This window comes from Suncus etruscus, chromosome 1 (genome assembly GCF_024139225.1).
Source record: "Suncus etruscus isolate mSunEtr1 chromosome 1, mSunEtr1.pri.cur, whole genome shotgun sequence".
NCBI classification, from domain to species: Eukaryota; Metazoa; Chordata; class Mammalia; order Eulipotyphla; family Soricidae; genus Suncus; species Suncus etruscus.
The window spans coordinates 187162837-187408503 of NC_064848.1; the positions used below are offsets into that span (position 1 = coordinate 187162837).

General features: G+C 50.5%; 9 protein-coding genes and 3 non-coding genes across 15 annotated transcripts; 8 read left to right on the top strand and 4 right to left on the bottom strand.

Moving 5' to 3' along the window:
• Window positions 1–3485: 3485 nt before the first annotated feature.
• On the top strand, window positions 3486–18608 carry ZPBP2 (zona pellucida binding protein 2). Its single transcript, XM_049780913.1, has 8 exons — window positions 3486–3534; window positions 3682–3747; window positions 8652–8777; window positions 12365–12526; window positions 14578–14796; window positions 15454–15536; window positions 17068–17248; window positions 18486–18608. Exons 1-8 carry the CDS (start codon window positions 3486–3488, stop codon window positions 18578–18580), a joined length of 981 nt encoding a protein of 326 aa, XP_049636870.1. The 3' UTR covers window positions 18581–18608.
• Window positions 18609–39825: 21217 nt separating this feature from the next.
• Window positions 39826–39928, top strand: LOC126027029 (U6 spliceosomal RNA). The gene has a single exon (XR_007502184.1). It is a non-coding gene; the product is annotated as a U6 spliceosomal RNA (small nuclear RNA).
• A 3351-nt stretch (window positions 39929–43279) lies between these two features.
• On the bottom strand, window positions 43280–48797 carry ORMDL3 (ORMDL sphingolipid biosynthesis regulator 3). The gene is made up of 4 exons (XM_049781618.1): window positions 48660–48797; window positions 45780–45978; window positions 45190–45341; window positions 43280–44599 (listed from the first exon to the last, which is right to left on the bottom strand). The coding sequence occupies exons 2-4, from the start codon at window positions 45951–45953 to the stop codon at window positions 44464–44466; spliced, it is 462 nt and encodes a 153-aa protein (XP_049637575.1). The 5' UTR covers window positions 45954–45978; window positions 48660–48797; the 3' UTR covers window positions 43280–44463.
• A 15917-nt stretch (window positions 48798–64714) lies between these two features.
• Window positions 64715–65479, top strand: LRRC3C (leucine rich repeat containing 3C). The gene has a single exon (XM_049766990.1). The coding sequence runs from the start codon at window positions 64715–64717 to the stop codon at window positions 65477–65479; it is 765 nt and encodes a 254-aa protein (XP_049622947.1).
• A 16118-nt stretch (window positions 65480–81597) lies between these two features.
• GSDMA (gasdermin A) lies at window positions 81598–95674 on the top strand. Its single transcript, XM_049780478.1, has 11 exons — window positions 81598–81811; window positions 82298–82478; window positions 86501–86666; window positions 87756–87852; window positions 89289–89336; window positions 90110–90136; window positions 90760–90780; window positions 92116–92270; window positions 92610–92724; window positions 94788–94861; window positions 95432–95674. The coding sequence occupies exons 1-11, from the start codon at window positions 81598–81600 to the stop codon at window positions 95672–95674; spliced, it is 1341 nt and encodes a 446-aa protein (XP_049636435.1).
• A 6488-nt stretch (window positions 95675–102162) lies between these two features.
• Window positions 102163–117751, top strand: PSMD3 (proteasome 26S subunit, non-ATPase 3). Its single transcript, XM_049779492.1, has 12 exons — window positions 102163–102546; window positions 106086–106276; window positions 107993–108130; window positions 109998–110134; window positions 111965–112155; window positions 112266–112369; window positions 115011–115125; window positions 115244–115363; window positions 115612–115715; window positions 115837–115992; window positions 116810–116860; window positions 117365–117751. Exons 1-12 carry the CDS (start codon window positions 102327–102329, stop codon window positions 117440–117442), a joined length of 1605 nt encoding a protein of 534 aa, XP_049635449.1. The 5' UTR covers window positions 102163–102326; the 3' UTR covers window positions 117443–117751.
• Window positions 110758–110860, top strand: LOC126025651 (U6 spliceosomal RNA). Its single transcript, XR_007501494.1, has one exon. It is a non-coding gene; the product is annotated as a U6 spliceosomal RNA (small nuclear RNA).
• Window positions 117589–126667, top strand: CSF3 (colony stimulating factor 3). The gene is made up of 7 exons (XM_049767061.1): window positions 117589–117627; window positions 124463–124566; window positions 125322–125455; window positions 125540–125691; window positions 125880–125987; window positions 126109–126255; window positions 126503–126667. The coding sequence occupies exons 1-7, from the start codon at window positions 117589–117591 to the stop codon at window positions 126665–126667; spliced, it is 849 nt and encodes a 282-aa protein (XP_049623018.1).
• Window positions 126668–128508: 1841 nt separating this feature from the next.
• On the bottom strand, window positions 128509–164726 carry MED24 (mediator complex subunit 24). Of its 3 annotated transcripts, none has more exons than XM_049779042.1 (27): window positions 164710–164726; window positions 164039–164222; window positions 163866–163948; window positions 145227–145265; window positions 144892–144965; window positions 144338–144570; window positions 144137–144193; window positions 142520–142631; window positions 142282–142432; window positions 141979–142092; window positions 141599–141646; window positions 141195–141277; window positions 140935–141021; window positions 140506–140617; window positions 140038–140180; window positions 138562–138599; window positions 138111–138193; window positions 137473–137651; window positions 137284–137383; window positions 135214–135389; window positions 131335–131599; window positions 130683–130864; window positions 130510–130600; window positions 130252–130351; window positions 129057–129137; window positions 128734–128882; window positions 128509–128644 (listed from the first exon to the last, which is right to left on the bottom strand). In XM_049779042.1, the coding sequence occupies exons 2-27, from the start codon at window positions 164166–164168 to the stop codon at window positions 128528–128530; spliced, it is 3027 nt and encodes a 1008-aa protein (XP_049634999.1). In that variant the 5' UTR covers window positions 164169–164222; window positions 164710–164726; the 3' UTR covers window positions 128509–128527. The 3 variants fall into 3 exon arrangements, with proteins under 3 accessions (XP_049634999.1, XP_049634998.1, XP_049635000.1); XM_049779041.1 differs by lacking the exon at window positions 164710–164726 and adding an exon at window positions 164620–164659; XM_049779043.1 differs by lacking the exons at window positions 144137–144193; window positions 164710–164726 and having other exon boundaries at window positions 164039–164578.
• Window positions 138257–138360, bottom strand: LOC126033342 (small nucleolar RNA SNORD124). The gene has a single exon (XR_007504436.1). It is a non-coding gene; the product is annotated as a small nucleolar RNA SNORD124 (small nucleolar RNA).
• A 13105-nt stretch (window positions 164727–177831) lies between the features above and the next one.
• On the top strand, window positions 177832–205109 carry THRA (thyroid hormone receptor alpha). 2 transcript variants are annotated; one of them, XM_049779473.1, is made up of 10 exons: window positions 177832–177959; window positions 189218–189550; window positions 191717–191784; window positions 192235–192335; window positions 196192–196339; window positions 196763–196968; window positions 198551–198697; window positions 199167–199425; window positions 200352–200479; window positions 204072–205109. In XM_049779473.1, the coding sequence occupies exons 2-10, from the start codon at window positions 189498–189500 to the stop codon at window positions 204582–204584; spliced, it is 1623 nt and encodes a 540-aa protein (XP_049635430.1). In that variant the 5' UTR covers window positions 177832–177959; window positions 189218–189497; the 3' UTR covers window positions 204585–205109. The 2 variants fall into 2 exon arrangements, with proteins under 2 accessions (XP_049635430.1, XP_049635435.1); XM_049779478.1 differs by having other exon boundaries at window positions 177833–177959; window positions 204189–205109.
• On the bottom strand, window positions 204782–211312 carry NR1D1 (nuclear receptor subfamily 1 group D member 1). The gene is given in 9 exon segments (XM_049779371.1): window positions 204782–205065; window positions 205068–205096; window positions 205098–205372; window positions 205865–206050; window positions 206343–206959; window positions 207288–207432; window positions 207561–207649; window positions 207897–208220; window positions 210797–211312. Coding segments are annotated over 9 exon segments (1725 nt in total). The 5' UTR covers window positions 210828–211312; the 3' UTR covers window positions 204782–205036.
• Between the last annotated feature and the right edge of the window lie 34355 nt (window positions 211313–245667).

The following is a 245667-nucleotide window of genomic DNA, read 5'->3' on the forward strand; positions in this document are numbered from 1 at the left end:
TTTGTCTTGCACAAAGTCAACACAACAATATTCTTTATACTTAATAGTTGAATATGTAATTAGAATTCTTTTTTTTTGGTTTGGCTTGTTTTGGGGTCACACCCGGCAGCGCTCAGGGGTTACTCCTGTCTCTATGCTCAGAAACCGCTCCTGGCAGGCTTGGGAGACCATATGGGATGCCGGGATTCAAACCACCGTCCTTCTGCATGCAAAACAAACACCCTACCTCCATGTTATCTCTCTGGCTCTGTAATTACAATTCTGTGAATGATTAGTTTTTAGTATTTTGGACTTCAAATAGAGAAACTTAAGAGAAAAGATGAAAAATAGATTAATAAAATAATTTAGTAGCTATACCTCCACCCTTAAGGCAGTGGAAATTGATTCCTCACCCCTTATGTAACTCTGAGTGTCATGTTGTGACTACCCTCCAAAGAGTAAAAAGAAAGGGGGGAAAGGGGTAACTTTATTAACTTAAACATGATGAAACATGGTGAAAACATGGCCAATATACTAGGTGATAAAGCATATTGCTAATAAACATTCTTGATATGACGTGATCAGAATGGCACTTTACCTATGTCAACTTACACCCCAAAACCCACAAACCTGCTTCAATTAGAAAAACATTGGGGCCGGGCGGTGGCGCTAAAGGTAAGGTGCCTGCCTTGCCTGCGCTAGCCTTGGACGGACCGCGGTTCGATCCCCCGGTGTCCCATATGGTCCCCCAAGCCAGGAGCAACTTCTGAGCACATAGCCAGGAGTAACCCCTGAGCGTTACTGGGTGTGGCCCAAAAACCAAAAAAAAAAAAAAAAAGAAAAACATCAAATTCCAAAAAGGGATACTTTGTGGTTCTAAGCTTTATAGGTCATGTAAAGGTCATCAACCTATCTGACTGGGCCAGCAATATAGTAAAATGGGTAAGGTACTTGCCTTGCTTACAACTGATTTCAGTTCAATCCCTGGTAGCCCATATGGTCCCCTGAGCACTGAAAGGAGTTATCCCTGAATGCAGAGAGAGTAGTAAGCCCTGAGCACAGGCTGGGTGTATCCAAACCCCAACCTCAAAAAAAAAGAAAGAAAGTCTATCAGTCATTAAAAATAAAAAAAATCTGGGCCCGGAGAGATAGCACAGCCGAGTTTGCCTTGCAAGCAGCCGATCCAGGACCAAAGGTGGTTGGTTCGAATCCCGGTGTCCCATACGGTCCCTCGTGCCTGCCAGGAGCTATTTCTGAGCAGACAGCCAGGAGTAACCCCTGAGCACCGCTGGGTGTGGCCCAAAAACTAAAAAAAAAAAAAAAAAAATCTAAGAAACTGTCCCAAATAAGAGAATCCTAAATAATGACAACTTAATGTAATATGGGATCCTGGATGGAACCATGAAGCAGAAGAGAGAGAGGAAAAAAAAAATTTAGGAGGGCCAGAGAGATAGTACAGCAATAGGCCATTTGCCTTGCATGAAATCAATCCAGGACGGACAGTGGTTCAAATCCCAGCATCCCATATGGTCCGCCATACCTGCCAGGAGCGACTTCTGAGTGCAGAGCCAGGAGTAACCCCTGAGGGCCTCCGAATGTGACCCCTCCAAAAATATATATATATTAGGGTAAAAACTAGAGAAATCTAAATAAACTATGCACTCTGCTTTACTGTAATGAATCAATATTGGTTCATTAATTCTGAGAAATATACCATATTTATGGAAGGTGTCAGCAGTTGGGAAACTAGACAGATGTACTTAAAAACTCTCTGAAAACTTTTCCTGTAAATCTTTAGATATTCTAAAGTAAAACTTTTCCCGTAAATCTATTCTAAAGTATTCTAAAGTAAAACTTACTTTGAAAGTGTGAATGTATACTTTCAACAAAATACTGCTTACCTGGTCAAAGTCTCTTCTCATAATAGTCAAAGTTCATTATAGAGAACTTACAAATTGATCCTGAGGAGGATCAATTACTTATAATAACTGAGAAGTTAGTAAAACCCGAAGATTTTCTTTAATTAAAACCGAGGTGACAAAATCCCTATGAAGAGAATACTTAAATCTGCCTTCACGATCGTCATCATCCTAAAAGGGAGCAGTTGCTACTAGGCCCCATAACTGACGCGGGTGGATCTGACTCACTGAGTCACACTGCATGCCTTGGGCTGTGGTAGGTTTAAATAACAGTGACTAAAACTGAAATCACTGACAAAGGCTGCTCCTGGACCATCTGAGAGTCCAATCACAGAGTCAGCTCAAAGGAACTAAAACTGAAAACTCTTAATCTCACCCAAAATAATCATTCTGCACCATGTCTGAACTTTGGACTCATAACCCCCAACCCATTCAAAACTAGCTTAGGGACTGAATCCCTGTACCTGAGCTCTGCCAGGATCCCCTGAGCTCTGCCAGGAGTGATCACTGCTGAGTATATAGCTCCACCACCATCACAAAAACACAAATAACTAAATAAAACAGGGCACATATATCCTGTCAGGTGGCCAATGAATGTCCATTAAGGAACCCTGAAAGTCAGGACACTTCTATCCTATGAAACATCTACTCTTGCTCCATCATCCAAATCACGAGGGGGGGTGGGCAGAAGCAGGCTAGGGTAGAGAATTCTGCCTTCTAGTTGTTTTCTTTTTTATTTTGTTTTTACTTAAAGGAAGACTAATTCTTCAGCAGTGATATGTCTGGTCCATGATGGGAAGAGAAGGACCTCTCAACATCATTCAGTACCTGAAGACAAATGATGAGATGTGCCTTTGGAATGCTAAAGTCTGCCTCATTCTTGTTTACTGTGGGTAGAATCCAATTCCATAAACATTGGGGCCACTCAGTTCATCATTCCTGGGAAGAAAGATCTAGAATATTCTTTCTTCTAGATTTCTATAACATGTTGGGCAGGGGGGATGATCACAAAATTTTCTCTTAGGGCTTAATGTACTCTGCTTCCTCTCAGTTCAACTGTCCTTGTTCCCTCAAGGATCTCCATAAGCTCTAAACGTCTGGGTTTTAGGGCCACACCCGGTGACACTCAGGGATTACTCCTGGCTATGCGCTCAAAAATCGCTCCTAGCTTGAGGGAACCATATGGTTGGGATGGCGACGCCGGGGGAATCGAACCGCGGTCCGTCCTAAGCTAGCGCGAGCAAGGCAGACAGACACCTTATCGTTTGCGCCACCGCTTGGGCCCCAATTCTTTTTGCTTTGCGAAAAAGGCGCGAGAGCGAGGGAAGCGCGAGGCACCGGCACGACCCCGCCCACCAGGTGTGTGCTGGGGCGTGGCTCTGTCCGTAAGCCCCGCCCACCGCGCTCGTGATTGGCCACCGGGCACGCATGCGCTCTTGGGTAGCGCGTCCGCTCCCAACCCGTAAGGTTGCCCACCAGGCCCTGGCGGTTTGCTCCGCTGGCTGGAGGGGGACATGGGGAGACTGTGGGCGGGGGCAGAGGCAGGAAGGCGCCCCCCCTGCGACGCTAGCCCGTGAGCCACGCGTGATGCGAGCGTGGGTGCTACTCGCCGCGGTGCTCTGGTACCTCACAGGAGGTGGGGGCCCTCCCCCAGGTCTTCCCCCAGCTTTGGGGGGTACCCCATCCATCCCCGCCTTGGCTTCACCCTGCCCTGTCCCCCCACTCTGAACCCCCTTGGGTCCTCTCCGCCCTAAAATAGCCGTGGTTTCTTTTCCTCCCGCAGTTTCGTGGCCGCGTTTTTCCGAGCGCACTAAGAAAGGCTTCATTTATGGCAAGCCCACAGAGCCAGGTAATAAGCACCTCTTGGGCCTCCAGGGAGATGGACCTTGAGGTCACGACCCTGTGCAGAGAAAAGGGGGCGATCGGGGCTTGACTCTGCCCACCCTGCACTTCCCGGAGGTTGCACCCTAACCCAGAACCGTTACTAAGGAAGGAGGATCCTTTTTCTCCCTTCCCAGGTTCCTCCCATCTGCAAGTTGCCAAATCTGGTGTTGATTGGATTTTTTGGTTTGGGGGTTTGCAGGCCACACCTACTAATATATTCAGGTGCTTAGGGATGGACTGTTCTCTTTTTGTTGTTGCTTTGTTAGGTTTTCTTCTTGACTTTTAGTGTACAGGGTCACTCTTGGCGGTGCCCCAAGACCATGCCTTTTGGGGGATCAGGGGAGGCAGAAATCAAACCAGGTCCTCCTTCATGCAGAGCTTTTGGTGTCCCTCTGAGAGTCTCGTCCCTCTTGAAAACAACATCATTCCTTAGTAAATAGAAAAGCTTTTAAGGGCCGGAGAGATAGCACAGCAGTAGGGCGTTTGCCTTGCACGTGGCAGATTCAGGGCGGACGGTGGTGGTTCGAATCCCGGCATCCCATTTGGTCCCCCGAGCCTGCCAGGGGCGATTTCTGAGTGCAGAGCCAGGAGTAACCCTGAGCACCACCAGGTGTGACCCGAAAATCAAAAAATAAATAAAAGCCTGTAAGTTTCAACCCAAATGTCTCATCTCTGCATCGGAACTTTCCCACGATGTCCAACTTGATCTCTGCAATGCAGATGATCTCCCAAATATCCCCACGCCAGGAGTGATTCCTGCTGGGTCACTGCTGGGTGTGGCCCCCAAATGAAGCAAGCAATAAATTAACATAATTTTGGGTCAAAGTAGAAGATTTTGACAGTAACTGACTATTCTAGATTCTATTGTTGCATCTGTCATGTTTGGATCTCAATGTGTGAAGCCCCTTCCCACCTCCTTGGACAGTTTTTTTTTTAATGGGTTTAGAACCTGGCATTTAGTAGACTTTAAAAATAATATCTTGGCCCAGTCATACAAGTGAATAGAATCTAGAACAGTCAGTTACTGTCAAAATCTTCCTACTTTGACCCAAACGGGCTTCATCTGGGCCTTCAACAGAAGGTATATTTATAGTTAAACTAAGTTTCCCTGAGGCATGACAATGATCATTTTTTAATATAAATTTTTATTTAAGCAACCATGATTACAAGCATGTTTGTAGTTGAGTTTCAGTTAGAAACAACACCCCCCATCACCAGTGCAACATTCCCACCACCAAGCCCCCCCCACCTCTCCCAACACTGCCTGTATTCACTACAGGCATTTTACTTCTCTTATTCTTTAACATTGTCATGTTAGTTGTTAATGTAATTATTTCCCTAATAGAGTTCACTACTCTTTGTTGTGAGCTTCAAATTGTGAGCCGGTCCTTCCAACCCTTCCAGTCCTTAACTCTATTGTCTCTGGGCCTTATTACAGTAATGTCTTTAATTTTTCTTTTTCTTTTTTTTTTTTTTTTGTGGTTTTTGGGTCACACCCGGCAGTGATCAGGGGTTACTCCTGGCTCCATGCTCAGAAATTGCTCCTGGCAGGCACGGGGGACCATATGGGACGCTGGGATTCGAACCGATGACCTCTTGCATGAAAGGCAAATGCCTTACCTCCATGCTATCTCTCCAGCCCCTTTAATTTTTCTTAAAACCCATAGATGAGTGAAACTATTCTGTGTCTCCCTCTGACTTATTTCACTTAATATAATAGATTCCATGTACATCCATGTATAAGAAATTTCATGACTTCATCTCTCCTGATGGCTGCATAATATTCCATTGTGCATATGTGCCACAGTTTCTTTAGTCATTCATCTGTTGAAGGGCACCTTGGTTGTTTCCAGTGTCTGGCCATTGGAAATAGTACTGCAATGAATATCGGTGTGAGGAAGGGATTTTTGAATTGTATTTTTGTGTTCCTAAGGTATATCCCTAGGAAGTCATTCTTAAAATAGTTTTATAGGGGCTGAAGAGAGAGTATAGTGGATAGGTAGGGTAATTGCCTTGCATGTGGCCAACCCAGGTTCAGTCCTCAGCATCCCATATGGTCCTTCGTGTACCACCAGGAGTGACCCCTGAGCACCACTGAGTGTGGCCCAAAAACAAGCAAACAAACAAAAAGTTTTACAAACAAGCTTAAATCATTTTTTGACCTTTTTGTTTGTTTGTTTGTTTGTTTGGTTTTGGTTTTGGGGTCATACCCGGCAGCGCTCAGGGGTTCCTCCTGGCTCTTTGCTCAGAAATCGCTCCTGGCAGGTTCAGGGGACCATATGGGATGCCGGGATTCGAACCACCATCCTTCTGTATGCAAGGCAAATGCCCTACCTCCATGCTGTCTCTCCAGCCCCATCATTTTCTGATCTTTAAAGGATTCCAGGGGCCTGAGAGATAGCACAGAGGTCGAGCATTTGCCTTGTAAGGGGCAGACCCAGAACTGGCATTGGTTTGAATCCTGGTATCCCATATGGTCCCCCAAGCCTGCCAGGAGCGATTTCTGAGCACAGAGCCAGGAGTAATCCCTGAGCACCACTAGGCATGGCTCAAAAACAAACAAACAAACAAATAAATAAATAAATAGATAAATAAAATAATTCTACTAAAGAACCCTTATCTACTGTTGGTGAGAATTTCATCCTATTCAGCCCTTCAGCCCTTATGGAAATCAACATGGAGATCTATCCAAAAAGTAAAATTTAAACAACTACTAATGACCTAGAGAAATACCACTTCTTGGCATATGTCCCAAAAAGACAAAAACATTCATTTGAAAGGATCCCTAAATACCCTATATTCATCCCCCACTAGTATAATAACCAAGATATGCAAACAACCCAAATGCCTGACTATAAATGAATGAATCAAGAAGTTGTGATATTATGGAGCCACATCAATATAGTATAGCAGGTAAAGTTGCTTGCCTTGTATGCAGCCAATCTAGGTTCAATTCTCAGCATTCCATATGGTCCCCAAACCCACCAAGAGTGATCTTTGAGCACAGATCCATAAGTTAAGCTCTGAACACCCAGCACCCCAAGTATGGCCCAAAACCAAAAAAAAAAAAAAGTTAGAAAGATAAATTGTATATATACACAATGGAATGTTATAAAGCTCCAAGAAAGATGAGCATCATGCAATTTGGAGCAACATGGATGGGACTAGCTGAGAGAAGTCAATTAGAAGGAAAGGGACAGATACGAATGATCCCCCTCAATTATGGGACTTAAAGATACACAAAAAGGGGGCCGGAGAGATAGCATGGAGGTAAGGCATTTGCCTTTCATGCAGAAGGACAGTGGTTCGAATCCCGGCATCCCATATGGGCCCCCAAGCCTGTCAGGAGTGATTTCTGAGCATGGAGCCAGGAGTAACCCCTGAGCACTGCCAGGTGTGACCCAAAAACCAAAAAAAAAAAAAAAAGATACACAAAAAGATAGCAATAAGGCAACATACTGGGAGAACTGATCCGAACAGCTGATAGTGAGTTAAGAGGGAAGTATCTTGGAAGGAAATGGGTACACTGGTGATGGGAGATGATAATGGAGCGGTGTGCATGAAAAACCATTATTAATTTGGTCTTAAACCACAGGCTCTCAAAATTAATGGATTCCCACAATTCTTCCAAAAAATATGCTTTGATGAGTTCTTTTTGTTTTTGCTTTTCATTTTTGGTTTTTGGGTTTTTTTGTTTGTTTGTTTGTTTTTGGATCACACCCATAAGTGCTCAGGGGTTACTCCTGGCTCCACACTCAGAAATCACTCTTGGCAGGCTCGGGGGACCATATGGGATGCCGGGATTCGAACCAATGACCTTCTGCATAAAAGGCAAATGCCTTATCTCCATGCTATCTCTCCGGCCCCAATAAGTTCTGACTGTACATTAAAACCAACTTCTCAGGGTGACAGAGAATTCAGAGGATATGGGGCTTGCCTTACACACAGCCAACCACGGTTAGATCCCCAGCATCCCATATGTTCACCTAAGCCCTGCCAGGAGTAATTCCTAAGTGCAGAGTCCTGAGCACTGCCAGGTGTAGTCAAAAAAAAAAAAAAGAAAGAAAGAAAGAAAGAAGGAAGGAAGGAAAAGAGGGAGGGAGAAAGGGAGGGAAAGAGAGGAAGGAAGGAAAGAGGAAGAAGAAAAGGAAGGAGGAAGGAAGGAAGGAAGGAAGGAAGGAAGGAAGGAAGGAAGGAAGGAAGGAAGGAAGGAAGGAAGGAAGGAAGGAAGGAAGGAAGGAAGACCTCTGTATCACATTTTTATAAATAATTACTACAATATGGGTTAGGGGAAGGTGTAGCTGAGAGCAAAGCCCAGGTTTTGCATGCCTGAAGTCCTAATGAATAGGAAACTCCAGGTTTAGTCCTCCCCACAAGGAACATCCAAAACTATAATATAGAAATAAATGGGACCCTGGTTAAATCCCAGCACTGCCTATAGTCCTCTGAGCATAGAGCCCAGGATAAGTCCTGAGCACTGCTGGGTATGGCCCTAAAACAAAACAAAACAAAAAGGGGAGAGGGAGCTTCACTAATAAAAGCAAAGATAATATTATTCTAAATGGTATGATGTTCTGATTTGTTTAAACCTTATTTATTGATTGATTGATTAGTTATGGGGACACACCCAGAGCTGCTCAGGGGTTACTCCTGACTCTGCACTCAGAAATCGCTCCTGGCAGGCTGGGGGACCTTACAGGTGCTGGGAACTGAACAGGTCCCAACCGCTATACTATCCCTCCAGCCCCGATGTTCTGATTTTTTAAATAATGAAGTCTAAAGGAAATGATCAGAATACCTGGGGAAAGAAATGGTAGGAAATGTCATTAACTTTGCTAAATTATGTAGTCATATTTTATTTTGTCACAGTGAAAATATATGTAAAGTTACATCACAGTAGTCCGTTCCTTGTCTGTATGGATTATAACCGTGCTACAAAAGAAACAGTGGACCCCACCTACTTATGGATTGGGCCTAATGAAAAAACATTATCAGGTAATTAATTTGATTTTAATGTCTTTTTTTAGAGTTACGAACATTTTAAAAATGGGTCTCACCGAAATGAGCAAATTTATACTGGATTTTTCTTTAATTTTTTATTTTTAATTATGAGAACAAAGATGCAAAGAAAGAGGACAAGGTAAAGTTACAGTGGAAGGACAATCACCCATAAACAGAATTCTCAGAAGAAATCCCCTTGCTGATATCTTAATTTTGAACTTTCAGCCAAAGGACATTAAGAAAAATAAAACAGAACCCATGTACAATTACTTTGTCCCTCAAGTCCCCAGACTGTAGTACATTATAACATTTCTTAGCAGTACACAAAGCAATCTAAGGCCATAAAACTTATGTAACTCCTTAAACATTGAAGGCATAGTATATTCTTACATTTTCATGCACATGCATATTAAAGTTAACCTCAAAAGTTTAAATGGTTTTTTTTAAAAGGATTAGAGTCAAAGGAGCACCGTAAAAACAGTGTTAGAGTGGCAGTTATTGTTTGCATAGACCCACCAAAATATGAGGGACATGGAAAGGAAAAGCCTTGGCCTAAATACTAGGAGACCCTACCCCTGATGTTTCCTGGTATAAGATCAACTCTAGGCTCCAGGCAAACTCGTTTGTACAATCCAAGTTATTGTCTGTAGCACCAATACACTTTTATGTTTCACACAGTCTCTGTTGTTGGTATCATGTTTCTGTATTGAAGATCCTGGAATCTGCATATCCTAAATTGAAGTCAGGATGATGTGGAGCATCCTCTAGTTACACCTCACAATTAAAGGGCAATGCAGAGAGCCCTGTCCTGTAAGCAGGTCGTTGTTGTCAAGTCGTCTTAGTGTTAAGGGAAGTCTCTTTTGAGCAGGTCAATGTCAGAGCAGCTGTAGGGTGTTCCCTGATAGAAGATTGCTTCCAGATGATGTTATAAATGACCTTGGATGTTTCTGTAGATAGCTTCCCTGGTTCAGGGATGGATGGAGAATGCCCATTCTTCTGAGGCTTGTGCCAGGTCAGTATGTCAGTGTTCAGGGTATAAGGTCCCATTGCACTACAAGATTTGTGTGTTCCTATCTCTATTAGATAAAAACTTATTTGTATGTATAGTATTTCCCCCATTTTAATGTGCCTACACAAACAAGGAACAATGCCACATGGCATACTCAGCCCATATGGGGGCTGCAAGAACAAGTCCAACAATCCACATGACATGGTTCAAACATAAGCATTAAACTGAGGGACTCTTTCACCAAATTCCTTATTGAACAGCTCACAAAGAGAAGAAAAGATAAAAAGTGGGAAAAATTGTCACTGTATAAGAGAATAGTTAGTAAGAGTTATAGCTGTCAAAGAAAATAGACATAAAATATTCAAAAGCCATACGTGTCCATTTTATGTCTTTTGAAATAGTTTGGGGCTGTTAAATCCAGTGCACCACTTTGGTCTGTAATTAGGTCTGTGCAGTACTAAAGTTAAAAAGGGTAAATGGGGGGCATTTATGCTTGGGGGTGAGAGAGTTAAGGAGTAAAAATGAGCTTTACAGGAGAGTGCGAAAGGGCAGAATACAAGATGGACATTCTGCATACACAAAACATAACTTAAGGATAGGGAATACTATTAATATATACTGTATGTGGGGCTGGAGTGATAGCACAGTGGTAAGGCATTTACCTTACACCTGGGACGGACCCAGGTTCAATCCCAGCATCCCATATGACCTCCTTGAGCCTGCTAGGAGCAATTTCTGAGCACAGATCCAGGAGTAACCCCTGAGTGCCACCGGGTGTGGTCCCCAAACCAATAAAGACATTTTAAAAATTTAAAATATATATATATATGTATGTATGTATGTATATACTGTATGTGTGGGGGCTATCGCCTCCGCGCGGTTTTGAACATGTAGACTGGTAAGAAATTGCCAGAGACTGCCTTAGTGAATCCTAGTAACTCTCAGCACCCCCCAAGTTAGGACCCACCTTTTCTGGCCATCTGGGCTGCCACCCAGGGAAGGCCTGGAGGTCAGGGGCAGGAGAGGGGACAGCTGGGGGCCTACCAAGACTCCCAGTACCCCCAAGCAAGGGAGAAGGCCTTCGACCTGGGGTCTCCCCAGACCCCATGCCGGCTGGAGCTAGCCTCCAGATCAAGAAAGGATTCGGTAGAGAACCAGAAGCCAGGATCTGCCCACCCTCCTCCCTGAGCCCTTCCCACCCTCGGGCTCGGGGAACGGCGGGAAAGCTTGGGAGCCCCTCCAGGAGGGACCACCCGACACCCACCTTTGCTGACCACCTGGGCTGGCACTCAGGGAAGGTCTAGAGGTCAGAGGCAGGAGAGGAGGGGATGGCTGGGGGCCTACCAAGGCTCCCAGCACCCCCAAGCTTGATATTGGATTTTAACTGAAGATCAGTTGACAAATATGTTAGTTAATAGCAGATTACACATTCAATTCATGTTATATCTTGATCTATGCCTTATTTTCTCCTAAAGTTAAAACAAATCAGTAAGTTTTATGCTGTACTTCCTAGAACTGTAGTAGGCCAAGTTTTTATAAAGTCTAAAATGTATCCTTGTAGCACTTGTAATAGATGAAATTTTTAAGATGTAATTTTTATTATATTGATTATTTATAATATAATATTACTTTTGTCATACAGGAAGAAATTGAATAACACAGTTGATAAATCAGTATCAGAAACTGCCATAACTGTAAATATAGTCCAGTGTACTGTATTACATAAGGCACTATAATCTTATTAGCATAAATTGGCATAAACCAATTAAAATGATGCACTGATAAATTAATTTAAAAATGTATAAGAGGGGGCCCGGAGAGATAGCACAGCGGCGTTTGCCTTGCAAGCAGCCGATCCAGGACCTAAGGTGGTTGGTTCGAATCCCGGTGTCCCATATGGTCCCCCGTGCCTGCCAGGAGCTATTTCTGAGCAGACAGCCAGGAGTAACCCCTGAGCATCGCCGGGTGTGACCCAAAAACCAAAAAAAAAAAAAAAAAATGTATAAGAGGGCTGGGAAGGTGGCGCTAGAGGTAAGGTGTCTGCCCTGCAAGCGCTAGCCAAGGAAGGACCATGGTTCGATCCCCCGGTGTCCCATATGGTCCCCCCAAGCCAGGGGCGATTTCTGAGCTCATAGCCAGGAGTAACCCCTGAGCGTCAAATGGGTGTGGCCCAAAAACCAAAAAAAAAAAAATGTATAAGAAAGAAATATACCGGGGCTGGAGAGATAGCATGGAGGTAAGGCGTTTGCCTTTCATGCAAGAGGTCATCGGTTCGAATCCCAGCGTCCCATATGGTCCCCCGTGCCTGCCAGGAGCAATTTCTGAGCATGGAGCCAGGAGTAACCCCTGAGCACTGCCGGGTGTGACCCAAAAAAAACCACAAAAAAAAAAAAAAGAAAGAAATATACCTAACTTTTATGATTTACCATAGAGTAATATGACAAAAATTAAGATGTTTGTTGAAAAATTAATTCCATTAACGTTGTATGTTTGTATTTCTCTTTAACCCTGTTTATTGAATGTTTCCATTATCATATGTCAGATAACTAAGTGATGTACTATTTCTGTTTAGAAAACAATCGAATAAATATAACTAAAACAGGAAAGCTCATGGTGAAAGATTTTCAGGAGCCGATGTCTGGACTTTACTCATGTACTCTCTCTTATAAGACAGTCAAAGCAGAAACCCAAGAGGAAAAGATGTTAAAGCAAAGATATGACTTTTTTATCTTTGGTAAGAACATAGGCACATTTTAACATACATTTAGCTTGCAACAGAGTGAGTGGTGTGGTTTCTTCATCTAGTGAAAGCGTCTGTTATAAATGATCATTATGAAATGAGGTATTTTGGGTCTATTTGACCAAGCAGACTCAAACTGGCATCAAGATAGTGTGTCCTGAATAATGTCCTTTTAGCCTCCCACTTCCCACTATCTAGGTGTGCAAACTCAGTCTACTTTATCCGCTTTCCTAGGCATTGTCAAACTGATATTTGGGTTTTCCATTGTAAATCAGTGATCCATTTCACAGGACTGTGTTTACAGTGATGGCAGTTTCTGAAGCTAATTGTATCAAGGAGGAAAAAAAAAAACATCAACTTAATCTTCAGCCAGACAGTGAAGACTATGTATCTTAATAGACTATAAAATTACACAGCAGATGAAAATCACCTTTTGGGGGGCCCGGAGAGATAGCACAGCAGCGTTTGCCTTGCAAGCAGCCGATCCAGGACCAAAGGTGGTTGGTTCGAATCCCACTGCTGGGTGTGGCCCAAAAACCAAAAAAAAAAAAAAAAAAAATCACCTTTGGGGAAGGCAGGGGGCTACCCAGCAATGGCCAGGGCCTGGGAGACCACCCCCATTGATACCCAGCCTGAAAAGGCCAGGCTGTGTGGTGCTACTCAGGGCCACCCTGTAAGTGCTTGGGGGCCACCATGGCTACATTTGGTGGTATGCAGAGCTCCATGTAGTACCAGCGATTGAACTCACCATGCACTCTGCCCATTTGATTTTGGAATTTGTTTTTTGTTTTTGGATCACACCTGGCAATGCTTCAAGAGTTCCTTTTGGCTCCGCACTAAGAAATCACTCCTGGAGGTGCTTGGGTAACCATATGGAATGCTGGGGATCAAACCCCAGTTGGTTGCATGCCAAGCAAGTACCCTACCTGCTGTACTGTCACTCCAATTTGTACTCTACCCATTTGAGTTATCACCCTGCCCCTATGTTAGCCATACCGGGTGATACTAAGGTGCTACTTCCAGCTCCAAGATTGCTCCTGGTGGAATTTAGGGGCTCATGAGGTATCAGCTTTATGTAAAGCCAGTGCTTTAGCCTCTCTACTATTCCTATGACCTTCTTTGTGTATTTGTTTATTAGGGGCCACCAGCGTCACACCCAGGCTGCCTGAAGAGGGTATTGGGAAAATGAGAAGCCTGTGATGCTGGGATCAAACTCACTAGACATGCTTTTCCACTTGAACTATCTGCCTGACCCAGCCTAGTATATTTTTGTGAGGATAAGTTGATAAACTAGTGGACAAATGTCTATGCTGATGTACAAGAATGCTACAATTTTGGGGGGTGCAGAGGGAGAACACATCCAGTATGCTCAGCATTTAACTCCTGGTTCTGAGCTCAGGATTCACTCCTGGAGTGACTCAGCTCTGTTTGTGGTGCCTGGACTCAAACTTGGGTCATCTTATGCAAGGCAAGTGTCCTAACCCCTGCATTATCACTCTGGCCGCAAGAATGATGGAATTTTTTTTTAACACTTTATTCTTATTTATGATTTGGTTTGGTTTTATTTTCCTGGGGAGGAGTGGTCAGGGGCTACTCCTTTTTTTTTTTTTTTTTTTTTGGTTTTTGGGCCACACCCATTTGATGCTCAGGGGTTACTCCTGGCTATGCACTCAGAAATCGTCCCTGGCTTGGGGGGACCATATGGGACGCCGGGGGATCGAACCGAGGTCCGTTCTACGCTAGCGCTTGCAAGGCAGACACCTTACCTCTAGCGCCACCTTCCCGGCCCCAGGGGCTACTCCTTACTTGTTGCTTGGAATTGTGCATGACAGTATTCAGGGAACCTGGTGGGTCAATACTGGGATGGAACCGAGGTCTCCTACATGCATAGTCTCTGCTCAGCCCATTGAGCTGGGTTGAATAGATCTAATACAGGATTTGATTTAATATTTGCATTTAATTTTGCATTTCAACTATTGTTAGTTGAAGATGTATCAGTAGAGATTAATATTAGGCCCAATTGTTTCTATTCTCACTTTTCAAAGCCTATCGGGAACCTGATTACTCTTACCAGATGGCTGTACGTTTCACCACCAAGTCTTGTGTAGGAAAATATAATAAACTGCTCTTTAGAGTACTGAAGAAGATCTTGGATAATTTGATCTCTGATTTGTCATGCCATGTCATAGAGCCATCATATAAATGCCATAATGTCAAAATTCCAAAGCATGGACTTGTACATGAGCTATTTATAGCTTTTCAAGGTAAAAAGAAAATTTAGTGACTTTTTTCACTTTATGATATAAACTCTGAACGATGTAGGTTATAAAATTAATCATCATATTAATATAAGATTCTTACAAATAGTAGGCCTTATATATCTGTTAAGTACCAAAGTACACTGTTGATCTTAGCTGGGTTATAGTTTAAAATTTAACACAATTATTTGCCTTTAAATACGATATGTTGTTGCTTATCTCTCAGGAGCCAGTATCATTTTATAAATATAACCTTTAACTGTGTAGCAAATGTTTAACTTACAATGCCTTAGAGAATTTTAAAGTGGGTGTTTTGAGAACTTAAAAGGGTGGAACCAAAGCAGATTTATTTCTGTTCATTTGAAAGTCTTGTAGTTGCTCCCATTAGCCCCCAGATGGAGTGAAATGATAATGTATAAATTATTCCATTTACATAGTCCATAGTCCGTTCCTCACTTTAGTACAAGATTTAAATAGATGAAACATACAAACGCTCTCTCTTTCTCTCTCTCTGTCTCTCTCTTTCTCTCCCTCTGTCTGTCTGTCTCTCTGTCTCTCTGAATTCAGCATTTCTAGTTCTACTGGAACATTTGGGACTTTTTGAGGGGGCTTTTTGTTTTGTTTTGTTTTGTTTTTCTGACAATGCCATTTTTCCCTCTCCAGTTAATCCTTTTGCACCAGGGTGGAAAGGCACTTGCAATGATTCTGCTGACTGTGAAGAAACCACCAATCACAATATCCTCCGTGTAAGCTTTTATTTTTTTTATTGTTTTTTTTTATTGAGGCATTATCATTTCAGTGCTATTAGGATCGTTATTTTATAGTCGCAGAGCACTACGCCACTCCCTCCAGCTATGACTTCACCTCCCTCTACCATGATCTCTTGGGCCTTCCCCCTAGCTTCAGCCTCGAAGTTCCAGGTTCTATTGTTCATGTCTCAGGATTTGGTTCCACTGAGAATTGTCTAGTCCCTTTCTCTGTTTAACAAGATTGTCTAGTATTTATCTTTTAGTTTCTGACTCACTTCACTTAGCATGACACCAGGGAGCATTTCAAAGTAAAAAATAAATTACTTGAAGGAGCTGGAGAGATAGCTGAAAGGGATGGTGTACACATCTCCCCCACCTTTTTTTTTTTTGAGGGGGGTGGGGTTTGGGTTTTGAGCCACACTCAGGCATTACTCCTGGCAGACTCTGGGACCGTATGGGATGCCAGGGATCAAACCTAAGACTGCTGCGTGCAAGGCACAGGCCTTACCTGCTGTGCTATCACTCCAGCCTCTGGAGTACACATCTTGAGTGCTTGGGATTCTGAGCTCAAGCTGAGCACAGCCAGTGTGGCCCTGGAGATCCCCCTGCATGCTTCAGGCTCACAGCTGGGGAAGGGGTGGCCTATGAGTGATACATACATGAAAAGTATTTGACTAATTAGGAACACTATTAATTTTGTAAATATCTCATTTTATTAAAATTATATCCAAAATCTATTGCTCAGTGTTGTGAATATTTTTAATAATGAAGACATCAGGGTCAGAGCAATAGCACAGCAGGTAGGGTATTCGTTTGCCTTGCATACCTCTGATCCAGGTTTGATTCCCAGCATCCCATATGATTCCCCAAGTCTGTTAGAGCTCAGAGCCATCCTACAGCCATCAGAGCACCACTGGGTATGGCCCCTACCATCATCCCCCACCAAAAAAAAAAGTTATGAACTTTCAGTTTTCTATATATGGAATAGACTTGCTGCAAATAATTCAAAGTGGGTATGTTTTCTTTTCTTTTTTTTCTTTTTTTTTTTTTTTTTTTTTTTTGGTTTTTAGGCCACACCCAGCAGCGCTTGGGGGTTACTCACTCCTGACTCTGCATTCAGAAATCGCTCCTTGAGGCTCAAAGGACCATATGGGATGCCGGGAATTGAGCCCAGGTCTGTACTGGGTCGGCAGCATGCATGGCAAACGCCCTACTGCTGTACTATCACTCTGGCCCAACACGTTACTTTTTATTGTTGTCTGGTTTTTATTTTGTTTTGGGGCTACACCATGTGGCACTCAGGGATTACTTCTGGTTCTGCACTCAGAAATCAGGCTCCAGGGACCATATGGGATGCCAGGAATCCAACTCAGGTCAACCATGTGCAAAGCAAATACCCTACCTGCTGTTCTATCACTCCAGTCCTCTCAACATGTTACTTTTTAGGAATTCACTGGAGTTGTAAAGTATGGCATGCTCACTATGTTTCTTTGTCTCTATACTTCTCTCTGATACTTTGAAATCTTAGGCAAGAGATCGGATACAAGAATTTTTCCGGAGCCAAGCATATATTTACGACCATGACTTTAATAAAACTCTACCAGCTATGCATTTTGTGGACCACAGTTTTCAAGTAATACGTTTAGATAGCTGTCGCCCAGGCTTTGGGAAAAACGAAGGTCTACATAGTAACTGCGCTAGCTGTTGCGGTAATTATAAAACTAAATATCTGAATGCCTCAGTTCTATAGTGAAAAGAATAGAACAATTCATTTAAGATAATTGATTATGGGGCCGGAGAGATAGCACAGCGGTAGGGTGTTTGCCTTGCATGCAGAAGGACGGTGGTTCAAATCCCAGCATCCCATATGGTCCCCCTAGCCTGCCAGGAGCGATTTCTGAGCGTAGAACCAGGAGTAACCCCTGAGCGCTGCCGGGTTTGATTCAAAAACAAAATAAAAAATAAAATATAATTGATTATATCTTTATTATTATCTTTTTTTTTTTTTTTGGTTTTTCGGCCACACCAGTTTGATGCTCAGGGGTTACTCCTGGCTAAGCACTCAGAAATTGCCCCCTGGCTTGGGGGGACCATATGGGACGCCGGGGGATCGAACCGCGGTCCTTCCGTGGCTAGCGCTTGCAAGGCAGACACACCTTAACTCTAGCGCTACCACACCGGCCCCTATTATTATCTTTTTATTGCCAAATTTTTCTTACCAAAAGAACTGTATGTTAGGGCCAGAGAAATTGTACCGGAGATTTTTAAAAATAAAAGCACTTGCCTGTTGTTAACCCTGGTTCAAAGTCCTGGCACCACATACAGTTCCCCCAAGCCTTCTTGGGGTTCAGGGATTAAGGAGTGATCCCTGAACACAGATCCAGAACTATGCCCTCAGCACTATCAGGTGTGGCCCAAAACGCAAACAAAAAAATTGTATATAGCTAAAGAAAAGTGAAAAATGAGGCCGGAGCAATAGCGCAGTAGTAGGGCATTTACCTTGCATGTGGCTGATCCAGGACAGACCTCAATTCAATCCCCTGTGTCCCATTTTGTCCCCCCAGCCAGGAGTGATTTCTGAGTGCATAGCCAGGAGTAACCCCTGAGCATCACCATGGGTGTGGCCCAAAAAACAAAAAAAAAAGTGAAAATAAAAAGCCCAATTTTTTCATATTTATTAATTCTTCCGAATGTGCTTTCACAGCATTGGGATTCAAATTCAGGGCCTCATACATACATCTTTCTACCACTGGTTTTAAATATTTAAAATGGAAAATCAGGGCCACAAAAATTTCTCAGTGGACTGCATGGTCCCCCAAGCACTGCCAGGAGAAACCCACAAGCACAGACTCATGAAAGGTCCCCAGAGCATATATATATGTGGCCATAAGTCAAAAATAAGCCAAAACCCTGAAAATAACCTACTCTGTGTGTTTTCCTCTGCAGTGGTGTGTAGTCCTGGGACGTTTAGTCCTGACGTTGATGTTACTTGCCAGACCTGTGTTTCCATCAGCATCTTTGGAGCTAAATCTTGTGTCTAGACATCAAACAGAATCCACAGTTTAAATACCAGAGGTGAAGGACTGTTACTTTTGCTTGTGGAAATGGGGAACATATAACACAATTTGTTCATGCACCAAAGCCTCATAGCGTCATGGAGTGAGATCAGTAAGGTCAAATCCTTGGAAAATATACAGCCTCCAAAAGATGGGTGACATGGACTTCCCAAGAAGGCGTTTAATTCAATGCCTCCAGTATATACAAAAGAAAGTATTAGTGAATTATTTTTTTAATGAAATGTTTCGTTTACACACTGCATCTGTTGCTTTGTATCTAAAATTCTATTATGGACAAGGTATTAGCAAGGTATAATAAAATAAAAACTTCATATTTTCCATATGTTAATTTGTTTGAAATTCCTCTTGCTTATGTAAAGGCACATACATATAGTATCTTTATAATTAGAACCAAAAAATTTATTAATTCTGGCCTGGTTCCTTTGCTTTAGCTTATTTTTTTTATTTATTTATTATTATTATTATTATTTTGGTTTTTGGGTCACACCCAGCGATGCTCAGGGGTGACTCCTGGCTGTCTGCTCAGAAATAGCTCCTGGTAGGCACAGGGGACCATATGGGACACCGGGATTCGAACCAACCACCTTTGGTCTTGGATCGGCTGCTTGCAAGGCAAACGCTGCTGTGCTATCTCTCCGGGCCCCGCTTTAGCTTATTTTTAAAAGAATAGACTAGATTTATGGAATTGAACAAATTGAGCTCTGTAACCACTCCCCACCTCCCCAATTTCCCCTACAATCAACATCTTATATTAGTGTGATATTTCTGTTACTATTAATATTGATTATATTATCATGATATATAATTCATAATCATTCACATTATGATTTGTTCTTTACATTCAGTTCTGTGGATTTTGTGAAAGCCTTACATACAGAACACTAAAAATCCTCAGTGTCTTCCCTGTTCATCTCTCTCTTTTATCCCAGAGCCCTTTAAAAACTGGTCTTTTTGCTAATTTTATTTTTCTAAATTATGCTTAGAATCATTCCATATGTAGACTTTTCAGACTTGTCTTCTTTTACTTAGCAATATGCATTTAATATTCTCTCATGTCTTTTTGTGATGATAACTCATTTTTAACTGATGAAAATTACTCCATTCTATGAGGACATTTGGCTGCCTCCACTTGTGGGTGATGATTAATAAAGCTGCTATAACCATTTGTGTGAAAATTTTTGTGTGGATATAAGTTTCCAACTCAGTTGAGTAAGTACCAAGGAATACTATTGCTAACTTTATAAAAAGATTGTTTCATTTTGGGCCCGGAGAGGTAGCACAGCGGTGTTTGCCTTGCAAGCAGCCGATCCAGAACCTAAGGTGGTTGGTTCGAATCCCGGTGTCCCAGATGGTCCCCCATGCCTGCCAGGAGCTATTTCTGAGCAGACAGCCAGGAGTAACCCCTGAGCACCGCCGGGTGTGATCCAAAAACAAAACAAAAAAAAAGATTGTTTCATTTTGTAAGAAACTGCCAAGTCATCTTCCAAATTTGTTTCCTATTTTGTATTCCTAAGAGCAATTAATATATTCTTTTTTATTGATATCTTTACTTAAACACCTTGATTACAAATATGATTGGAGTTGGGTTTCAGTCATGTAAAGAGCACCCCCCTTCACCAGTGCAACATTCCTATCACCAATGTCCCAAATCTCCCTTCTCCCCACCCCATCCCTGCCTGTACTCGAGACAGGCTTTCTACTTCCCTCATTCATTCACGTTATGATAGTTCTCAGTGTAGTTATTTCTCTAACTGAATTAATATATTCTTGTTACTCCTCTTGTTACCATTTGTTTTTATTTCCTTTGGGGTTAGGGGGAGTCACATGGACAGCTCTTAGAGCTAACTCCTGAACTCTGGGGTCATTCCTGGTGGGCTCAGGAAACTCTGATGCTAGGGATCTAACCCAGGTTGGTCACATGCAAGGCAAGCCACCCTGCCTCTGCAGTACTATTTCTCCACTCAACAGCTTTTAGTATCATTAGTTGGGATAGATTTTGATGATTCTATTAGGTAAGTAGTAAGTTTTCATTGCTATTTTAATCTGAAATTCCCTAATGGTATCTGATGTTGAGCATCTCATCAAATATTTGTTTGTCTTTTGTATTTCTGCTTTAATGTGATGTCTATTCAGATCTTTTGTCAATTTTTTTTCTTCCTTTCTTCTTTATATATTCTTTTTTAGTTTTGTTTTGGTTTGGTTTGGAGCCATACCCAATTGTGCCGAGGACTTACTCCTGGCTCTGCTCTCAGGGATCACTCCTGGTGGGGCTCAGGGGACTTATGGAATGCCAGGGAATCAAACCTAAGTTGGAAGCCAAGTGCCCTTCCTGTCATACTATCACTCTGCCCCCCCCCCTGGTTTTCTTTTTCTTCATCCCTTCCTTTTTGTTACTGGACTGAATGGGGTCCTCGCTGGGGTCTTACATCCACTTACAGTCCTCACACATTTAGCTCTAGTGTTTGCTAAGGTTGCACAGTTTTACGTATGCTTGCACACATGCTCATCGGGGGTCATCTTTCATCATCATGGGGCTCATTCATGCCCTGGTAAGAGTTGTACTCTGGGCCATGGTGCTCACCCATTTTTTAGTTGGCATGCTTGCAAGGGGCTGGGCATATTGTTCTCAAATGCCTGGCTGAGTAATAGTGGTCAAAGAGTCGGTTGCAGCCCAGAGACAACCCAGCAATCTCCAGACAACAGTGCCACAGGGACCCACCCCTGGCACATGTAGGGTACCACAGGGACTGAAGTCTCAGCCTCATGCCCACAGACAGGTGCTCTTGTGCTGTTATGTCCCCTTATTGTCTTCATGAACCTATTTTAATAACAGGTATGTTATTACAAGTGTGCTCTTAGGATTTTCTTCCTCCAATTCTATCTTGTCTCATTTTTTAACTACCTTTCACAGAAAAGAATTATTTTTATTTTTTGGTTTTTGTTTTTTTCTTATTTTTTTATTTTTGGTTTTTTTGGGCAACACCCATTTGATGCTCAGGGTTTACTCCTGGCTAAGCGCCCAGAAATTGCCCCTGGCTTGGGGGGACCATATGGGATGCCGGGGGGATCGAACCTCGGTCCTTCCTTGGCTAGCGCTTGCAAGGCTACCTTACCTCTAGCGCCACCTCGCCGGCCCCAGAAAAGAATTATTTTAATAAAGTCTTGCTTCTTAATATTTCTCTTGGATCATGATTCTAGTGTCATGCATAAAAATTCAGACATAATCATTGGGAGTTTCTCTTATATATGAGAAGTTATCCATGAGGATAACTGTCTGTTTAGTGAAATAGAATAGGTGGGTTTTTATTATTTGTTTTTGGTCTTTGAGCCACATCTGGCAGCTCTCAGGGGTTACTCCAGACTCTACACTCAAAAATTACTCCTAGGGGGCCCGGAGAGATAGCACAGCGGCGTTTGCCTTGCAAGCAGCCAATCCAGGACCAAAGGTGGTTGGTTTGAATCCCGGTGTCCCATATGGTTCCCGGTGCCTGCCAGGAGCTATTTCTGAGCACACAGCCAGGAGTAACCCCTGAGCACCACCGGGTGTGGCCCAAAAACAAAACAAAACAAAAAAAAATTACTCCTAGGGGCCAGAGAGATAGTATGGAGGTAGAACATTTGCCTTGCATGCAGAAGGATGGTGGTTCGAATCCCAGCATCCCATATGGTCCCCCGTGCCTGCCAGGGGCGATTTCTGAGTGTAAAGCCAGACATAACTCCTGAGCCCTGCCAGGTGTGACCCAAAAACCAAAAATAAAGAAAATAAAATAAAACAGATAAAATTAAAAAAAATAAAGAAATCACTCCTGGCAGGCTCGAGGGATCATACGGGATGCCAAGGATTGAACTCAGGTTGGCCACATGCAAGGCAAACACCCTTCTTGCTGTGCTATTTCTCTGGCCCCAGTTGTTTTTTGTTTTTTGTTTTTTGTTTTTTTTCTCCTTTTTTTTTTTTTTTTTTTTTTTTTTTTTTGGTTTTTGGATCACACCCGGCAGTGCTCAGGGGTTATTCCTGGCTCCAGGCTCAGAAATTGCTCCTGGCAGGCACGGTGGACCATATGGGACGCTGGGATTTGAACCGATGACCTCCTGCATGAAAGGCAAACGTCTTACCTCCATGCTATCTCTCCAGCCCCTGTTTTTTGTTTTTTTAAGATAATCTACTTAGAGGAATGTGAGGGAGAGAAAGAGAAAGACACATGCCCAAACATGTGCAAACATGTCCAAACATCCAGCAAACCTGGGTTTCTCCAGAGGGAGAAAAGCTGAGAGTACACACCTCAGTTGAGATGTAGACCAATATCCAGGGTGGAGAATGACCTACATTATGTGTTTAGGTCTAAAGTGAATTAAGTTTTGTGAAAGAATTTATCTAGATTCACTATTTTGCAAAGGAATATGCATTTGGTGTATCTGTGCTGTTTATTGACAAGACTGCCCTTTGTCTTTGTCAAAGATCTCTTGACTCTATGATTGGGTTTTCTCTGGATTCCGGGGTCAATCCATGTATTCTTTCTGGGGGACAGGGCTCACCTGGCTCTGTACTAAGGAATCACTCTTCATGGGGCTCAAGACCAGATGGGATATTGGGGATTAAGCCCAGGTTGGCCACATGCAAGGAAAGTGCCCTTCCTACTGTACTGTGGCACCAGCCCCACTCTGTGTATTCTTTAGTCAAATATTACTATTGATTACTGTTTAGGAAGTAAACTGTTTAGGTTTGGTTTCTTAGTGTCAGCCTTCAGATTTGGTCCCTCAAGCTTGTGTTAGTTATTCTAGAGATTTGCCTGCCTCCAAATAGTTTAGAATCAATTTGTTGATAACTACAAACTAATTTTCTGGGAATATTGTTGAAATTTTACCAAACTATTAAGTCAGGTTGGATAAAAATAATATCTTACCTGTATTAAATCTTTCTATTTAGAAATATGATTTATATCTCTTTTAGTTCTACATTTGATTTACTTGTGCATTTTTCCTAGATCCTACATATGCTTTTCAGATTTATGTCTAAATATTTAATTTTGGTACAGATGTAAACATTACTGTATTTTTATTTCAAATTCAGTACTTACTACTGTATTTATTAAGTCCACTGACTTTTTTATGTAAACTTTTTGTTTTTGTTTTTGGGACACATCCGATGACGTTCAGGGGTTACTCCTGGCTATGCGCTCAGAAATCGCTCCTGGCTTAGGGGACCATATGGGATACTGGGGGATCAAATCACACACAGTCCGTCCTAGGTTAGCGCACACAAGGCAGATTACAGCTTGTGCCACCACTCCAGCCCCTTATGTATATAAACTTCTTATTCCCTAATTTCAGGAATAATTTTGTCAATCCTTTGGAACTTTATATAAAAAAATTAGTGTAAAGCCTGTCTCTAGTACAGGTGTGGGTGGGGTGGGGAGTAGGTAGATCTGGGAAATTGGTGGTGGGAATCCTGCACTGGTGAAGGGGGGTGTTCTTTACATGACTGTAATCATACAAGTACAATTATATTTGTAATCACGGTGTTTAAATAAAGATAATTAAAAAATAAAAAAAAAGAAATGAAAAAAAATAGTGTTTAGGGCCCGGAGAGATAGCACAGCGGCATTTGCCTTGCAAGCAGCCGATCCAGGACCAAAGGTGGTTGGTTCGAATCCCGGTGCCCCATATGGTCCCCCGTGCCTGCCAGGAGCTATTTCTGAGCAGACAGCCAGGAGTAACCCCTGAGCATCGCAAGGTGTGGCCCGAAAACCAAAAAAAAAAAAAAAGTGTTTATATAAACTTTATATTAAAAAACACTTTATATAAAAAAAATAGCCACACCAGTAATGTGTGTGGCCCCATACAGGTCAGAGGTTACTTCTGACTCTGCTTGGAATCATTCCTAGTCATCTGGGGAACCACAGAGAATGCCAGGAATTGAACCCAGATCGCCTGTGTGCGAGGAAAGCTCCTTACCTACTATCTCTCCAGACCCCAATTTTTTATTTCCTTTTTTTGGGGGGTTGGGTTTTTGGGTTACACCCAGCAGCGCTCAGGGATTAGTCCTGGCTCTCTGCTCCAAAATCACTCCTGGCAGGCTCGGGGGACCATGTGGGATGTCGAGATTCAAACACCATTCATCCAGGGTCGGCTTGCATGTAAGGCAAATGCTCTACTGCTGTGCTATCTCTCCGGCCCCTTTATTTCCTTTTTTATATTATTAGCCAGTATTGGTAGAGGCCTTGGGAATGGTCCTCATATTGCCTTCTAATTAGATGTGTCTCGATTGGTTCCTTTGGTTTACATGTTAAAAAAATGTTTCCCGGCTGGAGTGATAGTACAGCAGTCACTGAGAGTGACCTCCCCCCCCCCCAAAAAAAAAAATGTTTCCCAATTGCCTCCTCATCTGGCTTTTTCCCCTCCCCTTGGGAGTGAGCTTTGTTTTTCCCAATGAAGGTTGCTTTGGAGGCCTGGAGGAGGAGCTGTTTGTTATCTTGGCTTGTGGGTCTATGTGCTTGCAGTGTGAGTTTCTGGCCTGCTATTCCTTTCCAACTGTGAGTGTATTATATCCTGTGTCGGAATTGCTGCTGGACCTATGTCTCTTGTCCTACCCAGACTTGGGGCATGGGAATCCCTCTTTCTCTCTGGGGATTGTGGAACACACAACCTACCATTTCACAAGCCAGAATAGAAATAATATTATAATAATAATAATAATAATATAAATATAAATATAATAATAATAGAAACAATGAAAAGGACATTCTTGCTTTCTTTGCTCCTGACTTTTAGATGGAAAGCATCCAATTTCTCACCATTAAATAAGATATGAGTTATAGGTTTTTGTTGTTTTATTTGGGGAGGGCTTGTTTTCTAGTCACATCCTTGTATTGTGATATTTGGGGATCCTGTCCCCAAATATTTGTCCTTTCTTACAATATTTTTAAGATATACCCGTTTTTAATTACTAGTATAGTATAGTTCTAGCTTCATATTTGAATTAGGAAGTATTCCCTTTGTTTTTGGTAGGCAGTGGAAGGATTGGAGAGGAAATTGCAAAAATTTTGTTACCTGGATATAGAGTGATTGTATAGTAGGTAGGATGTTTGCCTTGTACATGATCGACCCAGGTTCAGTCTCCAACCCTGAGCACCTCCAGGAATAAATCATGAGTGTAGAGCCATGAGTAACCCTTGAGCATCACTGAAGTGACCAAACAACAACAATAACAACAATAAAATTGTTATCTGGGACTGAAAAGAATGTACAGCAGGTCAGGCACTTGCCTTGCATTCAGTCAGCTGGGTTCTAACACCAACCAACTGTACTCTGAACATCCCCAGGAACGATCCTTGAGCACAAAGCGTGAAATAAAACCTGAGCACTGTTGTATATGGAAATATATATAAAGATTATATACGAGATAATCAAATAAGCAAATGCACTATTTTTGATCTACAAGGCAAGTCATTTTGAAGCAGTAGAATTCATAAAATATGAGTGAAACAGAATGTGAATGCCATTAATATATTTGCTTTGGGTTTAGTGATATTTTTTAGCCTTCTTCAAGGTTTTCCTCTCTTTCTTCCCTTTGTTGCTCCTATCAGGATGACAGAGGGTCACACATGCTTTGTTATAGTGGTCCCTATAGTGGCCCACTTTGCTATAGTGTTTGTCAGAGCTCTCTCTCATTCATTCATTCATTCATTCACTCACACACCTTAGTTGTGGTATTTACTGGAGGTTATTTCATTTATTTGCTCACATTCTGACTGTAGCACTCACGGGGAATCTGCGGACCTCACCGGGTGGGTCACTGCCCCTTCTTAGTGCTCCCACATCTTCTTTTTTTTTTTTTTTTTGTTTTTTGTTTTTTGGGCCACACCCATTTGACGCTCAGGGGTTACTCCTGGCTATGTGCTCAGAAATCGCCCCTGGCTTGGGGGGACCATATGGGACACCGGGGGATCGAACCGCGGTCCGTTCCTTGGTAGAGCTTACAAGGCAGACACCTTATCTCTAGCGCCACCTTCCCGGCCCCGCTCCCACATCTTCATTACAGTGCTCACATATTCCTGGCTCTGGACGCCAGAGATGGCAGCACCAGGATGTTCAGGCAACTGAGTGCCAGAATCACACTTGGCACGTGACAACACCAGGGATCTAATTCAGACCTCATTCTTTTTGTTTTCTTTCTAATTTTTTACTATAATACTTTGATTTACCAGATTGTACATAGTACAGTCATTTCAAACATTAAATGATCAAATACCAATCTCACCACCAGTGTGACCATCCCCCTCACCAGTATCCCCAGTCACCCACCCACCATCATAGCCTGCCTCCATGCAGGCACAAACAAGTTACTTTATATTTCCTGGTACAACACAAAGGCAACTGAATTATCAAGTCTTATATCAACACGGATACTTTGAAATGATTCTTACAGGGGCAGGAGCGATAACAGCGGGGAGGGTGTTTGCTTGCATGCAGCTGACCTGGGTTCAATCCCCAGCATCCCATCTGGTCCCACAAGCACTACCAGGAATGGCCCCTGAGTGTAGAGCCAGAAGTAACACCTGAGCACCACCTGGTATGATCCCAAAACCAAAAAAAAAAAAAAAAAAATGATTGTTACATCTCTTCATGATATTACTTAAGTCAGTGTCTAAGAATTTACTGTGCTACTGTTTAGGCTCACTAAGGAGGATATATTACTAGGTAACTTTCCCATCAGATGTCTTATAATAGGGCCAGAGCAATAGCACAGTGGTAGGGCGTTTGCCTTGCACATGGCCAACCAGGGATGGACCTGGGTTCGATCTCTGGTGCCCATATGGTCCCCCGAGCCTGCCAGGGGTGATCTCTGAGTACAGAACCAGGAGTAATCCCTGAGCACCTCTGGGTGTGGCCCAAGAACAAAACCAACACAAAAGATTTCTTGTGATATTACTGATCTGTACACTACAAGATATTGAGGTCCAAGGTTTATAGCTCTAAAATAAAGTAGGTGGCTTGGAAGTTTGATAAGATTAAGTTTTGGAACTGGGCTGTTTCTGTTGGAGGGTATTGGGGTGGCCTTGAGAAGTACCTGCAGCCATTACTTTCTTCTCCATAAACTTATTCTCACAAATAGAAGTAATTTAGCACTTAATCACACCCAAGACCAGAAATATGACTTTTGGGGGAACCCAGGCACCTGGGTATCTGATGACAAAAAGATACAGGTGGTGAGATCAATGCTGGGACATAGGCTGCTCGGGAGGATGGGTAAAGAGCTTGTTGAGACAGGGAGGACGGGTGAAGAGCCAGTGTAGTTAGGCAGACACACAGCACTCCCCACTCAGATGCAGCAGGACGGTGATAACAAGGTAGATTATGACCAGAGTCTTTTTCTCCACATCCTGTATCACAACCTCCAGTGACTCCTCCCCACTCTGCTCCAGAAGATGCTCAATCTGAAGAGAAAGAACCAAGGTTGCAGTTAGGGGCTGTGAGTAGAGCAGTTTGAGCATAGGGCACCCTCGATGGGCCTCTCCTTCGAGGCCCAGTGGTACCACAAGCTAGTGCCAGAAAGAGAGTACAGTGGAGAAGGCACTCGTCTTGCATCCCATAGACATGATCTCCAGCATACCATATGATTCCTGGAGCACTGTTGAGTGTGGCCCAACCTTTCAACTCACCAAAAAAGAATGTATGAGCCACCATTCAGGGCAGGCACACACAGAGTTCTTCTCAAATTGTCCTGGTACATCCGTGTGTTCCAGAAATTGTCACTGACAGCAGCAGGGTATGAACCAACAGATCTATAACATCTGGGACTTGAGGGTCCCTAGCCTCACCACCACTATAAACATGGCCCTCAGTGCAGGCTCCTACCTCTTCCTTCAACTTGGGCAGGTTCCCCTTCTCAAGCATCTCAGCCACAATCTGCCGATCCTCACTCAGCTCTAGGGGTGCAAAAGAGGGTGGGTTGGCAAGTGGGAGGAGGAACAGGGCTGCACCTTCCAGTCAGAGCAGGACCAGGATTACAAGCAGACCCTGCACCACCCCTTCTGCTTAGCCGGCAGGTCTGCATGCTCCGTGGCCTGGGGAAATGACTACTTTCTGAAAGGTGACTTTCTGTCCTTCACAGAGAGTAAAGGGCATTGATTACCTCTGTGTCCCCCAAGAATTGATTCTCCACAGACCCCTCCTTACCTATCAGTGATTCCAGGAAGATATGAATTGTTTCTGCACGTTTTGGTAACACCATTCCAGACTCATCAAAAAGGCAACTTAAAGAAAACTTCAGTTCCTCCTCAGACTCGTCTAAGAGGACATTAGAGTATAAGGCCTCAGACACCTGGGGTTAGAAGATGGCAGAGAGGAGGACTAAACATCTGCAAGAGAAGAGGAGGTACCGGGCTGGCCACCCCCCAGTCCCTCCTCCCAATCTCAGCTTTTCCTTCCTGGGTCTCTTACTCTTTGCTCCAGATCTTGCAGCCACTTATCCTTATGGAGACACTGAGTGAGGCAATATAGCATATCCTCTTTCTGTTTTTTAGTCAGATCCTGGAGGCTTTCCACCATGTCCTGCGCCACCTCCTTCACATTTCTGGAATCCTCTGAACTTGAGTTAGACCCTATAAGGAGGCAGCAGTTAATTGGAACTTGACGCCTAACCTCTGGGCCAGAGAAGTAGCTCAGCAGTAGGTATAGCTCAGAGTGTGTGTGTGTGTGTGTGTGTGTGTGTGTGTGTGTGTGTGTGTGTGTGTGTGTGTGTGTGTCTGCCTGTCTGTCTGTCTGTCTGTCTCTGTGTCTCTGTATCTGTGTGTGTCCCTGGGTCCAATCCCAGCACCTATGTGCACACAAGCTACACACACAGTCCCTGACCTACCCACCCCAGCAGGCTCTATTCCCAAATCCCCCAAGACCCACTTCTTGGTCCGCCATTCCATAGAGGCCACTTTTTTACTTTCCCTTCTTCCAATCTTGCCCTGTTAGAATGAAGCATCTTTCTTCCCAGGTGCCCACCTCCTTTGCCTTCTGCTTCTACCTCCCACCCAGCTCACAACCTCCCCTGCCTAGTCCCAACTCCTAATTCTTCTCCACCTCCAGGAACCAAAACAGATTTCATCCTTACCATTCAAAGTGCAGACTATAGGGACAGACAAATAATATAGCAGGTAAGGTCTTGTGTGATTCTAACCCTGGTTCAATCCCTGGCACCACATATGGTTCCTGGAGCCCTGCAAGGGATCACTCCTGACCACAGAGCCAGAAAGAGCCCCTAAGCACAACCAATGTGGGCCCAAAACAAAACAAAACAGTGCAGGCTTTGGGGCCAGAGAGAAGAGAACACAACAGACTGAGTGGAACTTTACATGTGGAGGGCCGGATCAATTCTCTTTGCCGGGCCCGGAGAGATAGCACAGCGGTGTTTGCCTTGCAAGCAGCCGATCCAGGACCAAAGGTGGTTGGTTCGAATCCCGGTGTCCCATATGGTCCCCTGTGCCTGCCAGGAGCTATTTCTGAGCAGACAGCCAGGAGTAACCCCTGAGCACCGTCGGGTGTGACCCAAAAACCAAAAAAAAAAAAAAAAAAAAAATTCTCTTTGCCACATGGGCCCCTGAACACAGAATTGGGAGGAGCTCCAAATATCAGGGTGTTATCAAAATAAAAATAAAGTGCAGGCCAGAGATATAGTACAATAGGGAGGACACTTGCCTTGCAAGAGTCTGACCCAGCTTTGATCCCTTTACCCCATGTGACCCTCCACACCTGCCAGGATTGATCCCTGAGTGTAGAGTGCTCAGGTGAACAACTGAGGAGTAGTGTAAAATTCAGAAAAGGAGTTAGAGAGATAGTTTGTCAGGCTTCATGTGTGCTTGGCATGCTATAGGCCTGGGTTCTATCATAGATCCAGGATACAGCCCATCAACATAGACAGGTATGTCCCCAAAAGATGAAAATAAATATGTATAAAACCCAGACCACACTCAGGATCAATTTAGTTTAAATTCCTAGAGTTGAGACTTATTCACCAATGAGAACAAATATGGTAGTGAGAACAGATGGAGCTTCCAGATAGAAGTTGGAATCTGCTTTGGACATGGCCACAAGCTTGTCCCTCCATGCCCTGCACCCACATGCTCAACCACTCCCCTAAGATGCTCGAGAGAGAATGTATAGCCAGCTTCTACATAGAAGTATACTTCTATACTTACGTGAACCAACATTGTCTGTAAAAAAAGAAAGAATAAAGTCAATCTCTTCCCATGGCAGAAGTCTTCGCTGCTGAACTGAGTCTTCACTGCCCATGGAGCCTGCATCCCTGTCTGCTCATATACATGCCAGTGCTCAGATAGAGTAAAATTCTGTGTCTATGATAAAAAAAAACTCACAGCCTGGAGGCAGGCAGCCCAGAGAAGGCAACATGTACCCTTACTTGACCACTCAGCAAATTTGGACCACAGCAGGGACTGGACTTTCTCCTGGCTCTGGCCTCTATTCCAGTCCTTTAGAATCACAGGTTCTTTCGTTTCAATTAGCCAGACCTCACCAGCAATGGACCTGCAACATTCACAATTTCAGGGAATTCTCAAATTCTCTACCACTCCTAGGCCTCTCTCTATGCCTTCACAGAACCAGTGGGCAATAGAACCTCTTGGGACCCAAGAAGAAGAGGTTGACCAGGCTGACATCAGAATCTTATGAATAAAAGTAATAATAATAAAATAATAATAATGAGTTCATGAATCTTTTTGACTAACTCATTCATTTCAAATCAGAATAACTATAACTCAGAAAGTTGTGGAGCTGCACATCCAGGACTAATCCTGAGATGGCCTCACTCCTCACCCAATGCTCCTTCAAAGTCAGCACTGTCAAGTGAGACTCAACAGGTAATTCAACTGAAAGGTGAACTAACAGACCAAGAAGCACAGGATCCAGTACACAGATCTGCACATCAAAATTATCAGACCCAGGGCCAGAGAGATAGCATGGAGGTGGGCATTTGCCTTGCATGCAGAAGGACGGTGGTTTGAATCCCGGCATCCCATATGATCCTCTGAACCTGCCAGGAGCAATTTCTGAGCATAGAGACAGGAGTAACCCCTGAGCGCTGCCAGGTGTGACCCAGAAACCAAAAAAAAAAAGAATTATCAGAGCCAACACACAATCCCACATGCTTCTCCTAGAGTGTTCTCGTGTTTTGCCATGGTCTCACCCCTGTGTGGTCCCACCATATTCTCAGTTTGAAAACTCTATAGCTACAGGCAATTAATTATCCTATATCATTTATTTATCTATTTATTTATTTTGGTTTCAGAGTGATACCCAAAGGTTCTCAGGACTTACTCCTGACTCAGTACTCAAGAATCAGTCCTGGTGGGCTCCAAGGACCATATGGGATACTAGGGATAGAATCAGGGTTAGTCACATGCAAGACTAGTACCCTACCCACTGGACTATCTCTCTGGACCCTTTATTGTCTTTAAAAAAAAAAGGGGGGAGGCGGAGAGATAGCACAGCGGTAGGGCATTTACCTTGCATGCAGCCAACCCAGGACACATGGTGGTTCAATCCTAGCATCCCATATGGTCCCCTGAGCCTGCCAGGGGCAATTTCTGAGTGCAGAGCCAGGAGTAATATCTGATCACTGCTGGGTGTGGACCAAAAACAAACAAACAAAAAGGAGTATACTGAGCCAAAGAGAGAAGATAGGGGTACAGTACTTTCTTTGCATATGGCCAATCACATTGGAGTGGCCCCTGAGCAATAATGGATATGGCAACAAAACTAAAATAAATAAATAGGGGTGGAGCAATAGTACAGCAGTAGGACATTTGTCTTGCATACTGCTGAACCAGGGCGGACCCTGATGGGATCCCCGGTGTCCCATATGGTTCCCGAACCTGCCAGGAGCAATTTATAAGCACAGAGCCAGGAGTAACCCTGAGTGCTGCTTGATGTGGCCCAAAAATCAAAAATCAAATAAAAACTATCTTTTTTTGGTTTCAAGTTTTTAATGAAAGACCTAGAAGCTTACTCACCTTTTGGGAAGGATTTATTTTTCTTGCCCAAGTAGAGACCTAAATAATATACACACATACAGAGAGAGAGAGAGAGAGAGAGAGAGAGAGAGAGAGAGAGAGAGAGAGAGAGAGAGAGAGAGAGAGAGAGAGAACAGTTATCAAAGGTAAATTTCTCTATGTTCTTCTTTCTAGCTCCTCCCTAGTCTTCATACTCTGACCCCAACAAACACTATTGAAAGTGAACATATCTAGGGAAAGATGGTGTCCCAGGGGTAAATTCTGTGTCAGTGGCAGTCCTTACTCCTCCGTAAAACTTCTCCTACCTCCAAGCTCTCCAAAGCCTCCATGGATGACACCCCACTTGTATGTTCAGGGCCCCCTCCCCTGCTTACTCAACACATCCTTTATATGGAAGAAGAGCTTTTCCACTCGATAGGCCAGGACTTGGTTGGAGGGGATCGTCAGTTTGCTTTGGCTCTAGAGAAAAGAAAGTCACACTGAGTGATTCATAGGTGCTCTGCACCCTTTCTTCTCCTCTGCTCCCCTCCCTTCCAATGCATCCAGGGAGGAAGGTATTGTATTCCCATTTTACAGATAAAGAATGGAAAGTCAGCCAAGCTAGTTTCAGCAGACACAGCTATCAACAGTAAAAGTCAAAATTGGGGGCCTGAAGCAATAGCACAGAAGGTAGGGTGTTTGCGTTGCGTGCAGCTGACCCAGGTTTGATCCCCAGCACCCCCTATGGTCTCCCAGAGTCTGCAAGGAATGATTTCTGAGCGCAAAGCCAAGAGTACCACCAGATGAGGTGCAAAATAAAAAAATAAAATAAATAAAAAAGAAGAAATTAACCAAAATGGAGCCTACACCAGACCTTAAAACTCAGGTGGAGGGACTGGAGTGATAGCACAGCAGTAGGGCATTTGCCTTGCATGAAGCCAACCTGGGACAGACCCAGATTCAATTCCCAACATCCCATATGGTCCCCCTACCCTGCGAGGAGCCATTTCTGAGTGCAGAGCCAGGAGTAATCCCTGGGTGCCGCTGGGTGTGGCCCAAAAATAAATAAATAAATAAATAAATAAATAAATAAATAAATAAATGAATGAATAAATAAATAAATAAATAAATAAAACTCAGTGGTTTCCAGTGCCTGCCTATTCAGCAAACACTGACTGAGTGAAAGAAAGATTTGCATGCAAAAGTCTGGATTCCATTCCAAGCACAGCAAAATCCCTAGAGCACCAAGCCAGATCACTATGCCCCTGAGAATCTCTGTGTGTGATCCCAAAATGAAACAAACAGAAATAAATACATATTATCATAGCTAGAAATGTTTACTGGGATCGGTTCTGTTCCAGGCACTGTGGCTCCTGCCTAAGAAACACACATGTAATTGTGCACTGGGGTAGGTACAGAAAGCAAATGCAAAGGGCATCACCTGGGGGAAAGGAAGGAGCTTAGTGATCACCCACATCCTTTCTTAGACAAAAAACAGAAGTCATAAGAAGGTCAAGGAGGAGTTGGAGAGATAATACAGCAAATGATATAGCAGGTTGCCTTACATGCGGCCAACCCAGGTTGAATCTCCAGCACCCTATATGGCACCACAAGCACCACCAGGAGCGATTTCCTAAGCATAGAGCCAGAAGTAAGCCCTAAGCACCATGGATATGGCCCCAAAATTAAAAATAAAGGAAACAAGGAAGGTGACCAAGGAACAGTGAGACTGCTGAGAAAGGACTGACAAGGAGGAAGTAAAGAATCTGGGGACTTGACTGCCCCCCAAAACATACAGCAGAGCCCCAAGACTAATTCTGTAGCTCCAACCTTCAGGTCCTTACATGGTGCTTCCAATTAATACCAGTATATTTTAGTTTGCTCAATAAAGTATTTTCCCAGTTATTTTTCAGAGTTTTCTGCTCTACATTCTTCAGGGTTTCTGTCACCATATACAGATCCTTTTGACTCTCACGGATTTTTTCAAACAAAGGAGGTAGTTCACTCTTCAGCTTCCTGGAGGGATGTTGAGGAGAGAAGCTGTCAGATCTCAGGGCAGCCTCCCCTATCACCCTTCTCTCTCTCCAACAGAGATTCCTAGTTGAGATTAAGAGCATCCCATCCAGGGCCGGAGAGATAGCACAGCAGTAAGGCGTTTGCCTTGCATGCAACCAACACAGGATGGACAACAGTTCAAATTCCAGCATCCCATATGGTCCTCTGGGCCTGCCAGCCATGGGTGATTTCTGAGCACAGAGCCAGGAGTAACCCTTGAGCTAAGAGCCTTCTCTTTTGACCCAAAAACCAAAACCAAAAACAAAAAGAAAAACATCCCATCCAGTCTCCAGTACCACAGGAGTAATCCCTGAGTATTGCCATATGTGACCCTAAAACAAAACAAAACAAAAAAAATCAATCATGAAGGGAAAACCAGGACAATAGCAGAGAGATATTCAAAACACTAAACAATGCTATGCTTGCAGGAGTCCAGGTTTGATCCAAGGCACCACCTGGTGGTCCCTGAGGAGTGATCATCAGGAGTTATCCCTGAACACAGAGCCAGGAGTAGTGCCTGAGCACTGTTAGATGTGGCCCAGAAACAAAAAGAAAAATTCAGGGTATCTGTCCCAGAGGAAGACTACTTCAGCAATTGGGGGAAGCTGTCTCCCATCCCCGCACCCCACTGTCCAGCAGTTCCAAGTGAGCAAACGGCCTGCTTGAGCAGCAAGGCCACATTCTCCTGAAAGTCAGTGGCTGTCACAGACTCTTAACTGGTGCCAGCTAAAGATATGCATGTGGAACATTCTGGGCAAGACATAGTTTACTGTGCACTGCAAGGAGGGAGGGAGTTCTCCAAGCACTATACCAGGAGTAGCTCCCAAGCATCACCAGGTTTGGCTCTAAAACCAAAGATTTTAAAGAATTAAAATAAAAATAAGGAACCAGAGGGATAGCACAGCAGTAGGGCATTTGCCTTGCATGTGGCTGACCCAGGACAGACCTAGGCTTGATCTCTGGCATCCCATATGGTCCTCCAAGCCAGGAACGATTTCTGGGCACATAGCCAGGAGTAACCCCTGAGCATCACCAGGTGTGGCCCCAAAACCAAAATAAATAAATAAATAAAATAAAAGGGGCCAGTGCAATGGTGCAGCAGTAGGGCCTTTGCCTTGCATGCAGCTGACCTAGGACAAACCGAGGTTCGATCCCCCGAGTGCCATATGGTCCCCAAAGTCCAGAGCAATTTCTGAGGACATAGCCAGGAGTAACCCCTGAGCATCACTGAGTATGCCCAAAATCCAAAATAAAAAATAAAAATAGGGCCGGAGAGATAGCATGGGGGTAAGGTGTTTGCCTTGCATACAGAAGGATGGTGGTTTGAATCCCAGCATCCCATATGGTCCCCTGAGCCTGCCAAGAGCGATTTCTGAGTGTAGAGCCAGGAGTAGCCCCTGAGCGCTGCCAGGTGTGACCCAAAAACCAAAAATAAATAAATAAATGAATAAATAAATAAATAATAAAATAAAGTAAAAATAATTCAAAAGTTAGGTTTCTTGGAAGCAGACCATGGAAGTCTTCTGGGAGTAGAGGGATCATGCTGGGAGAAAGGAATAGGGATGCAGGAGCAGGTTAGAAGCTGAAAACCACCCCAAATATCCTGAGCTCCCCAGTGAACTTTTCCCTTTTCCCACCCCACCACTAACCACCCTCAGGCTCACCTGTTGTTAAGGGAATCCAGAAATGTCTGGGATATGCTGTATTGCTGTACACTGATGTCTATTTCCTGTACCATGGACATACACCCTTTAACTATTATTTTTGGCACTTGTATTTCTGCTGACACCTCTGAGTCTATCTGGTCCTCAATTTGAAATGCAGGGCTTCGATCTAGAAAAGGAAAGGTCAAGGCTTAAAGGATCTCTCCAGAAAACTCTTCTCACTGAGCCAACCCTCTCCCTCTCCCCAGCCCCTTCCTACTAAGGGACTGTTCACTCTGCCTTCCAGAAAGCACTCTCTGAGGGGGCACCCAGGGCTGGAGCCTCTGGCCACCTTCTTACAAAATGGCCTCAAAGCAGCCACTTTTCCTTTCTATGAGAAGTTAGCAGCCTTGCTGCTGGTGTTTAAGGGATTCATTCAAATACTGCGGCCCCCATGAGGGCCAAGTGCCCACCAGAGACAGGTGTGAGCCAGTCCTAGTTAGTCAATAAGGTGAAAGAGTGGAGCAGAATTTCACACCCATTCCTGCAGTAGAGGAACCATAGCTGTAAGGCAGCCAGTTCAGGAAATTAGCCAGGCCCCTGTGTTGACCAGATGCTAACCCACGGCCAAGAAAAGAGGGAACATTTCTGATGCTGGGTTTCAGGGACAGGGTTTATTTCTAGAGAAAACGCATTAAGTAGCTGGTGGGAAACTTGACAGGCTGGAAACAGTGCCTGAAATCTGGGCCTGTATGTGTGACAAAACAGGACCAACTTGTTACTTGATCTAGGAAAAGTATGCTTCAAAATGTGTGCTTCATTACAGAGAAGAGAATCTTAGGTACACAGAGGAGATGACACATAGAGAAGGAAGAGGATAAACTCAGGCAGGAGACAAAGGCAACATCCTTAGTGACAAGGGGCCAGGGAGGTGAGACAAGAGTAGAGGCCTTTCCTCACATGTGTGACCTGGGTGTGATCCCCAACACTACACACAAATAGTGAGAAGACATATGAACCTTTGATGTGAGAATGTCTCAGCACCATTGGGTATGGCCACCTACAACAGAAGTTTGGAAGGAAAAAGCGAAGGAAAAAAAGGGAGGAAGGAAGGAAGGAAGGAAGGAAGGAAGGAAGGAAGGAAGGAAGGAAGGAAGGAAGGAAGGAAGGAAGGAAGGAAGGAAGGAAGGAAGGGAGGGAGGGAGGGAGGGAGGGAGGGAGGGAGGGAGGGAGGGAGGGAGGGAGGGAGGAATGGAGGAGGAAAAAAGGAAGAAGGGAAGGGAGGGAGGGAAAGATGGAAAGAAGGGAGGAAGGAGGAGAGAAGGGGAAGGAGGGAAGGATGGAAGAAAGGAAGAAAGGGAGGGAGTTAAGGAGGGAGGGGGAAGGATGGGGAGAAAGGAAGGAAGAAAAGGAGGGAGGAGGAAAAGAAGGAAGAAGGGAAGGGAGGGAGGGAGAGAAGTGAGGGATGGAAAGATGGAAAGAAGGGAGGAAGGAGGAAGAAGGGGATGGAGGGAAGAATGGAAGGAAGGAAGAAAGGGAGGGAGTAAGTAGGGAGGGGGAAGGAATGGGAGGGAGGGAGGGAGGGAGGAAGGAAGGAAGGAAGGAAGGAAGGAAGGAAGGAAGGAAGGAAGGAAGGAAGGAAGGAAGGAAGGAAGGAAGGAAGGAAGGAAGGAAGGAAGGAAGGAAGGAAGGAAGGAAGGAAGGAAGGAAGGAAGGAAGGAAGGAAGGAAGGAAGGAAGGAAGGAAGGAAAAGGGAAGGATAATCCATTGAAAAGGGAGCTGAATGGGGCCCGGAGAGCTAGCACATCGGTGTTTGCCTTGCAAGCAGCCGATCCAGGACCAAAGGTGGTTGGTTCAAGTCCCGGTGTCCCATATGGTCCCCCGTGCCTGCCAGGAGCTATTTCTGAGCAGACAGCCAGGAGTAACCCCTGAGCACTGCCGGGTGTGGCCCAAAAAAAAAAAAAAAGAAAAGAAAAGAAAAGGGAGCTGATCCAGGGTCCATAGCGAGAACTCAGAGAAACTTACCTTACAGCTACAAGAACTATCTTAGCTGACTTAAAAGAAAATTTTTCACAGGAGGGAAAACGGGAAAGAAAGATTGCTTGGGAAGTTTCAAACAAATTTCCACTCCATTCCATCTTTCCTCTGGAATGCATGTCTACACCAGGGTGGGGGACACAGACACACTTTCCATTTCTCAGGGGTCAATGTCAGTGGGGGTTGAGAATGGGTGGGAGCAGTGGGTGAAACTACCTCATACTGACCTTTGGACCACCCAGGATTCTCTCTCTTCACTAAGTCTTCGCACTCCACTATGTCCTGCACTGTGAGGCTATTGTAGATTGCTTTATAACCCCAGAGAGTTTTCTTCACAAGACAAAAGCATTCAAATCTCTTAGCATCAACAAGGCTTCTGACATGAATCATCTTCCCACCTGAGTCCATACGTTGGACCACCTTTCTTGTGGCAACTTCAAAGGCGCTGAACATTGTGCTGGGATCACCTGGAAAAGAAACATCAAGATCTTCCCAGCAAAAAAAAAAAAAAGCTTAGTTCCTCACCAAGCTCCAAATGAAAGTGATGGCCACCAACTCTTCCCAAGTAGTCTGGTCCTGGCAGAAAGCTCTGGAACCTTTTCAGAATGGGTGGGGGCAGAGTCTCCTTTCGGCATGAGCCATAGCAGCCCAACATCACACCCGTATACCCTCCATCAGAAACGGTAGAACTCCACCACTAAAAAATATGAGCAGCTGAACCTTCTCAGGTGGGACCAGACTACAGGCTGAAAACTCTGGAGTATTCCTGGAATAGGAGTATGCCAAGTCCTTTCCAACCCACCACCAGAAAACCCAGCAACTTTCACCCACACCCACCATCTTCTGGGCAGAAAAATAGCCCAGATTATGAGCCCAGCTTATGAGCTCCAAAAGAAAATGATGGCTGCCAACTCCTCCCGAGTAGTCTGATTTAGGCTGAAAACTCTGAGGCCTTCTCAAAATGGGTGGGAGCAGATTCCCCATTCTGCTTGAAGGAACAGGAGGCCACAGCCACACCTTACAGCTTACACCCTCCCACTGAAAAGGTCCACAATTTAACTTTTCAAACTGCCCACTAGCAGATTTGCTCCAGATCTATAGATCCAGGACAGCAGGGTCACAAGCGGTCACATGACACCTCAAAATTTTATAGTAGGGCCCAGAGAGATAGCACAGCAGCGTTTGCCTTGCAAGCAACCAATCCAGGACGAAAGGTGGTTGGTTCGAATCCCGGTGTCCCATATGGTCCCCCGTGCCTGCCAGGAGCTATTTCTGAGCAGAAAGCCAGGAGTGACCCCTGAGCACTGCCGGGTGTGGCCCAAAAAACAAAAAAAAAAATTTTATAGTGGTATCAGCCCAGTAGAATCATAGCAAATTTGATAGGAAAGTTGTATAGAAGACCTCCAAGTTCAGTAAGCCTAAATAATAACTCTACTGAATACTAGCTAGCACAAATACTAAATACTAACTACCCACATGCTTGCTTTGGCAGCACATATATTAAAATTGGAACGATACAGAGATGATTAGCATGGGCCCAGCGCAAGGATGACACGCAAATTCATGAAGCATTCCGTATTTATTTTAAAAGAAAAAAAATATTAACTACCCACAGCCCAGTAAATCCCTAAGACAATGACTTAGTAACACCATGGAGAGATATAACAATTATTACAAATTGGGGTCGGAGAAATAGCATGGAGGTAAGGCATTTGCCTTTTATGCAGAAGGATGGTGGTTCGAATCCTGGCATCCCATATGGTCCCTGGTGCCTACCAGGGGCGATTTCTGAGCATAGAGCCAGAAGTAACCCCTGAGCACTGCCGGGTGTGACCCCAAAAACAAAAACAAAAACAAAATAAAACAATTATTACAAATTGACCCGTTAATCTAAATTTTGATCATTCTATTTGCCATTGTATTGTAACAAACAATACGAAATAAGTTTGTAGGGGCCGGAACAATAGCACAGCAGTAGAGCATTTGCCTTGCACGTGGCCAACACAGGACAGACCCAGGTTATATTCCCGACATCCCATATGGTCCCCCAAGCCTGCCAGGAGCTCTGTGCTCTGAGCACAAAGCCAGGAGTAACCCATGAGAGCCGCCAGGTGTGACCCAAAAAACAAACAAACAAACAAATAAATGAAATTTGTGTCTGCAAGGAAGTAGGTTAGGGTGGCAAATAGGAAACTGAGGACAGTGGTGGAGAAAAGGTCACACTGGTGGTGGGATTAGTATTTGAAAACTTAATGCCTGAAACAACTGTATTATGAACGCCTTGGTAAATCATGCTTTTATAATAAATAAATAAATAAATAAATAAATAAATAAATAAATAAATAAATAAATAAATAAATAAATAAATAGACTTAAAATTAGAAAAGGGGTTGGAGAGATTGTATAGTGGGTAAGGTGCTTGCCTTGCATGAAACTGTCCCAAGTTCAATCCCCAAAATCCCCTGAGAAGTGACTAGAGTGCCCCCAAAAACAATCACAGAGAAGATTTTTGGGGGGGGCCACACCCTATGGTGCTCAGGTGTTACTCCTGACTCTGCTCTAGAAATCACTCCTGGCAGGCTCGGGGATCATATGGAATGTTGAGGATTGAACCCAGGTCAGTCCTGGTTCAGCCTAGTGCAAGGCAAATGCCCTACTATATCACTCCGGCCCCACAGACCTGAGTTCGATCCCCGGCGTCCCATATGGTTCCCCTAGCCAGGAGCAATTTTTGAGCACAAAGCCAGGAATAACCCAAGCATCACCAGGTGTGGTCCCAGAAAAAACAAAAAAAAATTAAAAATTAAAAATTAAAAAGAGAACTTCACTTTGGGGAAAGGGTAAGATATGGCTCCTTTAGCCACCTGGGGTGAACAGTCAACCAAAGTTTTTCAGACAAGACCTGAAAGTATTTCTGGGGTTATTTGCCTTCCCTATTTCTAGAAAGTGTGGTAGCCACTGCACACTAAAGAGAACAGTTATCCTAACTGGAAAATGCTTTGCACAGCAACCTCCTTCCTCAGAGGGGCCAGAGAGAGGACGAAAGGCCTCATCCCCAACTGCAAGACCCTCTGTGGGTTCCAGAGCAGTGTCCAGAGAGGGAGAATGCACAAAGAGATCAACCTGCTCAGGGGCCCAGGGACAGACCTCTGGCCCCTCCAGCTCCCATCCCAGCTGGCATCATCTTCCCTGGCCGGGACTCCCGGCCTCCCTTCCTTTCTCACTGTTCTTCAAGCTCATGGTGTTACCCTGCCTCTGAGGAAATAGGAAAAAGTGTAAGAATATTTGGCCTATCTCCTTAGAGGTCTTTTCCCACTTAGCAAAATAAAATGAGGTCTCAAGCCCCACCTGGGGTATTTCCCCTCGACTCTCCCAGCCCTCTTCTTACCCCAGTGGGACCAGAATCTCTCTCCCCATCTCCTCCACCTGCAGAAGGGACCCATCTCCACAGATTCAGGGCCAGTCAGTCCTGACTCAGCTGCTGCCTCCCAGTTTCTATTCTCCACAGCTCTGCTCCCACTTTTCTCATTATTTTGTCCCCAAAACCTTCCTCTTCCCTCAGCTTCCAGGAGTCACCCAGCAGTTCCATTTTTGTTTTTGGTTTTGGCCCACACCCAGTGGGTTTCTCCAGGCTTATTCCATGTTTCTCACTCCGGGATCACTTCAGGTAGGGCTCAGGGGGCCACATAGGGTGCAGGAGTTTGAACACTGAACATATGAAGCAAGTACCCTCTCCACCCAAACTCCAGCCCTTTGATATCTCTTTCCCTTTTTCCAGGAGCCTTTGCTTCCCTCCTGACTTCCCTTTACAAAGTTTCCTGGGTTTCCCCTCCCCGGACATCTCTGGCCACCTCCCTAAGTCCTGCTGGCTTGCTCATCCCTCTTCCTTCTCTGTCCTTATCTACTGGTACCTTCTCGACTCATCCCAACCTAGGAATCTGGACCAGACATGGCCAGCACCCAGCCTACCTTTTTTCTGGCCTCTACTGCTGGATTTGTGTGTAATCCCTCCAAGGGATCTCTGTACACTACGAGGCAAGGTTGGAAATGGAAAGTAGTTGAGTTGGATCAGGTGCCCTTCACCCACCTTTATGGCTGGGCTAGAGATAAAAGACTAATAAACTTTATCTTTGGTAAATTGGGGACAGTGAAGTTCCTGTATGTGTGCGTGCACACACACACACCTCTCCTGATCCATGTACTAGTTGTGGTGGACCCAAGGAGGAATGATCCCAGGAATCTGGACAGAAATAGATTAACAGGTCTGGCCTGAGAGGGGGTCTGGTGTCAGCCTGGTGAGTGTCCCCAATGCCTTGCTATGGTAGATCCCAGTGACATGAGGCTGCAGCAGCAAATGCCCAGAATTAGAATGGGCCACTGACCTCAACCTCCACCTGCCCCACAGCTGCTGTAGTGGGCCCACCTGCGAGATGACAACCCTGTCCTCTTCACCCACTCACTTCTCCGGGGACAGGACTCAGGCCCCTCAAATGCTCAAAAGGATGCCTTGCCCAGGGTCCTTGCTATCTGGGGAGTTTTGGGAAATTGCCTCCACCACAAGCAGTGATAGCCTAAGAATCCTGCTGGGAAAGAAAGGCTAGGAGACACCACCCTCCCAGGGAAGGGTCTGGGGAAGTGACATGATTGCAGGAAGAACAGAGGACAGGAAGGCCTGCTCCTCAGGTCACCCCCTCAGATCACTCACCTCATGACACCCCATCTCATAAAACCCCCCTCACAATAGCCCTCAGAACTCCCATCTCCTCTGCCCCTCCCTGCCTGCTGCTGGCTGTGCGAGGACACCTGGAAGGGCAGTAGTGCCAGGTCATTGGAGCCAGGATTCCAGATGTCCCATGCTCTCAGCAGGAGGGGGGTAGGGAGACCACACCCTGCCCCTCCCTGGGACACACTAGGACACAGACAAGACTCAGACAGCAGGAACACGCTATCCTTTATTTGCGGTTCTCAGAACACTGTACAAAGGGAGTAAAAATTCTATTCACACTTAGCTTAGAAAGATTTTGAGGTGAAAGTTCCCTATGGGATAGGGGTGGGGGGCAAGGCAGAGAATAGGACCAGTGCCCTCTCCTCCACTGAGGGCTCTGGGAAGGGGCCAGGCGCCTCCCCAACCTTGCTCCCAAAGGCAGCTGGAGGCGGAGGGAAGAGCAAGGTCTCTGCCCACCCTGGACCCAACAGCTCGATGCTTGGGGTGATCTCATGGCCCCCATATGCTCATGGGGGTAGAGGGTGTTCTCAGAAGGGCCGTCCACTTCCCAGGCGCCTCCAAGTACTGCAGGACTAAGATCTCATACCTGTCCTTTGTGCCCCTCTTTGGAGCTTCAAACCCACCACTCCCTCGTACCTCACTCCATTCTGTGGGAGACCTGATTCTCCAAACCTGCCCCCATCCCTGACCACGTCCTAAAGAGGGGAGGGGCGCTCTAGCTTGTCCCCACCCTCCTCCTTCACACCAGTCTTCTGTAGCTATACACACCCCTTCTAAGTCTCCACGCACCCCTAATTCCCACCCCCTCTCCCAGGGCCAGGATGGCAAATGGGGGAGCATGCGTTCCCCCTCACCCGACATAGGTGGGTGTAGGAGCTGCCCGCAGCATGGCCTGGAGGGGACGTCTCTTAGCCCCACAAGCTCCCCCACATCGGCCCACCGAGTGTCATCCTAAGACGGCAGAATCCAAGTGGAACGTTCTAGAAGCTGTACCATCCCCTTTGCAGGAGTTAAAGTGCTTTAGTGGCCTGAGGATGAGCAAAGTGGGCAGCGGGGCTTCCTGGGCCCTCTTGTGTCATCTCCCAGGTCTGTGCTCAGCCTGGGAGTCCAGCTGGGCCCGTGGCCTCCCCATCCCCAGAGTCTCTATTCAAAAGGCAAAAAAGGAAGAGATCCAAAGAACTAGAAGAGGTCAGCGCCCTGGGGGGGCCCATCCCGACCCCAACCCCACTAAAAGCTACTTTGAATCGGCTACTGGGGCAGGGAGGGGGGGACCGGGGCTCAGAGGCTCCGGCCCGGCTCCGGCATCATCCAGAAGTTCCTCATCTTCGGGCAGCGCCCCGGCTGCGGCCTTCCACACGCCCCGCCATCCAGGGCAGGGCAGGGGCTGCCCCCTCAGTACTTATTGATCCCAAAGATTCGGACCCCGTGCAGCTGGGGCAGCTTCGGGATGAGCACAGTCATCAGGGATACGGTGTTGAGAACGAAGTGGACCTGGTCGTACTTGGTGTAGAAGCTGGTGAGGAAGTACCTGAGGATCGAGAAGGCAGGCTTTCCAATGGTCCTCAAACTACGGCCCTCGGGCCACATATTGTATTTATTCCCATTTTGTTTCTTCACTTCTTTTTTTTTTTTTTTTTTTTTTTTGGTTTTTGGGCCACACCCGGCGGTGCTCAGGAGTTACTCCTGGCTGTCTGCTCAGAAATTGCTCCTGGCAGGCACGGGGGACCATATGGGACACCGGGATTCGAACCAACCACCTTTTGGTCCTGGATCGGCTGCTTGCAAGGCAAATGCCCCTGTGCTATCTCTCCGGGCCCTTGTTTCTTCACTTCTAAATAAGATATATGCAGTGTGAATAGAAATTTGTTCATAATTTTTGTTTTTACTATAATCTGGCCCTCCAACAGTCTGAAGGACAGTGAACTGGCACCCTGTTTAAAAAGTTTGAGGACCCCTGCCCCTCTGCCAACACCCTGTTACCTCTTTCAGCCCCCTAGCTTTTACCCCAGATCTCTTCTGTGTCAGAGAAGCACTGACTTCCCTCCCTCCTTTCAGTCCTACATGGGGAACTGGAAGCAACCAACCCCCAGGAGGGGCCCTCACCCTGGATCTACTCACAGCACGATGGGGGTGATGGTCAGAAACTTCCGCGAGGCTGTGAACTGGACCCCATAGTCCATCTGCTCCCAGTGGGTCAGCAGCCTGGCTTTGCCCTGGTCTGGGGTCTCGAAGGGTGTCCCCTTCACCGTGTGCAGGAAGATGTACATGCCCTGAAAGAGAGGTCATCTGTCATCATTCTCCCGGGCCCCAGGGAGTTGGCGCTGCCCTCTGCAGGCAGCAGGGTCTGGGTCAGAGGTAGACTGGCACAGCTGTTTGGCAGGAGAACAAGGGCAGCATTGGGGTGAGAGGGCAAGAATGGCTGGGGCGGACCAGGGTATGGTCAGCACTGCCCAGGTTCCCTCCCAGCACCGCCCTCCCCCCCAAGAACAGAGCAGCTAGGGCGAGTGAGGGGACAGTCACTCCATGTGGGAAAAGGGGCACCCACGGGCCAGGCAGCTACACCCTGGGGCCTGCTCCCAGGTGCTCCCTACATGGATACTCAAACTGAACTGCTCCCTGTCTGGGTACTGGGGCAGATCAGGGCTGGCTCTGCTGACAGGTATGAGCAGCACATGGCCCCCAGGTAAGGGATCCCCGCGCGGCCTCACCAAGTTGTGGATGAGGTTAGTGAGGGTCCAGACGACGGGGACGCTGGCGAAGGGGATGCTGAGGAGCACGACGTGGAGCAGCCCAATGGCCAGCACGTATGAGAGCCAGATGCCGCGGCTGTTCATGACCCGTGTGTTGGGGTTCACCTCGCTGTGTGCCGTGCCCACGTTCATCCTGCCGCCCCTTCCCGCTGCTCTTCTGCAAACAGGTGGCATAAGTGAGACCAGTCACACAGACACACACAGACACACACACACACAGACACACACACACACACACACAGACACACACACACACCCAGCTCCCAAGAAGTCCAACTTTCAAGCATGCACAAATTTCACTTCTCTGAGCATAACTACACACACACATACACACACACACACACACACACACACACACACACACACACACAGCTCCCCAGAAGTCCAACTTTCAAGCATGCACAAATCTCACTTCTTTGAGCATAACTACCTGGCCCTGTCCTCCAGCCTCACCCTACCAAGGGGTACAGGAGAAAAGCAGAGGTGCCCCAAGCATTCAGCAAGAGTGCTAGACTTGCTGAAGACGGCTCTTCCTCACAAGAGGCAGAGATGAGGAGCCCACCCCGCGAGAGCTGGCAGCAGAGAGGAAAGCATTTGCGGGTCACAGCTCCTTCCCATCTCCCCCAATTCTCCCACCTGGGGTCTCCCTGACACTGATGATGGTGGATGCATCAGTAAGGGACAAAGCCATCAAACATACACCCATTCCCCTTCACCAGACTGGAAGCTGCCTCTTTAGGGTGTTCTGTCCCTCCAGTGGGTACTTGATGGACCTTCAGGACATCCCCACTCTGCTACTGGGTCACCAGAGACATGGAACAATGAGGACCAGGACACGAACAACACCTCCCGAGGACACTATAGCAGCTTGTGCCCCCCCCATTGCCTCATCTCCATCCCACCCCCTCCACAGGGCCTTCTGCAAGTTAGCCCCAAGCCCCCAACTTACAGGCAGGGCCCTAAAACAAGTAGTCTTAGGAGGGCTACCCTAATACCTTGGGAAAGTGCCACCAGCTTCAGGGGTCAGGGTAGTCCCCAGTGCAGAGCTCAGTGCCCCCGATCCCTGGGGCCTGGGGACTAAGAAGCAGAGAACAGATGGCGCCTTTGTCCTGGCACCGCCCAGCTGAGGGAGGGTCTTTCGGGACAAAGACCCCAGGCCGTTACCATGGAAACATTTCTTCCCTCCCAGGAGTGAGAAAGGAGTCCCCCAGTGGGGGGACCCTAGAAGTGTCCAGAGGTCACCACCCTCATTCTACTGCGAGCCTCTCCCCTCCCCTGCCAATCCAGTGGGAACCACTCAGGGCCCCAGACTTCCAGGACAAAGGAGCAAGTTCCCTGGCTCAGCCCTCAGACAGGTGGCCCAGGGCACGTCACCTGCATCAGTGTGGCAGGTGCCTCCCAGGGCCCATCGGTTCAGCTCATTAAGCTGATAATTGGGCCCAATAGAAGTGCCAGGATTTAAACCCAGAGCTGCAAACTCTAAACAGGGAGCTGTTTACCTCCCTGGGCCTTGGGGCTTCCGATCCCCTAATGCGGCTCCTGGGACACCCCAACTACGTCAAAGCTTCCATCTGGCCAGGGCAAGGCTGCTGAATCTCAGTTGAAAGAGCACCCCCCCACGCCCCGAGGCCAACCAAGGCCTTCTACCCCAACCTCTCCCTGACCTAGCCCACTTGGCTACAGTGGAAAGTGCTGGAAATGGGGAGGGAATGACCCGACATCCCTAGCCGTGACATAAGACACCAGGGCAAGGCCAGAGAGTCTGAGGGGCTCCGAGACCCTGACCCCAATAAAAACCTGGCAGTTCCTTCCTGAAATTTGATCATCAGGTAGCAGTGAGCTGAGTCCCCCCCACCCAAGTTAGGCAATGGCCCCTGCTAGTCCTCCCTGCTAGAAGACAAGAGATGGGATTACCCAAGGGAAGCCCAAGCATGGAACTGGGTGCATTCACCCGCCTGCCCTTATCCTGCCCAGGAGCGGTCGCCACCTGGGCTGAGACCGAAAAGTTCTGCGGCGCTGGCAGGTGGCTGGAGTTGGGGTGGCCACCGGTTGGTTTCATAAGCCGGCACCGGGGCCGCAGCCACGCTCGCGAGCTAATCACCTTCCTACAGGCGGCTCCTGCCCACTCCGGCCCTGCCCGGCCCAAACAACTAAACCCGGACCCGAACTTCGATGCCCCGGGGTGCTGCCTTTTTTTTTGCCTTCAGAATGAGGAGCACAAAGCCTGCAGGCCTGCAAGCCTGGACCCCGGCGGGGAACTCCCCGGCGACGGGCCCCAACGCGCCTCTGATGTGTCCTGCCCGCCCCATGAGGGACCCCACCGCCCACCGAGACCCGGGGGGCGACCCCCCACGAGCACCCAGAGAGGAGTGCAGGGGGAGTGCGCACGACTGTTGGGGTTTTCCGAGCAGAACGTCCAGTCGAAAAGCGCAGGAGGGAGAGAGGGCTTCCCCGCTCCGCTCTCCGGCCCAGGAGGACCTGGCCGGGCCCGAAGCCCTACCCCCACGCCCTGCCACCTCCACGCCTTCACCCACAGCCCTGGAGGCGGCTGAACCCCGAAAGCACAACCGGGTCCCCACCCCCCGACAGGGGCGCTCCAGCCCAGTGCTCCAGCCCTGGCTTCCCAACCCCTCCTTTTTCCTCCTTTACACTCCCGTGTAGCTGATGCACCCCCTTGAGCTAATGCACCCCTCCACTCCACCTTTGCTCCTTCCAGCTTGGGTCCTCTCCCCTCCCCTCCAGCCTGGGGTGCCTCCCCAGCAGCCCCCACCCGCTTTGACGTCCCCCTTCTCCTCCTCCTCCCGAGACGCTCACCCGATGCTGCCCTGCAGGACTCACCGTGCGGGGAGCCAGCCGGAACGGGGAGCCCCTGGGACGCGGGGCCGCTGCTGGCTTCTCCCTCCAGCAGCTGTAATAAAGCCGCGGCAGCAGCCACCAGCTGGCAGCTCCGGCCGAATCAGCGCTCCGCGCCGGCCCCGTGACGTCACCTCCCCGCGCCTGCCTCCCGGTGCCTCATGGGAGTTGTAGTTTCCTCCCTATCCCAGTCCCGTCCCGCCCGGTGCCCCCTGGGAGTTGTAGTTTTTTTAAATCCCCTACCTCCAAGCCCGAGCTAGGGGGGGGGTCGCAGAGCTAATGGAATTCCTTTGCTTGCGTAACAATGGCTGCCCGTGCATTTGCAACGCTGCGAATGCTCCCTTTTTGCGTTGTAAAGAAACTCCCAAGTTCTAAGTTAACTATGGTCCCCATGGGAACCAGAACCCAGAGATTCTGCCCCCAGGTCACTTTTTAACTTTAACCCCCCATCTTGCTAAACTTCCCTACTGGTGCTCCAGGCGCAGCATGGCTCCTGCAGAACCGGACTAGCCCAGCCCTTTTTTTTTTCTTCTCAGACCATCCCTCCTGGGAGCGGGTTTTTCAGGACGTTCTCAAGAGTGTGGAGGCAGGAAGGGAGGTTGTGGGGAGTGCTGTTTCTCTGGAACCCTGACCCAGGCAGGCCTCCCACGTTCTACTGCAGCACAAGAAGCCACGTCCCTGCGGAAGACTATCTGAAACAGGGCTCCCAGGTCTTGATGGCAGTTCAGCTTGGACTGCTGGCTTGGCTAGAAGCCCAGCCGACTCCGTCTTGACCCTGCAATTTTTACATCTGCACGTTCCAAGTGTGCGATTCTAGAACTTTCTGTCAAGCAGACCAGTGACTTGTTTTGCTTGGGCAGGTCACTTGTTTTCCTCCTCCGTTGCACACCTGTGGAACCCTAACGTCCAGGATTGGGTGGTTTGGAAAGAATGTAAGGAGAGCACCTATTGCTTTGTAGGCTGTTCTCTCAGCAGAGGACTGGAGCTAACTGACTCGGGGGCTCATGGCCCTCCCACGGTTCATGTCACCCAAGTTGGCTTGAGTTTGTTTACCTGAGCCGCACCCAGTTTCTCTCTCAGGCCACTCTTCCACTCTTCATCGAGGCAGGCAACAGCCGAGCTGGAAGAGCAGGCTGGATGATGTCACTGCATGCCAACCTGAGGGCTGTAAATACCTGCAACCAGGTGAGGGAACAGAAAGGCAATCGCTGGACATTTGGTAAACGCCACCCCCTCCAGCCCTCAAGTCCTCACCCCTGGCACTGCCAACAGTTGTCACAGTATTTGGACACCACCACCACCACCCTATGGCCCCTAATGTATATATTTGAGCCACTCAGAGTAGAACAGGAAGTGTCTTGAATATTTCTAGGGTTCATAGTCTAAGAACACTCACCCAAGGCCTAAATGATCGCCCAACAGTCTTAAGTCCTGGGTCCTATAGCAGTTCCTCTTGGTTTGTGCCAGCTCATTTTCTTCTACTGAACTTCCCAAAGACAAATCAGAACAACCCATTGTTGCCTTTTCCACAGACACACATCCCTCATGGATAGATGTCTCGTTTTTCCACAGTAAACATAGTTGGTGCCTTTTTGTTGTTTTATTTTGGAGGCACTCTCAGCAATATTCGGGTTACTCCTGGCTCTACACTCAGGAATTACTCCTATCAGTGCTCTGGAGACCATATGGAATACCAGGGATTAAACGGGGGTCAGTCTTGTGCCAGGCAAGAGCCCTACCCACTGTACTATCTCACTGGCCCTCATTGGTACCTTTTTTTTTTTTTCCTGGGACTCTTCCAGCTGTCAGAGTGATGGAACTCACTGAAGTCCCCAAGTTTCCTCACACCTCAGTGAACTTCAGTGGCCTCAATTGGATCCACATCTTAAGTAAGGTTCTGACTAATGCAGAGTCTAACGGAAAGAGTCTGGGACATGCCGGACCCTATTAATAACTCCTGTTATCACAGTTTCTTCACAATGGCAATGAGCAGACTGACTCACTCCAAGTTTGTGGAGTACATTGTGGATCACTTTCGGCTTAATTTAGTCTGAGTGCCTGTCATTGTCTCTTTCTCTCTCCTGCTCTCTGTCCTCATAATTACCACATGTTCTCAAAAAATTTCTTCAAACTTGACAGGGCCAAACTGTCAAGGAGCAAGAACTCCTTTGCACGGATCGCCTACAGTTGGTGATCTGTGTCAGAAGCTGAAGAACCCAGCGGGCTATGGGGCCACACTTATGTGTCTATAACCTGTTATAGGAAGGAAAATGCACAGACCTTTTGTGAGGAAGTTCATTCCAACAGTGCTGAAGTGGAAGCCTCATGCCCCAAGTCCAGGGCATTGAAGAAATGCTGGTCTGGAAGCAAACATCAATGCAGAAAATAATCCATACACAGTTAAAGAGATAAAACCAGTTCAGGACAACACAATCAAGCCTTCTGCTCCTATGAAGCAGATAGCTTGGTGGAAGACAGTACAAGACCTGAATGCTCAGTGCTTGTTTTATGTACAGTAAATAAAATTGTATGTATCTTAAGTGCTCAAGAAAACTGTATGGCAGGAGCTGGAATGGTAGTACAGTGGGTAGGACAGTAGAACCTAGGTTGCCCTCTATGAATTCGATCAATGGCAGCACCTAAGGTCCTTGACAACTCTAAGAGTGAGTCTTGAGGGGCTGGAGAGATAGCATGGAGGTAAGGCGTTTGCCTTTCATGCAAGAGGTCATTGGTTCGAATCCCAGCGTCCCATATGGTCCCCCGTGCCTGCCAGGAGCAATTTCTGAGCATGGAGCCAGGAGTAACCCCTGAGCACTGCCGGGTGTGACCCAAAAACCACAAAAAAAAAAAAAAAAAAAGAGTGAGTCTTGAGCACAAAACTAGAAATAAACCCTGAGCACTGCTGGGTGTGGCCCAAAAGAAAACTATGGCAGTCTGGGTAAAGGTCATAGACAAAGATCAGGATCCAAAGCTTCTAGCATTCTCCAGGCTCACAGCAAAATCTCCATGAAAGATGACAGAGACATTCAACGTAAAGCCCTACCAAAGTAAGAAGACGAAAAAGGGCAAAGGGAAAGATTCATAAAGTAAAATCAATTAAATGGGGCCAAAAAGGTAGTGCAGTGGGCAAGGCACTTGCCTTGCAAGCTTTCAATCTGAGTTTGTGCCATTTCACCCCATATAGTCACTGGGTCAACCAGAAATAACCCTGGAGCACAGAGCCAGGAGTAAGTCCTGAGCACTGTCAGATGTGACTGAAAAAAAAATTAGGGGAGAGAGCACAGCAGGTAGGGTATCTGCCTTGCATACAGCTGAGCCAAATTCAATCCCCATCATCCCACATGGTCCCCGAGACTGCCAGGAGTGATTCCTGAATGCAGAACCAGGAGTAACTCCTGAGCATTCCCTGTGTGGCCCAAGAACAAAACAAAACAAGCAAAAAAAAAAAAAAAAAAAAAGATTAAATAAAAAAATAAAAATGGCCAGGGAGAGAGCCCAAAAGGCTGGCTGGAGCACATGCGTGGCATACAAGAGCCCTGGGTTCAACTCCTACCCCTAGATTTCCCCAGAGCACTGCCAGGTGTGACCCTTCCCCCAAACTAGAAACTTTAAAATAATAATAATCAAATAGGTTAAGCAATATATCCACCAGAAACCTTATTCAAACCTGATTAAGCAAACTTTTTAAGAGCTGGAGAGAGAGCTCAAAGGGCTGGAACCCACCATGCCCACATTTGATCCTCAGCACTGCATGGTCCAAACAAATTTCAAATAGCCACTGAGTACCACTGGATATGGGACCCCACAATTTAAAAAAAATCTTTATGAACTAAGCAGGGAAATTTGAATACTTGATGATGTTAAGGAAGGAATTAGACATTTTTAAGGCATGGTGGGCCTGGGTATGTGACTCAGTGGTAGAATTTGTGCCTAGCATGTGGAAAACCCTGAGTTGCATGAGTTGCATCCCATGTTGTCCCAGAGTGTGACCATGGTCTGCATCAATCACACAAAAAATATTTTTTAGAACTGAAGCAACCATAGTAGATAAGGTGCTTACTTTGCACACAGTCTACCTAGGTTTGATCCCCAGCACCTCATGTGGTTCCCCCAAGCACCACCAGGAGTGATTCTTGACCTCAGAGCTGGGTATGGCTCCCAAATCAAAAAATATGTATTTTTAATTATCCCATTTATTTTTTATAAAATAAAACTAAAAGCACTAAAATAGGGGCCGGAGAGAAAGCACAGTGGTAGGGTGTTTGCCTTGCAAGCAGCTGATCAAGTATGGATGGTGGTTCGAATCCTGGCATCCGATATGATCCCCTGAGCCTGCCAGGATTAATTTTTGAGCGCAGAGCCAGGAGTAACCCCTGAGCACCGCCAGGTGTAGCCCCCCCCCCCCAAAAAAAAAAAAGAGGTGGAAGTATAGCAGAAACTATGGGCTGCAGCCTGAGCCATTGCATAGCCGGTAACATTGCACTGCACATGACTAAACCAAGTTTGATCCCCAGCATCCCCTCTGGTCCCCTGAACACTACTGTAAGGAGTGATTCCTGATTACAGTCAAGAAACCCCTGAGCATTGCTAGATGTGACCAAAAAATAAAACATAATAACAAAAACCAAGATTGGCTATGTGGCAATAATTTTTGAATCCGAGATGGGAACAAGTGATTTCTTATTCCTTATAGTATTTTCTGTTTGAAATTTCCATAATAAAAAGCTTTTCATAAAATTGCATAATTATCAACAAATTTTTTCTTTTTGCAGTACTGAAGATGGAACCCAGGACCTCATTCATCCAAGGTTTGAGGAAGGAGAGAAATTTCACTGATGTTTTAGTTTTGGATCCACTCCAGGCTCTTTGTTCAAGGCCCTCCTGGAAGTGTTTGGGGGAACATGAGGTGCGGGAACTGGAACTGGAACCTGAAGCTCCTACATAAAAGCATGTGCTCTAGCCCTTTGAGTTTCTTCTCTGACCTCACATTAATGACTGGTGCAAAGAAACCAGAGGCTGAGGATTTGACTCAGAATCCTTGCCATGCATGTATGAGGGCCAGGGTTCAGTTCCAGCAACCCATGGCCTCCTGGGCACTGCTGGGAGTGTGTCCTAAGCACCAAGCTGGTAGTAATTTTAATAGGTTCAGATTGCTGGATGTGGGCTCAGAACAACAACAACAAAAATAGTTGATCAACACTCCAGCACTTAGAAGTTTCATACCAGACTTTTCTTCCAGCTCCTGGAATTCTCAGCTATATGATCTTAGGCAAATCACTAATCCTCTCTATGCTTAGGTTACCTCCTTTCTTTCTTTTTCTTTTCCCCCCCTCTTTTAGGCCACACTGGGAGTGCTCAGAGGTTACTTTCTGGCTCTATACTCAGGATTGAACCCAGGTTGGCCACGTGCAAGGCAAGCACCCTACCCTCTGTACTATCCCTCCAGCCCTAGGTTACCTTTCTATCTGGAGGTGGTAAGAATGACTAATTCTTTCTGTGAAGATTTGGTAATGGGCTGATACCTGTGAGGCCTTTAGTTCTATTTATTTATTTATTTATTTGTTGATTTTAGGACCTCACTTGGTGATGCTTAGAGCTTACTCCTGGTTCTGTGCTCAGGAATCATTCCTGGCAGAGCTCAAGGAACCATATGGGACGCTAGGGGAATCAAACCCAGGTTGACCTCATGCAAAACAAGCACGCTACACACTGTACTATTGCTCCATCCCACATGTAAGGCCTTTACATGATTCCTGGCACCCAGTGAGTTCTTTATTCCTGTTGGCTTCTGTTCATCCTAGTCACTCTTCTATGATATTTGAGCATCTAGTTTATGGGACTGTGAAAACTCAACAAAATAAAAACATCTTGTATTGGGATGTGGGGGGTAGAGTTGGAAGGTGAGATTTGTTTTCAGTTTCTTCTTTCAAACAAGGTGTAATATGAGGTGTTTCCTGCTCTGGTGGTTTGAAATGTGTTTGGGGAGCTACCCATGTTTCCCCCATTTCCCCATACTCACTGCCCTCTGGGAGCTCTTGAGTCTGCTGAGATAGTGCATTCTCCAAATTTGGGGTGTTTCCATATGGTAGAGAAGTGGCAAGGGCCTCTGCTGGCCATAGATATACCCGGGGGAGGAGAGGAATGATAGCAAACATGGGCGGGTCAGAACTAGAAATGCATGTCCCAGGCCCTGGCAGAGATGAAACATGGGCAGATAGACCCTTTTTCCTAAACCTGGGTGGGGAGCACTCATCTGCCTACCCCACCTTACCTCCTTCCTGAAAGAGAAGTGCTAAGGTCACACGCAAGGAACAAATGTGCTGTTTATGTTTTTTGTTCCTTGGGGGAGTTCTCCCAGACATGCTGCATAGGGGAAAGGGTGATGCCAAGTGGAGGAAACTGCAAAGGTGAGAGACAGCAAGAGGATATGTCAAGTCTGGCAGCACCGATGGTAGCCCTGCGCTCTCCTCCCTACCCAGCCCCATAGCTGGCTATTTTGGAGCTGCCATGAGGAGGGGCTGAACCAGCCAATGTTTTAGGACCATAACCAAGGCCTAGGAACCAGAAGCTCCCTCAGGGAGCCAAGAGCCAGGCTGTTCTTTTTATCCCCTCAATCTGCGTCATCTTTGATATGGACAACCCACGTATTCTCCCACAGGAGAAAAGTTTGGAAAGTGGTGAATATTGCAGACAAAAAGAACAAGGCTTTCGAAAGTAACAAAGAAAAAATTTTTGGAACCAGAGAGATAGCACAGCGGGTAGGGTGTTTGCTTAGCTCGTGGCTGACTTGGCTTCAATCTCCAGCATCCGATACGGTTCCCATCGCCAGAGGTGATTCCTGAATGCAGTCAGGAGAAACCCCTAAGCATTGCCGGGTGGGACCTAAAATCACGCCTAATCCAACCCCCAAAAAATATTCTCAGGGACCAACTGCATTTTGGCCCTTGTAGACTCCACCTTTCTAGAAAATCTGGTGACCAAAGCCCAGATCTCTATCATCCTAACATTCATACCCCATCCGCGTTTGCTAATGCCAGATACTAGTCAGAGAATTTCAAGGAAAAATACACCTCTAACCTTTTTTTTTTTTTTTTTTTTTTTTGGTTTTTGGGCCACACCCTGTGAGGCTCAGGGGTTACTCCTGGCTATGCGCTCAGAAGTTGCTCCTGGCTTCTTGGGGGACCATATGGGAAGCCGGGGGATCGAACCGCGGTCCGTCCTAGGCTAGCGCAGGCAAGGCAGGCACCTTACCTCCAGCGCCACCGCCCGGCCCCACCTCTAACCTTTACTATAGCTCCAGTGCAACTAGTACCCCACTATCCCCCAACTAACCTATAGGCCCCCAGCACCTCACCTTTTCCAGAATACTCCTTGTTTACCCTCACTTTTTTTTTTTTTTTTGGTTTTTGGGCCACACCCGGCGGTGCTCAGGGGTTACTCCTGGCTGTCTGCTCAGAAACAGCTCCTGGCAGGCACGGGGGACCATATGGGACACCGGGATTCGAACCAACCACCTTTGGTCCTGGATCGGCTGCTTGCAAGGCAAACGCCGCTGTGCTATCTCTCCGGGCCCTACCCTCACTTTTTTTTTTATCTTTTTTTTGGGGGGGTCATACCCAGCAGCGCTCAAGGGTTACTTCTGGCTCTCCGCTCAGAAATCGCCCCTGGCAGGTACAGGGGACCATATGGGATGCCAAGATTCGAACCCCTGTCCTGCATGGAAGGCAAATACCTTACCTCCATTCTATCTCACTGGCCCCTACTCTCACTTTTGTCTCAGCCATAATGTCATCCTCCTTTGGTGGGGCTCCTAATAGTCCTTCCAGGCTTTGCTCACCTGCCAATCTCCATGAAACCCCCACAACTGTGTAGACAGCCCATTGCTTGATCCTCTGGCTCCTCCAGCTGAGGAAACACCCCAAAACAAGCTCACCCAAGGCTTTCAGAGATCTTACAGGTGCACCCGCCCAACTTTTCCCTTTTCTGGGAGAAGTTCTATTCCTCTCTGCATCCCCAATGCCTGAAGACCCTCTGAGCTGGGTTGGGGACACTCTACAAAGGAGGGGTTCATGGTGTGGGCACCTTTTGCCACTTTTCATAAGGACTGCTCCTGCCAGAACTTTCCAGAACTCATACATTTTCCTTGCATTTATTCTCCATTCAGGCTGATGCTGGGGTTTCTATAAGTAATCAGGAAACCTGAGGGCCTACAGTGGGTAGGGCATTTGCCTTGCACTCAGTCAACATAGGTTTGATTCCTGGCATCCCATATAGGACCCTGAACTCACAGGAGTGGTTTTCTTTTCTTCTGTTTTTGTTTTTGGGCCACACCTGGTGGTACTCAGGGTTATTTCTGGCTCTGTGCTCAGATATTAATCCTGGCAGGCTCACTCTATCCCCACCCAGTAGTGATCGCTGAGCACAGAGCCATGAGTAACCCCTGAGCACTGCTGGGTATGGACCAAAAACCAAAACACAAACAAACAAGTAAATAAAAAGGAAGGCAAACCTGTAGACACAGGATCACATCTTTGGGAGCAGCATTTCTGCCCTTGGAAGGACTGTGCACTTTGGCCTCTTCTCTGTTCCTCCAACACAGACACACAAGATGTCAGAGATGAAGGAACCATGGAGACCATGAGGTCCAGAGAGCCCAAGGCCCAAGAAGGGCGTAGCCAGAGTCTGAGTCTGAAGGCCATAACAAAGATAACCGTCCTGCACCCTGGCCATCTCCCTGGGCCATATCTAATGCCTGAACTGTTGCAGTAACTGAATCTGACAGCTCAGACAGTGACCCAGATATCAAAGCTCACTCTCAAGCCCTTTAGCCCATCAGCCACTGCGCCATATTCCAGTTCTTCCATGATACTCTAACAACAGGATCTGCTCACTTTATTTGGGGTCTTAGCCACACCCTATCCACCCCATCGTTTCCAGCATTGGGAAAATCTTTGTCCTGCTGAGGGCCATTTATATATATATATATATATATATATATATATATATATATATATATATATATATATATATATATAAAACACATGGAGGGTCACACAATACATGTGCTCATGGCAAGTGAGCCATGGGCAGCCAAAAAGAAGTGTCAGCTTATCTATCAAGTACCAGGGCCAGACCTCAGGAATTCAAGGTCCTTAACAGCCCTCTCCCAGAAGCCAAGCCTGAGAATCTTCACCTCTTGAGTTCCACCTAAAGTCCAGCTCACAGGGTCATGCTTCTACGGTTGTTCCTGACATATTGGGAAAGACAGCATGCGGACGACCCGGGGAGAACCCGGGTTCTATCCCGGGAATTGCATATGGTCCCCTGAGCCTGCCAGGAGGGATTTCTCCTCCTGGCAGAAGTAACTGGAGCACTGCCAGGTGTGACCCAAATAAATAAATAAATAAATAAATAAATAAATAAATAAATAAATAAATAAATAAATAAATAAATAAAAGACAGCATATGGGGAAGATTATTTGCAGCTGAAAGCAACAGAAAACCCAAGCAAAAGGGTGCTCTGGGAGCAGGAGTGATGGTATAGCAGGTAGAGCATTTGCTTTACACATGGCTGACCCAGTCATTCCCCAGCAACCCCAGGTCCCGAAGCCCCATCAGGAGTAACTCTTGAGCATCGACAGGCTGCCCCTGAACCCCTCAAGCATCATCAGCTCCCTGGGCTTTGTCCTGAGCATCAATGACTATATCCACCTATCCACCCCTAAAAAATAAATCGTGCTGGATTCGTGTTCCTTTAGAATTGCCCAAGGAGCTTTTCAAAGTCCCCATCACTGGATATGAGCCAGATTAGCTGCCACAGCCTCTAGGGGGATGGAGGAGTCCTAGGTACAAGGTGTTCTCCATACAGCCCTATTCTGAGGAGCAGCCAAGCTGAGATGCTCAGAAACAGGTTGGTTCCTCTCTCAAGACAAGGCCTCAGGCTGTAGGGACTGGTAATGCTTGAAGGGGTTCAGTAACAGACCATCACTGTCTCATACGCTTGACCTTCCTTTCTGCTTCCTGGCCTCTTGATCACATGGTGATGGTCATCAACCCTCCATGATCAAAGCAGGGAAAAAGCAGTAAAAGACCCAGCCCACTTTCATAAACAAGCCAAAGAATGTTCTAGAAATCCCTGCAGCAAACTTCTTTGTCGACTGCCATTGATTAGAGTTGCCAAATCACTTCCCCACTCCCACCCACAAGCTGCAGACACCGGAAAAGTGGGCAGCACACTTTCTGTGCAGCCAGAGGAATCCCACAAGTTCTATGAACATTGCTACTCATAAATCAGTGGGTCATCAAGGAGGCAGAAAGGAGTGGATACTGATGGGGGACACAATCACACACACCCCAAAATGACACTGGACAGAAGGATTCCTTTGAGCTAAAGGCACTTGAAAATCAGCAGATGCACAAACTTGTCTGATCTTCCTTTTTCTTCCTGAAAATAAAAGACAAAAAAACTCTCCTAGGAAAGATACCCTCCCAGTAACAGAGAAAGAAACACTCTTCTACCAGGAAGTCCTTATGCAAACAGACCTCTGGGTATAACAGGTTAAGGCACTTTTCTTGCACGCAGGCAGCTGACCCGGGTTCCATCACCAGGACATAGATGGTTCTCAAGATGTATCCCGAGCACCGAGCCTAGTGTAACCCTGAGCCCCCCTGGATGGGACCCAACCTCAAAAACAAAACAAAAACAGACCTTAGAATCATTCTTATCTTCCTCCAGCTGCTCATTTGAATTATTGTTACACACTGCTTCTCTTTGTTAACATAATAGAAACAGCATTTGGCATTTTGGGTCTTTATCTCCTTGGAAGGCTCCCAAAGTCACATAAACCTTACTAAAATGCGAATCTCTCCTCCCACTAACAAACTGTGTTTGAGTTTAATTTTCGGTCCCAGTGGAAAAGCCTGAGAAGGAAGAGGGGGAAATGGCTCCTTTCCCACGGTACCAAGGCCCAAGTGATTCTGTCACAAATAATTATGCTCTCTGTGCTTTAAAGTTCCTCATGTAGGGCCAGAGTGATAGCACAATAGTAGGGTGCTTGCCTTGCATACGGCTAACCCAGCTTGCGGCCTCCAGTTTGATTCCCTGCATCCCATATGGTCCCCCGAGCCTACCAGGAGTGACTTCTGAGTGCAGAGTGAGGAATAACCCCTGAGTGCCGTCAGGTGCGACCCAAAAACCAAAAAGAAATATTTTTCCTCATGCTGTGTTAGTGGCAGCAGGCATGAGCCCACTTGGGAGACGTGTGGACATGTCCACATTGTCCCGGAGACCAACATTTCTCTGCTCCAGCTGCATGTTAGAAATAATTGAAGGGACCGGAGAGATAGCATGGAGGTAAAGTGTTTGCCTTGCATGCAGAAGGACGGTGGTTCAAATCCCGGTATCCCATATGGTCCCCTGAGACTGCCAGGAGTGATTTCTGAGCGTAGAGCCAGGAGTAACCCCTGAGCCCTGCCAGGTGTGACCCCCCCCAAAAAAAAAAAAAAAGAAAAGAAAAGAAATAATTGAAGAGCTCTCAAAAAATACCAGTACCTACACCCCATCCCTGGAGATCATTTGCTTGATGAGGTGCTTCTCAAGTATAATTAAATTTTAAAAGCTACCCCAAGTGATTTTAATGTGCAGCAGCTCTACCCACAGTTAAAGGCACAGCATCTGGAGAGCAAGGATCTCTCTTCCCCTTCCAAGAGCACAGTTCTTGGAACATGGGGATAACATAAAGTCATAGCTAAATGAGTAAAGATGGATAGATGGATAGATGGATGGATGGATGGATGGATGGATGGATGGATGGATGGATGGATGGATGGATGGATGGATGGATGGATGGATGGATGAATGGATGAATAGACAGATGAGTGGATGGATGGAGGCTGCTTAAATGGATGTGTGATTGCACAAATATAGATAGATAGATAGATAGATAGATAGATAGATAGATAGATAGATAGATAGATAGATAGATAGATAGATAGATAGATAGATAGATAGATAGATAGATGGGCAGGTGAATAAATGGATGTACAGAAAAATGGATAGTTATGTGAATGGATAACCCACAGATGGATGAATGGATGGTTGAATAGATGCATGGTTAAACAGACAGGTGGACTAATGGACTGACAGATGGGTGGTTGCATGGATGATTGTGTGGAAGATCCAATGAATAGTAGAAGAAAATTTTCTGTACAACTATCCACCCCCAGCCTGCACTGTCCACCATTCTACCAATATCTCCTCATTCCTCCCAGTTCTCCCTTGTCACTAGCCAAGCACTCTGCATCATCAGCAGTTGCCACATCCACTACCCCCATTAGATTCTCCTGTGTACCTCATTGTGAGCTTCTTGATTGTTGGCTATCAAAGTCCCATGTTTTCCTGAAAGCTGCCCTAGTGTAAGAAGGGAATCACAGCCAGCCTCATCTCTGGTACCTTAGTGAAACCTCTGCTAGAGGAAAAGGGGAGTTCTGGCACTTTTCTGTTCCTCAGTCAGCTAGAGTCCTGAACCCCCAAGGATCTGTGGAAGAGGTTGACCTAATAATATGAACTCAACAGCCTTGTTGTGTCTCTTTCCTGACCATAGAAATATGATATCAGGGCCCGGAGAGATTAGCACAGCGGCATTTGCCTTGCAAGCAGCCGATCCAGGACCTAAGGTGGTTGGTTCAAATCCCGGTGTCCCATATGGTCCCCCGTGCCTGCCAGGAGTTATTTCTGAGCAGACAGCCAGGAGTAACCCCTGAGCACCGCCGGGTGTGGCCCAAAAAAAAAAAAAAAGAAAAAGAAATGTGATATCTGATTTCCTGGACCAATATAAGTCTGAGAAATTCCCCTACAGATATCACAGGAGTTAGTCAGAGGTGGGGACTGCTCAGAGGTGACATCACCAGTTCCCTGCCATCTGAGTCTGGCCCCATCACATTCCTGGAACTGGGTTCAAAGGTCACCTCGAGGACCAGTGTCATAGAGATGGCATCTATATAGTCACTGGGCCTGACACTCTATGCTCAAAAGACCCTGCTCAGGCTTGACTCTCTCCTGTTGCCATCTTGGAAATCTTGGTTTGCCAACAAAAAGCCTCACATTTCTGTGCCCCTGGATCTACAATTATGTGACTGATCCTGGCTGTCCATCTCTTAGAAAATTATTCTTAGGAAGGCCTTTGCAAGATCTGCCCTTCACCTCCTTTGTGACCCTCCTGTTCCCTTTCACTGCCCAGTGAATATTAAGGGAGCTTGGTGACAAAGGGTGGCATGAACTATCAATAATGACTAGGGGCTGGAGTTGTAGTGCATCGAGGAGGGTGTTTACCTTGCACACAATCAACCAAGTTTTAATCCCTGCCAGCCCATAGGGTCCCTAAATCCTGCCAGAAGTGAACTCTGGACACAAAATCAAATGTAATGAGTATCGTTAAATGAGGCCCAAAACCAAAAAAATAAAAAATAATTATTGGGGCCAGAGAGATAGCATAGGATGATAGATAGAGTAGGGTGTTTATCTTGCACACCTGACCCAGGACTGACAGTGATTCATTTCCCAGCATCCCATATGGTCCCCTGAGCCTGCCAGGGGCAATTTCTGAGTGCAGATCCAGAAGTAACCCCTGAACATCGCGTGACCCAAAAACAATTGTTGTTGTTGTTTTTGTTGTTATGGTTAAGAAATCCTGGGGAATAATTCTCCAAGGTCTTTTTTTTTTTTGGTTTTGGGGTCATACCTGGCAGTGCTTAGGGGTTACTCCTGGTTCTGTGCTCAGAAATAGCCCCTTTTATGAAGGCTCAGGGGTCAATATGGGATGCCAGGATTCAAACCACCATTGGTCCTGGATCAGCTGCTTGCAAGACAAATGCCCTACCACTGTGCTATCTCTCTGGCCCCCTTTTGTTATTTTTTTTATAATTTTTTTTTTGGTTGTTGGGCTACACCTGGTGGCACTCGGGTTACTCCTGGTTCTGTGCTCAGAAATTACTCCTGGCAGGCTCAGGGGACCACACAGGATGCCAGGAATCAAACCCAGGTCCTTTCCAGGTAGGCCATGTGCAAGGCAAATGCCTTACCACTGGGCTATCTCTCCAGCCCCTCTTTTCATTATTTTTGTTTGCTTTCTATCACCAGCATTTTTCCTTTGTTTGTTTGGGGATCATACTCCTGACTCTGCATTCAGGAATTATTCCTGGCTGTGCTCAACAGACCACATAGGATGCCAGGAATCAAGCCCAAGTCAATTATGTGTAAATCAAGGGCCCTATTTATTGTACTATCATTATGGTCCTGTCCAATGCCTCCTTAGCTTCTAGTCATGAAGGCAAACAAAAGTACCAACCAATTTATTTCAGCAAACTGAGAGAACTTAAGTCAGCTCCTGTCCAGAGTGTTCTTGGGGGGGAGGGGGGGTTGTTGTGTGGAACTCCACAGCAGTAGTAAGGGGCATAAGGGCTGTACCTGCCTATATGGTGCATTGAACTTGGTCCTCTGCATGCAGAACACAAAAGGAGCAGCAGGCGCCAGGCTGACTCCATGCAACACCAAGGACTTTATAATTAATATTTAATACAACAGGTGACGGGGTCCAAACCCCTGAGGGGGCAGGACTGGAGTCTTCTGGAATGATGTTTTCCAGGGGGAAAAGCTGAGGAAAGTTTTCTCAGCCTGGTGGAAAAACCACAGCTGAAGGGAGAAAAATAGAGTGGAAAGCTCAGCTGCTGGAGGCCCCTTTTTTCCCTCTGGACCTGTGGAGCAGGGGTCTTTCTCCTGGACCAGGCTGCAAGGCCTGGGGCCAAGGTTCTAGGGAGCAGAGTCTCAACTCAGACCTCTGGAGGAAAAGGAAATTCAGATCTTGAGGGTCATAGGGGAGCCCCAGGAAGCGACAGACCTGTTCTTCTGGGCAGTTCATCAGGCCTGGGATCTGCCCTCTCCTGGCGACACCTGACCCGACCGTGGCTCAGGTATCTGAGACCTGCAGCCCAGAGTCACATGCCAAGAAACCCAACACTTGGGGCCCCTACCTCGGACTTTCAGCAGCTATGAGCAAGCAGAGCCTCTGGAGAAGGGTCCCCAGAGTTTGAGCTGCTACTTCCGGTGAGAGGGACATGTGGGAGAAGGTGCCAACAGGGAAGAGGCTGGAAGTGGGGTATGGTAGAGGGTGGCAAGGGGAGCAAAGGACTCTACTGGGCTGACTCCACTGGGGCTACTCCAGAAAAGCAGATGGGTGGGCCCAAAAGTGTGGCCTATGGGCCACTTTGCATAGCTGCCTAGTAGACATAGCACCTTGAGGCTTGCAACTGCATCACACGGGCGCTGACCCAGCAACCTCATGTAAGCTGGTAGGAAATAACCTGATGCCAGTGAAGGAGATCAGTACCGGGTATGTCAGCTGCTCAGAAATCCCCAGTCCAGAAGACTTAGGTTTCCTGTTGTTTTGAGATTACTCCTAGTGCCATTTCTGACTTGGTTTTCCATTTTGGTCTTGGGCATGTTCGGGGAACTGTGTGATGCCAGGGATGAAACCTGGGCCTCCTGCATGCAAAGCATGTCCTCAGCCCATTGAACCATCTCTCAGGCCCTCAAGAACCTCTAAAGTTTCCAGAATCAGAGACTTTGGAAGAATCTCAGATCTGGAAGACTTTTCACCTGAGGCCTTAGACCCCACTAAAGGAAACAAAACTGCAAGCCACGTATGAGATACTCCCCAAAGGAGGAAACCCCACCCCAAATAGACAGCCCAGAAAACTCCAGGGGAAATACAGGATCCTCCAGAGCAGCATTAATTATCCAGAACCCACCAGATCCCAGTGGGCCCCCAGAATATTTCACACAGATGAAAATCATGTCAGTGGGGGGGACCATAGCATGAGTCAGGGGCCAACCAAGAGGACTAGGCAGGGGAATGGCTACAGCAAGGAAACCAGTGGGGACCAGGCTGGGGCAAGGTTGGTTAATGCCAGTCTAGACTGTTCTCTCCAAAAGGATTTCTCATCCCCAGCTCCAGTTCCCTCCAGGACTACACTGGTCAGTGACCATGTTCACCCCTGCCCACTACCTTTTGCCTCTCCTGCTGGTGATAGGCACTGGGGGAGCCATGCCCAGCCCCTGGGCACCTCCCCCAGGCTGCTACGTGGCTGAGGAAGCAGGTGAGCCGACATTCCGCTGCAGCCAGGCCGGCCTGAGCACTGTGCCCATTGGCATCCCCAATGACACCCGCAAGCTCTACCTGGATGCCAACCGGCTGGCATCGGTGCCCGCAGGAGCCTTCCAGCACCTGGCCTTCCTGGAGGAACTGGACCTGTCTCAGAACATCCTTGCCCACCTCTCAGGGGCTGCCTTCCAGGGCCTGGAGGAGACTCTACGCCTTCTTGATCTCTCAGCCAACCAACTGGCTTCGCTGCCTGTGGAGGCCTTTTCCAGGCTGCAGATCCAAGTGAACCTGTCAGCCAACCCCTGGCGCTGTGACTGTGCCCTCCAGGAGGTGCTCAGGCAGGTGAGGCTGGCACCGGGCACAGCCACGGGCATTGTGTGTGGTCCAGGGGCCAGGCCAGACCTGGTGGGGCAGGAGTTCCTGCCACTGGCTGGGGAAGAGGAGTTGTGTGGGCCAGGGCGTGCTGGGGCCCCGAGGAGCACCGATGTAGCCCTGCTGGTCGTCATGGGGGGCTGGATGGTGCTGGTCGGGGCCTATCTGGCCCATTATGTGTGGCAGAATCGGGACGAGACCCGGCGCCCCATTAAGAGGCCCCCAGCGCTGCCCGTGCGCTCAGAAGACTCCTCCACCCTCAGCACAGTGCTTTGAGGGCCACAACCCCAACTCAAAGTCCCCCTTATTTTGCTTCCCCTCCTGACCACTAAGGACCACCACCAACCCCTAATTTGTCTCCCAATTACCTGATCTATATCTCTCTCAACCGAGGGCAGCCCTGGTGCCTATGGGACACCCACCTCTGTGCCTGGATTGTGTCAGATCCTGACACCCAAGACCCAGAGCTCCCAGAGTCCACAGTCACAAGGTGGGGGGGGGGGGGACAAAAAAAAGAAGGGAATTAGGCACTGTGTATGCCAACTCAGAGACAGGAGCTGGCAGAGGCGACTGCAAAGGCTTCTCTGCCTGGAGCATTAAAGGGATTTAAAAAACAAACAAACAAACAAAAAAAAAACCAGAAGGCTGGAGATAGCGCCCAGCAACACAAAATGAATAAATAGACTTTGGGCAGGGATCTGAGCCATAGCACAGCAAGGAGGGCACTTGCCTTGCATGCTGATTTCCCAGGTCTAACCCCCAGGACCCCATACCATCCCCTGAGCACTACCAAGAAATGATCCCTAAAAGTGCAGAGTTAGGAACAAGCCCTGAACATTGCTGGTTGTGACCCCCAAACAAACAAAAAACAAGGAAAGGCTTTGGGCAGAAAAAAAAAAAAAAAAAAACAAGACTCTAGCTGAAAGGGAGGAAGCAAAACAAATAAAAACAAAACAACAAAATAAACACACGTGTGAAAGCACATGAGGAAAGCTCAATGACTGGGCACTTGTAACCTTGCCTTGTAAGCAGGGTCAAGCATTTGGTTCCTGGGGCCACCACATGTGCAACATGATGCAGGCAGCTCTGCTAAGTGGTCCCTGCCTCTCCCGGCAATTTCTGATCTCGCTGCATATCCGAAGCACAACTGACAGGAATGACCCCCAGTGAGTACCACTTTTTTTTTTTTTTTTTTTTTTTTTTTTTTTTTTGGTTTTTGAGTCATACCCGCCAGTGCTCAGGGATTACTCCTGGCTCTATGCTCAGAAATCGTTCCTGCCAGGCTCGGGGGACCATATGGGATGCCAGGATTCGAACCAGCACCCTTCTGCTTTCATGCTATCTCTTCGGTGTCGTTCCCCCCACCCCAAGCATCACTCTTGAGTGTGAGCGCAGTCAGAAAGGGTGGCGCTGACAAACATGGTGTGAGCACCACTGCCAGGTAGTAGCAAACAAACATCTCAGCAACAACATCAATGAAGGTAGGAAAGAAGGTAAGAGGCAGGGAGGAGGAACAAAGGAACAAAAGGAAAAAGAGAACTTTTCTTTTGGTTTTTTGTTTGTTTGGTTTTTTTTTTTAATTTTTGGTTGTTTTAGTTTGACTTTGTTAGAACTTTTCTTTTGATGTTTTATTTTGTTGTTGTTTTGTTTTTGTTTTGTGAGGGACACACCCAGCAATGCCAGGGCTTACTCCTGGCTCTGTGCTCAGAGATTACTCCTGGAAGTGCTTGGGGGACCATCTGGGATTAGTGCTGGGATTAGTCCTGGGTCGACTGTGCAAGGCAAGCACCCTACCTGCTGTATGATTGTTCTAGTTTGGAAGGGGAAATAAAACCACTTGGAATATCTGGGCAACAGCAAGACCCACTTGGGCTGGAATCCTGTGCAGACATGGGAAGGGGCTGGGGACTTATCCTCCATTCCTGTCTGGGCTCCTCTGCCTGTACCCTGTTTCCTTTTCAGAGACTCTGCTTCCCCTTTACATTCTGGAGCTTCTTGAACACCTTCCTTGGGGGAACAGCAGTCTGCCCTATGCCTGAACTGGGGATGTATCCCTGGAGAGCTGGAACACAGTGGGGAGAATAAAGGGTCCCAGCCCAGAATGTTATTGGACAACTAGACAAAGGCACTTCCAGTTATGTCCCATCTCTTCCCTGGTAATGAGTGGCCTTCAGTGAGGTGAGAGTGTGGTGCCTGACACCCAGGCACCCCTGGGTCTGGGTGCCATTCCTGTGGGTCTCAGGGCTCACTCCTCACCCTCCTCCCTCCCGGAACCTAATGTCCTTAACTAAAGATGATGGCACTGAACAAATGGAGTCAGGGACCTGGAACGAGAACCACTGGGAGGAGGGAGACAGAGTCAGGGTATCTGAGAGCAATGAGCACTGTGAGCTGAGCCCCAACTCCTGCCAGAGAGAAATTCCATGCATTCCATCTCAATGAGAGAATTCCTGGGATGGAAGAGTATAGGCTACCTCTCTCAGAAGGGGCTTCTCTGGGACCCACAGGGTCAGTTCACCCTGTCTCAGAGCAGCTGATCCATCTCTGTGGTCCCCTGCTGAGGAAGCAGCTGCTATGGGGGGAAGTACCAGGAGCCCCAATAGAAACCAAAGAGAAGAACCACAGAACCACCCAACTTGGGTCAAAGCCTGGGCAGAGCTGGGAGCCTCTCAGGGCACAGCGGCATATACATACCAGCACATCAAACATAGGCACACAGCCTGTCCATACATACCAATACATGCACACACCTGTCTACATACATTCATATAAACACACCTATCTACACACACCAGCACACACATACCTATGCACACAACTTGTCTACACATACCAACATGCACGTTTAGCTGATCTAAACATATCAACACAGGCACACATCTGTCTACATACACAGTACACATATCCAAGCACCTATCTATATTTACATATATGCATACAACCTGTTTATGTATACACATACATAGCACTACATATGCATACTATCTATCTACACAGAACCTGTCTACACCCACCCACTTATGCATGCATATAGCACACACATGTACATGCACATATACATATACAGGCGTGCACCATCCTCTTGACCCAGCAGAGGAGCCTGTCTATATGGATAACTTACAGACTCATACACACACCACACCTGCACTTCAGCCTGACCTCCTCATCCCTTCTAGCACCCCTCTAAGCTCTTGACACTCCAAAACTGAAAAATCACTCTAGGTCTGGTTTCAGGAAAACTTGGGAGCCCCCACTCTACTCTGAGGATACCTAGGCCATCCCACTTTCAGGGATGCTGCAGGATGGGGAATTAGCTAGAAAGTGGGAGGTTCAGGACCAGAGAGATAGCATGGAGGTAAAGCATTTGCTTTGCATGCAGAAGGTCAGTGGTTCGAATCCCAGCATCCCATATGGTCCCCCGAGCCTACCAGGATCGATTTCTGAGCATAGAGCTAGGAGTAACCCCTGAACGCTTCTCGGTGTGACACCCCCCCCAAAAAAAAGAAAGTGGGAGGTTCATATTCAGTGATATCCTGGCCAGGGGCTGGCTGGCCACCATCCCATGCCACCCTAAGTCTATCATCGCAGCTCCTCCACCCTCCACCGCTGGCACCAGGCTCCAGGGCAGGTGTGCTGACTCAGGGAGCTTGGCCAGGGCAGCGCCAGCCAGGGAGAGTCGCAGTCTATCACGGTGTCTTCCTGAAACCTTGTCCATCTCCCATGAGGAGAGGTTCTGAGCAAATCTAAGTCCACTCCACATGCTGCCTCCACTCATCCCAGTCCCACTTCCATCCTGAGGGGAGCTTGGGGTGCACAGGCCTAGCAGATGGGGCATTTGCCTTTCATGTGGCCAGTCTAGGAGCAGCCCTCAGCACTGTGTGTTGTCTCCTGAGCACCACCAGGTGTGGCCCCAACTCTCTATCTTCCAAAAATGTACCCCCAATCCCACTCAGGGCCTCATTTGATTCAACTTAGATTCTGCCTGCCTGGAGCCAGGACAGATGGAAAAAGGAGGAAGATGTAAAGGAAGTGTGGAGAAAGAAGATATATGTGGGGAGGTAACAGGGTACCCTGCTGCACCCCTGCAGCACCCCCCAAGTAGGGTCTGAGTCAGAACTTGGTGAGTGAGAGGGTCAGAAGCAGCAGCTGCAACTCAGCCATCACAGAAGGTTCCACAGATTGAGACCCCCTGCCTGAACCCTGGTCAGAGTCTGAACATGGAAACCTGGCCCTTAACTCTCGGACTCCCAGCTAGAAAAGAGGGAAGGGCTGGCATAATTGTTCTTACTCCATCCATATCTGTTCTTGGGATCAGGCACCTTAGGGGCTCTGTCTGGAGACACCCCCACACTGGGACTCTGTTTTGGTTTTTGTTTTATGTCCACACCCAGCAGTACTCAGGTTACTCAGGAATTAACTCCTAGCAGGCTCTGGGAATCGGCCGAACCTGGGTCAGCTGCATGCAAGACAAGTGCCCTGCCCACTGCACTATCGCTCTGGCCACCCCACACCAGGACTGAGAAACAGCTAAGGAAGAGAGGGTATACTACAGAACCCCCCATATCGGACACTCAACTGCCAGGGCCCAAGGAAGCCACATACCTAGCTTAGCTCCCAGGCACAAACTGAGGGGACATAGCAAGCCAGCCAGCCAAGGAGAATGTGAAGGGGTGCAGGGGAGCCTCTTCCTGCAGATACTTCCTGCCCTGTGGAGCAGGAAGGGCCCCAGTGTCAGGGTGGGAGGATATGAACCCCCAAACTATTGAATGAGACGGATGCTGCCTCTTTGGGGACCTCTGAGCTTGGACAAAAGAGAGTAAAGAACAAGGGGGGGGGCCTAGCTATGACCTCGCCTTCCTGTCTAGGGTGAGAGTGCCACACTCACACACACAAAGGCCTACAAGCACACCATGTATACACACATACCTGTACCAGCCCCTTATACACACATGTAAATGCAGACACACATACACAGACACATAGACACATACACACACACCTGTGCCAGCCACTGCACAGTGAGGGGCCACAGTGAGGGGTATCAGCATCAAATCAAAAGCCAACAGGCACCAAAAAAAGGCGGGGCAGAGAGATAGCATGGAGGTAGGGTGTTGGCCTTGCATGCAGAAGGACGGTGATTCGAATCCCGGCATCCCATATGATCCCCTGAGCCTGCCAGGAGCTATTTCTAAGCGTAGAACCAGGAGTAACCCCTGAGCGCTGCTGGGTGTGACCCAAAAACAAAAACAAAAAGAAAAAAAAAGTCAACAGGCAGCTCCTCCAAGAGGAGGGACAAGGCTTCCCCACTGGACTTGGGCCTTTCAGATTAGAAACTTGATGGCCTTCTCCCCTTCCCCTGCCTGGGAGGAAGGTTGGACCCTGGTGGTACCGCTTCAGGGGCATGCTCAGGGCACAAGGGAGACAGTGGAGGGTCTCCCAGCCGTAATGCACAGGGGCCCTGGGACTGCACCCCTCTCGTTTTTTACCAAGAGCCCTAAGGATTTTGAAAGTTTGGCTTTCTGGAAAGCACAAGTTATCCTAATCCCTGGGAAGCAGCGTTAGAAGCGGTGCACCTTTCTTTCTCTTTAATTTTCAAAGCTTTATTTAAGCACCGTGATTACAAGCATATTCGTAGTTGGGTTTCAGTCATCAAGTGGTGAACCTTACACCTTGGATCCGCACAGCGCCCTTGCCAGCCCACACCGACTCATGCTCCCAAGGTGAGAACCGGCTGGCAGAAGGACCCAGGACGGCAAAACCCAGACACGCTGTGCCCTGGGGATGGGGGTCCCGGGGAAGGAGGACCCGCTGGCCCAGTCACGTCGAGGCGGGTGCGCTGCGACAGGTCCTGATCACCACTGCCCTACAGCCAAAGCTCAGGCAAGCCTGAGGCTCCTTCCCGCCACGTCAGGAAATGGACTGGGCGGGGCCTAGGGCGGGGACTATGTTGAGTGGCAGGGAGGGAGGTGACGTGTTGCTGCGTTGCGTGCGTGCGGGATCTCAGGTGAGGATGGCGGGGCCACGTAGAGCGGCGGCGGGGTTTCTAAAGGGAGGGCGGAGCTATGTGGAAGGAGGCGTGGCTATATCGAGGGGCGGGGTTTCTAACAGGGAGGCTATGTTGAAGGGCGAAGTATCAAAGAGGCGTGGCTATGTTGATGGGCGGGGTTCTATTAAGGGCGTGGTTATGTTGAAGGACGGAGCTTGTTAGGGCGTGGCTTCGTTGAGGGGCGGGACTATGTTTAAGGGCGGGATTTCAGTCAAGGGGCGTGGTTATATAGAGGGACGGGTTTTACAGGGAGGTCATGGCTACGTTAAGGGCGGGGTTTCAGTTAAGGGGTGTGGCTATGTTGAGGGGCGGGGTTTTAATAGGGCGGGCACTGATTAGAGGCGGAGTTCCATGTGGAGGCGGGGTTTTGTGGGCGGGGTTTCTTTGGGAAGGCGTGGTTAAGCAGAGTGGGTGGATTTCTTTTTGTTTTGTTTTTGTTTTGTTTTTGGGCCACACCCGGCGGTGCTCAGGGCTTACTCCTGGCTGTCTGCTCAGAAATAGCTCCTGGCAGGCACAGGGGACCATATGGGACACCGGGATTCGAACCAACCACCTTTGGTCCTGGATCAGCTGCTTGCAAGGCAGACGCCGCTGTGCTATCTCTCCGGGCCCATTGGGTGTATTTCTTAAGCAAGTGCTGGAGTGCTTGAGTGCATGGGTGCTGGAGGGAGATAGGGATTTTGAGGTGAGCTGAGTGATGATCTCAAAGGGCTGCGAAGTCTATAAGCAAGGGCTTAGCAGAGTGAAATGGGGTCGGTGAGGGATGGAGATGGTTGCCTAGCCAGCGGTGGGCAACCTTTTTTTTTCAACAGAGCCAAATCTCGCCAAAACCACGATTGAACTTTATTTTGAGAGCCACACAGGGCGCGCACTGACAGAGGCTAGGAGCAGAGTCCTGACTCCTGGAGCGGCCGCCCAGTATGCAGAAGAGCCACATTAAAAGTGTGAAGAGCCACGTGTGGCTCACGAGCCACGGTTTGCCCACCACTGCCCTAGACCGTCTAGGGCCTAGCAATCTGAAGTGGTACAAGCCAAGCTGAGCGCGCTAGGCCAGGGCATCAGGTGTGGGGCTGGGTGGAGAGAGCCGAACTAAGGCGGACAGGAGACAGACAAGGCTTCAGGAAGCGACCGAATCCGCATCCTCCGAAGCCTGGAATCAAGGTCACTAGTCCGGAGGACACCTGCCTCCCTTTCCAGGTTATCGGCCAGGACTTCTACTCGTGGGAGGCAGCTTTAGACTGCGGTCTAAGGAAGGCCTCCCTCTGGGAGCTCCCTGTGTCTCTAAGAATATGCAGCTGATGGCATCTTTTACAGGACTATGGATCTCAGTGAGCCATCTCACTAGGCCCCGGGGCGTCCAAGAGGGAGAGAGGATGCTGAACTAGTCCAGTCCTCCCATTCCATACTGGCTGGGTTCATCCTCCACCGCCTTGGTTGCTCTGCTGTGCTCTCAGATCACAGATCACAGGTCTACTGTGTTAGACCCAATGGTACAAAGTAGGACCTGCCATGTAGCCCGTGGATGTCAGTGCAAAATGGAAATGCAAGGCTCCTTGTCAAAAACTATTCAGAGGGTCAAGAGATAGTACTGTGGGTTGTTGCAAGTCAGCCCCTGAAGAGGTTGACTGATGGAGGGATGGAGGATGAGGTCTTTCCCCTCCAGCTCGGAGCACGGGTCTGCCAGCAGTTCTTAGGTGAAACGTCGGGTAAGCAGCTCGCAGTCAGGCTTGTGGAAATATTAGCTTTATTCGGTGGACAAGACTGAAGTCCAATGTCTCAGCATCAGTTCCAACCAAAAAGCCCCTCGCCTTCCACAGACCCTTGTTTTTATCCCCCAGAATCAGGTACCACTCAATGGTGGGATCAGATACCACCCAATGGTGGAAGCAGAATCAGGTACCACCCTAGGGTGGGGGCAGAATGCCAGGTCACACCCTAGGGTAGGGCACAATCACCGATCAGGGTAGGGTCAGTAACATAATAATCCCGTAAAATGTTTACATATACAACACGGAAAAGGTGCTGGCCTTGCATAAAACTGACCTGGATTTCATCCTTAACACCTTATGTGGTTTTCTGAGTACACAGCCAGGTGTTGCCAAAAAAAAAAAAAAAATTTCAAAATTGGGGCCAAGGGAAGGCCTTAAAGAATAGTACATGTGTTTGCCTGCAGGAGGCCTGGGCTTAATCCCAGGCATCACCTAATCCCTGGTGTGCCACTCAAAGAAACACCGGTGCTGAGAGTGTTACATGGGAAGGAGCTAGTGAAATGGAGAGGCACTTTGCAGGCTTTTCAGGGAGGTACACCCACAAAGAGCTCAGGTTCCAGGGCTCTTTACAATGGAAACTTCCTCTCATCAGTCATGTAAACAGGAGCCTTGGCACCTGTTTCAAGACATCTTTATGAACTCAGGAAGAATGAGGGTGCAAGGATGAGCTGTTAACTGAGTTTGGCTGAGCAGGGCATGCCTGCTTGCCCCAACTGGCCTGCTGGGGAGGGAGGCTGACAATAAAATGTTAGGAGTGGCAGGAGTGGACACCTCCATGTCTGCCCCCGACTTTGATCCCCTTCTTCAGTTTTCAGCATAACTTTGGGACAACCACGCATCCCAGGAGTCTATATCTGCTCAGCCGGAAATTTGGAGATGTCTTGGATTCCAATGCTTATTTGGGAAGAAATCTTCACATTTTCTAGGAATTAAGAATAACATCTGGGGGCCTGGAGAGATAGTACAGCGGCGTTTGCCTTGCAAGCAGCCAATCCAGCACCAAAGGTGGTTGGTTCGAATCCCAGTGTCCCATATGGTCCCCCGTGCCTGCCAGGAGCTATTTCTGAGCAGACAGCCAGGAGTAACCCCAGAGCACCGCCGGGTGTGGCCCAAAAAAAAAAAAAAAGAATAACATCTGGGAGGAAGTGAGACAGAGTAATATTCAACATATCTGGTGTTTGCATTGCACACAGCCTACCCAGTACCCCTTAGGGTTTCCCAAGCTAGCCAGGAATGATATCTGAGCATAGAACCAGGAATATGCCCTGAGCACTACTGAATGTGCCCCCCCCCCCAAAAAAAAAGAATGAACTACAGACTAGGGATGTGACTCAGGTGGTAGAGCATATTCCATGGGCATGTGAAACTGTGGGTTTGATCTCTAGAACCTCATGTATCCCCACCCAGCACTTCCAATAATAAAAATAAATAATTTAAATTTATTTCTAATAGATAGGGACTGGGAGATGACTCAACAACATACTGAAGTACAGGCTTGACATGGGAATCCCAGATTCCATCCTAGCACTGCATAGGGTCTCCCAAGTACCACCAGGAACAACCCCTGAGCACAAAGCCAGGATTATCCCCCGAGCTCCATATGATGTTATTCAAAACCAAAAGTCTAGGTAAGTTACTCTTTTTATAAACGGGAATTAATGGAGGTATGCACCCAGTTGTGATCTGGGTCTTAATCGAAAACTCAACCTCCTATGCAAAATACATAATGCCAAATCTGAATACCAGTCTCCCTGCACCTCCACAGGAAGTCCTGCCTGCCTTTCACCTGTCACTACCTACCTTACCCCAGCCATTACACCTCCTTTCATTTCACAGAGGTCTGGAAATATGTGACTTCTCCCAAATGTCACCTCAAGACTTATAAGTGAATCAGAGTTTCCTCTGCCCTAACACTTCCTGAGTTGCAGATTCTTCTTATTCTTTCCAAGAACAAGTGCTTTCCAGTCTAGCGGACTCCAGGAGACCAAAACCGTCTCTTTCCTCACAGGCATCTTCTGGAAAGCAAAAGGACCTAGAAGAGAAATAAAATTCATTGAGAAAATAATAGTCTGTGTCATTGTGTCTCTTTGCATTTCAAATCACTATGGGGGCAGAGAGACATTCCATATCCAGAGAACAGGAACCAGCATCCCTAAGTCAATCAATTCCTTCCCTTCCTGATACCCATCTCCTAGCAACCACCCAGACTTGGTCCTCTCCTTCGACAATTATCAATCGTACCTCCTTTGACTGACCAGCAGAGGGAGCAAGAAAGCAAAGCCTGCCACTTGCATCAGTACCACAAACACCCCCAAGCACCTGTTTCAATATTGAATGACCTCTTAGTCTCACTGAGGCCTCTTCCATCACAATGACAATTTTGTCCTAGATTCCTCTGAACACAAGCCAGGATTCCAAAGAGAAGGAACTCCATGAGCCGAAAGCAATTCTATGTTGTCCCTAAAATTGTGGGTGTGGTTACCTGGGGGAACAAGGAGTACAGGACTGTGATAAATCTTCAATGATGATTCCAAAAGCCCAGGATTTTCTTTTTCTTTTTTCTTTTTTTTTTCTTTTTTTTTTTTTTTTTTTTTTTTTTGGCCACACCTGGCGTTGCTCAGGGGTTACTCCTGGCTGTCTGCTCAGAAATAGCTCCTGGCAGGCACGGGGGACCATATGGGATGCAGGGATTCGAACCACTGTCCTGCGTCTAAGGCAAACGCCTTACTGCTGTGCTATTTCTCCGGCCCCAGCCCAGGCTTTTCAACTCAGGTCACCCCTTATTCTCCTCTCAGCTGTGAACCCTCCAAGCCTCTTGCTCAGAACACTATTAAACAACAAGGGGGACAGAACAGTGGAGTGCAGTAGAGACAGGCCTGGTAGATGAAGTGCCATAGGTCGAGAGTAAAGAGAAGGGCTAGAGTAATGAGAGAGGGACTCCCAATTCTGATGGACTCAAGCAAGCCCTCAGCAAGAACAGGTGGGCAGAGCACTTGCCTTGAATGCGGCCGACCTGGGTTCAATCCCAGGCATCTTATATGGTCCCCCAAGCCTGCCAGGAGTGATTTCTGAACACAGAGCCAGGAGTAACCCATGAGTGCCGCCAAGTGTACCCCACCACCAAAAGAAAAAAAAAAAAGACTGGAGCACGGTGGTCTCTTGTCTCAGCACCAAGTCAGAGATCCAGAGAGGATGAGGCGCAGAGCCAGGAAGAAGCAGGAAAACAGGAAGAGTCGGGACCAATGTCACATGTGTATCTGAGCACTCATGCTGGCTCGTGGGTGAGTGACCCCCACCTCACCCACGTCTCTGCGGGTATGGCGAGAGCCACAGGCGGTATGGGCGCCAAGTGGCTGTGGGTACACCAATAGTGATGGGGCAGGACAGGACCACCAGTCAAGACTCAGAGAAGAGGGGCTAGAGAGATAGCGTAGAGGTAGGGCGTTTGTCTTGCACACAGCCAATCCAGGACGGACAGTGGTTCGAATCCCGGCATCCCATATGGTCCCCCGTGCCTGCCAGGAGCAATTTCTGAGCCCAGAGCCAGGAGTAGCTCCTGAGCGCCACTGGGTGTGACCCAAAACCAACAATTAATTAATTAATTAAAAAGACGCAGAGAAGAGTTTGGGCACATCTGTCATCATGAACAAGACTTGGAGGGGGTAGAGTAAAATTTTGGGGGAGGTTGCTGAATGTCTTAAGCCTAATCACCAGTCCCCATTGACTTCTCCGGAAAAACCTCCATTTGACCAACTCGCTCTAGTGAGTGGTGGTGAAACCTGATGCGCTCACCCTGGTTTTTAAGGTCACATCTTTGTTGCTGTTCATGTCACTGAGGAGCCCCCAAGGTGAGATCTGGAAGGCCCCGAGTTCACACACGAGCAGGCACATGTCCCAGTACTAGTGTCACTGTCTCCATATCCTCTAGACCAGTGGTCGGCAACCTTTTTTTTCAACTGAGCCAAATCTCCCCAAAACCACGATTAAAATTTATTTTGAGAACCACACAGGGCGGGCACTGACAAAGGCTAGGAGCAGAGTCCTGACTCCTGGAGTGGCCGCCCGGCACACAGAAGAGCCACATTAAAAGTGTAAAGATTCGCGAGCCATAGGTTGCCAACCACTGCTCTAGAGCAACCTGGGTCAAAATGCCCCTTGTCAGCCCCCAGGACCATCCAAGGGACTCAAGGTGAAAGTCACAGAAATACTGGGGCCATTGGCATGAGACTAGGAATCTACCAGTAGAACAGGGTGGGGAAGGGCATATGGAGGACAACAGAGAAACGCCATTCCGAAGTCTAAGCAGTGTGGGCTGAGTTTTCTTTAAACTTCCTTTCTAGTGGCTGGAGTGGTAGCACAGCAGTAGGACATTGGCCTTGCATGCATCTGATACAGGATGAACCTGGTTTGATTTCCGGAATCCCATATGGTCCCCAGAGCCTGCCAGAAGCTATTTCTGAATGCAGAGCCAGGAGTAACCCCTGAGCATTGCCAGGTAGGGTCCAAAAAAAAAAAAATTCCTCCTTTCTGGGGACCAGAGTGATGGTATGGAGGTTCAAGTACTTGCCTTGCATGTAGCTGACCCTGATTTAATTCCCAGCACCATGTAGCCCTCCAGGGATCACTAAGTGCAGCCCTGGAGCCCTGTAACATCATCAGGGTGTTGACCTGGTCAATCCCAACACAGCAGGAACCAAGCAGCACTCCCCAAATTGCCTCACCACGGTGAGGTGGTGCTAGAGATAAGGTGTCTGCCTTGCAAGCGCTAGTCAAGGAAGGACCGCGGTTTGATCCCCCGGTGTCCCATATGGTCCCCCCCCCCAAGCCAGGGGCAATTTCTGAGCACTTAGCCAGGAGTAACCCCTGAGCATCAAATGGATGTGGCCCCCCAAAAAAATTTATTTATTTTTGGGGGGGTCACACTCAGCAGCACTCAGGGGTCACTCCTGGCTCCAGGCTCAGAATTTGCTCTGGCAGGCTCGGGGCACCATATGGGATGCCGGGATTCGAACCACCAAACTCTGTACACAAGACAAATGCCTTACCTCCATGCTATCTCTCTGGCCTCTCCCACAAATTTTTTTTTTTTTTTTTTTTTGGTTTTTGGGTCACACCCGGCGGTGCTCAGGGGTTACTACTCCTGGCTGTCTGCTCAGAAATAACTCCTGGCAGGCACGGGGGACCATATGGGACACCGGGATTCAAACCAGCCACCTTTGGTCCTGGATCGTCTGCTTGCAAGGCAAATGCCACTGTGCTATCTCTCCGGGCCCATCTCCCACAAAATTTTTTTTTTTTTTTTTGGTTTTTGGGCCACACCCGTTTGACGCTCAGGGGTTACTCCTGGCTATGTGCTCAGAAATCGCCCCTGGCTTGGGGGGACCAAATGGGACGCCGGGGGATCGAACCGAGGTCCTTCCTTGGCTAGCGCTCGCAAGGCAGACACCTTACCTCCAGCGCCACCTACCCGGCCCCCTCCCACAAAATTTTAAATAAAATAAAATTATTTCCAGAATGCTTGCCTTGCATGTGGGAGGCCCTGGGTTTGTCCTCCAGCACCTCATATCCCGACCTCAGAATCACTGAAAATAGACCTGCTAGCTCCCACCCACCACAGGGTTCAAGCACCAAACCTCAGCCCCTACCTTCTACCCCAGCCCCGCTGCAACAAACTCTCCCAGGCAAAAAAAGTCAGGTAAGTAAGGAAGGGGAGCTCTAGGACTGGGACATACTGACATGCATGAGGCCCCAAATCTATGAACCCTATTAGCCCTAAATGTGATCCTGATGACCCCACACCACTGAGCCCAGCTCCCCAGACCCTGGATTGCACTGTCCCATCAGAAGTGCCCTGGCCCCCTGAATCTTCTTGGGAAGGGGAAACCTTCTTTTGTTTTTGTTTTTTGTTTTTGTTTTTGTTTTTGGGCCACACCCTGCGGTGCTCAGGGGTTACTCCTGGCTGTCTGCTCAGAAATAGCTCCTGGCAGGCATGGGGGACCATATGGGACACCGGGATTCGAACCAACCACCTTTGGTCCTGGATCTGCTGCTTGCAAGGCAAACGCCACTGTGCTATCTCTCCGGGCCCAGGGGAAACCTTCTTGAGCAGGGTTTATATTACCTCCAGAGAGTGCAGGGACCCTACAGCAGACATCCAGGGGGGTGTTCTCTGACCCTGCTGTGCCACTGCCTGTGACTCTCACACACATGTCTGTGTGAATCTCTGTATCTCTATGTATATCTCTGTGTGTGTGACTCTCTGTATGTGTGAATCTCTGTATGTGTCTCTGTGCATATCTCTGAAGTGTCTCTTTGTGTGTCTCTGTGTCTGTGTGTCTATAACTATGTCTCTGTCTGTTCGTGTCTCTGTCCATGTGCCTCTGTGACTGTGTGTTCGTGTCTATTTGTGTCTGTATATTTGTGTGTGTCCATGTCGTGTCCTTGTGTGTCTCTGTATTTGTGTGTCTCTGTGTTTGTGTGTATCTGTGTCTCTATTTGTGTGTGTGTCTGTGTCCATGTGTGTCTCTGTCTATTTGTATGTGTCTGTTGTTTGTGTGTCCATGTATCCCTGTGTGCATGTGTGTCCATGTTATTCCATGAGGAGCAGAGCCGCTGAAGAGGGAGCGAAGTGGACTCTCCTTCTCTGCCTCCACTGGCTTGTGCCTCAGGGGTGCTGTGGACGGCACGTGTAACTAAATAAACAGAAGGAGGAAGAAGCTCCAGCTGGGGAGCAAAAGGGCTCGGCACATGCTGCTCCACTCTGCTGGGATGTGCAAACCCACAAGCTCTCTGGTGCCCTGAGTCCCAGGTGAGCCCTGAGAGGACAGACAAGCAGATTTCCCTCCTCTCCCCTCAGCTCCACACCCCTCTCCCGCAGCCTCTGAGCCCCCAGCACCTCCCTCTCTCCTCTTGCCCCTCCAGCCACCTGCATCCATTCGGGCCTGGCTAACCCTCCCACGCTGGCACCTGCCTAGCCGCACCCCAGCCACCCCCTCAGCCCTGAGGAAGTCAGAGCGCACCAACAGGTTGATGCTGTTCTCCCGGAAGGGAGAGGAGGCGCTGGACTCAGCAGCAGATGGGGTGGGTGGGGTCCAGGTAGCATCCTGGCCTCCCTGGGCCATAAAGCAGGCGACAGAGGCCCAGCAGCCCACAGGCCGGGCCAGACCCAGCTGCCGGATTCATCCCAGCATTGCTCCCGGTAAGAAAATGATGGAGGTGGGGGCCTGAGAGGATCTGGGAGGAAGAGCTAAAGGGGGACAAGGTCAGGGCCCAAGTGATAGCATAGTTGGAGGGCATTTGTCTTGCACGCAGAGATCCAGACAGACCAGGGTTCGATCCCCAGCATCCCCAATGGTCCCCTGAGCCTGTCAGGAGCGATTTCTGAGCACAGAGCCAGGAATAACCTCTGAGCACTGCTGGGTGTGGCCCCCCTAAAATAAATAAATAAATAAAGGGGACAAGATATTCCTACACTCCATAGGCCTCCTGGAATCCCCCTGGGCCTTGGGAGAGGAGGGGTAAGTGGATTTGAGCCCCTGAGTCCTTACAGGCTACCCTGTCCCCTGCTGGTCATCAGAGGACTGAGGGGTGAGAGGTGATCACAAGTGACCAAGAGGCCCTATGTGTCTGCATTTCTCTGACCAAAAGCCATTAGGTGGGGGGGGGGGGAGTTAACGTCTGCAGCTCCCCTGGACTCTGCCATCCTTGGAGTCTGTTCCACAATGCTAGCTTTCTGCCCAGCTGGACACTGGGATTTGAACCTCAAAGTCAGAGAGACCCAAGACTGCTTTAGGCTCAAGTAGCCCCTGGCTCCAGGGTTCTCGCCACTCAGCATCTGTCTCCCAGGGCACATTCATTCATTCGTGCCTTTACTCATTCATTCTTGCCTCACCCATTCTCCAAGCCAGACTCTAGGCTGGCTGCTGGGGCTGCCCAAATGACTAAGACCCATTTCCTGCCTCTGGAAAGCCATGCTTAACTAGGCCAGGGAGTGAACTGAGTGGACCATAACAACCTGGAGTGGCAGGTGTTCTAGAAGGACCCAGAATAGAGCTGCCTGCAGCAAGATCTCTGAAGAAAGGACCCAAAGTGAGTTGTAAAAGATGGACAGGGGCATTATCTTGAGAGAGGGGGAGTTTTAGTGGGGTGCAAAAGGCAGAGCCAAAAAGGTCTGGATTCCCTGCACGGTGCCTGGGGGAAGCAGGCAAGTTACCCAAAATTCCAGTCTGGGCTTCAGGAACATCCAAGGGGCAGCACAGTGATGCACTCCACTCACCTCCTCCCTTGTCGAGGCTGCCACTGACCCTGGCATCCTTGATCTTGACTCCTGAAAGGGTTAATGACAGCCAAGATCAGCTTCAAGACTGGGAAGAAAGTGGATGTGGTGGGTGCGAGCAGGAGCAGCCAAAGAGAGGGAGCTCGGCTGCCCATTCAGCTCTGAAGGCCAATTCTACCACAATCAGGGAATCAGGCAGCTGTAAGGGCTCCCTTTCCAATTCTGGAATCTCCATCTCTCTCTGGGGTCTTCATACCCTCTGGTCTCCAAACTGATTCCTCTTGTCTCCTCCCTCTACAGAACCATGACCTTGTTTGAAAATGTCACACGGGCTCTGGCCCGACAGCTGAACCCCCGAGGGGACCTGACACCCCTCGACAGTCTCATCGACTTCCAGCGCTTCCACCCCTTCTGCCTGGTGCTGAGGAAGAGGAAGAGCACGATCTTCTGGGGGGCCCGCTATGTCCGTACTGACTACACCCTCCTGGATGTGCTGGAGCCAGGCTCCTCGCCCTCAGGTCAGCCTCCCACAGCACTCAGCAATGTGGAGAACCCCAAAGTGCCTGCTGCCCAATGGAAGGGGAGTGTCATGAGGCCCCAGATTTTCCTTGGAAGCTCAGGAGTGAGGGATGAGGGAGGCATAGAAGATTCCAGAAAAGTTGGAGTAAGTGCCTGGCATGCCCAAGGCCCATCCCCAGCATCTTGTGGAACCCTGAGAAGTGCTGATCATGCCCCTGCATCAGTGGGAATATCTCCCCTCCAAAAAAAAGACCAGGGGCCAGAGAGATAGTACAGTGGGTAGGGTGCTTGCCTTGCATTCAGCCAACATGGGTTTGAACCCTGGCATTCCATATGAGCCCCTAAGGTTGTCAAGAGTGATCCCTAGCACAGTCAGGAGTAAACACAGTGCATCCAGTGGGTATGACCCCCAAAACAAACACACAAACAACAAACTCAAAGAGGGAAGAGGGGTTCCCAGCTGCTTTATTTGCTTCCCCCAACAGAACCCACGGACTCTGGGAAATTTGGCTTTAAGAACATGCTGGATGCCCGAGTGGAGGGCGACGTGGACATGCCAAAGACAGTGAAGGTGAAAGGAACTGCAGGGGTGTCCCACAGCAGCACCCTGGAGGTGCAGACACTCAGCGTGGCCCCCAAATCCTTGGAAACCCTACAGCACGAGAGGTGAGTGAGCAGGGCTGGGGGTGCCTGGACAGTCATGAGAGTGTCTGAGAGTTTCACCCTGACCTTCACCTAGACAGTTCCCACAGGGTGGCTCATGCCGATGGTCCTTGTAGTCTCTGTGCACATCCAGACATTTCTGCCATCTCCTACTGTCCTACTAATCCCCCCTCCAGACCCACCTGCCTTACCCCACACACACACAACTACACTCACATACACACATATTAGCATATAAAACACATGCATGCACACACACATAATTTTGTGTAAGATGTTCTTTGGAAGTTGGGTTGAGGTTTGGTTATCCCTCAGTTCCCAGAAGGGAAAGGGATATCCTATATCCCTAACAGAGGAAGAACAAGAGAAGCTCATTTGGTAGCAATTCCCCACAATAAGTAATCCACACAGATATGGAGGTTATAGCAGGCAAGAAAACTTACACTGCAAACTTCACCCACAAGCCAGTGGTTCCACCACTTAGAACTACAAGCCTAGATGGTAGCTCTTTCCCAAGCTCTCCTGCCTCCCATTTATTGAGATCCAAGCAAAGCCTCTCCCCAGCAGGAGGGGAAAAGCCAGATGAAAGGCAATGGGAAAACAAGACCAACAGAAAATAATTAAGATACAATGATAACTATTTGATACAGATGGGAACTATTTCAAAGGCCTCAATTTACCTCAGACATTCCCATTCATTTAGTTACTCCCAGGACTTCCTTTTAGGTCTTTTTTTGTTTTTGTTTTTGTTTTTGTTTTTGTTTGTTTTTGGGCCACACTCAGCAGTGCTCAGGGGTTACTTCTGGCTGTCTGCTCAGAAATAGCTTGGCTCCTGGCAGGCACGGGAGACCATATGGGACACCGGGATTCGAACCAACCATCTTTGGTCCTGGATCAGCTGCTTGCAAGGCAAAGGCCGCTGTGCTATCGCTGTGCTATCTCTCCGGGCCCTCGTTTTAGGTCTTGAAAAATGAATGGGACAGAGGGCTGGGGCTGGGCCTTGTGTGTGTGAGTCCTGGATTTGCTTCCTGACATTGGAACAAGCTGAAAGGGGATGGAGTGAAACTCATTCCCACTCCCAGAGCATTAGATGAACTACAACAGGAAAGGCAGGAGCTTCAGCTGCTGCTCCTGTGACTGGCCACAGCGGGGGTGGGCCCCCCCAGAGGAAGTGTAAACTGGCCACCCACAGTCCACAGATTGCCCTCAGGAAAGCTGCACTAATGGCACCGGGGTGTGGCACATGCCATGCTGATGCTGTGCACCCCAGATGTCTGGCTTGCCAGGGAGCTGACTCTTAAACTTGTTAACTGGTGGTTGAAAGACAGGTGAAGCTGGGAGGTTGGGGGAAGGGCTATGGTGCTTAGCGAGTCACCCGGTCAACAGGGACAGGGCCCTACTGGGCATCATGGTGCCTGATGATGTCTCTGTCCCACACTCACACCATTTGGGGTGGGGAAGCATACCACAGTGCCAGAACCCCCAGCCAGAGGTGCACGTGCCAGAGAGGTTTGTTGCATTAGGTAGGGACAGGTCAGAGGTATTTGAACTGGGAAAGTGATGGTGGCTTTGCAGAGGGGCTTCATGGTCTGTGCTTGAAGGAGCAGCAGAACCTCTGCCAGGGCTGGAGGAGCCTCTGAGAACACAGGGGTAAGAAACTTCCAACCGGAAAGGTTCGAATGGAGACGATGGATAGTTCCAGCAGAAGAAAAACCAGATGACTGGTCAAGGAGGGGCCCCTGTTCCTTAGGTGCTGACAGTGTCATGGTGGGGTCGTGACAAGGGTGGAAGGGAAGGTGGAGTGAGGTGGCAACTGAAACGGAGTGGCAGGGGGTGAGCAGAGGCCAAGAGGGATTGGACAGTAGAAGAAGGACCTTTGAGTCCTGAGGTCATTGTCATTTTGGCTGAGTAGAAATAGGAGACAGATTATAAAAAAATTTGATCCTTGGCATTCCCATATGATTCCCCGAGCCTACCAAGATTGATCCCTGATCACAGAGCCAGAAGTAACTACTGAGCACTGCCAGGTGTTGCCCAAAAACAAAAACAAAAACAAAAAAAAAACTTTTAATTGAAACAGGTTATAGATAATTTAGGAATGAGTGGTGAGGAAGTACAGACAATGAGTGGGCAGAGAGATGCTTAGGCAAATGAGGAGGCCCAGGTTTGATCCCCAGCACTGCATGATCCCAAACACTCAGGCTGCTTGTGGACAAAGTCCCTGAGCACTGCTGGGTGTGACTCAGAAACAAAAGAAAGGAGGCCAGAGGGTCAGAGATAGCACAGTGGTAGGGCATTTGCCTTGCATGCAGCCAACCCAAGACAGTGATTCAATTCCTGGCATCCCATATGGTCCCCTGAGCCTGCCAGGAGCAATTTTTGAGCACAGGGCCAGGAGTAACCCCTGACTGCTGCCAGATGTGACCCCCCCAAAAAGGGGGTCCAGAGAGATAGTAGTTGTAGGGCACTTGCCTTGCATGCAGCTGACCCAGGTTCGATCCTGGGCACCTCATATGATCCCCTGAGCCTGCCAGAAGTGATTCCTGAGTACTGCTGATGTGGCCCAAAAGTAAACAAATAAAAATAACAGTAAGCCTGGGATATAGGTTAAGATATTGGCTAATGAAGCAAAATAACCCCAAGCAATTCAGTTTGATCATTCCAAAGTCCTTGGGTTTCTGGGTAAGAAAACAGTAGCAGGTTGGTCCGATGGCAGTGGTTTATCAGAACTTATTAATGTTAGTATCACAAAAGTTGGTATATAACCCCCCACTACTCAATTTGACTGGCTTAAAAAAAAAAAAACAGTAGCAAAAGGAGAGCCAATTGGTGTTTAGAGCATTAAAGAGGAAAGAGATGGGGCTAGGGGCTGTCCAACCAATGTTAACCAGGATAGGAAGGAAGAAAGACAGAGCACAGGCAGGAGCCCTGAGGCAGTGGTCGGCAAGCCGCAGCTCGCGAGCCACATGTGGCTATTTACACTTTTTTTTTTTTTTTTTTTTTTTTGGTTTTTGGGCCACACCCGGCGATGCTCATGCGTTACTCCTGGCTGTCTGCTCAGAATAGCTCCTGGCAGGCACGGGGGACCATATGGGACACCGGGATTCGAACCAACCACCTTTGGTCCTGGATCGGCTGCTTGCAAGGCAAATGCCGCTGTGCTATCTCTCCGGGCCCACTATTTACACTTTTTTTTTTTTTTTTTTTTTTTTTTTTTTTTTTTTTTTTTTTTTTTTTTGGTTTTTGGGTCACACCTGGCAGTGCTCAGGGGTTATTCCTGGCTCCAGGCTCAGAAATTGCTCCTGGCAGGCACAGGGGACCATATGGGGCGCCGGGATTCGAACCGATGACCTCCTGCATGAAAGGCAAACGCCTTACCTCCATGCTATCTCTCCGGCCCCACTATTTACACTTTTAATGTGGCTCTTCTGTGTGCCGGATGGCCGCTCCAGGAGTAAGGACTCTGCTCCTAGCCTCTGTCAGTGCGCGCCCTGTGTGGCTCTCAAAATAAATTATTTTTTTTCTTTTAGTTTTTGGGTCACACCCAGCGGTGCTTAAGGGTTACTCCTGGCTGCCTGCTCAGAAATAGCTCCTGGCAGGCACAGAGGACCATATGGGACACCGGGATTTGAACCAACCATCTTTGGTCCTGGATCGGCTGCTTGCAAGGCAAACGCCGCTGTGCTATCTCTCCGGGCCCTCAAAATAAATTTTAATAGTGGTTTTGGCGAGATTTGGCTCAGTTGAAAAAAAACGGTTGCCCACCACTGCGAGGGAACTGGGCAGAGCCAGGTGTATGGCAGCATCCAGCCACCAGGGAAAATCATTACCCACCACCCCTGTATAGATGAGGCAGGACCATTCAGTAGCTCCCTCACCATTGAGTAGATCTGGGTCTTCCTTTGGGGTCCTCAGCTCTTCCCTGACCCCTCTTCCACGCCTCAGTCCTGGGGAGTGAAGGACGGAGAAGGGCAGGGTCCAGATAGGGAAGAGGCTCTGACAATTCCCTCGTGTGTGTCCCCTAGGAAGCTGACAGCTGATCACCCCTTCCTGAAGGAGGTGCGGGACCGAGGGGAGAACCTCTACGTGGTGATGGAGGTGGTGGAGACCGTGCAGGAGGTCACCCTGGAGAAAGCCGGCAAAGCAGAGGGTGTCTTCTCCCTCCCATTCTTCGCACCGCTGGGCTTACAGGTTTGACTCTTACATGTTCACGTGTGAACTCACATTTGCCCCCTCTATGCCCACCTGGGGTGCTGTAAAGTATCCATTCCTCCCTGTTCTTCAAACCTTCTGTCCCAGAATCTAAGAGCTAGATCCATAGACTGAACACATGTGGACTCATGTGGGTTCTATCCCTGCTTCCCTGGCACCATTGGGAGCAGCCTCCAAACCATGCATATAGGTGTAGCTTCAAAAGCAAATCTAAGGGTCAGAGTGGTTGTACAAGCGGTAGGGCCTCTGCCTTGCACACACTGACCTGGATGGACCGCAGTTCCATCCCATATGGTCCCCCAAGCCAGGCGCGATTTCTGAGCACATAGTAACCCCTGAGCGTCACCGTGTGGCCCAAGAACCAAAAATTAACGAAGAAAAAAAAGCAAAGCTAATAAAATACAGGCCCCAGCCAGACCCCATAGGCCAGTGAAGTCCCTGTGCTGGTCACTGCAGGGAATTATCAGAGAGGCAACAGTGTGGACTTTCGTTCCTTGACCTCCTCATGGAAGAGAAAGAGATTCTTGCTCTCAGAAAGTTCCCATGCCATGGAGGACATATCTCAGCTTGGAAACACAGGCCAGACCAGAGAACCCAAGCTTGGAAAATTGAATGCTAATCAGGAATGTTCTCCACGCCTGTATCTGCTTGGTAATAAGTAATCAAGGAATGAGTTAGAACTAGGAGGAGGGGTTAGTCATGGAAGACTTCCTGGAGGAAATAGGGACCAGGGCCTGGATGGAAGAAGCTCTCAGGTAGGACTAGAATGCTCATTCAGGCAGGTGATGGATGGAACAGGTCAGCCCAGTTCTTTCATGTCTCTGGCCACCACCTAGGAAGAGACATTACAGATCCTTAGAGAGATGAGCAGCATGGAAGAACTTTGAAATTAGTTCCATAAAGCCCGGTTTGGGTGGGAACATGATAAGGAGCACTAATAAAGGATCCCCAAGGTTCATTCAAGGCATTTGGTCTGACCCTCCACTTACCCTGCCCATTCTCCGCACTTCTCACCTTCAGATCCTTCAGATCTCTGCAGACTCACAGCTACTCCTTGTCTTCTCCTAGGGGTCCATAAACCACAAGGAGTCCGTCACCATCCCCAAGGGCTGCATCCTGGCCTTTCGAGTGAGGCAACTGATGGTTAAAGGCAAAGATAAATGGGGTGAGCAGAGCTGGGCATGTTCCCCCCTCAAGACCAGTTATCTGTGCAGAAATTAAGGCACCTGGGCCAAAGCGATAGCACAGCGGTAGGGCATTTGCATTGCATGCCAACACAGGAAGGACCCCAGTTGGATTCCCAGCACCCCATATGGTTCCCCCTCCCCCGAGCCTGCCAGGGGCAATTTTTGAGTGCAGAATCAGGAGTAATCCCTGAGCACTGTTGCCAGGTATGGTTAAAAAAAAAAAAAAAAAGATGGGGCCAGAGAGCACAGCATTAGGGCATTTGCCTTGCAAGTGACCAACCCAGGACCAATTGTGGTTTGAATCCCAGCATCCCATATGGTCCCATGTGCCTGCCAGGAGCAAATCTGAGCACAGAGCCAGGAGTAACTCCTGAGCGTCGCCAGGTATGGCCCAAAAAAAAAAAGGAAAAAGAAAGAAATGGAGGCATCCTGGTCCCCTCTGTGACAATGTCAGGAAATGAGTGACAGGCAATATACCGTATTGTGTTGCCAGCAGAAGAGCACTGGAGAGAGTGATGCCTCCCAGTTCTTTGTGGGTCACTTGTGCCCAGCTCTGTGTAGAGACCTAGGAGGTTGGAGGTGAAGGGAGGCACAGAGCTGGGAGCTTCCTGCTCAGAAAGTATGTAGCCTGGAGAGCAAACAGGCACAGGGGCAGCAGGCCTAGAATGCAACCCAGAAATGTGTACTAGCTTGGGGCTGGAGAGATAGTGCAGTGGGTAGGGTGCTTACCTTATATGTGGCCAACCTGGGTTTGATCTCCAGTACCCCGAATGGTCCCCTGAGCCTGCCAGGAGTAATACCTGAGTGCAGAGCCAGGAATTAGCCTCTAGCACAACCAGATGTGGCTAATAATAGTAATAATAATAATAAGGGCTGGAGTGATAGCACAGTGGGTAGGCATTTGCCTTCCACACAGCAAACCTGGGTTTGATTCCTAGCATCCCCTGAGCCTGTGATTCCTGAGTGCGGAGCAGGGAGTAACTCCTGAGCGCCACCTGGTGTGGCTCAAAAACCAAATATAATGATAATTATAAAATAAAGAAAAAAGTGAAAAAAAAAAAGGGGGGGCGGAGCACAGCAGTTAGGCGTTTGCCTTGCACGGAGCTCACCAAGTTCAATCCTTAGCATTCCATATAGTTCCCCAGGCCTGCCATGAGTGATTTTTGAGCACAGAGCCAGGAGTAACCCCTGAACACTGCCAGATTTGGCCATCCCCCTGAAAAAGTAATAAAGAAAAGTTTAATAGCTTTAGAATGGAGAAAGGAAGCGACTTGCCTGCAATCAAGGATACTAGGTGAGGCGTTTGAGGGCAGGATTCTCAAAATGAACAGAGCCCAGAGGCTTAACATTAAAGACAGAATAAATGGGTTCAGCTGTTCAGAGTCCTACAGCTCCCCTCTTTTGCCCCTTGCAGATATTCCACACATCTATAATGATAACATGCAAACCTTCCCACCCGAAGGTAAGTGGCCTGACTTCCTGTCTTCCTACATTCTCTGTCCACCCTGATAGCTGCTAAAGCCCCGTACCCTCTACTAGACTTCATCACAATGCCCCAAAGAACTGGACCTATTTCCCAAGTTCCTGGAATGAACAACCATCCACTCTGGGAAAGAAAGACGGACAGGGGCCAGTGTGGTGGTGCAGTGGTAGGGCATTTGCCTTGCACGCAGCTGACCTTGAACAGACCATGGTTCAATTCCCCCGGCATCCCATATGGTACCCCAAGCCAGGACTGATTTCTGAGAGCATAGCCAGGAGTAAATCCTGAGCGTCACTAGGTGTAGCTGGAAAAAAAAAATAGACAGGAAGGCACATAAATACTGCCCCAGGGAACCAGGGCTGGGGCAAGGGTGCAGAGAAGCAGCACCAAAAGCAGAAATAAGCCTGGGAGATGATGTGCGTTCCCAGATCACCCAGGCGATGAGATGCCATCACCTCCGTGGGATTTTGAAATGACTGCTGATGGGCAAGATAGTGCAGCGGGTAAGGCCCTTGTCTCCAACATGGCCAGTCCGGGTTTGGCCCCCGGCATTGCATATGACTCCCCAAGCTCTGTTAAGCAGAGCTTGGAATTCCTAAAGAGAGCCAGGAATAAAGCTGGAGCACTCCAGGTGTGGCCCAAAAACCAAGATCATACTAATGCTCCATGATCAAGCTGCCCTGCCTAAGAGCACCAGGTAAGACAGTACAGGTGAGTTTCATGCTGATCTGTGTGCACTGTTCTGTCTGCAGATAAGTCAGAAGAGGAGAAGATCACCCGTAAGTGTCCCTGTCATGTCACTACCACGAACTGGACTGGGAATTTTCCCACGTCGACCTTCCCTTTCCTTACTCCATGGGCACAGGGTGGGGCAGGCATCAGCCAACAATAGTCCAGTAATGTGGTAGAAATTGCCGTTATCAGGGCTGATAGCACAGCGGTACAGCATTGGTCTTGCATGCAACCAACCCAGGATGGACCCTATTTTGATTCCCGGCATCCCATATGATCACCTGAGCCTGCCAAAAGCAATGCTTTCTGAGCACTGAGCTAGGAGTAATCCCTGAGCGCTGCTGGTTGTGTCAAATGCCCCCCCCCCCAAAAAAAAATCCCCATTATCTAGTAAAAGGCAGTGGAAGTGGGAAGTGTCTTTGATCTTGAAACCCGAGGAGGGGGTTGATTCTTTGTCTGTGAAGCCCTTTGCAGCTGTAATTTGTCATAACCAAGTGGGTATCTCCAACACGCAAGAGTGGACAAGGCAGGGGACCCCTTCTGTCCTCAGAGCCCAAGTCCCATTCAGACAGATGAGCTCTTCTAGGATTCAGGGATCCCCATTAGCACCTGGGTACTCTTCGTCTAAAGAATAATGTTCTTACTGTGCCTTTTTTTTTTTCCTTCTCAGTTATCCAGGCATCAGATGTGGGTAAGGAGTTTGGGGGGGGGGTTGCTTTTGAGATGCCTAAAGGCAGTTGGAGAACTGTCTTTTCCAATGTGGGGGTAGGGAGGTAAAAGCTGAGTTCATAGGGAGCTGAAATGACAGCACAGTGGGTAGGCCATTTGCCTTGCAACTGACCCTGGACTGACCCGGGTTTGATCCCCAGCATCCCATATAGTCCCCTAAGCCTGCCAGCAGCGATTTCTGAGCTCAGAGCCAGGAGTAATCCCTCAGTGCTGCCAGGTGTGGCTCCAAAACAAAACAAAACAAAACAAAACAAAACAAAACAAAAAAAAAAAAGCTGAGACCAGAGCCTAGAGAGATAATGCAAATGGGTAGGGCATTTGCTTTGCACACAGCTAAACCAGGTTCAATCTCTGCATTCCATATGGTCCCCTAAGCACTGCCAGGAATGATTCCTGAGCACAGAGCCAGAAATAAGCCCTGAGCATTGCTGGGCGTGACCCAAAAATATAAACAAGAACTGAGTTCACTTACAGAAAATCACTCTGTTCAATGCCATGGAGTGGGAAAGGAGGCGTAGGCCAAGGTTCCAGCTCCTCCATATCCACCCACACCTGTCCATAAAGACATCCTTCCTCTGAAGCCGTCCTGCCTGCTCCCTCACCAGCTTCCTAAGACATCTGCTGGGCCAATTAATGCCAGAGGAGAAATAGCTCTTCACTCAGCCAGTCTCGGCCCTGGGGAAATTGGCTGGGGTGGGGCTGCCCTCTCTGTTTCTAAAAAAGGGGCTGAGAGGACTCTCTGGGTCCTGATCCTTCCCCTCTTCCTCACATCAGCCTCCCAATACCAAGTCAGGGCCTGAAGGGAACTTCTGAGCCACCTTCTTTGGTCTAGAGGAGAGACAAGGTGCCTTAAGAGAAAGTCCAGGGGTCGAAGCGATAGCACAGTGGTAAGGCCTTTGCCTTACCCAGGACCCTGGACAGATCTAGGCTCGATCCCCAACATCCTATATGATTATAAACCAGGAGTGATTTCTGAGCACATAGCCAGGAGTAACCCCTGAGTTACTCAGGGTGTGTCCCCCCCAAAAAAAAAGTGATTGTCCAGAGGGTAGGGCACTTACCTTGCATGCAGTCAACCCAGGTTTGATCCCCAGCACCCCATATGGTCCCCCAACTCCTGACTCCTGAGCACAGAGCCAGGAGTAAGCTCTGAGCACTGCCTGGTGGGGCCCTGAAACCAAACAAACAAAAGGCAAGACTAGGCCCAGACTAGGAGCAGAGCACAGGAACCTGAGAGTGAATCATTGGGGTGGGGGATATTAGAGGGTGTCATTTGCTACCTTTATGGTCCCCATAGGGGAAGCCCACGAGGACTTCAATACGCTACAAGCAGAGGTGCAGAGAGAATGTCGGGAAGTGGAGAAGCTGAGCCCAGCTGGAAAAAGCTCCCTGCTCAGCTCCCTCAGCAAACTGCTGGGGAAGAAGAAAGAGCTGCAGGACCTGGAGCAGACGGTAGGTCGGGAGAGGAGAATGGACATTTCGGTCAGTGGGGCTGTGGCCCCCAGGATTAACTGCCCCTTCGTGGCCTGGCTATGGCTGTACCCTTTGTCCTGCTGTAAAAAAGGGCAAATAGGCCCATCAGCACTCCCCCCAGGATCCCCGCTGATGGGATGAGGCTGGAAATGGTCCAAGGCTTAGAGTGAGGGTCCCACACACTCTGGTCCTTTTCAGGGCTTTAGGGCTTCAAAAAGGCACTAGGAAGTGGGAAGTGACCCCTTTGTTACACCATTGCTCGGGGCCAGGCCGATCTGGGCTCTGGACACAAGCATTTGGTCATCCTCTTTCCTACAGCTCGAAGGGGCTCTAGACAAAGGGCATGAAGTGAGCCTGGAGGCACTCCCCAAAGATGTCCAGCTCTCCAAGGAGGCCTTGGACGCTGTCCTCTATTTCCTCGGCGCTCTAACAGGTAAGCACATACCTTCATGGGGCTAGGAATGAGCCACCGAGAGAATCTCTAAAAGTACAGGTGAGAGCCAGCAAGATAGCACAGCACAGCAGTAGGGCATTTGCCCTGCACACAGCCAACCCAGGATGAATAGTGTTGGATTCCAGCATACCATATGGTCCCCCGAGCCTGCCACGGGTGATTTCTGAGCACAGAGTTAGGAGTAATCCCTGAGCACCACTAGGTGACCCAAAAGCCAAAAATTAATTAATTAAAAGTATGGGTGAGGTGCCAGAACTATAGTACAATTTATAGGGTTTGCCTTGCACATGGCCAATCCTGGTTTGATCCTCAGCACCCCTAGCCTGCCAGGAGTGATCCCTGAGAACAGGAGTAAGCCCTGAACACATCCAGATGTAACCCCAAAACCAAAATAACAAAAAATGGTAATAAATAAAAGTATGAATGAAAGAATAAAGAAAGAAACACCAGGAAAATTGTGCCACCGACAAATTGTTTATACTTACACTATTTTTGATCTTTTCATTTTCGTTGTTGTGGGACTCCCTCTTGGCAGTGTTGGTGGGGATGAGAAAAACAAGACTGGGCAGGGCCGGAGAGATAGCACAGCAGCTTTTGCCTTGCAAGCAGCTGATCCAGGACCTAAAGGTGGTTGGTTTGAATCCCGGTGTCCCATATGGTCCCCTGTGCCTGGGCTCTACCACTTGATTCCCAGCCCTAATCCCCAGATTTTTTTTGTTCATTTGGAGGTCATCCCTGGTGGTGCTCAGGGATCACTTCTGGCAGTGCTTGGATAACCATATGCAGTGCTGTGTACTAACCCCTGTGCCATATCTCCAGCCCTATATTAACATCTTTATAAATTGGTTTTGTTCCTAAGGATTCTCTTGATCACTTTGGATTATCAAAAAAAAAAAAATCCTAAAGTTGCAGACAGAGGCCGGGAAAATTACCCTTCCTTCTTTTATCAACCATATATTTAAAATGTCGCCATGTGGCTAAGCTCACCACTTGGCTGCTGACTTTTTTTTTTTTTTTTGGTTTTTGGACCACATCCGGTGACACTCAGGAATTACTCCTGGCTATGAGTTCAGAAATCGCTCCTGGCTCGAGGGACCATATTATGGGACACCAGGGCATCAAATCACTGTTCGTCCTGGGTCAGCTGCATGCAAAGCAAACGCCCTACCGCTGTGCCACCGCTCTGGCCCTGGCTGATGACTATTGACATTAGTTTCAGAGGGGAACATGATCTGATCTTGCCCTTGAATTTTCTTCTTCCTGCTTGAAGCATAACCCCACCCCAACTCCAGAGTAAAACTCTATGGTCCTTCCAGTGTAGGCTAAGACTTTGGCTCCCTGTGGAAATCTCAGCCCTTGAGGAGATAGTTCAGAAGGATGGAGCACCTACAGGAGGCCCATTCAATCCCAGAACTACATGCTTCCCCACCCAGTGCACTGAGCCAGGTGTAGCACCTGAGCACCACCAAGTGTGGGCCCCAGCCCTCCAAAAAGCTAAAGAAAACAAAGCAAACAGGGCCAGAGCAATAATACAGCAATAGGGCATTTGTCTTATATGCGCCTGACCGGGGACAGACCCGGGTTCAATTCCTGGCATCCCATTTGATCCCCTGAGCCTGCCAGGATCAATTTCTGAGAACAGAGCCAGGAATAACCCTGAGCACCACCGGATGTGACAAGATGGAAGGAAGGAAGGGAGGGAGGGAGGGAAGGAGGGAGGGAGGGAGGGAGGGAGGGAGGGAGGGAGGGAGGGAGGGAGGGAGGGAGGGAGGAGGAAGGAAGGAAGGGAGTCTTCCCTCAACTCCAAGACCAAAGTAGCCTCCCCATGTTTTGATTTTGAGTTCCCCATCTCTTCCACCAGGCTTTAAATTCCTAGAGTGAAGAGATATATCTGGCACGTAGCAAAGGTGTCTGGCACAGAGCAGGCTTCCAATCAGGGCTGGATGTATAAATGAATTAAAGCTGAAAATCTTGACATATGTTCATATGTCCCTCACATGAGCAACACACCGAGCATTCTTTTTCTTTTCCTTTTGCTTCAGAGCTTAGTGAAGTACAACAGAAGTTATTGGTCAAATCCATGGAGAAAAAGATCCTGCCTGTGCAGCTGAAGCTGGTGAGAAACAGCAGCGGTTGTCGGGAGAGATGGAAGGGTGTTAGTCTGCATGGTGGAAAGATACAGATTGGGGCAGATCCATCCCAATGGGTCCCTGTCTTATCCCAGAAGTTCAGGTCCATGTCTTATGTCTCTGCAACTCTTGCCCTGTGCTAGTTCATGACTAGCGGGAGAAGAGTGAATTTCTGGGCCATTACTTGGGCTTTTTAATCAGCTCTGGGAAGAAGAAACAGAAAAATTCTGGCTTTGCTTATTTTTAGCCAGCAAGAATTTTAGGGTTCCCAGGAATGAAAGCCAAGGCCTTAGATACCCAACACATGTTCTCTACCCTAGAGCTATAGCCTCAGACCTGAGCAAATCCTTTCAAGTCTCAGTGTCTGTAAAAGGGGGCTAAAAATAAAGATGGTGCCACTTTACAGGGTTGTCCAAAGGCCCCGGATGAAAGTGTAACATGGTGTCATGCATGAAAGGAGTTACAGTGAGAGAATTATAATCTTCTGTGGGATTGTGAGCTGGGAGGAAGAGCATTTCCAGTTCTCTGTTTTCTCATGCTCTTTTGGTTCCTTCCAGGTGGAGACCACAATGAAACAGAATTTTCATCAGGACAAAGAGATGGTGTTCCCCCTGAAGATGGAGCTGCTATCCTCTCTGGGGGAAGATGAACTGACTCTGACAGAGGCCCTGGTGGGGCTAAGTGGCCTGGAAGTGCAGAGATCAGGCCCTGAGTACACATGGGACCCAGACGCCCTTCCACACCTTTGTGCCCTTTACGCAGGCCTCTCTCTCCTACAATTGCTGACCAATAGTTCCTAATGTGTTGGTTCCAGCTCCTGCCTTTCCAGTGCCTTCCCCAAAACCCAGTCCTGATTCCTTAAGCCTAAAGGGCATTTCAGAGCTAAGATGCTCTGAAGACAGGAAGGAAACCCTGTCACAGAGAGAACCAATCACCCCACCTTCCTGCATCAAGCCTTTATCTTCCTCTGCCCCTACAACTCCACAATCAAGTTCTTTGCTGATGTTAAATTCCCCTCAATGTAGAAACATTCACATTTTAAAACTGTGAACAAGTTCAGTAATCACCTCCCCCCGAAAAATGTTAAATTGATTCCCTGCCCCAATTCCCTCCTGTTTCTGCCTCCGCAAATCAAGCTTTACTGGAATGAATGGAAAATATTATTTCACTTTGAACAATTTTGGTGGTTTGCATTTTTGGTTGTTGTTTGTTTTTAAGATCTAGCAAAAGGAAATGCATGATTTGTTTCAGAAAAAGAAAAAGACAATATCATATTACATCTAGAGCACATGTAGCTGAAGACTACCATACTATCCTCAAGCCAGTTGGAACTGCACAAATAGTGACTATAAGGGTAAAGAATGTTGACTCCTGGTGGACCAGGGCAAAAGCACAGCAGGTAGGGTGTTGCCTCTAATGCCACTGACCTGGGTTCAATCCCTGGCATCCCATGTTCCCTTGAGCCTGCCAGGAATAATTTTTGAGTGCCACTGGGAGTAGTCCAAAAACAACAACAAAAAAAGAATGTTGGGGCCGGAGAGATAACATGGAGGTAAGGCATTTGTCTTGCATACAGAAGGATAGTGGTTCTAATCCCGGCATCCCATATGGTCCCCTGTGCCTGCCAGGGGCGATTTCTGAGTATAGATCCAGGAGTAACCCCTGAGCACTGTTGGGTGTGACCCAAAAAAACAAAAACAAAAAAAAATGTTGACTCCTGGGATTGCAGAGATATACAGTACATAGGAAATTTGTCTTACATGCGGCAGACCCAAGTTCTATCCCCGGCATCCCATATGGAGTGAGCACTGCCAGAAATAATCCCCAGGAGTGATTCATGAGTCCAGAGCCAGAAATAACCCAAGTACCACTGGATGTGGCCTCCGAACAAAAAATTAATAATTAAAAAATGAAAAAATAAAATAGTTGTTTGGGAACCAGAAATATAGTTTAGCAGTAGAGACTTGCCTTTCCTATGTAGACGTCCTGGGTTAAATATCTGATACTTATTTTTATTTACTAAAACTAAAATAATTGGGCCGGAGAGATAACACGGAGGTAAGGTTTTTTTTTTTTTTTTTGGTTTTTGGGCCACACCCAGCGGTGCTCAGGGGTTACTCCTGGCTGTCTGCTCAGAAATAGCTCCTGGCAGGCACGGGGGACCATATGGGACACCGGGATTCGAACCAACCACCTTTGGTCCTGGATCGGCTGCTTGCAAGGCAAACTCGGCTGTGCTATCTCTCTGGGCCCGGAGGTAAGGCATTTGCCTTTCATGCAGAAGGTCATTGGTTTGAATCCCGGCATCTCATATGTTCCCCTGAGCCTGCTAGGAGCGATTTCTGAGCGTGGAGCCAGGAGTAACCCCTGATCACTGCCGGGTGTAACCCAAAAAAAGAAATCACTAAATAAATAAAATAATCATATGAGGGGCCAGAGCAATAGCACAATGGGTAGGATATTTGCCTTGCATGTGGCTGACCAGGGTTTGATCCCTGGCATCCCATATGTCCCCTGAGCCTACCTACCAGAAATAATTTCTGAGCACAGGGCCAAGAGTTACCCCTGAGTGTCTCCAGGTGTGACCAAATAAAACAGACAAACAACAGACTGGTCCTATGAGATAGGGGATATGACTCAGTGTCAGGGCACAGGTTTCATATGTGTGAGGCCCTGTTTTTGATCCCTTCTGCTAAAGAAAGTTTTTATCTACAATACTTAAATGCATAATTTCTTAAGGTTTTTAGCCCTAAACGACAGACTCCTCTTCTGATCTACCCACTGCCCAGACTATTTCCCTCATTCACCAAAAACTTCGTGACCAGTTGCCAAAAACTTCATGTTAAGCCATCTTCCCCCATTCTGGGAACCTTCCAAGATCTCAATGTATTGCTCAAGGACAGAGTGACTGTTTTTCCCTTCTGATGTAAACTTACTAAAGAGATGAGCTAACATCCTAACTATCTCAGAGTGAGCCCATTAATATGCACAACAAAGCCCTTCTGTTTTCTGCCCTTTCTCTTCCACCTTCAGCTACTGATGCCGAGTTATGAAAAGGTTTTAATAAGTTTATTTAATAAGTTTAATAAGTTTATTCGATGATGATTCAAAAGTCCTGTTACCTGTCTTCTATCCCTATGGTAAAAGACAGGAAGGAATTAAGGAATTAGTTATGACATGTTCCCTGATACCAGCACATATACACATTGTTTGCCTTGCATGCTCCATTTAGCAAATAGTGCTCTTGCTCGCTCTCTCTCTCTCTCTCTTTCCCCTCTCTCTCTCTTCCCATACCCAGCAATGGTATGGTTTACTCCTCGCTTTGTGCTCAAGGATCACTCAATGGCTCAGGGAACCATGTGGGGTCCTGGGAATCAAACCCAGGTCAGCTGCGTGCGAAGCAAGCACCCTACTCACTGTGTTGCTCTTCCTGCCCCACAAATAGCTCTTTTTTTTTTTTTTTTTTAGCTATTTTTTGCTGCAATAGCATGAAAGGAGGATACAAAGAATATGAAGAACACTTTTTGTTTGGTTTGGTTTTTGAACCACTTCCAGCGGTGCTCAGGAGTTACTCCTAGCTCTGTACTCAGAAATTTCTCCTGGCAGGCTCAGGAGACCTTATGAATTGCCAGGGATTGAATCTAGATCCGTTCCGGGTCGTCTGTTTGCAAGGCAAATGCCCTATCACTGTGTTATCGCTCCGGCTCCTGAATAATATTCTTTTGTTGTTCTTGTTTTTGTTTTTTGTTTTGGGGTCACACCCGGCAGTGCTCAGGGGTTACTCCTGGCTCTATGCTCAGAAATCGCTCCTGGCAGGCTTGGGGGACCATATAGGATGCTGGAATTCAAACCATCGTCCTTCTGCATGCAAGACATACCTTTCCTCCATGCTATCTTTCCTGCCCCCTGAATAACATTCTTAATGCAAATATAAAGTGGAAGGTAGGTTGGAGATAATACAATGAATAAGATTTTTCCTTGCATGTGCCTGATCCAATTTAACCCTTGGCACCCCTTATAGTACCGAGCATTTGGAGCAATCCCTGAGCACAGAGCCAGGAATATGCCTAAACACTGCTGAGTTCAAATACCAAAAAGTTAAATAAGTATGAAGCAGAATGCATTCAGAACAAACATTCTTCTGGCCTGGCTTATTTATAGGTCTTTCCTGGTCTAACACTCAAGCTTTTCATTTACAAAAGAGAGAAAAGTGGGGCCGGGAAGGTGGTGTTGGAGGTAAGGTGTCTGCCTTGCAAGCGCTAGCGTAGGACAAACCACGGTTCGATCCCCCGGCGTCCCATATGGTCCCCCCAAGCCAGGGGCGATTTCTGAGCACATAGCCAGGAGTAACCCCTGAGCATCAAACAGGTGTGGCCCAAAAAAAAAGAGAGAGAGAGAGAGAGAGAGAGAGAGAGAGAGAGAGAGAGAGAGAGAGAGAGAGAGAGAGAGAGAGAGAGAGAGAGAGAGAGAGAGAGAGAGAAAGAGAAAAGTTAAAAATACAAAGGGAAAAAACACAGTTTTTTTGTGTTTTTTTTTTTTTTTCACTTAAGAACTGGGTTCTGGGCTGAGAGATGGTTGGTATAGGTCCTCATAGGAGGTAAGGCATTGGCATCACTGCAGCTGATTTCAGTTAAACTCCAGGCACCACATACAGTTCCCTGAGCATAAGCAGGAATAGCCCCTGAAGGCTAGAGATTGTGCAGCGGGTTGGGTGTTTGCCTTATATTCCATCCCTGGCACCCCATATAGTCTCCAGAGCCCACCTGGAATGATCCCTGAGCCAAGAGTAAGCCCTGACCATTACTGTGTGTGAAGAAAGAAAAAAAGTAAAAGGAGGGCCAGAGGTAAGGCATTTGCCTTGCATGCAGAAGGATGGTGGTTCGAATCCCAGCATCCCATATGGTCTCCCGAGCCTGCCAGGAGTGATTTCTGAACATAGAGCCAGGAGTAACCCGAGCGCTATCGGGTGTGATCCAAAACAAAAACAAAAACAAAAAGTAAAAGGAAAGGACAGAAGAAGGAAGGGAGGAAGAAAGGAAAGAGTGGAGAGAGAAAGGGAGGGAAGAAGGGAGGAGAGGAGGAAGACTAGAAGGAAGAGGAAAGTTAGAGAAGGAAAGAAGGAAAGAAAGGGAAGGAAAGAAGGGAGGAAAGGAGGAAGAATAGAAGGAAGAGGGGGGGCCGGGTAGGTGGCGCTGGAAGTAAGGTGTCTGCCTTGCAAGCGCTAGCCAAGGAAGGACCGTGGTTCGATCCCCAGGCGTCCCATATGCCAGGGGCAATTTCTGAGCACATAGCCAGGAGTAACCCCTGAGCGTCAAACGGGTGTGGCCCAAAAACCAAAAAAAAAAAAAAAAAAAAAAAGAAGGAAGAGGGGAAAGTTAGAGAAGGAAGAAAAGAAAAGGAATGAGGGAGGGAAGGAAGGAAGGAAGTGTATTTTCATATTCTCATCTGGAAGATGTTGTTTGGTCTGGGGGCTACTCCTGGCAGTGCCTGCATGCAAGGCAACCACCTTAACCCCTTATACTATCTCTCCTAGATCTGGAAGATTCTTTAAAAATACTAAGTGGATGGGGCCGGGTAGGTGGCGCTGGAGGTAAGGTGTCTGCCTTGCAAGCGCTAGCCAAGGAAGGACCGCGGTTCGATCCCCGGCGTCCCATATGGTCCCCCCAAGCCAGGGGCGATTTCTGAGCACATAGCCAGGAGTAACCCCTGAGTGTCAAACGGGTGTGGCCCAAAAACCAAAAAAAAAAAAAAAAAAAACTAAGTGGAGGGGCCGGAGAGATAGCACAGTGGTGTTTGCCTTGCAAGCAGAAGATCCAGGACCTAAAGTAGCTGGTACGAATCCCGGTGTCCCATATGGTCCCCCGTGCCTGCCAGGAGCTATTTCTGAGCAGACAGCCAGGAGGAACCCCTGAGCATTGCCGGGTGTGGCCCAAAAAATTAAAAATAAAATAAATAAATAAATAAATAAAAAACTAAGTGGAGGGGCCAGAGAGATAGCACAGTGGTGTTAGCCTTGCAAGCAGAAGATCCAGGACCTAAAGTAGCTGGTACAAATCCCGGTGTCCCATATGGTCCCCCGTGCCTGCCAGGAGCTATTTCTGAGCAGATAGCCAGTAGTAAACCCTGAGCACCGCTGGGTGTGGCCCAAAAACAAACAAACAAACAAAACTAAGTGAGGGCTACAAAGATGGCCCAATGAGCTGGAGCGCATGTGCTTTACATACAGAGAGATCCCCACCCACGCTTTGATCCAGGTTTTATCTCAGATCCAGGGTACCCTTATCTTCTAGAATCTGGACTAACTTCCTTCCCCTGGGGGACTTTTGGACTGTCCTTAGTACAACATTCCGTTCCCTGCTCACAGCTACTTAGATGTATAAAAGCAGGTATTAAAAGCTCCCTGAAATGGGGCCGGAGAGATAGCATGGAGGTAAGGCATTTACCTTTCATGCAGAAGGTCATCGGTTCGAATCCCGGCGTCCCATATGGTCCCCCGTGCAAGCCAGGAGCAATTTCTGAGCACAGAGCCAGGAAAAACCCCTGAGCATTGCCGGGTGTGACCCAAAAACCACAAAAAAAAAAAAAAAAAAAAAAAAAAAAGCTCCCTGAAGGCCTTAAACATAATAAGCTTCCAAGGTACTTCCTCTATTCTGGGGCTTATTTCTTTAAAATCACCCCATCATCCTAATGTGCGGACCCGATCAGGACCCCTACATTTCTATTAAAACCGAAGTGATTTTGCACAAACACAATTTCACCTCTATCCATCCACCCACCTGGAGGGCAGAGATTTGGGGACTTTTTTTTTTTTTGCCGCAGGAGCTAAATTAAACTCTGACAGAGGGGGATCCTGATCTCCTAGCGACTCCTCCAGCCCAAGAACAGCCTAATTTCGGGGCTCCTCCTCTTCTTCCGGTGCCAGCAGCACGGTGGTGCCCGTTGAGGTCCGGGCCTGCAAAAAAGCCTCGCGGTTCTGCAGAGAAGAGACTCGAACCGGTGCGGGGGACGCAGGGCGAATCGGGCCCGGAAACGCGCCCGGGGCGTGACGTCATCACGCACGGCGCCGCTGCGCACGCGCGTTGGGCGGCTGTCGTTTCGGCGACGTGCGAAACCCGGATTGAAACCTGAGCGCCCCCTGATGGCCGAGCCGGGGAATGAATGGCAGGGCCGGCGCGAAGAACCGCTGTCAGGATCCGCCTCCATCCTGCGCTCCGAGCGGCCGTCGACTTCTCTTCCTGGAAGGCCGCGGCCCTCGGCCCTCGGCTAGTCACGCCTGGCGCCTCCCAGAAGGCCCCGCGCCGGCCGGGGGTTTTGCAGCTGCTCCGTCATCGTGCGGCCCGAGCGAGCGAGCGCGCGTGCAGCCAGGCCCCGGCTCGGCTCCTGGTCTCCGGCGCGAGGGCTCACGCGAGGCCCCGGCTTCGCTCCCCGGACAAGGCCGCCACCCCGGGCGCCATGAAACAGGAGGGCTCGGCGCGGCGCCGCGGCGCGGACAAGTCGAAGCCGCCACCCGGCGGAGGGGAACAGGAGCCGCCGCCGCCCCCGGCCCCCCAGGACGTGGAGATGAAAGAGGAGGCCGCCCCGGGGGTCCCCTCCGCCCGGGAGGCGGACGGCAAGGCGGCCACGGCGGCGGCCGAGCACTCCCAGCGCGAGTTGGACACCGTCACCTTGGAGGGTAGGAGAGCGGGGACCCCACAAACACACACACATTCAGGGTCACCCCCCTGGCCTGTGCCCCCTTCTGAGCCAGGACACACACACACACACACATAAACACACACATTTAGGGTCACCCCCCTGGCCTGTGCCCCCTTCTGAGACAGGACACACACACACACATAAACACACATTTAGGGTCACCCCCCTGGCCTGCGCCCCTCTCTGAGCCAAGACACACAGACACCCACACATACACATATTTAGGGTCAACCCCTGGTCTGCGCCCCCTTCTGAGCCAGGACACACACACACACATAAACACATTTAGGGTCACCCCCCCCTGACCTGTGCCCCTCTCTGAGCCAGGACACACATACATTTAGGGTCACCCCCCTGACCTGCGCCCCCCTCTGAACCAGGACACACACACAAACACAGGCATTTAGGGTCACGCCCCTGGCCTGCATCCCCTCTGAGCCAGGACACACACACAAACACATACATTTAGGGCCACTCCTCTGGCCTGTGCCCCCCCCTCTGAGCTAGGACCCCACACACACACACACACATAAACACACAAACACATTTAGGGTCACTCCCCTGGCCTGCACCCCCTTCTGAGCCAGGGCCCCCTCACACAGACACACACACATATTTAGGGTCACTCCTGGCCTGCGCCCCCCTGAGCTGGGATCCCCCAGCCCAGCCCAGACTCAGTCATTGGACCTGCCCCACAGACCCAGGACCCTCCCAGCCTGGGCTTGCACCGAGACCCCTCCCTCCCCCCCACCCCCCGTTCTGCCTCTGGATCTCTTTTAACTTCTCTGCCCGACACCACTCACAACCTCTGGACTGATGATGGTAGCCCTCGGGTCCATGGTTGATCATTTTAAAAATCAGGGTGCGTGTTTATTCGTGGGGTGCCAGGCAGGTCAGACTGACACCTAGTCCTCTGTGTGTGTGTTTTAGAAATCAGGGTGTGTGTGTGTTCGTGGGGGCTCACGCTGACACCTAGTCCTGTGTGTGTGTGTCTGTGTCTGTGTGTGTGTCTGTTCGTTCGTAGGGGGTCAGACCGACACCTAGTCCTGTCCCCCCCTTTCCCAAAGTCCCTTCCTTCCTGATTCTTCTAAGGGAGGTGGTGCCCAAGCCAACTTTTCCTTGCCCCATCCCTTCAAGCCTTGACGCCTGCTGTATTGTTTGCTGGAAGGTGAATTTTACTTGAGGTTTTTCTCAGTGGCCTCTTGGAGGTTCCAGTATTGCTCTCCAGGCTCCACCATCCATGGCTGCTTCACTCCTTGTCTCTTCGACTTTCCACACACAGTCTGCCTGTTTCCTCCGAGTTTATTTTTTTTCCCCCTCCAAGTTTTCATCCCACTTTTTTTTCCTCTTAGATCATCCCACCCACCTTTGCAATGATTGGTTGAATCCTACCGATATGACTCCAAGAGGATAGTTTTCCTGGGTCTAGATCCAGTGGGATCATATTTGGTTGAGGACCCAGGCGTTAGGACAGCTTGGAGGGCGCTTGTTTTTGCTTGGGCCCAATGGGTTTCCATCCCCAGCACCACATAGACCCCATGAGCCCCTCCAGGCGTGATCCTTGAATGCAGAGCCAGGAGTAAGCTCAGCAGAACCCGGTGTGGCCCCAAGACAACAAACTGAAAACAAACTTTATTAAGTTTTTCTTTCTACTTAGATGCTAGAGCATAGGCTCCCAAACTTATTTGGTGGATTGTCCCCTTTTCAGAATTTAAAAAAAAAATCAGCTTTTAAGCCAATAAGCTGAGAGCAACCTCCTAATTGCTCCGGAGGCTGCCACTACCCTCCAGGGGGCGGTGTTGAACCCTCTTTGGGCCACACTGGGGAAGGCAGAAAGCTTAAGGACCAGGCCTGGGAGGCCTGAGGGCTGTGGGACAGACAGACTGTGAGAGCTGTATCCTGGAGTCTGAGACCCTGGCGGCCTTTTCTCCAAGCACAGAGCTGGGAATGGCGCCCAAACCAAAACAACTGAGAGATCATAAAACATTGAAATTGAGCCTGTGATGGTGTTGACAGAATCAGTCTGCACTCTCAAGTCAGCGCCAGAACAAGCATCCACTAAAGATGCTTTTAAAGTAACAGTAAAAGTTACTAAAGTAACGCTTGTCAGCTGCCAGCAAAAGGGTATCTCCGCTTTGCCTGCTCCATAATACAGGTCTTTTATAAACTTCTTTTTTATCCATTTATTTGTTTTGAGGTCACACCTGGCTCTGCACTCAGAAATAACTCCTGGGGAACTCTTGGTGGTACGCACCTGTGGGGCCGGGTAACTAAATGTTAGAGCCTGTGGTGTCTGGAATGACCATGGCCACACCTGTTGGTGCTTGGGGCCCTCGAGGTACACTCTGCTATGCTGGGGGACCCATATAGGGCGGGAATACAGAATGAGTCCTGCACTTGCAAAGCATGTGCCCCTAACTCTGTGACCGGCCTTGTGTTTGTTTGTTTGTTTTGGGGGGCACATCTACATCCTTGTTCCGTGATAAGGGGTTGCTCTTGAACCTCCAGTCGTGCAAATCTTCTGCTCACCTGCTTTGTTCATTGTTACCCTTTTCTCGAAGCTTCTTTGTAGAATAAAAGTGTGACTTTTGGGCCCGGAGAGATAGCACAGCGGCGTTTGCCTTGCAAGCAGCCGATCCAGGACCAAAGGTAGTTGGTTCGAATCCCGGTGTCCCATATGGTCCCCCGTGCCTGCCAGGAGCTATTTCTGAGCAGACAGCCAGGAGTAACCCCTGAGCACCACCGGGTGTGGCCCAAAAACCAAAAAAAAAAAAAAAAAAAGAAGGTGGTGGTAGTTATGTTGTTGCTAATTTTTAGTAGTCATTTTTTCTTCCCCTTATTTCCCCCTCCCCTTGTCCTTTAAACAGGTTGTTTGTTTGTTTGTTTTTTGCGGGGGAAGGGGTGGGTCATAGCAGGGGTTACTCCTGGCTCTGGTCAGAAGTTGCTCCTGGCAGGCTTAGGGGAACTGTATGGGATGCCAGGATTCAAAATAGGGTCCTTCCTATGTTGACCACGTGCAAGGCAAATTCCCTACCGCTGTGCTATCACTCCGGCCCCTAAACGTTCTTATTTGGGGTTCTAATAAAATCCCATGCACTAGTCTTATTTCTCTTTTTTCTTTGTTATTGTACCCCTTCCTTCACCCAGCCCTATTTTTGTTTCTTGCTTTTAACTTAAAATCACTGCATTGTTCAACCCTTTTTGGGCAGATGCTGTGAAGTGCTGGCTAGAGAGCTAGAACAGGGGTTAAGACACAGAGTTCAGCCCTGGCCCTGACCTCCCTGGGAGAGGGCCCAGGTAATCCTGTCACTGCAGCACCACAGCTTAGTGCTCTCACATCGAACCACTGGCATGATTGTCTGAGAATTGCCGGAGGGCCCCCCTCAGCGCCCCCTCCAGAAAAAAAAGTGAGGTGATCCCCGCATCCTGCCCCTTTATGGAAGGCTCTCACGCTCTCCTGGCTGGGCGGCGGGATCCCAGGGAGTAATGGCGTGATCTCCCCTCTGGCCCTCACAGACATCAAGGAGCATGTGAAACAGCTGGAGAAGGCCGTGTCCGGCAAGGAGCCCCGGTTTGTGCTTCGGGCCCTGCGGATGCTGCCCTCCACGTCCCGCCGCCTCAACCACTATGTCCTGTATAAGGCTGTCCACGGCTTCTTCACCTCCAATAATGCCACTCGAGACTTCTTGCTGCCCTTTCTAGAGGAGGTAAGTGGGTTCGACTGGTTTCAAGGACACAGTGTGGTGGCCTCAGGGGCCCCTGGACATCCTAAAGACTGTGGATCCACTGTGCAGAGGGAAAGCCTTGTTGTCTCGATTATCTTTGTTCCGGGGCCCACATGGCTGGTGCTTCAGGAACCAAGCTGTACTGTGCCCGGGAATCAGTCCTGACAAATTGCCTTTTTTTGGGGGGTGGGGATTTTGGGTCATACCTGCCAGCGCTCAGGGCTTACTCCTGGCTCTGCTCAGAAATCGACCTGACAGGCACAGGGGACCTGGGATGCCGGGATTCAAACCACTGTCCATCATCTGTTGGTTGCATGCAAGGCAAATGCCTTACCACTTTGCTATCACTCAGGCCCCATATTGACTTTTTTTTTTTTTTTGGTTTTTTGGTTTTTTGGGCCACACCCGGCGGCGCTCAGGGGTTACTCCTGGCTGTCTGCTCAGAAATAGCTCCTGGCAGGCAGGGGGACCTTATGGGACACCGGGATTCGAACCAACCACCTTAGGTCCTGGATCCGCTGCTTGCAAGGCAAACACCGCTGTGCTATCTCTCCAGGCCCCATATTGACTTTTTAGTACCCTTTTACTTACCAGCAAACGAGAACTTGTTCTTTTGAGTTCTAGAGGGGCAGAAACTCGGTACCTCTCCCAGCTAACACTCTGCTCACTCCTCCCGGCTCATAACACCCCTTCTCCCTTTGGGTGGCATCTTTTGTCCTGGAGGAAATGCACCCCCTCTCTGCTGCTGAAACAGTCATTGCCAATATGTGGAGCCACGGAGAGGATCACAAGTCTGGGAGAAACAGTTGGTGTGAGTTCACGCATTGCCATTGGAACCTGTGGCACTTGGCAAAATGAAACCTGCAGGAAGGAAGGAGCATGCAGAGATGACTGCAGCTGTGACCCTGGTGGCTGCTGGTGGCATCTCCTGTTCCTCTCACTTTGTCTCTCCAGCCGTCTCCATCCCCATTCCCCTACCACTCCAGCTGCTCGGAGTCTATGCCCTAAGTTGGGAGAGCCAGAGTTTATTGTTCCTAGACCTGGAAATCTACCTTCAGCCAGCAGAAGCTATTTCAAGCCAATCATTACACATGACCCTGGTTTCTGGAGCAGCTCTGGAAATAACTACTGTACATACACATGCACACAGACATGTGCACACACACACACAGTGACTCACTAGCCTGGGTTCATCTCTCCTGGGCAGCCACTTCATGCAAGTCTTTTTTGAGATAACTCGCAGTGGTCAGAGATGGGATGGTTTAATCTCTTCCTGAGATTGTCATCTCTTCCCATCTCTTACGTCCCTCTGTGTTTCCTTGTCTATCTCCTTGATATTTCTGGGAAAGAAATGACCATTAGGGGGACATAGCGGTAGCGCAGCAGTAGAACGCTTGCCTTGCACGCAGCTGACCTAGGCTGGACCGCGGTTTGATTCCCCGGTGTCCCATATGGTCCCCTAAGACAGGAATAATTTCTGAGCGCATAGCCAGGAATAAACCCCTGAGCGTCACCAAGTGTGGCCCAAAACCAGAAACAAAACAAAAAAAGGAACGACCTTTATTTAATTTTGCATCCCCAGCACCTAGAAAATGCTTGACATAGTCAGAGACAGCGTTTGTTGAGCTAGACAGTGAGTGCATGCTTCGTGGGCCTGTGGCTGATTGATCTGAGCTCCGGTAACTTGCCCTCTCCTAGCCCATGGACACAGAAGCCGATTTACAGTTCCGTCCTCGAACAGGGAAAGCCGCATCCACGCCTCTCCTGCCTGAAGTGGAAGCGTATCTACAGCTCCTCGTCGTCATTTTCCTGATGAACAGCAAACGCTACAAAGAGGTAACCTGGCTAGGAGGGCTGGGAGGAAGGGGACAGGAGCGGCTCTAATAAGGAAATGGAGATAGTCTCAGGGTTATTAACTCCCCCATTCCCTATACACACACTCTTCCCTGTTTAGTAACATGCCTACCTCCACATCCTGGCAAGACCCCCTGCTGCTGCTTGGGCACTGCAGGAAGGGCTGACAGTGGTCATTCTGGACCTGACTAAGGCACAGTACCACTGGGGGAAGCAGATTTGGAGACATACCTGGGTTTGGATCTGAGCAACAGTCTGAGGCAGATGGATCTCTTCTTGCTGAATGCAGCAGTGCTGCCCGTTGCAAGATTGTTCTCTGGTACCTAGCACAGCCCTGTGCACAGAGGAAGCTCTCACTATCTTTTCAGAAATGACTGGTTTTAAGGGCTTGAACAGCATGCTTTTGTTTAGCGGGGGTGGGGGCAGAGTTTTGAGCCATACCAAAGTGCTCAGGGGTCAGTTCTAGTAGTGCTCATGGGACCATATGCCGGGCCAGGAATCAAACTCCTGTCAGCCACATCCAAGGCAAGTGCCTTAAATCCTCTTTTTACTCTCCAATCCTTATTAGAGTTTTTTTTGTTTTTCTTGGTGGATGAGGGGGACTTGTCTCAGGCCCAGAGCAGTCCTTAGAATCTAGACTTTCCCATGCTCTCCAGATGGTCAGCTTTGTCAGTCTGAGCAACGGATACAGGGGCCCACTCAGAAAAACACATTCATACTTTTTTTTTCCTTCTTTCCTTTCTTCCTTTCCCTGTAAGGTTTTATTGTTCTATTTAAGACACAGATTATCCCACTTTGAAGTGATGATTCAGAACTAGAGTACAAGCTCATGCTGGAGCTTGTATTTTCCTGCAAAAGGAGGAAGTGCAGCATGGTTCTGGGCACTGCATGGTCCATGTCTTCCCTGACTCCATCCCAGCATAGAACTGAACAGCCCCCAGGCACCACCAGGATAGCCACAAAAGATGTAATTCTGAACCAGAGGCAACCCAGGTTCAATCCTTAGCATCCCATATGGTCCACTGAGTTCTACCAGGAATGGTCTCTGAGCAGAGTCAGGAATAAATCCTAGCACCACTGGTGGAGTCTCCCAAGACAAGTATAATAGGGTCTTGGTAAGAACTTGTGCAGCTACCATTCTCTGATTCTTTTAGTCCAAAGAAACACCAACAGTCATTTCCTGTTCCCTCTGTGACCCCGGCAGCCACACATCTCCTTTTTCTCTCATGGATCTTCCGGTTCTGAAGACCTCATGGAGGTGGAATACATGTCTTGTGGCCTTTCAAGCCTGACCCTTTTTTTGGGGGTGGGGTGGGCAGGTATTTAGTCACACCCAGCAATGCTCAGAGGTTTCTCCTGGCTCTGTACTGAGAAATCCCCCCTGGCAAGCTCAGGGGATTCAATTGATCAGGCTCAGGCTCATATGGGATGCCGGGAATTGAACCAGGGTCTGTCTAGGATTGGCCTCATGCAAGGCAAACCTACCACTGTGCTATCGCTCTGGCCCCTATACTTGACTGATTTTGTGTCATTCTTTTAGTAAAGCACACCTTGCGGTCCACTTCTGGCCATGATGGGGGGCTCCAATATAGTGGTGAGGTGGAACCCACCTACTAAGCAGGTTCTTTGCTGTGTGAGTGCATTCCTGTGCCCTCGGGTTCTGCTCTCCCCCATAAGTACTGGCAGGTCAGATGAAAGACTTCAGGAGCAACCCTCTTGGTGGTTGTGAAGGGCACTGCTGCTGACACGGTCCCACTCTGGGCTGTATCCCTCAGAAGGGCAGGCCCTGGCTGCCCCCAGTCACTGTGTGAGAAATTACCTCTTGATGGTCTCTTGGCTGCTTCCCCAGGCCCAGAAGGTCTCCGATGACTTGATGCAGAAGATCAGCGCTCAGAACCGCCGGGCCCTGGACCTTGTGGCCGCCAAGTGTTACTATTACCACGCCCGAGTCTATGAGTTCCTAGACAAGCTGGATGTGGTGCGCAGGTACAGGGGACCCCCCCCCCCCCCCGCTGTGGGACCATACACAACTTGGTTGTGGTCTTGTGGCAGGCAGGAAGCATGGGGAGGGTATATGTAAGATGCCAGCAGAGAGGCCAGCAGTCCTTACCCTGTGTGACTTAAACCAGAGGAAGGGTGGAGAGAACCTTAGGCAGAAAAAACTGTCCCGAAGACTCTCCCCTGCACCCCACATTCAGAGAGGACTGATTGGTGGGTCCCATTAAACAGGGAGGGTGGGCAGAGAAAATGTACAGAGGTTCAGGCATTTGCCTTGCATGTAGCCAACCCTTGTTCTATCCCCAGTACTCTACTTGGTCCTCAGACCCTACCAGTTGGAATCCCAGAGCACAGAGCCAGGAATGTTACCCCCCCACCCCAATAAAAAATTTTTTTAAAAATTTAACCAAGGGGGGCCAGAGAGATAGCATGGAGGTAAGGTGTTTACCTTGAATGCAGAAGGATGGTGGTTTGAATCCAGTTATCCCATATGGTCCCCCAAGCCTGCCAGGGGCAATTTCTGAACGTGGAGCCAGGAGTGGCCCCTGAGCGCTGCCAGGTGTGACCCAAAAACCAAAAAAAAAAAGAAAAAATTTTAAACAAGGACATGCTTGCTTTGGCAGCACATATGCTAAAATTGGAACAATACAGAGAAGATTAGCATTGCCCTTGTGCAAGGATGACACGCAGATTCGTGAAGCGTTCCATATTTTTACTGACTTAACCCCCCCCCCCCCAAATTTTTAAACAAGGAACCAGGGCGATAGTACAGTGGGTTTGGTGTTTGCCTTAAAAGTGGCCAACCATGGGGCCGGCGAGGTGGCGCTAGAGGTAAGGTGTCTTCCTTGCAAGCACTAGCTAGCCAAGGAAAGGACCACGGTTCAATCCCCCGGCGTCCCATATGGTCCCCACAAGCCAGGGGCAATTTCTGAGTGAGTAGCCAGGAATAACCCCTGAGCATCAAATGGGTGTGGCCCGGAAAACCAAAAAAATAAATAAATAAATAAATAAATAGGGGCCGGAGAGATAGCATGGAGGTAAGGCGTTTGCCTCTCATGCAGGAGGTCATCGGTTCGAATCCCGGCGTCCCATATATGGTCCTCCCGTGCCTGCCAGGAGCAATTTCTGAGCCTGGAGCCAGGAATAACCCCTGAGCACTGCCGGGTGTGACCCAAAAACTACAAAAAAAAAATAAATAAATAAATAAATAAATAAATAAATAAATAAAGTGGCCAATCAGGGTTCAATCCCGGCATCCCAAAGGGTCCCCCAGGCCTGTTAGGAGTGATTTCTGAGCACAGCCAAGGAGTAACCCTAAGGGCAACCAGGTGTGGTCCAAAAAGCCAGAAAAATAAACAACAGATTGGAAAATAGTTTCCCTTCTGCTTACGACCTGCTGTAGCTTCCAATACTCTCAGGAAAGGCCAGTTCTCAGTCTGCCCCATTCCTCACCCTGCCCTCCTGCCCCTGCCCATGGCCCTCTCCACAGGGTGCTTATCCCTTTTCTCACACCTTTGCTCAAGATACTGCATAGCAGGGCCTGCCAGCCCAGCTACTTAAAACCTTCCACCCTATGCTCCCCTCCCAGCCCATGCTCCCCATCAACACTCCCTTTTCTCATGCTGCATCATGATCTACACCTGCCTCCTCCCTAAAATCCGAGAAGTTCCGCAATGGTGGGGACCCACGTCCCTAGAGCCGCACTTCCACACAGATCATGACTGTCCACATGGCCACTGTCTCGAATAATCGAGAGTGGAGTCAGTCAAGGGTTTTTTCCTTGAGATGGTTTATGTTTTCTAACCTCTCTCCTCGAAGCTTCCTGCACGCCAGGCTCCGGACAGCCACCTTACGGCACGACGCCGACGGCCAGGCCACCCTGCTGAACCTGCTGCTGCGAAACTACCTGCACTACAGCCTGTACGACCAGGCTGAGAAGCTGGTGTCCAAGTCCGTGTTTCCTGAGCAGGCCAACAACAATGAGTGGGCCCGGTACCTGTACTACACAGGTGAGCAGGCCCATGCGGCTGGACGCCTCCGCTCTCCTCGCACCAGGACCTGCCTTCATGTACTCCCTGGTCTTGCTTGGTCTTGATCACGGTCCCCTTTCCCCTCTCAGGGCGCATCAAAGCCATCCAGTTAGAGTACTCTGAGGCTCGGCGGACAATGACCAATGCCCTTCGCAAGGCTCCACAGCACACGGCCGTGGGCTTCAAACAGACGGTGAGCAGCAGCGACTTCGTCGTTCCCCCCCCCTTTTCCCTTAGCTCCTCGATTCTCTTTGTCCAGCCCAGAGCTCAGCCACCCCATCCCCCAGACTTTTATGGTTGGGGCAGGTTCTGCGAACATGGGCAGCCACCACCTGCAGCTCTGACATCAACTTCTGTATCGTCCTCCTCACTGTCCCTTGCACCCACCCAAGTAGGGGTAGGGAAAGGAAAGTTGAGGAGCCCCTTTCTCTCCAGCACTTTTGATGTTTTTCCAGGTTTGGAACTGGATCTTGTTACTAAAACCTGCTCCCTTACAGGGCCATTGGGGAACTCAGAAAATCCCCAAAAGACTGACAGCCAGGGCAGCTAAGTCAGTCCCCAAGGTTTTATTTTGTTTTGCCATTTATTTGGAGCCATGGCAATGCTAAGGGGACTGATGTTGAGGGCCAGACTTGAACCTCCCACAATGTACAGCCTGACTCTAGCCTTTGAGCCATGTCTCAGGGCTGACCTTGGTTTTAAGCACTGTGAGATAGACAGCTAGGGGAAAGGAATTGTTGGTTTGTTTGGGAGAGGGCCAACACACAGTGGTACTTGGGGCTTAACTCCTGACTCTGCTCAGGGATCACTCCTGGTGGGGCTGGGAAGATCCAAATTAAATCCAGGCCGGTTAGTACCATGCAAGGCAAACTCCCTACCTGTCCCCCTCTTACCCCCCTCCTATTACTCAGGCCCCTGTACAGGCCTTACCTAGCTGAGGCCCTCGTTTCAGTCCCTGGCACCACAAGGTCACCCAAGCACTGAGCCAGGAGTAGCCCCCAGCACCATTCACTATGACTTTGTGATTGCACACACACCCCACAATATAAGGCCATGGCTAGTGAACTCAGCACTAGGTGTCAAGGGAGAGGGAACAGATCAGATCGTTGCAGTGGGGACATATGGGTTCAGAGTGGAGTCGGTCTCTTAGCGTGGCCTTCCTGGCTCTAGAAATTCCCACTTAAGGCTGGAACAATATCACAGCAGGTAAGGTATTTGCCTTGCACGCAGCCAACCCGGACATCCGGGTTCAATCCCCGACATTCCATATGGTCCCCTGAGCCTGGCAGTAGCAGTTTCTGAGCACAGAGTTAGGAATAACCTCTGAGTGCCACCAGGTGTGAGTCCCCTCCCCCCCCCCCAAAAATACTAAAACAAAAAACCAGAATCTCCCACTTAGCACCACTGACCACTAGGCCTCTCACAGCTGCCCTGGCATCAGTTTCAGTGGAGGCTGGGGGATGGGGTCATTCTGGGTGTGTCTCTCTGAGTGCTCTCTTCTGCACATTCACATCTCTTTCAGAGATTGTCTGTTTACCTTTCTTCTCTCTTGACACATCTCTAAATACTGTCCTGTTCTGAGATCCTGGGCTTGGAGTTTGGGGCTTCCCAGTTTGGGTATTCCCAGCTCATCTTGAATTGATTGTCAAGAGCAGCGGGGCCGGAGAGAGAGCACAGCGGTAGGGCATTTGCCTTGCATGTGGCCAACTCAGGACAGAAGGTAATTCGAATCCTGGCATCCCATATGGTCCCCTGAACCTGCCAGAAGCTATTTCTGAATGCAGAGCCAGGAGTAACCCCTGACCGCCACTGGGTGTGTCTTCCGGAGTTACTTTTGCTTTTTCACTTAGAAATTGCTCCTGGCAAGCTCAGGACCATATGGGATGCCGGGAATCGAACCTGGGTCAGTCCCCTTGGGTTGGCCACATGCAAGGCAAATACCCTATCGCTGTGCTGTCACTTCGTTACCTGCCCCTTTCTGATAAGATCCATGCTCTTGTTTGAGCCATGAGCATTTCAGGTCATCCTCACTTTCACATGCCTGACTCCCTGAACAGTGCTCAAGTGCCAGCCCTGAGTAGGGTCAGAAACAGGCCTGGTGTTTTTGTGACACTCATTTCAGGGGCCAAGAAAACTGAGTGCTGGGTGTTTGCTAGCTTGTGAATAGAAACTAGAGCTGGAGGGTCAGGGCTGTCCCACAGAGGGCTATAGCTTGGGCTCTGCCTATCGGAGACTCAGGCTCCACTTCCAGGACTGCAAGATCCCTCTCTGGCCACTGCCAGGAGAAGCTTTCAGGTACCAGGGATGTCCCAAAAACAAAGCAGAACAGATGAGCAACTAGACCTACAGTACATCTGCAGATTTGGGTCTAGCCCAGCCTTCAGAGCCTGCCCCACACCGATCAGACATGTCTCAGGCTACCCCTACACTCCTGAGACTTCGCCTGTCTTGTTTCTCTCCTGCTTGGTCAGGAGAGAGGCAGGTGGCTGCTTCTGTACCCCTCTACACTGCTAACCTTGAACTGCTAGGAGGGGGTCTGGTGAGCTATGGAGGTCTTGCTCGGGGCTGGTGTGTTTGCTCTTACTTGACTCCACCACCAGTGCCATCTGCTGAGTAGCTGGCCCTGCCTAGGAGAGACAGCTGACAGGACCAGGTAGGAGTGCCTCTGCCTGCGTCCCGACCTCTGTGTTCAGGGTGCTCCCTGGGGTCAGAGGTCAGCTATTGCCCTGGACCTGGCCCCATTGCTCAGAGTGTCCGTGTAGCCTACAGCCCTATTCATGGTCAACACCAGGTGGGGCCCCTGCTCACTATGTTCCGTATTGCCCCCCTACCAGGTGCACAAGCTGCTTATCGTGGTGGAGCTGCTGCTGGGAGAGATCCCGGACCGGCTGCAGTTCCGGCAACCGTCGCTCAAGCGCTCACTCATGCCCTACTTCCTGCTGACCCAGGGTAAGACCCTGCCGCTACCCAGCTGCCTGCCGCTGCCCAGCACAGTGCCCTGGGACAGGCAGGCCCATTGATTCGTGCACGCACTTATGCTCCTCCCCCCCAACCCCCCTCCCCCCAGCTGTCAGGACAGGAAACCTCGCCAAGTTCAACCAAGTCCTGGATCAGTTTGGGGAGAAGTTTCAAGCAGATGGAACCTACACCTTAATCATCCGACTGCGGCACAATGTCATCAAGACAGGTATAAAGGGGCTGGAGATGCCACACTGTGTGGGGTCACTTGAATTTCATTCCCAGCATCCCATATGGTCCTCCAAATCCACCAGAATGATCACTAACAGGATGATCACAGACAGGAGTAAGCCCTGAACACCACCAAGTGTGCCTGCCCTCCCCCACCCAAACAAATAATTGTGAATCAGACCCAGCCGGCTTCAACAGGGACCAGACTGGCTTGTGTGGCTTACACTGACCCCACTTCTCTCCCAGGTGTACGCATGATCAGTCTCTCCTATTCCCGAATCTCCCTGGCTGACATCGCCCAGAAGCTGCAGCTGGACAGCCCAGAGGATGCTGAGTTCATTGTGGCTAAGGTGGGCTGGCACAGAGGATGCATGATGGGGGCTGCAAAGGTGTTTCTTCTCCAGAAGCTGCCACGGAGCTAGGGAAGACGGGAAAATGGGCTGCCACTGACCTCCCTCTGGGGCCCCACAGGCAATCCGTGATGGGGTTATCGAGGCCAGCATCAACCATGAGAAGGGCTACGTGCAGTCCAAGGAAATGACAGACATCTACTCCACACGGGAGCCACAGCTCGCCTTCCACCAGCGCATCTCCTTCTGCCTGGACATCCACAACATGTCTGTCAAGGTGGGATTCCAGCCCCAACCATGTCCTGGGGTCCTCAGGCAGGGCTGCAGGCTTCACCCTGGCCTCCAGGTCTGGGACCCAGCACGGGAGAGGATACAGGGTTTAGAGGGCTTGCCTTGCATGTGCTAATCCCAGATCCCCAGAACCACATAGGACCCTAAGCTCTGCCTGAATGCTGCCAGGTGTGGTCCCAAATCCAGACAAAAAGATGAGGAGCTAGAATGATAGCACAGAGGGTAGGATGCTTGCCTTGCACACAGCTGGCCTGCATCTCAGGGATCAAACGTGGGTTCCTATGTGCAAGGGGGTCTCCCAAGCCCACCAGGAATGATTCCTGAATGCAAGGCCAGGAGTAAGCCCTAAGTACCACTGGGTGGGGAGCTGTTGAAGGAGGTGAATGGATAAGGAACCCTGGGGATCTGAGTTGGGGGGACACAGCTCGTGCAGGGAGGAGAATGGCACAGGCAGCGTTTTTGCTCCTACTCTCTGGATCTTCCTGACTTTACTTTGAAAATGGGCACTGTGATTGTAGTCAGGGTTTCAGACCTCTCCCAAACCACCCACCCTCAAAGCAGACCCCTTTGGGGTCAGGCCCGGTCCCTTGACTTCCAGACTGGATTCTGGTTCTGCAGTCAGTGTCCTGCCCTCCCCCCTGTAATGCTGAGGCCAAACCGGCTCCTGCAGGGCCCGCATTCCTAGTGTATACATGCTGGTTTCCTGTCTCCGGGCCTCACGGGAAGGACACTGCTAGTCCTGTGTGTGTATGCCCGGGATGAGGTCCCTGCTGCCTCCTCACCTCCCTTTCTCCCTGCCGCAGGCCATGAGATTTCCTCCCAAATCGTACAACAAGGACTTGGAGTCCGCGGAGGTAAGTGGCCCCAGCCAGGGCGGGTGGCAAACAGGAGGGCCAGATAGTGGCTCATCAACAGAGCATGGACTAAACTCTGGTTTGGCCCCCAGAGGACTGGAGAGATGCCCCACTGGCTAAGCACATGCTTAGGTTCAAGAGGCCCAGTTTTCATTTCCACCAGGGGCAGTTCACATGCGAAGGCCAAGTGTGACAAAAGACAAAGCCAAAAATATGTCTAATAAAGGAAAAGGCCAGGGAGAGCCTTCAAGTGGCTGAGTGTTTGCCTATAGTGTGAGAGGCCCTAAGTTTGATCCCAGCCAGTGGCCTGATCATCCTTTCCACAAAGGTCACTTGGGCTGAACTAGCTGGGATTGGACCCAATTTTTAAAAAAGAACAGGTGAGGGGTGAGTGGTTCCTGCAGGGATAGCCCAGAGAGCCCTGAGAACCCAAAGCTCAGCTCTGGCTATGCCTGCTGCTAAGGCAGGGCCATGTACTGAGTTCCAGCCCCGCTGCATTCCCAGGAGCGACGGGAGCGGGAGCAGCAGGACCTGGAGTTTGCCAAGGAGATGGCGGAAGACGACGATGACAGCTTTCCTTGAGGGGCCAGGGACTGGGTGGAGTGGGGACGGCTCTGTTTTTCCCGTGGCTCCAGCCCCTTCCCCATACACGGCTCACAGACTGCGCATATGTACAGGGTGGAGGGATGAGGGTGCAGGGACTAGCACCCCTACCTCACCTGGGACCGATGGGGGAGGGCCTCCAGGGCAGGGTCCTGGCCAGCAGTGTGAGCAACAGGATGGGGGCCCTGAGCTCCCGCAGGGAGGAGGGACTGGACTGGGGAACATGCAATGGGTGTATGTTTTTTGAAGCTTCAATTATGATTTTTAAACAATAAAAGGTTCTCCAGAGCTCCTTGTGTTTTGCCCTTCTCTCCACCTGACTCTGCAGCATTGACCAGTCTAGAGGCTCCCTGGTGCCTCTCCGGGGGCCCTGCCAGTCCTGAGATGGTTGAGGGGTGGTGTTTGTCAATTCCCAGAGGATCCGGGTGAGGGTGAAAAGAGAGACCAGCCTCAGTTATGAGGCCCCTCATCCCTTTCTAGGCTCCTGCTCTTGGGGGTTGGAGGACACGTGAGCCTGCCCACCAAGCCATTGTGGGCATTCCTAATCTGGGATTACCTGTAGGCAACACTTTCCACAGCTCAAGCTATCCCTACCCATCCGTGCCACAAAACTTAAGGTTCACTTCGTGAAGTAGTCCTTTACACACATCCCTCAAGTCCTGACTTTATTTTTGCAGAAAATCTTCAAGTTCTTGTGGGTTTCTTGATGCCTGGGCTGGAACTGGGGCCTGAGGTCTCATTCTGGGGGTCCTGCAGTATGTAGGGGTGCTAAGTGTTTTAAGTCTTCCTTGACCACCAAAATGGCACTTCTACTTAGACAGGATTGCGGGGAGAGTGCACTTTCCACTGTGGCTGCTAGGGACATAACCTGTTCTCTCCACGATTGGTGGTTGGTCCCTGGAGCAACTGACTTTATTTTTTTGAATGGGTGGAGCAGTAGCAGTGTTCAGGGGCCCCATTCAGTACTGAGTTGGATCTGGGGCCCCTGCCCTGGGAACCACATCCGGGCTACGAGGTTCTGACTAGTCCTTGCGGTTTGGGTTTTGCATGATTCCTGCTTGTCCCACTCAAGTCATGCTCATTGTCGATTGTTGCTTGTACTTAACCCCAGGGCCTGGCTCTCTTCCTGGAGGCACCGAACTCGACACTTGTAGAGTACACTCAGAGTTTGTACACTCAGCTCACTGTTCCCCACTCGCAATTCCTTCTTCCATCTGCAAAGTGTAGAGTGTGTTTGTGTGTGTGCACGAGAAAGTGAGTGAACAGAGTATGAAGCTGTATATGTCTGAGCAAGAGCACGTGGCACCCTGGAGCCCGGTGGTCTTCCTTCTAGCGTGCTGTTCTTGTTTGTTTTGGTGTCTGCAGTGTATCTTGGCCTCATACATAAGAATGTGTACTACCACTGAGCCACATCCTCAGCCCTTCGGGTTTTTTTTGGGGGGGGGGGTTATTTATTTGTTTTTTAAGCCATACTCGGTGACACTTGGGTTACTCCCGGCTATGCGCTCAAAAATTGCTCTTGGCTTGGGGGACCATATGAGATGCTGGGGATCAAACATTGCAATCTGTCCTGGGTCAGCCATGTGCAAGGCAAATGTCCTACCGCTGTCTACCACTCCGGCCCCTAGTTGGTTTGTTTGTTTTTGTCCACAATAACAGCCAGAAAGGGAAGAGAAGAGGATTTGCAGAAAGGGAATGGGGAAGGGGGGAGGACAAATTTGGTGGTGGGTATTCCCCTGATTCATTGTTAATGTGTACCTAAAATACTAATGTGAAAGATATGTAAGCCACTATGATCAAAATAAAAAAAATAAAAAATAAATTATTAGGGGCCTGCGAGGTGGCGCTAGAGTTAAGGTGTCTGCCTTGCAAGTGCTAGCCAAGGAAAAACTGCGGTTAGATCCCCCGGCGTCCCATATGGTCCCCCCAAGCCAGGGGCGATTTCTGAGCGCTTAGCCAGAGTAACCCCTGAGCATCAAAGGGGTGTGGCCCAAAAAAAAAAACAAAAAAAATTATTAGGGGCAGAGCTATAGCACAGTGGTAAGGTGTTGCCTTGTAAGCAGCCAACACAGGACAGATCCTGGTTCGAATCCCAATATCTCATGGTCTCCCAAACCTGTCAGGAGTGATTTTTTGTTTTTGTTTTGGGGCCACACTTGGTGATGCTCAGGGGTTACTCCTGGCTATGCACTCAGAAATCACTCCTGGCTTGGGGAACCATATGGGACACTGGGGGATCAAACTGGCCCGTCCTAAGCTAGCTCAGGTAAGGCAGGTGCATCACTCCTTGAGCAGACTGGCCTCCCAATCTGGCCTCTGGCCAAACTGCTCTGGCCTCCCAGGAGTGATTTCTGAGCGCAGAGCCAGGAGTAACCTCTGAGCACTGCTGAGTGTGACCCAAAAACCAATAAATAAATAAGTAAATAAATTTAAAGGGGCTGGAGCAATAGCACAGTAGTAGGGCGTTTGCGTTGCATGTGGTCGACATGGGACAGACCCAGGTTCGATTCCCAGCATCCCACATGGTCCCCGGAACCTGCCAGGAGAGATTTCTGAGCACAGAGCCAGGAGTAACCCCTGAGTACCAGCCAGCTGTGGCCCAAAAACTTAAATAAATGCTAAAAAAATTTTTTTTTAAATAATAAATTTAAAGGGCCAGAGCTATATCACAGCAAGCAGGATGATTACCTTGCACACCTGGCTGTGCCTCAGGGTTACTCCTAGCTCTGCACTCAGGAATAACTCCTGGCAGACTCCGGGGACCTTATAGGATGCCAGTAGAATCATATCTGGGTCAGGCTCAACTCTACTCACTTCAGGTCCCATGCCTTTTGGGCAAACGAGTACAGGGCTTAATTAAACCCTTGATTTGCATGTGGTAATCTGGTTTTAGCACTGTTGGGCATTTGGCCCAACCCAAGGGGGATAAAAAGCTTTTGAGGGCTTTTTTTTCCTTTTTGAGGGAGGGCAGTGCTCAGGGTTTACTCCTGGCTCTGCACTCAGGAATTACTCCTGAATTAGGGCTTCTGAATTGGGGGAACATACGAAATGGCTGGGATAGAACCCGGGTCAACAGCATGTAAAGGCAGGGCCAGAGAACATGGAGGTAGGGCGTTTGCTTTGCATGCAGAAGGACAGAGGTTCGTATCCCCCCAAGCCTGCAAGGAGCAATTTCTGAGCTGAGAGCCAAGAGTAACCCCTGAGCGCTGCTGGGTGTGACCCAAAAACAAAACAAAACAACAACAAAAAAACACGCAAGTGATGGGCTTGGTTTGCTATCTCTCTGACCCTACTTTGGTTTTGTTTCATTGTTTTGTTTTGGGGGCAACGTCCAGCAGTGCGCAGGGGTTATTCCTGGCTCTGCACTCAGAAATTACTCCTGATAGGCTCGGGATACCCTTAGGTATGCCAGGAACTGAACTCGGGTCAACCTCATGCAAAGCAAACAAATGCCCCACCCACTGTGCTATCAACCCCTACTTTGGGTTTTTACCTGTCAACAATACATCACAGGAATGTAATTCTTCACTTACTTCCTTTGTTAGACCTGAGCCAGCCTACACAGCACCCAGGGACTACACAACAGAAGAAAATAAATCCCAGTCTGAGCAGCGAGTAGGGTGCACCTCGTAGGTGGGTGACCCAGGTTGAATCCCTGACTTCCCCTATTCTCCCAAGCCCTGCCAGGAGTGATTGCTGAGTGCCTAGAGTAAGACCTGGGCAGCTCCCGATATGGCCCCCAAAAAGTCCAAAAGCAATTTACCTTGTGGAACTTCTGGGATTCCAGGATACAGAGAGGTTTGAGCAAAACCTATAGAACAAATTATCTGCTCTCTCCCATCTGGACATCATTTTACTCAGTCTAGATAAATCTGGATAAGTCTGATTACTTTGGGTAAGTCTCAGGCCTCATTCCACTGTTCCAAGACCCGATGAAATATTTCTCAGGCAGCCTGAGGTTGGTCACAGCTGCTTATCTCAACCCTTCCAGAATGAAAGCAGCACTCAATAGCATGTAAACAAATTACAAACATGGGTTTGAATTTCAGTTTTCACATGTTACGAAATAGTCCTGATTTTCCCCCCATTCATTTAAGACTGTAAAACCCACTTTTAGCTCATTGAACATACTTCGGCCCACAGGCCAACTCAGCTGCAGAGCCCCCCCACCCCCTCCACCCTTTGTAGAGATGTTTCAGGCCCTAACCCAGTTGAGGTAGAAAGTGTGAGGGGAAGCTGGCACTGAGCAGGACTTTGGGATTAGCAGTGGGAATTTAGCCCTGTGCTGGGGTTAAATGAGTCTGTTCTTACGAGCCTGCCTGTCTCTGAGGAGCGCCATGGTACTGTACTGTAGGGATCCAGGAATTTAAGGGAGCCACAGCTGGGGGCTTTCCCCCCCACCCGCTAGTTCTGAGTCTCATGGGCAGGAGCAGGACCCATATGTGACACACAGTGAAGAAGAGAAAATCCCCGACATAGGCCGCTTGGCCAAGACAAGTTTGCCTTTGCTCCTTATAGGACGGATGCCACCACTTCCCCCAGGAAGGTCAAGGGGGTCACTCACTATACAACTGTCATCTTCATCTCTGGCCACTTGCAAGTACTTTCCTGGGGCCCAAGGACTGGAGCACATGCTTTTGCATGCAGAAGCACTGGGTTCAATCCTGGGCGCTATGTAGTCCCCTGAGCATGGTTAGATATGTTCCCTAACACTCCCAAAAAATGGTTTAAGGCTCTAGGACATAATGATTGCTCCATGGAAAAGCACCTGGGCTGCAAGTTCAAACCCCCACAACCCACCTGTGCTGAACAGCATTATAGGGGGTGTGTGTGAGGGGGACTCTATCCCTGCATTCCCAGACAATGACCTGTGATCACCAACAGCAGCCCAGTGCAGCCCTATAACTAGAGTTTACCAGACTCAACTGCCACAATAACAGACACAAAGGGAAGGGAAGGTCATTTAAAAATAAATTATTAAAAATAAAGTGGTAGGGCATTTGCCTTGCACACACTAACCTAGGACTGACCACAGTTCAATTCCCCAGTGTCCCATTTGGTACCCTAAGCCAGGAGGGATTTCTGAGCACATAGCCAGGAGTAACCCCTGAATGCCACTGGGTGTGGCCCAAAAACCAAAAAAAGAAAGAAAGAAGGGAGGGAGGAAGGAAGGAAGGGAGGAAGGAAGGAAGGAAGGAAGGAAGGAAGGAAGGAAGGGAGGGAGGGAGGGAGGGAGGGAGGGAGGGAGGGAGGGAGGGAGGGAGGGAGGGAGGGAGGGAGGAAGGAAGGAAGGAAGGAAGGAAGGAAGGAAGGAAGGAAGGAAGGAAGGAAGGAAGGAAGGAAGGAAGGAAGGAAGGAAGGAAGGAAGGAATTAAGGGGCCAGAGCAGAGCAATAGCACAGCAAGGAGGGCATTTGCCTTGCATGCAGCCAACACTGGACGAACACTGGTTCGATTCCTGGCATCCCATATGGTCTCCAAGCCTGTCAGGAACAATTTCTGAGGGCAAAACCAGGAGTAACGACTTTCCTTCTGCTTTCCCTCCTTTTTTTCTTCCTTTCCTTCCTCCCCCCCTTATTTTCTTTTTCCTCTCTCCCTCCCTTCCTTCTTTCCATCCCCTCCCTTCCTCACTTCCTTCCTCACTTAAAAAAAAAAGGAAGAAAATAAAAAAATAAAAAAATAAAAACAAGAAAAAAAAACCAGGAGTAACTCCTGAGTGCCTCCAGATGTGACCAAAAACAAAACAAAAATATTTTAAATAAGGTTTGGTGGTCTGAGAGATGGCACAGCGCGTAGGACACTTGCCTTACACATAATCAACCTGGATTCAGTCCCTGGCACCAAGTCCCTGCACCCTGCCAGAATGATCCATGACTACTGAACCATGAGTAAATTCTAAGAATGGCTGGGTGTAGCTCAAAAGCAAGCAAGTACATACACTTAAAATAAAATAGAGGGGTTGGAAAGATAGTATGGAAGGTAAGTTGCTTGCCTTGTTTGTGGCCAACCCGGGTTCGATTCCTGGCATCCCATATGGTCCCTTGGAGCATTATCAGGAGTGATACCTGAATGCAGAGCCAGGAGGTGGGTCAGATTCCTCAGGAAAAGGGAAAATGGGTCTAGTGTGTGCTCAGAAACTAAGAGGGAGCTCAATCACAACCAATATGTTTGAGGTTTGCTTTGTTTTTTGGACACCACCTGGGACTTACTTCTGGGGGACTATATGTGGTGCTGAGGATTGAACCTGGGTTGTCTGCATGTAAGACAAGCTCCCAACCCACTATATTATCCCTCTAGCCTGTCAATCTTTCTTTTTTGGGGGGGCCACAGCCGGTGACACTCAGGGGTTACTCCTTGCTATGCGCTCAGAAATAGCTCCTGGCTTGGGGGACCATAAAGGACACCAGGGATCAAACCGCAGTCTGTTCTGGATCAGCTGCGTGCAAGGCAAACACTCTACCACTGCACCATCACTTTGGCCCCTAGCCTGCCAATCTCGTATCTGTAATAATCTTCTGAGGGGTCTTGTTTGCAAATGTGAGTCCTGTGTCTCCCACAGTTCCACTAGGTGCACCTTTCTATTCCCACAAAGCTGGACCCAGATTGGGCTTTTATTCGTATCTGGAGTCCGAGACCTGCCTGAGTTGGAACAGGGAATCATTGAGGTGGTGGACCAGATATAATTCCTAAATAAAGAGAAGGCCATGCCAGCTGTGGCCACCAAGAGGCAGCACAGCCTGAGGGATGATCTATTCTGGTCAGACACAGGAAACCTGGGGAGAAACTGACAGCCTTGGTGTGGCCCACTAACTGCCCTGGGAGGGCCCCTGGTCTGTGAGAAGCTCACACCTGTGGCAGAGGCAGGGGCTGTAACAGCCCCAGCTTGTGACGTTGCTAGGACCTTCCCTTCATGAACCGCTAAGGTGGAAAAAAATCCAGGGACCATCCCAGCTGGAGGGGTCTGAGCCCCTACACTTCTCCTCCCACCTCCTCCACCCAGAGCCTCCCTGCTCTGACAGGGGACCTGTCCAACCCCCAACTAGGCTTGCTGCAGGTCAGGACCGAGCTGCGCTGGGGGTCCCAGGGTGGAAGGAGGAAGAGCAGGTAAAGCCAGAGCCCGGAGGGGCCTTGATTCATTCAGGACAGACATCATCCGGCTTCCTTCCTCAGTGAGTGGGGCCTGGAGGAATGAGTCACAGGGGGCTCAGGGAATTCCCGGATAACTGCTCAGGACCTGGAAGCTGGCCCTGGGCCTATCAAAGTGTGTGTGGGAACAGAGTACAGGACCCCAAAGGGCCTATGGCAGAGACCCTCTCACTGAGGGGACCCAAGCAAGCAGCTTCTGGGACTTTAGGAGAAAAAGGGGAGATAGCCAAGGCCAGAATCTTCCTCCAATTTTGAGACACAGGGAGGGGACATGTAGCTGAGAGTCAAAGAGCAAGTGACACAGAGGTGCCCAGACTGGCTCCAGGCAGGGGAAGTGCAGGTTTGGGGGGGGGGGGGCAGAAACCTTACCCCACCCCACTGCAGTCCCAGCCTTGGGGTGCAATCTTGGTTGTGCAGGTTTCTGTTCAAATACCCCCGGGGGATTTGGGCATGGGTGGAGCTTGGAGGAGGAAGGGCGCTTGAGGGGGACAAGACGTCAAAGAGAGCTCAGAGATTCCACGATTTCACAAACTTTCGCAAACAGATTTTCATCAGCTCCCCCTGCCCCCCACCCCCCTTGCATTGTCCTGGACAGTAGATTTGCATAAATCCTGGGAAGTTATTACTAAGCCTCAGTCTCTGCTCCAGGTAATTTCCTCCCAGACCTTTATGGGTTGAATATAAAGGCCCCGGAGCTGAACTGGTCCTGCCAGAATCCAAGCTAGTCACCAGCACCCAGTCCTTCAGCCACGCCTGCCTCCTGCACCCAATCCGCTTGACCAAGGAGCCAGCAGCCTGTACCAATTCTTTGGCCGACCAGCCTCTCAGAGCTCCATGAAGCTGACAGGTGAGTGTCCCTCTTGTCCCTGGTGGGGAGGGAAGCGGGGTGGTGGTGGCGCTGAGGACAGTGCGTGACCATGAGTCTCCTCAGCCCTGCTGCTCTGCTGTGGCGCCCTGTGGCTGCTCCAAGACGCTGTAGCTGCCCAGGCTCCTGCCAAGGTCCTGCCCCACCGCTTCCTGCTCCAGTGCCTAGAGCAAGTGAAAAAGATCCAGGCCCAGGGCTGGGCACTGCGGGAGCAGCTGGTGAGTGAAGGGAGCTCCGAATCACAGAGTAGTACAGAGTTGCCCCCCACCCCTGGCTGCTGGGACAGAGCAGGAGGGACTGCAGGGCTGAGACCCCTGGCAGGACAGGATGAGGATGGGCAAAGTCTCTGGACATGGGGGTCCAGAGACAGAGACACCCCCTCACTGGGCTTCCTTCCCACCCCCAGTGTGCCTCCTACCAGCTGTGCCATCCCGAAGAGCTGGTGTTGCTTGGACACTCTCTGGGCATTCCCCGGGCTGGGCTGAGCAGCTGCTCCAGTGAGGCCCTGCAGCTGGTGAGTGTGGGCAGGGGTGAGGCTGGGTGTTGGGGCATGGTTACCTGGGTCCCGGGACTCCATACTGGAGGTGAGCTCTCAGCCCTAATGCCCCCCTCTTGTCTCCTCCTTGGTCCCCCAGACAGGCTGCCTGGATGCCCTGCACAGAGGCCTCTTCCTCTACCAAGGCCTCCTGCAGGCCCTGGCGGGCATCACCCCTGAGCTGGCACCCACTGTGAACCTGCTAAAGCTGGATGTGGCTGACTTTGCCACCAACGTGTGGCAGCAGGTGAGCAGAAAGAGATGGCCTCCTTGGACACAGTAGTGTTGGGAGTGCGCCCAGTGGCAGAGCACCACTGCAGCCCAGGACCCTCGTATCTGGTCCTCAGCCCCGGCTGGAGGGCAGGACACAGGTACCCAGGCCTTGAAGACACAAGGACCAGGTTCGAGTCCAGGCCCTGGGCCTTTTTCCCTTGCGGCCCTAATACCAGCTCAGTGGGCCCCATCACTGATCTATCTCTCGTCTTCTCCCACAGATGAAGGGCCTGGGGATGGCCCCTACCGTGCAGCCTACGCTGGGCCTCTTACCGACCTTTACCTCCGCCTTCCAGCGCCGGGCAGGGGGTGTTTTGGTGGCTTCCAGCCTGCAGAACTTTCTGGAACAAGCGTACCAGCTGCTATGTGGCCTGACTGAGTCCTGAGCACCCTCCCAGTCTACCTATTTATCTCTATTTAATATTTATGTGTATTTAAGCCTATTTAAAGTCATTCTCCTGCCTGCAGCAGAGAGGAAGCTCTGTGCCCCCATCTACTGGAGTGGGTGGGGCACTTAGGTAAATACCAAGTATTCGGTCCTGTGGCTACTCCCTGGCCTGGCTCTGATGGGTCATGGGTAGAAACAGTGACCTCCAGCCTCCGGGGTACCCCCATGGGGCCCCTGGAAGCATTGAAATCTCCTGTGTTGTGGGAGATGCACACCCGTTTAATATTTAAACACCAGTGTCCCCCAGTGGGTCCTGTCCTCTGCTTCTGACTTCCACGTGGCTCCTGTCCACCTAAGTGGCTGACCCTGACCTCCCCCAGGTGAGGTCCAGGGGGACAGTAAGCCCCGTGGAGAGGCCAGAGGCAGGAGACTTGCTTGACCCAGGGGCCCCAGGAATTTACTGGGGCATCTAATTCTCCTAAGTCTGGGTGGGGGAATGGATCATTGTGGCCTCCCACATGGAAGGCATGTGCTTTCCTGCTGAGCCACATCCTGGCCATGGAGGGAGTTTGGGGAGCCAAGAGGCCCACACTGGCCATCCTCCATCCCAGGAAGCGACCCCTGCCCCAGCACCCTACATTCTCACTGTAACTAAGCGTCAGGGTAATAAAGTGCTAATGTCTGTGAATGTCCTTCCTTGAGTCCAGCTGGGGCACCCTGGGTCTGAGTTTGGGGGCCAAGAATTGAATAGGGGGGTAATGGCTGCTCCCTACCTCCCACTTATTTCCATATGTGAGTGCTGGGGAGGGATCCCCAATGCAGAGACAAATGGGCAGGAAAGGGGGCAAAGGGACTAACCCCAGGTGATAGATACAGTGCCCCACTTCCACAGAGGCCCATAGAAAGGGGCCTGGACATAGGGATGACCCCATTACCCACACCCTGCTCTCTGGGGCTCTTGAGTGGAGAAGAGAGTCCAGTCTCACAAGCCCCTTTCTGGATGGGGCTGGGCCTGACCAAAAACAGAATTTACTCCCCACCCTCCCGCCTGGGCCATCTCAGCCAGCTTAGCTGCCAGTTTGCAGTCAGTCAAAGTTGCTTACAACCCTGACCCCTGGTAGCCGGGCCCACCCCATCTCCAACACCCCTCCTCCCCCCAGCCTCGTCTCTGCAGCCCAGACAGACAAGGGACAGTACTTGGTGACAGAAGGTCTATACACTAGGAGGTGGCCCAGGGCTCAGGGCAGAGCTGACAAGTGTAGGGACCCACCTCAAACCCTGACAGCACATCATCTGTACCCCCTTGGCTGCACCAAGCCTGCAATGAGATGTCAGGTTATGAGTATTTCTTGGGTGGGGGAACTCCCAACCCACCCGGAAGACAGAGACAGACCCGGACCCACAAAGATCTTTATTTATACAACTGTGCTGACGGAGCTTACCTCCTGCGGTACAAAAATAGAAAATCATGTCCAGCCCTCAGGTGCCCAGCCCTTAGGAGGGGCTGCTCACACCTCAAGGAAATCATAAAAGAAAGGGGGAGGGGTGATGTGCTGAGTCAGGAGTGGGCCAAGGATCTGGAAGCTGACACCCTTCTGACAGGCGACTCTGAGCTTTTGTCTTTGGGTCATACCTGGTGGTGTTCAGGGCTTTCTCCTGGCTCTCCACTCACGGATCATTCCTGACAGTACTCAGGGGAACATATGGAATGTCGGGATTGAACCTAGGTCAGCAGCGTGCACGGCAAGCACCCTAGCTGCCGCACCCTATTGCTCCAGTCCCCATCGAACAATTTCTGGAGTGCAAAGGGCCGACTGAGGGACCCCTCAGGCTAGATTCCCAGGGCCCCTCCTGTCCCTCAGAGTGCGGCAATGGCCTTGGCAGCCACCTGGCGGCCCAAGGGCAGGCTGAGGTCCGTGATGGCCAGGACCACCTTGGGGCTGGACATGGCCGACACCTTCACCAGCTCTGACACCTGTGGTAGACAGACACACCAGCAGGTGACCGAGCGCTCAGAGGGCGGGGAAGGAGGCTGTCCATCCCTCCTGGTCCCGTGGGGCTCACCGTGGTGAAGGGCATGAACTGCAGGATGCTGCCACGGCCGCCCTGCTCCAGGCACTCCACACACTCCTCCAGGAACCAGCGTGCAAACTGCGTGTGCGGGCCGGCTGTGCGCGCACCCAGGATGGACGAGAGCAGGAGGAACAGGTTGGCTGTGGGTGAGGGAGAGAAGCGGGAGTGGCACAGTGGGGTGCTGAGAGCCCCCAGAAAGAGGGGCCAGGAGCACTGATGCATAAGCCAGGAGACAGAGAAGGGGGTTCAATGAAGAGCAGGGAGGCCACCCAGAAGACCCATCCCCCTGTTGGGGAACACAGGCAGAGGCTCACCCAGGACTCGGTTCAGCGGGTCTCTCATGTTGACCGTGTGGAGCTGGGAGGCTGACAAGGAGCTGTTCATGGGCCGCTCGGCTGGGGGCCAACAGGAGGCAATTATATTGAGCATAGTGCAGGGTGACCCCAGCCATTGCCCTGGCCGCACTTCCAAGGATGTGGGAGGGAATCGGTCCCAGAGTGCACCCCAGGAGCCAGCTGAGTCATTCAGCCACTGGGTCATCCTAACATCTCCATTTATTTGTTGCTGGTTATTTTTTTGAGATTCAGCTATCTACAGGGGGAGGATCACACCCAGCGGTACTTGGGGACCATGTGGTCAAAACTTGGCCTTCTTCATGCAAAGCCTGCCCTCAGCTTATTAAGCACTCTCTGGCCCCCTATTATCTGCATTTATCAGTCACTTATTTTGGCTTCTGTCCCCCCTCCCCCCAGCACTCTCTGGCTATGATCAGTTCACTCTTGGAAGCTGCTCCTGGTCCTGGAGCCTCTGCAGTACCAGGAAGTGTGAACCAAGAGCTCCAAGTGCACAGCACATGCTCAGTCCCTGAACCATCTCTCTGACATTCTGAGTTCAGAGAGGAAGACCCTAAGGTATGCCTGGCTCAGGCAGGGCTGAGGCCACAGCATCTGTAGGTGGCAGAGCTTCACGCTGCTCAAGCACATCCAGTGTACGGCTCTCCTGAGACCACGAATGGCCTCAGAGAAACTTCCAGACTCAGGAGAACTCTGCATGTGGGAAATGAGATGCCCCCAGGGAAGCTTGGCCAAGTGAGGGCAGGAAGTGGGGAAGGAGGAAAGTGACAGGAAGAAAGTGGCACTGACTGGGGGCCGGAGAGATAGCATGGAAGTAAGGCGTTTGCCTTTCATGCAGGAGGTCATCGGTTCGAATCCCGGCGTCCCATATGGTCCCCCGTGCCTGCCAGGAACAATTTCTGAGCCTGGAGCCAGGAATAATCTCTGAGCACTGCCGGGTGTGACCCAAAAACCACACACACACACAAAAAAAAAAAAGAAAGTGGCACTGAGGAAGTGGAAGGTGGGGAGCCCAAGTGCCAGCCCATGCTGCTCCCAACTGAGCCTAGGGGCACCAGTCAGAGCTATGATTCATGCCCACCGAAGCTGTGGATGACTAAACCTGGGGGTCTAGAGAGAAGTTCTGTCCCTTGGGGGAGACCCACAGCCCACTCACTGGGGCTGGACAGGAGGTTGGGGTCCTCATCGTTGGAGCTCAGCAGGCGCATCAGCTTGGACGGCTGCACGTCGTCCACTGGGAAGAGGCTGGTGTAGTCCTGCAGGTGGGCCCAGCCATAGCTATCGGTACCCCATGGCCCTCCGGGTCCTGACCCCGCCTGGTCCCCAGGCACCTCCTATGGTGCCTGCTCCCTCAGTGCCAGCCCTCCCGGAAATGCCTCTGCCCCCAGAGCAGGTGGGGGACCCGGGTCCTGACCTCAATGTCCTCACGGTGCCGCTTCTTCTGGCGGGAGGACGCCTGTCCCTTGTGGGAGGAGTAGGAGCTCAAGGCGCACCAGACAGCGAGCCTGCAATGGGGCCAGCAGAGGGGTGACTAAGAGTATCGGACAGGGTTGCCACTCACACCCAGCCCCCCAGGGATGAGCCTACTTGGCCAGGGCAGTGCCAGGGGGGTCCATGAGGCTGTTCCACTTGGACGAGTCAGTGAGCAGGCCAGGGAGGATGTGGCCCAGTAGGACCAGGGTGACCTGCGGCATGTCCAGGCAGAAGATGGAGAAGAGCAGCTCCACCGCCCGCAGCGCATGCTCCTTGCGGGTCTCCTTCAGCAGCTCCTGGGAGACGTAGGGACAAAAGGCCCAGGTAAGGGCTCCTCTCTACCTGTCTGTCTCATGCCTCTGACCTGTTGACTTGTTTTATCTGTTTTCTCTTGTTTTTATTATGGGGCCACACCTAAAGGCACTCAGGGTTACTCCTGGCTGTGCACTGAGCAATTACTGCAGGCTTGGGGGAACCATCATACAGGATACTGGGGATTGAACCTAGATCAGCTGCATGAAAGCTGTACTATCACCCCAACCCTGTTTTGTCTTGTTTTGGGGCCACAGAGGTTCCTTCTGGCAGTACTCAGGGACCCATTTGGGATATTGGAGATCAAACCCAGGAAGGCCATGTGCAAGGCAACCGGCCTCCCACCATACTATTGTTTTGGCTCCCTCATCTTCAAGCTAGGGCTTCTGGGAGTGGCCCGGAGGAGCAGGCAGAGGCTAAGGGCACCCTGATGAGGGTCTGTGCCCCCCAGTACCTTAACAAGGTTGTTACAGAACCAGTAGGCACCGCCCATGTGCAGCAGGGCATCGAAGACGTGGATGGCGCGGCTGTCCACCCAGCCCTTCTCCAACACTCGGGCAAACACGCTGCTCAGCACCTCGCGGATGGGCCGGCGCGGAGGCAGCAGGTTCCAGTAGGGCATGCTGTCCATGCCCGGAGACAGGAACTTGATCTGTGTGGCCGTCTGCTGCAGCACATCTGCACACATGTGCTCCAGGATGGAGCTCATAATCACCACCCTGCGAGAAACATGCACACACCGGGCAGGGGGTGGGGTGGGGTGAGGAGGGACCCCCATACTCTGCGTGGGAAAGAGACACGCGAAGGGGTAAGCTTCACTTCAGAACTGACCTTGCAGAAACTGCTCCTGGCCAGGGGGTTGAGGTGGAGTCTCTACAAGGTTGTTCCAGCAAAATGGTTGTGCATTCTCACTGCCTTGCTCTCTCCCACTTCTCTTTCCCTCTCTCCCTCTCTTTTCTCACTCTCTCTCTCTCTCTCTCTCTTGCTCTCTTTCTATGTCCAATTTTCTCCACTCCCAGGCCAGCCCTGCCAACCCTCTGACATAGCTACAATCACTTCCCTGAGTGCTGGGGGTCCCCACCCAGCCTTGGCTTCCTCCCAAAACCAACAGCTACTTCCGGGACAGGGGCCCAGGGCTGCCCCACGGGGCTCTTCCCGGCCCTGGAGCTGGGTAAAAGTAACTTTATCTCCAGGAATTCTCTCCTGCGGGAGGAACGCTGACGTGCAGGGTGGAGTGACAGATGGCTGAGTGGTGCTGGGGAAGTGGGGATGCCTCCTGCAGGGCACACAGAGTTCCCAGATTTCCCCAGAGAAGAGTCGGGGGAGCCCCCATCCCCCGCCAAGCAGAACAGACCACGGCTATGAGGAAGGATGAGGGAAGAAAGTGTGAGCAAAGTGTGAGTGAGCTCAGCAGTCAGGGAGGCAGGCAGGACTTTACAGACCCTCCGCCAGCTGGATCGGGCCTGATTTCCTACTTCCCCTCCACAGACCTCCCTTCACGGTGGCCTCCTGGGTCCTCTGAGTCCTCATTTTGGTTTTGGAGTCACTCCCAACGGTGCTCAGGGCACCGTGTCTAGACAGAATCAGACCGTGACTTCTGCGGGCAGCACTGGTGCCCCAGCCTTTTCAGCCCCATCAGTCTGGCCCATCTCTCTGTTTGGTTTGGGTTTGGAGAGTGGTTGGGCCACACCCGCAATGTTCAGTGGTTACTCCTGGCGGTGCTCAGGGGATCATATGCAGTGCCAGAAACCAAACTCAGGTTGGCTGTGTACAAGACAAACACCTTAGCCTAACTCTGTACTATCTCTTTGGTGACAACCCTTTGCTTTCTGATTTTCTGTAGGTCAGTGCCAGGGATCTAACTCAGGGCCTCACTCACACAGAAAAAAAGTATTCTGCTGTGGAGCTATCCCAACACTTTGCTATCTTTTTCAAATTTTTCTTTTTGTTTTAGGGCCACACCTGGCAACATTCTGGGGTCACTCCTGGCAGGGTTAGGAGACGAGCTGGAATGCCAGAGATTGAACCCAGGTGTGTCCAGGGTCAGCTGCATGCAAGGCAAAGGTCCTACTGCTGTGTTATCACTCCGGCCCCACTTTCTTTTCCTTTTATTTAATTTCTTTCTTTCTCTCTCTCTTTGTTTTGTTTTTGAGTCACACATGGCGACACTCAGAGTTACTCCTGGTTCTGAGCTCAAAACCTGCTCCATGGGGATGCCGGGATTCAAACCACCATCCATACTGGATTGGCTGCTTGCAAGGCAAATGCCCTACCGCTTGCTATCTCTCTGGCCGTTATTTAAATTCTGATATAGAGACCAGATCCAGAAGTACTGGGGGCTACTACTAATTCAGTGCTTGGGTCTCTATCAACAGTGCTCAGAGGACCAGGTTCAGGGATTGAGTCTATCCAGGCCTATATGCAAAAAGAATGCACTTAGGCACTTTTTGTTTTGAAGTCACACCTGGCTGAGCTCAGAGTTTAATCGTGGCTCTTGGCTCAGGGATCATTCCTAGAGTGTCTTCGGGGACACTTAAAGGACAAGGATCAAACCTGGATGAATGCAAGGCAAGTACCTTACCTGCTCTACTATGTCTCTAAAATAGTGATGGCTAACCTTTTTTTTTTGGGGTCACAGTACTCGCCTCCCGCCGTGCCGCATATCTTAATTGCGGACCCCTTCCTGCATGCCAGCTGCAAGGCCTTCATGTGCCACTGCTGGCACTCGTGCCATAGGTTCGCCATCAAGGCAACCCTAGCTGTTTTGAAACTTTTTGTTTTTGTTTTTGTTGTTTTTTTTTTTTTGTTTTGGATTTTGGATTCAGGGGTTACTCCTGGCTCTATGTTCAGAAATCGCTCCAGGCAGGCTCGGGGGACCATATGGAATGCCGAGATTAGAACCAGCGTCCTGGGGCCGGAGAAATAGCATGGAGGTAAGGTGTTTGCCTTTCATACAGGAGGTCATTGGTTCGAATCCTGGCGCCTCATATGGTCCCCTGTGCCTGCCAGGAGCAATTTCTGAGCCTGGAGCCAGGAATAACCCCTGAGCACTGCCGGGTGTGACCCAAAAACCACAAAAAAAAAAAAAAAAAGAACCACCATCCTTCTGCATGCAAGGCAAACGCTTTACCTCCATGCTCTCTCTCCAGCCTGTTTTGAAACTTTTTGTTTGTTTTGGGGCCACACCCAGTGGCGCTCAGGGGTTACTTCTGGCTCTGCACTCAGAAATCACTCCTGGCAAGCTCAGGGACCATATGGGATGCCAGGAGTCAAATCCGGGTCCATCCTGGGTGGGCAGGCCACATGCAAGGCAAATGGCCTACCACTGTGCTATCTCTCTGACCCCTCTCAGTGAGTCTTGGCTGGCTGTCAAGGGCCTGAGGACATGATACTTTTCAGGCCCTGTGGGTCCATAATTAACCAGACCATAATTGCAGTGCTCAGGGGCCTCCAGAATCCCAGAAATAAGCCAGATGTGTCAGGGATCCAACCAGGGTTATGAAGGAATGTACCTTAATATATGTACTATCTCTCAGTAACCCATTTTATTTTTCAGGGTGGCCACACCTAGTTGTACTGAGGACTTTGCACTGAAAGATCACTCCTGATGGTGATATAGGGAGCCAGGAATCAAACTCAGGTTGACCACATGCCAGGCAAAGATCCAACTTGTACTACCTCCTTGAAACTCCCCCTTTTATTTCTAAATAGGGCAATATTCAAGGGACCATGCAGTGTTGGGGGTTATACCTGGAGCTCCCACATGCAAAGTTCAGCTCCATCACCATAAACTGTATACACAGCCCATATGGGGAATCACCTTTTTGTTTTGTCCACACCTGGTCACTCAAGTATCACTCCTGACAGTGCTCAGGGATCATATGAGATGGCCGGGGATCAAACCAAGGTCAGCTGCGTGCAAGGCAAAAACACCCACCACACAATATTATTGCTCTGGTCCTTGGGTTACTCTTAACTATGTGCTAGTGCCTGCCCACGTCTTGAGAAGTTGAGGCACACAAATATCTGCATTTAGACGGCAAAGTGGCAGGGCTGGGAGCCAGGCCTGTAAAAGCAGCATCACCAGGACTTGGTTCCTGGCCACCTTGGCTAGGTGAATGTGCCCTTCACGAGTCAGCAAGGACCTGGGCCGAGCCTACATCGTCCCCTCACTCCAGGCACACTGGCTGCTGCCGAATCAGCATCATCAAGAGGAAGAGGAAGAGGAAAGATGAAGAGGAGGGAGAGAAGGCGGCAGGAGGGGAAGAGTGCCAGTGAGCTTGGAGCTGGGCATGCAGAAGAGCAGGCAGCGGGGAGCCTGGAGGGCACTGACCTCTCTTGGTAGAACTGCAGCGTGTTCTCGCTATACAGCGGGCCTGCCAGCTGGCGGATCATCTGCAGAGACTTCTCGCGCTCGTCCAGCCCCAGCATCCGCACGTGGGCCACCAGCCACGCCACGGCACACACAGCCAGGCTGCACACCTTGCCCTTGATGTTATCGGTGATTTTCTAGGGACAGGGAAAGAGCGACTGGGGCCACGTGCCCAGATTCTGGGGACAGATTAGCATAGCAGGTGGAATCCAGGCCCACACCCAGTTCCTATTTCCACCAGTTACTTTCCCCAGGTGGATGCCTGGATCCATCACAAAAAGGTCTATCCTGTTTTTGTGTTTTCCTTTGGGTGAGATAGAGTAGGGGGCTTTGAGTTCACAGCTAGCGATGATCAGGGTTTAATCCTATCTCTGTGCTCAGGAGTTGCTCCTGATGGGGCTCGGGGACATGTGGTGTTAGGAACTGAAGAGATAGGCCCACATGCAGGCCAAATACCTTAGTTCTGCACTATCTCTCCAGCCCCCTGGGTTTCTTTCTTTTTTTCTTTTTTAGCTTTTGGGCCACACCCAGCAGTACTTCAAAGGTGTTACTCCTTGCTCTGCACTCAGAAATTATACCAGTTAGGCGCAGGGGACCATATGGGATGCCGGGGATCAAACCCAGGTTGGCTGTGTGCAAGGCAAGCACACTAGCTGCTATGCTACCCTCTGGTCTCATCCCTTGGGTATCTTATTTAAAAAGAAGACTAACAAGATTGGAGAAGAAAATAATGGCTGCCAATACCTCCCAGGTGGTCCGATCCAGGCTGATAAATCTGTGGTACTCTCAGAAAGAGGGAGGACAGATTCTCCTTTCTTTTTTTTTTTTTTTTCCCCTGGTTTTTGAATCATACCCAGCAGCGCTCAGGGTACAATATGGGATGCTGGGAATCGAACCACCGACCTTCTGCATGCAAGGCAAGGACCTTACCTTCATGCTATCTCTTCGGCCCCCAGATTCTCCTTTCTGCATGAAGTACAGCAGCTGAATGCCACCCCAACACCCTCTGTCAGAAAGGGCCCAGCTCTGTGATTTAACCATATCAAACTGAAAAGCCACCAAACTTGGTTTTGTTTTGTTTTTTTTGTTTGTTTCTTTTGACACCCCAGATGGGACACAAACAAACTTGTTTTTGATCAATAAATCCTGGACCTCATGGTCACAAAAGGGCAACACCTCAATATCTTGTAGTGTAGGTCCAATTGTAACCCAGGAAAACTGATGGAAAAGTTACATAATAATTTATCTGTCTCACTGAGTCTAAACACAGAGGGATCAACCAGCACCAACCACAGCTCAGTAGAAAATCCTTAGACATTGACCTTAGGAACACCATGGAGATGTAACAATCAACAATCGTTTCAAACTGACCCGTGTTGACCTAGAATTTCATAATTCTAGTTGCCTTTATATCGAAACAAACAATATGAAGTAAATTTGTTTCTGTTTGCATGTAGACAGGCTATGGTGGTGGGTGGATGACTGGGTTACTGGTAAAGGGAAGGTCACGCTGATGGTAGCATTGGTGTTGGAACATTTAGTGTCTGAAATGACTATTATGAACAACTTGATAGATCACTGTTTTATGATAAAAATTAGAAAGAAAATTAAAAAAGACAAGGTTGGTCCATAGTGATAGCACAGTATGTAGTGCACTTGCCTTGCATGTGGCTAACCTGGATTTGATCCCCAGCATCTCATATGGTCCCAGCACTGCCAAAAATAATTTCTGAACTAGGAATAACCCTTGAACATCTCTGGGTGCCACTCAAAAATACACACTCGAAAACAAAAAATAAGGGGCTGAAATGATAGCACAGCAGGTAGGGCATTTTACCTTGCACGTGGCTGATCTGGGACGGACCCAGGTTCGATCCCCTAGCATCCCACATAGCCCCCCAAGTGTGGCCAGGAGTGATTTCTGAGTGCAGAACAAGGAGTAACTCGAGTGTCGCTAGGTGTGCCCCCCCCCCCAAAAAAAAAAGACAAGGTGACAAAAGCCAGGCTGAGGCTCAGGTAGAAAGGTGATACCTGGATGGACTCAAAGGCCAGCACCCCATTCTCCCAAGCATTGAGGATCTCCAAGATGGCTGCGGAGATGCTGAGACAGGCTTCATGCCATTTCATTTGCCTGCAGCAGGGTGGGGAGTGGAAGAAAAGTCATGATGACAGGATGGGTAGGGTCCCCCCACCCTGGGCGCTGGGGTTCCCCCCACTGACACTAGCTTCATCTCTGAGGAGTTGTTGAGCAGGGCTACCAGGGACTCCACTTTGGTGGAGTCAGGCCGGAAGCAGGGGTGGTCGGGGTTCAGGATTTTGCCTTCTTCGGGCATGCATGTCTGCATCCAGGTCTCGAAGAAGGGCACTTCGGCTCCCATGCTGGACTCGGAGAGAATCACCTGGGAAAGCAGGAGAGAGGCAGCGTTCAGGTGTGTGTGGGGGTGGGGGGGGTTGGGGGGAGGGAGGGGGTGGGGTGTGGGTGTGAGTGTAAGGTGTCTAGCACCTTAGTCTCCCCCTGCAGGGCCTGAGGTCCCAGGACCCTGATCAGTCTACAGGAGCAAGGTGGGGCTCTGTCGCCACCTAGTGGCCAGTACAGAGGGTGACAGGGTCAATAAAGTTGGGCAGTGAGGAATAGTAGGGGTGATATCAGACATTAGGGATTGTTTTTTGTTTTGTGGGGGAGCCACACATGGAACTGTTCAGAGCTTACTCCTGAGGGGCCATCTGTGGTGCCAAGGATAGAACCCAGACTGGTCACGCACAAGGTAAGCCCCAGTTTGTTGTACTATCTCCCTGGCCCCAGACATGAGATTTTTTTTCCCTTTAGCCTGCATCTCGCCCCCTCTTCTCTCACTCACCTCTGAGCCATAGGTCTGGGCCACGTGGCACAGCATGAGGAAGGAGATGTCGAAGAGCAGGGCACGCACCGAGGCTGCTTTGACTGTGAAGAGGGAGAGTGAACTCTGGGGCAGGCCCAAGGCCTTCTTCCAGGAAGGCCTCAGGATTAGCCTCCAGGAAGGTCAGAGACCACATGGCTCCTTCAGAGCACTGAGGCTCAGAATCCTTTTCTTGGGTGTTCAGTGGAGCATCATCCCTTCCTTGGAGCCTTCAATCCCAGTCAGTACTCAGCCTCATGGGAAAGGTGAGGACAATCGCCACAGACACACACGCCCCCCCCCCCCCCCCCCATCTCAAGGCTACTCAAAAGCCTCAATCCATGTTCAGAGGAGAACCAGCCTCCCTGGCACAGGACCCTCCCCTCCACAGTCCCTCATTATGACCCATCCAGGCCCCACTGAGCTGTCTTACCACCTTCTTCGCTGCCGTGTGTCGTGAATTCATTCAGACTGGGAGAAGAAAGGAGACAGAGCCGGCTGACAGGTGGGCAGGAGGGCACCTAGAGCCATCACCAGAACCAAAGCCACTGACTCTACCGACAGTGCCCACCAATGCTACAGTCTTGGTTCTGTTTTTGGGCCATGCCCGGCTGTACTCAGGAGTTACTCCTGGCTCTGCACTCAGGGATCAATCTTGGTTGGTGTCTGGGGGACCACATGAGATGCAGGATTCAAACCTGAGTCAGCTACACGCAAGGCAAGCCCCCTCCTACTCACTATCTTTCTTTCTTTCCTTTTTTGTTTTTTGGGTCACACCCATCAGCACTCAGGGGTTACTCCTGGCTCTATGCTCAGAAATTGCTCCTGGCAGGTTCGGGGGACCATATGGGATGCCGGGATTCGAAACACCATCCATCCTGGTCGGCTGCGTGCAAAGCAAAAGTCCTACCGCTATGCTATCTCTCCAGCCTCTACTCACTGTATTTCTTTGGTCCTTCTCTCCCCCCCCCAATTCTATTTCTAAGAGATCTTAAAGGCCTAGCAAATGTCTTATTCAATGGAACAATGTTCTACATATCAAATTCCAAATAAATCAAAAATTTGCATTGGCTGGGGTGGGAAAAATAAAAAACTTGCATCGCCTGACAGTCCAGTAAATGGGTGCCCAAGTGGGGTCTTTTCACCCACTGTTGACTGCCTTGTCACTCCTCAAGTCCCTCCACTCACCTCAGGTGACTAAGCACTTCAAGGACTAAGGGCTAGGACCTGGTTCCATACCAACCCTATATGGTCCCTGGCACCATGCCTCAATAACACTGCACCTTCAGGCCTGTCCTGGTTGGCTGAGAATCATTAGGAGTGGCTCTGCGTTCAAGCATTACTTGGAAGGCCCCAAATACACTCCCAGGGCAGAGAATACGTATGCCAGTGTGGGGCCTGGCTGGGCTCAGTGTGTCAGTGACAGGCACATACTGTGCCAGCGTAGGACCTGGGTTCCCGCCAGTCTAGAGGGTTGGTTCCTCCCTCCTAGGCTCCTGGCTAGCTGCTCTGCTCTGCCCAGCCTCTCCAGGAGACCTGAGTCTAGCACCCCACTCCATTTTTCTTGAGCTTACTTGAGCTTACTTTTTCTTGTTGCTTTATTTTATTTTTTATGTTTTTTGTTTTGGGGCCACACTTGGTGATGCTAGGGGTTACTCCTGGCTATGTGTTCAGAAATCGCTCCTGGCTTGGGGGACGATATGGGATGCTGGGGGATCGAACTGTGGTCCGTCCTGGGCTAGCGAATTCAAGGCAGACACCCTACCGCTTGCACCACCGCTCTGGCCCGTTTTATTTTATTTTGGAGCCAACCCAGCAGTGCTTAGGGGTTACTCCTGGCTTTGTAATCAGGGGTCATTCAGGAGGTGTTCAGGGGACTGTATGGGTGGCCAGGCAGGGCCTTGCTTACTTAATGAATTTCCGAGCGAAAGACTTGAGCTTCCCAGTGGCAGCAGCAGCAGCCAGCAGCAAATCCAGACTCTTCCCAGACAGCATGTGACCCAGGACACCAAGCAGCCCTTCTGGGGACTTGGAGTGGTCTGCGTCCATTGTCTGGGGACAGGACAGGAAATCAGGCCCCGATAAACACCAATGCCTCTGCCCATCACCCCTGAACAGGACACCAGGCCTGAACTTCCATGCGCATCTTTCTGGCTGATCTAGATGAAGTTCCTAAAAGTTCTCTTAGCATTCTGGACCACTGCTCTCAGCTAAGCTGGAGAGGGGTGTGCCTTGCTGCTCTGAAGTCCCCTTCCCGTCTCCAAGTATGAGTGAGTGAGTGCTCTCCCCTGGATACTCTGTGGGCCTTCACTTCCAATGCTTCTCCTCTGTCTCCCCTTTGCCTTCTGAAGCAGCCACAGGGCCAAGCAGGCCTTACCTTGAGGATGTTGGTGACAGTGGGCTCTGCCCGGAGGATCAGCCCTGGGTTCGGCTGGATGTTGGCATTTTCCCCGGATTTCAGGTGAGGTGCCTGTTCCCGGTCGGCTGTGCTGTGAGGGCGAGAGACGAGTTCCCAACACCCCCCAAGGCACCCCAGGGGTAGAGGCCTGAGAAGGAACACACACAGCACTGCAGGGTGACTTCAGCCTGATCATGTGCTCAGCCCTCTAGGGATAGAAGGAAACCAGCCTTCTACTCTGATCATCGGGGGCCTTGAAGCAAGCAGCCTTGTCAATAGACTTGGGATCTCTGGCTCCTGGTAGACCCAGCCAGAGAACCCAACTCCTGACACCCAATGGCTTAGGAATATCCAAGCAGCCCAGGACTCCTCCCAAAGAGGTCCCAGCGCAAAGGGACAGGCACTCACCGCTTGGCCACCAGGTTGGCCACACTGGCCTCAGATAGCAATCCCTGCTTGCTACACTCCTGCAGCAGGAAGCTGGTACAGTCACAGCTGTGAGGGGGGCAAGGAAGAGGACATTGGGCACAACGCTGGGACAGCTGAGAGCCCAAGAGTCCTCAGCCTCTTGGGTAGATGCCCCGACCCTGACCAGGAAAGGCATCCATACACTGTACCCTAGGATGAGCTGATGATACCCACACCTAGCAGGCAGGGTGGGAACGTACTTGCAGCGATGGTCAGCTTTGTCCAACAATGGGGTGAGCTTCAGCAGGAACTCAAAAGCACAGTTGACGTCCTCAGTGAAGTCCTGCAAAGAGCCGATGGCCACCAGCTGGCTGCTAGCCCTCTGAGCCAGCCCATATGGGGTACAGGCGTGAGAGGATCCCACGCCAGCCTCATTTCCAGTGACTGGGTGGAGAGAAGCCAGAGGCCACTCAGCCCTGACTGTTGCAGATACCCTGGTCTCCTAGTGAGCCCAGCCTCCCTCCGAAGAAGATTAGACACACAGATAAAAGTGGGGCACTTCCGGCCCTGCACATGTCACCTGGACGCACAGATGTGCAGGACCCCCAGAGCTCATTCCTCCAGGGCGAAGACGAGGGGTCCTGCTCCCAATCTCTCCACTCACCTTGTCCCCATGACAGTACTTCTTCAACTTCACCAAAACCTGGGGGATCTACAAAAGGGGTCGTGGGAGACAAGAAGTTGAGTTTCATCTTGGGGGCCCCCTGCATTGGGCAGACAGGAGCCAGACAATGCTCAGGGCACACCCAGCAGCTGACTGACCCATTGCCTGTGCCCAGAGACAACGTGGTGGGGGACCCTACTCAACTCTCGGGACCAGATATGCCGTGAGCACAGTCAGAGCCCCCTTCCCCAATTCTTCAGCTGTCCTGTCCTAACCTGGCTGACAACAGGGCCCAGCTCCTCCAAGCTCAAGGCAGCAGAGAATCGAGACACTCATGCCCAGTCAGTGGGCAGGAGAAACAGGGCCTCCCACGCCAATACCTTGAGGAAGGTGAACGCCGTCCACTTGAGTTCCTCCGTGCCCTCTGGGGACTCAATGAGTCCTACGAAGCAGGCTTTCCAAATCTCCAGGACAAAGAGGGGGGTGGGGATATGCTGCAGGAAGACCCCAGGGAGAGGCATGAGGACCCCTGGGGACCGCTAAGGCTGGGCAGACACTGCTCAGTACCCCCACTTCCCCGACACTGGGACAAAGTAGCTGCAACATGGAGCTGGTGTCCACAGGGAAGCAAGAATTCTATACCCGGGCCCCTAGGAGCCTAGCACATCCGTCCTGGGCCCTACCTGCATGCGCTTCACCATCATCAGCTGCTCCACCAGGGGCTGTGTCTCACCGGTCAGGTTCATGGTTCCCTCAAGCAGGACAACAGCATGGACAGTGGGGAAGCTGGTCTTGTGCAATGGCTCAGAGCGCACCGACAGCATGGTGGGGATGCTGAAGGCCAGAGGCATATGGAAACTGTGGGAGCCGACCCACACCCTGGACCTCTCCCCCCTGCACCCTGGCCTGGCCCCTCGCTACCTCCTGATGAGTGTGCCACACTGCTCCGCCTGGCTCCGGAGCTGGGGGCTGCTGAGACTGGCCAGGGTCTCCCCGAGCTTCAGGAGCGAGTGCTCAATGGCAGTCCAGGAGGCTGACAGAGAGAAGGACACCCCAAAACATGACGGGAGACAGAGGAGGAGCAGAGGCTGGCCCCAGACCCTATGGCCAGCCAGCCCCGGGCCACAAAGCAAAGCAGGGAGGCAAGTCAGGTCTGATGAGAGGGACCTGAGGGCAGCATGCACTGTTCCTAGAAGGGGTACGCATGCTGGGAAAGAGGCCTCAGAAACTCCTCTCTGATGTCTGGCTTCTGAGGGACATTCACAGCTGCCACCAGTGTCGAGGTTTACCCACTGGCAGCAGCCAGGGGTCCTCAAGAAGCTGGAGCGTGGCAATGAGCAGGGAAGACATCCAGCTTGCGTAACCTGGGCCTTTCAATAGCTTTCCCTGTGCGCGCGCCAGGGCCTCTGCTTGAGCTATTCCCCTCTGCCATGAGCCCAGCCTAAGTCCCTCACTTCTCAGTCTCGCTATCCTTCTCTTCTCAGCACCTTTAATAGCTTCCCTAACTGGTCCAACCAGCTGAGTTCTCCTAAATGCCTGCACGCCTGGGCTATGCTGTCCTGCTTAATTATAAGCCACTGATCCCAGACACAATCCCCAGGTTCCATTGCTGCTGGTGTAAGGTCTCCCCCAGCCCATTGGACGGTAAGAGGAGACCTGAGATCCACCAAGACCAAATCCAATGTTCATCCCTTCTTCAGCCCATCAGCGCTGGTCCTACACTCAAAATATGCAAAAATTGGGCCGGAGAGATAGCATGGAGGTAAGGCATTTGCCTTTCATGCAGTAGGTCATCGGTTTGAATCCCGGCGCCCCATATGGTCCCCCGTGCCTGCCAGGAGCAATTTCTGAGCCTGGAGCCAGGAATAACCCCTGAGCACTGCCGGGTGTGACCCAAAAACCACAAAAAAAAAAAAAAGCAAAAATTCTCCATAAAGCTCATCTTTACTCAGGGATGGTCTCTGTACTTTTCATAGGAACAGAACACTACTGGGGACCAACACTTATACCTATGCCTGCAACATGTGCTCCAATCAGGTCCCCAGGGCCCAGTGCTGGAGAATAAGAGCCCCGAGTGTGAGTCTGGCCACACGGGGGCCTCTGGAGCCTTGTCCAGAAAAGCTATGCCCACACCAAGCAACCTAACAGGGTTTTAAGCTCTGGGTGGCACGGGGGGGGGGGGGGGGGGGCGCCAAGGGAGGGTGTCTCTGATATTGAACATTGGCATTTGAGTCCCAGAGGACTCAGGTACAACAGGCTGACAGCAGACATTGCCCCACTCAAAAGGACAGTCAGGTGACACTCGGCCCAAGTCCCTGGTGCTCAGGAGTGGGTTACCATGGAGACAGCCACCAGGGTGGCTGGCGTGCTAGTGTCGGCTCCTCCGTGTGTGCGCGTTACTGACCAGTCCTGCTCCCCAGTAGCAAGTCTGCCTGGGTGGGGGGCAGACACCCTGCCACATGCTTCTCGGGCAGCCCCCCCGCCCCCACCCCAGCACCTGGGCACAGTGCTGGGCACCCAATAATGCTCAGTAAATACCTGTTGGTTGATTGGCTCGGGCGCCACCCAGCCCAAGTCCCTGGGATGTATGCAATGCTTATGGGGAGAAAAAAAAGGAAGGGGGATGATTTCGGCTCCTCCTGAAAAGAAGTGGGCTGGCACCCTGCCTCTCCCCTCGCAAGTCAAGAACAGGCCATGGGAGCAGCAGCAGGCGGGGCTCGGGAGAACCAGGGCACATACAGGCCTCCTCCAGCTTGGCGATATGCAGCAGGGCACGGTTCTTGGTGCTGTTCAGGGTCTTCTCCAGGCGCTGCAGGCACATGGCGAGCTGTTTCTCGGCTGCAGCAGGCGAGCCACTTTCCAGGCCCTCCCGGAGCCGCTCTGCAGATGCTGCAGTGCAGCGCAGTAGCCAGTGGAGGGCACTGAGGAGGGCCCGGCACAGCCCCACACACTCCTCGGCTTTGCCATGACAGCTGCAGGGGAAAGAGGTGAGGTGGGCCCAGCTCACTCACTCACTCCCTCCTAAGGCTGAAACCGGAGCCATCCAAACCTACTTCCCAGAGGACTGGGGTGGGGTTCTAGGGATGACAGGGGTGCTGCTGCTGCCAGCTTCCAGCAGGCCAGACTTGCAGGCTGCTTTCCCCAAGGGAAGGAGGTGAAAGGGCTGAGAGGGGAGTGTCTGGGAGCAAGGAGGGAGGAAGGGTAGAGCCCCAGAGCTGGTCTGTCGGTTTGTCAGTCTGTGTGCTGGGCGAAACATCCACTGGGATGTTGGGACCCCCTCGACCCTACATTACCTCAGTCGGTCACAAAACATGTCCATGATGTCCAGCAGAGCCTGGACACACAGGTCCCGAGAGAAGTCATCAAACTGAGGAAGGAAGGAGCAAATGTGGCCTAGCCTGGACAGATTCCTGCCCCTCCCCTGCTCTCCAAGCTCATCCATCCAGGAGGGGACACTGATGGGTTCCTCACTGCCTGCCCTTCCTGCCCAGGCAGGGTTGGCACCAGCAACCTGAGCCAAGCACATGGGCATCAGTCCTATATGGGTGAGGAGGGTGGAGCAGGTGCCATCCATCACTGCCAGATCTTTGCCGCCCTCCTCCCCCATTCTGCAGGGCTCTGTCCTTACCTTGCTAATAGCTGTGAGGACTGAGGAACAGGACACCATCTACAGGGAAGGAAGGAAAGAACAGTCAGATATGAGAGAGAGTCCCACGGTGGTGAGGAAGAAGCCCCAGCCCTTGTGAGGCTTGTTCTGCCCCTTTAGCCTTCCTAAACCACCCAGGAGAAGCAGAGAGAGAGAAGGGAAGCACAGTGGATGTCCCAGATGAAGCTTGCCCTGGTCCGACTCTCCTCATCCCCACATAGTCTTCTGGTAATCTATGGCACCTCTGGGTGCCACCAGCACAGACTGCATCCCCTGGTCTTGGCACTGAACTACAAACCTAGATGGCTGAGATATGAGATTCGCCAGCAGCTACTATCAGGCCTCCAAGCACTGCTTGGGAGATGCCTTCATCCAAAAATAAAGAATTCCCCACGCCCCCAAAAAAGAAAGGCAGGGGACAGACCGATAACACAGCAGATAGGTCATTTGCCTTGCATGAAGCCAACCTGGGTTCAATTCATATCATATGGTCCCCCAAGCCTACCAGGAGTAATTTCTGAATTCTGGGACAGGAGTAACTCCTGAGTACCATCAGGTGTGCCCCCCCCCCAAAAAAAAGGTAGGCATTGGGCCAGAGAGAACTCCATGGGTTGAGTATAACAACAACATAACAACAGAGGCTGGAGCAATAGAACAGCAGGTAGAGCATTTGCCTTGCACGTGGTCAACCTGAATTCGATCCCCAGCATCCCGTATGGTCACTGAAGCTTGCTAGGAATAAGTTCTGAGAGCAGAGCCAGGAGTAACCCTGAGTGTCACCAGGTGTGGCCCAAAAATAAACAAACATGCTGGGGGTGGGGGTTAGAGAGACAGTACAATGGGGATGGCATTTGCCTCGAGTACAGGCAAAACAGGTTCGATCCCTGGCATTCTATTTGGTCCCCAAGCATACCAAGAATGATTCCTGAATGCAGAGCCAGGAGCAACCTCTAAGTACTGCTGGGTATGACCCCAAAACAAAACTAAGAGCACTGCTGAGGAGACCCCAAAGCACAGCCAGAAGGAGCAGTTTCCACTGGGTATAGCCCAATACCAAAAGAGAGAAAGTGAGGGGGGGAGAGGGAGGGAGGGAGGAAGCATTGCACCCACTGTGCCCAGACCCCTGAGATGACCTTAGGTCCATACAAAGATGCCAGGTCTCATGCTCACATGCCACCACACAAGGCTCCAGGGCTGCTGGTGGGCACAGGCTGGCACATGTGCTCACAGGGAAGACCCTGAACCAGGCCTGAACCCCACTGCCTGCACTCCCAGTACCTCCCTGGAACATACTCTCATGTTCTCCTGAGCAACCCAACTTCCTGCCAAAGCTCAAATCCTTTCTCTAGGCTCCAAAGAATTTCTTTTCTTTTCTTGTCTTGTTTTTGGAGGAGGGTGAGGTGGGTGGGCTATAACAGAGCTGGGCCACACTGATGATGCTCAGGGCTTATCCTTCCCTGGCTCTGGGCTCACATCAGGCATGTTCAGGGGACTGTTATGGGGAACCAAGACTCGAACCCAGACTGGCAGTGTACAAGGCAAGTGCTGTACTATCACTCCAGCATGCCAAGAAATTACCTTATACCTTTCAGAGCCCACAGGATGCCTATGGTCCCCTGAAATCAGAGGAGGACACTTTTTTCAATGATCATCATGAACTTGTCATAATACTCAGAAAGTAAGTAAAAACATACCCTTTGATCTGCACTTCCCCTTTATAGTGGCCTCCAAGACTGTCTTGAATAAGAAGGGAAGCCGCTAGTCACAGGTGGTCAATAAATTTACATGATGGTTAGATGCAGCTAAAGATCCAGTTCCTCATCACTCTAGCCACCTTTCAAGGCTCAAAACCACAAGTGGTCAGGCCGAGAGATAGTACAGGTACAGTGGGTAGGCGCTTCCCTTGTACGTGACCAAGATGGGTTCAATCTCTGACATCACCTATGGTTCCCCCGAGCCCCTCCAGGAGCGATCCCTGAACCAAAACCAGGTGTAAGCCCTGAGCACTTCTGTGTGGAGGTGTGGCCCAAAAAAACAAAAAGCAAAACAAAATCCCACATGTGGCTGGCCACTGCAGCTGTGGTGATATAGCAAAGATATGTGTGATTAGACAAAGACCATTTCTACTGCTGTACAATGTTTCACTGACCCACTGTTCAAAAAGGTTGCTCAGAAGGTAGAGTTTTAAGGGGCTGAAGCAAATAGCACAGTGGTAGGGTATTTGCCTTGCATGTAAGCCTACCCAGGACAAACCTGGGTTTGATCCCCGGCATCCCATATGGTCCCTGAGCCTGACAGGAGTGATTTCTGAGTAAGTGCAGAGTCAGGAATAACCCCTGAGCGCCATTGGATGTGACCCGAAAACAAAACAAAATAAAACAAAAAAAAGTAGAGTTTTACACAGACATATACATATATATTATTTACATGGAGTCTGTATGTGGTAAGAATTTAAGAAATACATCAGCATTTCTTAATTGAGGACCATCAGGCCTCCAGCACCCCCCTTTCAAGGAGCCCAGGTAAAAATAGCATAAATGGTTAAGGCCATGGCATGAGACTAGAGGGTTCACTGATAGGATAGAAGGGGGCATAGAGAGGAAAGGAAATCAGATGGGGCCACAATTAGAAAAAGATATTTAGGGCCCGGAGAGATAGCACAGCGGTGTTTGCCTTGCAAGCAGCCAATCCAGGACCTAAGGTGGTTGGTTCAAATCCCGGTGTCCCACATGGTCCCCCGTGCCTGCCAGGAGCTATTTCTGAGCAGACAGCCAGGAGTAACCCCTGAGCACCGCCGGATGTGGCCCAAAAACCAAAAAAAAAAAAAAAAAAAAAAAAAAGAAAAAGATATTTAAGATGAATCACACATAAAAAACTTTTTGGAGTGTGGTATTTCTGAGGACATGCTTAGACTAAGTAAGAGATTATCTGTGAACTGCAGATGAGGCAAAAAATTCACATGAGGGCCCAGGGAGTTGAATCAAAGGGTCAATATATGAGCTATGCCTGCAGGAGAATGGATTTGATCCCCAGCAACACGCAGCCTCAGGTACTGAGCACCTCCAGAAGGGACCCCCTCCAAGCAATGTGCCAGAAATAACAACTGAGTGTTGTCAGGGGTACCCAAGACCCTCCCAAATAAATAGAAATTAAAAATTCCAGGCTTAGAGCAGTGGCGTAAGCGGTAGGGTGTTTGCCTTGCACACACTAACCTAGGACGGACCGTGGTTTGATCCTCCGGCGTCCCATATGTTCCCCCACGTCAGGAGCAATTTCTGAATACATAGTCAGGAGAAACCCCTGAGCATCACCGGGTGTGGCCCAAAAAGCAAAAAAAAAAAACAAAAACAAAAACAAAAATTTTCAGGTCATAGGTCAGGACAATATAAGAATCTTGCCTTGCACACAGATGACCCAGGTTCAATCCCCAGCATCTCATACGGTTCCCGGAGCCCACCAGGAGTGATACCTGAGTACAGAGCCAGGAATAATTACCAGGTGTGGCCCAAAAACAAACAACAACAAATCCAGTCCCCATGATGCAGTTCAATGGTACTTGTTTTTGCTTTCAGGTTGTTGTATTTTGTTTGTCTTTATTTTTTTGTATTTTGTTTTTGAGACTTTTTGAGGGCTTACTCATGGCTCTGAACTCAGGAATCACTCTGAGCTAAACTAAGGGGAATACATGGGGAACACCAAATTGACTTAAGGCAAGAGCCTTGCCTACAATACTATCCCTCTTGCCTAGTGATATAGTACGTGCTTTGTATGTGTGAGGCTCTGGTTTTAATTTCTAGCACCACCCACACAACTCAAGGACAAAAGATATGGGCAGGTCCTGAATTTGCTCCCCAGTACTACTTGTTATCACTTGCCACATCCCTTACCCCCAGCTCCTCCTATGCAATGCCAGGCGCTAGGAGCATCTCTATGGATGGCCTGAGCACCCGTCAGGGCTGACACCACCATGGTGGGTATCACTAGACACCCCAAGCACTGCTGGGAAAGGTCCTCAAAAATATTAAACATTTAAAATATAATCTGGGGACAGAGTGATAGCACAGTGGTAGGGTGTTTGCCTTGCATGCAGCCAACCCAGAACAGACCCAGGTTCAATTCCCAGCATCCCATATGGTCCCCCAAGCCTGACAGGAGTAAAGAGTGCTACCGGGTATAGCCCAAAAACAAAAAAATAAATAATCTATCAGTGGGCCAAAGCGAGAGTACACACACACACACACACACACACACACACACACACACAATCAGGCTGATTAAAAAATTTTAATTATGCTTCTAGAAAATCATTAAATAGCATATTCAAAATCCAGTGGGAAAATATACCAAAATAGGGACCAGTTCAATGAGCTGGAGTAATTGCTCTGCATGCAGAAAGAAGTCCAGGTTCAATCCCTAATACTGCGAGGTCCTCCCTCACTTCTGGGTGTGGCCCCACACAATCCAAACCAGAATACAAGGACAGAACTTCAGGATAATCACCCGCTTCAAAGACGGTCTCCCCCAGAGAAAAAGCCATTTCCAAAGCTTTCAGAAAGTGAAGTCAGGGGCCGGAGAGACAGCATGGAGGCAAGGCGTTTGCCTTTCATGCAGAAGGTCATCAGTTCGAATCCGGCTTCCCATATGGTTCCCTGTGCTTGCCAGGAGCAATTTCCGAGCATGGAGCCATGAGTTTCCCCTGAGCACTGCCGGGTGTAACCCAAAAACCACAAAAAAAAAAAAAACAACAAAAAACAGAAAGTGAAGTCAGCCTCAGTGACCTTATTGGCACATTTTATAGGCAAGGCATTGCCTTCCGTGTGCACTTTCTCCATCGTGTGAACAGACCACTCTCTGTTCTGATGACTGTAAGTCGTGTTTTGGATAAACAGGAGCAAAACACACAGAGGACTTCAGTACACAATCAGCGCCGCACGCCCCCTCTCCGCAGGATGCAGGACATGCCGCAAAGCCACGGCGAGAGTCTGACAGCAGCCGTCAGAAAGTTGGGAGCCTGCCTGGGCAGGATGACCAGAACGTTCCAGGCAAGTGTTTGTTTATTTATAACTGATGTCCCCATAGCAAGAGCTTGGCAGGAAAACGAAGCCTGCTGGATACCGACCTGAAGGGGGAGCTGGCCCTTCTCACTAGAGCCTACCCCCAAAATTCCCACAAGAGAAGTCCTGATTCCACACGCTGGGAAAAAGCGTTCCTGGCTGCCCCTTACAGAATTCTGCCCGGGAATGTTCACAAACTGCGGCTACAAAACTGCCGCTACTCCAGAGACCTAAAAATACCCTCCACATGGTGAAGAGTTTTTCACAAGATCCAGCCTATGCCAGTCTCCTTGTGTCTATCACCATGGGGGCTGCTACACTCCCACAGCCCGAGACACACCCCCAGCAGCTCAAATGCCCACCATTCTTGCACACACAACCCACACCCTCTCCCAAATGCCCACAGACAGCTTGCGCCTCACAGGACGAAAGGGCCTGCTGACTCTGAAAATGCAGTGGTTACCCTGCACAGCACACAACAGGGGCTGTGGCCCCTGCAGTGTGTACTGCATCATATGGGGAGCCCTGAGTTCAAACTCTGACACAGAAAACACAACCAAAGAAATCCTGGGGGCCTGCCCTTTCTCCCTCCCTCCTTCTCTCTGTCTGTCTGTCTGTCTGTCTGTCTGTCTGTCTGTCTGTCTGTCTGTCTCTCTCTCTCTCTCTATCTCTATCTATCTATCTACCTATCTATCTCTATCTCTATCTCTATCACTCCCAGCAGTGCTCAGGGGTTACTCCTAGCTCTATGGTCAGAAATCGCTCCTGGCAGGCTCAAGGGACCATATGAGATGCCAGAATTCAAACTACCATTCTTCTGCATGCAAGGCAAATGCCTTACCTCCATGCTATCTTTCTGGCCCCTCTCTTTCTTCCCTTTCTTCTTTTCTTTCCTTTCTGTTTTTGGGCCACACCCAGTAGTGATCAGAGGTTACTCCTGACTCTGTGCTCAGAAATTGCTTCTGGCAGGCTTAGGGAACCACATGGGATGCCAGGGATGGAACTGGGTCAGCAGTATGCAAGGCAAACGCGCTACCTGCTGTGCTATTGCTCCGCCCTCCACGGAGGCCTTTCCCAGGCCCCCCCGTCTCCAGTGTACTAGGCATCTCATTTCCTCTCACCTACCACATCAGTACCTGCACATCTCAAGATTCCTTTTCTTGAAGGGCAGGGCAGGGAGGGATACAGAGCGGGTAAAGTTTGGGCCATACCTGGTGGTGCCTCCTGGTCTACTCCCAACGCTATGCTCAGGGGTCACTCCTAGGCAAGGTGAAGAAGGGACCAAATGAGGTGGTAGTGATGGAACTAGGGCTGGCAGCTAGCAAAGCAAGGCCCTGACCCTCTGTACTATCTCCTGCCTCCGCACCCAGTGAGCCACAGATGCACACTGACAACCTGGACAACCTGACCCAGACAAAACTGGTTTCCTCACAGTACCACTGCCAAAACCCAAATTCTTTCAGCACATCTAAATTGTTCCCGAATTCAGGCCTCCCGGGGCCAGAGTGATTGTACAGCGGTAGGGAGTTTGTCTTGCATGCGGCTGAGCCAGAACGAACCTCAGCTCTACTCCTGGCGTCCCAAATGATCCCCCAAGCCAGGAGCAATTTCTGAGAGTATAGCCAAGAATAACCCCTGAGCATTACTGCGTGTGGCCCAAAAGCAAACAAACAACAACAACAACAAAAATTCAGGGGCCAGAGAGATAGCACAGCGGTAGGACATTAGCCTTAGACACAGAAGGATGGTGGTTCGAATCTAGCCTGCCAGGAGCAATTTTTGAGAGCATAGCCAAGAGTAATCCCTGAGTGCTGCCGGGTGTGACCCAAGAACAAAAAAAACAAACAAAAAAACACCACAAATTCGCCCGAGCAGTGAATAGGATACTTGCCTTGGATGCAGACAACTAGATTCAATCCCTGACACCCTATGGGCTCCACTGAGTCTAGCCAGAGTGATCCCTGAGCACAGAGCCAGGAATCAGCCCTGAGTACAGCTGGGTGTTGCCCCCAAACCGAAATAATTTAAAAAATAAAATAAAATAAATGTATAATAAAATTAAATTAAAAATAATTTTAAAATTAAGTATAAATAAACAATTCCTAAATTCACATTTTTTATATTTTTTTTGTTTGTTTTCTTTTGTTTGTTTTTTGGGCCATACCCGGCAGTGCTCAGGGGTTACTCCTGGCTGTCTGCTCAGAAATAGCTCCTGGCAGGCACGGGGGACCATATGGGACACCGGGATTCGAACCAAGCACCTTTGGTCCTGGATTGGCTGCTTGCAGGGCAAACACCGCTGTGCTATCTCTCCGGGTCCCACATTTTTTATTTTTTAGTTTTTGGGTCATATCCGGCGGCACATGCAAGGCAAGAGCCTTACCATAGTGCTAGCTCTCCAACCCCAAATTCACCTTTTATTTTCTTGGCTGCTACCACTGCCCAAGTTTAGCCTGGTATAATCTTGTACTTCTAATAACTTTTATTGGGGGGGAGGGTACTGGAAAAGTGGTTCACAGACAAAATCTGTTTATAACGTATTTTATAAATAAAGTTTTATCAGAATATAGCATTGCTCAGTGTCAGTATAGAGCAGCTTTCCAACTGAAAAGACAGAACAGTGGCAACAGACTACAAAGCTGCAAAACTACAAAATAAGCTATTTGGACTTTTAGGAAAAAACAGGCAAGTGAAATGGTCTTTTTATCTTATCCACCAAACTAGTTCTCAGACTATAGCTAAGCAACTCTGTCAACTTAATCCCAACTTCCTCAAATCACAAAGTCAAGGCAATACCAGTCGAAGAGGCTGTTTTTTTGATGGGGAAGGGAGAGAACCCAATCCAGCGATGCTCAGAGTTTACTCCTGGCTCTGTGCTCAGGACTGACTCCTGTCAGTCAGTGCTCAGAGACAATATGGAATACCAGCGATCCAATCTGAATTGGCTATGTACAAGAGTCCTACCTATTCTGGTTTGTTTTGTTTTGTTTTGGGTCACACCCAACAGCACACAGGGGTTACTCCTGGCACTACGTTCAGAAATCACTCCTGGCAGGCTGGCGGGGGGTGGGGGGAGACCATATGGGATGCAGGGATTAGAACCACCGTCCTTCTGCATGCAAGGCAAACATCCTACCTCCATGCTATCTCTCCGGTTCCTACCTATTCTGACAGGCTCTGGCCACTTAAAGAGGTTGGTAACTGGGGCCGGGAAGGTGGCGCTAGAGGTAAGGTGTCTGCCTTGCAAGCGCTAGCGTAGGATGGACCTCGGTTCGATCCCCCGGCGTCCCATATGGTTCCCCCAAGCCAGGGGCGATTTCTGAGCGCTTAGCCAGGAGTAACCCCTGAGCATCAAATGGGTGTGGCCCAAAAACCAAAAAAAAAAAAAAAAAGAGGTTGGTAACTGTTTTTCTTTGGGATTAAAGAGATTACACAGAGGTTAAAGTACTTGCTTTGCATGAACCCTATTTCAATTCCCAGCACCCCATATGGTCCCTGAGTATCATCAGGAATGACCCCCTGAACACGAAGCCAGGCCTAAGCACTGAGATTTATGGACAGGGTTAAATAAAACAAAAGTAGATAATATCGGGCCGGAGAGATAGTGCAGCAGTAAAAGGTCTGCCTTGCACTTGGCCAACCCAGGATAGACCCAAGCTTGATTCCTGGCATCCCATATGGTCCCCTGAGCTTGCCAGGAATGACTACTGAGTGGAGAGCCAGGAGTAACCCCTGAGCATTGCTGGGTGTGATGTCCCCCCAAAAAATATGAAGACAGGGCCCGGAGAGATAGCACAGCGGCGTTTGTCTTGCAAGCAGCCGATCCAGGACCAAAGGTGGTTGGTTCGAATCCCGGTGTCCCATATGGTCCCCCGAGCCTGCCAGGAGCTATTTCTGAGCAGACAGCCAGGAGTAACCCCTAAGCGCTGCCAGGTGTGACCCAGAAACAAAAAACAAACAAGCAAACAAAAAAATTCTCAGAAGATATTAATTGGAGCCTATAAAAATAAAAAACACACAGTTGTTGGAAGGAAGTAAAGTGATATCCATGATGCTCCCTCAGTAACAAAACTGTAAACCATGGTGTCTAAAAGGAAAAAAAGGAAGTGTGTGTGTGTGTGTGTGTGTGTGTGTGAGAGAGAGAGAGAGAGAGAGAGAGAGAGAGAGAGAGAGAGAGAGAGAGGGAGGGAGGGAGAGAGGGAGAGAGGGAGACAGAGACACGGAAAGTATCTGCATAAAGAAACAAGTTGGGGGAGGGATTGAAGGACAGGTGGGAAATGAGAAATGGTGACAGGAAGTGAACATTAATGAAGGGATGAATGCTGGAACACTGAATGACTTAAAATCATAAACAACTTTTTTTTTTGGGGGGGTCACACCCGGTGGTGCTCAGGGGTTACTCCTGGCTCTGCGCTCAGAAATTGCTCCTGGCAGGCTCAGGGGACCATATGAGATGCCAGGATTCGAACCACATTGGTCCTGGATTGGCTGCTTGCAAGGCAAATGCCCTACTGCTACACTATCTCTCCAGCCCCCCCCCATCAACAACTTTTTAACTCTGTTATCTCAAGGTAATTTATTCTTTTTTTTTTTTTTTTTTTTTTTGGTTTTTGGGCCACACCTGGTAACGCTCAGGGGTTACTCCTGGCTATGCGCTCAGAAGTCGCTCCTGGCTTGGGGGACCATATGGGACGCCGGGGGATCGAACCGCGGTCCGTTTCCTAGGCTAGCGCAGGTAAGGCAGGCACCTTACCTCCAGCGCCACCGCCCGGCCCCAAGGTAATTTATTCTTAAAAATAAAAAGGTAGGGCCCGGAGAGATAGCACAGTGGTGTTTGCCTTGAAAGCAGCAGATCCAGGACCAAAGGTGGTTGGTTCGAATCCCGGTGTCCCATATGGTCCCCCGTGCCTGCCAGGAGCTATTTCTGAGCAGACAGTCAGGAGTAACCCCTGAGCAACACTGGGTGTGGCCCAAAAACCAAAAATCAAAAAAAAAAATATATAAATAAAAATAAAAATAAAAAGGAAAATACAGTGTGAAAAAAACATAACTTTATGTAGTAAAATTACCTTTTGGGAAAAATATTTTCAAAATCTCTAGCACTGGGGCCAAGTGATAGTATAGCAGGAGTGGAGCTTGTACACAGCTAACCTATATTCAATCTTCCACATCTCATAGGGTCTCTTAGGCACTGTCAGAAGTGATTCTTCTGAGTGCAGAGCCAGGAATAACCCCTAAGCACCGCTGGGTATGACCAAAAAGCAGGGGCTGAAGCAATATAGCACAGTGGAGTGTGTAAGGTGTCTGCCTTGAACATGGATGACCCGAGTTCGATCCCCATCATATGGTCCCTTGAGCCTGCCAGGAATAATTTTTGTACACAAAGCCAGGAGTAATCCTTGATTGCTGCTGGGTATGGCCCAAAATCAAACAAACAAGCTAACAAAAAATAAATAAATAAACATCAATAACAACAAAAATTTCTAGCACTGGGGCCAGAGAGATAGCATGGAGGTAAAGCATTTGCCTTGCGTGCAGAAGGTCGGTGGTTCGAATCCCGGCATCCCATATGGTCCCCTGAGCCTGCCAGGAGCGACTTCTGAGCATAGAGCCAGGAGTCACCCCTGAGCGCGGCCAGGCGTTACCCAAAAACAAAACAAAAAAATTTTTCTAGCACTGGCATGTGGGGAAACACTGTCAAACATTACAGAGAGGATATAAACGAATATGGCCCTTTTGTGGTTAGGCAATTTGCAATAAGTACAAGCTAATATGCATATACTCTTTGAACAGGCAATTCTGTTTCTAGGTATTGATCCTAGAGAAATGGCCCCCAATACACAGGAGATAAGTATAAGGATGCTTGATGAAACACTCAATAAACTACTAGGAACAACCTAATTGCAGAACAGGGACCCTGTGATAGCCTAATGGTTGAGTGCCAAATGCTTACAGGCATAAGGTCTTCAACTGGATCCCCAGCAACACCACACATGGCGAGCACGATAACCCCAGCCATACCTGTGTTTGTGATTCATAGCACCACAACCAAATAAATATGCGGTCCCAGTGTACCACCACCAAACCATCACAACAAAGGCAACAACCACAACTGACAGGGAAGAGGACAAAAACAAGAGTTAGTGCCAACTGTGAAATACTATTCACTTTCTTTACTCAAGGCAGACTGGAGTTCGGTCCCTGAGCCCTAGCTTATCCTGAGCCCTGCCAAGAGTAATTCCCGAATACAGAGCCAGGAGTAACCCTCGAACACCGCCAGGTGTAGCCCAAAAGCAGAAAAAAAAAAGGAAAAAAAGAAAAAAAAGAAAAAGTTTCTAGGGCCAGACCCAAAAATAACAAAATCAAAACTTCTATTTTTTTTGGTCTCACTAAGAGTAATGATCCCTTGAGAATTGAACTAAGAATAGCCCCAGAGCATGGCCAGGTGTGACCCAAAAAGCAACACAAAACAAAACACATGGGTAAATCTCAAGAACATTTATGCTAAAAGAAGACAGAGAGGGCCCGGAGAGATAGCACAGCGGCATTTGCCTTGCAAGCAGCCAATCCAGGACCAAAGGTGGTTGGTTCAAATCCCGGTGTCCCATATGGTCCCCCGTGCCTGCCAGGAGCTATTTCTGAGCAGACAGCCAGGAGTAACCCCTGAGCACCGCCGGGTGTGACCCAAAAACCAAAAACCAAAAACCAAAAAAAAAAAAAGAAGACAGAGAAAGAAAAGTACATAAACACTGGTAAAGGATATTGTATATTGTATGATTTTAACTGTGGAAAAAACAACAAATGTATTATGAACAATCTTATAGCCATGGTGTTTAAATAAAGTAATTAATAAAAAAATTTTTTTTTTTTTTTTTTGGTTTTTGGGCCACACCCGGTAACGCTCAGGGGCTACTCCTGGCTATGCGCTCAGAAGTTGCTCCTGGCTTGGGGGACCATATGGGACGCCGGGGGATCGAATCGAGGTCCTTCCAAGGCTGGCGCAGGCAAGGCAGGCACCTTACCTCTAGCGCCACCGCCCGGCCCCGTAAAAAATTTTTTTTAAAAAAGTGCATATTGAGGCAAAGCAACAGCGTGGAAGGCATTTTTTTTGCCTTGCACGTGACCAACCTGGATTCGATCCCCCTCACTCACCAGGTCCTTTAGTGCAGAGCCAGGAGTAAGTCCTGAGCACCACTGGATGTGGCCCCCAAATATAAAGAAGATACAACCAAAAAAGAAAATTACATTTCGGGGCCGGAGAGATAGCATGGAGGTAAGGCATTTGCCTTTCATGCAGGAGGTCATCAGTTCGAATCCCGGTGTCCCATATGGTCCCCCGTGCCTGCCAGGAGCAATTTCTGAGCATGGAGCCAGGAATAACCTCTGAGCAGTGCCGTGTGTGACCCAAAAGCCAAAAAAAAAAAAAAAAAAAAGAAAATTACATTTCAATGAAATACAAACCTAATTATTATGTGATGAAATTTAGTGGCTATAAAACAGAATAGGAAATGTCCTAGGTGGAGAACAGTATATCTGATATGCTATTTTTGATAACATACAGCAGATAAATTCACGGAATTAACTTTCAGATCTGTTCATCCTATTGCATGTTAAACATAATCTGGGCTGGGAAGGTAGAATAGGAATGAATGAAGACATTTGCCTTGCGTGTGGCCAACCCCAGTCTGCTTTCAGACATCAATCACATGGTACATAAGCAGAGAGCTGAGAGTAGACCCCCAAGGGAGGCTTGAAAACCCTAAAACAAATTGATAAATGTTCACTAGTCGTGGAACAGATAGCTAGCTCTAAGGGCTAGAATCCATGCTTTGCTTACATGAGACCTATGTTGGAGCTCCAGCCCACATGGTCCACTAGGAGTGACTCCTGAGCACTCTCAGATGTGGCCCCCAAATCAAAGAAACAACCAATAAATTAACACTAAGATGGGGACTGGGATGTGGCTTAGTGGCAGAGCACTTTCGTTGCAAGTATGAGATTTTGGGTTTGAGTCTTGGTACCACCAAAAAAAAAAAAACAAAGGGAGATGATTCAAAGGGCAGGGCAGGAGCACATGCTTTCATATGAGAGATCTGGGTTCAGTCCCAGCATTGCATGGTCCCCTCAGCACTGCCAGTTATGACCCCAAAATACACATTAATTCATTAAAATAAAACAAAGCTGTCATTTGCCCCCGTTTTTGTTTTTGTTTTGTTTTTTTTGTTTTTTGTTTTTGCCATGGGCAGAAAGGCTGACACACAGCAGTGCTCAGGATTTGCTATTGGTTCTATGCTCAAGAGTAATTCTGGGGCCGGTGAGGTGGCGCTAGAGGTAAGGTGTCTGCCTTGCAAGTGCTAGCCAAGGAAAGATCATGGTTCTTTTTTTTTGTTTGTTTGTTTTGTTTTGTTTTGTTTTGGCCACACCCAGCGTGCTCAGGCGTTACTCCTGGCTGTCTGCTCAGAAATAGCTCCTGGCAGGCACGGGGGACCATATGGGACACCAGGATTCGAACCAACCACCTTTCGTCCTGGATTGGCTGCTTGCAAGGCAAACGCCGCTGGGCTATCTCTCCGGGCCCAAGATCACGGTTCGATCCCGATGTCCCATATGGTCCCCCCAAGCCAGGGGCAATTTCTGAGCGCTTAGCCAGGAATAACCCCTGAGCATCAAACGGGTGTGGCCCCCAAAACAAAAACAAACAAACAAAAAATAAATAAGAGTAATTCTGACAGCACTTGGGCAACCATGTGGAATGCCAGAGATTGAACCTCAATTTCCATGTGCAAGGTAAGCACCCTGCTTGCTATGTACTATCTCTCTGGCTCTATTTCTTTGTTTTAATTTGAGTTGGGGCTACCCGTGGCAGTGCTCAGAGACTTTTTGTTTGTTTTTTGCTGACCACATCCAGCAGAACTCAGGGATCACTCCTGACTCTTGCTCAGAAATCACTCCTAACAGGAGCCAGAAAGATAGCACAGAAGTAAGGTGTTTGCCTTGCATGCGGCCAACCCAGGAGACAGTGGTTCGATTCCTGGCATACCATATGGTCCCCCGAGCCTGCCAGGGACGATTTCTGAGGGCAAAGCCAGGAAGGAGTAACCCCTGAGTGCTACTGGTTGTGACCCCACACACACACCAAAAAAAAAAAAAAAAAAAAGAAATCACTTCTGGCAGGCAAGGGGAACTTATAGGATGCTCAGGTCAGCAGCCTCTATGGCAAATGCTCTACTATCTCTCCAGCTTCTGAGAGGCTATTCTTTTTTTTTTTTTTTTTTTTTTTTCTTTTTCGCTTTTGGTTTTTGGGTCATACCCGGCACTGCTCAGGGGTTACTTGGAGCTCTAGGCTCAGAAATCGCCCCTGGCAGGCACAGAGGACCATATGGGATGCCAGGATTCGAACCACCGACCCTCTGCATGAAAAGCAAGCATCTTATCTCCATGCTATCTCTCCGGTGAAAGGCTATTCTTGACTCTATTTTTTTTTTCTTTCCTTGTTTTGAACCATATTCAGTGATGGTTAGGAGTTAATCCTGACATTCCACTCAGAACTCATTCCTGGCTATGCTGAGGGGAACATTTGGGATGCCAGGGATAGAAACCAGGCTCTAGGTTCACCAAAACTAGGTGCGCAATGAACCACCAAGGGAATGGCAGGAGTGCAAAAAAATAAGACTTAGGGGCTAGAGTAATAGCACAATAGCTAGGGCATTTGCCTTGCACATGGCCAACCCAGGTTCAATCTCCAGCATCCTTGATGGTTCCCTAAGCACTGTCAGGAATGAACAGAGTGCAGAGCCAGCAGTAACCCCTTAGCACCACCAGGTGTGGCCCCAAAACAAAATAAAATGAATAAAATATAAGGACATATTGTTCTTTGGAGGTAAGGAAGTTAAGGTCACACCTTGTAATGCTTAGGTGGCTACTTCAGACTCAGGGCTCAGAGGCTGATCCTGTGGTACCATGGATCCCATCTGAACCTCCTGCATGCCAAATATGTGTCCAAGGCCACTGAGCTCTGACCCTGCTTTTTAATTTAATTTTATTTTATTTAGGGGTCTATCCAAGCAGTGCTCAGGTGGCCCTGCTGATTCTCAGCCAATCAGGCTGGTGGTTTATAGCTGGGGCCTAAAGATGCAAAACCTGAAGTACAGGGTCCACCAGGACTGCTCAAGTGGCATTTAGGACCATACTCAGAAGTGCACAGCAGCCTCCTGGTCTACATCTGACAGTCCTGGGGATTAGGCAGGCATGTGATGCCTGGGGTTGGGTGTATAAAAATTATGTGCCTTGGGCCCGGAGAGATAGCACAGCGGCGTTTGCCTTGCAAGCAGCCGATCCAGGACCAAAGGTGGTTGGTTCAAATCCCGGTGTCCCATATGGTCCCCCGTGCCTGCCAGGAGCTATTTCTGAGCATGAAGCCAGGAGTAACCCCTGAGCACTGCCGGGTGTGACCCAAATACCAAAAAAAAAAAAAATTATGTGCCTTAGGGGCAAGAGAAATAGTACCAACTTAAGATGCATGCATCTTGTATACAGTAGACTCCAGTTTGATCCACCGCACTGTGTAAGATTCTCCAGCACCACCAGGAGTGGTCCTGAGCACAAAGCCAGAGGTAAATCCCAAGCACTGCTGGATGTGGCTAAAAATCAACTCTTCTGGGGCTGGAAAGATAGCATGGAGGTAGGATGTTTGCCTTGCATGCAGAAGGTAGGTAGTTCGAATTCCCGCATCCCATATGGTCCCCCGAGCCTGCCCGGAGTGATTTTCTTTTTTTTTTTTTTTTTTTTTTTGGTTTTTGGGCCACACCCATTTGACGCTCAGGGGTTACTCCTGGCTATGCACTCAGAAATCGCCCCTGGCTTGGAGGGACCATATGGGACACTGGGGGATGGAACCGCGGTCTGGTCCGTCCTACGCTAGCACTTGCAAGGCAGACACCTTACCTCTAGTGCCATCTTCCCGGCCCCCCAGAGTGATTTCTGAGTGTAGAGCCAGGAGTAACCCCTGAGCACTGCTGGCAATGACCCAAAAACAAAACAAAACAAAACAAAACAAAACAAAAAATCACCTCTTCTCTCCCAAATATATGAAAGTCATGTGCCTTATCTAATCTCTGTATAATCTCCCTACCCACTACTGTAATTTTTTTTTTTTTTTTTTGGTTGTTGGGCCACACCTGGTGATGCTCAGGGGTTACTCCTGGCTATGTACTCAGAAATTGCTCCTGGCAGGCCCGGAGAGATAGCACAGTGGTGTTTGCCTTGCAAGCAGCCAATCCAGGACCAAAGGTGGTTGGTTCGAATTCCGGTGTCCCATATGGTCCCCCGTGCCTGCCAGGAGCTATTTCTGAGCAGACAGCCAGGAGTAACCCCTGAGCATCGCCGGGTGTGGCCCAAAAACCAAAAAAAGAAAAAAAGAAAAAGAAATTGCTCCTGGCTTGGGGGACCATATGGGACGCTGGGATCAAACTGTGGTCCATCCTAGGTCAGATGCATGCAAGTCAAACGCCCTACCTATGCATCACCACTCTAGCCCCGCACTACTGTACTTTTATTTTGTTTTTTTGGTTTTTTGGGCCACACCCATTTGATGCTCAGGGGTTACTCCTGGCTAAGCACTCAGAAATTGCCCCTGGCTTGGGGGACCATATGGGACACCGGGGGATCGAACCGTGGTCCTTCCTTGGCTAGCGCTTGTAAGGCAGACACCTTACCTCTAGCGCCACCTCGCCGGCCCCATTTTGTTTGTTTTTGGGACACACCCATTTCTTACTCCTAGGTCTATGCTAAGAGATCACTTTTTTTTTTTTTTTTTTTTTTTTTTGGTTTTTGGGCCACACCCGGCATTGCTCAGGGGTTACTCCTGGCTGTCTGCTCAGAAATAGCTCCTGGCAGGCACGGGGGACCATATGGGACACCGGGATTCGAACCAACCACCTTTGGTCCTGGATCAGCTGCTTGCAAGGCAAACGCCGCTGTGCTATCTCTCCGGGCCCAGAGATCACTTTTAATGAGGCTGTGGGGAATCATATGGGGTGTCAGGGATAAAACTCGGGTCGATGTAAGGCAAACACCCTACCCACTGTACTGTATCTCCAGCTCCTTCCTTTTGTTACTTTTTTGTGTGTGTGTGTGGTTTTTGGGTCACACCCGGCAGCACTCAGGGGCCATTCCTGGCTCCAGGCTCAGAAATTGCTCCTGGCAGGCACGGGGGACCATATGGGGCGCCAGGATTTGAACCGATGACCTCCTGCATGAAAGGTAAACGCCTTACCTCCATGCTATCTCTCCAGCCCCCCTTTTGTTACTTTTATATAAATTCATATGTAGCTTTAAAATTCATACATTTTAGGAACCTGAGTAATAGTACAGTGAGTATGGCATTTGCCATGCATACCACCACCTGGGTTAGATTCCTGGCATCCCATATGGTCCCCAAGTCCCACTGAACACAGAACTTAGAGGAAGCCCCAAACACAGCCAGGTGTGACACACACACAAATTCTCCATTTTAATATCTAAAATGGTACATACAGGGCCAGAGCAATAGCATAGTGGGTAGAGCATTTGCCTTGCATGTGGCTAAACTGAATTTGACCCCCAGCATCCCATATTGTCCCCGAGCCTGAGTTTGCAAAAAGTGATTTCTAAGCACAGAGCCAGGAGTAATCCCTGAGCGATGCCGGGTGTAACCAAAAAAAAAAAAGTGAATACAAGGTAAGTACAGAAAAAGATTATCAACAAAAACTCTCCAGAGTCTCAAATGGGGGAGGGGACACACCCAGAAGTGCCCAGGGGCCATTCATGCTTGGTTTGGTGTTTAATATTGTAAAAAGTGGCACATGTGCTCCCTATGCCCATGAACATGGTAGTTGCATGCACAAGTCACCACATCTCCCCTCTTGAGATGTGGACTTTCATACTTTCACACTGGATTGTGTACCAGAGCCCTCTCAACCTCTGGAGAAGCCCACATTCTCTCTTAAGCATGTTACTCTTTCCCTTTCTTATCCTTGTCCTCCCCTTCCTCAGCACCTTCCAATAAAACCTGTTTTTACTTAAACAAACAAAAACATTATAAAAGGTTCCTGAGACCTTCTGCCTTCACCAAACCAAAATATTTTCAGTTCCTAAAACATGTAAATTGTGCCTCTTCAAACTGCATACGTGCTCTTTATCAATTGACCTTGATAAGCTTCTACTCAAAATTTGAGCCTCCATTTGAACACTTCCTACTCAGATTGCTCAAATTGAGCTCAAGCTGACACTCCCATGAGACTCTACAAACCCGTATCCTACACCCAGCCTGTGACCACTCACTGCCATGTCCAGGTGACCCACCATAATCCTTGGAGCTTGAGAACAAGTTCTTGCATTCAACTCTATCCCCGTGGCCTATGAAAATGGTGATGCTTAGACATTGTGGTGAATGTTATCATCTTCATAACAAATTTCAAGTTCAAAGACGTCATGTGTTCAACGAATTGACCTAGAAAGCGCAAGGTGCCACCTGCACCCCCAATCTTTGACCTCAGATCCTAATTTTTGGAGAAGGTGGGCAGTTTACCTGGGAGCTAATGGCATACTTCAGATAAGACAGGATGAGTGGATTGGGGGAAGGTCCGATCATGGCCTGCTCCAGGAGTGCTTCTGCAAGGGGAACAACAGAGGAGGACTGTGTGATTACCACTTTTCTGGGATCACCCTCCCACACCCCTCCTTCCACCTCTTCACAGAGACCTGCGAGGTTGAGAATGTCCCAGGTGGCTCCTTTAGGGAAGAACTTCTTCATGTTAATTGCCCACTGGTAGTCACTCCATCGCTCCTTCCAGGCTTGCAAAATTGCTTGCTTCAGATTCACCACCTTCATGATTTCACGGACGAGGCGGGGCCCGTGGATGTCAGTTTGGAGGTGGGGAAAAATCTTGAGAGACAGGGAAAAGGCGATTTTGAAGAAGGGAGGAGGGGGGCGGGCAGAATGGACTTGGATGGAGGAAACACAGGAAGACTAGCGAGGAAGAGGAAGAAGAACTAGAGGCGAAGCGGGTAAGGTAGGGACCCTACCCCCGTTCCATTCTCCAGATCCCCTTTCCTGGAACCCAGAGCACTGACTTGCAAGAGGATGCCAAAATGGGTTTGATGTACAAAGCGTGTAGCCTGGAGTTAAGCCAATTCCAATTGGCTAATTACTGGCTGCATCTCTCAGCCGCTGTTCTCCCAAATTCCCATTTTTCCCGTCTTTCTCCATTTTCCCCCAACCCTAAAACTGTCTTCCCTATCTTCATCCCGCCCTCCCCATCTTTTCCAAAATGTAAGCCTACCGGACCATCTAGCTCTAGCGCCTAGGTACCGCCATCTTGGCACTTGTCAAAGAGCTAATTCCCTATTGGCTGGGAGCAAAACGCACGGACCAATAGGAATGGACAAAGCGGCTGCTTTCACCGAGGTGCCTTCTGGGAGTTGTAGTTCCTAACACTGGGAGCTTGAAGAAACCAAGGAACTGAGTTAGCCCGGCCGGCGTTATTTCTCCCCGTTAGGGAGGAAAAGAGACAGAAACAGAAACAAAATTTTCTGATTTTTTTTTTTCTGAAAATTCCAGAAGCCGAGGAGGTGGTGATGGTCTGGCAAGGCCTCTGGCCTACAGCCCACGCCCAATGACGTCACTGTCTACCGTGCATTTCAAGCCCATTCCCACACCCTTTCATTACCCGCTGGCCTGAGAGCACTGCAAGGAGTGTGACGTATATTTAGTAACATGGTTCTTGCTCTTTCTTAGTTTTCTGTTTATTTTTTTATCTAAGTCCCTGAGTCTACCAGAGATCTCATTACCATACCTGTGCTCCAATATTGATTTTATTGAGTCAGTGGCACACCTTTTTCCCATCATCCTTCCCACTGCATACTGCTTGATTGAATGAAGGGAACAAGGAGGAATCTGAAGTTGAGGCTATTAGAAGTAGGACGATTGAGAAACGGTCCCAGGATGATTAATGGCGGAGCCATAATACAGCGGGTGGGGCTCTTGGCTTAGCAAGATCTAACCCAGGTTAGATCCATATCATCCCATTATGGTCCCCTCAGCAATACCAGGAATAATTCCTGAGTGCAGTACCAGGAATAACCCCTGAGCATCGCTAGGTGTGGCTAAAAAGGGGGTATATATATTACATAGATACATATATAAGATCATTAAATGTGACCTAGCATGTGATTCTGAAATTGAAAACATTATTGGTGGATTGGGGGAGGAGAGACAGAGAGAAACAGACAGAGAAGCTGAGAGAGAGAGAGAGGAGAGAGAGAGAAAGAGAGAGAGAGAGAGAGAGAGAGAGAGAGAGAGAGAGAGAGAGAGAGAGAGAGAGAGAGAGAGAGCACATGTTAGTGGTCTAGGCTCCATTCCCAGCACTGCATAGCCCCCATCGCTGCTGGAAGAAGGCCATAGGCACAAATCAGAAATAGCCCTAGAGCACAGCTGAGTGTATTGAGTGTATCTCAAATCCAAACCAAAGAGATTGGTAAAAACTGAAGTGTGTGGGGCCAGAGCGATGGCACAGCAGTAGGGTGTTTGCCTTGCACACACCTGACCTAGGATGGACCATGGTTTAATCCTCAGGCAGCCCACTCCAAGCCAGGAGTGATTTTTGAGCTCATAGCCAAGAGTAACCCCTAATCGTCACCAGGTGTGGCCCCAAAACAAAACAACAACAAAACAAAAAATTACTGAAGTTTGAATAAAGAATGACTAAATTGGGGCCAGGAGATAGTACAAGGGTATATACCTTGCATGCAAGCTATGGTTTTGACATTGTTTTGTTTTGGTGCTACACCCAGAGGTGTCAGGTGTTGTCTTAATATAAATTAAAGATTCCTAGAGTTGGTGTGAAGATGTTGAGGCCTTTCTGGACTCGACCCGGATCCCACAACCCCTATGATCTGGCAGGTCTGAAGGTGGCAGGGTGAGGGCGGAGAGATTCACAAAGCAGTCAAGTGAAGTTCCAGGAGTCAGCCAGCTTGATTTCACGGCCCCTACCACCATGCACACCTCCTCATGGCCTCTATACTAAGCTTTTTTCTAGCAGCTACTTCTCTACTTCTACTGGGCTCTCTTTGCCTCTGTCTTCCTTTCAGCTGCTTTTACCAGGCTTCCTAATTGGCTTCCAGGCTGACTAACTCCTGTTGGTGATGCCACTGATGCTGCTGCTGCTGAATCTGATGCTATATCTCTGATGATGATGGCTCTTCTGATGATGCCCCTCATGATGATGCCTCCCTTCCATTTCTCTAACTCTCCTTCTTATCCTTCTCATCTCCTTCTTATCTCCCCCCTGCAGACTCCTCTACCAGCCCATTCCAGGTGTGGGCAGTTCTGATCATTCAGGTGGGATAAATAAGAAGTTGGGGGAGGGGATATCCACACTCAGGGGCCACTCCTGGCTTTGCACTCGGGATTTACTGAAGCAGGCTTGGGAGACCATACAGGTGCTAGGAGTCTAACCTGGGTAAGTCATGCAAGCAAATGTCCTGGCAGCTCCACTATCACTCTGGCTCCATGGTTTTGGCATTATTGTTTAGTGGTTTGTTTGGGGGGTTTTTTTTGGGGGTGGGAAGTCTGTCTGTGCTCAGGACTTACTTCTGGTTCTGCTCTCAGGGATCTTTTGGTTTTGGATTTTGAGTTTGATTTTTGGGTTACACCGGCAATGATCAGAAGTTACTTCTGGCTCTGTACTCAGTTATCACTCATGGACTCACTCAGGGGATCATATGGGATGATAGGCATAGAACCAGGGTCTGCAGCATACAAGGCCAACACCCTACCCACTGTTCTTTTTTGTTTTGTTTTGTTTTGTTTTTGTTTGGGGGCCACGCCTGGTGACGCTCAGGGTTACTCCTGGCTATGCACTCAGAAATAGCTACTGGCAGGCTGGGGGGACCATATGGGATTCCGGGATTCAAACCACAGTCCATCCTGGATCAGCTGCGTGTAAGGCATATGCCCTACCACTGTGCTATCTCTTCAGCCCATACCTTTTGTTCTATTACTCGAGCCCCTCAGGGATCACTCTTGGAAGACTTGGTGGTTCATATTCCCTAAAAAAAGAACTATGTCAGCCCTACAAGGCTGGCCGGAGTGATAGAACAGCGATAGCCCATTTGCCTTGCACGCTACTGACACCATGTGGGACGGACCTGGGTTCAATCCCCAGCATCCCATATGGTCCCCTAAGCCTGCCAGGAGCGATTTATCTAAGCACAGAGTCAGGATTAGCCTCTGAGCACCGCTGGGTGTGGCCCAAAACATAATAAAACAAAATAAAGCAACCCCTCCCCCACAAAATAGCCCTACATGGCAAGGTCCCTACCCTCTGTACCATCTCTTCAATCCCTGGACAACAAGGATTTTATTCCAAGCATCACAGGATAAAACCAGGTAATGCCCAGCACTTGCAGACCTACCTGGCTTGCGTGATCCTCTGGCCCCTAGGGCATTGAACCTTGCTCTAGACCCAGTTAGCCAAGAATCACCAGAAGTAATTCCAAGCCTCCTGAGTACCATTTGGGATGCCAAAAAAAAAGAAGGAGCTGGAGCAGTGGCACAAGCCATAAGGCATTTGCCTTGCATGCACTAGCCTAGGACAGATCATGGTTTGATTCCCTGGCATCTCATATGGTCCCCCAAGCCAGGAGCGATTTCTGAGCACATAGCCAGGAGTAACCTCAGAGTGTCACCGGGTGTGGCCGAAGAAACAAAACAAAATAAAAAAAGAAAAATGGACATTAGTCAGTGGTAATAATATGGATATTATTTCGTTAGTTGCTTTATTGTTGCTACTGTTTGATTTGGGAGCCATATTTGGTTGTGCTCAGGTTTTACTCCTGGCTCTGTGCTCAGGGATCACTCTTTGCAGCACCCAGAGACCTATGTGGTGCTGGGAATTAAACCTAGGTCAATTGCTTTTTTTTTTTAATTTTTGGGTCATACCCAGCAGTGCTCAGGGGTTACTCCTGGCTCTATGTTCAGAAATCACCCCTGGCGGGCCGGGCGGTGGCGCTAAAGGTAAGGTGCCTGCCTTGCCTGCGCTAACCTTGGACGGACCGCGGTTCGATCCCCCGGTGTCCCATATGGTCCCCCAAGCCAGGAGCAACTTCTGAGCACAAAGCCAGGAGTAACCCCTGAGCGTTACTGGGTGTGGCCCAAAAACCAAAAAAAAAAAAAAAAAGAAATCACCCCTGGCAGGCAAATCCAGGATTTGAACCACTGTCCTTCTGCATGCAAGGCAAACGCCTTACCTCCATGCTATCTCTCAGACCCCGTGGTCAATTGCTTTAAGGTGTTTTGCCTGCTATACTATCTCTCCAGCCCCTGTGATTTTGTTTGATTGGTTGATTGGTTGGTTTTATATTGTTTTTATTACGATGTCAAGGTTTGAACTTAAGACAAACCATGCACTTTACCACTGAGCAACACCATGTCCCTGTTTTTTAGTTTTTGGGTCACACCTGATGATGATGTTCAGGGATTACTCCTGGCTCTGTGCTCAGGAATCATCCCTGGCAGCAATCAGGGTAGCAAATTGGATGCTGTGATCCAACCTAGGTTGGTGAAGTGCACTGCAAGCACCCTAATCAGTGGACCTGTTCTGTTTTTGTTTGTTTTTTACCACACCCTGCAGTGCTCAAGGGCAATTTCTGGCTCTCACCCCTGGCAGTGTTCAGGGGACTGTGATCCAGGGATTCAAACCAGGGTCACTGTCATTGTGGTCACATGTAAGGCAAGTGTCTCTTCCTGTATTTTTTATAGCCCCTGATTCATTAATTATAACAATCTACCAAGCAGGGGCTGGAGAGATAGCACAGTGGTAGGGCATTTGCCTTGCATGAGGCAGACTTGGGATGGACCGGATTCAATTCCTGGCATCCCATATGGTCCCCTGAGCTTGCCAGGAGTAACTCTTGAGTGCTGCCAGGAGTGGCCCAAAAACAAAACAAAATAATAAAATAAAACAATGGGGCCGGCGAGGTGACACTAGAAGTAAGGTGTCTGCCTTGCAAGTGCTAGCCAAGGAAGGACCGAGGTTCGATCCCCCGGTGTCCTATATGGTCCCCCCAAGCCAGGGGCAATTTGTGAGCGCTTAGCCAGGAGTAACCCCTGAGCATCGAACGGGTGTGGCCCGAAAAACCAAAATCAAAAACAATAAAATATAAAAAAAAATAAATAAATAAAACAATGTACCGGGCCCGGAGAGATAGCACAGCGGTATTTGCCTTGCAAGCAGCCAATCCAGGACCAAAGGTGGTTGGTTCAAATCCCGGTGTCCCATATGGTCCCCCGTGCCTGCCAGGAGCTATTTCTGAGCAAACAGCCAGGAGTAACCCCTGAGCATTGCCAGGTGTGGCCCAAAAACCAAAAAACAAACAAACAAACAAAAACAAAAACAATGTACCAAGCAAATATAAGATGTCAATATTAGGAAAAATTGAGTATGAGGTTTGTACCATCTTTTTTTTTCTATAAATCTAAAACTATTATTAAGAGAAAAAAAAATTTGTCAGGCCAGAGAAGCAACTGGCTGAGCACATGCTTTGCATGCAGGAGGCTTGAATTTGATCATGGTAACCGAACCCTCTGAGAAGTCCCTTCAAACCTATGGTCAAGTACAGCCCAAACCCCCCCTCCAAAAAAAAAGTTTGTTAAGGGTCTGAAATAGTACAGCAGGTAAGGTGCTTGCCTTGCAAGTGGCCAACTCAGGTTTGATCCCTGGCACCTCAAGTCCCACTGGGAATGATCCCTGAACCCTTAGCATTGCCACGTGTGGTCCAAATAAACAAATATGCAGGGCCAGAGAGATAGCACAGCGGTAGGATGTTTGCTTTACATGCAGCCAACCCAGGATGGACCTGGATTCCATTCCTGGTATCTCATATGATCCCCTGATCCTGCCAGGAGTGATTTCTGAGTGCAGAGCCAGGTGTGGCCCCAAAACAAAACAAAACAAAAAAATCACAACAACAACAAAAATAGTTGGCCAATATCAAAGCAGTGGGGGATAAGGCACTTCTCTTGTATGTAGCTGACCCAAATTCATTCCCTTGGACTGTCATGATAACTGGGAAAGACCAGGAATGAACCTTGACCATTGCCAGGTATAGCTCCGAAACAAACAAACAAAATCAGTGCTGTGCCCTCTACCTTTTCCTTTGAAACCATATTGCATATTGCTAGGGATTTGCCCACTAGCCCTCCTTCCCTCGTGAGAAGCCCCAAAGTCAATACCCCTTGCTCTCCAGTGGCAGCAGTTCTGTCCCTAACATTTCCAAACAGAGACCCTCAGCCTGCAACCAGTTGCCCCTGTCTGAAACTCAGAAGAGCCTGCAAGCTCAACCCAGGAGCCCAAGCTCTATCCCTGCTCCCCACCGATCACCCCCTTGAAAGATAAAATCAGTCCTCAGGGGATGAATCTGGAAGAGCAGCCCACTCAGGTCTGGAAGCCAACACTGGGGAAGACTAACAGGATTCTGGGGGATCTGGAGTTCAGCCTAAAGAAGGGGGACAGGGCTCCCTTTCTGAAGGAAGGGGGCACATGGCTGGAGGAGGGCAGCGGATGGCTTAGCTCTGAGGTCATTACTGCCTATGGCCTTTTTCCCTCCCCATACACCCACCACACCCCCCTCCATTCTGTTCCCTTTTGTGCCTGCCCAAGTGACACCACTGGGGAATAGTGTTTACACAAAACAGCTGCCAAATATGTGCACACAAAGCTTCCAAAGCCAGAAGGAGGGAGAACCCAGACTCTTCACATTTAACCTCCAAGCCCTTCTCCTACCCCACGTGAGATGGCCATGACCTGTTTCTTGCAGTAGCCTCTATGTACCTGGCCCTCCTCTCATTCCTTTTCTGTTGGAACAGTGTGTGTGCGTTGTGTGTGTGTGTGTGTGTGTGTGTGTGTGTAGTTACCCAGAGGCATTCCTGGATCCTGCAACTCCTTTCTCATACCCCCCCCCCAACACCCAATCCAACTCCACATGCCCCTCTTGGAGAGAACCTCCACTCTGCCTGTTCCTAACTACATTAGTAGGTGTTGAATCTGATCTGCATGGGACACTCACTATCTGAGCTGTGAGGATAGTGGTACTTCCGAACCTGAAACTGGCCCCCTCTGGCAGGAAGCCTGGCAGATGGGGTGCGGGGGGGGGGGGGTGCTTCTCCTGACTTCCAGCCATTGAGAAGAAGCTTTTGTGGTCGAGCCATCTGCCTTCCCTGGAACCCCACTTCGCACCAGAATTTTTCTCTATGCTTGGCTGGGCTCCCTCCAGGGACTGGCCTGAAGAAATTAATGGGTACCCTGAGTGACATTTTCTTTGTTTTTAATTTAATTTTGATTTTTTTGGGGGGGCTACACCTGGTAATGCTCAGGACTTACTCCTCCTTCCATACTCAGGAATCACTCCTAATGGTATTCCAGGGTCCAATAGTAGAGCAGGTAATTGAGCCTGAGTTAGCTACACATGCAAGGCAAACTCCTCTCTACCCACTGTACAATTTCTCCAGCCCCAACTCCTGCATGGTCAGTGTCTCTGCATTAGTTGGCCCTCCAGCCTCTCTCCACTATCAGCCACAGTCTTGCACACCTAATCTCCTCCCTCCACCCCATGACAGAGTCCTAGGCCTCCCTTGACCTCTCTGACTTTTCCATTGTCAAGACAGACACCCAGGATGATCCTCTAGAAGGAGAGACAAAGAGAGAAGCTAACATTTCCTGTAAGTGTGCAAGGAACATGCCCCTCACTTCCCACAGCCCTCTGCAGTCTTCCAAAGTCCCCTGCACCCGTCTGCAACACCTATATTTTTCTGTACCTTTCTGAAGCCCCCTCGTAGCCCTCTGCAACCCTTTCCTGCCCCCAGAGTCTTTTTGAAATCCTTTGCACTCCTCTATCGCTCCCTGCAGCCTGGTTCCTTTCCTCCTGCTGCCCCATTTCTTCCCTCAGCTCTGTGGACTCTCAGCCTCTGTCTCTGTTCCAGACTCTTCTTCTTCTGGGTCCATCTGGCTGGGGCCTGGTTGGGGAAGGTTCTGGCTGGAAAAGAGGGACAGGTGGAAATTAGCCAAGTTGAGTGACATGACCACTCTGAAGCTGGGACAGGAAAGGAGCTAGACCAGAGTGGGTGTATGGGATAGGGCCAGAGTCAGGAGGGGAGTGGGGTAGTTAAAGGGGTCCTGATCTTGGGCAGAAAAACATGTGAGAAAAAGTAGCCAGACTCTGGTGCCAATACTGAAAGACTTGGTACTTACATTAATGCAGAGGCTTTGGCTTCCTTCTCTTGCCAGGGAAACTGAGTTCTCCCCTTCACAGGGACAGGCCACTGGAGAAATGTGGGGGGCCCCCCCTCACACACTGGGAATTGATTGGCAGCAGGTGGATGAAGGAAGAGAGACATTCCACAAACTCATATATGCTTTCGGGGCAAGAAATGATTCAGAGGTTTGGAGTGCAGATTTTGCATGCAGGAGGCCCACATTATAGTCTGAGCACCATACAGTCCCTGAAGCAGCCCCCATGTCACTGAGCCGGGAGTAACCCCGAAAATATCTGCAAAAACAAAAATCCCTGGGGGCCGGAGAGATAGCACAGTGGCGTTTGCCTTGCAAGCAGCCGATCTAGGACCAAAGGTGGTTGGTTCGAATCCCGGTGTCCCATATGGTCCCCCGTGCCTGCCAGGAGCTATTTCTGAGCAGACAGCCAGGAATAACCCCTGAGCACCACCGGGTGTGACCCAAAAAAAAAAAAAATCCCTGCTGTCCTTTTCTCTGGGAGAGAGGAGGATGAAGGAGGCCCAGAAATGTATCCACTAGAAATGTATCCCACCTGTGTCTCCTGAGACTCCATCTCTGTCTGCCCATTGCTGTCCCCTGGGTCCACCCCTTCTTCCTTCCTGAGATGTGGCTTAGGCTCTGGACCTCACACCAATGGTCTCACTGGGTCATACCCAGTTGTGCTTGGGTTATTGGCTCCAGCTTCAGATGTCACTCTTTGTGGTGCTGAGGATTGAACTGATGCATAGCACAGGCTCACCTATTGAGCTATATCTCCAGCCCCCTCTTCTTTAACCAGGAAGTTGTATCTTGAGGTCCAAACTCTGTCCAAAGACTGCTCCTTTCTTCCTCCTACCTCTCTCCTGCCATAAAGACCTTCTTTGTAGAAGCCAGGGAGTTGGGAGATCCAAAGCCTGAAACATAGTAAGGGCTCAATAAATTATGTCAAACGAATAAGAAATGGTTGGAGAAAATGCAAGACAACCTGGTGAAGATGTTATTCATGCTTTACATCTCACCCTAGTTCAACACAAGGTTCTACCAGTCTCCCAACACAAGTTTCTACCAGTCTCCCACCACTGACTCCCATTTTTGTGACACCCCCCCCCCCAAAGCAAGGTATGTGATAGGCCCCAAGTGATGGATAAGGGGAATTAAGTGCCACTTTGCTCGAAACAGGGTCATTGTTGGCAGATTTCCCAGTCTTTCATCTCTGCCAGCCTCTTCATCTCCAGTTCCCAGAAACAGTTCACCTTTCTTCCATTTCTATCATCCTTCCTTTTTTGTGGCTTTTATTTTCGTTTGTGAGCCACACCTGGTAATGCTCAGAAGTTACTCATGGCTCTGCACTCAGGAATTATTCCTACAGTGTTCAGGGGGTCAACTGGGGTGCCAGGAATCACACCCAGGTGGTCTGTGTGCAAGGTAAATTCCTTAGCTGCTGTACTATTGGTTCTACTCCATCTACTATCCTTTCTAAGTGGGAGAAATACCTAGATAATAGGTTTTCTTAGCTGGTAGCATCTTCCTTTTGCTCCTTCTCCATTTCTCCTCCTCAATAAATGGGGCTGTGTCTTGCAAGTCAAGGGGTGACTGCTAGACATCCCTCTGTTTGCTGACACTCCCTACCCCCTCACCAAAGAGCAGAGAAGAATGACAGCGGCCGGGCCCCAGAGCTCGGCCCTGAATAGGTTGGCAGATGCACCAACACAATTCGGGGTGACTTGGCAGGCGTGGAGGATGCTGTGGGATCTTGGCTTCCAGGGCTTTGGGGGATTGTGCATCAGAAGGCTGTCTGGACCCCCTGGTTTCTAGGGCTAGGAACCTGGCGAAATATCAGGGTGCTTCTTAGCAACCATCTGGGAAGCTGGGAGGAAGAAAAGAGAGAGGGAGGGGCTTGAGCTCAGCTACTCTGAGGGGAACCCAAGAACAGGCTGTTCCTGCTGCTTCCTTGGCAACCATAATTGAGGAGGGAGGCAACTCTGATGTGTCCATGCTCGGAGGGTCTCTCTCCAGCCGCACTGCCCCACTCCTTCTCCATCCCCTGGGACTCAGTGCTGAATCACAAGCAGTGAGGGGGATGGGAGGAAACAGACAGGGGGGTTTCATAGCAGGGAGAAAACAGGAGATAGGAGAAAATGAGAGATAGGACGAGGGTAGGCCGGATGCGTAGGCAAAGGGGGAATAGGACCAGGGGCTTGGACCCACGTGGGCTGGCTGAATCCTGGCAACAGGCAGGGTGGCCGTGCCATTAGCCAGCGAGTCCTTGGTCCAGCGCATATTGAGAGTCAGAGAAACACTGCAGGTGGGAGCCGGAAGGAGGAGCTGAAAAGGATGAGTGGGCACTCGCTCTGGGTTCAGGGCGCTCTGACTCAAACAGCATTTTATTTCTTGTGACTGGGGGTCAAGGATTCATTTGGAGGGGGAGGGGTTGGCATCACTCCTGACATCAGTACTCAGGGCTTCTTCCTGGCTCTGTGCTCAGTAATCACTCCTAATGGTGCTAGGGGAATCAGATGTGATACTGGGGATTGGACTGGAGTAGGCTGCATGCAATAATGCAAGGCAAGTGCCTAAACCCCTATACAGGCCTGTGAGCTTAGAATTCATTTTGAGTGGGGGAGAGTGTTTCCACATCCAGCTGTACTTAGGGCTCACTATTAGGGCTCTGCTCTCAGGGATTACTCCTAGCAGGCTCAGGGGGGACTGACTATATAAGGTACCAAGGATTGAACCTGTGTTAGCTATGTGCAAGGCCAGCAGAATTCTTAACTCTCCCTCCTCCAGTGGGGTCTTTTATCAAGGAAAAGGGGTGGGGAGTCAGCAAGAGAAGGAGACAAGCATTCATCTTCCCCTTTGGCTTTGACCCTTCCTCCAATCCAGCCCTTTCCATCACCTAGAAACACGCACAACTCATGGCCTAAATGCAGGCCAGTTACAGGCTTCTCTCCCAATGCCTCTGGCAACCCCATCCCAAGGGACTGACTATTTCCTTCCCTAGGGTAGAGCCAGCGCCTGTCCTGAGCCCTGTGCACCACAGCCGGGCTCCCTAGAGTTGCAGCCAAATCCAGTCACGGGGAGGGAGGCAGCACCCGCTGGCAGCCAGCCACCTTCGGTGCACCTCACACTCACTGCCCGCTGTCTGCTGCCCTGACTCTGCAGGAAGCAGTTCCGGCTCACACTGCAGCTGTTGCATGTCCACTGGGAGCCGCGGCGGCTAAATCCCCGCGTCCATTTGCTGCATGCTCACCATGCACAACACTACCTCCCTGCCCGCTGCAGCAGCCACTGCCCATCCCTTTCCCATGTGCCCATTATCTCTACACAGCATCCCCTGGGGTTCATCCCAGCTGCCCTTCTCATCCCCAGGATTGCAAAGGGCCTCTCCTTTCCCCCAGGCGCCAAAAACCCTAATACCACTCTCTTCCCCAAAGCAGAGTCTCCAATAAACCTGAAAATGGGGCCTGAGAAAGTATGATAGGTAAGGTACTTGCTCGCAGCTAGCTACCCCAGATTTGATTCCCAGCACCCCATATGGTCCCCCTGAGCCTGCAAGGAGTGATTCCAGAGTGCAGAGCCAGAAGTAACCCCTGAGCACTACTGGGTGTGGCCCCCAATAAAACCATAAATAAACGAAACAAAACACACAAAAAAAGAGAATGAAGCCCCTGTACACAGACACCTTCACACACACTGAGACGCTCAAACACACACACACACACATTCACACATGCAGACACAAAAGACACACACACACACACATTCAGACTCTCTTGCGTGGTGTGCACCCCTCCCCACAAGCAGGGACCCCGCCCTGGGAGCTCAGCCGTGGGAAGGCAGTGGCCCCCGCTGGTAAAACTGGGCTAATGACAGCGGGGGAACCGGCGGGGCCAGGGGGGGTGCGGGGGTAATTAGAGCTCAGGCCGGCGCTGGGAGATCCTGAGATGAAAGGGGCTCCGGCGTCGCTGGGACGGTTTTATGTCCATGAATGCAGGTGCCCGTGTGTGTGTGTGTGTGTGTGTGTGTGTGTGTGTGTGTGTGTGTGTGTGCGCGCGCGCGTGTGTGTGTGTGTGTGTGTGTGTGTGTGTGTGCATGGGGGGTGGGGTGACAAGGGAGAAACCTCTCCTTTGGGGAAGGGGATCCAGGTTTATGCAACCCCCTGGAGAACTATTTGTACTTGGGTTTGGGGGCTGGAGGGACCTAGGGGACCATTTGCAAAGCTAAGAACTGAGTCTCTGGCGTGCAGTTTCGACCCCTGCCCAGGACCAGGCGGGTGGAGGAGAAATTTCAGCTGGTGTCGATGAATATGAATAGATTATGCACTGGAGAGAAGAGGTGTCTATTTGAAAAAGTGAGGAAAGAAGAGGCAAACGGGGAAGGAGCAAACCTCCATCATTAAAAGATAACAATAATAATGAAGCACAGGCTGGGGGTGAAGCCGAAAGGAGCTTGGGGGTTCACCTGCCCAACCCCAGCTGGGAGGATTTCTTTTGCCGATGCAGGAAGCTCTGCCCTGGAGTGTGCGGTGTGATTCGCCCAAGGTCACCCGGAGTGCCGGGGCACAGGAACCCTTGGAGGAGCCTCGTTAGGCTTTGGGCATGAACCTTCCTCCACCCGGCTGGAGAGAAGAAGAAGAAGAAGGTGCAGGCCGGCTTGGAAGACCCTCCCTCTGTGCCTCCCTCCCTCCTGCATGCCTTGGGGTGCAACCCCCTAGGCAAGCCTCCCCTTCTTCTTGCAAGCCCAGGGGCCACACGGTGCCCCCCAAGATGTCAACGGTGGTGGCTGTCAGTCCTGCACGAGCCAGCGGGGCGCAGGGGGTGCAGGCCAGCTGGTCGACCCTCCTTCTTTCCCTCCCTCCCTCCTGCATGCCTTGGGGTGCAACCCTCCTAGGCAAGCCTCCCTTTCTTCTTGCAAGCCCGGGGACCCTCTGGTGCCTCCCAAGACGTCAGGGGTGGCCGCCACCGACGACAGTGGCGCGCGGGGGCCGGCCGGGGGCGGGTGTGCGGGGGTCCCGGGGCGCGGCGGGGGCGCAGGGCCGGCCTGCAGGGTGCAGCCTCGAGCCAGCCGCGCAGCAGCAGCTCCAGCCCGGGCGGCGCGGGGCGGGCGGGCGGGCGCGGGGCGGGGAAGGGCGGAGCCAGGCGCGGCCACCGCCTCTGCCGGAGGAGGAGGAGGGAGCCGCGGGGCCGCCACACTCGCCGCGCCTCGCCTCGCCCCCCGCCCCCCCGAGCGCGCTCACTCGCACTCACACCCGGGCGCAGGAGGCGGGCGGCCCGGGCCCCCCACCGGCCCCCGATGGACGCCCCCGCCACGGGGCGCTGAGACCCCCCACGCCCGGTCCCGCGCGCCACGCCGAGGTAAGGAAGGAGGAGGAGGAGAAGGAGGACGACGCGGGGATATTAATATGCAAATGCAGCGATTGATTATGCAAAGCCGCGGGGCTCTCTGGCTCCTGCCCAGGTGGGCCTGGGGGGCGTCCAGCCCTGGCAACCCCTGTCACGGCGCCCGGGAGCTTGCCGTGGACGCCCCGGAGCAGGGCAGGGAGGAGGTGCAGCCGGGGAGTCGGTCGGTGGGCCCCGAGATGGCGTCCGGGCCTCCCCCCACTCCCAGGGCCCGCCCGGCCTCGGTCCGGCCCGGCCCGGCTGCTGCGTTTTGCTTTGCTTTGCTTTGCATGGCATGGCATTGCATTGCATTGCATTCCCCGGCAGGCAAGGCAAGGCAAGGCAAGGCAGGCAGTCGGGGCCCCGCCGCCCCAGCTTTCCTCCGCCCGCCCGCCCGCCGCGCCGTGGTTTGTTTACGGTGCGCGGGAGGCCTGCCCCCCCCCAGCCCCCACCCCTAGGCTTCCAGGCCAAGGCCGAGCCACGAGTGGCCTTTGCAAAGCTGGCCTGCAAGCTGCGGATTGTGGGGGGGGAAGTGGGAGTGGGATGGAAGGTGGGTTTGCACGATGCCCCCCCCACCAGCATTCACCCGCCTCCCTCCAGTGGAGCATGGCTCTCCTAGATTGCAATCCTTCGAATTGCAAAAAACGCGGTGGGGGTGGGGGGTGAGGAGTGGGGTGTCCAGTGTGTTGGAGGGTTCCCCCCCCACTCCATGATTATTAAGGAGTCCGTCGCAGGCTGGGGTGGCTTGAGGGAGGAAGAGAAGGAAAAAAATGGACCCGTGTGGTGGAGCCCTCCCTCCTTCTTCTCTCCCTTCTTGCAACGTGTCTCTGGGGCCCTTGGCTGGGGCCCTCCCCTGTCTAGGGTGAACCGCTGGTGGGGGGGTTGATGATGGAAAGGGGTGGGGGGTGGACACAATGGAGACCACCGCTCGGGCCTAGGGAGAAAAGCCAGTGGGTAAGACCCTCCCTCCTGCATTCTGTTTTATTTTTCCTCCTGGAGAGGGGTTGAGGATGAAGGGGCCCTTGTCCAGGATGGGGTGTATTTGTGAGCAAATGTGGTGCCGTTCAGACACAGACATGTCCACACGCCACATACACACGCAGGACATAGGAGCAGACTCAAGGGCAGGAGCTGCCGGACACACCCACATGGGGACAAGGCTGCCGCTGCATGGGGAGCCAGGAGGGGCAGGACACACCCTCGGGGAGGCCAGCGTGCACAGGACCCATGAGTAGGATCACACAGCGATGCCCTGGCTCATGGGAGTGGGCCCAGGAGCCCCCTTCCCCCCGAAACCCATAAGGAAAACTCTAGAATGCCTGCATGCGCACAGCAGTGGCACACACACGCACGCATGCAAGCACATTACAAAAGACCCTGTCATTCCCAGGCACACATGTGCTCGCTCATGCGAGCCCCGGGCATCGGCGACTGCCGTGACAGTCCCCAGTACGCCATGGAGGGAAAGGGCGGGTGAGGTTACCCATCGGCATATGGCAGCCCGTGGTGGGAGCAACAAGTGTTTGCCTGGCCCGGCCCGGGGAGTTCTGTGCTGTCTACACATAAGGCAGCACCCCTGCTCCCGGGAACCTTCCTGGCATGACTATGACATGTGCTTTCACCTCAGTGGCCCCTGTCACCCGGCATGGTCCACACACACACACCCATAGCTGGGGCGAGCTGCCGGCCTGGGGGAGAAGCCCTCTCCTGCCCAGCCCTGCCACACACACACGGGGTAGGTTCTGTAATAACATGTGGCTGCTGAGGAGGGGGGAGGAGCTGCAGACACAGGTGCACGCGTGTGCGCACACCCCAGTGTGGCTCAGCAGCGGCGACTGCCCGACTCTGTCCACATCCTCCCAGGGACCAGACTGCCTCAGTCAGAGGCACACGCTGCAACCCTGCACTAGAGGTGGGGAGAAAACACCCCTAGATGTACCAGACACCCCTTCCATCCCTCCCACCTCTTCCTAGCTGTTTCCTCTGGACTAAGGCCCTTTAATTATTTATTTATTTATTTATTTTGATTGTTTGGAAGGACAGAGAAACTGGAGCACAGAGAATAAGGGCAGAGGGGGCTCCAGAGGATAGCAGATAGGGGCCTGTAGCCTTTTCTAGTAGCTTCCAGCAGCTGGGATTATATTGGCTGCAGAGGGGAGGAAAGGAGAGTCTGAGAACTGACTCTTGGGAGGCTAAGGGTTCTCTATACCCACCCCAAAAGCAGGTAGGAAATAGCTGCTGCTGCCATGGGCCATTAGCCTGAGCCTTTCCTGGGGCCCCTTCCTCACCCCTACCCCCACCTCCCCACCGTGAGCCCGGCCCCCTCCGCCACCTCTGCCCTCCTGTCTAAACTTGGAAAGCCTCCTAGGAGCTGCATGCTGGTGAGTGTCTGCATGAGTGATGTGTATTTTTGACTTGGAATTTCTCTCCGACTCTGTCTCTGTGCTGCTGTCTCGCTGTGTCTGCCTCTCCCTGTCCCGATGCCAGTCTGGAACTCTCTCTCACCCTGTCGCTGCCCCTGGCTGCACCAGCTCTGGTCTGTTTCTGGTCCAGCCTCCATTCTCAGAGCTGGGAACTGGCAGGGACGTTCTTCAGACTTTTCCAGTTGTTCCTACTCCAACTCCGCCCCTTGGCCCGCCTGCCCCTGCCTCTGGGGTCAGTGAGAGGTTGGGGTGGGGGGTGGGGGGCTCAGCTGGCTGCTCAGGACATCCTGCATTTCCTCCTCCCAGTTGCTGTGGCGCAGCCAGCAAGTTTGGAGGGGGTGGGTGCTGGGAATGGCGGGAGAGAGGGAAGGCACTGGCTGCATTGACCCCCTCAGGCCGGCAGGGTCCCCCACCCCATATCCCTCCATCCTGGGGGCTGAAAGCTGGGATGTTCAGTCTGCTGAGAGCTAGTTCCTACCCCAGTCCTCCAGGGGCTCCCCTCCACCGACTCACTGGATAATCATCACCCCCTAAGCAGCTGCAGAGATTGGCATGACACCCCCCCCCACAGAGCCAAGGAACCAAGCCTATGGCAGGACTTGCATTGGCCTTTCTCCACACCCTAGGCAGCTGAGACCCACCTCAGAGATGCCCAACAGCTGTGCCCCTCTATGCCCAGGCTCAGAGACTGGTGCTGAGGGTAAAAACAGCTGCCCACACTATATGCAAGGGGGGGCTTCTGAGAGAGGCCCCCCTCCCAGGAGTGCCAACTGTCTCCCGAGACCAACCATTTGGACTTGGGGTTCTGGTGTAGGAAGCCCAAAAAGCTCAGAGTGGCCCCAGTAGGACATGTACCCTACTAGCCATGACCTCTGAGGAGCATCACTAGTGAGTCTACCCTGGAGAATCCATGGGCTACTACTGAAGGGGAAACTGAGTCTTGGTCACAGGGCACACCAAGCTGAATGAGATCCCCGGTGAGGGAGAGAGCCAGGCACCTTTTCTGGCGCTTTGCTCTTGGCTCGGAAGCCCCATTTCACCTCTCCCTGGCTTAGTCTGTGAGTTGGGAATGAGAATATCTAGCTCATGCAGCTTTTTCTTTTTTTTTTTTTTTTTGTTTTTTTGTTTTTTGTTTTTTGGCTTTTTCTTGGCTTGTCTTGGGTTGGGGCACACCTGATGGTGTTCAGGGGCTATTCCCAGCTGGCACTGGTTTAGAGGTCACTCCTAGTAGTACTTAGGGGACCATGTGATGCCAAGGATTGATCCTGTGAAGGCATATGCATGAAAACCCTTTAAAGCCATCTCTGACTCTCTCATTCAGGTTTGGGGGGATTAAAGAAGTTAGACTATATAAAATGCTTTTAAAAAGTGCCCAGTGCGGGTCCGGTGAGGTGGCGCTAGAGGTAAGGTGTCTGCCTTGCAAGCGCTAGCCAAGGAAGGACCGCTGTTCGATCCTCCGGTGTCCCATATGGTCCTCCCAAGCCAGGGGCAATTTCTGAGTGCTTAGCCAGGAGTAACCCCTGAGCATCAAACGGGTGTGGCCAAAACCCCCCCAAAAAAGTGCCCAGCATAAGCACCTTGAGAGAAAGAGGGAGGGAGGGAGGGAGAGAGAGAGAGAGAGAGAGAGAGAGAGAGAGAGAGAGAGAGAGAGACCGCGAGAATGGCCTCAAAAGACCTGTGGGTTTGGGCACCCCCCTGGATTTCTGGAAGAAGTTTGATAGGGGATGCATCTCTTAAGACACCCTGGGAAGGGCACTAGGAGGTGGTGGTGAGTGAGCCCCTCATTTCTACTCTCCTCACCCTTCATTTCCCCTCAGAAGGATTTTCTGTTTTGTTTTTTGAGGGCCACACCCACTGCTCAGGGTTTACTCCTGGTTCCGCACTCAGGGATCACTCCTGGTAGTTCTCAAAGGGCCTTTTTGGGATACCAGCATTAAACTCAGGGATCACTCCAGCATCTCCCCCAGAAAATTTTCAACCTGGAGCAGCCCCTCGGGCCCCTTTATTTCCTCTAGCCCTCAACTTTTAGCTGCAGTTTTCTGGAGAGGCCTGACATGGAAACCAAGGACTCACCTGTGTGGAGCCATCCTCCACCCTCCCACACACCTTTGCTTTGCACCGCATCTGAAAAAGAGCCTGGGACACCACCACCTCCCAGCATGATGTTAGGGCATCACTGCATCTCTGGGGACTGGTCAGAGCAGGGAGGTGCCAGAGAGTCCCACTGGGAGATCATCCCAGTCCCTAACCCCACTCCACTAGAATTCAGCCCCCTCCATTCTCCCAGCTGCCACGCAGCTACCCCCTGTCCCATGACAGGCCACAGCCACCCATGCAGAGGCCCTTGGTGACCCAGAGAAGGGCCCAGGGAGGAGCTGATGACTGCTCAAGATCTGGATTTCATCCACGCAGCTTCTTTGCTGGTCTTCAGGCTCTTTTCACCCCCTGATCCCTTTTTACTCAGCTCCACCATCACCTCCTACTTCATAAAACAGCCAGGACAATGAGGGGATGCCCTCTGAGTAGCCCCTAGGGTGGGGACCTTAATCTCCTGTTCTCAAGGCTGCAGAGTGCAAAGGTGCAAAGGTGCCAGATCTCCTGTGCTGCTTGGGGGGACCCACCCCAGGCGCTGCAGGGAGGTGGGGTGCAGGGTGCTAGCTGGGAGCTGGGCTTGCTGTGGAGGGCCTGCAGACCTGGATGCCTCCGAGGGAGGGTGAGTAAGCACATGAATGAAGGTGGCACCTGAATTCATCCTGGCAGGAGCTACGCATGTGCCCGCTCTCCTCTTGGGGGCCTGATATGGGGTGGGGGGAGCAGGTGGTTTTCAGTCTTTCCCGGAAGCATCTGGGGCTACTGGAGATTGGAGGGGTGCAGATGCTCCCCAAAGAAGGACCTCCCTCTTGGGTGGCCATTGTGTGTGGTAGTCCCGAGGAGGAGGGCGGAGCCAGTGGGTTCTCTGGGTGGGCTAGGAGATGCTTCAAGAGTTGGAGGAGCACCTGGAGCTTGGGGTTCAAACCCCCCTCAGCAGGGATCCTTCACCCAGAGGTATGTCCCACACACCCCTGGCCAAAATTAATGACAATTTTGTAGGGGGCTGGCAGCAAGACGGAGCAGCAGGGGGCTGGGGTGGTGGTTAGGAAATGAAACCCACACCCCTGCCTCTGGATGTGGGCACCCCTGTGGGGCGGGGTTGGGGCTGTAGGCACAACCACACCCCTCAACAGTGGGCTGGCACCCACCTCCTCTATCTCCCTCTGGCGAGGAGAGGGGTAGCCAGCTCCTGTCTCCCCAACCTGCCTGCATTTCCTTTTCTCTTTTCCCCATGCTGGTGGGCAGGGGAGGGACAAGGGGACCCGAGGCTTGGGGCATTTTTTTCGTACACATCAGTGAGTGGGTGTGTTGTGCGCGCCTCCATGTGTGCGTGTTCGGTACATGTGTGGGCTGGGCGGGCGTAGAAGAGCTGCTGGAACGGGGCCGAGGCTCTGCGCATGCGTGGCAAGAGGTTGCCTGCATGTGTGTATATGTGTGTGTGCGTGTGAGTGTCTGCACGTGTCTGTATGTGTGCGGAGACTCAGCTGCATTTGTCTGGACGCGCAGGCGCAGTCTGGTGGCTCTGCCTGCCCCCCCCCCTTTTTTTCTCCCCCCCTTTCCCCTCTGTCTCTCTCCCTCCCTTCCCTCCCTCTCTTCTGGTTTGCCCATGGCTTCTCTCTCTCTCTCTCTCTCTCTCTCTCTCTCTCTCTCTCTCTTCATTCCCTTCCTCCCTCCCTCCCCTCACCCCTTCTTCTCCCTCCCTCTCCCCCCCTCTGCCTCTGCCAGTTCTGCCTGGGTGCGGGCTAGCTGGCTCCTGCCTCCCTGGGGTGCTGGAGAACAGCTCTGCCTTTCATTCTTTCCCTCCACCATTCCCTCTGCTGCAGCGCCCTGCTCTCAGGGGCCGGCACACAGCTCCTCTTTTGCAGCTCAGCTCTGTGGCACCCTCTTCCTCCTGGAAGGGGAGTGGAGACAGAGCGCCCGCCCCCTGCCCACGATGCCATCTGTAGCAGGCACCTCGGGCCCATGGCATCCGCGCCTGCAGCATTCAGCTGCCCCGGCTCCCAGCTCCCAGCTCCGGTTTCCCTCTGGCTGCTGGGGGGAGGGTGGGGAGCCTATGGCATGGCATGCCCAGCTCTGGGGTGCTCCTGCCTGCCCTGTCTGCCTGGATGTCCCCACTACCCTTCCCCAGGGGCGTGAAGTTCTGGGCTCTAGCTAGGAAGGGGCAAGGATGTATTCACCCACACATTTTGGGGAGTGGTTAAGGGGGCTGGAGGTGACCTAGACTGGGCACCTACCTTTGCTGCCTGCCTGGAGCCAGGGTGGGAGGAGGCCCAAGGGGAGCAGCAGGTGGGTGAGGTGGGGGGCAGGGCCTTTGAAGTGAACACTGACTGGGCGCTCGGCCCAAGCCAGGCTGCTGTTTATGTCTTTCTGTCTCCGACCTGCAGGGGGGTTTCCTGTTCTATTCTTTGGGGGGAGACGATCCTTTGTTTAAGTAACCCGCTTCCCCCATGTCCTCCCTCCCACCCTCATCTCCCATTCTTTAGCCTCTTAGGTCCCAAGGGCCCCCCCACTTTAGGGTCCTTTTTGGGGGGACCCCCAAAAGCGCCCCCTCCCTGGGAGCATTGCCTGCTTCCCTCTTTTCTGCATGCCAAGCTGGCACCTGTGTCACTCGCCTCTCCACCTCACACCTGCCAAGGCACCTTCCTTCCCGCCTTCACTCCCTTCCTCCTGGCTCTGGGCACCGTGGGCCAAGTGAGGCCCTCGCTTGAGGACCTGTGGAGAAGGGGAAAGCGGTCCCAGCCCCAGGGGCATGTACTCCTTGCCCCCGAGGCCTCCCCCACCAGCCAACACCCCTTGGTAGGTGTTTGTGACTGCTCAGGATCTCTGTTGCCACAGAGGAATGTTGCTTTTACCTGTGTGTACCGGTGTATATAGGGACACGTGTATCTGTATCCCTGTCTGTCCATGTATGCCCGTGTGATCTGCATACCCATGTGTGTGCCCATATGCACATACATGCTAGTATGTGCATGCTAGTATGCTAGCATACACACACGTAGTACATGCAGATACCCATGTGTGTCTTCTGTACATGTGTGTATCCCCATGTGTCTACATGTGTATATATGTATACCTGGGTTGTGTGGACCCATGTGTATGTGTGCATTTGTGAATGCCCATGTGTCTCTACCTACATGTGAGTTGCATGTCTACCGTGTGTGTGTGTGTGTGTGTTTGTGTCCATGTAGGCTTGGGTTCCAGGGGCCTCCTAGGTCCCTTTGCATCCCTCTTCCTGGCTCCCATGGTATAGAGTCAGGACTTCGGTGCCTGATAATTGGGGGGGCAGCTCCATACTCTAGCAGCAGGCAGAGGGGAAGGGGAGAGGGATATGGGAACCTACCACAGCACTATTAATAGCCCACATGCCAGGCCACCAAGAACCAGCTGTCACCTTGGAAACCGACTCTGCCCCCCAGTCTCCAGGGGGTGGGACTGAGGTGCCCCCACCCCTTGTTCTTTGTTACCTTTTTCTCAGTTTCCCCTCCCCTCCCCTCTTCCTTCCCTCTATGTCATTGTCATCATGCTCACCCACCCCTGCCCATCTCTTTGTTCTTGGCCTCCTCTTCTTCCTTCCCCTCCTTGTTCCCCTTCCTCGGTACCCCCCATGCCCTGTCCATTTGTGGCTAGCAGGGAAGGGCTGGACTGTCTCTAGAACATAAGGACCAAATTTGGGGACCCCAGGTGGGCCCAAGGCCAGCGGACACAGAGGTGATGAGAGGATTGTGGGTAGAATTCCGGGGTGGGGTCCCTTTGGCTGCCCTGGGAGGTGGGGAGGGGGTGTCCCCTGGGCTTAAGCAGACTGAAGTGGGCGGCTGGCGTGAGAACCTGGCCTGGTGCCTGCGGATGCCGCAGCGGGCCCCTGTCTGTCCCCCGCCCCCCTTTGCAGAAGCGCAGAAGCTTAATGAAATGCTTCCCCTTCTCGGGCACTTTGCCCACAATGCCACCCGCAGCTCTCATTCCACAGGGAGTGACTGGGTGGCCCTGCTAACCAACAGGTGGGCAGCTGCTAGACCCCTGTGCCCCCTCCACCTCTGGTGGCTGTCCCTGCCCACCCAGCTCTTCCTGCCCAGAATGGGGTCTCATGCCAGGCACCTTTCCATGTACCAGGCCTCAGTACATCAAGGGCTCAAAAAGGAAGCACAGGGCTTCTTCTTGCAGGGGTTCCAGCACCTCCCTCCTCTGCCCACCGCCAGGGGCTCAGAGTAGCCAGAGTGGCAGAGACAGGCACCAGGCGTCCCACTGAACACAGAGGTGGGGCCTTCCCTCCCCCTTCTGCAGGCACGTGCAGGCCCTTGGCAGTGCCCAGACACATTTGGAGCTAAGGTTGGGCTGAGGCGGGGGAAGGGAAAATAAACATGGTGGCTGAGGTTGGCCGTGCCCCAGGTGTGCCCTGTAGCAACTGGCAGTGCAGGGGGCATGGGGGAGGGGGTCCCCTGAGTCATGGCAGGCCCCCTGTGGCGGGGTTTCCCCAACCTGGCCCCCAGCTGTTGACACCCATTCCCACACACCCTGGCTCTCGGCGCCTGCCCTCAGGGCTGGCCTGCACTCCGGTGCCCACTGCTATGCCCGCCTCCTCCCCTCCCTGGGGGCACACGGGCCTCCGGCTGGCGAGTGGATTTTTCCAGCTCTGTAAACAAGTGGTGGCAGATTGCCAGGTGGGCAGGAGACAGGCGGGGGCAGCACCGCAGCGGGGGTGTGCCAAGCCCTGAGTTGTAGTGCTGGGGGGGGGACAAGGAGCTATCCAGACCTGGAGACAGAGAGAGGGAGAGGGAAGAAAGGAGGGAGGGAAGGAGAGAGGGAGCAAGAGTACCAGCCGCCCAGTGACAGACTGACAGACAGATAGCTCAGGAGGAAGCCTCACAGAGCACAGAGGGCAACTGAAAGGAGCTTTAGACGGTCCCGCCCTGCAGCCCCAGTCCCTGTCTGGCAAAGGGTGCCCCCCCCCCCCCCGTGCCCAGTCTCTGGGTATCCCCTTTGCTCCCCCCCATCTCCACCCCTCTGTGCCGGCTCCACCATTATAAATTTATAACAGGAATTTCTCCACAAGCCAAGAAAAACTTGACCTACTTTCTTGACGGCTGCCTGGGCTCAAGACTCCCCCTTCTTTCTCCCCAGTCTCCTGTCCAGTCCCTCAGGCCTATCCTGCGGTGGGGGTTGGGGGCCAGAGGCAGAATTGCATCCCCCCCCAAATCCTGTGGCTCCCCGTACTTGGGGCTCTTCTGGTGCAGAAGTCTGTCCCCCGCCCTGGCCTCCCCACTGTGGCTCAACTTATCTTTCCTTCCCACCCTAGCTCCTATCAGTTCTTGGGGGTGGGGCGGGGGGCCCAGTGGTCATGGTGGGTGGTGGATGGTGGAGGCAGAGTAGGAAGCAGCACAGGAGTCTTCTTCTATCAGAGGTGCTGCATGGAGGGAAAGGTGGGCTCAGATTGGCAGTGCCCTGGACTCCAGGCTAGCTTTCGAGCCTGTCTGCAAGGGTCCTTTTGCGTTTGGTTTTTATTTGGCCATGTCCATTGTACCCTAGTGGGTACTCAGAAGACTGTATGGTGCTTGGGTTGATCTGGGACCTGGTTGAACCAGGGCCTCCTACAAGCAGATCCTGTGCTCACGCCTTGAGCACTCTCCAGCCCAGCCTTCGAGGTTGGCAAGCTCAAGCCACCTGTTTTCTAGCCGTATGAAACAGTTTGAGGGGCTGGTTTAACTTTTGCAGATAGTTTCCTCAACCGTGAGGTCAGATCTTAACTACGGAGGGTATGCAGACCTTTGGTTAATATGTGGTATTTTCCAAGGTGACAACTGGGCAAAATCCAGAGGGAAATGCCATGCTCAAGACTGGGAAATAGGGCCCGGAGAGATAGCACAGTGGCGTTTGCCTTGCAAGCAGCCGATCTAGGACCAAAAGTGGTTGGTTCGAATCCCGGTATCCCATATAGTCCCCAGTGCCTGCCAGGAGCTATTTCTGAGCAGACAGCCAGGAGTAAGCCCAAAAACAAAAACAAACAAACAAAAAAAAAGACTGGGAAATAGGGCCAGAGTGATAGCACAGCGGTAAGGAGTTGGCCTTGCACACAACCAACACAGTTCGGATAGTGGTTCAAATCCCAGCATCCCATATGATCCTCCGAGTCTGCCAGGAGTGATTTCTGAATGCAGAGCCAGGAGTGGCCCCTGAGCACCACTGGATGTGACCCAAAAAAAAAAAAAAAAAGACTGGGAAATAAGGTTCACAACTTGGTTAGGAAGAGCTGGTGTCTGGCTGGGGCTCATAACTTTGCTGTTTCTGGGACTTATAACTGGGCCAACACCCCACAGTTTTCAGAGTCTCCCCCCTCCCAAAGATACTCAGAAGGGTTTTCATGGTCCCTGGGTCCTGGAAACTTCCTCTCTGGGTCCCCTCTCTGCCTCAACTGACATCCATCTTGTACCCTGTTGCTGGTGGGTATTTGGAAAGCTTGGTCACATGGCCAATGTGTCATAGAAGCCCAGCACTTGATGGAAAGGGCGGCTTGAGACGGCTCTATGGATGTCTCATTCTTTCCCTCCATCCTTTTCTACTGGTGGCCATGGCATGTCCATGTTAAGCTGAGGGGCTAATCCTGCTCCCCTCCTGTGCCCATTTGCATGTCTACCACCATTTTTGCATGACCCTAAGGAGCCCCAGATATTGCCTGTCACATCCATCTCCCACCCACCAGGCCTTACAGCTTTTCTTTCCTTTCCACAGGGCCCCCTGGACAGGACCAGATTCCTCCGAAGCGCCCGCCCCGCCCAGGATCACCCCCTCCTCTCGCCTGCCACCCAGCCCTACCACCTGCCACTTCCTCCCTGGCCCCTCTCACCGCCCAATCCCCCTTTGGGGCACAGGGTACGGTGTGACTGGCCACGCGTTGAGACGGGTGTCATGGGTGCTGTGCCCTAGGCCTGGGTGGCAGGGGTTGGGCGGCCTGTGGGTGTGCCCACCCGTCTCGGCGTGCTGGAGGGCATCTTGGATGGAATTGAAGTGAATGGAACAGAAGCCAAGCAAGGTGGAGTGTGGGTCAGACGCAGAGGAGAGCAGGTGAGGGGTCTGTATGCTGGTGGTGGGCGGGGAGGGGGCACTGGGCCAAGGAGACTGAGTTTGTGGTACTGGAAGCACCTCTGGGTGAGGGCAGGTGAGGGCATGTTTGGATTGATGTGGGAATTTGGCTCTTGGTGGTCTCCTTGGAGAGGGGCTGAGAAATCACAGGCAGTGGGCACACAGCACTGCCATTGGTGTGCTTTTTGGTGGTCCCGAGGCCTCAGGCCTGTCTCTGCATGGGGTTAGCCGGGTTAGCCTGTGGTGTGACGTAGGTCTGGGCTCTGACACCCTAACCTGCACTCACAGCCCACGCTGCTGCTGGAGACCTATGGGGAGCCCCACAAGCTCTTCCTTGTTCCCGGGCTGGGGCGGGCACTGCCCGGGTTCCCTCCCAGGAAGTGGAGGTGAGTGCCAAGGCGGAAGGTCTGGCTCCCACGTGGAAGAGGCAGCCCCAGGCATGGCGCTCCACCAGCTCACCTAGGAGCTGCTGGACCAGCCCAGAGGGTCTCTGCCGCGCCCCTTGACTCCCAGTCGCCCAGACTCTGCCCCAGTTGGCATGGTGCCTTGGGAGCTGGGTACAGCCTGTGCTTATGGCCAGGGAGTTGGGGGGAGGGGGCTCTGGGGAGCATGTGGCCGTTGCCTGGGAGACCAGATCCTCAGCCAGGAGACCAGCCTGAGGCCTGGCCAGGCAAAGCTTTGGGACCCATGGCTGGGTCCCTGAGCGGAGGAGGAAATGGATGGGGCTGACAGGTGGGATTGGGGCACCTGGGGGACCCCTTCCCCAAAGGTTTACCTGGGGAGGTGCTTTGAAAACATCTGGCCTGTTACTGTACCTTTAGCTCGCATCTCTATAGCATCCTGCCCAGACTTCTGTGGATTTAGGAGATTCACCTAACTGAAAGGTGGGGTGGGGATGTGGTATGCAGGACTCAGGGAGCCCCCCCCCACACCTGCAGCCCCCTCCTTCACAATCTCCCCTCCCCCATGCCTCTGTGCCACCTGGCGGCGGTCTCTGAGACTGCATCCTGGGACTGGGTCGCTGGGGCCACCCGGAGTTCCCCCATGCTCTCCTTCCCTGGAGCAGGAGAAAGATCTGACCCCCGCCAGCCTTTGTAGAAGTCTGGGTAATCCCCAGGGGGCGTGGAACACGGAGATGTCTGTGGCTGTGACCCTGGCCAAGGTCACTGTGTCAGTGTGCTGGGAACTGCCTGCTGTTCCAGGAGGAGGGGCCCTAACATGGCACGGGCCGGGCGGGCCACTGCTACAATCTGGGCATGCATGTAGGAGGCTTACGTAACCTGTGCGTGCCCAGGTTATGTAACACATATGTGGAGAGGCTAGAGACATGCGTGTGCCGGGGAGAGACCTGAGCCCCTGACCGGGCTTCTAGCCTCGCCTCGTGAGCTTCTGTGTGGAGTGGAGTTTATAGTGTGGTGACTCCCAACCCCTCCTTTCTCACGTTCTTGGTGGCTGGGCGCCGTATTTATTGCTTCCATGGGGGTGGAAGGAGTATTTATTGCTTCCATAGGGCTCCTCATCCTGTGGGCCAGGCCTGGAAATCAGGCTGCAGGTTCCCAGTCTGTCAGGGGAAGATTTTATGAGGTGCCTGTTCCAAAGCTGGGGTACCACGTGGGTATATCCTGGAGGTCATGTCACAGCTCCAGGAATGCCCTGGTTGGTGTGTGGCCTGCACAGTGGCTTCTATCTGCTTGTTTCCATGGCTCTGGTTGGCACTGGAGATTGTGAGTTTCTTCCTGTGTGCTGGTCTGCTACTAGGATTCTCTGAGTCTGTTCTCTAAAGGCTATTTGATTTTCCACATGGCCTGAAGACACTGCCTGTGTGTCCTGAAGGCTTTCCTTGGTGGCTATCTGGGCATTAGAGGTGCTGACAGGTTACAGGCTGTATCCATGTGCATATGTTTGTGTGGGTGGGTGTGTGCGCGCTCACGTGCTGGGGCCCTGGAGCATGCTTCTGCTCCAGCCCGGCCCCTTATCTCTTTCCTCTCCAGTTCCCAGATAGCTGGACCCTTGGGGTTTTGTCAGCTGACCTAGGGTGGGAACACGGGACAGGGGAGTCAGATATAGGGGGTGCTGTTAGCCAGTAGGTTAAGGGGAGCTGCCCCAAGACCACTCCATGGTGACCCTACCCACTTTGGCCCCTTCCAGTGCCAGGTCACCAGATGGAAAGCGGAAAAGAAAGAACGGCCAATGTTCCCTGAAAACCAGCATGTCAGGTGAGCCTGCTGGTGGCCCCTTCCCCTCCCAGGCAGGCCAGGTAGTTCCCGGGGCTGGCACATGTGCTCTGGGAAGAACCTCCTGGCCAGCTCTGGCTAGACTTCACTGCAGGTGAGAGGGGTCTGTGGACATGTGAACCCCTTCCCTTTCCTATCCCCCTCCCTTCCTTGAAGCCCTCACTCGGATCAGAGCCTGGGCTCAAGGCGAAGGGCTGGTCTGTGAGGTGAGCTGCTGACATTGCATCTGCTTCTCCCGCCTCCCCTGACCATTGGCTGCAGGAAGAGCAAAATCTGGAGAATGGGTGTCATTGGTGTTCCTAGGGTGGGGCTTTGTGCCATCTCTAGGGCACCCTTGGGACCAGATAGTCAAAGTGGGGTGGGGGGGGACAAGTATGGGATGTTGGTGGGAGGCCCCCGCCATGCCTGCCTGCCTGCTACCTTCCTCCCCAGGGTATATCCCTAGTTACCTGGACAAAGACGAGCAGTGTGTCGTGTGTGGGGACAAGGCAACCGGTTATCACTACCGCTGCATTACCTGTGAGGGCTGCAAGGTATGAACCAGCCAGCTCTAGCCCCTGCGTGTTCCTTGCGCACTCCCGTTGCCCCCCAACCCCCACAGCAGCATCACTCTCCTCTCATCATTCACCCGTCTCTACATCTTGCCCTCCGCATCCCTTTCATTCCCATGCCACGAGCCAGACCCTCCCGATCCTCAGTTTCCCCATCTGTTCCATGAGGCACATCAGGCAGCCACTCATGACGCTGCTGGGAGCATTCAATGCACTCATTCACAGGAAGCAGGGGGACGCGTGCCAGGCACGGAAGAAGGCCTCATGCTGCCGCCAGTGCCTGTCACTTGGTGGATGAGACGAGAGGGGTGTTGCTTAAGCACTGGCTGCCCACTGGGGGAAGAAGACAAAGGGGGTCTTCCGCCTCTGCACCAGTGAAAGCTGTAGCCTTTAGCCTCCTCACACCCCTTCTCAGTCCAAGCCTTTTGGGGTATCGCCTCTGCCCCCAGGTGCTTCCAAAGTCCCCCTGAAGAGGATGAAGATGAGATGGGGAAGGGGATAGGGCAAAGTGCAGAGGGGTGACGTCCAATTATTTCTCCTTGCCTGGGTTTTGAAAGATTATCTCTGCCTAAAAATGTAAGACTTCTCAAGAAACAAATTTATTTCAAACTATGTTGGGGCCAGTGAGCAATAAGCAATCGGCTAGTGGATAGGGCACCAGCATCCCATATGATCCCCCAAGCACCACCAGGAATAATTCCTTAATGCAGAACAAGGAGTAACCCCTGATTGAAGTCAGGGGTGGCCCAAAAACAAACAAACAAACAACAACAACAACAAAAATAGGCTTGGGGCCAGAGAGATAGGGCATCTGCCTTGCAAGTGGCAGACTCAGTCCTCAGCATTCCCTATGGTATCCTACCAGGAGTAATTCTTGAGTGCAGAGCTAGAAGGAATCCCTGAGTACTTACAGGTATGGCCCAACAAAAAAAATAATAAATCATTAGGGGCCAGAGTAATAGCACAATTGCCTTCTATGCAACCAACCCGGGATGGACCTGGGTTCTATCCCTGACATCCCATATGGTTCCTTGAGTTTTCCAGGACCAATTTCTGAGCGCAGAGCCAGGAATAATCTCTGAGCACCACTGGGTGGGGCCCAAAACCAATAATAAATAATAATAATAATTAGAGGCCAGAGTGATAGCTAAGTTGGTAGGGCATTTGTCTTGCATGTGGCTGACCTGGGTTTAATCCCTAGCATCCAATATGGTCCCCTAAATCTGCCAGGAGTGATTCCTGAGTGAAGAGCCAGGAGAAACCACTGACTATTAGTGGGTGTGACCCCCAAAAGAGCCAAAAAAAATTTTTTAATAAAATATGCTGGGATAGGAGTTGGAGAAAATACTGCAAGTAGAGCATTTGCCTTGTCTACAGCCAACCTGAGTTTGATCTCTGCATCCCATGTGTTACCCCAAGTTTCTTCAGGAGTGATTCCTGAGCACAGAGCCAGGAGTAAGCCCTGAGCACTGCCATGTGTGACCCAAACTGTCTCCCTCCCCCCCCAAAAAATAGCCAGGCTAGAAGTGGGGGTGCTCAATGATTTTGGTGTTTGTCTTGCATATATGAGGTCCTGGGTTTGATTCCCATCATCACCAATAAAAGTCAATAAGTAAAGGGGCCAGAGAGTTAGTACAGGAAGTCAAGTGCTTGCCTTGCATACAACCAATCAGTTTGATCTCCATCATCCCATATAGTTCCTTGAGCACAGAAAGGAGTAAGTCCTGAGCATTGCTGGGTGTGACTCCACCCAAAAAATCCATTAAGGCTTCAAGTGCCCCCTTCTCTCTCTCTCAGTCAGCCCAATATAGGCCACTAGAAGTATGTACCTCAAAAAGACAGAGCCACTTCACCTTATGCTCCTCGCCTAGAGAGTCAGATTGTGATTTTCAGTGAGGTCCTGGGAGGTGGCGTTTGCCATCACACATGAGTGAGACCCTGGGTTCGAGTCTGGTACTGCAAAAAATTATAGAGTGAAGGGATTGGAGAGCTAGTACAGTAGTGGGTAAGGCACCTGCCTTGCAGGCAGCAACTTAAACTTAATCCTCAGCATCCCAATGGGTCTTCAGCCCTTGCCAGAAGTGAGCACAGAGCCAGTAGTAAGCCTTGAATACCACACCCATGGACCATAAAACAATAACTAGAATGAGGTTCAGGAATTTGTATTTGGGGTGGCTAGGGGATTGGGCCACACCTGGCTTTGCCCAGTGATTTCTCCTGGCACTGTGCTCAGGGATCACTCCTGGCAGTACTACGGAGCCATATGCAGTGCTGGGTATTGAACTAGTGTATGCTGTGGGAGGAAAACAAGCACCTTAAACCCTGTATTATCTCTGAAAAGATAACACAATGGATAAGGCATTTGCCTGGCACGCAACATACCTGGCTTCAGTCTTTGTCCTCTCCACATGATTCCTTGAGCACTGCCTGGAGTAACCCCTGATCATCACATGGGTCTAAAAACAAAAACCAGTACTATCTCTTTGGCCCCAGAATCTGTTATCTTGAGTGATGGCCTAGGTGTTTTGGTCTTTTGGTTTTGGGGTCACACCTGGCAGCGCTCAGGGGTTATTCCTGGCTCAATGCTCAGAAATTGCCCCTGGCAGGCACAGGAGACCATATGGGATGCCGTTCTTCTGCATGAAAGGCAAACGCCTTACCTCCATGTTATCTCTCTAGCCCCTGGTGTGGTTTTAATATCCCTTCCATCAAGGTGTCCCAGTTCTGTCTCTGCTGTCTGGGTTGCCAGATGACTTTGGGCCATTTGCGCTGAGTCTCCAAGCTCCAGGTTCCCATCCCACCAAATAGAGGCAGTCACAGCTCTCTGCTGGAAGGGACCCCGTGTCAGGGAGGAGGATGGATGTGTGAATAAAAAGGGTCCCGAATGCCTGAGACATAGCAAGGCCCCAAAAGATAGGAAATAGTGCCAGCAGGTCTGAATCTTAGTTCTTTGTATGCTGGGGGTGGGACCCAAGGCCTCCTCTATGCCCCTGTGTGTTCTGCCACTGAACCACATCTCTGGCCCCAAGGGGGATCTTTACACTTGAGGCTTTTCCCTTAAAGTGAAGGCAAAATGCAGTACGTACAATGGAAAATTTTCTTTCAAGGCTACTAGTGTTCATTTCCAGTGCCTTTACTCAACTTTTGGTTTGTTTTAGGGCCCTCTTAGTGGTGCTCAGGGACCATACAGGGCTTTTGGGGCTCAAACCCTGGTCTCAGATGCAAAGCACATATTCCAGCTTTTCCCTTTTTTATAGGGTGGCTATCTTCAGTAGTGCTCAAGCCTTACTCCTGACTCAGTACTCAGGGATCAACCCTAATGGTGGTGCTCAGGGGACCATAGGGATGCTGAGAACCAAACCTGTGTCAACCGCATGCATGATGCATGACAACCACTATACTATCTCTCTGGCCCCTGTTTTTGGGAAAATCCCCAACCCATTTTCTTGACATTGGGACACTGCCTTCCCTTTAATAAATGTGTCTGCCTGGGCTGCAAATAACCTAGAGGAGAGGTTTGGGGTACTATAGTTTTCAGGCTGCCATCATGTTCTTTCTCCAAGCCTCTGTATATCACACCCACTCCCAAACACCTCTCATCCATCATCCTCTTTACCCCCACTTCCCCATCCCTCAGCAGCCTGCAGGGAGGCTGAGGAACACCTGCCTCCAAGGTCCTAAGGCCCAACAATAGTTCTGGGCTTTCCCTGTCAGAGCAGGAAGCCCATTTCCCTTGCTCGCATCCCCCCACTCCTGCCCTAAACGTCTCCCCCCAACCCGGCCCTGAACGTCTCCACGGGGCTGGCTGCATCAGGCTGCTCCATCTCCCCCCACCCAGGGTTTCTTCCGGCGCACAATCCAGAAGAACCTCCATCCCACCTACTCATGCAAGTATGATAGTTGCTGCGTCATCGACAAGATCACACGCAATCAGTGCCAGCTCTGCCGCTTCAAGAAGTGCATCGCTGTGGGGATGGCCATGGACCGTAAGGGCGGGCTCCTGGGCACCCACAGGCAGAAAGGACAGGCCAGAGCACCCTTCCCCGCATCCCCGGAAAACTGAGTCCCCACCTGCCCCACCCGGGAAGGGGAAGGGCTTAGAGAAAGGGAAGTCTGGAGTCCCCTCGCCTCATACTTGGCTCAGAGAAAGCATTTTTCCTTGGCTGACAAGAGGATGCCTGGGACTATCAGAAAACATTCTTACCATCCCATCCCCAGCCCAGAGCATGTGGGTGCTCGGGATCAGCCCAAAGGGGAAGCGGGTGGGGTCCCAGGTGCCTAACCTTGTGATTCTTTGGGAAGTCACAGACATCTGTGAGTCTCTTTCCCTGAAACTGCACCCCTAGGAAAAGGTTTTTGAGGGAGCCATCTGAGTGGGCCCTTACAGTGCCTCCTGGTTCTTTTGACAGTGGTTTTAGATGACTCAAAGCGCGTGGCCAAGCGCAAACTGATTGAACAGAATCGGGAGCGGCGCCGCAAGGAGGAAATGTTCCGCTCCCTGCAGCAGCGCCCAGAGCCCACTCCCGAAGAGTGGGACCTGATCCACGTGGCCACCGAGGCCCATCGCAGCACAAACGCCCAGGGTAGCCACTGGAAGCAGAGGCGTAAATTCCTGGTAAGGAGAGAGAATGGGGTGGCCTAACTGGATTGCAGCTTGCCTCCTCCAGGAATGCACCTAGATTTCATCGAACCCACACCTTGGCAGCCCTGAAGCAGATACCGGTTCCTGCCTGTTATCTGGGTCCTGCCTATTCCATCTGATTGGGAGCTCCAGAAGGAAAGGGCCTGGCCTCCTCCTCCTCAAATTCTCTCTGGGCAGGGGACACCACTCTTTTTTCTTTTTTATGGGGTGGGTGTTTGGGCCACACCCAGTGATGCTCAGGGGTTACTCTAGCTATGTGCTCAGAAATCGCTCCTGGCTTGGGGAACCATATGGGATGCCAGGGATCGAACCGAGGTCTGTCCTGGGTCAGCTGCATGCAAGGCAAATGCCCTACTGCTGCGCTATCGCTCTGGCCTCTCCTCTTTTTTCTGCCCCCAGTGATGGGATGTTAGTGTGGGCAATAGGGATGGTCATGTAACAGTATTGGGGGCACCTGAGGGCCAGAATGATTGTAAAGCACTTGCTTACATACAGCCAATCTTGGTTCAATCTCCACAATCCCATATGGTTCCCCGAGTACTGCCAGGAATAATCCCTGAGTATTGCTGAGTGTAGCCCCAAAACGAACAAAAATCCAGTATTGGGGCTACTACTGGGTGCTCAGCCCTGGCCCAGGGTGCTTGTAGGAAACTGGAGAGTCAGTTGAGTGTGGGATACAGACAGAAAGCTTGTCTGGTTCCTGGGAGGGGATGCCGGAGGACCAGTGAGTGTAGAGGACTGTCTGAATGTGATAGATGGGCATGAAAGGGTTGGGAGGCAGATTTTCTGTGTTCCAACTGGTTCTGCCACTCCCTGGTCACACATCCATGGGCTTATAGTTTGGGTTTGGCTTTTTCTTGGTGAAAATGTTTGGAGCTACACCTACCCATCATCAGGGACTCCTTCCTGTGCACTTCGGGATCACTCCCGATGGTGTTCAGTGTTCCCATCTATTGATAGACCTATCCAGTCTCTCCTTGGACTTCAGGAGCTGCTCTATACCTTTTTTACTCACTCGGAAATGATACTCATTCTAGTATCTTCCTTATAGGGTTGTGGTGAGGACAGAAAGAAAAATCATCTATGTCCATTCTAATTGTAGCTGCATGGCAAATATTTCCCAGCTGGAGCTTCTGTTTTGCTTTTGTTTGAGGACCACACCTGCAGTGCTCAGGGCTTACTCCTGGCTCTGCTCAGGGATCACACCCAGCAGTGCTTAGAGGACCATATAGGGTTCTAGGGACTGACACAAGTCAGCCTCATGAAAGCCAAGCACCGTATCTCTCTGCTCCCAGAGCTTCTATTATTATTCCATTAATTCTTCTATGTCTACGCTATGATCGTTGTTATTATTAGCCTGCTGGGAGCTCTGGCTGAGGACTGTTCTCTGCCCCAAGGTGAAAGAGAAGCCCTCGGCCCAGACCCAGCAGTCCCCAGGTCCTGCGGGGGCCCCTTTTCCCCGAGCTGCCTTGGAGCTCCCCCTGGTGGGCAGGGAGCCTCAATGAGAAGCTGGAAGGGGTCTGTGACCCCAGGTGACCCCGCTCTCTCCCTCCAGCCCGATGACATTGGCCAGTCGCCCATCGTCTCCATGCCGGACGGAGACAAGGTGGACCTCGAGGCCTTCAGCGAGTTCACCAAGATCATCACCCCAGCCATCACCCGCGTGGTGGACTTTGCCAAAAAACTGCCCATGTTCTCCGAGGTGAGTAGCATGTGGGACCAGGGGACAGGGTCTGCTCCCCATATCTCCCACTACCAGAACCTGCTTTTGTGAGGAGTCTCTGGATGAGAAGTAATATTCTAAGACCCAACACACAGTGTACGTGCATATCACATACCTGTATGTTCTTATGCCCTGGACCAGGACTGGCAGGAGCCAGCAGGCCAAGTGCTGGACCTCCCCAGCCCTGCAGACTCTCTGCCCTCCTCTTCCTTTTCCCCCACCCCATGTCTGTGGCCATTCCGCCTCTAGTTGCCTTAAAGGGCCCCACTCCTGGGAGTGCTGACCCTGGTCACAGGTCAGCCAGTTAATCCTGCTGCAATTCCCTGGGATGGAGGTAACGGTAACGAGGGCAGCCTGTCTGTGGGTCAGTGCACGGTGACTGCGAACCCAGAGGGCAGCCCTAGGAGGCAGTGTGGGGCTGACGTCCCTGTGGGCCTGCGCTCCGCAGCTGCCTTGCGAAGACCAGATCATCCTCCTGAAGGGGTGCTGCATGGAGATCATGTCGCTGCGGGCAGCAGTCCGCTATGACCCTGAGAGCGACACCCTGACGCTCAGCGGGGAGATGGCTGTCAAGCGAGAGCAGCTCAAGAATGGCGGCCTGGGCGTGGTCTCCGACGCCATCTTTGAACTGGGCAAGTCACTCTCTGCCTTTAACCTGGATGACACGGAAGTGGCTCTGCTGCAGGCTGTGCTGCTAATGTCAACAGGTACCTGGCAAGGGGCTGGGAGGGGCTGGAAACTTCCAAACTTCCAGAGTTTGCTGGGTTCTGGAATAGTTGCTCTCCTATAGGATCTTTCTACTCCTTGACTTCTCTGCTCACTGCCCCCTGCTTACTTCCATCATCCAGGCCATTTCCACCTCCTGTCACCTCCTCCTCCTCCTCTGTCACTCTTCTCTCCTGCATTCTAGTCTCCAGATCAATGTCTTGCTTCCTCAGTCCTCTCTAATCTTTGTTGCTTTTTTGGTTTGGGGACCACACATGACTATGCTCAGGGCCTACTCCTGGTTCTGTGCTCAGAGACTATTCCTAGCTGTGCTCAGGAGTGACTTTTGGTACAATTTTAGGGGACCACATGCAAGGCATACACCTACTTCCGGTCCATTTTTTCTAGTTATGCTAATCTTTTATTCCTTTTTTTGTGGATGGGGAGAGTGTTTGGGGACTCAGGACTTACTCCTGACTCTGTGCTCAGGGATCATTCCTGACAGGACTCAGGGGTTCAAATTTAATGCCAGGGATTGAAGCTGGGGTCATCTGCATGCAAGGCAGGTGCTCTGCCCACTGCACAGTCTTTCTCTGGTATTTATCTTTGCCCCATTTACCCCTTGCTCCATCTGCTATCATTGTCCACCCACTTGGTTCACCCCCCCTTAGAGCTCCTATACCTCCTCTCTTCTTGGTCCTGTCCCAACTCACCCCCCCCCCCCCAAATCTCCACCTGCTTCCCCTCCTCCCTCTCTAGCCCGGTGCCCACTTCTGCCACTGCAGATTTCCTCCCTGGACCCTCCGTGGCCCTCTTTGTTGACTCCCCACTCCATCTATGCTCTGCACTCACCCCCATCCTCCCTCTTCTCTGCCCACCCTCACCCACTCGCTTACCCACAGGCCCCCTGTGCCCCTGCCCTCCACAGACCGCTCGGGCCTGCTGTGCGTGGACAAGATCGAGAAGAGTCAGGAGGCGTACCTGCTGGCGTTCGAGCACTACGTCAACCACCGCAAACACAACATTCCGCACTTCTGGCCCAAGCTGCTGATGAAGGTGACTGACCTCCGCATGATCGGGGCCTGCCACGCCAGCCGCTTCCTCCACATGAAAGTCGAGTGCCCCACCGAACTCTTTCCCCCACTCTTCCTCGAGGTCTTTGAGGATCAGGAAGTCTAAAGCCTCAGACAGCCAGAGGGTGTGCGGAGCTGGTGGGGAGGAGCCTGGAGAGAAGGGGCAGAGCTGGGGGCTCAGGGAGACCCCCCCACCCTCTTCTCTCCTTCCTCTCACCCTCGGATAGATTCAGCTCCCACACACACCCGCACTGCCCCCCGTCCCTCTCAGAGCCTGCAGCCCAGGGACAGGGCAAACCAATGAACTTGCTATGGAAAGGACAGTGTGGGAGGCAGGGGAGAGCGTGTCCTGCAGTGCCCAGGACCCCGTCCTCAAAGCAGGTAGGGGAAGGCAGGGCGCACGCAGAGGGCCCGAGCCGTCTGGACTGTAGGGGGCCCGAGGAATGTGAGCTGGGGGACCATGCCCTCCACTCACCCCTACGTCGCCCGAGAGAGCCCCCCCCCCCGCCCCCCCGTCCTGTGGCCGAGTTGCCCCTCCAGGCTGAGGGCTGCTCCGCTTCCCCACATGCCTGGGTGCCAAGGAAGGCTTGGCCTGGCTCCTCCGCCGGAGGTTAAACATGGTAGTCATTCTAACTGCACTTTGGAAACCAGGCACGGGGAGAAGAGAAATGAAGAAGAAGAAAAAAAAAAAAAAAAACTAGAGAGAGAAAAAGAAAAAAAAAGAGCGAGAGAGCGTGCGCTTGATAGAGAGATGATATTAAGTTATTAACTGAGGCTGGCCAGAGGGGAGGACCCCCCCTAACCACCCCAAGCACTTTGAGAGCTGCCCCTCTTCCCCCCAAGTCAGAGAGAACTGTCCCGCTCCCCCTTCCCACGCCCCAAACCCGGGCCCCCCCCCAAGGGCAGGGCCGCCCATCTGAGCTGTGAGTCCACACACAACAGGGTCCTGGCCACCCCCTTGCCTTGCCCCCTCCTTTGTGCCCCTTTGGCACCCTCACCCCCAGGACTCCCTCTGCTCTCTGCCACTCGTGCCCGCTGAGTTCCATCTACCTCTCACGCTGGACGCCAGCTGGCCCCTCACCAGCCTGCCCTGCTGCCCACACAGCGACCCTTTCAAGTGCCCAGCCCCAGGGGCCTCCCACACCCGCCCCCCCACTTCTCCACCTCAACACCCACATAGGAGACCTAGGGCCTGGTTCTGCCTTTGCAGTATTAGCTCCAATCCAGATGCTGCATTGGGAGGAAGTGCGCTGCCCCAACACACACACACCCCATGCAGACCCTGTCTCCCATCCGGCTTCCGGGCTCCCACCCCACATACCCCACACCCAATGCAGGCGGGGCAGGCAGGCACTGGATGGGGGTGCTTAGATAAATGGCACTTAGTTGGGGCCCCGGGAGAGGGGCTGGTTGGTGCTCCTCTTTTTCTTGGAAGCTCTTTAGGCCAGCTGCCCCTCTGCCTCTGGGGTCTTCCCCCCTCTTCTTTTCTCTAATTCAGGGACTTTGGCTTGAGCCCCCTCCCACTGTCCTGGTGGGGAGCGAGCGCTCTGTTGGTCTGCACTTGGGAGCTGCCCCCCTCCCTCCTCTCCCCCCACCCCGTGGGCCCTGGCTCCCTCCTCATGGGCAAGAGAGGGTGCAGAGAGGGCGGGTGGGACAGAGCAGACCAGAGGGCCCTGGGCTCAGGCTGCTGACGGCAGGGATGGAAGGGCGGACGTAGATGCCCCCTGGAAGCCATGGGCAATGGGGCAGGGGTGGGGGGAGGGGTGTCAGGGCTTCCTGCGCTTTGCACTATTGGGGCAAAAATGTCTTAAGCGGTGGGGAACCTGCCACCCCATCCTGACCCTTGGCCTGCCATAGCCCCCTCCATACACACATACAAACACACACTTGCACATAGCGCGGCAGGTGATGATGCTATATGTTGGCACCAGGCTCCGTCCTGTTCTTCCCCAGTCCAGGGTGGAGGGGAGAAGGCCTGCAAGCAGTCACTGTCACCGGTGCATACACCTGTCCTGCCCTCTCAGGCCCTGGGCCGCCCCATGCTCTTTGTCTGTCTCTCTCCTCTCTCTCCTGGGGTTCTGATTCCAGTACTGCTCGGGTCCCATGGGTCAGCCCTCTTGTACCTTCTGCTACCCTGGGGGCCCAGTGGAATTCCTGACCTGTCTGCTGTCCCCATCACCCCATTCTTCCATCCCCTTTTGCCCCCCATCACCATTCTTAGCCATGGCCTCTACCAGGCCCTGGGGAATTGCCCCCTCCCCATCATAGGAGCTGTGACCCCCGCCCCCCTCCCGGGGTGCATGTGCTATTCTCTGCGTGAATGTGTGCGTGAGTGCCCATGGGGGAGGAGCCCGTGCATTCAGGAGTGCCATGCGCGCCTGCTCTCCAGGCAGCTGTCCCAGTCCCTGCTGTGGAAGTGGGGGACAGGGCCCCCTCCTGGGGGCCATTGGTGCTAATGAGGGGGACAGCCTTGACGTGGGTGCTCGGCACGCCTCTCCCAGTATTGGCCCGGGCACTAGGGCAGGCAGGGTGGGGCAGCAGGTGCAGTATTGGTGGGGGGAGACCCTGCTGGGAATAGGATGAGGGGGCCAGGCCAGGACAAGGGGGTGCCAGAGCCATGACCACTACCCCGCCCCCACCATCGGCCTCTCCATCTCAGTATTCCCCTCCCATCACTCATAACAAACATACCTCATCCAGCCTCCTCCCTGCTCAGACCTGGGGAGGGGGGGAGCCCCAAACCCTTCCCCTGGGGGCGGGCCTGCAGGGCTAGGAGAGGGCAGGGCGCATGACAGACACCATCCATGGGGGGACAGTACTTCCCGCCCCCCTCCCACTCCTGGGTGGGGAGGGGACTTCCCTGGAGGCGCTACTGAATGTATGAGGAGCTGGTGCTGGGGGGGAGGGGGGTACAGCCAGAAACAGGGAAGGAGATCGGTCCCTTCCCAGGGTGGGGGGGACAGGTAGGGGTGACTGGGGGGGCTCGTACTCCTGCCCCACGTTGACAATCAGTATGTCTGTTATGTGCGATTTTTCACCCCGTTGTGTTTTGGGTCAGGATTTTAAAGAAAGATATTTTTATGGTAATTGTTGCTCGTCTATTTTACTATATATTTATGTAATAAATATATGATGAAAATAACCCCCTTGGCACCCCCCCTTAGAGTTGCGTGCTGTTTCCCTGTATCCTCCCATCTGCTGGCAGAGTCCCCATCCCATACACTGACCAGATGGAGAGGTGTCCTCCCACCCCCATCCTTGGCAATATTTCTAGCCCCTTCACCCCCACCCATCCCCATGCAAACCCCCCCAAAGAGCACACAGCACAGGAGCCAGCTCAGCTGTGAACTATTGGATTTGAGACAGGAATAGAACAGCATGGGATGGGAGGAGGGGGCCAGAGAATTGGGGGTGGGGTGGGGGAGTGGTTTAAATAGGGGGGGCTGGAGGTGCAGAGAGGGAGGAGGGAGGCAGGTTATTTACAAGAAGGCTCAGGGGGCCAGAGGCTCATCTTGGAATATTTTATAACAATATAAATAAGATTCTGGTTTGCTTTTCCTTTTCGTCTCGCAAAGGAGAGAGAAGTGCAGAGTTCGATTCTGTACAAGGGGGCAGCGGCGGAAGGCCGGCCGGGCGGGTCACTGGGCGTCCACCCGGAAGGACAGCAGCTTTTCGGAATGCATGTTGTTCAGGGTCCGCAGGTCCGGCAGCTTGAGCAGCAGCTTGGTGAAGCGGGAAGTCTCCAAGGGCCGGTTCTTCAGCACCAAGGCCCGAAGAGCCCGCAACAGCGTCTCCTGGAGCTGCTCAACCGATGCGGAGTTCTCCGTGCCCGAGCGGTCTGTGGGGAAGAAGACAACAATGAGGCAGACACCCCCAGCTCCTCAGATGAGGAGGAGGAAGAGGAAGAGGAGGAGGAGGAGGAGGAGGAAGCGGAGGTGGAAGAGGCCCAGGAGGAGCCCCAGGTCCTCGAGGAGCTGCCCCAGGTCTACGAGGAGCCCCCCCAGGTCTACGAGGAGCCGCTCATGGTCTACGAAGAAGAGGACGAGGCTGCTGACGCTGAGGCAGCAGGCTGTGCTGCCTCTCCCTGAAGGCCCCGGGGGAGGCCAAAGAGGGGGAGCACCACCCCACTCCTTCCCAAGATCTCTGCCCACACCCCCAGCAAACCCCCCCACCCAGCAGGAGATGCCTAAAGGCTGGGAGTGGAACTCAGCTGAGCTGGTCACCTCCCAACCCGACAAGGTCCCTTTCCTGCCAGCTATCCACATGCCATCGAGCCCCCCCTTGCTTTTCGCTCTAGTTCCCTCTGCCTGGGCCCCCCTTCCCTAACCCCTTTGCCTGACAGTCTCTTCCCGTCCCTAAAGCCCTGCCCACTCCACCCTCCACTCCTCCGCCTGCACCTCCTTTCCTTTCCCCAACTCCCCCAGGCAGAAATAGTCCTTTGCTTCCAAAGCCTTCATTCCTGCTTCCACTGTGACACTTATCTCACTGTTTTCTCTTTAGTGTCGTATGAGTCTGTCTCCCCAGCTAGACTGTGTCTGAATCATGTCTGTATCCCCAGTGCCCAGTGTGGGCCTGGCATAGAGTAGGTCCTCCATAAAAGGTGTTGAATCCAACTGCGTCTGCCTCCTCCCCAGGGGTTAGGCTCTGGTGGGAGCTGAGCCCTACCTGCAGAGACCAGCACAACCGCTGTGAAGAGGCCCAGCTCCTCTTCAGTGAGGGCCAGGGAGTTGAGCTTCTCGCTAAAGTCGAACATGGCACTGAGCAGGTCGCCCATGCCCATGGCGCCAAGCTCCTGCAGGCTGTAGGTGGTGCGGCTCAGGAACATCACTGTCTGGTCCTTCACATTAAATAGTGACGCAAAGCGCACCATGAGGACCTGGGAGGAGAGAAGAGGGCTAGGTTATCCCGGCTGGGGGGAAGGGAAGGGGTACGGGCCTTGCCCCCCTTTTTGTTCACCGGTCTTGACTGGTGCAACCTGGGAGTTCTCTTAAAGAGAAAACAGGGCAGAGGGACAGGTGGAAGGATGGGGAGAGTTTCCCTGGCTTAGAGTTCATGCAGGCAAGAAACAGGCTTTCGTCTGCCACTACCTGTGACCTTGGGCAGGGCACCTCCCCCAAACCCATCTGCTCCTGCCTAGAATAGTGGGGGTGGAATGTCTCCAAAGGTGCTATTTTAAGGTTGTGGTGTGTGATTAGAGCCCAGCTGATGGCATAGGAATCCCAGCCATCCCAGTGCTGCCTTTAACCTCAGCCAAGAACCCTTAAGGACGACATACTAGGGCTTCAGTGCCCATTCGCTGCCCACCCCGGAGCCCACGCCTTTCTTTCCTCTAGTCCTTCCCGAGATGGGGTGCCAGGGGGCAGCTCACCTCAAAAGTGCCGGCCTTTAGCAGGGTGACCTGGTCATGCTGAGAAAGATCACGGAAGCCGGGGATGTGCTTGGCAAACTCGACCACCTCCCGCACAGCGGGTGTGAAGCTCATCGAAAAATCCTCCCAGATCTCCTGGACACTGCGTCCACTGCGCCCATGTGGGTACATGTTCATGGGACATGCCTGGTGGAGGAAGGGATGTAAGGGAGGAAGTAGCGGCCAGAGAGTCCAAGGGGCCCCCAGACAGTGAGGGGGTCCGGGATGCTGCCTAGTAAGGGGACTGAGGGAGTCCCATAGACCCCTAAGGGATAGACGCCAAGGGCTTTAGGTAGAGCTGTGCCAGGGGCTGGTGGGGGAGAGACAGCGTCCTCCCAGAAGGAGAGATCCTACCTCTAGGCACACACACCCAGCCTCCCAGTGCTAAGTCAATCCAGTCTTCCAGGCCCCCTGCCCGCCTCACCCGCAGTGCCCTCACCAGCAGAATGTTTTTGGAGTGGCCCTGCCGCAGACTGTTGGCAGGTGCTTCGCCTTCTGGGACTGAGTACACGTGGGTGGGGCAGAGACGGTGCCCATTGCTGTTGGGCTGGTGGCAGCTGTGATGGGTAGGGCCAGGGTGCCAGGCTGGAGGGTAGGCGGAAGGGGTCGGGCGCAAACCGTTGAGGGCCTCGTTATGACGCTGGGCGGCCAGAGCGTTGTCATTGGGGGCTGGTGCGCCACCATGACTCTCCCAGCATTGTGGGGTGCTGGCCAGAGGGCTGCTGGATGCATGGTTGGCATTGAAGGTGCCAGGAGAGGTGCCCAGTTTGTCATGGGCATAGGTGAAGATCTCTCTGTGAGCCCGGGCTACCTGGGAGATCACATCCTCCACAGTGGGCTCCGGACTTGGGGATCGGGGCGGCGTCAGCTGCTGAGGGAACTGGGAGAAGCCCACTAAGGGGGCAGGCGTGGGGCCCAGGGGGCCAGGAGGTGGGGTGGGCGAGCTGGCCGGCGGGCATTGGCCGCTCCGCTGATTGTTGGCCAGGTTCATAGCGCTCTGCATTTCCGCCAGCATCCGCTGCTTCTCACGCTTGGGGATGCGCCCGAAACGCACAGCTGTGACGAGAGAAGGTTTGGGAAGCTCAATATATGCATCCACACCTCTTCCTTCCTTCCTGAAAAGGCGAGACCCTGAAAGGCCGGGGCTCCAATAGGGCCCCAAAAACCAGCCAGGCCACATCACTGAGGGAATTTCCCAAGGAAGGAATATGGCAGGAGGCAACCTGGAGTACTAAGCCAATGTTTACCGCTCCCCCCCCCTCAGGGCCTCCCCTTAGCAGTGGAGCTGAGCTATGGTGGGGGAACTTTCTGGAAGGGAGGGAACCCCACTGTTGCGGGGCTGGAGCAGGAGGGGTGGAGTCTGGATAATCCCACACTGCCTCACCATCGCGAGACATGCCCACGGAGAGACACTTCTTGAAGCGGCACTGCTGGCAGCGGTTGCGGTTAATGCGGACGATGGAGCAGTTCTCATTCTTCAGACACTTCTTGTACTGGATGTTCTGCTGGATGCTCCTGCGGAAGAAGCCCTGGAGGGCCGGAGTTGCAAGTGAGCCACTTGGCTCCCCTGGCTGGCGCTATAAGTGGGCATCTCCCCGCCCAGGTCGGGCCGGGCCTGGAGCAGGGTCTCGCCTGCCCTCCCAACCTCTTGCCTCACCTTGCAGCCCTCACAGGCATGCACACCATAGTGGAAGCCCGAGGCCACGTCCCCACACACTTTGCACAGCAGCACCATGCCATTCAGCTCTGGAAAGGGAAAGGGACATCAGGAGAACCTGTCAGGCTGTGATGGAGGGGTTTTCTATGCTGGACAGTGTGTGTGTGGGGGGGTCATTAAGAGGAGGGCTCCAAGGCCCGGGGAGGGACAGAAAGCCAGTGACCAGATGAGCTGGTGTGATTCATAAAGTCCAGGGTGAGCCCCAGGACTGACCTCCGCATTCAGTGTAGACCTAGCTGCCTTCCCATCCCCCGAGTCATCTGGAAGTAGACTCACTAGTGATGCTACTGGTGTTCTTGCTGGGGGACACTCGGCTGCTGTCTTCCAGAGCCACTTGTAGACCCCCAGGGGCGTTCCCATTGTAGAAGGAGGAGGAAGTTGAAGAGGCAGGGGGGCCATCCTCAGTCACGCTGGGTGGCATGCTCCCAAAGGAGCGAGCAGGGTCCTGGGTGAGGGATCCAGTGGGGGACGGCGGGAAGTAGGTGGGGCAGCCTGGAGTCAGGGACTGGAAGCTGCCATTGGAACTGTCGCTGTACAGGGACTCCGGGCTAGTGCCACTTGGGGAGGAACCACTGGAGCCAATGTAGGTGATGACGCCACCTGGCAGAAGAACAGGGAAGGGACGTCAGCCGCCACTCTGTGGTCCCTAGACACCACCATCCTGATAATACCTCCCTTCCCCAGTCATGGCTGGATGACATGGAAGCGCTGGCATTGGGAATGCCCAGCTGAGCCTAATACTAGTTGGGGCCTGTCATGCCACAGGGCACAGACAGCCCACACCCAGGAACCTTTCGTGGCCATTGAGCTTCCTTCTTGGGGATAAGTACTTTCAACAGTCATGTCTCCTGTGGACATCTGAGTGTGACCTCCAGGCCTGGATGCTTTCCCAAGGAGGCAGTGGACAACTGAGCAGTTGCAGAGGCTTGAGACCCCTTCATCACACCCAATCTTCCCCCCAAATACAAGAGCAACTGCTAGGTGAAGGGCAGGCCCGTCCCCAGATTGCAAGCATGGGGGGCGCACTTCTCAGAGAAAACATTAATAACATGTCCTCAGACTGGAAGCTGTGTTCTCTGGGGATGCCAGGCTGGGTTCCCAGGTCACGGAAAACAGAATCAAGTCAAAAGTACCCAATCTCTGAGTCCAGGAAGGACCCAGTCGTGGGGGACAGGGAGCTGAAGGACAAACAGTTTGGTGCAGGGCTCTGGAATTCCCCTTTATTGGTCTCAGCCTGGTCACAATGACCTTGGCTCTCTGGCTACTCTGGGACTTTAGCCTTCTGGATGCACTGTCATCAACCAGGTGGCCGCGTTCCTAGAGCATGAGCAAGAGAAAAAGGTGACCTACCTGCCACACCTGTGCCAATTGGCTTTCCATGAGCTGGGTGGGAGAAGGGAGGATCCCAGGTCATGTGATAACAAACAGGGGCCAGGCCACCATGTCTAGGGAGACACTTGTCTAGCTCACCCACTGACACATACTAAGCTGGGAAGGGAAGCCTCAAAATAGCCCAAGGTTGCTCAGGGTGAGCCTAGCTCCCTGGAAATCGTTGCACAACAGAACAGCTCCTATGATTTCAAGGCTGAGGTGGGGGGGTGGGGATTCGATGGGCTAAGTGAACTTGACCTAGTTCACCCGGCCCCAGAAGGGGAGAAAAAAAAAAAAACACAAAACTTTCTTTTGCTTGCAAAGAGGCTTCAACAATTCTAGATCTAATCTCTGGCCAGCAACTGCACCCAAGTGCGCAGTTCAAAACCTCAGACATCAACTCCCCTCTCGGGTCAGTTTTACTTTCTGGAGGAGGGTAAAAAAAAAATATTAAAAAATGAAGGAGACTTCATTGTCTCTGGGACACAAGCCTTTGGCAGGAGGTCTTCAGAAGGCAAACCCGGTTTACTCCCCCAGCTAAGGGTAGGGGACCAAGCAGTCCTTGCAGTAAAATTGGGGAGGGGGGGGAGTAAACAGCTGGGTCCATCGAGGCTGGCTCAAGTCAGGGTCAAAAAGCCCCCCAAAAAAGAAAGGGTGGATGGATGAGAGTGAGGTCCAGCAGAGGAGTGTAAAAAGGGGGCCCAGGAGAGGTCAAAGAAGGCTCCAGGTCACTGGGTGCCCGGTGATGGGAAAGAAGGGGGGACCCGGCAGGCTGGCAGGAGGAGGTGGAGGAGGAGGAGGAGGAGGTAGGCGAGGGTGGGGGGGAGGTGAGTCAGCCCAGCTTCACCCAGATCTCAGCGGGGCAGGGCGGGGCGGGAGCCGGGGCCCTCAGCCGGCCTCACGTCCCTGCTCCACGTGTGCCCCGCGCACGTGGCACCCCAATGGGGCGCCCCTGGTTCGAGACCCCGCCCTCCGACTTCCCATCAATCGGTCTCTGCAGCCCCGCCCAGGTCGGCCCCTCCCGGGCACCGGGATCGCTTGGCTTGGACCCCCCCCCCCCCCAGAGCCTGCAGCAAGGCCTGGGGACCACCTAGGGGAAGGAGGAGAGGCGGGAACACGCGTTGCCGGGGTGACCGGGGGGCGGAGCTCATTATGTAACGGGGCCGGGAGGCCACAGCCAATCGGGAGGCGCCCATGGCTTCTGCTGAATGAAAACAAACGCAGCACGTGGACCCGGTTCCGTGTCCATGTGAGCCCTGCGGGCTGCCCCGCGCCTTGGGGGCTCCTCCGTGGGGCCGGGCACCCCTCTTTGGGCTCCTCCAGTGCTCCTCCTTGTGTGGTCCTCGAGCATTCTTCAGGGAGGTCCCCACCCTGTCCCCTGTCCCCTAGCCCCTCCTGCACCCCCTAAGCCCTGGAAGGGGAAGAAGGAGAAGAGGGAGTCCTCTTCCCACGATGTCCACGCATGACATTGCTGCAGGAGTGGGCAGATGGGAACATTGGCTTGCTCCAAAGCTGGGATCCCAGTCTTCCTTTCATCACCCGGACCCGCTTCTCCATGGCCCCTGCCCCCAAGATCCAAGGGAGCTTTGGAACTCCAAGATTGGGAAGGGGGGACTCCTTGGGGGGGTGCATTTCCAAGAGAATCACCCAGACTCTGACCCCTCTGAGCATGCTAGCAAATCCCAGGAGTTGACGCAGTGCTCCAGGTCCCTGACAAAAGTTCCTCCCGTTTTTTTTTTTAAGGCTCAGGTGGGGAGGCAGGGAACCAGTAAGCAAGCAAGTTGACAGTAAAGGAATCTCCTTACCTGTATTGTTGTTGGAATCCAGGGTCGTCATGTTTTTTTTTTTTTTCACCGGCTGTCAGTGGTCATTCAAACCAGACCTTGCCACAGACTGGAGGTTGTTGCAACGGCCGCTCTGGTCCCCGGGACACTGGCTGAGGTCGGGGGAGTGTACCCACCTCGGCTGACGGTGATCAGGATCCGAGGCACCTTGCTGCAAGGTCTTGGGGTAGCCGGACTGCAAGCCTTCTGCAGAAGGGTGGGACGCGGAGGCAGCCGAGGTCTGCTTTGCATGGGAAGAGCAGAGCGAGTGGGGGTGGGGGACGGGGGGGGGAATCAGCTGCAGTAGTTCGGGCTAGATAGGCTTTGGAAGCAAGGATGGGTTGCGCCTCTGCAGTGCCCGGGGTGCCACTGCTTGACGGCTCCGCAGCACTGCGGGGTTGAGGATCTGGATCTCCCGGTGCAAAAGTCCCAAAGGGGGAAGAGAGGTTGCAGTCAGGAAGTCTTAAGTAGGTGATGGGGAGAAAAAACGGTTCACCCGGGAGGCGCCAAGCAGCGAGACGAGACGTGTGCCCTGCTACGTTCCCTCGGCAGCAATATTTCACTCTGCCAATCTCAGCCGCCTTTTGCCCCAGCCCTTTTTTTCCCTGGGACAGGAGGCTCTGCGCAGGCGCCAGCAACCCAGGGTTCCCGGGCCGCACGCGGCACTGGAGCAGGTACCATGTGATCCCAGGGAGCGCCTCGTGCCCCAGTGACACACTTTTCCAGCAGCAGGCACGTTGAGCGCCGTGCGCCTGCGCGGCCGCGCGAAGGCTGTCGGGATTTGTAGTTTCTGGCGAGGCAGGCAGGACTGCGTCTGTAGTCCCCCCCACCCTTTCTGGATGGGATGGGGGAAGCAATGCGGGGCCTGGTAGGGGGGTGTTTGCAAAGCCTGCCAGGCAATGTGGCATGGGAATTCATGGCGAGGGACAAGCCAACTTGCCTGCTCCCCGGAGTTCTGAGCAAACAGGCTTCTACAAACCTTGCAGATGTGAGAGCTTCATGTGATTGCACACTGGTCTTCAGGTTATTATTGATGTCATGGGGGAAAGAGACTCCAAGTGGGGGTAGAACAGACGCCCAGCTAGCCCTGGCTCAAGAGCAGAAGTTGAACGTCTGCAGGAAGGCCAACTCCTCTGAGACTAAAAGGAAATGTGTGTCATTCTTTACTCACTCCCCTTTAAGGAGAGTACCCGAGGAAAAGGAATTGCCTTGTTGGGGAGGGTCCTTCCCTGGGGCTCCTTGTCTCTAGGGATTCCCTGTTTGCTTATATGAAACCACCTCACCCCCACCAGCTTCCTGCTGACTGTAGGGTGAGTCACTGGCCTTTATCTGGGAAATAAAAAAGGGCAAGGGGAACTCTGGTGAAAGTGCTTTAAAGTCCTAAAGTAATGGGGCCAGAGGTGAGGCAGAATCCTGAATGCAGTGACACCCACTCTCACCTCTCACCTCCCTTCCCATTTACTGCTGTGCTTTAGGGGACTCTATGGATTCCAAGAATGTAACTCAAATATCAGGAGATGAGCAAGGGAGCTCTAAACTCGGAGCAGTCTGTTAGCAAGAATAAGGTCTCAAATAGAGCAGTATCCTGTTTTAGCTTCGAGACATCTAGTTGATTTGAACCTCCGTTTTGTTTTGTTTTCGATTAGTTTGGTTTTGGACCACACCCAGCGGCACTCAAGGGTTACTCGTAGCTCTGCGCCCAGAAATCGCTCCTAATAGGCTTGGGGGGGGTACCATATGGGATATCGAGGACTGAACCTGTGCAAGGCTATTGATCCCACCCCCTGAATCTCTTTTACAAGCTTTTTTTGTTTTTTTTGTTTTGCTTAGTTTGGGGGCTACAGAGGTCTTTCCTGGTAGTGTTCAAGGAGCCATTTGGGATGCTAGGGACTGAACTGGAGCCTCTTCTCAGAGCTGCCAGAACCACCCTAGGTTTCCTGCTTCTTCCTCCTCTGCCACAGGGCTTTTAGGATGCGCTGGTTTGGTTTTATATATATATATAGCATATGTTTATTTATGTGCATATACATAGCTTTTTCTTTTTCTTTTGAGTCACTTGGCAATGTTCAGAAGTTGCTCCTGACTCTGCATTCAAAACCCAGTCCTGGAGATGTGCAGGTACCTATGGCAACCCATAGACCAAACCCATGTGGATGGCAAGCATCTAACCCATTATCACTCCAGCCCCTGGTTAGCTTTTTAGCCCACACAGGAAGCCCTTCTTTTGTGTCCTGGCAGCGCTCAGGAAGCCTTGAGGAATGCCTGGACATAGGATCAGCACCCAAGAGACAGAGAGACAGGGATGCTTGGGACTCAAGAAAATAATCAGCTGGCTAGTGCTGAAAGAGCAGTGAGAAAGAAGATAGTGAAGTTGACTGAAGGGAGGGGATAGAGACCATGTTACTGGCATGACCACTAGCCCCGAGGCCAGGACCCAAAGGGGCTCCTGAGGAGACAGTGTGCAAATGTTAAGATATTTTAGACTAGAGGGAAAGGAGGAAGGAAGGGAGGGAGGGTGAGAGGGTGGGAGGAGAAAAGAGAAAAGAAAACGATATAAGAGGCCAGAGAGATAGCATGGAGGTAGGGTGTTTGCCTTGCATGCAGAAGGACGGTGGTAGCCTGCCAGGAGCAATTTCGAGCGTAGAGCCAGGAATAACCTGGGTGTGACCCAAAAACCAAAAAAAGAAAGAAAGAAAGAAAGAAGGAAGGAAGGAAGGAAGGAAGGAAGGAAGGAAGGAAGGAAGGAAGGAAGGAAGGAAGGAAGGAAGGAAGGGAGGGAGGGAGGGAGGGAGGGAGGGAGGGAGGGAGGGAGGGAGGGAAAGAAAGTGGCCAGAGTAGTAGCACAGTGGGTAGGGCATTTGCCTTACATGCAGCCAACCCAGGTTCCATCCCTGGCATCCCATACAGTTCCCAGAGCCTACCAAGTGTGATTTCTTTCTTTCTTTTTTTTTAAATAACTATTCTTGGTCCCTCCGTTGTTAGTTAGTTAGTTAGCTAGTTAGTTTTTGGGCCATACCCAGTGATGCTCAAGGGTTACTCCTGGTTATGCGCTCAGAAATCGCTCCTGGCTTGGGGGGCCATATGGACCACCAGGGATAGAACCAAGGTCCGTCCTGGGTCAGCCCCGTGCTGTGCTATCTCTCTGCCCCCCCCTTTTTTTTTTGAGGAATGGCTTTGTGCTCAGAATTGCTCCTGGCAGCCTCGAGGGACCATATGAGATGCCAGGGATGGAACCCAGGTCCATCAGCATTCAAAGGCAAATGCCCTACTGCTGTACTATCTCGCTTTGATCCCACCTGGAAGTGCAAAGCAGGAATAATCCCTGACAGAGGCTGGGTGTGGCCAAAAATAAAGAAGAAGAAAAAGAAGAAAGAGAAAAAGGAAAAAACATTAAAAGTTTCCCAGCAGGGCCTGGAATTTAGTTTTGTTTTTTTTTTTTTTGGAATTTAGTTTTGTTCCCCAGTGCAAGAAGGATGAGAAGAGGGCAGTGGGAGCCTAGCCTGCTCCATCCTTTGGCCCAGCTGGGAGCCCTGCAGAGTGTGGGAGGGCTAGGCAGGCTGGCACAGGGGCCAGAGGCTTTTCAGGAAAGCTCAGTCTCCTCCTCCCAGGGGGCTGCGTAGGGGAGGCCAGAGGTGAGCTTCCAGGGCCTGCCAGTGCTGCCTGCTTGCTGTCCTCTTGGTCTCCAGAGCAGAGCCGGCACACACACTCTGCCTAGACCGCCCCCCCCAAGGCACAGTCTGCTCCGGAGACTTTTGGCTTTTTTTCTCCTGGCAGGATCCAGTAAGGGAAAGGCAGAGTCCCTGCAGAGAGCAGCAGGGGGAAGCTAGGGCCCTTGGCTTGGCTGGCCTGAGTTCTTTGGCAAGAGGTTGGGTTGTTTTGCAGTCTGTGTGAGGTATGGAGGCCCAGGAGGGGTCACCTCTGCCCCAGCCTCCCCTGCATTTCCTCTCCGGCTTCTCCTTTTCTCTCTGTTTAAGAAATAACTGACAAAAAAAGAAAAAGAAAAAAAGAAAAAAACAGTGCCAGAGTAATAGCACAGCGGGTAGGGTATTTGCCTTGGTCATGGCCAACCTGGGTTCAATCACTGGCATCTCATATGATCCCTGGAGCACTGCCAGGAATGACCCCTGAGCACCATTGGGTGTTGCCAAAAAAAAAAAAAAAAAGTCTCAGGGGCCCAGATCTACCAAGAGGAATGAGGTGGTGAGACTGGTGTGTCTGCCCTTAGAGACCTGCAAGTGAATCAGACTTTGGCCTCTCGTTGAACTCCTTTGAGAGGGACATTCCAGTTTACTTCTATGCCTAGACAACACACACACACACACACACACACACACACACACACACACACACACACACACACACACACACCTCTCTTGGCCAGGAAGGAACTGGACTATTTTTTTACTTTTTTTTTTTTTTTGGGCCACACCCTGTGCCGCTCAGGGGTTACTCCTGGCTATGCGCTCAGAAGTTGCTCCTGGCTTCTTGGGGGACCATATGGGACACCGGGGGATCGAACCGCGGTCCATCCTAGGCTAGCGCAGGCAAGGCAGGCACCTTACCTCCAGCGCCACCGCCCGGCCCCGGAACTGGACTATTTTTATTTTTATTTTTTTACTTCGAGATACAGCTGGCAATGCTCTCAGGAATCACTCTTGGCAATGCTCAGCGGACCTTATGTGATGCCAAGAATTGAACCCAGGTGGGCCTTATGCAAGGCAAGTGCCCTACTCTCTGTACCATCTCTCCAGCCTCTGTACACTTTTTTATTTCCTTTGTGGTGCACACTAGGTGGTGGTCAGGGGTTTCATCATGCTCCTGGCAATGCTCAGGGGACCATGCTGTGCCTGGGATTGAACCAGGCCTCCTGCCTGCAAAGCACAAACACACGGGCACTCTCCCACTGAGCGGCCCAGGGAGGAGACTGCTCTTGCTGCCTCTCCGAGGCCTGGCACACAGACAGGCCTCACTCCATGTTCTACGCACTTCAATTCAAATTCTTGAGTCTGGGATTCTGGGGCACTGACCTCATCATTCAGGGTAGGGCTGATGCTGTGAATGTGTGTGCAGCCAAATATGTCTAATTCTCCTGACTTCTTTTTTACTTTTTGAAATCTTGGGCCACACCCAGCTGTGCTCAGGGCTTAATTCTGGCTTTGTGCTCAGAGACTCCAGGGGGACCATATGAGGTGTAGAGAATGAACCTGGGTCAAGCTGATTCAAAGCAAAAGCCCTACCTGGGTCCTATCTCTCCAGCCCCTATTTCTCCTGGATTTCTCTGGACTAAGAGGGCAACTGAGAGAGAGAAAAGTAAAGGATTGAGGGCTCTGAGCTCTGGTCAGTGTGCTTGTGAGTGCATCTGTGTGGTTTCTGATTCACATGTGTGTCACCGGGAGCAGTGGATGTGGACATTTTAGTTCACCCTGGACCAAGGTCTAGTCTCTGAGCCAGTAGGTGGTTCTGATCTGCAGGGCCACGCCCTGTGCCAATGTGGGGCAGGGGGTGGCCTCAATCTTGGGCGACTATTTCCCTGACTGACAGGGTGGGTCCTTGCTAAGAAACCAGGTCAGGCCACACTGGGTACTTTCCCATCCCCCTCCTTTCTCACCAAACCAACCTGCTGCCCTGGTCATGCAAACCCAGAACAGAAACCTTTGGGATGCCCCAGAATCACAGACTGCTGCATCAGTGCCCTACCCTGACTGCTCCCTATCCTCATCTCTGAAAGTTCATCTAAGGGCGGGAGAAATGCTTAGTAGGCTGAGTACAGACTTAGCATGCAGGATCCATCCCCTACACTTTATACTCCACCGAACACCCTCACAGCAGCCCCTGAGAAAACAGACAGGAATAGCCCCTGAATCACCACAAGGTGTGGTGCAAAAACTACCTTGCCATGCACATGCACACTGGCACACACATGCACAAAATATACGTGCATAAAAAATATATGCATGCATGCTCACATACATACTTATGTATGGATACATGTGCGCAACCACATAGATAGAAGCCAACTAGCTTTCAGCTAATATCAACCCAAGTCTCGAATCAAGGTAGAATTTCAAGAACATTCCATAGAAGAATAAAATTTGAGTGAATTTAGTCTTTGGGGAGATGGAGAAAGAGAGCAAGGGCTGGATTTCATGGAAACATTTATCTCAGAATCTTTTTCCCTTCCTTCCTTTCTTCCTTCCTTCCTTCGTTCCTTCGTTCCTTTCTTCCTTCCTTGGGGGGCCCACACCCGGCGGTGCTCAGGGGTTGCTCTGGCTCTGCACTCAGAAATCGCTGCTGGCAGGCAAGGGAGAACTATATGGGATGCCGGGATTAGAACCACCATTCTTCCTGGATTGGCTGCATGCAAGACAAAAGCCCTACCTCTATGCTATCACTCCAGCCTCTTTCTTTTTTCTTTTTTTTTTTCTTTTTCTTTGTGTGTGTGTGTGGGGGGGGGGGGCATAGTGCTTACACCCACCTGTGCTAGGGCTTACTCCTGACCTCTGTGCTTATGGATCCTGATGGAGATCACAGAGTAATATGCAGTGCCAGGTATGAAATCCAAGTTGGCTGTATGCAAGGCAACCCCTCTCTACTATCAAGCCTCCCATCTCAGATTTTATCTTTCCTTCACTACTTCTTTAGCCAAGTACAGGATATAGTATTTATGAAGTCCAGTGCTCTACCAGTGCTCTACCAGGCACAAAGCTAAGGCTCTCCTGCCTGTCTCTCATTACTGCCCACAGCAATCCTCTACCACCGATGTCATTCTTTTTGCTTTGTTTTATATTTGAATTACATCCAGGGGTACTCAGGAGCCATTCACAGCTCCCAGTCTCATGGTTGAAGAATCATGTGATGCTAGGGATCTAATTTGGATCATTCCCTGCAAAGCATTAGTAGCTCCAGCCTGTTGCAAGCCCTTCGACCCCTCTTTCTTATTTTTGAGATGATGAATCAAAAATTGACTTACTCAGAATGCTGCAAGAACAAGGTAAGTTGTCAGGAAGTTGTATTTGCATAGAATTTAAGATCGAAAAGATGACACAGCTAAGAATGATGCAGTTGATGATGGAAGCTTCTGGAGGGCTAAAGGTAACAGAATTTACACAGCTGAATTACCATGATCAAAGCACAAGAAGGCTGGTTTGTGGCTCGGTAGTAAAGCACATATTTGTTATGCGTGGCCTTGGGTTTAGTCCTGGTACTATAAACAAACAAAAGAATTAAAATGAAAACAGACACAATGAGGCCCAAGGAAGTGGCTTCAAGGACTAGAACACATGCTTTGCATATAGAGCCCTGGATTTGGTCTCTCATTCCTTATCTTGTCCTCTGAGCACTGTCAAGATGCCACATTGCACTGCCAGCTGTGGCCCCCGAATATGTATTATTTATTTGTTTTGGGTCATACCCAGTGATGCTCAGAGGTTACTCTGGCTCTGCACTAAGGAATACTCCTGGCAGTGCCTGGGAATTGGGCATGGTATATGGAGCGCTGGGGATCGGTTACATGCAAGGCAAGTGCCTTATCCACTATACTATCTCTAGCCCCCATATATTTATATATGTATATTAGTTTTTGGGGTCACACCTGGCAATTGCTCAGGGTTTACCCTCAGGAATCACTTCTGGCAGGCTCAGGTTTATACACCTGACTCTGCACTCAGAAATCACTCCTGGCAAGCTCAGGGAACCATATGGTGTGCTGGGAATCAAACTCGAGTCAGCCACATGCAAGGAGTATGCCCTACTTGCTGTACTATCACTCTGACCTCCATATATGTATACACACACACACACACACACACACACACATACATAAATGGCACATGGTGGGGGTGAAAGTGATTTGCCAGAGAGATAATACAAGGGGTTAGATACTGCCTTTATATATAGCTACTGTTGTTCAGACCCCCTGGCACAACCACATATAGACTCCCCATCCAGTCACTAACAGGAATGATCCTTGAGCACAGAGCCAGGAATAAGCCTCGAGCACAATTGATTTGGTCCAACTTCCACCATAAAAAGGGTACATTGGGGCCCGGAGAGATAGCACAGCGGTGTTTGCCTTGCAAGCAGCCGATCCAGGACCAAAGGTGGTTGGTTCAAATTCCCGGTGTCCCATATGGTCCCCCGTGCCTGCCAGGAGCTATTTCTGAGGCAGACAGCCAGGAGTGACCCACTGAGCACCGCCGGGTGTGGCCCAAAAACCAAAAACCAAAAAAAAAAAAAAAAGGGTACATTGGGGGCCAAAGAGATAGTTATAGGGGTCTAGATGGTTGCCTCACATCCCGCCTATCAATCTTGGTTTTGAATCTCCAGCAATGCATTGTGGTTCCCAAGTACTATCAGGTTTTCACCACCTGGCACCCCAGATTATGGCCAGCTTCCTCAAAAAAAAAGTGAACACTATGAAATGGCAACATTAGAAATTCAATGCCAGGCCTCTGGATAAAAGCCCTTCTAGCAAAAACAGGCCTTTATGGAGAAGATGATTACTCAGGGTGGAATGTCGGACTCCACCCTGGCATGTTGAGCAATGGCGGTGCCTGGTACTGGGGTACATTACTAGGAGGGAAGCCTGGGGCTGGGGGTGTGGCTCTGTGGTAGAGGGCAGGTGTCCACAAAGGCCTTGTCTCTGCTTGCCCTCATAAGCACCTCAGCTTCCCAGACACACTTTTTTTTTTTTTGGGGGGGTGGCCACACCTGGTAGTGTTCAGAGGTTACTCCTAGTTCTGTTCTCAGGAATTACTCCTAGTGGCTCAGGGGACAATATGTGATGCTGGAGATTGAACCCTGGTCAGCTGTAGTGCAAGGCAAAATATTTATTCACTGTACTATTTATTGCTCTGGCCCCGAGCTTCCCAGACACTTTTTCATTCCAAAATTTCTTCTTAAACTCTCCTCTAACATTCCATCCCTTCTGGTTGTAAAAGGAAAGGGGGCTGGCATACGGTGTTGGGGGTGGGGGAATTGAATAAGAGTACTTGGATATGAATACCATATAACTAAGTGTGTGTGATTATAGTCATCGCAGAAACAGCAGCAAAAGGGAGGAAAGAAGAACCCATTTTTTAAATGGGTTGGAGAAGTGGACTCAATGGCAGAACACATGGTGTCTGCATGTAGGAGGCCAGGTTTGATCCCCAGCACCAAATGGTCCCCCAAACACTACCAGCATCGGGAAGTAGCTCTAGAGCACCACTGTATGTGTCCCCCCCAAAAAGAGACAGTACAGCAGGTAGGAACCTTGTATGTAACTGATCCAGGTTCTATTCCTAGCAAGCCATGTGTTCCCCATGAACCCCACCACTGGTAACTGCTACATGCAGAGCCAGGAATAAGCCCTGGAGCACCAATTGGATTTCACCCCCCCCCCCGAATTTCCAAGTATACAAAAAAAATTTTGTATATGTATATATATGTGTGTGTATATATGTATATATAGATATAGATTTTGAGCCAAATCTAATTTGGTTTTGTTTGGTTTTTGAATTACACCTGGCAGCACTCAGGGGTTAATTCTGGCTCTTGACTCAGAGATCACTCCTGGCAAGCACAGGGAACCATATGGGATGCCGGGGATTTGAACCACCGTCCTTCAGTCCTGGGTTGGCCTCATGCAAGGCAAACGCCCTTACTACTGAGCTATTGCTTCTGGCCCTCAAATCTAATTTGGAAACTTACTATTGGTTCAGTTTTGGGAAAGGGGGTTATTCCTAGTGGTATTCAGGGGACCATGCCGTGTGATGCAGGGAATTAAACCTTGGCCTCTCATGCCAAGTTTTCACTTCACTCCTTTGAGCCATATCCCTGGCCAAATTAAATGAAAGGAAACTTCCATGTAGGGGTGCTACATAGAAAGTTGAAGCAAATGGCCAAAGATAGTACAGTGGGTAAGTCACTTGGTTTGCAAGCTAGTGACCTGGATTTAATCCTTATTACCCTATATGGTCTCCCTGAGTCCAGCCAGGAGTGATCCTGAGGTGTAGAGCCAGGAATAAACCCTGAGCCATCACTGGGTGTGGCCAAAAATAAGTAAATAAATAAAAGACAAAATGGGCCAGAGTGATAGTACTACAGGGAGAGCATTTGCCTTACATACAGCTAACTTGGGTTTAATACCTAGCACTCCATATAGTCCCCCAAGACAGCCAGGAGTAATTCCTGAGTGTGGAGCAGAAAGTAACCCCAAAAACTCACTGGGTGTGGTGCCCTCTCCCCCCCCCAAAAAAAAAACCCAGGTAGTTGGCACTGGAATATGCTTCTCTGAGTCTCTGACCAATGGTTCTACAGAGATGGGGGGAAAAAACAAGGCTTCTTTTTTTTTTTTTTTCTTTTTTTTTTGGTTTTTGTGTCACACCCAGTAGCACTCAGAAGGTTACTCCTGGTTCTATGCTCAGAAATCACTCCTGGGGGACCTGAGAGATAGCATGGAGGTAGAGTGTTTGCTTTGCATGCAGAAGGTGGGAGGTTCAAATCCTGGCATCCCATATGGTCCCCTGAGCCTGCCAGGAGCGATTTCTGAGCATAAAGCCAGAAGTAACCCTTGAGTGCTGCAGGGTGTGACTCAAAAACCAAAACAAAAGGAAAAGAAAATTAATCGCTCCTGGCAGGCTCGGGGGACCATATGGGATGCTGGGATTCGAACCACCACCGTTCCTCTGCATGCAAGGCAAATGCCCTACCTCCATGCTATCTCTCCAGCCTGGAAACAAGGCCTCTTAGGACATGTGATGCTTCTCTATTGGACTCCAGAGAGGGATTACCTTCCCTTCAGGTCTCTGGAGCATCTGTTGGCACAGCACTCGTCCAGAGTGGTGGGCCCTTCTGAAATGTTGTTTTGGTGTTACACCTGATGGTGCTTAGGGTTTACTCATGGCTCTGTGCTTAGGGATCACTCCTGGAGGAGTTCAGGGGACTCTCTGGAGTGCTGGAGATTGAACCTGAGTGGACCAAATACATGGCTAATGATCTACCCTCTCTTACTCCAACCCTAAGGACTGTTCGTTTGTTTGGTTTGGTTTTTGGTTTCTGGGCCACACCTAGCGGCACTCAGGGGTTACTCCTGGCTCTGTGCTCAGAAATCGCTCCTGGCAGGCACGGGTAGGGGGGGTAGACTATATGGGATGCCGGGATTCAAACCATCCTGGGTCCTGGATTGGCTTTTGTGCAAGGCAAATGCCCTACTGCTGTGCTATCTCTCCAGCCCCGTTTCCCCCCCTTTTTTTTTTTTTGTTTGTTTTTTTGCCACACCTGGTGGTACTCTGAGTTACTCCTAGTAGTGCTCAGGGGACCATATGGGATACCCGGGATTGAAGTGTGCTGACCCTACCTGCTGTGCTATGGCCCTGGCTGCCCTCATAGAATATTTTCTTAGGGTTTTCTCATAAAGCCATACTGGGGTGCTACAGAGTCTGGGGTCACTCCTGACACTCAGGGGCCATGTGGTACAGGGTTTTGGTTCAAACTCAGGGCCTCACAAATGGGAGGTGGATGCTCTGCCATTGGCACTCTCTATCCAGTCCTTTCTCTGTGCTTGGCTGCCTCCTCCACACCCTTACTGCACCAGGTCCTTGGCTGTCCTTGAGCCTAGGAAGGACTAAGATGCCAGGGAGGGAGGGGGATGGGAGAGGTGAGGTGTGCCTCAGGTCCTGTCTCCACCCCTTACTCTAAGCTCTGTATCTTATCATCTATGTCACCCCACTTGGAGCTTCTGCAGATCTCCAGCATTGGGGGGGGGGTGTTTATAGCTCATGACAATCCTCGTGAGCAGAATGGAGCTCTGGGGTGCCTTGGCCTGAACAGAAGCCTGGGAGCACCTGGGAAGCTTACCATAAACACGGAGATGGGGAGGGAAAGGGGGTGCAAAGGGCTGCCCCAGGGAAAAAGAAACAACCCCCCCACCCCGACAGCTCAGCCTGCCTGAAAGAAGCAGCAAAACACACTTCCCTGCCCCCATCCCTCTCTCCCTGGGTTTGCAGCTGTCGGGGCTGGAAAGACTGCAGTATAAGGGGAGGGCAAGGAAGGAGAGGAGATGCTGTTTGCAACTTTACAAATTTGGGAGCTCTCCCTTTCTTCTAAATTGCGGGGAAGATGGGGAGTGGGGAGAGGAGAGAGCAATTTGCCAGAAATGTTCAATGCCGCAGGAAGGAGCTTTTACTCATTAGAATGCGGTTTGCACCCTGGAAAGAAGAAGAAGAAAAAAAAAATCTGTGCTGGTTGCAAAAATGCAGACGTGTGTGTAAGGGGCCTAGCCGAAATTGGAAAGAAAAAAAAAAAAAAGAAAAGAAAGGAAGGCACCAGCTCTGCAATGCGGGTTCTGTGCTGTTTGGTGGCTGCAGAAAAAATATGGGTCGTGCAGTTTTCATCGACTTGTTCCTGCTAACCTACTGTCCGCCTGACTTCAGCACAGGCTCTGTCCCAGCTCAAGGCGCCCCAGAATGGGGCCACAGGCTGGGGGCAAGTGCTAAAAGTGGGGTCTGCGTTAAGAGTGCTGGGGGGAGCATTTTAGGGGGCAGCCAGCGAGGACACTTGCATGAAGCATGGGTGGCCTTGGGCCTTGGCACTTGCTTTTGTCCTGTAGTTAGTCTGGGGGCTCTTGAGCTCATTCTACCCCTGTCTGAGACCCCTTAGCTGTCTATTAGCCATAGACCACTGCTGTATCCAGTCTGGGGGGGGGGGGGCCCACATATCCAACTGGCTCCTGGTTCTGCCCTGGAATGAGACCAGACAGCCTCATAGATGGGGGGAGCCGAGCCCAAAACACTTGGGCAGGGCCCCTGCACTTCTCTGCACCCACTGCACTCCTCCTGGCTTCTGGGTGGCCCATGTTCAGATGGGACTTAGGGGGGGGGCCTGCGGGTGATGAAATGTTGGGGGGGGGGTTTGCAGAGAGAAACAGGGCCTGTCTTTCCTGGGTGTTGAACCCGGGTCAGGCTGCCAAAAAAAAAAAAAAAAAAAAAAAGCTTCCAGCCTCAAGAGAAAGAAAGGAAGAAAGGGTCAGGGGGAAAGGGGAAGTCGGGGCTGGCCATCCCATCCCGGGGCGCCTGCTAGCACTCCCGGCGGGTGCAGGCCCGGGCTCACGCGGGCTGCTTGGGGTCACATGGGCCGGGCATGTGCAGCCTGCTCCATTTCCACCACAACAACTCGCTCATAAACAGCCGGGCTGCGGCGACATGTGCAGGCGAGGGGGTGGGGGCACGTGGCCAGGGCCGAGCCAGGGAAGAGGCGCCCCGCACCCCAAGCCCCGCGTCCCGCCCCACCCGGCACCCCACCCCGGCCCGCGCTGGCGCCGCCTCGCCAGGAAATTCCTAGCTGGGCTCAGCGGCGGCGGCGGCTGCAAAACATGTTTGGGGGAAGTGACTTTGGAATGAGGCTGGAGTCCACGGGCTGTTTGAAAAGAGATAAAACGGGAGAATCAGCTCCTGAGACGGACCCGGGTGCCTGCCCTGCCCCTGCCCTGCCCTGCCCCTTCTCTCGACACCTTTGACCCCTTTTAGCTGGGGCCCGACTCACGTGCCCACAATTGGCACTTGTGTTTTCCTCCTCAAGGATGTGCGCTTGGAACTCCACTGGGTCTCCCCAGGGTTGATGCTGGAGGCGAGGCGGGGGTGGTGCGATGACAGCTGAAGTTTTTTGCACATCGAGGTGTTTCTAGGCCTGGTCAGCCGCCTTGGGGAGATGCTGGAAATGCGAATTCCCAGGCTCGGTGATGGAAGAAACCCGGGGGCTGGGAGATAGTGCATGTATAGGACCCCCAAACTCCATTCCTCGGTACCCAGGGTCTCCCCTACAATACGGGGTGTAATTTTAATAATTCTGGTGCTAGGGACCCGGCCACTGCCACCAGAAAATAAAACTAGAAATTGGGATGGGGAAGCCCAGGAAGCTGAGTTTTACTCAGCTTCCATTCTGGGATGTGGGAGATGTCCATTTGCCCAGCTCTGGGCTTCCCCGGTCTTTAAGGTTAGCCAGGGCTCAAGGCCAGATTCAGTCTGACTCAGTGTAAAAAGCATTTATTGAGGGCCACAGAGATAGTAAAGCACTTGGTTCCTTTCCAGAACCACATATGGTCGCTGGGGCGCAGCCAGAGGTCACTTCTGAACACAGAGCCAGGAATAGTCCCTGAACACTACAGGGTGTGACCCCCTAAAGCCAAATATAAATAAACTAAGAAGTGCTTGGGGTTTTTTGTCTTGTTTTGTTTTGTTTTGGGGCCATACCCGGCAGTGTTTGGGGTTACTTCTAACTCTGTGCTCAGGAATTACCCCTGGGGGCCTCTGAGGACTATCATATGGGATGCCAGGGATTGAACCCGTGTCAGCTGCATGCAAGGCAAATGCCCAACCTGCAGTACTATCACTCTGGTCCCTAGATGTGTTTGTTGAGTGCTTACCTTGTATAGAATCTGGAAATGCTCTGGGCTGGAGCAATAGTGCATTTGCCTTGCAAGTGGCTAATTCAGGATGGACCTCAGTTCGATCCCTGGTCTCCCATATGGTCCCCCAAGCCAGGAGCGATTTCTGAGCTCATAGCCAGGAGTAACCCCTAGTAACCCCTGAGCGTCACCAGGGTGTGGCCCAAAAACCAAAAAAAAAAAAAAAATGGAAATGCTGAAAACTGAGTTGTGGGAAGGATGTGAAGCTGAGCCTGAAAAAGGGGGAGGAGAAAGGAGGCTGGTGATCTTTAATCTTTTTTCCTCACCTAATTTCATTCTGATCCTGGAGGTTCTTATAAGTAGTTTCTTTTCTTTTCTTTTCTTTTTTTTTTTTTTTGTTTTTTTGGGCCACATCCGTTTGATGTTCAGGGGTTACTCCTGGCTAAGTGCTCAGAAATTGCCCCTGGCTTGGGGGGACCATATGGGACACCAAGGGATTTGAACCACGGTCCTTCCTTGGCTAGCACTTGTAAGGCAGACACCTTACCTCTAGCGCCACCTCACCGGCCCCATAAGTACTGTTTCATTTGTTGTAAGGCTGGACAGAAATTGGTTCCTTGGCTGTGAATGTTGGCCCTAGGGACCCCATGCAGAGTTAAAGGAATTGGAGTACCCCATTCCTGAACACAAACACAGACTCCTTGGGGTAGAGAGAGCCAAGGCACAGAAAAGGCCCCAGAGGTTTGGAAGAACCCCGGCAAAATGAATTTAGCAGATAACAAGCAGGAAAAGACTTTCAATGGGGGAGGGAGGAGTCGATCTTGGCCTACTCCGGTTTCCTGAGACCCAGAAACTCTGGCCAGAGGAAGCCCAGGGTCTCCACTGCAAAGCACAAAAGATGGAGAATGAAACCTAAGCCTGGGAAGCAAAGGAATTAGAAAATGGGGACCCTGCACACCGAGTGAGGTTGGGGTGGGAAAGGTAAACAAGGGCCCCTCTCCATCATCTGGATTCCTCAGTCCTGCAGACTCCCAGAAGAGCCTCTGTCTGAAGGGAGTTCAGTGACTCCTAGCTTTCCCCATCTTCATTTTTGTTTTGGGGAATAGGTCATACTTAGGTGCTTTGGGACCATATTTGGTGCCAGGGATTGATTTATTTATTGGTTTTTTGGGCCACACCCTGTTCGCTCAGGCTTTCTCCTAGCTCTACTCTCAGAAATCACTCCTGGCAGGGTCAGGGAACCAACCACATGGAATCCAACCCAGATTCAATTCCTAAGAACAACCATAAAAAGCCCCAAACAAAAAACAAACCAAAAAATTCCTTCAGGGTCAACCTCAAACTAAGCAAGCACTTAACCCCTATACTGTATCTCTTCAGCCCTTAGGGTACTTAAGAATCCAATGGAACCTAGGGTCTCACACAGGAAAGCCATGAATTATAGTACTGAGCCACATCCCTAATGCTGGTACTTTATTTATTTATTTATTTATTTTTTGGGGGGGCACAATCAGCAGTGCTTAGGGGATCCTCTTGGCTCTGCACTCAGAAATTATTCCTGGCAGTCTTAGGGGACCTTATGGAATGCCAGGGAGAGAACCCAGGTGGGCTAAGTGCAGGCAAACACCCTACCCACTGCGCTATTTCTCTGTCTCTCCTCCCAGGTTTTAAGTTTAAAAAAAAAAAGTGAATAAAAACAGAAGCCAGAGTGATGGCACAGTGGGTAGGGCATTTGCCTTACATGTGGCCAACCTGGATTTGATCCCCTGCATCCCAATATGATCCCTTGGGCCTGCCAAGAGTAATTTCTGAGCACAGAGCCAGGAATAACCCAAAATTTAAAAACAAAAGCAAAAACCTGGGAAGAAAGCCAGAGAGATAGCACAGTGGGTAGGCACTTACTTGCACATGGCCAACCCAGTTCAACCTCTAGCACCCAATATGGTCTCCTGTATCTCGCCAGGAGTGATCCCTGGGTGTGAGTGCAGAGCCAGAATTAAGCCCCACCAAAGAGATTGCACAGCGGTAGAGCATTTGTCTTGCAGGCAGCTGATCCAGGACCCAGGATGGTTCGAATCCTGGCATCCTATATGGTCCCCCAAGCCTGCCAGGAGCGACTTCTGAAAGCAGAGCCAGTAGTAGTAACCACTGAGTGCTGTCCAGTGCGACCCAAAAACAAAAAAAAAAAGAAAGAAAAAAGAAAAGAAGTAAGCCCCAAGTACTGCCAGGTGTGTCACCAAAACAGAACAAAACAAAAATCTAGAGGGAGATAGGAGAGAGAGGACAAGGGTTAAGGAACATGCCTTGCATGTGCCTGACTCCAATATGGTTCCCAGTACTATAGAGAGCACTGCTGGGGTGACCTTGGTGGCCACATTTTTCCGGCCATCACATTAAATGGTCTGGCCCCCTTGACCAAGAATTGCTGGAAGTGACCCCTGGGTCACCTGAGTGCCTCTTTGCAGGTGCTCCTCAATTTTTTGTTTTTAATTTCCTCTAACCTTCCCATCTGTTGTTGGTGCTGTTGCTATGACCAGCAGCCACATGCACTTGGTAGAGGTACTTGTACCCTTGCTTGGAGAGGGACAGAGACTATTTCCTTTGTTGTGGCACCAGGAAAACCATAGGGATGAAATTCAGGCATGAGGGACTGTGGTGGGGATTCAACTGGCTGCCTCAGGCTTGCAAGGCAGGTACTCTGCCTTTGATCTAATCCCCATTTCCTCACCCAGTGCAGGAATATGCTTTATTCGGATAATCATAGAGCCCTTCTCTTTTGCTTCTCTGTGTCTGAAAGGCCCTGGGCTCAAAGAGCAAACAGCCCTGTAGGCTCAGCTGCAGTGACCTACATCGGCTCTCCCCAAGGTCCTGGATGTTGAAGTCTGAGTATTTTTTGCCTTTTCTTTTTTGCAGTGCTGAGGATCCAACCCAGGATCTTGCACATGCCAAGATAAGTGCTCCACTGCTCAAGAATATAGAGCCTGAAGTTTCAAAATAGAACCAGTAAGACTTTGAGAATCTGGCAGAGGTCTATGAAAGTGGCACAGAAGGACCTTCCATCCAGGCAATCCTCAGGACTAAGTTTTTCAGCTGTTGGGAAGATCAGAAGACTCCAAACCACCAATGCAAACACATTTCTAAGTATTGGTCCCTTTGGATAGATGCCAAAGGAATCCAACTGCCTGGTCTCTCCATTTGGGACTGGCTTTGTTTGTTTGGAGACCACACCCAGCTGTGCCCATGCCTTATTTCTGGTTTTGTGCTCAGGGGTCATTCTTGGTGGTTTCAGGGGACCATTTAGGATGCTGGGGATCAATCCATGTTGGTTGCATACAAGAGAAGTGTCTTAACCTCCTCTACTGTCTCTCCAGCCCTAGTATTTATTTATTTATTGCTCAGTGGTATTCTGGGCTTACTCTGGCTCTTTGCTCAGGGATCACTCCTGGCTGAACTTGGGGGACCTATGTGATGCTGAGACTTTAATCTGTTGGCCTGTGGAAGACAAGCGGCCTACCCACTTTACTATCTCTCCAGCCCTGGTTGCTTATTCTCTCACTGAACCCACTCCAATCAGGTACAACTATCTAGGATTTCCTTGATCATGATATGGATGAGTGAGTTCAGAGTTCAACTTATTTCTTCCAGGAATATGAAGATGGTCAGATAAAAATTCATCCCCAGGTTAAACTATTTAGAGATGTGTGCGTTGTGTGTTTGTTTTTGTGCGAGACTGCACCTGACAGGTCTTACTCCTTTATTTTTTTGGTTTTGGTGCTTAGGGGTTACTCCTGGATCTTCACTCAGAAATCACCCCTTGCAGGCTCGAGGGACCACATGGGATTGCGGGGATCGAACTTGTATCAGCGGCGTGATACCCTACGTGCTGTCCAATCACTCCAACCTCAGCTCTTACTTCTTGCTCTGCACTCAGGGAGCACTTCTGTCATTCTTCTGGGGACCATCTGGGTTGTCAGGGATTGAATCCAGGGTGGCTAAGGGGAAGGCAAGCATTGGACCCTAACTTCCTGTACTATCTCTCTTGACCCCTCATGACATTTCTTAATCGAAGGGTTTTCTGGAGCAGAGCCTGAATTAGTGATTTTTACAACCCCCTTATGCCACCACCTTCTCCTTTTAGCTCCAGGCTTAATGGAACAGGGAAGAAGGCTCTGAAATGTGTTCTCTCTCTCTCTCTCTCTCTCTCTCTCTCTCTCTCTCTCTCTCTCTCTCTCTCTCTCTCTCTCTGTCTCTCTCTCTCTCTCTCTCTCTCGCTCTCTCTCTGTCACGCTCGCTCGCTGTAAACCACAGTGTTTAGGATGCCCACTGCTTCCCCGACGGTGGATGTTTTGCCCTGGTAAGGAAATCCTATTAGGGGAGGAGGAAATCAGTCAGTGGTGACAGAGAATGACAGATGAGCCCTTAGCTGAGAGCTAGCAAACAGGCAAGCAGGCCTATAGCTGACTTAGCTCAGGGTGATTCGGGTCCAAAGGGCTTCCCTTCAGCCAAGCCCCACCCCAAAGCCCAGGAAGTGCAAGAGCCTGGCCCCTGGCCAGGGTGAGAGCATTCCTCTGGACTCCGGACAGCGTTCCCACCACCACCATGGGGGAGGGGAAGGAAGCCAGCAGGGGAGGAAATGACCACAGAGAGGAGAGGGCGAGGGTAAGAGGTGGGGAGCCCGTTCCCAGTGCCACAAATCCCTTTGAAAAGAGCCAGGGTGAGCTGGGTGGCCATGCAAAAGATCTGTAGCCTCAAACAGAGCAGATGGCAGATGACCCCTAGGTCACTTCTCTCTTCAGGGTCATCATCACAGGCTGTCCTCTAGAGATTCAGTCTCTCTCTCCCTTTCTCTCCCACCCCCCCCCACATTCCTTACACACACACACACACAAACACACACACACACACACAAATACATACAGGTCTCTTGGGGCTGTGGTTGGGCTCGGGCGCCCCCTAGTGGCGACAATCTGAAACTACCGCTGGACCGGGGGGAGGAGTCCATCCCGTTTCTCTCCCCAGGGCCTGGACTCTGGAAATAGCACCTGGTAATAGGAGTGCTGACAGAAGCTGAGTTATAGGGGAGCAAGTGTTCCTAGTCTTTTACGCCGCAGCTCCAGTGCTTTGGGGCCATTTCCTTTGAAAATAGGTGCCAAGGATGCCTTTCTTTTTGCACATGCACGCCCAGGTGCTGCTGGGCACATGCAAGCCCAGGCTTTGCTTTACACCGAGGTCCATTCCTCGGGGGTCAAAGATTTGTAACCACCGCTGGGTTAAATACTATTTGTGACCTCTATGAATTTGGAGGGACAAATGGCCCCGTGATATTATGATGTTAAATTTACACGCCCTGCCCAATGTCCTGTTTCACTCAGCCAGCTTCCAACCTACATCACCTTCACCCACTCTTTCAAGCCCTACAGCTCAGAAGGGGTCGGAGGGGATGAGAATTTCCTTCTCACGAACCGTTTTCCTCTGTTTGGCTTCACAGCACCCATTTCCTAGCTTTTCCTGGTCAATCCCTTTGTTCCATGCTTTGAGCTTTACCACCAGGCTTATTATTTTTTTTATTTTTTTACTCCATCCTACTTCCCTTTCTTCCAACGTGATTTCCTGGGGCCCTTCCCATCCAGGGCAAATAATCCCGGGGATGAAAGGAGGAGGATCCATTTTGGAAATTTATTGTGCTTATCTGAAGGATATGGGGGGGGGGAAATGACACAACTATTCCAGTGTTGTTGTGTGGGGTAGGGAAGAGGAGGTGATTGAGGAAGCAAGAAGCAGAACTACTTGGTCTAAGAGAGGTTACGTCCCCATTATGCAGTCTGTAATTAGAGGAATTCTTGGCTCAGGTCTTGCTCTTCCTTTGGGTCTCAGATCTCTGCCAACACCAGAAAGAATGGGAAGGGAAATGGAGTTGGAGCAGAGGAAACCAATCTGCAACCGGGGATGACAACTTGACCCGATGCCACCCCTACAGTGGTTTTTGCTTGATGACACGCCTCCCTTGGAATGGGATCCTTAAAAAAGAGCGTCCAGGGAGCTCTTGCAGATGAAGTCATTTTTAGCTCTCCATCAGTTAAGTTTTCCAGTCTGTTGCAGGCTGTTGTACTACACTCGCCCTGAAGGGGGCGCTTTCGTTCAGTCCTTTAGTTGGTGCCAGCCCAGCGGAGAGGGAGCCCCAGGAAGGAAATGCAACGACGGGTCACGTGTCGGGGGTGGGGCCCCGCGGGGGCTGCTGGGACGGGGAGGGGAGGGCCACGTGGAGTGGGCGGGGATTGCTGAAAGTTTTGGCGGGGCTGGGACAGGGGAAGGGAGGAAGGCCAAGTTGGAGTGGGTTGTTTTATTATTATTATTTTTTTGGTTTTGGGGCCACACCCGGTGACTCTCAGGGGTTCCTCCTGGTTATGCACTCAGAAATCACCCCTGGCTTGGGCTGACCATATGGGACTCCGGGGATCGAACCCAGGTCTGTCCTGGGTCAGCTGCATGCAATGCAGGTGCCTACTACTACCCCTTGCACCACCTCTCCGGCCCCCCCCTTTTTTAATTTATTTTTATTTATTTATTTTTCTTCCCTATCATTATTGGTGTATAAAAAGACCATTGATTTTTGTGTGTTAATTTTGTGTTAAATTAACGGCCCCCCTTTTTTCCTTTTTGAAGGGTGCAGCTGGGAGGGTATATTGCTGCCTTTGGAGAGGCCCAGTTACTTGAAGGGTTAGAGGGAGCAATACCCAAAAGTGAGGCTCTTGGAGAGTTTCTGCAGGGAGGAGCCACGGGTGCGGCTTTGCTGCAGCCGGAAACCTCTGCGGCTCCATGCTGGTTCCCCATCTCCGAAGGGAAAGGGGCCGCCCTCACCCCCCCTGGTACCACGGAAGTGCCGGGTGTGGCTAAGCAATCTCCAGCCAGGCAACCCCAGTGTCTTATTTACTTTTCTAAGATCCTAGGCCAGAGGACACCTTTTCCCCCTGCGGAAAAGACAAACAAGTCTCTTTTTATTAGCTAGTTCTGCTCCACGGTTAGCATGAAAATTGAGCAGCATGGAGTCTTGAATCCAGGGGGGTCTTGAAGAGGATTATTTTCCTTCCTGCCTAAGGATCCCAGAAAAGTGCCGGCCTTGTTTAGATCCTACTTCCCTAGGGTCCCTGAAGGCCAGCTGCTCTTAGTGTTTGGGGTGGGGCTATTCTCCTATTTCTTTTAGGACCATTTTTCCTAAGCTCCAAGAGCTTTATATTTTTAAATCTGTCAAGCTTCCTTTTGGAGGGAGGAGGGCACACCTGGTGGCGGTTCTTCTGGGCTTACCCATGGCCCTGCTCTTAGGAATCACTCTAGGCAGGCATGTGTGCCTAGGATCAAACCAAACCTCAGCCTTGTGCAAAGCAAGTACCACTGTCCTCCAGTTTACTTTAGTCCAGGCTTCTTTGTGTGTGTGTGTGGGGGGGGGGGTCAGGGAAGTAAACTGAAGACCCCAGCTGCAGTGCTGATAGTCTCTTCAGCCTAGCAAGGCAGGCAGTACCATTTGTGGGTCAGAAATGAGAATTTAAAGGCAAATGCACTAGCACACAGCCAAACAGGGTTTGCTTCCCGGTATCACTTATGGTTCCCTGGAACCAGAGCCCAGAAGTAAGCCTGATTATAGCCAGCTGTGGCCCCAAAACCAAATGACCATTTAGAATCTAATGTTTTGGCATATGTCACCATCATCATGACGTGTACTTTCATTTTTGTTTTTGTTTGTTTTTGGGTCACACCCGGCAGTACTCAGGGGTTACTCCTGGCTCCATGCTCAGAAATCGCCCCTGGCAGGCACAGGGGACCATATGGGATGCTGGGATTTGAACCACAGTCCTTCTGCATGAAAGGCAAACGTCTTACTTACTCCATGCTATCTCTACGGCCCCAAGATGTGTACTTTCATGCTAGAGTACATTGGCACTATCTCGGGGCATTACTTATCCTCTCCCACTCCTTCAGAACCTTTAAATAAAACCTGCTTTTACTTCCAAAAAAAAAAAGACCAAACTGGTTTGGGGTGCCTGAGAGATAGTAAGTACAACAGGTAGGGTGCTTGCTTTGCACATAGCCTAACAGGTTCAATCCCCAGCATTCCACATGATCCCCTGAACGCCACTAGGAATAATACTTTAGCATTGCTGGGTGTGGACAAAAACAAACAAAAACTTTATGGTTTGGAGATACCTCAACAGACTGGAGAGCATGTGGGTGCATGTCAGAAGCCTTGGTTTAATCTTCTAGAGCAATAAGGCAAGAGTGGCACATGAATAACACTGGGTGTTGTCTCAAAACCAAACTGAATCAAATCATATCCAAAACTTAAATATTTGGAAGATTTTCTTCTTTCTTTCTTTCTTTCTTTCTTTCTTTCTTCTTTCTTTCTTCTTCTTTCTTTCTTTCTTTCTTTCTTCTTTCTTTCTTTCTTTCTTTCTCTCTCTCTCTCTCTCTCTCTCTCTCTTTCTTTCTTTCTTTCTTTCTTTTTTTTTTTTTTTTTGTGGATTTTTGGTAACACCCGGCAGTGCTCAGGGGAAACTCCTGGCTCCATACTCAGAAATTGCTCCTGGCAGGCACGGGGGACCATATGGGAAGCCGGATTCAAACTGATGACCTTCTGCATGAAAGGCAAACGCCTTACCTCCATGCTATCTCTCCGGCCCCTTTTTTTGGTTTTTGGGTCACTCCCGGCAGCACTTGGGTTACTCCTGGCTCTGCGCTCAGAAATCACTCCTGGCAGGCTCAGGGGACCATATGGAATGCTGGATTCAAATCACTGTCCTTCTGCATGCAAGGCAAATGCCCAACCTCCATGTTATCTCTCCAGCCCATTTGGAAGAATTTTTATTTCTTTCTTAAGAGTGGCTAGGAGGGGCCCGAAGAGATAGCACAGCGACGTTTGCCTTGCAAGCAGCCGATCCAGGACCAAAGGTGGTTGGTTCGAATCCTGGTGTCCCATATGGTCCCCCATGCCTGCCAGGAGCTATTTCTGAGCAGACAGCCAGGAGTAACCCCTGAGCATCCGCGGGTGTGGCCCAAAAACCAAAAAAAAAAAAAAGAGTGGCTAGGAGGGCCAGATACTATAAAAGTTAAGGTGTTTGGGTTGCATGTGACCAATTCTGGCTAAATCCCAAGCACCACAAGGTCCTCCAAGCACTTCTTCTCCCTCTTCTTCTTCCCAGTTCTCTTAGGGAATGGCCCCAACCTTTGCCCACACTCCTTACCTCCTAAAAAGCAAAAAACAGGGTGCCTGAACAGCAGGGAGAGCATTTGCCTTGAATGCAGCTGACCTGAGTTCAATCCCAGCATCCTATATGGTCCCCCGGAGCCTGCCAGGAATAATCCTTGAGCGCCGCTGGGTGTGGCCGAAAAACAAAAATGAAAACAAACAAACAACAAAAAAATACCAGGAGGTAGGAGATAGCTCTGTGACAAAGTATCTATCTGCCTTGCAAACATGAGACCATCAGTTCAATACCTGGCACACTTTAACGTGTTAAGCATTCTCTTGGTGGTGCAGCAAGAAGTGTGATCTCTAGCATGTGGAAAATTAAGCATACAATCCCAGTCAGCACACCAGCTAAAGTCGAGCACTATAAATCATAGTGGAGGCTGGAGCAATAATATAGTAGGTAGGGTGCTTGACTTGTATAAGGTCAACCTATGTCAATCCCAGGCTCTGGGTTCAGTCTTCATCACTGCCCCCACTTTCCTCAATTCAATAGAGCAAGAGACATACCAGAGCAATAGTAGAATATGTAGGATGTTTCCTTTGCATGCAGTTGACTGGAGTTCAATCTTCGGCATCCCATATAGTCCCCTGAGCACCACCAAGAGTAACCAGCCCCTGAGCACAGCCGGTGAGGTGCACTCTCCCAAAAGAGAGATATTACAAGGGTTAATATTGCTGAGGCCAGAGTGATAGCATAGCAGTTAAGCTTCTTATCTTGCACATAAACTGACATGGGTTCGATCCTCAGTACCCCATATTGTCCCCCAGAACTGTTAGGAGTTGATCCCTAAGTATAGAGCCAAGAGTAAACCCTGAAAATTGCTCAGGCATAACTCAATTTCCTTTTCCCCAACCCACCTAAAACTATTTCACCTCCAAAACTAGGTGTGTGAGTATGGGACCCAAACAAAATTGTGTATAAGGATTGGGGAGATAGCTCAAAGGGCTTTACATTGAGAAACATGCTGGGTTAGTCCCCAGGCCACATGGTTCTTTTCTTTTCTTTTCTTTTTTTTTTTTTTTTGGTTTTTGGGCCACACCTGGCAGCGCTCAGGGGTTACTCCTGGCTGTCTGCTCAGAAATAGCTCCTGGCAGGCACGGGGGACCACATGGGACACCGGGATTCGAACCAACCATGTTAGGTGTCCTGGACCGGCTGCTTGCAAGGCAAACACCGCTGTGCTATCTCTCCGGCTCCACCACATGGTTCCTTAATGCGATGTTAGCTGCAGTACCACCAACTATGTCCTCTCCCAAACCAAAAGGTATTCTAGTACCATAACGAAACAATTTGACCTCCCCAAGAGCACTGTGCAAACATTGCCACAAAATGCACCTCAGCCACCCAAACATGGTAAAGGGAGGGGGCAGAGGAAGGGAAAAAGATTTTTATGTTCAAAGTAAACTAAGTTTATTTTGTTTTTGGGGTCACACCCAGCTGCACTTAGAGTTTGCTCCTGGTTCCACACATAGATTACTCCTGGCAGGGCTGAAGGGACCAAATGGGATGCTAAGTTTAAACCTAGGTTCACTGTGTAGTATCTCTTCAGTCCCAATTTTGATTTTTTTTTGGCCACACCCATTTGTTGCTCAGGGGTTACTCCTGGCTAAGAGAGTTACTGGCTTGGGGGGACCATATGGGACACCGGGGGATTAAACCGTGGTCCTTCCTTGGTTAGCTCTTGCAAGGCAGATGCCTTACCTTTAGCGCCACCTCTCCGGCCCCTTCAGTCCCAATTTTGGACTTTAGGGCTTTAGAGTTCTAGAAAAAAAATCATGTTGGCTGACTGACATAAGATTGCTAGTTATTTTTATTTTGCCGGTAGAACATCTAAAAAACTACCATGGGCTCCAAGTGTGGTCTGGTGAATAAAAGTACCAGCTTTGGTACTTTTGGTGATTAAAAGTACCAGTTATTGCCAGCGTAATAGCACAGTGGGTAGGGTCTTTGCCTTGCACACAGCCTACCTGGTTTCAATCCCTCATATCCCATAGGGTTCTCTGAGCTGCCAGAAGTAATTTCTGAGTGCAGAACCATGAGTAACCCCTAAGCACCACCAAGTGTGGCCCATAAAACAAAATATAAAATACAAGTACCAGCTTTGGGGCCAGAGGGATATAATACAGCAGGTAGGGAGTTTTTCTTACACTTGACCAATCCAAGTTTGACCCCTGATATCCTATATGATTCCCCCAAGCAGTGCCAGAATAATTCCTGAGTACAGTCAGGAGTAACCACTGAGTACTGCCAAGTGTGGCCACTCCCCTCAAAAACAACAAAAAAAAAAACCCCACAATTCTGAATTTGATCCCTAGAGCTCCCATGTGTACCAAACAGGGTCTCAGGGGTTTTGCTGTCTGGGAACTCCAGTGATGCAGGTGTATATGTCTCTTGGTGCACAGCTCTAAACAGTGCATGTGGGCTTTGCATGCAGAAGGTCCAGTCTCTGGCTTGCTCCACATTATTGCATGGTCCCCAAGTTCCACCAGGAGCAACCTCAGAGCTTCAAGCTGGGAATACACACAGGTTGTGGTCCTCTCCTAACTCTTGGAAAGAAAAAGGTTCATCCTTGCTATGAGATCTACAACTGAAAAAAGATGCACAATGTGGCCTCATGTGCAAACCTGGACTGACAAATGTGAGGGCATCACAGTGATCCTCTACACATTACAGTCAGAATGTGTGTGAGCCCTAAGAGTATAAACTCCTACCAAGTACAACCACCAAAAGTATGTGACCTCAAGTTATCACAACAGCAACAAAGAAACTTAAACCTATTTGTAAAAGATATCTTTTCCTTTCTTTTTTCTTTTTTGGCAGTGTTTATTTTGTTTTGTTCTTGGGCCATACTCGAGGTGTTCTGGGGTGACTCCTGACTCTTAACTCAGAATTCACTCCTGGCAGGCCTGGGAGGGTGGGGGGTGGAAGGACATACAACCATAGGGGATGTCAGGATCGAACCCAGGTTGGCCGTGTGTAAGGCAAATGCCTACCCACTGTGCTGTAGTTTTGGCCCCTATTTCTTCATCTTCTAAAATTTCATAATCTTGGTTTATAATAATTTGTTATTGTTGGGGCCAGAGCTGTGGCACAGGCAGTAAGTATGGCTTTTGCCTTACATGTGCTAACCTAGGACGGATTGCAGTTTGATCCTCCGGCATCCCATATGGTCCCCCAAGCCAGGGGAGATTTTTGAGCACATAGCCAGGAGTAACCCCTGAGCATCACTGGGTGTGGCCCAAAAACCAAAATAAAAAATATTGTTATTGATTTTTGGGTCATACCTAAAGAGTTCTCAGGTACTCTTTCAGCTCTGTACTCATGGATCACTCTGACAGGCTCCAAGGACCATATGGAGTGCCAGGGATCCAACCAAGATTGGCTGTATGCAATACAAGTACTCCATCTCCTGTTCTATTACTCCAACCCTCATAATATTTCAGGAATAACGTTGGTACATCATACCCACTAGTTGAACACCAGTGTCCTTTCCACCATTATCTCTAAAAATATAAAAAAAAATTACTGGAGGGGCCAGAGAGATAGCACAGCGGTAAGCATGCAAGGCAAATAAGTCCTACCGCTCGCAGTTTGCATGCAACCAATTCAGGTTGGATGGTGGTTCGAATCCCGGCATCCCATATGAGCCCCTAGGCCTGTCAGGAGTGACTTCTGAGCAGAGAGCCAGGAGTAACCTCTGAGAAATTTAGGGTGTGACACCCCCCCCAAAGAAAGAAATCACTCCTGGTAGTGCTGAGGTGGCCCATATGAGATGCTGGGGATTGGCTAAAATGCCCTATCTGCTGTGTTATCTCTCTGGGCCCATTTTACATTAATTTAAAGAATATGAAGTCCTCTGGTTTTCTTATCCACAGTCAAATGCCAAATGTAGCCCAATGCCTTTTCAAATATACCATGAGCTAAGAATAAGCTAAAGTTTTTAAATAGTTGGGAAAACCTAAAATAGTTTTTTCGTGACACTTGAAATTATATGAAATTCAAATTTCAGTGTCCTTAAATAGTTTTCTGAAATGGCAGAACTGTGAATGTTGCTTGCAGACCTCACACCAGAGCATTTTCTCTCAGGCATTGCGGCCCTCATCTGTCATATTCCCTCTTTTTTTTTTTTTTTTTTGGTTTTTGGGCCACACCCTGTGACGCTCAGGGGTTACTCCTGGCTATGCGCTCAGAAGTTGCTCCTGGCTTCTTGGGGGACCATATGGGACGCCGGGGGATCGAACCGCGGTCCGTCCTAGGCTAGCGCAGGCAAGGCAGGCACCTTACCTCCAGCGCCACCGCCCGGCCCCACATATTCCCTCTTTATCCACATGCAATGGTTTATAGCAACCCAATTTTCACTTACTTGGTAGTTTTGTTGGTCTGTTTTGGGATTTTCTTTTTTTTTTTTTTTTTGGTTTTTGGGCCACACCCGTTTGACGCTCAGGGGTTACTCCTGGCTATGCGCTCAGAAATCACCCCTGGCTTGGGGGACCATATGGGACACCGGGGGATCGAACCGTGGTCCATCCACTTGCAAGGCAGACACCTAACCTGTAGCGCCACCTTCCCGGCCCCTGTTTTGGGATTTTAATGGGGACCCCACCATTTTGTAGTCAGGGGCTACTCTCAGCTTAGGGAATCTTGTAATGCTGGGAATGACATGATGAGTTTCTGTCCCTACACATTGTCGTTTATTTATTTTTTATTTTAGTTCATACCTTGGGGTGCTCAGGAGATATTTTTGGCTCTGTGCTCAGGTCTGACCCATGGCAGTAGTACTGGGGTTGAGGGGAACATATGTGGTACTGTAAGCAAGTACCTTGTAGGATGTGCAAGGGCCCTACCTGCTGTACAATGACTTTGGTCCCCTTTAAGTCACATAATACCTACCACTGAACCACAACCCTGGTTCAGAGCCTTTGCCCTTCTCCATTAATTTCCTATCTATATGTCCTCTTTACCCACATAATCCTATGATCTGAAATTATTTTTGTTTTTTAGGCCACACCCCGTGATATTCAAGGTTCCTCCTGGCTCAAGCTTGGTACTGGAGAAGTCACGTGGTACTGGCCTTCTTTTTTTTTTTTTTTTTTTTTGGTTTTTGGGCCACACCCGGTGACGCTCAGGGGTTACTCCTGGCTATGCGCTCAGAAGTCGCTCCTGGCTTGGGGGACCATATGGGACGCCGGGGGATCGAACCGCGGTCCGTCTCCTAGGCTAGCGCAGATAAGGCAGGCACCTTACCTCGAGCGCCACCGCCCGGCCCGGTACTGGCCTTCTAAATGCACACACTACTAGCCTGTTGAGCTATCTCAATGGCTCTAGAACCTAAAATTAACCATTTATTTTATACATGGAATAACAACCTTTGTACTGTCCTCAGTTCAAAGATATAAATATTGAAGCTAGGGCTTAAGAGATAGCTCAGTGGTGGGAGTGCAAGGTATGAGTGGGCCTGAGACTGAATGGTCCTCTGAGCAGAGCTCAGAGTAGCATCTGAGAAGCACCAGATGTAGCACCCAAACCAAAATTCAGTAAATCTGATTATTGTATATATTGCTGAAAATCCTTTCACGATGGCTGATACATTATATATTCCAGAATGGGGCCTTCAGTCTTTCTGGTCCTAGTCTACTTTACCTGCCTTATACTTCTATTATTCATACTAAATTCCAGCCAACTTTTCTCAATTAATCCAATATATCCAGTCCCTTGCTTTTGCAATGTTCTTACCTCTGAAATGTCCTCAATAAAATTTTTTTTTTTTGGTTACAACCTGCAGCACTCGGGGTTACTCCTTGCTTTGTGCTCAGAAATCGCTCCTGCAGGCAGACATGGGGGACCATATGGGATGCCAGGATTCAAACCACTGTCTGTCCTGAATCTGCTGCATGCAAGGCAAATGCCCTATGGCTGTGCTATTTCTCCAGCCCCTGTCCTCAATAAATTTTGTTTGTTCTTTTGATTACACTTGCCAGTTCTTAGGGCTATTCCTTGGTTCTGTGCTTAAGATTTCTCCTGACAGTGCTTAGGGAACTGTGTGGTGCTGGGGATGGAACATGGGCTTTTCAGGTATCCCTTAGCCTACTAGGAGTAATTTCTGAGCTCTGAGTCAGAATAATACCTGAGTGCCACTGGATGTGGCCCCAAAACCAAATAAGAAGAAAGAAAATGCACTGAAGAGGGCCTGACGATAGCATAGCAGTAGGGTGGTTGCCTTGCACGCTGCCAACCTGGGATGGACCCGGGCAACCCATCTGATCCCCTGAGCTGCCAGGAGCAATTTCTTTTCTTTCCTTCTTTCCCTCCCTCCCTCCCTCTCTCCCTCCCTCCCTCCCTCCCTTTCTTCCTTCCTTTTTCTTTTTTTGGTTTTTGGGTTACAATTTCTTTTCTTTCCTTCTTTTCCTTCCTTCTTCCTTCTTCCTTCCTTCCTTCCTTCCTTCCTTCCTTCCTTCCTTCCTTCCTTCCTTCCTTCCTTCCTTCCTTCCTTCCTTCCTTCCTTTCCTTCCCTCCCTCCCTCCCTCTCTCCCTCCCTCCCTTCCTCCCTCCCTCCATCCCTTCCTTCCTTTTTCTTTTTTTGGTTTTTGGTTCACACCTGGCAGCGCTCAGAAATCGCTCCTGGCAGGCTCGGAGGACCATATGGGATACCGGGATTAGAACCCATGACCTTCTGCATGCAAGGCAAATGCTTTACCTCTATGCTGTCTCTCCAACCCCAGGAGCAATTTCTGAGTGCAGAGTCAGGAGTAACCTCTGAGTGCCACCACCACTGGGTGTGGCCCAAAACAACAACAAAAAGAAAAGAAAGTGCATTCAGTCTATTGAGCACTCTCTGCACTTATGAGGAAAATTCTTTGTTTTGAGGCCATACCTGGTTGTGCTCAGGTATCACTCCTGATAATGCTTGGGGGATTATATGTGGTACTCAGGATTAAACCCAGTTTTGGCTTTGTGGTAAGCAAGTATCTTTTTTTTTTTTTTTTTTGGTTTTCGGGTCACATCTGGCAGCAGCACTCAGGGGTTATTTCTGGCTCTACGTTCAGAAATCTCTCCTCTGGGGACCATACAGGATGCCGGGATTTGAACTGCCATCCTTCTGCATACAAGGCAAATGCCTTACCTCCATGCTATCTCTCCAGCCCCTAAGCAAGTATCTTTTTTTTTTTTTTTTGGTTTTTGGGCCACACCCAGCAGTGCTCAGGGGTGACTCCTGGCTGTCTGCTCAGAAATAGCTCCTGGCAGGCACGGGGGACCATATGGGACACCGGGATTCGAACCAACCACCTTTGGTCCTGGATCAGCTGCTTGCAAGGCAAACACCGCTGTGCTATCTCTCCGGCAAGTATCTTTTTTTTTTAAGTTTAACATTTTAATCCATCTGCCAACCTAAGCAAGTATCTTAACTATCCTTTCCTATCTTTCCAGTCCCAGTTTCACATCTTTTTACATTAATAGTCATATATAGGGGCTGGAGCAGTGGCGCAAGCAGTAGGGTATTTGCCTTGCACATGCTAACCTAGGATGGACCGCGGTTTGATTCCTTAGTATCCCATATGGTTCCCCAAGCCAGGAGCAATTTCTGAGCACAAAGCCAGGAGTAACCCCTGAGCATCACTAGGTGTGGCCTAAAAAGCAAAAAAAAAAAAAAAAAAAGTTATATAATTATGTAAATTATGTATCAACCAATCTAAAGGTTACGAGTGAATGCTTTTTCTTAATCTTCTAAAAAATATAATGTACTCAAGAAATACAAAGAGCTTTCTTTTGGGGGTGGGATCGGGTCCACTCAGTGGCATTCAAGGGCTACTCCTGGCTCTATGCTCAGAAATCACTCCTGGCAGGCTCGGGGGACCATATGGGACACTGGGGATTGAATCAAGGTCCATTCTGGGTCGGCCATGTGCAAACACCCTAACGCTGTGCTATCGCTTTAGTCCCTGAAGTGCTTTCTTTGTGCCAGGTATGGTACTACATGTTGAGAACTCAGCAATGAACAAAACATGCAGAGTCTATTCCGTGGGAGAGAATAATAAATAAGGTCAAAATGTAGATAATTGTGTTCGGTGCTCTTAAGCACTGTGAAGAAAAATGAGGCAGTGAAGAGGGAGTTTGGAGGGACTTGTTCTACATAGAGTAGCCTGAGATGATAAATACAAGATGGTAATAAAAGGATGTATTTAGAAAAGAGGTGAAGGAAGTGCAAGAAGCAGCAAAGAGAAGACCTGAAGGAGGAATCATTCAGGTGCAGGGAACAGCAAGTGAAAGGATGTAAACAGGTGTTCGAAGGGCAGCAAAAAAAGGCTCAGATGGAGTGGAGGAGAGTGATACTGCTTGAGGTAAGTATAAATCCCATTAAGCCAAAATTGGGACTGTGTGTTTGGGGGCCAAATCCAAACAGAGTTCAGAGCTATTTGTGATCTAGAGTAACCCCTAGTGGGTGCTGGGATTGGGAACTAGGGAAGCATATACAGTGCTGGGGAGTGGAACCTAGCTAGGTCCATGGCAGACAAGGTAAGCAACTTAAGCCCTGTATTATCTGGCCCAGTGCTTTTGTTTTTACTTTAGTGATATGGGAAACCATGAAAGGGCTTTTATGAAAAACATGATCTCACTTTAAGTCTTATCAGAATCACTGAGGCGACTGTATTGGGAACAGACTTAAATGAGGGAAGGCAAAGGTCTCTAAACCAAGAGACTAATTAACAGGGTTACTGCAATAAAAAAAAAAAACCTGAGGCTCCGAGGCCAACGAGCTAGTTCAGAGAGGGCTGGAACACATGCTTTATATGTGAGAATCTGGGATTAAATCTCCATCATTGCATGGTTCCTCAGAGCCAGGCTGGGAGGGAACCCCAAGCTACTGCAGGCTGTGGCCTTTCCCAAATCCCTGCTCCCATTTGCCTTCCAGCCCCCCCCCCAAAAAAAAACCAACTTGAGAAAAGATCTCTTAGAGCAGTGTTTCTCAACCTTTTCCTCACCATGGTCCCTTCTGACCTTTTCTTTCTGTGCCCTTCCCCACATCTTAGATTGCCCCCTCCCAGTCTCTTACCTTGGCACCCTAGGAATATCTTGGAGGCCCACAGGTGTCATATAAACCCAACTGGCTTAAAACAAGGTAGAAGTGGTAGTAGTATAAGTACTGGAAAATTGTGTGTTTCTGGAATTGAAAAATAGAGCAGCTATGGTGTGAGAAAGAGGATTTGGGTGGAGGAAAATCAGAATTTTGTGTATATGCAGGAAATTCAGTGTGTGTGTGTGTGTGTGTGTGTGTGTGTGTGTGTGTGTGTGTGTGTTTGGGTGGAGGAAATTCAGAGGGCAGTTTGTGTGTGTAATTCAGAGATGTGTTAGAAATCCCTACTCAACCTTCAAGTGCAACGAGTCTCATCCTAGAGATGATACTGAAAGTCCTGAAGCTGAAAAAGATCACCCTACTCTCCCTGCCACCCACCACACCTTTCTCAGGAATCCTTAACACTTCCCTCAATGGGAGGCCATACAGCTCAGTAGAACGGATTTGGGGCTCTCTTGGCTTTGCAACATCCTCACACCCATTTGTTTAAAAAAAATATTTTTTCCAGGGCTTTGACTCCACAAGCAGAGACACAGTTTTAATGAAAGGTTTCCACACTAGGCCAAAGAGACTCTTAGTCATCGCTCTCTCCATCCAGATGGAGTGAAAAGGCAGGAGGAGAAACAAAACCAAACTACCTCGACAGTCAAAGAAAAAAAAAAAAGAAATCGGAACGACTTCGAAAATGTTTTCCCACGGAGGAACTGGTTGGCCGAAGCTGCCTGCGAATGAAAACACACACGGGGACACATGGCACGGGAAGGAAGGCCCAGAGGAAGGATGCTCTTGTGTCCTCAAGTTGCCGGGAAGTAAATGCACTGGAAGCTGTGGCAAGGGTCTGGGGAAGCGGCTCCCCGCGGGCATCAGGGGACCCAGAGGAGGGTTGTGTGTGTATGTGTGTGTGTGTGTGTGCATCAGGGGACCCAGTGTGTGTGTGTGTGTGTGTGCGTGTGCGCGTGCATCAGGGGACCCAGTGTATCAGGGGACCCAGTGTGTGTGTGTGTGTGTGCGCGCGCATTAAGAGACCCAGTGTGTGTGTGTGTATCAGGGGACCCAGTGTGTGTGTGTGTGTGTGTGTGTGTGTGTGTGTGTGTGTGTGTGTGTGCGCGCGCGCGCATTAAGAGACCCAGTGTGTGTGTGTGTATCAGGGGACCCAGTGTGTGTGTGTGTGTGTTGTGTGTCGGGGACGGACGCGGGTACAATTGGACACCCTCCCCCGGGTCCTCCGAGGCCCAGAGCCCCGCGCCAGGCAGGCCTCGTTGCCAAGGCACCCGGGGGTGCCCAGAGCCGCGGGGGCTCCGTCCATCCGTCCGTCCGCTCCCACCCGGCCCCCCGCCTCCCGGGAAGAAAGCCTCCGCATTCCCCCAGCTCCGGACCAGCCCACCTTCACAACCCCTCCGCTCCTGGGCTCTCCCTCACCCTCACCCTCGCCCTCAAGGGGGGGACAGCAGCCCCTTTCACAATAGCGCGCGGCCCGGGGGCCCGCCTTTCCCCGCGCGCGTGCGCATGCGCGCGCCCTCCTCCCCACCGACCGCCTTTTTTTTCCCCGCGCGAGTGCGCACGCGCATCCGCCGCCTTCCCGTGCCCCGCGCATGCGTAAGCGCGCGTGCCCGCCCTCCGCCCTCCCCGCGCATGCGCCCTAGGGGCGGCGGCGGCGGCGGCGCGGCAGTGGCGGCTCCCAGCGGCTCCGTTTTTTTCTTTTTTTTTTTTTTTAAAGGGAAACGCTGAGCGAGGCGGGCGCGGGGTGACTGTGTGCGGGCGGCGTGTGTGTGTGTGTGCGTGGAGACAGGGGTGCCCCGAGCCGCGGGCAGGAGACCCTCGGGAGCGGCCGAACTAGGGGGGCGGGCGGCAGAGCCGGCGGCGAGGAGCGCAGCGGGCCCGGGCGCCCCTTGCTCGGAGCGAGCGGGCTCGGCGATGGAGGCGCGGGGCGGCTGAGGCGCGGCGAGCTCCGGGCGGGGGGCCGGGGCGGGGACGGGGGGCTGCGGGGTGGGGAGAGCGGCGCGGCGCGGCGCGACGCCACGACACGGCCAGGGCCCGGGGAGCCGCCGAGGCGAGCTCCGGGGATGAGCTGGGGGGCGGCCGGGGGCGGGTGCGGGTGCGAGCTCCTGCTCCTGCCTCTGCCCCGGCCCCGGCCCCGGCGGCGGCGGCGAGGGCGCGG

Bases quoted from the DNA above. Each gene is read 5' to 3' on its own strand.
- CSF3 (XM_049767061.1), top strand. From the start codon at position 117,589: ATGGGGGAGGGCCTCCAGGGCAGGGTCCTGGCCAGCAGT. The intron at 124,567-125,321 runs GTAAAGCCAGAG...TGGTCCTGCCAG, and splicing joins GGTGGAAGGAGGAAGAGCAG to AATCCAAGCTAGTCACCAGC. The intron at 126,256-126,502 runs GTGAGCAGAAAG...CTTCTCCCACAG, and splicing joins CCACCAACGTGTGGCAGCAG to ATGAAGGGCCTGGGGATGGC.
- THRA (XM_049779473.1), top strand. From the start codon at position 189,498: ATGGAACAGAAGCCAAGCAAGGTGGAGTGTGGGTCAGACGCAGAGGAG. The intron at 192,336-196,191 runs GTATGAACCAGC...CCCCCCACCCAG, and splicing joins TTACCTGTGAGGGCTGCAAG to GGTTTCTTCCGGCGCACAAT. The intron at 199,426-200,351 runs GTACCTGGCAAG...TGCCCTCCACAG, and splicing joins TGTGCTGCTAATGTCAACAG to ACCGCTCGGGCCTGCTGTGC.
- MED24 (XM_049779042.1), bottom strand. From the start codon at position 164,168: ATGAAGGTGGTGAATCTGAAGCAAGCAATTTTGCAAGCCTGGAAGGAG. The intron at 137,652-138,110 runs GTGAGTGAGAGA...CTGCTTTCCCAG, and splicing joins CCCAGACCTATGGCTCAGAG to GTGATTCTCTCCGAGTCCAG. The intron at 130,352-130,509 runs GTCAGGACCCGG...GCCCACCTGCAG, and splicing joins GGCACCGTGAGGACATTGAG to GACTACACCAGCCTCTTCCC.
- PSMD3 (XM_049779492.1), top strand. From the start codon at position 102,327: ATGAAACAGGAGGGCTCGGCGCGGCGCCGCGGCGCGGACAAGTCGAAG. The intron at 115,993-116,809 runs GTGGGATTCCAG...TCCCTGCCGCAG, and splicing joins TCCACAACATGTCTGTCAAG to GCCATGAGATTTCCTCCCAA. The intron at 116,861-117,364 runs GTAAGTGGCCCC...CTGCATTCCCAG, and splicing joins AGGACTTGGAGTCCGCGGAG to GAGCGACGGGAGCGGGAGCA.
- GSDMA (XM_049780478.1), top strand. From the start codon at position 81,598: ATGACCTTGTTTGAAAATGTCACACGGGCTCTGGCCCGACAGCTGAAC. The intron at 90,781-92,115 runs GTAAGGAGTTTG...TGGTCCCCATAG, and splicing joins TATCCAGGCATCAGATGTGG to GGGAAGCCCACGAGGACTTC. The intron at 92,271-92,609 runs GTAGGTCGGGAG...TCTTTCCTACAG, and splicing joins TGCAGGACCTGGAGCAGACG to CTCGAAGGGGCTCTAGACAA.
- ORMDL3 (XM_049781618.1), bottom strand. From the start codon at position 45,953: ATGAACGTGGGCACGGCACACAGCGAGGTGAACCCCAACACACGGGTC. The intron at 45,342-45,779 runs GTGAGGCCGCGC...CCTCTCTTTCAG, and splicing joins CTAACCTCATCCACAACTTG to GGCATGTACATCTTCCTGCA. The intron at 44,600-45,189 runs GTGAGTAGATCC...CTCGATCCTCAG, and splicing joins ACCATCACCCCCATCGTGCT to GTACTTCCTCACCAGCTTCT.
- LRRC3C (XM_049766990.1), top strand. From the start codon at position 64,715: ATGTTCACCCCTGCCCACTACCTTTTGCCTCTCCTGCTGGTGATAGGC.
- ZPBP2 (XM_049780913.1), top strand. From the start codon at position 3,486: ATGCGAGCGTGGGTGCTACTCGCCGCGGTGCTCTGGTACCTCACAGGA. The intron at 8,778-12,364 runs GTAATTAATTTG...ATTTCTGTTTAG, and splicing joins TAATGAAAAAACATTATCAG to AAAACAATCGAATAAATATA. The intron at 14,797-15,453 runs GTAAAAAGAAAA...TTCCCTCTCCAG, and splicing joins GCTATTTATAGCTTTTCAAG to TTAATCCTTTTGCACCAGGG.